The 271,793-nt window shown below is 59.2% G+C and overlaps 15 protein-coding genes across 24 annotated transcripts in view; 9 read left to right on the top strand and 6 right to left on the bottom strand.

Annotated features, from left to right (window-relative positions):
• Positions 1 to 45,937, top strand: part of MAPK1 (mitogen-activated protein kinase 1) — a 56,020-nt gene extending 10,083 nt beyond the window's left edge. The window contains exons 2-9 of the mRNA XM_043901129.1: positions 24,718 to 24,900; positions 26,249 to 26,438; positions 31,469 to 31,585; positions 35,360 to 35,474; positions 35,731 to 35,862; positions 40,512 to 40,621; positions 41,670 to 41,795; positions 42,978 to 45,937. Coding sequence (XP_043757064.1) covers positions 24,718 to 24,900; positions 26,249 to 26,438; positions 31,469 to 31,585; positions 35,360 to 35,474; positions 35,731 to 35,862; positions 40,512 to 40,621; positions 41,670 to 41,786 — 964 coding nt within the window. The 3' untranslated portion in view covers positions 41,787 to 41,795; positions 42,978 to 45,937. The remainder of the gene's footprint in view (positions 1 to 24,717; positions 24,901 to 26,248; positions 26,439 to 31,468; positions 31,586 to 35,359; positions 35,475 to 35,730; positions 35,863 to 40,511; positions 40,622 to 41,669; positions 41,796 to 42,977) is intronic.
• A 12,797-nt stretch (positions 45,938 to 58,734) lies between these two features.
• On the top strand, positions 58,735 to 71,622 carry YPEL1 (yippee like 1). 2 transcript variants are annotated; one of them, XM_043901127.1, is made up of 5 exons: positions 58,735 to 58,935; positions 67,365 to 67,642; positions 68,340 to 68,383; positions 68,681 to 68,789; positions 69,321 to 71,622. In XM_043901127.1, exons 2-5 carry the CDS (start codon positions 67,526 to 67,528, stop codon positions 69,408 to 69,410), a joined length of 360 nt encoding a protein of 119 aa, XP_043757062.1. In that variant the 5' UTR covers positions 58,735 to 58,935; positions 67,365 to 67,525; the 3' UTR covers positions 69,411 to 71,622. The 2 variants fall into 2 exon arrangements, with proteins under 2 accessions (XP_043757062.1, XP_043757063.1); XM_043901128.1 differs by lacking the exon at positions 58,735 to 58,935 and adding an exon at positions 60,856 to 60,995.
• On the bottom strand, positions 70,791 to 88,943 carry PPIL2 (peptidylprolyl isomerase like 2). Of its 3 annotated transcripts, XM_043901124.1 has the most exons (21): positions 88,791 to 88,943; positions 86,328 to 86,377; positions 85,022 to 85,067; positions 83,496 to 83,558; positions 82,619 to 82,670; positions 81,701 to 81,752; positions 79,442 to 79,533; positions 79,004 to 79,093; positions 78,265 to 78,340; positions 77,568 to 77,728; positions 76,735 to 76,810; positions 76,294 to 76,400; positions 76,058 to 76,147; positions 75,793 to 75,826; positions 75,248 to 75,365; positions 73,735 to 73,791; positions 73,275 to 73,347; positions 73,107 to 73,169; positions 72,862 to 73,001; positions 72,559 to 72,679; positions 70,791 to 70,924 (listed from the first exon to the last, which is right to left on the bottom strand). In XM_043901124.1, the coding sequence occupies exons 1-20, from the start codon at positions 88,820 to 88,822 to the stop codon at positions 72,583 to 72,585; spliced, it is 1,569 nt and encodes a 522-aa protein (XP_043757059.1). In that variant the 5' UTR covers positions 88,823 to 88,943; the 3' UTR covers positions 70,791 to 70,924; positions 72,559 to 72,582. The 3 variants fall into 3 exon arrangements, with proteins under 3 accessions (XP_043757059.1, XP_043757058.1, XP_043757061.1); XM_043901123.1 differs by lacking the exon at positions 70,791 to 70,924 and having other exon boundaries at positions 72,490 to 72,679; XM_043901126.1 differs by lacking the exons at positions 70,791 to 70,924; positions 85,022 to 85,067; positions 86,328 to 86,377; positions 88,791 to 88,943 and having other exon boundaries at positions 72,490 to 72,679; positions 83,460 to 83,514.
• Positions 88,944 to 91,768: 2,825 nt separating this feature from the next.
• On the bottom strand, positions 91,769 to 100,689 carry LOC122693586. 3 transcript variants are annotated; one of them, XM_043901120.1, is made up of 8 exons: positions 100,538 to 100,689; positions 97,307 to 98,997; positions 96,820 to 97,068; positions 96,532 to 96,655; positions 93,971 to 94,185; positions 93,372 to 93,442; positions 93,076 to 93,171; positions 91,769 to 92,003 (listed from the first exon to the last, which is right to left on the bottom strand). In XM_043901120.1, the coding sequence occupies exons 3-8, from the start codon at positions 97,039 to 97,041 to the stop codon at positions 91,793 to 91,795; spliced, it is 939 nt and encodes a 312-aa protein (XP_043757055.1). In that variant the 5' UTR covers positions 97,042 to 97,068; positions 97,307 to 98,997; positions 100,538 to 100,689; the 3' UTR covers positions 91,769 to 91,792. The 3 variants fall into 3 exon arrangements, with proteins under 3 accessions (XP_043757055.1, XP_043757056.1, XP_043757057.1); XM_043901121.1 differs by having other exon boundaries at positions 96,877 to 97,068; XM_043901122.1 differs by lacking the exon at positions 93,372 to 93,442.
• LOC122695674 (proline-rich proteoglycan 2-like) lies at positions 99,387 to 100,818 on the top strand. Its single transcript, XM_043905786.1, has 3 exons — positions 99,387 to 99,431; positions 99,921 to 100,597; positions 100,692 to 100,818. Exons 1-3 carry the CDS (start codon positions 99,387 to 99,389, stop codon positions 100,816 to 100,818), a joined length of 849 nt encoding a protein of 282 aa, XP_043761721.1.
• Positions 100,819 to 103,231: 2,413 nt separating this feature from the next.
• On the bottom strand, positions 103,232 to 105,116 carry SDF2L1 (stromal cell derived factor 2 like 1). Its single transcript, XM_043901119.1, has 3 exons — positions 104,866 to 105,116; positions 104,421 to 104,617; positions 103,232 to 103,638 (listed from the first exon to the last, which is right to left on the bottom strand). The coding sequence occupies exons 1-3, from the start codon at positions 105,050 to 105,052 to the stop codon at positions 103,357 to 103,359; spliced, it is 666 nt and encodes a 221-aa protein (XP_043757054.1). The 5' UTR covers positions 105,053 to 105,116; the 3' UTR covers positions 103,232 to 103,356.
• Positions 105,117 to 107,810: 2,694 nt separating this feature from the next.
• Positions 107,811 to 112,456, bottom strand: CCDC116 (coiled-coil domain containing 116). Of its 2 annotated transcripts, none has more exons than XM_043901114.1 (5): positions 112,271 to 112,456; positions 111,882 to 112,022; positions 110,680 to 111,237; positions 109,893 to 110,555; positions 107,811 to 108,825 (listed from the first exon to the last, which is right to left on the bottom strand). In XM_043901114.1, the coding sequence occupies exons 2-5, from the start codon at positions 111,951 to 111,953 to the stop codon at positions 108,043 to 108,045; spliced, it is 2,076 nt and encodes a 691-aa protein (XP_043757049.1). In that variant the 5' UTR covers positions 111,954 to 112,022; positions 112,271 to 112,456; the 3' UTR covers positions 107,811 to 108,042. The 2 variants fall into 2 exon arrangements, with proteins under 2 accessions (XP_043757049.1, XP_043757050.1); XM_043901115.1 differs by having other exon boundaries at positions 110,680 to 111,066.
• A 2,245-nt stretch (positions 112,457 to 114,701) lies between these two features.
• YDJC (YdjC chitooligosaccharide deacetylase homolog) lies at positions 114,702 to 116,600 on the top strand. The gene is made up of 5 exons (XM_043901117.1): positions 114,702 to 114,955; positions 115,045 to 115,204; positions 115,400 to 115,499; positions 115,580 to 115,757; positions 115,967 to 116,600. Exons 1-5 carry the CDS (start codon positions 114,792 to 114,794, stop codon positions 116,334 to 116,336), a joined length of 972 nt encoding a protein of 323 aa, XP_043757052.1. The 5' UTR covers positions 114,702 to 114,791; the 3' UTR covers positions 116,337 to 116,600.
• Positions 116,601 to 120,483: 3,883 nt separating this feature from the next.
• Positions 120,484 to 144,476, bottom strand: UBE2L3 (ubiquitin conjugating enzyme E2 L3). The gene is made up of 4 exons (XM_043901118.1): positions 144,352 to 144,476; positions 133,806 to 133,901; positions 123,571 to 123,757; positions 120,484 to 120,841 (listed from the first exon to the last, which is right to left on the bottom strand). The coding sequence occupies exons 1-4, from the start codon at positions 144,376 to 144,378 to the stop codon at positions 120,687 to 120,689; spliced, it is 465 nt and encodes a 154-aa protein (XP_043757053.1). The 5' UTR covers positions 144,379 to 144,476; the 3' UTR covers positions 120,484 to 120,686.
• An 8,299-nt stretch (positions 144,477 to 152,775) lies between these two features.
• LOC122693581 (RIMS-binding protein 3A-like) lies at positions 152,776 to 158,002 on the top strand. The gene has a single exon (XM_043901113.1). The coding sequence runs from the start codon at positions 152,776 to 152,778 to the stop codon at positions 157,579 to 157,581; it is 4,806 nt and encodes a 1,601-aa protein (XP_043757048.1). The 3' UTR covers positions 157,582 to 158,002.
• Positions 158,003 to 169,394: 11,392 nt separating this feature from the next.
• HIC2 (HIC ZBTB transcriptional repressor 2) lies at positions 169,395 to 189,388 on the top strand. Of its 4 annotated transcripts, none has more exons than XM_043901111.1 (3): positions 169,395 to 169,560; positions 182,576 to 182,673; positions 183,768 to 189,388. In XM_043901111.1, the coding sequence occupies exons 2-3, from the start codon at positions 182,648 to 182,650 to the stop codon at positions 185,578 to 185,580; spliced, it is 1,839 nt and encodes a 612-aa protein (XP_043757046.1). In that variant the 5' UTR covers positions 169,395 to 169,560; positions 182,576 to 182,647; the 3' UTR covers positions 185,581 to 189,388. The 4 variants fall into 4 exon arrangements, with proteins under 4 accessions (XP_043757046.1, XP_043757044.1, XP_043757047.1 ...); XM_043901109.1 differs by lacking the exon at positions 169,395 to 169,560 and adding an exon at positions 169,912 to 170,043; XM_043901112.1 differs by lacking the exon at positions 169,395 to 169,560 and adding an exon at positions 170,735 to 173,125.
• A 4,054-nt stretch (positions 189,389 to 193,442) lies between these two features.
• Positions 193,443 to 196,035, top strand: TMEM191C (transmembrane protein 191C). Its single transcript, XM_043901106.1, has 10 exons — positions 193,443 to 193,738; positions 193,841 to 193,964; positions 194,388 to 194,438; positions 194,577 to 194,654; positions 194,754 to 194,810; positions 194,934 to 194,993; positions 195,129 to 195,193; positions 195,285 to 195,357; positions 195,617 to 195,654; positions 195,746 to 196,035. Exons 1-10 carry the CDS (start codon positions 193,584 to 193,586, stop codon positions 195,948 to 195,950), a joined length of 906 nt encoding a protein of 301 aa, XP_043757041.1. The 5' UTR covers positions 193,443 to 193,583; the 3' UTR covers positions 195,951 to 196,035.
• A 3,715-nt stretch (positions 196,036 to 199,750) lies between these two features.
• On the bottom strand, positions 199,751 to 261,507 carry PI4KA (phosphatidylinositol 4-kinase alpha). The gene is made up of 55 exons (XM_043901104.1): positions 261,270 to 261,507; positions 251,009 to 251,125; positions 249,931 to 250,024; positions 247,843 to 247,931; positions 246,134 to 246,206; positions 245,337 to 245,596; positions 244,846 to 244,912; positions 242,877 to 243,025; positions 242,295 to 242,360; positions 241,734 to 241,830; positions 240,811 to 241,002; positions 240,375 to 240,475; positions 239,718 to 239,847; positions 238,439 to 238,571; positions 237,582 to 237,677; positions 237,052 to 237,235; positions 236,449 to 236,552; positions 235,570 to 235,738; positions 235,077 to 235,127; positions 224,141 to 224,249; positions 223,710 to 223,846; positions 223,413 to 223,546; positions 223,002 to 223,084; positions 221,442 to 221,512; positions 221,243 to 221,367; positions 220,559 to 220,640; positions 220,342 to 220,425; positions 220,167 to 220,256; positions 219,744 to 219,863; positions 219,539 to 219,631; positions 219,082 to 219,238; positions 218,869 to 218,996; positions 210,498 to 210,656; positions 210,157 to 210,308; positions 209,946 to 210,053; positions 209,741 to 209,868; positions 209,016 to 209,135; positions 208,848 to 208,927; positions 208,569 to 208,762; positions 207,842 to 207,932; positions 207,474 to 207,641; positions 207,262 to 207,315; positions 205,767 to 205,887; positions 205,454 to 205,583; positions 204,788 to 204,858; positions 203,804 to 203,876; positions 203,646 to 203,716; positions 202,850 to 202,959; positions 202,600 to 202,704; positions 202,389 to 202,514; positions 202,091 to 202,211; positions 201,771 to 201,930; positions 201,272 to 201,361; positions 200,823 to 200,906; positions 199,751 to 200,101 (listed from the first exon to the last, which is right to left on the bottom strand). Exons 1-55 carry the CDS (start codon positions 261,435 to 261,437, stop codon positions 200,050 to 200,052), a joined length of 6,321 nt encoding a protein of 2,106 aa, XP_043757039.1. The 5' UTR covers positions 261,438 to 261,507; the 3' UTR covers positions 199,751 to 200,049.
• Positions 225,899 to 232,546, top strand: SERPIND1 (serpin family D member 1). The gene is made up of 5 exons (XM_043901105.1): positions 225,899 to 226,032; positions 228,404 to 229,299; positions 230,195 to 230,468; positions 231,685 to 231,829; positions 232,110 to 232,546. The coding sequence occupies exons 2-5, from the start codon at positions 228,420 to 228,422 to the stop codon at positions 232,299 to 232,301; spliced, it is 1,491 nt and encodes a 496-aa protein (XP_043757040.1). The 5' UTR covers positions 225,899 to 226,032; positions 228,404 to 228,419; the 3' UTR covers positions 232,302 to 232,546.
• Positions 261,508 to 261,683: 176 nt separating the features above from the next.
• Positions 261,684 to 271,429, top strand: SNAP29 (synaptosome associated protein 29). The gene is made up of 5 exons (XM_043901108.1): positions 261,684 to 262,098; positions 266,640 to 266,836; positions 267,845 to 267,930; positions 269,183 to 269,281; positions 270,343 to 271,429. Exons 1-5 carry the CDS (start codon positions 261,862 to 261,864, stop codon positions 270,498 to 270,500), a joined length of 777 nt encoding a protein of 258 aa, XP_043757043.1. The 5' UTR covers positions 261,684 to 261,861; the 3' UTR covers positions 270,501 to 271,429.
• Positions 271,430 to 271,793: the final 364 nt, after the last annotated feature.

The following is a 271,793-nucleotide window of genomic DNA, read 5'->3' as shown; positions in this document are numbered from 1 at the left end:
GAGATAGCTGGAAACTTAATATCTGCTACCTTGAGTGGATACCACATGGGCTTCCCTTGTGGCTCAGCTGGTAAAGAATCTGCCTGCAATGCGAGAGACCTGGTTTCGATCCCTGGGTTGGGATGATCCCCTGGAGAAAGGCAAGGCTACCCATTCCAGTATTCTGGCCTGGAGAATTCCATGGACTGTATAGTTGAACAAAGAGGTGAACACGACTGAGTGACTTTTACTGTATTTGTAGTGTTTTTATGAATACTGACATTGTGGATTAATCTGATGGAGCATAATGTTCAGTGTTCCTGTCTTCTGTAACTATTTTATTGCCGTGTCTGTTTAACATAGTATCACTTGTCTTCAGTTCAGCCACTCAGTCGTGTCCGACTCTTTGCGACCCCATGGACTGCAGCACACCAGGCCTCCCTGTTCATCACCAATGCCCAGAGCTTGCCAGACTCATGTGCGTCGAGTTGGTGATGCCACCCAACCATCTCATCCTCTGTCATCGTCACTTGTCTTAAAATGTGCTAATAATTCTTAGGGTTTTGACTCTTCCGTGTATGAATTTATGCAGCTAAGCTTTAAAGCTATAATACATCTTATGTAAAATATACCACATTTTAATGCATTCTGACTAAATCTCCAAGGCTCAGCAGAGCTATAAAATGACACAACTCAAGTAAATTATCAGAAGTACAAACTTGATGGGCTGAGTTAAGTGTGGTGATCCTCAGAGGGCCGCCTGGTGACCCTGCGCTCCCCCTCTGACAGGAGAGCTCTGCTTTGTCCTTTGCTGCATGGGTTTCCTTTTCACCTCCTGTCTTTGCTGCCTCATCTCCAGATAACAGTCTATGCTCCTCACGCCCACAGCCCTGACAGGAGGGGCTGTGACCACTGGAATTGATTCTGAGGATTGGAGCTCATTCCTCAGTTGAACACGGGCAGGCCCACCGTCCACTTACGGGTGGGATGAGTGCTTTTTGGGAAGGAGGCCGCACAGAGCTTCCCGGCCCCTTCAGTTGGCTTGGCCCAAAGGTTCGTCTGAGTTTTTCCTTAACATCGTATTGAAAACGCAGAAAACTTTTTGGTTAGCCTAATACAATGTGAGAGTATGGTGCTGCTGCTGCTAAGTTGATTCAGTCGTGTTAGACTCTTTGTGACTGCAGCCTACCAGGCCCCGCCATCCATGGGATTTTCCAGGCAAGAGTACTGGAGTGGGTTGCCATTGCCTTCTCTGGAGAGTATGGTGAGAACTCTGCAAATCAAGAACAGAATCCTCACTCAACCGTGCTGGCACCCTAATCTCAGACTTCCAGCCTCCAGAACTATGAGAAACAAATGTCTGTAGTTTATAAGCTGCCCAGTCTGTGAAGTAGTTTTTGTCTGTTTGTTTTAGCAGCCCAAATATAAGACAATCCCTATGCTGTTTTTAAAGATTTTTTTAGTTTTACCTCTTACATTTAGGTCTTTACTCCATTTAGAGTTAATTTTTGTATATGGTGTGAGGTAAGGGTCCAACTTCATTCTTTTGCATGTGGCTGTCTGGTTGTCCCAGTAGCATTCCTTGAGAAGACTCCTTTCCCCACTAAGTGGTCTTGTCACTCTTGTGGAGTATCAGTTTACCATAGAAATGGGGTTATTTCCAGACTCCCCTCTGTTCTGTTCCATTGATCCATATCTTTTTGTGCCAGTACCACACTCTACACCGACTTGATTACTTTCTATGCAATAAACTTTTTTTTTTTTTTGCAATAAATTTTTTAAATGGGCACTGTGGTTCCTGTCACTTTGTCCTTCTTTTGCAAGATTTTTCTGTGTTTCTGGTTCCCTTGCATTTCCATATGAATTTTAGGATCAGCTTGTCAATTCCTTCAAAGAAGACGCTGGGATTCTGACAGAGATGGTGTTGAATCTTTACATCAACCCTGGGTGTATTGCCATCTTAACAGTATCTTGTCTCCTGATCCATGAACATGTGATATTTCCTCCTCTGTTTCAATTTAAAAAAAATCTCTCGGCAAAGCTAATTTTCAGAGTGTAAGTTTCACCCCGCTTTTGTTAAGTGTGTCCCTAAGTGTTGTATTTTGATGACACTGTGAGTGGACGTGCTTTTGTTTTCACCTTTATTTTGGCTGTGCTGAGTCCTCATTGCCGAGAGGGCTTTCCTGTAGTCGCGGCGAGTGGGGCCTGCCCTCGCGCTGTGGTGTGCAGGCTTCTCACTTCGGTGGCCTCTCATCACAGAGCATGGGCTTTTTGGCCTGTGGGCTTCAGTAGTTGTGACAGGCGGGCTTCGGTAGTTTCGGATCCCGGGCTCTAAAGCACAGGCTCAGTGGCTGTGACTTAGCTATCCTGTGGCATGTGGGGTCTTCCCAGAACAGGGATCGAACTCCTGTCTCCTGCATTGGCAGGTGGATTCTTTAACCACTGCACCACAGGGGAAGCCCTGGGGATGGCTTCTTAATTTCTTTTTTGGATTGTTCATTGGAAATACATACAATTGGTTTTATCTATTCTATATTTTATAAATTAATCTTGTATTCTGCTGTCTTTCTGACCTTGTTAATTAATTCCAGTGGTTTTTTTAAATTGGATTCCTTAGGATTTTCTGTATATAAGATTGTGTCATCTGCAAACAGAGAGAATTTTACTTCTTTTCTGCTGTGTGCCTTTTATTTCATTTTCTTGCCTCATTGCCCTGGCTGGAACCTCAAATACAGTGTTGAAGAGAAATGGTGAGACCAGACACTCTTGTTTTGTTCCTGATATTAGAAGCCTACTGAGTGAATAGGGATTTGTACAATGTTTCTTTTTTATTTAAAATAATAATCATTATTTAAAAGTCGTATTCTTATTTTTCTCAAGGTATATTAGCCAAGTTCTATGGTGAAAGATATTTTTTATGTATACACACTACGTAACTTTTTAATTTTATTAATTTATTTTTATACTATGTAACTTTTTAAAAAAAATAAAGTTTTTCAGCTCCATCAGGTTTTGCTTGGGTCACTCATGGGCTGTAGCTGCTGCCTGCAGGCTAGTCGCCCTGGGGCACGTGGGGTCTTAATTCCCGGACCCAAGAATCTAACCTGCATCCTCTGTATCGGAAGGCAGATTTGTTAACCACTGGACCACTAGGGAAGTCCTTATGGTGAAAGATTTTTAAAACTCAGCAAAACAGGCTGGCTTTAAGACTCTTAATTGAAAACATAAGCTTTTGCTAATCTGTCCAGTGCTGCTCTGTTGTTTACTGGTCTTGAACTTTCTTGCACTGTCCCCCAGAGTCTGAAGGATGGAGGAGCCTTTTACCCCTCCCCTTCTGGTGAGATTTTCTGAGTGGTCTGTGCCGCATGCTCTCGTCCTCCTGTGTTGGGCTCTTGTGCGTCACGCAGGACTCAGGCTGCTCAGTCTCTCTGAGGTTCTGTCCTGTCGTGTGATTGTGCCCCAGAGACTCTGGCCTTTCTGAAGATCTGATGTTACACACCGTCTCCTCTTTCACAAGTCGCCCCTGCTTTGCTGAAGCGCGCCTGGGCTCCCAGTCTCTGGCCTTTGTTCCTCGTCCGTGGACTCTGCTCTTGCGTGCTGTCCGAGTGACCTCATCCACATTCCTGTGTGCTGATGACTCTCCGTCCTCAGAGGGAGGGCAGGCCGAACCCTCAGTCCCTTCCGGGCGCTGTCACCCTGCTCTCTCCGCCAGGGCCTGCCCCTGCTTCTGCCCTGTCCCCCACACTGGGCCTCACTTCCCTCTGCTCTGCTGGGCCTGTTCTCAGCAAGGTTGTTGTCGTCTAACCTGCTTGAGACTTATACTATACTCTCGTGCGTCCTATTCCCACCACCCTTTCATGTACCTGTGACTCAAACATGGATTATCAGCATTTAATTTTATTAAAAACAGATAGTTTGTGTAACTGTTCCTCATTTGTTGGACATTTGAATTGCTTCAGTTTTTCACTATTTTTAACTGATGGAGCTATAAACATTTTTAGCACAAACAGGACCCCACCCTCTCGGAGTAACTTTCTTAGAACCTATTTCTCAAAAACGGATGACCAGGTTAAAGATGAGACTTTAGTAGTTTGCGCTCCAGAAACAGCCTTTGAATTCATGCTGTCTCTGTTCATCTCTTTTCCCACCCACGCCCCACTCCCCCCCCATCCTTGTTCATCTTTAAAAGTCCTTTGCTCTGTGCGCCCATCCCAGCCCCAGTGCCCTCTTGCTGTGAATGCGGTGTTATTCTTTAACTTATATGTAATTGAATAGAAGTGAGACCAACCTTGTAGGTGCCTTGTTTTGGGGTATTCGTGAGGCCAAACTTTTTTCTAAGTTTAATTCACTTAGCTGGTGTTTGAAAGTGAAAGTCGCTCAGTTGTGTCGGACTCTTTGCGACCGCATGTCCTGTACAGTCCATGGACTTCTCCAGGCCAGAATACTGGAGTGGGTAGCCTTTCCCTTCTCCAGGGGATCTTCCCAACCCAGGGATCGAACCCAGGTGTCCCGCATTGCAGGCAGATTCTTTACCAGCTGAGCCACAAGGGAAGCCCAAGAATACTGGAGTGGGTAGACTATTCCTTCTCCAGCAGATCTTCCCGACCCAGGAATCAAACCAGGGTCTCCTGCATTGCAGGCAGATTCTTTACCAACTGAGCTATCAGGGAAACTATATTCAAATTATAGGACCATTTATGCACTAGAAGCTGAGTATTAATGTTCTGAAAACCTTTTAATTTCTTCTGAAAGCTTTAAAAATATTTATGTAGTCAAATTCATGAACTAATTCTTTGGTGTGTTCTCATATTGCTTCAGAGTTGGTGAAATATACAAAGCCCTTTAACACTTTAATTTAGTCTTTTAAACTTTGTGAATATTGTGGAGAAGAATGCTAGGTTTGTTGTTTTATATATTTTATCCCGTATTAATAGTATAGGTTTTATCAGTATTGCTTTCCACTTTGTCTAATTTCACATGACTTTTCATATTAAATTTAGAGGTGTTCACCTGTGTCTTTCTGGAATCTACTTGTTTCATTGATCTACTCTATTATTTTTAACTATAACCTAGTATCATAAGGCTTTTTACTCTTGTTGTGCCCAGATACTTGCTTTTAAGTTCTTTACAGGGCCTCTACCTTGAATCTTGGTCCGTTTTCCTGCTCTGGTGGAGTGTGTTGGCCAAGCTAAAACGTGTGTATCATCAGGACGCCTTTCCTTCCCTCACCCACACTCGCAGGTCTCAGAGCCCGTCCATCCTCCCGCTCCAGGCTCTTGTGCCTGGCCTTGGTTCTGGTGGCTCTCCAGAGTGAGGATACCTCTCAGGTTGAACTCTTACACAAGCCTTGCCCAAGAGGGATGAACCCACACCCTTGGCAGTGAACCCCTGGACCACCAGCAAATTCCCTCCAGTTGAACTCTTTTAAGTGTTAGCAGCTGATAAGCGATCTGAAAAAAATTTTTTAAAAATGAGGCTATGCTTTTGACATGGGATGGATACTTAATTTCAGAACGTTTGTATCACCCCAAAAGGAAATCTTTACCTGCCAGTCACTCCTGCCTCCTGCAGTCCCATCCCCCTTTCGGAGCTGGTAGGGGGGCAGGGGGCGCAGTGCCCTTTGCGTTCTGGCTTCTCTTCACATGCATTTCACTGTTTTACTGTTGTGTTGTCAGAATTTACTTTTTAGAGGCTTTAGTTACTATTTGGCATTGACTCCATAAAACCAATCTGACAAATAGTTATCTATTCATTTTTAGTGTTCCTCATCGGAGGAGGAAATGGCACCCCGCTCCAGTACTCTTGCCTGGAAAATCCCATGGACGGAGGAGCCTGGTAGGCTGCAGTCCATGGGGTCGCTAAGAATTGGACATGACTGAGCGGCTTCACTTTCACTTTTCACTTTCATGCATTGGAGAAGGAAATGGCAACCCACTCCAGTGTTCTTGCCTGGAGAATCCCAGGGATGGGGGAGCCTGGTGGGCTGCCGTCTGTGGGGTCGCACAGAGTCAGACACGACTGAAGTGACTTAGCAGCAGCAGCAGCAGTGTTCCTCCTTGGACTCTGGGTGACCTCACCCACATTGCTGTGTACTGAGGACCAGGTGTTGTCATTTTCTCATCTGTTTCTACATTCTGAGATCTTTGTTTTTTCCTCCTTGCTACTTAACTCCTATTTTGAATCTCCTCCACTTGGATTTAACCCTGATTGGTAGGCACACTGTGTTCTCTCTTTTTTTTTTTTTTGCCAATGATACCCTTTTTATTTTCAATTCAAAAAACATTTCTTGATTATTTTCTCTGATTTTATTTTTAAATTTTATTATAGCCTTTGATTTAAACAATTAATCTTAAATCTTTGTGGGCCTCTGTTACTGTAGCTTAATTCCTTTATTTTTATTTCTTATTTTTATTTTTTGGCTACACTGTGAGGCTTGCAGGATCTTAGTTCTCTGACCAGGGATGGAATCTGTGCCCCCTGTGGTGGAAGTGCAGACTCCTAACCACTGGACTGTCAGCAAAGTCCTTAGTTCTTTTTTAATCTTTTCCAGCTGTGATGGTTTCACCTGCCCTGTCTTCCCTGCTTAACTGATTTCTGTTGTTGATATCCTATAAGTTATTATCTTAAAATTTACATTCTGCTTAACATTCTTTTCTTCTTAGATCTTGTTTCTGCTATTTGCAGAATTCTTTTTTGTTTAAAATTCTTTTGTAATATGTCAGGTTCTGCAGAATATATTCTAGTCTCTTTTTGTTTAGCATTCTCCTGTGTGACACTTAAAATGTTGTTAATGAGTCCCAGTCTGTCCTAATTTAATCTCTCTCTTTAGAGACCTGGCTCTCCCAGGCCTGCTCCTTGTCTCCTGGGTCTTTATGGTTTGTACTGAGTGGCCACTCCCAACTCCTGCACTGCCCTTTAAAATTTGCTTGCTGTGTTGCTTCAGTTGACTCTTATCTTTGTTCTTTGTTTATAACATGTTTATTTTGTTGGGTTTTAGAGGAGGAGGAATTCTGTACCATTTCTCAGTTAATGCTTCCCAAAGTTCTGTTGTGTAAGACTTTCTGGGCACGTTCTTACATAATGGAAAGAACACAGAATTCAGAGGAAGGACCAAGCGTTAATCCTAGCCCCCTCATTGGGCGGCTTTGACTGAGACCCTTAGCCTCTATGGTAGGACTTAGTGCTTTTGAAATTCTATGTAGTTGTTGTATTCTTAGACATTAGCATAGTTTTTATATCTAATGGTAATATAAGGAAAATTAAAATAACGGCGTATACAGTGATCAGCTGAAAATTGATGTAATTATTAAGTATTTTTTTTTTAAAGATAATAAAATAAAAAATGAGATTGTTGGGCTGAAACTGATAAAATTGTTGTTATATAGGTGGCAGTGGTGTTGTTTGCATTTGTATTGAATGTATGACGTGACTTTGCAGATACTTACTCTTCCAAATGACCCTGCATGTGAGAGAGAAGTAGTCTTTCCACTTTATGGGGAAGATACTGAGGTTCAGCATGGTTAGATTTGCCCACGGTTCCAAGCACAGAATTGTGATGGCACAGGAGCTTGAATGCACATTCAGGACTTCCAAGACCAGGGCTTTGTAACTGAACCCAAAATAAAACTTGAGTGGGTTTAAGGTGGTTTCTTCAGATCCATGCCGGTGTGTCCCTCAGGCAGGTTTTCTGGAGTAAAGGCTCGAGTTGCAGCAGTCATCCTGGAGATCAGCTGTTCCTCTGAATGTGTGGAGGATCAGTGTTGGGAGTTATCTGGGGGCAGCCACTGTCTCTCACTGTGTTTCTGTCTGTCTGGGTTTTGGTGTTTGATGGCAGATATATTTATTGCTTGAGGGTGAAAGTGAAGAGATAATGTGGGGAGAAAAGAAAAGAAACTGATTTCAGAAATAAGATTTCCACAGTAACTTGGGCAATGAAACATTTGAGCAATTTCGCAGCAATTCTTGGTTGTGCTGACCAGTATCCTACGGAATTCTTGCCAGTCTCTGAAGTCTTGGAGATCCTTTGTGTACACTCTCCAATTATTGAAACACAGGGACTTGGGCTAGGACCTGAGGGGAGGAATTGGGAAGGATCAAGGGTCAGGGCGGTGGCTCCATCGCTCTCCCTGGAGCAGCAGGCCTGCAGGATGAAGTCTGGGTGTGCGTTGCCCTCCAGACGGACATTCCTGAACTAACCTGGCCCCGGGGCGTCCTGAAGTCTCTGTGTCGCAGCCCCAGCTGCTCTGAGAAGAGAAGTTAGCTGACCCAGCTCAGCCTGTGGGTGGATGGATTCTCCCTATGCTAGGTGTTAACTGGTCCACCATGCCAGGAAGGAGCCATACTCCCAAGGGACCCAGGCAAGGTGGAGGGGCAGATCTCTGTGAATAAGCGCTGGGCAGGTACATTCAGAGGTGTCTGTCACAGGAAATCATCTGAGGGAACTTTGTAAAAAGAGTTTCAGACTCTGCTTGACGGAAGTCGGTAGGGATGAATAGAAACTGGTACCCACGCTTTTTTAAAAACTCGGTTCTTTATTTTGGCTGTGCTGCGTCTTCATTGCTGCCCAGGCTTTGCTCTAGCTGCAGGGAGCGGGGGCTCACCTCTAGTTGGGGAGCGCGGGCTGCTCATTTAGGTGCTTCTCTTGTCCCGAGCACAGGCTCTCGAGCCCTCGGGCTTCAGTAGCTGCGGCTCCCAGGCCCTGGAGCACAGGCTCAGCAGTTGGGGCCCACAGGCTTAGTTCCTCCGTGGCACGTGGGACCTTCCTGGATCAGGGATGGAACCCGTTTCTCCTACATTGGTAGGCGGACTCTTAACCACTGAGCCACCAGGGAAGCCCCGTACCCACAGTTTTTAAGGCTCCCAGATGATTCTGATGCCTACTTAGATTTGGAGATTATTCCACTCCAAAATATATCAGTAAAATCAGTATGTGTTTGCATAAGGAAATAATAGAACAATAAACAAGAAACTAATGAAATGCCTATGGGGTGAGGGTGAAATAAGACAGTGTTGGAAGCAAGACATCATTCTTGCTCTCTTTTTTAACTTTCAACCCACTTAAAATTTCAAGAAATGCTGTAGCCTAAACAGTTAGAAAACAAAAAGCCCCCAAATCTCATTTTAAACAATAGAAGATATTGGGGACCAGAAGAAGTCATCCTGTTTCTGTGGTCAGATTTTCTGTCTCCGAAGTAATTCCAGTTTTTGGTATTATTCATTTAAATGTGGTTCAGTTTTCCTCATCAGTATGGTCTCCTAGGTGGTCCCCCAGGTGGAAGAGGAAAGGGGGGCCCTGAGGGGAAGTGTTCTCTCCCCTTCCATCTGACTGCGGGGAGGCCTCGTCCAGAGCAGACCTGAGACCGGGAGATCTCAGTCCAGGCCAAGGTGGACAGAGGAGGAGAGGGCTGGAGCAGTGAAGCTCAGCCTCAGTTATCCACTAGAACCACCTGGGGCTCTTTAAAAAACAATCCCCAGCGTTGCCAGACTGCACCCTAGACCAGTTCTGCCGATTTCTGACTGTGAGACACGGTGGCTTTTTAAAGCTCCATGGGCTCCAGTGTGTGGCCACACTGGAGAGGCGCTGGGCGGGAGTGGCCGGGATCACAGCACCATCGTGGCTTTAACCATTGCCCTTGTTCCTTCTTTTACCACTTTGGTGTATGAATTAAAAACATTTATGGAACATTTATGCCAGCAACTCTTCTGAGTGCTTACTATGTTCCTTATTTAATTTATTCTCCCATATTTCCTCACCTTTTATCACACCAGTAACCATTTCTTTTAGGCTTGGTCTGTTTCCCTCTTTTCACGTTCTTCTCATTCTCTGCTCTTTTAAAAAATCTGTTACACATATGCACACACATATTTATATATGCATACAACTTTAACCAAAGAATATTTTGTTTAAACTTTTTGTTTTGAGGTAATTTTTGAGAAAAGGTACAAAGAGAGTCCAGAGGGTTCTCCTGCACCCTCAGTGTTAACACTGTCTATGTCTGTGGTAATACCGCCAAAAGCAGGAAATTACAGCTGGTGCAGTACTAGATACAGACCTTATCCCCAGTTCCCTGTTTTCCCACTAGTGTTGTTTTTTCTTCCAGGATCCCATTTTGCACATAAGCTGTGGTGTCTCCCCAGTCTCTCCCAGCTGTGACATTTCTTGTTTTCTCCGGACTCTCAGGACAATGACACTTGTGGCGAGTACTGGACTGTTTTTGTAGACTGTCCTGCAGTGTGTCTACCTGTTTTTTCATGGATGGAATGAGATTATTCAGTTTTAACAGAAATGACAGTGTGCCTTTCTCACTACATAGTACCAGAAGGTTTGGGTTGTTGAAATGTTTTATCCCTAGAGACATTCATCACCTGGTTAAGATAATATCCGTCTATTTACCCCTTTGGAATTAATAAATATCTTAGAGGATGTACTTTGAGACTATGCAGATACCCTGTTTCTTCTCAGATTTTTACTCACTAGATTAAGATCCATCCATGGATCTTGTCTGAAAAATTTTTGTGGTATTTACCTGATGATGGTTTTTCTGTTTCTCCTGTTCCTTTTAGGCACTCCACACAGGAGTGAGAAAGAGCTGTTCCTTCTCCCCATCCAGTTATTTATTTGTGTCAGTATAAACTCATGGGTATTTGTCTTATTTTGTGGGTTATAACCCAATATTGTCATTTTCAAATTCAAATTGAAAGTGAAGTCGCTCAGTCGTGTCCAACTCTTTGCAACTCCATGGACTGTAGCCCACCAGGCTCCTCCGTCCATGGAATTTTCCAGGCAGGAGTACTGGAGTGGGTTGCCATTTCCTCCTCCAGGGGATCTTCCTGACCCAGGGATCGAACCTAGGTCTCTCCCACATTGCAGGCAGACACTTTACCATCTGAGCCACCAGGGAAGCCCATTCACTTTTCACGTTCCTTTCACTTTTGACCTGTGTTTGCTCCTTCAGGTTGATCCTTTCAACAACCCCCACCCTTGCTTGCGCACATTCTTAGTTGTCAGAAGTGTGCCCCCTGCTGCTGGGGCGCTGTGCCTCCCAGGCCTTCTCCGCGAGCAGAGCTGGGAAAATGGGTGTGTGCTCAGCAGCCCACGGCACGCACACCTGCGTGTCTGTGTCTGTGTCTCTGTGTCGGAAACTGTGAGTTCCTCCTGACGCCTCAGCGTCCAGCGCAGCAAGCACCGTGCGGCTCACTTCAGCCTTCCCTCCTGCTTGTGGTTCTTCTGCCAGCTTGGCACTCATTGTCTCTGTTTGTTTGCTTATTTGTTAAGTCCCATTCTATTTATACATAAAGTAGATTCAGAATTGCTAACCCTTATCGTTGTGAGAAACAAGCTCACTGACTGGATACAGGACTTGTGTTCAGCCCTTTGCTGCTTTAGCTTTACAGCATCCAGTTAAAATACTGCTTCCTGGGACTTCTTGTGGTCCCGTGGTTGAGACTCCACCCTTCTACAGCAGGGGGCTCTGCTTCGATTCCCTCCGGCATGCCATGGGGCAAAAAAAAAAAAAAGATATGTTTCCTGAAGTTACTTAGGCTGATAGCTAATTCCTCATGCCCTTCATTGTGGTTATTAATTTGAAATACAGTTAGGTTCATTTGTTACTATTGGTGTTCCATTTTGGGTGCAGATGTATGATTTTGGTAGGGATTGTCCTACCAGCCTGTTCAGGAGGGTTTATAACTTACCTTCCCTCCAGGAGTGTATGAGAGTTAATTCGCATATATTTTGTAACACAGACATGTGAATGTTTGCTGATTTTGTTCAGGGTCTTCCTTTCCTTGTCTTACCTCTTCTGTCGTAATGGGTTGGGGAAAGAAAAAACAACAACTTCCAACTGCAGAAACTTTTTTAATGGAAAGAAGTAAAATTAGCCCTCCAGCTCTGACTGGAGAGTCCCTTACCGGCACTTTAGAGTATAATTATATGTCACAGTTTTCTTCTTCACCCAGTTTAGCGTCTGTTATATAACCTCTCACCACCTGCCTCATTGTGCACGCAGCTCTTTTCAGTTTAGATAACCATGCTGTGTGCTTCCAGTTTCAACATTTTTCTGTGTTAGTTCTTCTCCACATGTCTGGGTGGGTGTTAATATTTCTGACATTGTTCAGTTCATGAGAAACTTGGGTTTCTCATCTAAACTGGAGTTGCTGTGCTGGGGATGGTCCCCAAGCCTCTCTTTTCCCCTGTCAACTCCCTGGGGCACATTTTACAGAGGCAAGCAGGGATGGCCGTTTGAAGTAAACCGTCCTCTCTTTGGAGTGCAGCTCCCTGTCCTCCTGCTCCTCCTCCCCTGTGCCCCCACTGAAGACCCTCACCGTGAGGGTTTCTGGCTTCTGGGCCTGTCTGGCCTGGGCCTGGGCCTGTCTGGGCACCTCTCCTCTCTTTTTCATGTCGCTCCTCTGTGTCTGGTTTGCCTTACGTCCCCTGCCTTCAGCCTTCCTCGTTTACAGTATATATTTGCCACTTGTTTCGGAGGAGACAAGTTTTGGTGCATCCTGAGGAAGATGATGTAAATAGCCAAAACCTTCAGAACTCATAGGCTACTTTGGGAAGCAGAATGCTTTCTGTATCATGGTCAATACGATGATTTAAATTTTCTTCATCAGCTTCTTTTCAGTTGACCTGTGAGACTCTGGCCCAGTTAAGAACCAAACCTTGGTTCATCACCAGCAAGAGGACATGGCCAGTGGGGGCTACTGGCCCTCGTGTGGTGCAGTGGCTGAGAGCATGGGTTTGGGAGCTCCGCTAGTTTGAATCCCAGTTCTTTTCAGTCTGCTGGTTGTGTAATTGATTCCACCCTCCTGCCTCAGGTTCTTAGAAATCTGTGAAGTCGGGGTTGTGCTTCACCCGGTCGTGGTGGAGATCATGCGGAAGGGTGCTGAGTGCTCACCGAGCCGCGGGCATCGCGGTTATTGGGGCCCACTCCCCGCCTCGCTCCGCTTCAGGGCCAGAGACGCACGCCGCTGCCTGGGCGGCTGCCCGGAGCACAGAGGTCTGGGGTGGGCTTGATGCCCTCGGTTCACCACTTCTGGCTGTTCTCAGAGCTCACCGCAGGCCAGCCCACCTGGGCCGTCCTGGAATCCTTGCCCAGTGAAAGTGGGAGGGGAGAGCTGAGGAGGAAGGAAGTGTAGGGGGATGTTCCGCAAGTGAGTAGCCCCTCTGCGTCCTCAAGGTCTCAGGACAGGTTCAGAGCACAGGTGAGCTCCAAAGGCCGTTTCCCCAGAGTACTGCAGGTCAGCGCGCGGGGCGGATCTGGTGGAGCACTGACAGCAGCGCTGGAGTGTGAGCGTGCTTCAGGCATCGGGTGGTGGCTGGGGCGCTGGAGTGTGAGCGTGCTTCAGGCATCGGGTGGTGGCTGGGGCGCTGGAGTGTGAGCGTGCTTCAGGCATCGGGTGGTGGCTGGGGCGCTGGAGTGTGAGCGTGCCTCAGGCATCGGGTGGTGGCTGGGGCGCTGGAGTGTGAGCGTGCTTCAGGCATCGGGTGGTGGCTGGGGCGCTGGAGTGTGAGCGGGCTTCAGGCATCGGGTGGTGGCGGGGGCGCTGGAGTGTGAGCGTGCTTCAGGCATCGGGTGGTGGCTGGGGCGCTGGAGTGTGAGCGTGCCTCAGGCATCGGGTGGTGGCTGGGGCGCTGGAGTGTGAGCGTGCTTCAGGCATCGGGTGGTGGCTGGGGCGCTGAATCCTGGTGGGGTGTCTTAGGTTAGCTGTTCCTGCGGGGAGAGATGCTTTTCATGCTTTCTCCTTCAGTGATCTGTGCGCTTGGCTGAGCTCACCAGCATTTGTGGAACCTTTGCTCAGTGTAAGTCCCTACAGCTCTGCGTCTTTGTGGTTATATCTGTGTGTGCCTGTTGTATGTATGCATTAATCCATACAGCCACATACGTGGGTGTGCGGTGTTTTCCATTCTCTTGTATACATATAAAATTTTTTTAAAGAAATTTTGCAGTTATGTTTTGAAGAAGCCTAAACACAGAATAATGAAATCTTCTTCTAACTTGGTCAGCACTATCAGGGCAGACATCAGTTCAGTTCAGTCGCTCAGTCGTGTCTGACTCTTTGTGACCCCGTGGACTGCAGCACGCCCGGCCTCCCTGTTCCACTTTGGGAAGTGGTCTAATATCTTAAGGCTTTTCATCTGCTGTTTTTGCAATCTTTGTAACCCTTAGACTTTCTTCTTCTTTTTTTTTTTTTTTTTTTTTTCGATTCCATGGACTTGTAGGCTCCTCCGTCCATGGGATTCTCCAGGCAAGAGTACTGGAGTGGGTTGCCATTTCCTTCTCCAGGGAGACTGTCTTCATTTTTGAGTCAAGCAAATGGTTGTTCAGAGGTATTGAGTAGTTCAGTAATGTCTGGGCTAATAAGGGAAAAGGCAGACTTGGGACTCATGTGACTGTTGCTGGAGAGATTTAAAAATGTATATGTAGACAACCAAGTTTGTTCAAGCTCTGGGCTGTCCAGAGCACCTTTCCTAGAGAAATTGCACACATGTTCATGACATCAGACTTTAAGCTGCCGTATCTATAGGTTAGGGAGCACTGAGTCATATGTAAAATTATGGTGGTTTTACACCTAAAATGACTTTAGCTTTTATTTGCTCTCTTAATGGTTCGCACCCTCTAGAGAAACCTTTGCACTGGCATTCTTGGTTAGTAAATTATGAGAGAATCAGTCTAAAGTAATCCGTTTTCTTTCAGAGCAGCCATTTGTATTATCCACCTACTTATTTTTGGAACATTAATTTGGATCAGTCTAACTTAGCATTTGAAGACAAGTTAATTTTTATCTGTGAAACAAAGTACTGTAGTTTTGTGTTCAGATAATTAAAGTTCACCAAAATGGGTAGCTTAGAGAACAGCTTAATAGCTTTCTCTAAAAATAGCCCATTCACAGCTGATAGGTAGCACTTTAGTTGCTTAACAATGTGTACAGTATGTGAGGCTAATGCATGATGAGTTACCCCCTTTATTAGACAAACTTTATTATCCACAAAATATCACTGAACCTCTGCTATGAAGTAACTGTAATGGAAGGGGACCAGGAAGGACGGGGAGAGAACCTGAATGTCCCCCAGAAATGTTGTATTTATGTCAGAGCCTTGGAATGACTGTGGAAGCCTGGGTGTTGATTCTGATGGTGCTGCCGTTGCTCAGAGCCTGTCTGGAACATTTGTCTTTAAATCGTCTTCAGTGTGAACCATGAAAGAAAATTAGCACCACCGTTTTGTAACATAGCTCAGTTTTTAAAAATCACCTTTTGGGGAATAATTTATACACAGTAAAATTCACCTTCCTTTGTGCATAGTTCAGTGAGCCTTGGCAAATGTCCGCAGTTGTGTGCCCCCCCCCCCCGCAGAGGATGGAGAGAACATCGTGTCACCGTGAAGGCCTCTCGCAACCCTGCGGTCCGTGCTCTGCTCGGGCGACCGCGGCTCAGCCGTCCATTGCTGTGTGTCAGCCTCAGCTCACCTAGAACTGTGCGGGCACGCTCTCTGCCTGGCCCCCTCCCATGGCGTGGGTTTTCCAGGTCCATCCTTGTCGGGGGCATCGGGAGTCTTTTCCTTTTTGCTGCTCAGCGCTCTTCCACGCGGCGGGTGACACCCCGTGTAACCTTTGCTTGTTGATGGCTCTCTGGGCTCCTCCGAGTCTGTGAGTGTTATAAAGAAAGCTCCTACAGGCCGCTGTACACAAGTCTCCACAGGCGTGTATTTTCTCTTTTTTAATTGGAGTGTATTCGGCGGACAGTATTCTGTTACTGTGTGCACACAGTGGTTTGACCTGTGTACACGTCGTGTCGCGTGACCACCAGAGTAAGTGCAGTTGCCGCCTTCCCTGTGTGTGCGCCACACCCAGGCCTGTTTGTCCTGTCCCTCGACATTTCTGCCTCTTGACCGCCTTCACCTGTTTTCCTCCCAGCTGCGCTCCGCCAGCCACCAGCCTGTTTTCTGTATCTGTGAGCCTGGGTTTGCTTCGCTTTTGTTTTCTAGATTCCGCATGTAAGTGACATCTTGTGCTGTTTGTCTCCCTCTGCCTGGCCTGCCTCACTTAGCACAGTGCCTTCGCGGCCCATCTGTGTTGTGGCAGAGAACGGGGTCTCTTCTTTCTCTGTGGCCAGCTGGGCTTCCATCACACACTGCAGACTACATCTTCCTTATCCACTCATCCATCAGGGGACACTTAGGCTGTGTCTGTATCTTGGCAGTTGTCAGAGACATCTGATTTCATTTCTCTTGAGTAAATAACAAGGAGGGGAACTTCTGGCTTGTATGTCAAATGTGTATTTAATTTTTCAGAAACCACCGAGCCTTTTCCCAGCGGTTGTCCGTTTTGTAGTTCCACCTGCAGGGTGTGAGTCCTCGCTTTTCCACATCCTCACCAACACTTGGTATGGTCGTCCTTTCTCATTTTCGCCCTTCTGATGGGTGTGCTGTGTGGTTTTAATTTGCATTTCCCTGATGACTCATCATTCACTTTTCTATGTGTGTATTGTCACACTGACTATCTGTTCTTACCTTCTGCCCATTTGAAATAGTGGAGCTCTTGGCGTGGTGTGGTCCAGCCACCTGTGGCCTTCTTTGGGGTTTACTGACTCATCGGTCTATCCCATCCCTGCTCAGTACACTTGCCTTCTCAGCTACCCCTCCCCTGACTACCTCCAGCCTGTCCTCAGGTGTCTGTTTTAAATGCCACTACCTTAGAGTGGAAGAGCCTTCCCTGAGCCCCTTTTGCCCTGTAGTAAATATGACCTTGAGAGGAGGAGGCATGCTCTGGAGTGTAGAGAGCTTCCAAGCCAGCCCTTTGGGCGCCTCCTCATGTCTGCAGCCCTAGAGTGTGTGTGAGAAGGCAGTCCATATTGAAAGTGGAGCTGGTCTGGGCACTTCCAGCCCTGGAGAGCAGTGACTATGCTGAGTGCTCTGCCCTCAGGGCCCCAGACAGACCCAGATGTACCTGGGGAAAAGCAGGAAACTTCAGGAAGATCAGTGTCATGAGAGGGGATCAAAGGAATACTAGCAGTAAGAGGAACTCCACCACAAGAGCTGCTGCTGCTAAGTCACTTCACGAAGTCACTTCTGCTAAGACTCTGTGCGACCCCAGAGATGGCAGCCCACCAGGCTCCACCATCCCTGGGATTCTCCAGACAAGAACTCTGGAGTGGGTTGCTTCTCCAAAGCATGAAAGTGAAAAGTGAAAGTGAAGTCGCTCAGTTGTGTCCGACTCTTCCCGACCCTGTGGACTGCAGCCTACCAGGCTCCTCCGTCCATGGGATTTTCCAGGCAAGAGTACTGGAGTGGGGTACCATTGCCTTCTCCGCCACCACAAGAGAGAAATCCTGAAATTTTGAAACAATGCTTTTTTAAAGAATGAGGGTCCGGTTTTCATGGAGCAGTTTGAAGCAGGCCATTTTTTCCTTCACGTACTTTTTCCCCAGGCAAGACTGCTGCTCTCAGTCCTAACTGGCAAACACAGCAGATCTGAAATGACTCAGAATCTGGAATATATCAAATTATCCTTGTATGTCCAAGTGGGAATCCAGAAATAATTCTATAATCTCAGAGCTTGATACCAGAAGTATCTTACTGCAGCATCTCTCAGCTAATACGTGGGCATCAGAGTAAGTTTTCCCTCTGCTGTAAGGACAGTCTCAGCTAAGTGGTGCCTGTTGCTAAGTTGGAAACCAGTGTAGCAAGAGCATTTGTATGTGTCTTTCCTTGGCATTTAACGCTTTTCTAGAAATACTTGCTTTCCCTCGGATTTTGTACCTGTGAAGTTGTTAGATTCCGACTAAGTATATGCTAAGCTCCTTGGCCTTGTCCCACAGCTCCCTGGAGTTCTGCCCCCACGCCCAGACCTGCTCCTGCTGCCTGGCGTTCTGGCTGGCGTCCACCGCCGTCCTCTGGTCACCAGGCTTGTCCTCAGCGTGTACTCTGTTGCTGATTTCAACCGTTGTATTTTTTGCATTTCTAGAAGTTCATTTTGGGTATTTCTTTTTTTTTTTTTTTTCATTTTGAGTATTTCTTATACTTTCCACTTTTCTCCTTATATCATGTCCTACCTTCATGAGTGTATGGAGTGTATTTATGATAGCTGTTTTAAAATTCTTGTCTACTAATTTTGTCATCTCTATTTTATGGGTGTTTTTTTTTTTTTTTTTTTCTTTTCATTATGGTATTTTCTTGCTTTTTTGTTGTTTTTATTGATTTGTAATATTTCAAATGTGATTCAGTATATTCAGTATATGTATTTTCAAATTCTTTTCTATTATAGGTTATTACAAGATATTGAATATATTTCCTGGTTTCTTTTTTCATTTGTTTGGGTTTTGGGGGGGTTTTAGGTTGTGCTGGGTCTTTGTTGAAGTGGATGGACTCAGTTGCCCACGACTTGTGGGATCTTAGTTCCTGGACCAGGGATTGAACACATGTGCCCTGCCTTGGAAGGTGGCTTCATAACCACAGGACTGCCAGGGAACCGCCATGTTTTGGTCTTTTTTTAATGTTGACTGGATGCATGACGTTGTGGATTTTACATTGAATGCTAGATTTTTTTTTTTTTTTTTTGTATTCCTTTAAATATTTGGCAGTTTTTTCCCTGGGATGCAGTTAAGTCCCTTGAACAGTTTGTTCCTTTCAGAGCTCTCTTCTCAGTGTTTTTTTTTTTTTTTTTTCTTCTCAGTGTTTTTAACGGCAGGTCCAGAATAGCCCTCAGTCAAAGGCTAATTTAGCCCCTGAACTGAGTCACGGCCTCGCTGAGGACTGGGTTTGTTGCGGCAGGACAGGAGCTGCTCCCACTCTGGCCCCATGTGGCTCCTCCCCGGCCTTGGAGTCGGAGCGTGCTTGAGCTCTGACCCGTCCTGAGCCGGGCGCTCGGGGGAAGCCGCCTCAGCCCTCTGACGTTCTCCTCTCCTGTGCTCCGCCTCACAGATTCTGGCTGACGCGGGTACTCCACATCTCGAACTCTGTTTCGTCTTGAGGAGATGCCCTGCTCGGCGTTGCAGCCTGGACGCTCCAGGCAGCAAGCTGGAGCCATTACAGCCCTCGCCTCGATGCCCTGTGCTGCCTGCCGTTGGGTGTCTGAAGACCGTTGTTCCATAAACCCTGTCTTTTTTCCCTTTTAGTTAGAGAGTAGATCAGTCTCTGTTCTTTCATCATGGCTAGAAGCAAAGCCTGTGACAGTATTTCGAATGTTAGGAACTCATTTAAATAAACTCAGGTCTTTCCCTTCAAGCTGCCTTATCTTACTTTACCACACCTCATTGATTATTTTTTTCCTCCCAGTAGAATAGACGGAAATAGTAAGACAAAATACAATTTAAATTACGTCTTAAGTCACTTATGGCTCCATCATCCCAGCTTGTTTTGCAAATTGGCTCTTCTAGATAAATATTTTTAAGCTACAGTCTGTGGTTTTATTTTGAACCTCACTTTTAGTTACTACAGTCTTCATACTTAGTTTAATGGCTGCACAGGGACCTATTAATATTCCACAATGTATTAAACCTTATGTTTGGCAATACGTTTTGTTCTTTTAGGCAGTTTTGCAATAAATACCTTCAAATATCATCCCTATTCTTAAGGATGCTCAAAGGGAGGAAGGCAGGAGGGATGATATTCTGTCATTTCAACCTGCATGAATAGTTAGGCTACTTGGGATATTTAGTAAATGTTTGTCCAATGATTGAAGTAGAATATAACTTAAAGTTCAATTAAGCAAAATTTTCAGTTACCTTTTCAGGAATATTTTTGTTCCATTGGGCATTTATTTTTATGGGAGGTTAAAGTAGCTAACTGTGAAATGATTGTTTCCTTCTACTTATTAAATTAAGTCCATATTTTCTATATGCTAATTATTTCATCAATTTTGGAAGTATCATTAAGTGGAAGATCTTTTTCAGACAAACTTATATGTTGGAATAATTTTAGGTTTACAGAAAAGTTGCAGACAGTGCTGAGGGCTCCCGTAAGTCCCTACCCAGTGTCTGTCTCCCCTCATAGCAACATCTTACATGTGTCTGTAGTGTGCTTATCAAAGCCAACATTGGTGTCATGGAATTCCAGACTTTATTTGGAATTTGCTTTTCCACTGATCTCCTTGTTCTGTTCCAAGATCCAGTCCAGGATACGACATGCATTTGGTTGTATGTCGCCTCGTGTCTCTGTGACTGTTTCTTGTTATTTTTTCATGACTTGGGCGAACTCATTGAGTCATTTTGTGGACTAGCCCTCACGTTGGGTTTGCGGACGTTCTTCTCACTGTTAGACTGGGGTGACGGGCTTGGGAAGGAGCACCACAGAGATGAGCCGCCTCTCTCATCCTACCAGAGACGTCCACGGGGTGTCACTGGTGGTGGTAACTGACCACTCGGTGGGGGTGGGATCTGCCAGGCTGCTCCACCGCCGAGTGCCTCCCTCCTGTGTCACCATCTGTGCTTTGGAGCGCGTCCCTAGGTGCAGCCCGCCCGCCCGCAGGTGAGGGGGCGGGGAGAGGATGCGGACATATGTTCGAAGTTCTTGTGTTGGGGAGCTTTGTCTCTGCTCCTCCACTGTTGGTTTCTCCCCGAGAATTTGGTTATAGCTCCTCGGAAGATGGCATAAGCAATATAGGATGTGTGCTTCTGCCCTTGAGGAGTTGAGTCTACTTAAATGGAGAGCATTTGAACCAGAACCAAGCTGGGGCTTCCCAGGGACTCAGTAGTAAAGGCCCACCTGAGTGGGGGAGACCCCGGTCAGATCCCTGGGTCGGGAAGGTCCCCTGGAGAACGGAGTGGCAACCCAACTTCTTTCTGGAGAAGTCCACGGACAGAGGAGCCTGGCGGGCTACAGTCCATGGGGTCTCAGAGTCAGATGCGACTGACTCTTCACTAAGCTGAGAGGCATGAGGCTGGTGACGGAGGCAGCACCTTCTGCAGAGCTGTGGCTCCACCGCGGCTCAGGCTGGCTAAGAGGCTCCTGCCGGCGCGCCGCCCTCACGCTCTGCTCTGGCCGCAGTCTGCCTCCTGCTTCAGCCCCACACGTGCCCTGCTCTGTAGCCCCAGGTCCCTGCAGGGAGGGCTTGCCTGAATGCACACTGCCTCCTCACACCTGCCGAGTTCGGGGAGCCTCCTCTCCACCCTGCCTGCTCCCCCAGCCCCTGACCCCTCCACTGCTGCCTGACAGCTTGAGCCTTCTGGTTGTTGCCTTGGATTTGCCGGTCACTCTGCTCCTCCTCACCTTCTTTAAAGATAGGCACCTGTGTGTGTGCACACCATCCCCACTCCCGTCCATCAGCTGCCACCCAGGCTCCACCCGTCTGCTGATCGCAGATTCAGTGGCTGGCTTCCAGTTCTCATCTTTCGCATGCACTTCTGTTTGGGGCTCCTGGCTTCTGAAATGGCACTCTCTCCTGGTGTTTATAGCTGCTTCCTCATGCTCTGGCCGGTTCCTGCTCCTCCGTCTGCTCTGGAGCTCTGTCCTCAGACCTCTCTTCTCTTCAGCAGTGCTCCCCTCTGTGGCTTGTTAAACGTTCCCATATCTTATTCTCAGCCTCCACCTCCTCACTGCTGCTGGAAGCAGAGCCTCTCTTTCCTCCATCCGAATCCCCTGCAGGCCTCCTCAGACCTTTACGCCAGAAAGTATAAGACCACTGTCTCCCTGACCCATCTTCTTGTTTTCTTTGCAAGGCCTGGGTCAAGAAAACAATTGGAGCATCACATACCACAGGGATCAAACTGTGATCAAGGAAACAAGAAGGGCTTCCCGAGTGTCGCTGCCAGTACAGGAGACATGAGAGACGCGGATTCGGTCACGGGGTCAGGGAGAACCCCGGAGGAGGGCATGGCAGCCCGCCCCAGTGTTCTCGCCTGGAGGAGTCTGGAGGGCTCTGGTCCACAGGGTCACAGAGTCGGAGATGACTTAAGCGACTTAGCACACACGAAACATGAAATATGCTCTCCCCTCTTCCTGAGACAGATAGGCTTACATGAAGACCTAGAAGATCAGATTCAACTTGCAGACTCCTGGGCTTTCCAGAGCTGGGTGTCAGCGGTCCCTGAGAACGGGCCCCCAGCAGAGCCCTCTTCTCTCTCAGCCAGGGCTGTGTGCCCCCCGTGTGAGCTGCTGCTGCGGGCCGCCCTTGTGGCGTACACCCCAGAGGGCGTCCGCTCGCTGCCTCAGGGGATCCAGGGGGTTCTGCGGGGCTCCTGGTGGCGTGTTCCCCGGACCGCGTGTGCACCGCCGGCGGAGGGGCCGGCCTTCCTGCAGGTGGCCTGCTTGTGTCCCCTCCACGTGGTGCCTCTTGCCTTCTCTGGGCCCCTGCTCCCCTTTGAACGCCTGCTCATCCTTCAGAATGTGGTTTCTACAGGCCTCATCTTTTAGTCCTCTCTTTAATACCCTTATTTTGGACTTAATCTACCCAGCTTCTTCCTGGGTTTCAGAAGTGCTTTACTGTGATGAAGGCTGACTGTTCCTGTCTCCTTCCCTTCCTAAACTGCCATTCTCTTAAGAGGACCACAGTTTGGTTTTGCCCCCAGTCCTGACACGGAGTCTCAGAAGTGGGAAGTGCTTAGCAAGTGTGGCTGGGCTCCGCCGCAGCTCTGGGTCCCCCTCCTGTTGTGGTAACCCTGTCACAACAGGAAATGAGCTTGCTCTAGCATGACTTGTTCGTCCTTGACTCATGCTGGTTCCCGTTTCTCCCATCTGTTCAATAATCTCCTCTAGAGTTGTGTGGGCTTCTACTTCCACATTGACTGCAAACACAGTTCTGGAATTGTACCCTGGCCTTGGAATTGATCATGCATTCGGGGACCCCTGGCTCTTTTTTTAAATTAGTTCTTTAAGAAGTCATTGGTAATTAGCATGCCAGTGTATAGTTTAAAAGTGTACATGTTAAGTTTTGACTTATTATACATCCATTAAGCTATCAGAACATTTCGATAATGGATATTGATGACTTCCAAGAGTTACCTGGCTTCTATATCCATCGTGTCATCCCTCCTCCTCCAGCAGCCCCACTTCCTGTCCTCGTAGACGAGTTTGCGTTTTATGTGAGGAGGGGCACTTTTCTTTTGGTCTGGCTTCACTCAGCATGATTATTTTGAGCTTCATCTGCGTTTATGTTACCAGTAGTTTCCTTTTTACTGCTGAGTAATAGGAATCTATCGTTTTAAGAATTGAATGTGCTCACCTCTGGCAGTGACCTCCCCCTCCCCACCACTTTGGATCTCAGGAGAAAATTCATCTGGGGCTTGAGGCCGCGTTCCTGTAAGATGACAGGGTGCTTGCAGGGGCTTGAGCTCCTCAGGGCACAGGAATAGTTGTGATCTTTGCACGTCCTGTTAGTGTGTCCTGTTAGTGTTAATGAATGCTGGAGAAAAGCTTCCTCCTTTATTCGAGGGGGGGGGGTGTCTCTGTTTTAAATGCATACCTAGTTACAGTTTTAGAGACTGTTCTCTCAGGTGGGCATGAGGTTAAAGGTATTTTTGCACCTCTTTCTAAGAAGTACTCTTTATTTCTCAAATATTTTTGTATTGGTGAGGAATTCTGAAGTAATTGTGCTTTTTTCTTTAAGGGATATGCCAGCAGTTTTCTAGGATTTCTCCTGTGATTTTTTTCCCACTTAAGAGTAATTTTTGAAATATATTTTGAAAAGGTTCACATGGTTCTTCAATCAAAACAATGTAAAAGGTATACAGTGAGGGGCTTGAAGATGTATTTATTACTGCTTCTGCTTGGCATTCTGTTAAGTCAGACATTCAGGACACCTTGGAAAGAACTGGGCCCCATGTTAAGACTGTGAGAGGTGTTTCTTTTTTTTCTTTTTTTTGCCTCTTTGTGCGTGTGTGTGAGAGAGAGTATTTTTTGAACAATACTTTAGGTTTTGTTATAAGATGACCCAAATGGTACGGAATCTGTCTGCGATGTGGGAGACCTGGGTTTGTTTCCTGGGTCGGGAAGATCCCCTGGAGGAGGGCGTGGCGACCCACTCCAGTCTTCTTGCCTCAAGAATGGCATGGACAGCAGAGCCTGGCGAATTATAGTCCATGGGGTCGCAAAGAGTCAGACATGGCTAAGCACAGCACAGTCAAGCGTCTTGATTAAATTTCTTGGGGGGTGGGGAGAAAGAAATAGTTGTGTCATTTTGCAAGTAAGACACCGCTGTTGCTCCCAGTCACCGCACCCTTCTGCCCCCCGCCCCCATTGAAGTGCGCTTGTAGTTTGGGGTGTACAGGAGAGCGGCTCGGTGTTTGTTCCGATTGTCCTCCGTCACGAGTTACCACAAGCGGGCTGCAGTCCCCCGTGCTCTGTAGTGTAGCCGCGTCGCCCTCTTGGGTCCGTTTTGCTTGGGATGAGACGTGGTTGAGGGTCATTGCAGCGTTTGTGCTGAGTCAGTGGAGTCTGGTGCAACTGTGGGAAGCTGTTTTGGAGGCAGACATGATGGCCCTCCCCAGATGCAGTTGCTGTTAGCAGCGGTGGGGACACGGTGCGCCTGTGTCACACGCCCGTGCTCCCGGCCGTGAACGTGGGCGCCCGCACAGGCGGTGGGCCGGGCCCACCCGTCCTGAGGTCCTGCGAGCACGGCCTCGTGCGCGCGCTCCGGGTAGGGCCTCTCTGTGGATAGCGCACATGCTGGCGTCATTGCAGCAGGTCTCTGCCCAGGGTGATGGACGCTTTACTACTTTACCGCTTTATTCTTTCTGCCAGTGTCCTGGGGCCTGTTTTTAATGCTGTCTCCCTCCACCTCCTTTTTTTTTTTTTTTTTTTAGCTCTGCTTATGATAATGTCAACAAAGTTCGAGTAGCTATCAAGAAAATCAGTCCTTTTGAGCACCAGACCTACTGCCAGAGAACGCTGAGAGAGATAAAAATCCTACTGCGCTTCCGACACGAGAACATCATTGGAATCAATGACATCATTCGAGCGCCAACCATCGAGCAGATGAAAGATGTGTATCCTTCCCAGGCAGCTGCTCGGTCGCCTGGGGTCACGCGCCTGGACGCGTCCTGCTTAGGGGAGGGGGAGGAGTGCAGCTCGTGGGGGGCGCTGTCCTCCGCTTGCCAGTTACTGTGCTGGTTGCATCATTGACGGTTTTTCTCCGGTTCAGTTTTCCAGTTGTCAGTAACTATTCTCAGTATCTGTCAGTTTCAGTAAAGATTTCCTTTCAGTAAGTGCAATTGTGGAAAGTTTTGGTGAACACCTTTTCCGGTCATGCTCTTCCCACTTAAGGTGTGGTTGGTTATGATGGTGAACAGGACAGAGCCATGGACTGTGAAGAGGGGGCCTGCACGGCAGCGGTCAGGCCCAGACTGTCCTGATCTGAGCAGGGCGGGCTGTGCTGAAGGGGCCCGTGCGGAGGCGGTGTGCCTGCCCTGTGCGCCCCACCCCGGGGAGGCCGGTCTCCCGGGCGCCTCCACGGTTACCAGCTCTGCTGAGTCTGCCGCTCTCTCAGTGCAGTGCCTCCTCTGCGCCTGCGGTCCTGCTTTACCTTTTGCCTTAAAAGTCACGTCTCCGTCAGATGACACGCGTTCCAGTCGTGTCTCCTTCACATCCCAAGCGTGTCCCGCTGGTGTGACTCTGTGGATGTGTGACGTGTGCAGACATGAGCTTAAACCCCTGAACACTGACGGAAGCACTCTGAGGTGAGGTTAGACGCGGCAGCATTTACAGTTTATTTTCCGTGGGAACGAAGTTGGCTGTGCCTGAGGTTCTAGACGCCGAGAGGAGGGTGGGCCGGACAGCCGAGGGGCGCAGCCCACAGGCCCCTTGGTGGCGCAAGCGAGCACTGTCTGATGTGTTTAGTCTCTTAGCCTGAACTGCAGAGGCAGACAGGTAGACCAAGGGCTGAGTTTAGTAGCGAGTGTGTTCTCAGCCTGTGTTTCCAAAAGTTTTATGGTTGGTTTTTGTGGGGAAGGAGGGGGACAGGAAGGCAGGTCAAAGACCAATGAAGTCGGGAGTTGTTGCTGGGCCAGAGGAGAAAGCGCCTGATACCGCCCACCCCTCTCAGCGATGCCAGGGGCTCCTCTTGGTGGTGGGCCCCTGGGGCGCAGGACTCAGGCCCGTCTCCTGCGCAAGGTCAGGTCTCCGCTGGGGCGTCAGCGCACGTGCTGTCTCACAGGAGCTGAGGCGTAGGGCACAGCTCCGACCCCTTCCGCTGAGGTGCGCCCGCCTGCCATCAGGTTCTCATTTCCCTCCGGGGCCTCAGGATGGCATAGTGGATTGTTGGCATTCCTTTTGTTTTCAGTGCTTTGCTGAGTGTAACCAGCTATTTCGGTATGTTACCTTAACCTTTCCAAACAGATACATAGTACAGGACCTCATGGAAACAGATCTCTACAAGCTCTTGAAGACACAACACCTCAGCAATGACCATATCTGCTACTTTCTTTACCAGATCCTCAGAGGGTTAAAGTATATCCATTCAGCCAACGTGCTGCACCGTGACCTCAAACCTTCCAACCTGCTGCTCAACACCACCTGCGATCTCAAGGTCAGCCTGGTGTTTACTCTCACTTAGGGTGTAGCTGTTGAAAACACTTGTTTTACTGGGGCATGTTTGTATTTATTGTTATTCGTATTTAAAATTATACCAGAAATACTTGAAAGCATTTTTATGGCAAAAAGAAATGCAAGTCAAGAGTGCTAGTCTTTTAATACATGGCAGAGGTAAATAAGGAGGGAGGCCTACAGATGGCTCAGATACGAAGAAGGGATTATAGAGTCCAGTGGAAGCGCGTCTGAGTCTGAGAGGGCCTGGACACGTGAGAGGACACCTCATGTTCGTGGGTTGGAAGACTCTGTGTTCTTGAGATGGCAGTGTTCCCAGTGTGGTCCGCAGACTTCATGCAGTCCCTGTCAAAGCCCCAGGTGCCTGTTTTTGCAGAAACGGACAGGCTGATGCTGAGATTCATGTAGAAACTCAGGAGACCCAGAACAGTGTTCAGGAGGAGCTGCTCTAGAGGCCTCACTCTTCCTGGTCCCAGACCTACTGCCAGGCTGTGCTCATCAAGATGGGGTGGTCCTGGCAGGAGTGGCATGTTGCGTGTACATCACGGAGGTAGAGTGTATGCCTGTGGTGCCATCTGCGGTGACGGAGGCTCTGAAAGGAGCGCCTCCAGACCCAGAGGAGAAGGCCGCCGGCTCTGGCCGGGGCCATGACGTGTCAGGAAGGAGGTGGCATCGTGCTGTCCCTCCCAGCATGCCAGCCCTGCAGTAGGTAAGGTGCCGTGCTGGGTGCAGGGGACCGCAGACAGAAGGAGCCAACAGCAAAGGGAGAAGTGAGGGGCCCGCGCCCCAGCACTGAGGCCTGCTCTGCGTGGAGAGTCTTCTGGAACTGTCAGTGGCCCTGTCTTCAGACAGTTAGCTTATCTGCTGTCTCGGGTGTTTACAGCTGTGTAGCAGACAGCCTGTGAGACGTGGTGGAGGAAGCTTCCTGCATCAGACACGGCTGGTATGGACTCTGTCACCCCTTAATATCCTTCTGAGTTAGACTCATGCCCTTCCCACGTGGGGTGTAGCCCCCAGATCGCTGTCCGTGGGTCTGGGCACATGAGTCAGGGTGGCCTGAAGGATGAGGGTGCACTTAGGAACAGCCAAACCTGGTCAGCTCTTAGTGGTTTTCTTGAGAAATCACAGAGATTATTTTGATGTCTCCTACTGCTTTTCTTTTTTTCTTTCTCTTTGTTACCTTCACAGTCCTGTTACGGCAGATTGCTTTTGTTTGGTTTTGGAGAGCTCTTCTTAATCTTTAAAGTATGTAATATTTCTGGGAGAAGTTAACTTTTGCGTGAAAATGCTCCTCCTTGAGAAGAGGACACGGAAGCTACTACTTTGCCGCCTCTTCTCGGCTGGTGGACTTGTCTTTACCTCGGGCCGCTTTGTTCCCTGCTCACCCACGCTGGATGTGTGTTACCGGACATCTGCACAGTCGAGGCATTGTTTTCAAAACTCAATTTAACACACACTCGGGAATACAATAGGATGTGTTAGATACTTAGAGCAGTACAGTTGACCCACGTTGGAAAATGTCCGCATGGGGGATGCATCATCCACGTGGGCATACGTCCTCAGAGTCTCACTCCAGATGGGAGTGTGGTGCGTGTCACCCGGTCACGGGCTGGTCGTGGGAGTGTGTCCCACGGGCAGCGTAGGGGCCCGGGGTGGGGGCTGCAGCCAGTGCCTGTGGGAAGAGGGCTCTGAGCTCATCGGACGCCCGTCCCCTCCTCAGAGCTTGGGGTGACCGCGATGCCATCCCATAGCCCCAGGCCTAGAAAGTTCGTAACCAGTGGCTTTACTGATGTCTTGTTATTTAGGGTCTTTTTTGAATTTTCAAGCAGGTAATTACATTACTTCTTCCTTTTTCCATTGACTTCTGTGTTAGTAAGTATTTTTTACTCCTGAGCCCTCAGGATGTCAGCTCTTTTAAGTGTCTCAGACCTTTAGCTTTTGACCCGGGTACAGTCAAGCCCAGTAGCAGTCAGCTTCCTTTCTTGGCTTCCATAAACATGCTTTGTGCTCGGTGCCCAGCCGTGAGACCCAGGACACCCTGGCCTCTCACGGCCCTCCTGGAACCTTCTCCTTGCAGGCATCTTGTTTATTTCTTGGGGCCACAGAAAAGGGAGGGTTGTGGACCCTATTTGGAGATTCTGCTTGCAACGTGTTTTTAGTGAAACTTCCAGAGGTGTATGGTCTCCAGCAGTCTTTGTCCTCGCTGTTTGCTCACTGAGCCTCATCCAGCGGACGGTCGTAGCATGTATGCTTCTGGGTGGGCCTAGAAAGGAGGATTCAAAAGACACAAAATGAAATATCTTTGGGGTTTTTGTTCTAGGAGAATTTGAATTTACTCAGTCCCAAAGATAGCCAGGTAAGAGTGGTAGGACATTTGACTAAGTCATATTCTATTTCTTCTACCATATCCTGGTTGTCTACCTTCCTCAATATGGAACTGTCGTGGTTTTTTTTTTTGTAGCCTTGGAAGTTTTTTGGTTAATACTGTATTAGCTTTCAGTGTTGCAGTGTTAAAAGAACTTTAAGAGAGTCATGTGAGCTTCCCGTGGATGACCGTGAACAGAATTTCCCTACATGTACCTCTTGATTTGTTAAATTATAGCCAATAATTTTTATCTACTGGGAGTGTAGGACACCAGTAGTAAAACACGATCCTCCTTAAGCCAGCTCGCTCTTCTGAAAGCTGGTAACTGACAGGGAAGGAGGAAACGGTTTCCCTGTCTTCCCCGTGGGTTCCGGGCATCAGGGCAGGCACGAAGCCCCGGGTGATGAGTGACAGTGCTTCCTTAAAGTAAATATGCCAGCTGATAACGCACAAGGGATAAAAGTCAGTGACGTCACCGCTGTGCAGCTTCCAGTGATGTAAGTGGTCGGTGCAGGGTATTCCTGGACCCTCTACTCAGACTCCAGTCCCCTTGGGGGCTCTTGCCACCTCCCCATGTGGACGCCTGTTTACCTCTCACCTCCACTCGGGCTAGAGCCTCTCTCAAGCCCCCCAAGATTTCATGGCCCGACACAGCGGTAGTCATGTTTGAGCTTGTAATTTCTGAGGTCAGGAGTTTGGTCAGGCAGCAGGGGGGGCAGTGACTGCTCTGGGCTCAGCCTCTGGACCGCAGCTGAAAGACATGGCCCTGGAGGCTCAGATCATCCCCCACAGGCCTGGCGGGTGGTGCCACGGCATGGCCACGTGTTGCCCACGTGACCTGGTGTCCCCACGACACGGCCAGAGGCTCCCAGTTCCCCAGGTGGAAGCCACGTTGCGTTTTATGATCTCACCTTGGAGGTCACACAGCGTCGCTTCCAGTGTGTTCTCTTGGTTCAGGCAGTTGGAAAGGCTTGCCCAGCTTCCAGAGGAGAGAGGATAAATCCTGCCCTCTTGGTACGAGCTCAGCCCCAGAGCTTGTGGCCAGAGTGGGGTCAGGGTTATGTCGGCGTGCCTTTTTCCAGAGGAGCCCTTCCCACAGCTATGTTTAGGTTGCTCACGCCACGAGGGCCTGTCTCTGAAGAACTATGAGGTCCCGTCCGCCTGCCCGAGCGTGGCTCCTGCTTCTGTTTCCGCTCCCAGAGGAGGGTGGAGACGTCAGCCCCAGGACTGAGCCCACTGATCTGGGGTCCTGTATGCGGGCTTCTCACCTGGTTCTGCTGACCCACAGAGAGCTGTGACTCGTGTCTGGGCCCGGCCATGCCGAGGGTGCCCAAGGGGGTGGTGCACAGCGCAAGTGCGTTGCAGAGATTCAGGCAGTCTGTCAGCCTGCGGCTGTCCAGGATGTGATGGCCTCAGCAAGCCGTCTGGCTGTGGAGGTGAGGCTGGTGCTGGAGGCCACGGGGGGCCTCAAGATGCCACAGCAACTGTGTGGCCCTCTCCTGGAGCGCCCAGAGCACGGCCCTGGAAGGGACGCGGAGCAGGCATGGCATTTGCTCCTCCTGAAGGCGCGCTGACAGGCTCAGAGGACGGGAGTTGGGCGGCACGGATACGAAACGTCTGCGTGCCATATCGAGGAAGCAGCAGGGCCCGGGGTCAGGGGTGCTGCGAGGGGTTGCCAGTGTCCACGGCCACGGGTCCTGAGGAGGTGGGCGGGGCCTTCAGAGTCCTTTTAAGTTGTCAAGACCATCAGCTGTGGGGTCTCTGAGCAGAGGTTGGTGTCCGTTAAGTCTTCTGAATATCCCTGAGCCGTGTCCTGCCTCCGTATTTCTATTTTTATGGACTGAGCTCAGACCCTTGTCAGTTTTTGACTGAGTTAAAGCAGTCAGCCTCTGAAGCGATCTGTCTTCCAGGTGGCCTTCTGCTAGATTCCCGTCTGTGTTAGCATCTCTCTCTCGGGTTAGTTCCCCAGGAGCTAGGAATTAGAAGGCCCTGCGGTGGTTTGGGACCAAATACGCTCCAGTCGCTCTTCTCACACATTGTCATCCGGAGTAGCCCCAACTGTTGCATGGTCAAGGCCAGCTTGCGTGAGTCAGGAGAAATTAACAGCTGGATTTTTTTGGGGGGGGGGCGGGTAAGGGTTCATCGTCAGTATGTGGAGCGTCTCGCACAGCTTTGGGAGTGGGTTTGACTATAGGAGGGGAAGGAGGTGGGCAGAGCAGGCAGGGGAGGTCACGTGTGTGGAGAGAAGTAGTTGGTCGCAGCGGTGACTGTTCCAGCGCTTGCTGGGGGCTGGAACTTATTCTTGGTGCGTAACTGTGTATCAGTGGCCTAAGCAGGATTGCTGTGGGTAAGCAAATCAGTAGCGGCTGCATACCTCTGAAAATGTGTTCCGTGCAGGAGCTCGGCAGCCTGCCCCTTTCTGACACGAGGCGGCTGCCTTTCGGTTGTTGTGAGGGCCAGGCAAGAGACAGCATGGGCCAGTCCCTTGGAGCTCTGCCGCGTGAGAATGGTGGCACTTGTGGTCGTCGCCGCTGCTGTTGCCCTGTTGGCGTCTGCGCGGCTCCGCCGTCGCCCTGTTGGCGTCTGTGCGGCTCTGCTGTTAACGACTTCGACTCTCTCAGAAGGTGTCCTGTCTTGTTCTCCCCTAGATCTGTGACTTTGGCTTGGCCCGTGTTGCAGATCCGGACCACGACCACACAGGGTTCCTGACAGAGTACGTGGCCACTCGCTGGTACCGGGCTCCAGAAATCATGTTGAATTCCAAGGTAAGGACCAGGTTTGCGTCGGAAGAAAACCCGGAGGCCAGAGAACTTAGGACGTGAGTTGCAGTCAGCCTGGCCTGAGGCTTGGCCTGTTTGGCCAGCCCCAGGGTACCGTCTTGTCTCCCTTCAGCACTGACGTCCCAGCGCTCGGCTGGTCTCGCGCTGGCTTACAGAGCCGCGGGGTGTGCTCCCGTCACCATCCACCTGCGTCCCGCCCCGGCCAGCCCTCCTCCACCCGGGCAGCTTCCTCCCTTGCAACTGCTGCTGCCGGGTTCAGGCCGGCCTGTCAGCTGGGCTCTGCACGGCCTGTGGTCTGTAAATGCGGACCAGGGCTTTCCTCTAAGAGTCACACCTACCTGATCATGAGGAAGCTGCTTCAGCAAAATTGCAATAAAATTGGAAGAAAACACAGGTGTGGAAAAAACAGGAGCTGCTGTAGCTCTTTCAGAATGACATGGTGGTCCTGCACCCAGGTTGAAAGCACACTGCTGGCAGGGCCTTTGTCTGCTCGCAGGAAACGAGCAGAGAGTCTGTAGAGCAGGCCCGTCGCGAGTGAGCCCGGCGTGAGGGGTGAGGACGCCGTGGGGCCGCCTGCGTCTTGGCGCATCACCTGCAGGTGGCGTCTGACTGGGTGTCTCGCTTGAGGAGGTCTGTGCGCCTGACGCCTCTTACCTCATCCCGAGTCTGTGTCGCAAGGTTGAGATTGAAAAACTCTGTTCCCTCCTCCGGAACGAATGTGTCAGGGAAGCTGTGAGAGTAACGCTGGACCCACGTTCAGGTGTCGGAACCAGAAATCGTCCTGGGAGGCTCGATGGCAGTGAGTGAAGTGCACGGCCCGTGGGCTGGGTTCTCGTCCTCCAGCCTTGACTCGTAAAGGACTTGGCCATCTGTTAGGTTGCTTTTGTGAGGAAATGGAATTTGTTTAAAGCAGGTAGTTACTCTAGGTGTCATACGCATGTTTAGTCAGCTGTAGAAGTAAAAAAAAAAATTCCATTAGAATAAATTCCATCATAAGGAAGGACTTGGCATAACAGATGTTTCGAAGAAGAAAACGCTGTGTTGGTTCTCTCAATTCCGGACGGCAGACAGTCCCACAGGGCCGGCTCCTGCTGTGGACGGCCGTGCGCCAGTCGCTCCGTGCCCGGGGCGCCTGCGTGCCGGGGGCCTCTCACCACCCCAGGGGGGCCACCAGGATGGTGGCCTCTGCTCTGTGGCGTTCACTGTAGTAAAAGCTGGGTTTGGATCCTCACTCGTGGCTCCTCTGGCCTGAGAGTGTCACTCCCAGCAGTGTGTCCAGCATCTTCCTCAGTACACCCACGGAAGAATTGGGTCGGGGGCACACCTGTGTACGCGTTGCCATCTGCCTGCCTGTCTCCCAGCTGTCCTCTCACTTCCCCCGTGCCAGGCTCAGTGACTCCTGCCGGACCAACCTGAGGAGCTGGCGAACGCTCCTGAGCCCTGGCGGCCTCGTCCGGCGCTGGCCCGGCTGCGCCCTCACTGCGGCTCGTGTGCCAGGCCCGTGTGGGTCGCCCCCGCTCCTGCACGGCCCGGAGCACTTGGGGAGCGCAGAGGCGGCCTCAGGCCCGCCCGAGCTCTCTTCCTGCCTCTCGGGGCGGGCTCCTCCTGAGGGGCCCGGTCACTCTCGGCTGCAGAGGCCCCGCAGGGTCTCAGGCCGTGTCTGGGGCTCCTCCCCCCAGAGCCTCTCGCCGGGGTGCTGTGAGCACCGCTGTGTCTGTCACTGCTCCCGCTGGGGTGTGCAGAGCAGGCTTCTCTAAATTACATTAACAAGAAGCACTCCCCTCTTCTCTCTCCTCCTCTGACCCCATCTCTGTTTTGAAAGCATCATTGTGGACTCGGGGTGGCTGTGCGGGTTCTGTTTCTGAGCTGTCCGTTATCTTCCTGTTTGTTTTTTTTTAAGTACTCACTGTCTCAGCTTTGGCCAGCGAGAGTGCTCTGTGTATTTGTAACATCTCACTTGATAGGATTTTTAACTCGCAGAAACATGGCAGGAATGGAAAAGGCAGGGGTTCTCACACACTCTGCTACAGATCCCTTCAGGGTCCAGATGTTGGTCCAAGACCCTAGGCAGGTTTTGTTTATGTGGGTTTTCTCTGTCAATATTTACTATATGACAGTTAAAACTGAGAAGTTTTTGATATGTTAATTTTTAAGCATATTTTAAAAGTTAATGTGAATTAGGTATTTCTCGTTTTTTAACTGCTTATTTTCCGCAACAAAAGCGTTTTAGTGAGGAGAGTAATGTCTCTTCAGCATTTGGCTTGATTTGAGCATGCTGGCTTCTCACCTGGGGCTGCTTGCAGTCTCTCAAATCTGCTGTTTTGGTTTGAGTTAGTGAAGAAGAGTCTTGGCCTGAAGCTGGGAAAGGGAGAGTTGATATCATTGACCCCACACTGGAACCCAGCGGGGAAGGGTGCCTGCCCCCTGGACGTGAAACCATGGCCTGGTGGCTCTTGCTGACGCCCATGCCCATGTGAGATTCTGGAATGCCCAGCGTCGGGAGAGCAGGGTTCGCTCTTGCCTCATTTCACATGTGGCATCCCGGAAGGGCCTCCCGCGCGTGTGGGAGAACGAGTGGCCAGGGGACGCGGACGCCACGTCGTGTGAGACGAGGGCAGCCTCACGGGGCGCCGGGCACTGTCCCCCCACCCCATGTCGTCCCCGCCGCCCCCCGCCCGCGCCCTCGCGTGCCGCCTCACTCTCTCCCCCCGTGCGAGTCTGTGTGTGAGTCACTTGGGGAGGAACTGCCGCTGTTTCAGTGTGTGCGTCCTTAGCAGTGGTTCAGGTGCTGCATGAGGACAGTCGGTCTCCACCTGATCGTGGTTATAGTTGCTGTTAATTGTAGTAATAATATCGGTAACCAGCATGTTAATAACTACTAGGACATTTTAGGGAGATGCCCCTAAACCTCCAATTCTTGTTGGAAAGAATTAGTTTGGAAAAAAAAAAAAAAGAATTAGTTTGAAATTCAGCCCACTTTATCACAGGCATAGATCTGATCATTAAGTCTTTGATTTTCAAAAAACACTTTGCCGTATTTCTATAGCCTTTAATATGTGACCGAATTTTTTTTCCCTGAGCTGTTCTCCACATTTCCTCTCTGACTTCCGCCACACGTGAGCGTCCTCTGTAGAGGTCTGCTCACCTCTGTAGAGGTCTGCTCACACGGCGACGCCTTGGTGTCACTGTTGGAGGGCAGTTCTTCCATGTCTTTTCACCAGACTCCTTTAAAAGAAAAACTATGCCTGAAAAATGAATAGAAAAAGATGATGAGAAATAGGAATTAGTTAAATAGGATGGAGCTAGCACACCTTTTTTTGGGGGGGTGGGGCAGAAATCATGGGTTGTTATTTTGTTTTTAATGATTTTCCGAATGAAGAAAGATATTCTAGAAATGGAGCAATGCCCCTTTTGAGTGTCTTCCAAGTTTCCAGAATGAGTGATTGGTCCACGGATGTCTGAGAGTAGTCAGTGGCTGTTCACTGCTTTCTCGTTTTCCCAGCTTCAGCTTACAGGCATTCTAATTCTTTCTCACAAATCATTTGATGAAAGGAATGAGGTCTACTACAGAATTTCTTTCTTAACAAGTGAATCTGCTCTGAAGAGGAGTGAAATCAAGCAGTCTTGGCGTTCTGGTGTCTCACGAGAAAGCCGGCTGCACTTGTGCCTGAGTGCTGTCTCCACTCGCCTCTGAATTGCAGAGCAGGCAGCGCGCGTCGTCCCGGGGCGGCAGGGTCACTCTCCCCTCTCCCGCTGCAGGGCTACACCAAGTCCATCGACATCTGGTCCGTGGGCTGCATCCTAGCCGAGATGCTCTCCAACAGGCCCATCTTCCCTGGGAAGCATTACCTCGACCAGCTGAACCACATTCTGGGTAAGGTCCTCAGTGTCTGGGGCCCATGCTCACGTCAGAGCCCTTCATGAGGTGGAGTGGAGACGAGTTCCTGCAGCTCTTGGACCTGTCATAGGCATGAGCTGTTTCTATTCGTCCTTGATTGAAAACTTGGTAAGAAAGTCCAGCATTGGGAGGTGGTGAGAAGACAGTGAGCGCCAGGGCCCATCCCCTGCTGCTGGCGCGCGTTTGGTTACCTCAGGCCTGACAACTAACTGCAGATTACTTTATCTGACAGGTATTCTTGGATCCCCATCGCAGGAAGACCTGAATTGTATAATAAATTTAAAAGCTAGAAACTATCTGCTCTCTCTTCCACACAAAAATAAGGTGCCATGGAACAGGCTGTTCCCGAACGCTGACTCCAAAGGTAAATGTGCTCTCGTCTGTCTTCTCCGTGAGCGCTCTGGGCCCTGGGCTGCGGCTGCTGGGTCGTCAGCACAGCCCCGGTGGGCACTCGGCCTTCACTGCTCCCCCCTCTTACGCCGGCGCCACGGCCGGGGGCTAAGGGGTCTGGAGGTGACGTCTAGCTTTCCACATGTTGGTTTCTTTGGAACTTCTTAACTTGGATTAAGTTCATGTCTTCAGAATCATCTTGTCATCGGATAATTTTTAAAAGTCAGGTTTATCACAGAATAATTTACGTAGAATAAAACTCAGCCTTTTCAGTTGTGCAAGCCTTAGAATTTTAACAAATGTATGAAGTCCTGTAACTTCACCCTAGTCGGGATGCAGAGCATTTCCGTTGTTCCCCAAAGCTGCATCGTGCCCGTTTGTGGTTAGTCGCCCCCCGTCGCCCAGGCCTGACAGCCGGGGGCTGCTGAGCCCACGGGCTGGACAGGTCTGCTGGCCCTCGTCCTGCAGTGGGCCAGACAGGGCGTTCCATGCCCGCGGTGTCCCGAAAGCACCAGCGCAGGGGCTGCATGGTCTGAGAGCAGGGCGTCTCTGCCGCAGCCTGCGGTCAGAGCACGTCTCATGGTCATCCCTGCTCCCCACGCTGGGAGAAGGTGCAGAGGGGTGGGGCCGGTTCACCTGCTGGCAGCTCGCGTCTGCTCTTCTGTTGCAGCACACGGAGACCGCTGTGTCCGCCTAGGAGACGTGCGGGTGTCTGTTCTGCGGCCCTGGACGTGCGGCCGCGGTGGGACAGAGCAAGAGCCCGCTTGCAGGCAGCTGAGCGTCTGGGTTTGTCTCGTTAATAGTGGTTCACAGGGAAGGAAATGTAAAGTCTCTTAAATACAGGAGACCAGCCTTGATGTGATTTATTGTGCGAGGTGTGGGCCTTGAGAGGCCATCACAGTCTGGTGACCTCTGTGGTCACGGCCGCGGGAGGGGCGTCCTCCCCGCCAGCAGTGGACGCTCTGGACTGAAGGCGGGTCCAGCCGTGCCACTTCTCTTGTTCCAGCAGTTCTGGGTACTGAACTTGGGGGTTCGCCAACCAAATGGGAAAGTGGCATTTTAATTTGTTTTTCTTTAATTAAGAGTGAGGTTGAATGTCTTTTCACATGTTTGTTGGGAATTTCTGGCTGCTGAGTGCCTTGAGCCAGTAGTAGTGTAGATTTTCCTTCAGAGGAACCTAGCTTGGGATTCTCTCCAAAGTTACTGTGGTGAAGGGGAAGAGATGATTCCTCAGCAGATGGCACGGGGCTAGTCGAATAGCCATCTGAAAGAAAATCAGATTAAATCACTATTCACACATCAGAGTGAATTGTAAAACAATTGATGATCAAATACTTTTCTAAAAATCATACTGTTAAAAATTAACAGTATTTAGAGTGCTCAGTATTTTTCTGATCTCTGCGTGCAGGAAAAATATCTTCCTGAGCTTTAAAGACAGACACACCAAGAAGACAAGCATAAGTGAACGGTGGTCGGTTTGATCACAGAGGAGTGTGGAGTAGGTCAGACCCGCCCGGGCAGCGTGTGCATCGCTCTGGGCCGCACAGCATCGCGAGCGTCCGCGTGCTGACAGCCGCACGCTCCCGCTCGGCCCTGTGCTCCGGGGCTGGCTCCAGGGCCAGGCTGGGCGCCCAGGCCTGCGACTTGGGGCAGTCACTGACCTCGCCGTTGCGCGTTTTCCTTACCTCAGAATGGGGCAAGTTTCACCCACCTCGTAGGACAGTTGGAAATACAGCCCCTGAATGTGGCTTTTTACCGTTTCCGTAGCAGAAGGGGAAGCAGGAGTGCGCGGTGCTCGCTGAGGAGGTGGCGCGGCATGTGTCGTGCATGGTGTGGCCCCAGCCGCGTGGAGACGACGTGTCAGAGATGAGCAGTGTGGCGGGCTGCGGGTGCGGGGAGTCCTCCAGACTGGAGGGCCGGCTCTGAGGCCTTCTCTGCCCTTCACGGGAGCCCCCTGACCAGCCTCAGCCCAGAGGGCCTCACCAGCCTGGGGACCAGACTCCGGGCACGGCCGCTGTGACCAAGTCTGGGCTTGCGATGCAGCAGTGCCTTCCCCCCCGCCTCTCCTCTTGGCCAGCCTCGTTTCTGATGGTGACACGGTCGCCTCCTGCAAGCGCCGTCCTCTGTGTCCCTGCCCCTGGCAGGCACTGCGGCCAAGCCTCTCCCTGCTTCCCCAGGCAAGAGCTGCCCACAGGATCTTCATTCCCCAGCCAGGAGTCAGACTCACGTTCCTGTGCTGGAAGCTCGCAGTCTTCACCACCAGGGAAGTCCCCTGTTTTTTGAAATTTAAAAAAACGCAGTTCTTGTGAGAAATCTGTCTCCGTTTGTCAGATAACCTGCTGTTTGAAAAGCACGCAGACTTTCTCACTGCTCCTGCAAACACATGTGCACGTGTACACTCAGTGGGACGTTCAGCAGGGTCCTGTCCACCCACAGAGTCTCCCGTGCATGGGTTCTGAGCTGACTCCGGAGTCAGCTGAGGTCCTGGAGGAGGCCAGGGGTGAAGACTGGGACTCGGGGGGTGGACAGGAGTCCTTCCTGGGCAGCGCCAGGGGGCAGGGCCTCAGAGCCTGTAGAGGAGGGGGCTCGCTTCAGGTCCTGGTGACCGCCTCAGGGGTGGGGGCACAGGGCAGGGGTTTGAAGGAGAGCCAGAACGGGCCCCGGGAGTGGGGGGGCTAGGACACAGCAGGGAGGGTCGGCCTTGCAGGGGAGAAGGTCCCCTTTTCCCAGGAGGATGCGTGTGGGCCCGCTGCAGCAATGCCCAGGGACGCCGCCCTGGGAGCCTGGTTTCCCGTAGCGTGTGCTGAGACGCGTGCGCCGGCCGCGGGGAGGGCCTGACCCGCCCTCGTGAGCAGACGGCGTCTCACTCGGAGCAGAGGAGGACTGGCCGGGGTCCCGCAGTTCTTGGCTGTGTGCTGCCCAGCCCTGAGGCCCCCGGGGCCCGTGGAGCGACAGCCTTGCTGACGGCGCCCGGGCGTCTGCACGCTGCCCTGCGCTGCCGAATGCTCGGGTGCGGGCTGAGCCCGGGGCGGCCCCTCGCTCTGCCCCACGCGGTCCTCCGTGCCCCCGGCTCACGCCGCGTGCGACCCAGTGATGAGGGCGTGCGGGACGGGCCTGCCCAGGGCAGCGCTCCCTCGAGGCCCAGGGCTGTGCTGACAGCTGAGCCCTGGGGTTTCAGAAGCAGGTTCTGAGCTCAGAGTCTGAGCAGCACGGTCGTGCTGGCACAGCCTCCACAGGTGGCCTCCTCTGGCCCCGCTCGGCACCTGGAGCTGAGGGTGGGTGGGACAGGCAGCAGCCTTCTTCTGGTCGGAGTCCCGCCTGGTGGGTGAGCAGGCTCAGAGTGAGCACCAGCCAGGCCCCGGGGCCCGGCGGGGGAGTGACCCGTGGGGCAGGCGGTGGGGCCACAGTGCTGCGCTCCCCCCAGAGTTGGGGGACAGCCTGGGGTCCTGGCCCCCCCGGGAGAGGCAGGGTCCCAGCGGGATGCCATCCGGCCTCAGAGGGACGTCGGTCTTTGAGGGCCGGTGGCCTCTGCACCCAGGGACGCGTGTTCATGGGCGACGTGGCTCAGTGCAACTGCAGGGCCCGGCATGCTGGGCGCGTGGCGGAGAGCCCGGCCTGCACCAGCCCGTGGCTCGTCTCCCCCGGCCTCCTGTCACTGCGCACAGTGCAGGTGGAGCAGGCTGGAGGCCAGGCCTTTCTCCAGTAGCAAAAAAAAGAAAAAAGCTCTTTTCCTTTGAAGTTGTTGCCTAGCATTGAACTTTAAGGAACGCGAGGTCTGATTTAGGAATGCCGTCGTCGCTCGGGCGTGCATCCGTCCCAGCAATAGCAGGAGGTGGGGGTTAAAGACGGCGCTGGGGGCTCTGACTGCCGCGGGCGAAGGTCAGCAAGTCCTGAAGCAGACGCCAGTGCTCTAGGGGAGGCCGGGGGGCAGGCCCTGGGGGGGCGCTGGGGCCCAGCAGGTGTCCCGTGTTCCCGTTTGCTGGTTGGAAAATGTATTCATAGAAATTCATTATGTGGACTTTAAAAAGATCCTACTCTTTTTCACACTTCACTTTATGGACTTGAAAAAAGTCCTTTGTTGTGTGGAGTTTCTCATCACATCCAACGTGGTTTACTACGAGGATGGACTCCTCACTGAAGGTGGGTAGGGGTGGCGGGCTGCAGAGGCGACTCATGGGGGCAGAGCCCAGCGCCCCTGGGCAGACCGCCCACCTGCTGTCTCCAGCAGGGAACGTGTTTCCAGTCAGCCAGAACCTCATGGAAGGAGGCTGAAGCCACATGGCAGGAAGTAACCACTGCAGAAGTGACCTTGGAGCTGACCTAGGAGCAGTAAGGCGAACAGCCTCGGCTTGTGGCCCTGCAGCGCACAGCCGTGCCTTCAGACCAGGCCGCGTTTTGTGGGCAGACTTGGGCCTGAATCCTGGCTCCGTGTGCAGGCTTTGCTGAGCGCGCCGCCTTCCTGAGTCTGGTCTCTGCCGTCAGACGCTCAGGTGGCGCGGGCTCCCCTGAGCTCACGGCTCCCTCAGCTCCCCCGTCTGTGGCTCTTGACTTAAACAGGAAGAGCGAGGTGTTTGGTGACTGCTCCTTTGGGTTCTCACCTGTGCAAAACCTTTCTGTCTGTAGCTCTGGATTTACTGGACAAAATGTTGACGTTCAACCCTCACAAGAGGATCGAGGTGGAGCAGGCCTTGGCTCACCCGTACCTGGAGCAGTACTACGACCCGAGCGACGAGGTGAGAGTCCGGCCGCCGCCTGCCTGCCTGCCTGCCTGCCGGGGCCGCCGCCACAGGCCAGGGAGGGCGGGGGCGCACGGACCCGTCAGCTCCCCCAGCAGCAGTGGAGGCTGCCTCCCTGTGGTCAGAGGGCAGCAGCGGGGAACGAGGGGCCCGGGGCTCCCACTGCCCTGGGCGCTGGAGGATCAGAGGGCGGCGTGCCCAGGGCCCCACGCGGAGAGCCCTCCTGAAGGAAGAGCGCCCGCGTGTCTCCTCTCCCGCTTCGAGGAGGCCGGAGCCGAGTGTGGGGTGTGTCTCCTGCCCCTTAGGACTGGCGTCAGGGTGGCAGGGATGAGGCCTGGGCTGCCTGGTGACCTCACTGAGCGTGTGCGGAGACTCTCTGGCGCACGTGCTGGGTCACTTCAGTCGTGTCCGACTCTGCGACTCCATGGACCATGGCCTGTCGGGCTTTTCTGTCCATGGGAGTCTCCTGGCAAGAATACTGGAGTGGATTGCCATGTTCTTCTCCATTGACATACATAGACAGTGTTAACTTTCTGGTTATTTATATAGAGAGGGGATATTTAAAAAAAAAAAAAAAACTTACCAGAAAATACAAGAAACATCAGTTTGTAGTCTTATTACACAGATATCGTTATTAAAATTTGGAGTATTTCCATCTCATTCTTACATTTTTGTATCTAAATTTAGATAAAGCAGGGTTCATTCTGTTTAATGTCAATGTGGCTGTTTGCCACAATTTCGTCTTCCTTGAGGCTTTGTGCTTTACTGTGGTAAAACAGTAAAGGTGCTATCGTGTGTTTAACTAGACGCGCGTGTTGGAGCATCGGGGCTTTGGCTGTGGACACAGGGCAGCCAGCCGCACCCTCCCCGCCCCCGCAGCACCTGGACACACCCCAGCGCCATGCGGGGTTGCTGCCCGCGGGCGGTCCAGGGCGCGCCGGGCACCCCTCACACCTCGGGCCGGTGCTGCCGGCGGGAGCCCAGAGCCTGGACAGCGGCCTCCGCCACGGCCTCCCTCGTCTCAAAGTTCTGCTTTCTCTTCAAGCCCGTCGCCGAAGCACCCTTCAAGTTTGACATGGAATTGGACGACTTGCCCAAGGAAAAGCTCAAAGAGCTCATTTTTGAAGAGACTGCTCGATTCCAGCCGGGATACCGATCTTAAATTTGTCAGGTACCTGGAGCTTTAACCATATGATAAGTCCTGGAGAAGGAGACAGTGTGTTATTAAATATCATTAAAGAGGGATTTTAGTGTGGAAGCTCCGCAGCCCGAGGTGTGGTAAACCAAACAGCAGTGTTGGTAGGTTTTTTTTAAAAAGTGCTCAAAAAGAGGAAACACTGATCTCAGTTTTAGAGACTCTGGAAAGGGAGAGAGTGGGGCTTGTATCAGAACTCTAGAAGTGAGTGTCGCAAAGAATTAGGACAAGGTTGAGGCCTCTGCTGGGACATGCTTGGGACAGGCCGGCTTGGACGTCGGAGGGCCGGGCAGGGGGTTCCGCACGGCTTCTCCGTGCCCTTCCCCCAGGACGGTCCTGGGGGAGGGTGGTGAACCCCAAGTCCTTCTGCTCCCAGTGAGACTGCGGGTCTGTTGGCAGGGGGCGCGGGTTTGACCTGGAGTATGATTTTCTCAAGTAGGACAGGACGTTAGGGGGTGCTGGGCCTCCCGGAGGCCTGTTGAGCCCTCGTGGCCGCCTCTCAGGGCTCGGGGTGGCAGGGGGCCCTTCCTGCCCTTCCCAGTCCAGCCTGCCAGCCTCGCGCCTCCGACCAGCCCGTGGCTGTGCTGGTCATGCTTGGGCAAAGAAAACTGGGGCATTTAAGGCAGCGCCGGCTGCGCCCGTGTGGTGGTTCTGGCCCGCCTGCCCGTCCAGAGCGTTTACATGACATGCGCGTCCCGGGGTGGACTGCCGCTTGGTGAAAGGCACCCCGCCCGCACAGCGCAGCTAGAGACGCCTGCGTGCCATAGCAGAGACCAGCGCAGCCAAAAATAAACTAAAGGGAAAAATCAGAGGCCGCTGGGAGGCTTCCCGTGAGCCACACCTCAGATGCAGGGCGCCGTTTCGACCGCTGGTTGGGAAGCAGTTCCCGCCACATGCTGTCAGTGTGGCCAAAGAAGGGCGTCCGGGAGCCCGGCGGTGGGGCAGGGCGCGAGCCTTCCCGCGTCCCGGGGCGGCCTCTGGGGCCTCTGAGGGCAGGCGCCCCGGGCTGGAGGCGAGCCCCGCCTTGCGGGGTGGTTCCGGGAAGGCGGCCTTTGCTGCCGGAGTGTTCTCTGCCTTCATGCTTTTCTGTCCCCCTGCCGCTGCGGTTTGCCCGTGGCGCGTCCGTGGCTCACAGAGGGTCTGTCTGTCTCCCCACAGGACACGGGCCCGAGGACGGCGTGCAGACCCCGCGGCTCCTGCAGCTCCCGGCCCGCCTGTCCCCAGCCCGTCTGCGTGTCCACCTGATCCTCTGAGCCGTCGGAGGGGCGGCTTCTGTGCTTTCAAAGAACTCCCTCTGGCCAGAGCGCTGTTCTGGCCCCGTGTGCGTCGCCTCCGTGACCTGCGGCTCTGCGTCCCTCAGGGCTGCTCCCGCCCACCTTGCTTCAGTCACGAGCCGAGCCGCCTTCTGCTCTGAGAGATGCCGTGGCCCCTCCCCTCCTGAGTCCCGCCCCGTCTCCCGCCTCCCGGGCGCTTTGCGCCGTGACCGCCCCCTTTGCACTCCCGCCACCTCACATCCCGCTGATGCCGCGCAGGCGTCAGGGGTAGAGCACTGTCTCTTCTCTAAACAGGAGGAGGAGGCCCGCAGCTCACCTGCCCCGGCGGGGGGCAGAGCACTTGCAGGGCGCGTCACACGCGGCCCTGCCTGCTTGGGGGAGTCGCGCCAGCAGCGCCGGCTCCCCGGGATCGGGAAGGGGGCGCAGGCCGCCGGGCGCCCTCCCGACAGCTGAGGGCCGGGTGGGGGGCGGCCGTTGTACACTTCCTTCCTCCTGCAGCATGTCAGCATCTCAAGTTCATCCTCCACCTCCCGTGTGACCGCGTGCTAGAGCCTGGGGAGCCTGCGCCAGGGCCCGCTCACGCCTGGGGCGCCCGCCTGGAGCCCGCCCGGCCCGCGTGCCGGCGCCCCCGCGTGCCCGTGCTCAGAACTCTGCCTGTTCCCTCGCATGACTGTTACAGCTTCTGTGCGGAGATGAGTCCACCTGCCACAAGCCTGTGGTTGAAACGAAAACTCTGTTGTTACCTCTGAGTTGTGTTCCACGGAAAATGCTATCCAGCAGATCACTTAGGAAAAGTCACTCGGTTTTCAGCTTTTCATTTCTCAGCTGTCCTTTCTTTCTTGTTTGGTTTTTGACAGCAGTGGAGAATGGGTTATATAAAGACTGCCTGCTAATACGAACAGAAATGCACTTGTCATTCCTGAAAATAAACGGACGTCCTCTATCTCCGTGTTCACGTTAAGATTCAGTGTTGATTTCCTCCGGATCATGGGGTCCGAACCAGCAGTCACGCGCAGGCTGTGCTTAGAGCAGGAAGCCCGCCGGGCCCCCTCCCTGCTGGGCGCTGGCCGAGCACTCTGGTTTGTGTGAGGTGACGTAGACAGCATTGTGGAGGGTTTTCCCCCCACGCAGCAGAGCATCAGCTCTGACGCGGTCCTGTCCTCAGATCACAGGTCTGCAGTGTTCTGTCAGACTCTGAGGACGCAGCCCAGAAGTCGCAAGCTGGGTTCTCTGGTTCTTCCTGGAGGGTGGCTGTGTCCCAGTCAAGCGCCAGGAGGGCCTGGCATGCTGGACTCCCCGCAGACCAGAGCTGCATCTGGGTGTTGGCCCTGGGAGTCGTGGCTTCGCCTCCGTGCGCAGAGCTGTGCTGTGAAGGCCCGCGGGGCCGTGCAACAGGGCTCCGGGGGCCCCGGGTGCGTCTCAAAGGAGCTGCGGTCTCTTGCTTTGCTGCTCTGTGCTGGCTACTAACATTCCAGAGTAGTGTTAGGAGGTTAACCTGCAGTTCGCTAACCAGACAGAAAGCCGTAGCCTTGGTTACTAACCCCTGGGGGCTGGAGGCTTCCCCGACCCTCACTGTCCAGGGGTCCCCGGGGCAGGAAGCCACTAACCCTGTGTTGACATCCCTGCAGCCCTTTACTAGTCACGCCAAGCTTGGATCAGCAGGTCAGGAAGTTGTCTACACAAGGAACCTGTGAAGAGCTCTGGCTGTGGTGTGTGAGGCTCACCCGTCGGGTCTGCCTGCGTCTCTCGAAACGTGCGCATGAGGTCACGTGAATTCACGCTGTGACTGCCCCCTGCTCCTCAGCTTGGGGCCGGTGGCTTTCTTGGTGTCTAAAACGTAAGCAAAAATTCCTGTTGAAACATTCCAATCCCTTCAGTGAGTATGAGACAGAACTCCTAACAGCAGCAGGGCGGGCCTGCGAGCGCGCGAGACGGCCGTGCGGGCCGCGGATGAGGCGGAAGGCCCTTGCGTCTGGTGGCGTGTCCGCGTGACTCCTGCTGCGGCCGTGTGCGGAGGGCCCGGGGCCGGTCTGTCCCCGAGGCAGGTGGGGGTACAGCCTGCAACACGCGTGTGCCAGTCACGTGCAGACGGCGCAGAGGAGACACCTTCGGTTGCTGACGTGTTAATACGGTTTTAAATTGGTAACTTTTCTGTAGCACGTGACGGCGTGTTAACACACGTACACATGCACACGTGCTTTAGGCCCTTCCATCATACTTTTATATTTGTAAGTCAGTGTTTTGGACAATCCCAAGTTTTTAAGGGAAATATTTTTGTAAATGTAGTGGTTTTGGAAATCTGAGCAGTCCCGCTTATACATTTTAAAGCGTCCGTGCTTTAAAATGGTGCTGGTGTTTGAAATGTGACCCTCTTAGCGCAGATGAGAGGCGTGTCCAGCAGAGGAACCCAGGGCCTCCCGCACGGTCCCCACTGGAGCCGCGCCTTCCCTGCGCTTTCTGCGCCTGGAGCCCTCGAGAAAGGCCCAGACCTGCTTCCTGTCTGCTCTGTCCTGTGGGTGCCTTCTTGGTGTTGTACCCCAAATTCTGCATAGGTTACTTAGTATAATGGTAAGTTAAAAACAAATGTTAAAGGAAGATTTTATTAAGAATCTGAATGTTTATTCATTATATTGTTACAACTTAACATTTATTTGTGGTATTTGTGATTTGGTTAATCTGTATAAAACTTGTAAGTAGAAAGGTTTATATTTCATCTTAATTCTTTTGATGCTGTAAACGTACTTTCTAAAAGATGGATTATTTGAATGCTTACGGCACCTGACTTGTAAAAAAACAAAAAACAAAAAAATTAGAATCATTAAATTGTGTCTATGTTACCAAAAATAGCACCGTGCATGTCTAGTTACCTGGAATCCCCAGGTGAGGATGGGACGCCGTCTGGCCCTTGAGCATGCTCCCCCGGCAAGTGCGTCTCCCGATCTGACTGCTCCTGGGGGCGGCGGCAGCCGGAGCCCCAAGGGCCCCGGAGCTTCGTGTCCGGCGGCCCTGCCTCTCCCCGCGTCTCCTTCACCGTCGGCGGCCACGTCTCTCCAGACCAGAGCAGCGCACGGGCGGGACTGTGGGCCGCGCGGCTCCGGGCCCTGCGGGGCATTGCGCAGCGGCCTGTGGACGGCGAGGGTCCCGGCGGGCTGGGGGCCTGGGGCCGCACCTCGCCTGCTCGAGGGGACCTCCGAGCGAGAGGCAGGCCCCCCTGTGCCTCCTGGCTTCGTTCGCCGTGCTGTGGACCTCCCCACGGTGTCTGCTGAGAGGAAAACCACGGCCTCCGGGGAACAGCGCGGACCCCGCCTCGGCGGGGAGTGTGGCGGGCGTTTGCGGCGCTGTGTCTCACCGGCTGTGCCTGCAGAGGTAGACACGCTTCGCTGTCGTCCTCATCCCTCAGAGGGCGGTTCAGGTGGCCCTGCTCTGAGGGGACACAGGAGCCTGACGACCCCAGCCTCCCACAGGCGTCCGACGGGCCCCCGTGTCAGCAGCGGCGCGGCCTGTCTGGCCCGCAGTGTGGGCAGCTGCTCGGCCGGCCCGGGCCCCGGTGTTGTCAGGACCGGAGCGTCCAGGGCTGGCCGTGACTGCAGAGGGTCCCGGTGGAGGGGCGCCGGGATGGGGGCAGTGTCCAGGCAGACCAGGGCCACGGGGGCGGAGCTCAGCGCCAAGGGCAGCTGAGGACACAGTCGTCCTTGGACAGGGTGCTGGTTCCCGCCATATCTGTCCCAGTGAGGGCAGCCGCCTGGTGAGGAGGGGCGGTCCCAGGGGCCTGGGCCAGAGCCGGCCTGCAGGGCCAGCCCATCAGCGGGCGCCCCTCAGGCAGGCAGGTCGGGACTGGGAGGGGCGGCCGGCCGACGGCCCCCCAGGCAGCAAGGTGCGGCCACAGCGGAGCCTGCGGGGAGGCAGGTGGGCTCCGGGGCCCGGCTGGGTCACCTGCAGGGCCGGGGGGGAGGCCCGTCCCCTTGAGTGTGGACTGCCCTGGAAGAGTCCAGCCCAGCGGCCCTCCTCCTCCCAGTCCTGAAGCTGATGAGCGCGTCTGTTGGCAGAGGCCCGGGGCCTGGTCGGGGCCAGACCCTACCAGCCCAGAGGGGGAGGGGCTTCCAGGTGGAAAAGGCCAAGAGGACCTGCGTCTGGCGCGCCGTGGTGCTCTCCGAGTCTGCACGGGGCCACACACACAGATGTGAGCGCCGACCGGTGACAGAATTGAGTCACTGTCAGCTGGAAGCAGAGCTGTTTCTCGGGGGGTGGGGAACCCCGTGGGTGGCCCTCCCTCGCACAGGGCCTCGAGGGCCACCCCGTGCTGTGGGTGCAGAAAATAGGAGCAGCTCACTGCAGGATTGACGGCGTCGGGGGGCTTCCCTGTGGTCCAGTGGCTGAGTCTGCGCTCCCAATGCAGGTGCCCAGGTTCGATCCCTGGTCAGGAAGCGGGATCCCACGTGCCACAGTGAAAACCCAGCGTAGCAAAATTAATAGTTTTTAAAAATTAAAGCACCTTTAATCACCGATGTCTGGGCAAGTGATTTTCTGTTTTCTCCTTCCCCTTCATCTTGCTTCCTAATTCCTTATAACGTGCAAGCCTGAGGAATTCTGATTCCAGCACTGTGTGCTCACGGCCAGCGTCGGGGTGCTTTCCCGTGGACCAGCCAGACGCGGGGACTTGGTCCCGACTCGGCCGGGGCTGGGCTGTGTCTGAGGACCGCTTCCCGCCCTTCCCTGCCGTGGCCGCTGGCTTGGAAAGAGGTGTTGGGGATCAAGGTAAGGGGAGCCAGCGCCCCCTTTTCACAGACCCGAGGGCAGCCAGCCGGGTATCAGCCATGGGAACGCTGGGGGAGCAGAGAGGGCGGGCGCCGGGGTGGGGGCCTGTGCAGACGGGGTGGGGGCGGTCTGCTGACTGGCTGTCCAGGCGCATGCAAGCCGGCCGCCCACCCTCGGCGAGGTTTGTTGCTTTCTCAAAGCAGAGAACACTTGACCTCCCCGCTGGAGTGTTCCCGGCCGTGAGCCTGGGGAGCTGGCTGACTCGGGGCGGGCGCACAGGGTTTCTCCGGGGAGCAGGACTCCGGTGACAACCACAGGCGGGGCGTGGGCCAGGAGGCCGTGCAGACCTTCGCTGAAGAACTGGGGGTCTGGGTCCCTTGTGAAAGCCTCTGCTGCACTCACGCATCCACGCTGCTGGAGTTGGCGAGCGTCTTTGTGACCAGCGCCCTTCCTTCCCTGAAGTGAGCTTGGTTCACCTGCTGAGGGCCTCCCGCAGAGCCGGCCGCTTCTTCCCCAGAGGAACCAAGCTGGTCCTCGAGGCCGAGGGGAGAGCAGACGCCGCAGAAAGAGCGAAGAAGCGGCCCCGAGGACACCTGCCGCTCTGGGGGCCTCGGGGCTGAGAGTCCAGGTCACAGGGGTCTCCCACGCGAGAGAGGGTGGCCTTGCTTCTCCAGCCCCACCAGCCCACGGCCTCCTGTGGGCCTGGCTGCCGTGGAGGAACAAGCCGAGGGGATCAGGCCCCCTCCAGGGCAGCCCAGCCGGCGGGTTGGCCGGGGGGACCGTCCAGCGGCCCCCTGGGTGCAGGCGGCCCTCCGGCGCCCAGGGCACCCCCTAAAGTGCACTCGACAGGCCGTGAAGAAGGGCCCTGCACCGCACCGTCCTGTCACAGAATTGCTCAGCCAAAAAGTGGCGCCTGGGGGCCCTCACGGGCGTCCAGAGACGAAGACTGCTGTCCAACACGGGCAGTTCGACTCCTGGTCAGTGAACAGACCCCTCACGCTCAACCAAAAGGCCCCGCGTGCCCTAGCTAAGACCTGCCACACCAAATAATTTTTTTTTTAATTTATTAAAGTCTACTGTAATTCCTGTCTGCCGGGGTCCAGCCCCAGCAGGATCCAGGGGTACCCTCAGGATGAATGGCGTCAGCGAGAAAGAGAGAGAGAGAGCGTGACCAGACGGGGGTGTTTGCAGGGTCTGGCAGGGTCTGGCAATGCTTTATTTTTTACCGTGGCTTTTATACCCTAAATTAGTACATTTCTAAGGGGAAGATAGTTTAACATTACGTCAGCTTGTCCTTCACGAAACCAGGGTGTTTTCTGCATACTTCTTTGTTTATGAGGGTCTTGTCCATTATCTTCTGGCCTTGGGGCCTATTAACATTTTATGCAGGTCATGTGAATGTAAACCTATTTTCTGTTTCTCTGGTGACCTTAACTGAAAGGTAGCAGTCTCCTAGGGCAACAGTACAGAGCAGAAGTATAACCTTGTTAACACAAAAATTAATCCTTCTGCAGAAGTTGTCAGTTGCGTTTATCTAAGAAGTTTACCCCCACACAGACTCTGCGGCTTCAGTGAGGCAGCCTCTGCCTAGCACTCCTGGCTGACAATTAACAACCATCTCATTGTTACCACACTAGGGCTAAGCTCTTATTTCTCTAGATCTTTAACTATATTAACAATGGTTTCTATAACACAAGCTTAGCACATCAAGCGCAAAAACATAGCAAGGAAACGTTAACCCAATAACCACTTTTAGAATAATTTTTCTTGTGTTTTCTAATAGGGCTCCCTCACTCCCCAAAGGGCTCTATGTCTATTAGGGCCTTTATATGATCAGGTTCTTTATGCTGTTTTATGATTAGGATATTATAAGCAATCATGCATATTAGTACCAAGGGCATAAATGCATTTAGCTAACAAACTACCAGCAAAGGAGTTTAAATTAAAACCCTCCTTTCACCCTGGATAATCTCATAAAATACCACCACCCGGGAAACTTATTGATTAAAGTTCTAAATTGATTCTTATTTGGGAAGAGATCGGGGAAGGCCTTCTGCCTGTGTCACAGAAATTAGGGAGTAGTCCATTGAGGCAGGCATCAGAAAGACAGATACCATCTTTAAGGTGAGCGCCGGGGGCAGCTTTTCGGAATCCCTGAAAACCTGATCCGCCTTGCCTGTCAGGTTTTCTCCTCATGACCTTGTCATGGGTGGGATCTCGTGAGCTGGCCTTTTCGAAACCCCTGAAAACCTGATCCGCCTTGCCCATCAGGCTTTCTCCGTCATGACCTTGTCATGGGTGGGCTCCCGTGAGCCGGCTCCCGGCTCCTGTCCTTGTTTCTCTTCCAGTGAGAGACTTTGTTGTTTGTTTCACTCTGGCCTCTTTCACGACTTCCTCTTTGCTTTTGAGTGTGATCCACACCTCTGGCGAGTTTTGGGTGTTGACCCGCCCCTGCCGTCCGAGATGCCTGCAGTTACTGTTTGTCTCCTGTCATGAATTTTGGAATACTCTCAGCCATTATGCCTTTAACCCTTTTCTCTGCTCCCTTCTCTGGAATCCTTATTGTGAACACGTTGCACTTTTTTACAATTGTCTCACAGTTCTTGAACATTCTGATTCCTTTTTTTTTTCCCCCACTTGTTTTTTCTCTGTTAAAGTTTTACCTTGAGAAGTTTCTAGAGGCGTATCTTCAGGTTCACTGACTCTTTACCCAGTGATGTCCAGTCTAGAGCTGAGAGGTTCTTCTCCCCTAGAATTTTCCTTCCATTCTTGCTTAGTGTTTCTGTCTCTCTGCTTCTGACACTCACCTGCTCCTGTGCGTTGCCCACGTTTTCCAGTGGAGACCGTAGCATCGTAACCATAGGTGTGTTGAATTCCCAGTCCCGTGGGGCCAGAACCTCTCCACGTCTTGGGCTGGTTTTGCTCTTCAGACTGTGTCTTTCCTTTTCTCCAATGCACGGGTAACCTTTTGCTAAAAGGCAGTGTAGTGGATCTGTTGGGTAGTAGACCTGGGGTGGACGGAGCTTTTAGTGTGAGGTTTTTACGTTTTTCTCCCTGGAAGTGCGGCTCCGCTTACCGTCTGCTCAGCTGTAAGTGTCAAGCTGAGCCGTCCTCCGGGATCCCGGCCTTGTCCCCCCACTGTCCCTGGATTCCCCTGGAGACTCCTCCTTGAGCGGTGATCGTCTGCAGACACAGGACCCCGTCAATGGGGCGGAAGACGCAGAGGACGGAGGACTGTTTCCTGATCACACGACTAGGTGTCCATCTCCTCAGGGGCCCGTGACCCTCACGAGTGCTTCTCGGGGCTTCTCCGCCCCCGTCAGTGAGGCCACGAGGCTCGGGAGGTGCCGCCGGGTCTGCCCTTCCTGTGTGTCGTATGGAGCTCGGAGAATGTCCTCCCGCTTGCTTGCTGGCTCTGCTTGTGGAGGACCATCCGAGCCTGTGTCACGATGGGTGCTGCCCTTCCAGTCACACGCAAGGGGGTGTTGCTCCCGTCTTCACTGTGAGAACCCGGTGCGCTGCTTGGAGGGAAAACTCGGGAGAGTGTGGGGCCCCCTCAGACGGGTCCCCTTGAGCTTTTAACTCAAACGAGTCCACTCAGCCTCCAGCGTTTCTTCGGTGTCACCACTGATGGGGTCCCTTGGGTCCTGCGAGTCCCCGGCTGCTGCTGGTGACCGGTGATTCTCTCTTGAACTTTGTGGGGTTGGGAACTCTGCTGTGACCTCCACTCTCCAATGGGTCTGGGAGGAGTCACTGAGCTTCAGGACATTCAGCTTTTTTCTTATTGTGAGAGCAGATGACTTCCAAGCTCTTCACATGTTGACACTAAAACCAACAGTCAGGAACAGAAGTGCAGGCTGTCGGCTTAGCAGCCGTTCAGTCGCTCAGCCGTGTCCGACTCTTTGAGACCCCATGGACTGCAGCACGCCAGGCCTCCCTGCCCATCACCAACTCCCGGAGCTTACTCAAACTCATCTCCATGGAGTCAGTGATGCCATCCAACCATCTCATCCTCTGTCGTCCCCTTCTCCTCCTGCCCCCAATCCCTCCCAGCATCAGGCTCTTTTCCAATGAGTCAGTTCTTCGCATCAGCTGGCCAAAGTATTGGAGTTTCAGCTTCAGCATCAGTCCTTCCAATGAATATTCAGTGTTGATTTCCTTTAGGACGGACTGGTTTGATCTCCTTGCAGTCCAAGGGACTCTCAAGAGTCTCCTCCAACACCACACTTCAAAAGCATCAATTCTTCGGCGCCCAGCCATCTTTATGATCCAACTCTCACATCCGTATACGACTACTGGAAAAATGGCTGCAAAAAACTATTCAGTCGTATTTTGGACAAACCAGTGGGTTAGAGAGAAATATCTCCATATCCGATGTGAACACCGATGCGTAAGGACCACAGTGCAGGTGAGCCCACGGGGCCCAAGAAGAAAAGTCTATTCCACCACATCAAAAGAGCCTCAGAAATACAAACACCTTGCCTCATTCTCAACTGACAGGTGGTCGAAGAACTTTGTCTCCTAGACATGTGAATTAAAGCCAAGATGGAGGGCTGCTTCATGCAAGCCCTACTTCCTAGGGGTTTTGTTGTTCTGGTTTGGTTCGTTTCAGCAAAAGCAAAGTGACAAAAGCCAAACATGCCAGGCTGTGAGGCCGTGCTCGCGAGCTGTCGGTGAACACCCCCGGAGAGGGACAGAGCCAATCAGCAGGTGTGTTTTAACTCCGGAATTCCATGACTGGGTTTTTTCGCCCCAGACAGTAATTCTAGGGCGAAGAGCCACATGGACAGAGGTGTTTGCCCAGCATTATGGTCTGTCGGTTCGTTTAACTTTTTTGACTTCCGGCCGCGTGCACTGCATGGCACGGGGGATCTTAGTTCCCTGACCAGGGATCGAACCCACCCCGGTGGCAGCACAGACAGTTAACCGCTGGACCTCCAGGGAAGTCGCCTGGCAGCATGACCTGTAAGAGCAGAAGGTCAGTAGGGAAAGGCCGCAGCAACTCAGCACGCGGCCGCGGTGGCGTGTCCTCACCCACCTCCGCCTCGCTGCTCCACCGAGCCCGCCCCCAGGCCCCCACCCCGGTGACAGGCAAAGTGGGGGGCGCCCCGCCCAGTGCCCTGGAGCCGCGTCACCTCTTCTCTCCTCCCCTCGCCGGGGTGTTCCCGCGTGGCAGCCGCATGCCTTGCTCATTCAGGTCCAGCTGCCTCCTCCCTCAGACTCCGGCACAAAGAAAGGCTCTGATAAGGCCTGACGCACAGCATACAGACCCTGGAACAGCCGCACCGCGGTCCCCCGGGGCCGGTTCAGACGCAGCGTCTCTGGGATAAGATGGCAGACGGGATGGTACGTGTCTTTTCCCACAATCCAACACTCAGACGTGGGACCTTAGACCCCACCTCAGACACACTGCATTTCAGCAAACGTTTGAAACAAATCCTCAGCCAGAGAGTTTAGATTTTGAGCAGCTCTGTATATTGGCCGTATAGTCATTCTCAAAATATGAATTCTCATTATTCACTCCCCTCTCTAGGTAAAGCACAGCTGCGATGTCCCTCCCGCACTGTGGGGGGCTGGTCTGCACTGCCTCTCAGACCCTCATCTGCCCCAAGAAGGGAGGGACCCCCACGGCAGCTGACACGCTCCAGGGCCAGCAGGGCACCATGGCAACCGCTCCCGTTGGGAACTCAGTTTCATCTCTGCTTTTACATCTTTCTCCCCTCAGTCCTGAAGCAGGGAGCTTTTTTAATCTGGAAAGTGCACGAGATGGCTCATGGTTGCTATGCCGACAGCAGCTACTTCTAACGGGCTTGACTGTCACCCGGGAAGCCATCAGCTGCTCAGATTGTAGACCCCATCCCTCGCCTGGCGGAGGGTGCCAGCCTCCAAGACCCCCGCAGGCTGCTGGGTCAGGCCAGCCAGGGGTCCTGGGCACCAGCGGGGCCTTCTGGAGGACAGCTCGTGGTCTCTGTCCCCAAAGCCCAGGCTGTTTGCCTGCCGGGCCCACCTACCAAAGCCCTGCAGGCCAGGCGGCTTCAGCAGTAGGTTCATGTGAGGAGGCCTGGAGGCTGGGAGTGCGAAGCCAAGGTGTCAGCTGGCTCGGGTCCTCCTGAGGCCGCTCCTTGGCTTGTGGGTGGTCATCGTCTTCTGTGACCCTGTGTATCACCTCTGTGTCTCCATGTCCTCCTCGTGAAGGACGTCGGTCAGACTGCGTGAGAGCCAACCCCCTAAAGTCCCCTTTTAATCTACTCTCTGCTAAAGACCCCCTCTCCACACACCCACATTTGGACAGAGCTCAGCCTGTGAACACCCACCTGACCGAGCCCTTGCTTACACTGTGACCACTTCCAGGAGTGGCCACCTGAGGGTCATCATCCTGCAGACCCCAAGCCCGCAGTTAGCGTCAGAAATTCCGTCCCGAGGCCCAGCTGGTTCTGAGCTCCCGGGGACGGAAGCAGGAAGTTCGGAGAGCCGGGGGTCAGCTGCTGCAGGGACCCTGGCTTTCGGTCAGAGCGAGGCAGAATGCTCCTGGCGGCTTCCAGAGGCGGCTGATCTGGGGGAGGTCCTCAAAGCATCTGTCTGCAGAGAACAGAATAGAGGAGGCACAGCCTGAGCCCGAGGCCACGGGGCCGGGGCCTGACGGAGGCGCGCGAGGGGAGCCCTGGGCCCGGGCGGCGCTGGGACAGAGGCAGCTTCTGTTGAGGTGGGGGAGGCGGCAGTTTGATGGAGGGTCTGCGGAGCTGGAGGTCTCGTGGACTTCCCGGGGGGTACAAGTGGACGGGAGCCTGGACTGCTTGGCTGGGGGGGCCGGAAGTCGTCTCAGCCTCAGGAGGGTGGGGGAGCCAGGGACACCAGGCCGGGGGGCGGGGGCGGGGGGGAGGCTGGAGCCTGGGCCCGAGTGAGAATGTGTTCAGGAAGGTGACCGTCCATTCAGACAAGGCTGAGCCCCGAGCCAGGTCTGGCGAGGGGAGCAGGGGGCTGGGAACCTCGGAGTAGGAGAAGCCGCCCGCTCTGCAGGGTTCCGGGGACGCGTACCAATAGTAGTGGGGGGGATAACCGTGGGCCCACCCAGCGACGAGGCCATGACGAGGCAGCAGACAAGACGTGTGCACAGGCGGGCACACATGGACGGGCGGGGGGCGGACAGAGAGTGGGCTGAGAGCGGGACGGGACAGGGGCGAGGAGGGGCGCCGTCCGAGAAGGGGGCCTGGACGGGCACAGGCGGCGGGGCGGCAGGGCCAGGGCCCCAGGCGACCGCACCGCCTGGAGCCCAGCGGCCCAGCCACCCACGGAGCAGCGTGAGGAGGGGGCTGAGGGCGGGCAGGTGCGGGGCCCCCGGGGGCGGCGACAGCGGCCGCGGTGGGGCAGGGCGGGCTGCCCGCCGTCCAGGGTGGGAGGGTGGGCACCAGGCAGGGAGCGGCCCGCGGGCCGTGGCAGATGGCAGGCTCGGGAAACCACGCGGTCACGTGGGCGCTGTGGTTAAGAGAAATAAGGATGGAAAGTATCAGGGCCTTGCAGAGTGCCGACTGCATCCTGAGAGCCATCCTGGGCGTATGGGCACTGGACCACCGTGGAGAATGTGTTTTGCACAATTTTTTTTACTGTAGTCAAGTACAGTAATGTAACATTTGCCGTTTTAACCATCCTTAAGTGTTGTAATTCTGCGGTGTTAAGTGAATTCACAGTCTTGTGCAACTATCCCCTCGGTTTTTCATCCCCAGCAGAAACTCTGTACCCATAAAGTGTAAATTGTAGTGTGGTCCTAGGTAAAAACATGTGAAAGGCGCTGGGTCAGTGGCCAGCAAGGGGGTCCATGTCCACAGCTGCACAGAGGATAAGGCCCTTGCAGGAGAAGGGCCCGCGAGCTGACATGCCAGGGCGCCGTGGATCGGCCGTGATTCATGCACACACAGCTCTCACTTCGATTCTAAGGAAAGGTGTGTCTCAAGTAGGAAGCCAGGAAGTAAAATGCAGAGACAAACAGTGGATCTGGTGCTAAATTTTTCAAAGAATGAAAAGGTCTGAAGAAATGGTGCAGAACTAATCGAGGGACCCAACCACCCCTCATAGTTGGATATTTGTTAAGTTTAATATTGAGGAGCCAGTAAAAATATCTATTTAAAAAAAAAAAAACCTGCAATGGGAAAAAACAAACAACTACAATGACCTAAAAGAAAAAGGATACAAAATTATATTAACTTTGGCTCACATCAAAATAAGGTTTTTTTGTGTTTTTTTTTTCAACAGAGGACTGGCTGAGAAGAGGACTGGCAATAGTGAAAACACCCATAGCCTAATATTTCAGACACAGAACCTTGAAAATTCACAAGAAACTCCTTCCATTGGAAGGAGACCTGAAACATCTACTAGCTCATGAAAAGAGGCGAGAACCGTTTTCAGGACACTTTGCACTGGGGTCTGTGGAGGCAGGGACAGGGCACGGGGCCGGGTGAATGTGCTCCACCACCGGTGGGAGCCTTGTGGATACATCTCGGCAAGGGAACAGACCAGGGGCGCCACCAGCTACTGCCAGGCATGCTATGCGGCTGTTCAGTCACTCGGCGTCCAGCTCTTTGCGACCCTATGGACTGCAGCACACCAGGCCTCCCTGTCCTCCTCTCTCTCCTGGAGTTTACTCACGCGCATGTCCATCAAGCTGTGATGCATCCAACCATCTCATCCTCTGCTGTCCCCTTCTCCCACTGTCAATCTTTGCCAGCATCAGGGTCTTTTCCAAGGAGTTGGCTCTTCCCATCAGGAAGCCCTGCTCCCTGCTTCCTGCCACAGAGCCCAGTCAGTGCAAAGTGTCCTGAAGATGGTTCTTGAATGTTTTCATGAGCTAGTAAGCTTTTCAGGTCTCCTTCCATTTCCAAAGGGGTTTCTTGTGAATTTTCAAGATTCCTTTGATCAGGCTCTTCACAAAGTATTGGAGCTTCAGCTTTAGCATCAGTCCTTCCAATGAATATTCAGGGTGGATTTCCTTTAAGATTGACTGGTTTGATCTCTTTGCTGTCCAAGGGGCTCTCAAGAGTCTTCTCCAACATAACTTGAAAGCATCAATTCTTCGGCGCTTAGCCCTCTTTAAGGTCCAACTCTCACATCCATACATGACTACTGGAAAGACCAGAGCTTTGACTATATGGGTCTTTGTCAGCAAAGTAATATCTGTGCTTTTTAATATGCTGTTTAGGTTTGTCATAGTTTTTCTTCCAAAAAGCAAGCGTCCTTTAATTTCATGACTGCAGCTATCATCTGTAGCCATTTGGGAGCCCAAGAAAATAGTCTCTCACTGTTTCCACTGTTTCCCCATCTGTTTGCCATGAAGTGATGGGACCAGATGCCATGATCTTTGTTTTTTTAATGTTGAGTTTTAAGTCAGCTTTTTCACTCTCCTTTTTCACCTTCATCAAGAGGCTTTTTAGTTCCTCTTCACTTTCTGCCATAAGGATGGTGTCATCTGTATATCTGAGGTTATTGATATTTCTCCCAGCAATCCTGATTCCAGCTTGTGCTTCATCCAGCCCGGCATTTCACATGATGTACTCTGCATATAAGTTAAAAAGGCAGGGTGACAATATACAGCCTTGACTTACCCCTTTCCAGATTTGGAACCAGTCTGTTGTTCCATGTCTGGTTCTAACTGTTGCTTCTTGACCTGCATACGTTTCTCAGGAGGCAGGTCAGATGGTCTGGTAATTCCCATCTCTGTAAGAATTTTCCAGTTGTGATCCACACAGTCAAAGGCTTTGGCATAGTCAATAAAGCAGAAGTAGATGTTTTTCTGGAACTCTCTTACTTTTTCGATGATCCAGTGGATGTTGGCAATTTGATCTCTGGCTCCTCTGCCTCTTCTAAATCCAGCTTAAACATCTGGAAGTTCTCGTCTCACCTACTGTTGAAGCCTGGCTTGGAGAATTTTGAGCATTACTTAACTAGCATGTGAGATGAGTGCAATTGTGCGGCAGTCTGAACATTCTTTGGCATTGCCTTTCTTTGGAATTGGAATGAAAACTGACCTTTTCCAGTCCTGTGGCCACTGCTGAGTTTTCCAAATTTGCTAGCATATTGAGTGCAACACTTTCACAGCACCATCTTTTAGGATTTGAAATAGCTCAGCTGGAATTCCATCACCTCCACCAGCTTTGTTCATAGTGATGCTTCCTAAGGCCCAGTTGACTTCACAATACTTTGTATAGAAAGGGATTCTGTGCTGTGACCTCAACCATGCGGGTGGTGCTGATAGGGAGAAGGGCCCTGGGATCCACACAGTAACCTCTGGGGAAGCCTGGAGGACGGAGCGCGGCCGCGGGTCGGCGGCGGGCTGTGCGGGACTTCCCGTCGGGTCACGTCTACATCGAGGCGCTCAAGTCAGCAGTTCCCGGGATGCCTGGAGTGGGGCAGGGAGGCGACGCTGAGGACCCACCGCGGGACGAGGTCTTCGAGTGGGTCCGACCAAGTCGCCCGGCTCGCGCCCTCTCCGCCGGCCCCCGGCGCTATGAGCCGGCGTGCCCTGGGCCAACCTGCGCGTGCATCCCGGGAAGAACGGGAGGACGCAGGGCGCCCAGCGCCGGCCTCCGACCGTCGGAGACGCTTGCGGGCCCAGCTTCCAGTCCCGGTGAACCCGCGCCTGCGCGCCGCGCTCCGCCTGGAGCCGGCCCCGCCCCGCCCCGCCTTCGGCGGGCCCGTCCCCGCGCTCCTCGGCCCTCACTGGCAGGCTCCGAGGCCGCTTTGGCTGGGCCGGCCAATGGGCGTGCGGCGCGCGCCGCAGCACGTGCGCCCCGCCCTGCCCGGCCGACGGGCAGCGGGCGGTGCTCCGGGCCGGGCGCGGGGCGGGTCCGGGGCGGGGGCGCGCGCTGATTGGAGGGCGCCGCTCTCCGAGGCCGTTAACGGCGGCGCGGCGGAGCAGCGGCTCCAAAACAAAGGGCAGGCGGCCCGCGGGCGGCGGCGGGAATGCCTCGCGCGCGGCCGGGGCGCCAACGGCCGCAGCGCGTCCCGGGCCGCGCCGGGGCCGCCGGAGAGCCGCGCCCGCGCTGAGCGAGGCCGGGCCGATGGGCGCTGCGGGCCGGGGCGCGGAGCGGTGGGCGGCCGTGAGTAGGGCGGGCCCGGGGGACGAGCGGCGTCGGCCGCGGGCGGGGGCCGCTGGGCTCGGCGCGGCCCGGGACTTGGGGCGGGCGCGCCGCCTCCGACCCCGCCCCGCCGCGGAGAAGGTGCGGGCGCAGCCGCCCGCCCTTGGGGTAACAGGCTTCTCCCCCGAAGGCAGGGTCGCGGCTGAGGCGGGGGGCGGCGGGGACAAAAGAGGCCCCCGCGTTTGCACCGAAGGGCTCTCGTGCAGGGCGAGGCCGAAACGAATCGCGCCCGTGCGGCGCCCGCCGGGCGTCGGGGCGCACTGCCCAAGCCCCGACCCCCGGGCGGCCCGAGTCCCGGTCTGGCCCGTCTGGGTGGGACTGGGCCCGGTTCCGTGGTAGGTGGACCGCGGTATCCCCACCCCCGGCTTTTTCTGAGCCGCTGCGTGCCTTCTTTCTGTGGAAGCGTACACACACCTCAACCTGTTGTTCTGCGCCAAGAATGTTCTTTCCCCCTCCGGGGATGGCTCTCAGAAGCGGCTCCTCCGCTCTTCGGGTCCCCGCGGCCTCTCTCTGCTCCCCGGAGGTGGACACGCCGGCCGAGCCCCGCCCCGGGCAGTAGCTGGCCCGTTCCCAGTGTTGAGCGTTGCGACCCTGCCCGGGCCTCTGGTCTGACGCAGGCCAGCTCGGGCCTCCCGCTTGTATCTTAGGAGCCAGGTGTCTTCTCCGTGCCGGGAGCCTTAGGCCCAGGGGCAGCCCCGACTTAGCAGGGCTGTAACAAGGTAGCACCTGGGCACTGAGTGATCTTGATTACCCATATGTTTGAGTCTTCCTGAGTTGAAATCAGCTTCTTATTTTGGAACAACTTTATGTTTACACAAGAGTTGCAAAGGTAGTCCAATCCGTCCCAACCTGCGCTCTACCCGCTGTGCCCACGCTATCACCCAGCGTGGCCATGGTGAGATTGCCAAAATTAAAAACCGATAAAAGTACCTGCCTTTATAAAGCTCTTTATGTCGAGAGCCTTTGATCCCTTCCTGCCTTCCTCAGGGCCCACCAGGATCCTCGGGGGTGGGGCGAGGTGGGTACAGACAAGGACCTGCCACAGAGTGTCTTTTCCTCCCGGAAAACTGAGGAGTGGAACATAGTTTCAAATATGAAGAAGCAGTGGAAGTCCTCTTCCTCATCTCTGACACTTTACTCCAGAGTTGTTTGGTTTTAAATTTTTAGAAAGTGGTTCGATCGGCTGATCAGCAAAACCTGCAGGAGTGGGGAGAGAGGCGAGGACGGAGGAAGCCCTGGACGCCAGGTCCCCGGAGGCTGAGGCTCCAGGGAGCACAGTGGGGAGGGTGTGGTCCAGCTGGCTGCTGGGCGACACTGGCTCTGCTGAAGGCCTGTCGCTGGCCATGGAGTCAGGCCACGTCCACTCCCAGGAGGGCTCAGGCCCAGGGGTCCCTGTGAGCGCTGTTAGGCGTGGACACAGCCCGTGGCCGCCGCACAGGGTACCGAGTCCTGGAGCGATTCTCGGGGCGCCTGGGCCCATTTTACAGGCCGGTCACCAGTTTGGCTTGAGGCCCCCCAGCCGCCCCTCCTCTGGCTTGGCTCAGTCTTGGTCCGACCGAGTCCCCGCCCCGCCCCGCCCCTCAGCTGCACACCCTCTGCTGAGCACCAGCCCTGTTCAGACTCCTCTCTCTGTCTCTGGTTTTTCCTATCCCTTCCTCGATAAAAGAGGTGCTTGATGTTTTACCCAGCATGAGGTTCGTAAATTGGCCAAGGGTCCCAGCGTCCTTCCTGCCTCTTGGAACTGAAGAGGCCAGCCCTGCCTATGTCTTCCCTTCTGAGCTGAAAGTGGGCGACCTCTGCTAGGAGGCACCGGAGGACACTTAGTTACTAGGGGGAGAAATTAAAACAGTGTATCAGAGGCTCTTAGAAAAGAAAGGCTCCCTGCCAGCACTGCTCAGCAGGCAGGCAGGCGGGGCTGGCAGGCAGTACTCAGGAGGACTCAGGAACCCCTGGCAGGCCAGAGGGGCCGGAGCCCACGCCCTCCCGGGAGTCAGCTGCTCGCTTCGGGTTCTGCTGCTCAGGTTTGTCTTCGGAATGGTGAAGCACCATATGGACATGGGCCTGATTCATGTTCTCAAAATAAATATCCATGCTTATTTTAGGAGGAAAACTTCGGGAATCCAGAATGTTGTTTTTGCTCTAAAAACCTACCCCACACTAGCATCTTGGGGGGATGGTGGCTGCTCCCCAAACCCAGGGACACGGCGGCCACAGCAGTGAGGCCGGAGGTGCGTTTGCCCTTCAGGTGCTAAGATGGGTCCTGACCTGTCAGCAGGTCTCCTGGAGGAGCACTCTGTACTGGTGGCCGGAGAACTTGGCCTCGGGGACGTCCAGCCCGAAAGGCCGGTTAAATCACAACACGCTTCTCTGTGACCAAGATCCAGGCCAGGCCCCTGCTCCGCTGGGCCCCCCGGGGGCAGTGCGGGGGAGGGCAGGACGCACACCGGCCTTTGAAGGGTGACCATGGGCGCCGAGGATGGACCGGGCCCGGCGCTCCGGGGGAAGGGGCCTCCGGGGGCCTGGCAGTATGTGGGAGGCCATCTACACCCGGAGAAACTCAAAGAAACAGAAAAGCCTTGGCAGGCTGTCACTGTTTTCTTGGCTGTACGGCGTGCAGGGTCTTCGCTCCCCCTCCAGGGACGGAACCCTCGCCCCTGCAGTGGAGGCACCTAGTCCTAACCCCTGGGACACCAGGGGAATCCCCAAGATGCCATTTAAACGGCCCTGCCCCGTTAGAGGTCACTCGGAGTTAGAAACGAGGGGTGTCCCCGTTCTAAGAGTGAAAAGTGAAAGCCGCTCAGTGGTGTCCGACTCTGTGCGCCCCCATAGACTGCGGCCCACCAGGCCCCTCTGTCCTTGGGGTTCTCCAGGCAGGAAGACGCGTGGGCTGCTGCACAGTCGCCTGTTTCAAGGCGGGGCTTGGTGAAGGCCGTCCGGCGGTCTCTGCCCAGACCACCGGGAGTCGCGCTTCTGCCTCGGAAGGGGCCCAGGGCTCTGAAGTTGAGCTACCAGGGCTAAAAGAGAAGGTCCCACATTTAAGGCTCCTTTAAATACAGAGAAGACTCAGGTTAAGACACGGAGACGGATTTGGGGCCTGCAGGCAGGGAGCGCTTTCCTTCCTGCTTGAGGCTGGGGTGCCCCCCCCAGCGGGCCCCCCACCCCCAGGACACACCGCCTGGTGTGGCTCGCGGCTTCCCGGGCGCCGTGAGCTGAGAGAGTCCGAGAGAGCAGGAGGCGTGGAGAGCCCGGGCCCGAGCGGGGGGCCGGTGGGGGTTCTCCCCCTCCTGGACCACCCCCGCCCAAACCCTTCCGGCCCTGTTAGTTCTTTTCAAACCGACCGAGTCCTGGTCCGAAAGGTATAAATGCTTGCCAGTCCAGTCACTGCTTCCTTTTGAGACCCGGCTAGGGGCCCTGAGAGGGTCAAGGAAAGCCTCCCGCCCCCGCCGACGCTCAGGGACCCGGTCTGTCCCGCTGGCTCCGGGCTCATCTGCACTTGCAGGTGGGGACACACACCTCCTGTGCTGTGTGTGGTGCTTCCTATATTGAGACTTGAGTTGTATTCGACAGTGATTTTGAGGAAGATGCATATTCACAGTATCTCTAGTCCTTCCCATGTTGTAGCTCCCCACGGATGTTCGACTCTTGGCGACCCCATGACCGCAGCACTCCAGGCTCCCCACCCATCACCAACTCCCAGAGCTTGCTCAAACCCATGCCCATCGAGTCGGTGATGCCATCCAGCCATCTCATCCTCTGTCGTCCCCTTCTCCTCCTGCCCTCAATCCCTCCCAGCATCAGGGTCTTTTCCAATGAGTCAGCTCTTCGCATGAGGTGGCCAAAGTATTGGAGTTTCAGCTTCAGCATCAGTCCTTCCAATGAACACCCAGGACTGATCTCCTTTAGGATGGACTGGTTGGATCTCCTTGCAGTCCAAGGGACTCGCAGGAGTCTTCTCCAGCACCACAGCTCAAAAGCATCAATTCTTCAGTGCTCGGCTTTCTTTATGGATGTAGGGCTGTATTTTTGCCCCTCAGAATTGTGTGCAAGGTGTTTCGGGTCTTGAATCTGCTCACAGATCCTTTGTTGTTACAGTGCTGGGTGCCGGCCTGCTTTCACTCACAAGGCTTCTCTTCCGGCCGTGTGGAGCTGGCTGGGGCCCCTGGGAGCGCTGAATGACAGTGTAGAGGCTCCCGGTTTAGTCCCCATACTTTCCAACTTGTAACACTGTGAGTGATGTTTACCAAGAGTGGTTTTGGTTCTTTCTTTGGTACATGCCTCGAAACAGCTCTTTACAATCTTAGTTTGTATGGAATGTTTCTTAAATTGTGAATGGATATTAAATTTTTCCAAACTTTTTTTTTTTTTGGCATCCATTGAGATAAATAGAACAACTGGTGGTAAATTCTAATGTTAAATCATCTTGCACTCTTGTGATAAAGTCACCTTAATTGTAGAGTCCTGTAACATAGGGCTGGACCCCGTTTGGTCAATATTACATAGGATGTTTGCATCTTGGTTTCTTTGAAGAAACTTAGTGAATTCCATTCTTGTTTTTCTTTTTTGGCTGTGCCGCAGGACTTGCGGGGTCTGTTCCCCAACCACAGATTGAACCTGAGCCCCGGCAGTGAAAGTGCTGACCCCCCAGGCAGGGGTTTGGGGTCAGGTTAAGTCACATGAAACAGTGGGAAGGTGCTTCCTCTTTGTCTTCCCTGAAAGCAGTCTCACCAGGTTGGAAGGAGTCCTCTCTGGAGGTGCAGTTGGCTTCTCCAGGGAAGTTCTTTGCTATCAGTGTGTGTATTGGAGGAGGAGAATTTTTACCAGTGACTTGATTTCTTTTGTGTGGACAGGATTATTCAGCTTTTCTATTTCTTCTTGAGTCATATTTTTAAACTTTTTTCCAGGAATTATTCTGTGTGGTTCACATCTTCAACTACGTTGACTTAAACTGACCGCAGCACCTGTTCCCTGTGAGTCTTGCCCACAGAAGACGCCGCCCATGTGCATCTCCGGCAGCTGGCTGAGCTCACAGCAGCGCCTCCGCCTTGTTGATCCTCCACAGGGGATCCATGTTCCCTTGTCTCTTTCCTTAGTTTTCTTCCCTATTTCTTTCCTTATGTTTTCTTGGGGTTGTTTTCCTGTCACTTCTCAACGTTTTTAAAGATGGGTGTTTAGCTCATTGATCCCACCTGTCTTCTAACATCCGTCCTGTAAGAGTCTGCGTCCCCTTTAAGTTCTGATAATTATTTTATTGTTTGAAAGTGAGAGTCACCCAGTCCTGTCCGACTCTGCGACCCCATGGACTATACGGTCCATGGAATTCTCCAGGCCAGAACACTGGAGTGGGTAGCCTTTCCATTCTACAGGGGTCAAATCCAGGTCTCCCACATTGCAGGTGGATTCTTCACCAGCTGAGCCACAAGAGAAGCCTAAGAATACTGCATTGCAGGTGGATTCTTTACCAACTAAGCTATCAGGGAAGCCCATTTTATTGTTCAAAATATTTTCTGATTTCCATTATTCTTAGACACATGGGTATATAGAAGCATATTTCCTAAATTCTAAGCACATGAGAACTTTTCTACATTTCATTACTGACTTCTAGTCTGTGTTTTGGTCTGAGAACGTGCTGAGTCCAGCCCTCGGTGTGTTGAGATGCGATGTTAGTCACGTTCTCTGAATGTCTGCGTGCAGTAAGTGAGCTGGGGTCTCTGGTCCTCAGACGGTTTCCTGCATGTGTTTTAGTTCCAGTCTCTTCATCAAAATGAAATATATCTGCCCTCACTTGTATTGCTCTGTCAGTTAGTGGAAAGTGCAGAAGAATATATATTGTATACTTATATACTATGTAATTATATGTAGTATACTAAAATATATAAACCATTATGTACACTATGTTTATATACTACAATCACTAGTCCTATTTTGATTATAAATCTATCTCAAAGTTTTTCCAATTTTAGACTTACACATTTTGAAACTGTTATGAAACAACAAGATTTACACTTGCTACTTATCTCCCTGCTATTTCATTTAATGAAGTTTTTCCATTAAATGTTGTTATTTAAGGGAAATATGAACATATTTAATAGTTTTTTATTTTAATACCTCTTTCTATCCATTTAGTTGGTTTCTGTTTTATAAATTAGTTCACTTGTGTCAATTTTTAGATTCCACCTATAAGTGGTATCTCACATTTGTCTTTCTAACTTTGCTTAATGTGATGATGGCTAGGTCAGTCCACGCCGCTGCCACTGGCACTATCATGAAAGGCGTGTGCGTGTATACATGTATGTCTGTGTGTGTATACATGTATGTATGTGTGTATGTACACACAGACACCCCCCCACATCGTCGTCACCCACTCCCTGTCAGAGGACACTCAGCTGCTTCCATTCTTGGCTGTTGTTAACAGCGCTGATGTGAACGCTGGGCTGCATGTATCCTTTTGAATTAGTTTTCTCCGGATACACGCCCAGCAGTGGGATTGCTAGGGTATATGGTCACCATATTTTTAGTGTTTTTCGGGAAACCTCCACACTGTCCTCCACAGTGGCTGCACCAGTCCGCATCCCCAGCAGCAGTCGGGCTCCCTCCTCCCCACCTCGTCTCCAGCCTTAGTTATTTGTGGTCTTTGCTGGTGGCCATTCCGACAGGTGTGAGGCGCTATCGCTGTGGTTCTGATTCGCATCTCTCTACTGTAACGTCTTTCCGTGAATCGCGCACATCAGCAAGTAACTGTGACCACAGGTCTGTGCGGCTGCCGTCCAGGCTCCAGCTTTCCCTTCTTGTTCTTGCTGTGCCTTAATTTAAGGTGTGTGTCTTGTAAGCAACATTGAGATAAAGTTTGTTTTCTGTGTAGTCTGAAACCTTTGACTCAACATGAGTCCCTTACGTCCCACCTGCGCGCTGAAGTGTCTGGGTCTCCATCTCCCTTGGTTAGGCTTCCTGCTCTTCCCCGGCACGTTCCCTCCTTCCTCACCTCCCTGCACACGTTTGGAAGTGACACACCTGCTCTTCTTGTTCGTACACACGTTTCATCAGAAATTACATCTGCCCTTCATTTACCAGAATGTACCTTTAATCCATACACGTAACTTCTTCTTGGACACCGCTCCGACCGTGCCGCCGCCTTGTTCTCTTGCGCACCTGTCCCGAGCAAATCTCAGCGCTCCGGGAGGCGGTGCTCTCCGCCCTCCTGCGCACGTAGCCTCTTCTTCACTCAGCACCCTGCCTTCATGGGGAGTCTGGAGTTGGGACCTGAGTGGGTTCCTTGGTTCTTTCATTTCTGTCTGAAGCACATCCTTGAATCTCCTCCAGTGACACTTTGCTGAAGTCAAGGTGCTCGTCTGCAAACGTCAGGTCCCGAGGTCGGGGCAGCATTCCCACTGCTGAGTCCCGGGAGAATAAGGTTGCCCTTCAGGGCCTTAGGGGTGCCGCCCCACCACCTCCGCCTTCTGCTGATGGACTTGGGAAGTTGCTCTGTTGAAAGCTGACCTTCCCTTCCCTTCTGGAGGCTTCTCAGACGTCCCTGCGTTTGTTCGGTGTTCTGCAGCCTCACTGTTATGCGACATGCTGTGGCTTTCTTTTCACTTACCTCCTCGGGTCTGTTGGAGATCAGCCTGCACTGTGTCCTTGAGTTCTGGCAGCTCCGCGTCTCCGCTTGCGTCTCCTTCCGGGGTCCTCAGACAGCCTGCGCTTTTGGTGTCAGATCCAGCGTCACCGCCAAGTCCAGCGGCATGCAGACCATTCCCCACGTTCTCCTCTGGGAGCTGCCCAGTTCTGGTTTGCGTCTGGGCCTGGCCCCCCGAGCGCACTGCTGTATGTGGTGTCGTCCTTTCCACAGGCCGCTCTCTTGTCTTCCTGGCACGTTTGTTGGAAAGGCTCTGTCCTTTCCACGTGGAACAGTCTTGGCCCCCTTGTTGAAAATCATGTGACTGTGCGTGTGAGGGTGTGTTTCTGGATCGATAGGTAATTTCCTAGAGACCAGTACGGGACCCACCACACATGCATAGGCATCGTGATGCTTGGAGCCACTGAGTTCCATTACTCGGGGCAGGATGGGCCCAGCGCTCCTGGCGTCTCTCAGATGGGAACTTTGTTGGCTGCTGTCTCTTCCACGTGTCCTGAAGCCAGAGGACAGAAGACGTATTTGAGCTACTGTTTTCTCAAATTATTTGTGTGTGAAAGTAGTTCACCGGCCACTCCCAACTAAATGGAGAGTGGCTGAGCCATGGTCGGGTATTAACCTTCTTTTATGTACAATTACTAGTAAAGAATTAGATCTCTAACGTCTAGGACTGCACTTTCCCTGTCTCTACGACAGGCGTCCTGAGCCAGGCGCGTCCTGTTGTGGCTCTTTCTCTCTGTGACCCTCTGCTGTGTGTTGACAGGTGGTGGCGTTTCTCTCACCCCAGCGGTGTGGACGGAGCCACACACCCTCCGAACAACAACGGCTCTGGCGTGCGTGTCCCAGTGTTTGTTCTGCTGGAGAGCCCAGCAGAGCTGCAGCTCCTCCCGCGCCGGCCCTGAGCTGAGCCAGGAGTGCCCCGCGATGGTGAAGATGACCAAGTCCAAAACTTTCCAAGCGTATCTGCCCAACTGCCACCGAACCTACAGCTGTGTCCACTGCAGGGCCCACCTGGCCAATCACGACGAGCTGATCTCCAAGGCAAGTGTCTGCTCGCGAGATCAGGGGCCACAGAGGAGAGGAGCATGGACCCTCCCGGGTGTGCCGGCCTTGACTGCCTGCAGCCCGTGGGCGGCGCTGTGGGAAGTCGTGTGTGTGTGTGTGCAGCTGAGTCGTGGTCTTGGCTGTGACGCTGTCCCATGGCGGGTCCAGGGGGCTGGTTGCTGGGTTTGCACACACACCCTCCACCTGTGCAAACTGAGGCCTGGGCCACAGGCCGCTTGGCTTCCAGGGCCAGGAGCTCATTCCTGGGTGATAGGCAAGAACCAGAAGGTTCTGACCCATTTGCATTCCGGGTTATTTTTGAGGTCTGTCCGCCCACTGGGTCCCTTGAGCCTTGTACCTGGGTGACAAGTCCCCGTCTAGTGTCCCCGCCAGCTCCTCTTGAGACGCACAGATGCCCTGTTCTGCTTCCTTGGTCATCCTGGAACGAGTGACCGTGCTCCGAGCTTTCCTCCCAGAAAGGGGCCGCAGCTTTCTTGTAGTTCTCATGGAAAGGCACGGAAACCACCCCGTGCCCCCACCCCCCGCCCCGTCTACTGGAGGCTGGCATGTGCTGTCCTGGGCACAGGCTCACGGGCGCTCTGCCCGGCGGCCCCTCCACTCTCCCCCAGGGCAGGGCTCCCATCACTCAGCTCTGACGGCGAGCGGCCCTCTGACACCTCTTCCTTCTCTGCAGTCCTTTCAGGGAAGTCAGGGACGAGCCTACCTCTTCAACTCAGTGTGAGTACCGTGCCACTGGGGCCGCCCAGGGCTGGGGCAGCATCGGTTCTTCTTGGAGGCCTGGGGGTGCCCCCAGCTGGGGTCTATCTTCATTTCCCTGGAGACAGCAAACTCTGGGTGCCTCCTCACCCCTGCGGCATCCTGGGTTCTCAGGGGGGAAGCCAGAAATTGTGCCTTATATTCCGAGGGGCAAGGGACAGCTGGGGAGTCAGGGAGGCACCCCTGGGTCCCGGAAGCAGCCGGCGGGTGGAAAAGCAGGCCTGGCCCTGCGAGGGTGCCAGCTCCTGCCCCCCGCAGGGTGAACGTGGGCTGCGGCCCCGCAGAGGAGCGCGTCCTGCTCACCGGCCTGCATGCCGTGGCCGACATCTACTGCGAGAACTGCAAGACCACGCTTGGGTGGAAATACGTGAGTCACCATGGAGACAGCGGGCCAAAAACAGGACGGGTGCTGACCATCAAGGAGGGTCCACGGGCCGGGGGACGGGGAGGCTGCGCCCACCGCACGGGTGACCACTGGCCGGGCACGGGCAGAGGCCTGTGGTCATGCTCACAGCTGACCCGTCTGGCATGCTTGGCCCCCACCCCAGGACCCACCTGGGCCCATCGTGGGGGGCAGGGGGGTGTGAAGAAGACAGGCTCCCTGCACCAGCGCGCCCCGCCCCACCCCGGCTTCTCCCCACCACTTGTGACCCCGAGCCCCAGGAACGAGGCTCGTGCTGACCGTCCCTCTGAACCGCCCCGCCGGTCCACGCACAGCTGTTGCCGTAGCTCCCACCCCGACGCCCGGTCCCCACACAGCGGCCCCGCCTTGGCCCCAGACAGCACCACACTGGCCACGTCCCCGAGACATGACCCCACTCTTCCTTTCTTCGCCGTGTGTAGAAAGAAGTTTAAAAACCAAACGGATTCTATTCTGAAACCTCTCTCTCTCTCCAAGGAGCACGCCTTTGAAAGCAGTCAGAAGTATAAAGAAGGAAAATTTATCATCGAGCTCGCTCACATGATCAAAGACAATGGCTGGGAGTAAAGTGGACTTCCTGTTCCCCCTTGAATGTGACTGAGACGGTCGTCAAGGAGCTGAGGCGCGTCCGAGGGCAGGTGACCCCCCCGGCCAGCCCCCTGGGTGAGGCAGCCCCCGCAAGCTGTGTCCTCTTCATGCACATGGTTGTTTCTGAAATGTTCCAATGACCTGTTTCTAATTTCTCAAGATCCAGAGAAAGACAACCGACTGATGACTTGTCCATCTAGTCCATACATTTTGTAATCAATGCTTTTGAGGTAGAGTTTGGCTGTGTTCTGTTGTTTTGATGGAACCAGACTGAGTCCCCATGGACCCCAAGGCGGCCTCTCTGGAGAGCCAGCCCTGCTCGTCTGGAGTGAAGGGAGGGGACCACTTCTCACTGACTCTCGGACCCGCCGCGTGGTGGTTCTGCGTGCAGGCCGCCCAGGGCAGTGCTCTGCCAGGAACCTCCCTGACGGCCGTGCGTCTCTGCACCCAGGGTGCTTTTTAGCCTTGTTCAAAAGCAAAGGGCACCACTGGATAACACTTTAGATGACCTAGAAATAGAGAAACGTGTCTGATGGAGCACCCTGTTTGTTTAAGTCAGTAGCTTCCTTATCTAGAAGGCGAGTGAGCGAGTGGTCAGCAGACATGACCCCGGGCCCATGCACAGGCCCTGAGTGGCTGGCCCGCAGAGTTCAAGCTGATCACACTGGGCCGAAGGAAAGCAGACTTCCTTTTCTACTGTGATGTACTTGCAGAAAAAGAATTATTTTTCCTATATTTGAAAGAGGCCAGAACAGGATAAACTTCCAAATTAAGATCTGCCACTGTTTTCACGTTTTCCACAGAAAGTTCCAGTTGCAAGACAGGTGTAAACTCGTTGCTCGGGGGCCCCAGCCCGCCCTGGTTCTGCTCGAGTTCCCACGCGTTGGGCCTTTGCAGGGCTGGGCTGCGTGTAGCTTCTGGCCAGTCTGCAGAGTGGAGGCCAAAGGCCCTCTGGCCAGTGAGCCCAGCCTGAGACGCCCGGGATCCCGGCCCCACCATCTCATGGCCACAAACTGGAGACTGGGGGGCTCTCCCCTGAGCCTGGAGCCCCGGCTGCTGCTCCAGGCTCAGGGGAGCTTCCTGTGGGCACCCTCTGACCCACAGCCTGGACCATGGGGAGCCCTAGGCTCCCCCACCCAGGGTGCTGGGTCGTCCACAAGGGTGCCCAGCAGGCCGCCTCCTGGCAGAGCCCCGGGGCCTGGTGCTTGGAGCCCCTTGGGAAGGTCCAGCGGGCACCCACCCTGAGGGCTGAGTCCGAATCCCTGAGAGCCAGCCTGAGCCGGCAGCCGGGCGCTCCTCCAGCAGATGCTTCTGGACGCCGAGGAGCCACCTGCAGTTCCCGTGTCCACTGCACTCACATGTGGAGCGTGTGTTCTGGGCTGTCTCTGGGGGTGCGGCAGCCTTCCTCCCCATGGCGCGGGATGGCTTCGAAGCTGATACCAGCCAAGGCTCTCAGCCACTTTCCTTGTGGGTCTTCTGCAAAACCCAAGCTCCTTTTGAAACCAAACGAACTGACCGTGAGCAGCTTCAAGGACCAACGCTCCTGAGGCCACAGCCAGACGTGCGGGTCAAGTGCTGGGACGCTCCCCTTTAAGTTCCTACATGGCTATCACCCCACGACTTTTATTTAAATTATTTAAGATATTTTTTCCTTGGGAAGAGTGGGAGGTGACGCCAGGATTATAAATGCGTTTAAGTCCACTACGTAGTGTTCTCTGCACGTTTCCTTTAGAAATGGGGTTTAGCTCTGGCTGTTTTTTAAGTATATATATATATATATATATATATAGTATTTTTATACCTTAACGCTTACTCTTGATGGCATCTGTCAGCTATAAGGAGGGATCAGAAATGGGAATTGTTTCAAAAGTCCTTTACCTGATGCCCTCACCAGGGACTTACACAATCTGAATGTTTTTTGACATCTAGAGAAGTACAATTTCAGCTCCAAAATGACTTAGAGACGTAAACCATCCCTCATCAGAGGCCCTGGGCAGGCCTGTCCCCTCTGTGGAGCTGTGGGTCTGCAGCCTGGGGTGGCTGGCCTTCCGTCAGGGCAGGTGGGCCCGGCTGCTGGACAGATGGACAGAAGGCCAGGCCAGCCCAAAGGCACGCTCCCCAAGCAGGACTGCCCATGTCTGGCCCTCCATGCTCTGTCTGCGTGAGCTTCCAAAATAAAGCTTCCAATGTTTGCTGCCTCCTGGTCAGTAGTATCGACGATCTGGCCAGGTAGCAAGGGGCCCAGGCTGGCAGCCTCCAGAGCTGCTGTGGGCGGGTGCCCCCGCTCCAGGAGCCTCAGGCGAGCGCCTCACATACCTCCTCCCCATGACCCCAGCTCCCAGGGACGGAGCCGCTCAGCGGTTCCCAGGCAAGTCAGCGCTGGTGCTGGGTCCTGAGGACTGAGGGACGGCGGCCTGGCCGCAGGCATGGGGTAGGACGGCCCCTGTGGAGCCCAGGCCCTGGAGCAGTCCCGGCGGGCCTCAAGCGGGGGAAGGGCCACCGTGCGTGTGGAGCTGTGGGCCCAGGCCCAGCAGCAGAGACGGGGCGGAGCTACAGGACCTTCTGGAAGCGAGAGCCGGCTGTACTCGCTGCGGGGAGGCTTTGGGTGAGGAGAGACCGGACAGAAGTGGGCATGGAGCCCAGCAGGAGGGTCAGCCGTGCTGACCTGGGGGCTCAGTGCTGAGAGCGGGCGAGGACTGCAGGGAGGCTGTGGGCCTCCCAGTGTGAGCGGATGTGGTCCTGGGAGGCAGCTGTCCTGAGCGTCTGTGGTGCTTCTGGAAGCCGAGGGGCGTGTCCAGGGGGAGGGCCGCAGGGAGGCGGCGTGGGAAGGACGGGCCCTGTGGCTCCTCAGCGGGGAGAGGACCCCCCCAAGCCGGGCACTGGTCAGTGCGAGCACAAGGCCGGGTCCCCAGGGAAGGGCCCCCAAGTGGACCGGCCACCCTGAGGTGACAGGCAGGGGGGGGTGGGGGTCAGAGACAGCCCTTCCTCTCTGGAAGTCTGAGATGTGGAGACAGGGCTGGGCCAGGCCATCCACCCACGGAGGGAGCCAGGAAAGGACTCGGGCAGCAGCCAGAGCTTTATTGAAGGGCGGACGGTCGACTCTGCGCACCCAGCCCCGAGTCCCTACCGGCTCCAGCACAGTGGCCGGCTGCTACCACGAGCTGAAGTCCCCGAAGCCACGGCTGGGCTTCTTCTTGGCCACGGGCACGGCTGCACTGCTGGATGGCTCCTCCTCTGCCACCCGCTTCCTGGGGGCACAGCGGACACGAGCTGCCGTGTGCACGCGGGCCCCCAGCGAGGAGCCCCCGCACGTCCCAGGGCCGCACCTCCCAGCTCCCTCCCAGCTGACTGCAGTCCCGGAGCCTCCGTCTGACCCCCACCGACCGGCTCCGACCCCGGGACGCGGGGCGTGGGCACTAGGGGCACTCACGTGACTGCCGGGCTGATGTACTTGCCCACGCCCTGGCGGTACGCCTGGGGGCCCTGGCTCCCCTGGGGGGGCTGGCTGCTCTTGGCCGTGCTCTCGGGGGCCGCCGCCTCCAGCTGTGTCTTCCTGCGCTCCTCGGCGATCTGTGGGGGCCGGGTGGAGGCGGGTTCGAGCGCTGGGTCAGGCGGGGCTCCTGGGACAGAACCAGGCCAGCTGCGGGCACAGCCGTCCCCCCATCCCCTCCTCACCTGAGCGTCGGCCTCTTCATAGGGGTCCACGAACACGACGGTGGAGTCAATGCAGATCTCCTCCTGGTGGGGGAGGTGGGCGTGAGCAGGCCCCCACCCACCCGCCACCCACCCGCCACCCACCCAGCTCCGAGCCCGAGGGGAGGACCTCTGCTCTGGGGCACAGACCTTAGGGCGGTCAGTTTTGGGGTCACTCTCCACGTTCTCCATGGCCGTCAGCGTGTCAAAGCCCCCAACAACCCTGCAGCAGAGCAACGGGGCGCCTGAGAACGTGAGGGGCGCGGGCAGCCCTGCGGGCCGGGGCAGACTGCGAGCAGGCCCAGCCGGCTGTCAGCACAGGCTGGCAGGCCCCGTCCACACATACAGTGTCTGCAGAGGACTCGGCACTGAGGGTGAACGCCGAGCCCTGGACGAGAGGTGGAGAGACCGGCCGTGGCCCAGCGCTGAGCTTCCTTCGGGACTGCGAAGGGAGGGCCTGCCAGGGGCAGGTCTCGGGTCCAAGGGTCACCCCCGCCACCCGCGCACAGACTGGACAAGGGGGCACAGGCCCAGCGGGGGGGCTGCCTCCCCACACACACAGACCCTGCCCGGCGCCTCCCCCCCTCATAGACCCTGCCCAGCACCTCACCGCCCAAAGATGGTGTGCTTCTTGTCCAAGTAAGCGCAGGAGCGGAAAGTGATGAAGCTGGGGAAGGACAGGGTGGTCAGCGAGAGCCCACACCTCCCCACCCGACTGCCTCAGCCCCCCAGGCCAAGCTCCCACGTGGGACGGTGCACCAACAAGTCTCAGCCAAGACAGACACACAGACATGGCAGAGAGGCTGACCCCCCAGGGCTGTACCCACAGCCTGCAGGAGGAAAACACATGACCCCAGTGACAGACGTCCCAGAACACGCAAACTCTGAAACCTCGCCTGGAAAAGCAGGCCCGAGAGCCAGATCAGGTGACGACACCGCTCACCCGGCCCCGCACAGCCCAGCCTGGAGGGACCCGAGTCTACCCGCCCCACGAGCTGAGAACATGAGCGTCCACAAAGCTTTGACTCTCTCAGATAAGGGTCCAGATATATGCCACTCAGCAACTGCGCTCCCCACCACCTAGATGGATGTAGTAGTATTCTCTACATGAGCGACCACCACCCCAGCATGAGGGAAGAAAAGCTTCACTTCCAATCTATCACAAACTACAAGACCCTCCAGGAGCAGCCGTCTGCAGGAAGGCAGGGCACCCATGAGCAGGAACCATGAAGTCACGTTAAAAAGGCAGAAAACAAACAAAAAAAAAAAAGGCAGAAAACACCCTCGGAAAGCCAAGGCACGTCCCCACACGGAAGCTCTCACGCTGCCTGATCCTCTAAAACACACGTCACACAACTCTGACTGGACTGACGTCCACGTCGGAGGATAAGCAACCCAGCAGAGAGGAGACAGCGCAGGGACCACGCCCGGGGACGCACTGCAGGCCCCGTGCACGCTGGCGCAGGAGGGCGGCCCGCAGCCGCTCCTCGTGGTCAGTGGGCAGTGCCTCTTCTGTGGGACGCTCCCCAGGGGCCCCGCTGGGGGAGGTACAGAGAAAAGCCCTGGGAACAAGTCACCCGGGTCTGGACAGGGCCCGTCCTGCTCCACGGGTGCCTGAGACTGCCAGGGGCCAAGAAGCCACGCCAGGCCGACAGGCACCCTCACGGTTGGGCAGCGGCAAGGCCCCGTCCACCCACGGAGGGGCGGCTCCCAGACGCTGGGACCACACACGCGCTGCACCCCCACAGCCTCCCAGACACGCATGGAGGCACGCCGGGACCCCGTGCGAGACAGGCTCCAGAGCAGCCCCAGGCACACACCTGCCACCTTCCCCTGGACTGGAACGTCTGGAAAAAGTGTCTAGAATATAGCCAAGCAGTTCAGCATTTTTAAAACTCCTCCTTCACAAGGACTGCGGTGGGGAAGCAGCGGGTAAGGCCGTGGTGCAAGCCTCCTGCAGCAGCCCCAGGCGCACCACCCCCCCCCCCCCCCCGCCTCCTGCTAGCAATGTCAGCCTTCAGCAGGCAACGCCCCGAGTGCGGGGCGGCCCCCTGGCTTGACGGACGCAGGTGGGCACGACCTTCAGGGCGAAGCCAGCAGGGAGCCCGCCCCCATCAACTCACAACTGAGACTTGTTGGTGTTGGGCCCCGAGTTGGCCATGCTGAGCACGCCGCGGCCCGTGTGCGAGAGGTTGGGCCGGAACTCATCTCTGAAGGGCTTCCCCCAGCACGACTCCCCACCTGGAAGAGGAGAGGCCGGGGCAGCAGGACAACCGCGACCCAGGCAGCCCAGAAACCTCGCCACCCCAGGGCCCCCACCCCTAGATGCCCATGGACCTCCAGCCCCAGGGCCTCAGAAAACTCCACGAGGGAGGGCGGGCCGGCCCAAGCAGCCAGCAGGCTGGGAGGGCTTTGGAGGAGCAGCCCCTGGGGCAGAACTCGACCCCCACCGCTGGGCCCCCAGGTCTGTTCCCCGGGGGGATGGGCGCCTGGAGGCCTGAGCAGGCCACGCCACCGTTCAGGACGAGGGAACAGGAGCTGGAGGCCATAGGCCATGGCTCTGGGGGCCCCCACGCCCCTCCCCGCACGGCCCATGGTGCAGCCAGCGGTACTCGGGGCACGCGCTCCCGGGGTCCTGTGCTCCTGGGGCCCCAGCGTCAGCACCCACCTGTGCCGGTGCCCGTCGGGTCACCTCCCTGGATCTGTAGGAAGAGCACGCCAGTGAGGAGCCCCACTCTGAGCCCCCACCTGCCTGCCTGCACCCCCAGCTGCTGCTGGAGACAATGGGGTCTCCCGGGTCTCCCCCACAAGCTCCATGTGGCCAGCTGGGCTGGGGCCCAAGAAGACCCCCAGGGACCAGGGGGTCACCCACCGAAGGGTCAGCACCCCCCATGGGGAGGACCCCGCACACGGGTGCGGGGCAGCCAACTCACCACAAAGTTGCGGATGGACCGGTGGAAAACGGTGCCGTTGTAATACTGCTTCTTGCAAAGCTTGATGAAGTTCTCGCAGGTTTTTGGGGTCTGAAATAAACCAAGGGCTCCGGTAAGGCACACGGCGGCCTCGATGGTGGGAAGGGCTCCCGGGGCCCACAGCCAGGCCCTGGGCTGGTGGAGGCAGCGAGCCTGAGCACCCGAGGCCGCGCGGAGCTGCGGGGGCACCCACACACCAGGTCGCAGTGCAGCTCCAGGTTGAGGTCGCCCAGGCTGGTGTGCAGACGCACGTAGCCCTTCTTCTTCACAAACCGGTAGCGCAGCTCGTCCTCGTCGATGGCCGCTACGAGGAGACGCCTGAGCTGCCCGCCTGCCCCGGGTCAGGGGCCCGGGGGGAGGGCGGGCACCGGGGGCCAACAAGGGGAGGGGAGGAGGGGCTGGGGGACGGTGGGCCCTGACCAGCCAAGGCCAGCAGAGGAGGGCGCTGGGGCCTAGGTGGGGCAGCCCCCCTAGCGAGCCTCCAGACAGACGCTGCCCTCCCAGACACAAGCCCACTTTCGAAAGGGCACATCCCCACCTGACTGCTGGCGAGCTGCCGGCAAGCCCACAGAGCCGAGGCGGGTAGGGGGGACGCCCATGCCTGGCCACCACAGACAGGGTGTGGGGCCAGTTGCTACCTGCTTCATGCGTGGTCTCGGGAACCATGGCAGTGGACGTGAAGGAGGCGCTGACCCTCCCAGTGGAGTAGTGGGCCTGCGGGGAAACCATACCGGTGGTCAGTGCGGGGGCTGCCCCTCTGCCCCGGGCCTGCCCATCGCCTCCCTCCACCACCCCTGGGCGCTGGGGGGCCTCCTGGGCGGACAGTACGCCCAGCCCATGCCGGCCTCTCCCACAGGGCCCAGGGAGAGCCGCGGCCCTCAGCTTCAACTGTGCTGAAGGCCTGGCTGCCAAGCCTCGTGTTAAGTGAGACCTGGAAAAGCACGTGAGGCAGAGTGTGGGCGCCCCTGGGGTTCAGAGCACCAGGCACTTGTTTCTTCCTATCAGAAGAAGACGCATCAGAATACTAGGAGCCGCAGTGTTGCAGGAAATCATGAACAACACACCCTCATCTTTAGCACACCTGGCTTCCTGGACAACCGCTTACAGGGGTCTCCCAGCCCCAGGACCCCAGGCCCTGCCTGGCAAGGGCGGGGCCGCTGAGGGCCCGACTGGCCAGGGCACGAGTCACAGCGCCCTCACGGCCAACTGGGGCCCTGGGGCCAACCACAAGGCTGGGGGCGGGACGTGCAGTTGAGGCCTGGGAGGCAGGCCCCCTGGGACCACCCGTCCCCCCGGGCAGCTTGGCACCCCTGGGTCACTCTGGCTCCGGGTGGCCAGCTCCACAGGGCCATGCCTGCCCACACCCCAGGCTGCTGTGTGGCGAGGAACCACGGAAGCTGCCGGCAGCCCCCCACCCAGCACCACACTCCAGGGAGTGCCGCCAGGGCAGGGAAGTGGGCCCCCTACTCACGGCGTTCAGCTTGTCCACCTTCGCCTTCTCGGGGACCCTCATGGTGGCCGCCAGCACCTCGTCCCCTTTGAACTCCTTGTAGAGCTCCTGCAGCGTCTCTCGTGTCTCCGTGTTCGTGTTTTTCAAATAGTACGACGGGTCCTGCTTGGCCTTCTCTTCATCTAGAAGACGGCACGGTGGTCCTAAGACCCAGCTAAGACCCAGTGCCGTCCCCAGACACTGTGAGGGGACGGGGGCCAGAGCCACTGAAAGCCCAGCCAGGCCTGAGGCCAGGGCGACCGGCATCTCTGTCCGTCACAGCCTCCGGGTTACAAAAGCCCCGGGGAAGCCCATGGTGGGAGCAGGGGCGAGGCCACCGCCCCGGCCCAAACCCAGGGTCACAGCCCCATGTCACGCTCCCCACCCTCCAGGGCCAGCCCTGCGGTGAGAAAAGGACCATCTCTGAGGGGCGCGGAGAGGGTGACCCAGGAGAGGAAGCAGCCTTGTGGGGCCTGCAGCCACGTCCTGGCCCCCACACACCCAGGCCCCGGGGCCCTGATGAGCCGGCAGAGGACGGTGGCACGGCAGCTCACGACATCCAAGGCCCATGCAGGCGGGCTGGGACCCCCGGACTCTGGCGAGGGGTGGGGAGCATCCCCCAGGAGCCTGGCTCTGCCACCCCAAGCCCCTCGCCCCTGGGCAGCTGGGCTGTACGTACCTGGGTCGATTATCTTCATGTTGTTCTTAACGTGGAAGAAGTTGGAGACATTGAACTTGTCCAAGTTGGTGGGATCCTACGGCACAGAGAACACGTGTGGCAGTGAGCCCGGCACGTCCTGGGCCACGCAGCTGCCGGGCAGGCAGCGGCCGCGGCCGGCAGGGCCCAGGCTTGGGGAGAGGTCGGGGGTGGGCAGGGTCAGCAGGGGCGGGCGGGGCTGGGGCCGCAGCTGCACGCCTTCTCCCTGCTCACAGCCAACCAGCACCCCCAGCTGTCAGCACAGGACTCAGGGTGTCTACCTCCACCCTCCCACCACCGGCCGTCCCCTGCAGTCAGCTGCCAGGCGGACCCCACGGTCTGCCCGGGGCCAGAGAGCCCACCCCGGGGGAGGGCCGTGCACTGGCCTCAGATCATAATCGGAAGAGCTACAGGAGGACCCAGGCCCCCCAATTTTCTGCAGCAGTGACTCTCGTGAGCCCACTCGGGCTCTCGGGGCATGCTCCAGCCCACCCCGCGTCCTGAGCACCTGCCCCGGCCCTCAGGCTTGAAACAGGGCAGCCTCGACTTGGAGGCGCTCCAGGCGCAAAGATGAGTCGGGGGTGGCCCCCGCAGGGAGCCGGAAGCCCCAGACTGCAGCGGTGGCCTGTGCAGAGGCCCAGGGTGACACACGGCCGGGAGGGGCTCTGCTGGGCCACGCAGGCAGGGAGCTAGCAGGGCACAGCGGGGCGGGGACCCCCACCTGCAGGGTGATGATGTCCTGTCGGCAGAAGGGCTCGTCGGTCAGCAGGTCTCGGAAGTTCTTGGCCTTGATGTTCAGCTGCTCCACCGCCTACGGCCAGGAGGAAGGCCGCGGTCACGGTGCCTCCCCGCACTCCGCAGCTCAGAGACCACCCGGGAGGGGGAAAGGGCAAAGGAGGGGACCAGAGTGTGCCGCAGGAAGCCCACCCCTACGCTCCCAGGGCAGGGCCTGGAGCTGGGCTCCCTCCAGGGTCTCTGCGGTCCTGCGGTCCTGCGGGGCCCGGGAACGAGGACCCACTCAGCAGACAGAGCTGCCTGGTCCAGGCCTGGAGGCCACAGGCAGGCCGCCATCCCTTGGGTGCATTGGTGGCTCGTAGCTCGTGACCTCCAGGGGCCAGGCCCCCTGCCAGTGTCCCCATCAGGGCTTGTGACGACCCACCTCGTGGGCGTAGACGTTGCCGGTGGTCCTGATGGCCACGATGTGGCTGCTGTTGGTGAACACGGTGAAGAGCACCGGGCAGTGGTACTTCCCTGGGGAGAGGGCGGGCGGGGTTAGAGAGGGGGCGGGGTTAGAGGGCGGGGGCGGGGTTAGAGAGGATGAGGCGGGGTTAGAGGGGGCGGGGTTAGAGAGGATGAGGCGGGGTTAGAGAGGGGGCGGGGATAGAGAGGGGGTTAGAGAGAGGGCGGGGGCGGTTAGAGAGAGGGCGGGGGTGCGGGGTTAGAGAGAGGGCGGGCGGGGGGGGGGGGGCGGTTGCGGGTCAGGTCGGAGTGGGGGTGTGGGGTCAGAGAGGAAGCAGAAACCCCGAGGGGCTGCCCACGCCCCTCTGAGGGCGGGAACTCCGCCCCCTGCGGGACCGCCCCCGGCAGCCTCAGCCCCAGCCCCAGCGCCAGCCTCCACCTCAGGGACCAGCCTGTCTCGCCACCCGCCTGCTGCCCCTTGGACCTGTCAGCCCCACACACCCCACAGCAGTCCCTCTCTCAGACCCCGCCCCATGCCCACACCTCCTGCGCCCCTCCCTGCCCCGCTGCACCCCACCCACCCACCAGGGCAGCCGGGGAGCCCGTGCAAGCCAATCCCCACAAGGACACTGCAGCAAGGGGGACACGTAGAGATGAGAGACCTGGAGCTGTATGAACTCTAAGAACCCTGACCTCAAAACTGCAAAAGGTAATTACAAGAGCATTCTGGAAACTGGACCAACACCAAAGAACTCATACTTTCTAGGTGTGACGAGGGTGGTCTCGTTTCGTAAGTCCTCAGCTTTTAGAGACACACTCAAACGCTTAAGCGTGAACCGGCACGAAGGCACTGACTCCGCGGGGCAGGAGCACAGATAAACTCAGACGGCCGGAGCAAAGCCGGGGCTGGAGACGGGCGGCACACCAACTCCACCCTCTCGACCCTAAAATCATCAACTAAGACGCAAGGCCGAGGGCGCTCTCTAGATCAACGGTAGTAAAAATGTAAAAAGGCATCGTTGAGGGGGACTTTCTGGGGGTCCAGTGGCTAAGATTCCGTGCTCCCAATGCAAGTTCAATCCCTGGTCCGGGAACTAGATGCCACATGCTACAACTAAGACATGGCACAGCCAAATAATTAAAAAAAAAAAACAAGTTGTGTCAGATCTTTCTTGCTCGAATCTCTGAGCCCTCCTATGACTGTCCAGAGCCTGAGACACTGCTGCGCTCCCCACCTCAGCTGACCGCAGACCACAGCCCCTGCCCCTGCTCCGCTCACACCGTGCAAGTTAACAGTGGACCCCGCGCCGGCAGGGCCTGTCACAGCAGGGCCTCTGCCTGGACCGCTCTCCCCACAGGGCCCCCTCACGCCCACCTGTCCGCAGACTCCCTCTCACACCCTGTCAGCCAGCCCCGAGCCCCTCTCCCTCAGCCCACTTCACCTCTGACCCCAGGACGGGCCACGTCTGACCAAGCACAGTGACCTCATTTCCAAAGCCCCCTCCCTCTCATCTCAGGAGAGGCCTGGCCCGTCCTATCTGCATGTGGCGGGCAGCCACTCAGTGAATGCTTGTGAAGGAGCCGCTCCTGGAGCGGGGAGCTCCCCGGCACCCAGACTGTCCAGGCCACCGAGGCCGGCTGGCTCCTCACTGCCGTCTGCACCTGCTGGGGGCTGGCCAGCCTCCACGCATTCCCCTGGAACCCACCCGCCAGCAAGCTCTAACTCCGCCCTCCACCAGGGCACCTGCACGCGCCCAGGCCCATAATGAACTGAGAACGAGGTCAGTGCCCATGGAGGTTGCCTCAACACACAGGTGTCCGGCCAGCAAGAACAGTGGAGGGCGCACAGGGGTGCAGAGCAGGATCCCGGGACTGGGCCGGGGCGTGCGACCAATGCTGAGCTGAGCAGAAAGAGCCCAAGAGCCCCCGCCGCCACACCCAGCTACCCACCTAGGCCGCAGCCTCAGCAGCTCCGTCTCCAGTGACACCTGGACCAAAGCCACGGCTGGGCAGGGCCTGTGCCCCCGGGGGCCCAGCTCAGCCCACACCGCCCAAGTGCCCTGCAGTGGCTCATCCCCATTCCCAGCTTTAAACTACCTGGGCCTCTAGGAAGACAGCACATTTTTGAGAAATTGAAAGCAAGCATCTGGCTTGCTCAGAAGGGAACAAGAACTTGGTGAGAGGTGGGGCCGCAGGTCCCTCAGGCCACTCCTCGAGCCGGCTGGAAAGGATCACTCACCTTCATTGTTCTTCGCAAAGTTCAACTTGATCAGGGACCTCCCATCCAATTTCTGGAAGAAGCGGAATTAATAAAAATAAACAAGCAACTAGCGTGAAGAGGTGCCGAGGCCACCAGGCCGGTGCAGCAGGCAGCAGCTCACTCGGGCTTAACTGCCGCCTGGTCTCCTACCCAGAACAAGGCCAAGGCCCCCTCCGGCCCGCGAGGCCGCAGCTGTGACCTGGCCCACCCGCCCCACCCCGCCCGTCCCCGGGTCTCCGCGGCACTGGCGCTGCTCCCTGATACCCCCAGGTTCCCGTCCTCCTCCGGGGCCACACCCCGGCCTCTGGTCCTGCTCTGCTACAGAGCCAGCCCCGCACTGCAGCGCTAACAACCCCCTGCGAGTGAACTGCAGACGTGCCGTGAGGGAACGGAGAGCAGCACCGGGCCCAGGCCGGTGACAGGTGGGCAGGGCTGCAGCGGGGGGGACCGATCCCACGTTCTCCACCGCACGGCATGCACGGCACGTCAGCAGCGGGGAGCTGGCTTCCACAGAGCCCGTAAAGAGCACTGCCCAAAGGGATGGGACGCCCAGCGCTTCCGAGGGTCTGGGACCCGAATCCCCTTCACACCCACCAGCAGGATCCTGGAATGCTTCGACTCCTCCAGGGCAACGTGCCAGGAGCTACCAGGCCGAAAACGCAGCCCCAGGGCCGGCAGGCTGGGGGCCACTGCACATGCGCCCGGCCAGCGCTGGTAACAGCAGAGGATGCCAAAGCCACCACAGGAAGGTGCCACCGTGATCCACACACGGGCACGTGGGGGGCACACTGCACGAAGGACAGATGTGGGGAAGGAAGGGGCCCCATGCGCGCACGCGTGTGCGTGTGACACGAGAGTGCTCACCGACCTCACCGAAGCTCCCGCACAGCCACCTACCTCTCCGTTGCTGGGGTTGGTCCCGTACTTCTTAAGCCAAGGAACGATGTTCCTGAAGGAAGAGACGAAGTGTGTCAGCGTCAGACAGCAGCGGGCCAGAGCTGGGGGCTGGGATGGGGGGCGGCTGCCCGGGGGGCTGGGGAGCTGCTCCGCCTTCACTCTCCACCTCATCACAGGAACGAGGGTGTTTCTGGCTACACAGGCGTCAGTGGCCGCTTTTACTGCAGTTGTGCACAAACGTGGATAAACAACACTAATGGGAAGACCTACACACGTTGCTACAACTCTACAGGGGGGTACTGGGCCAGCCTCAAAAACCACACTTCCAGAAAGTTCTGAATGACAAGGACAAAAAGCTCTCGCTGTAACTGTGAAAAATGGATCCGGAACCACCCTCTCAGTGTGACCTCTACCAGGTTCCCACAAACACCTCCCAGGCAAAGAGGGGCCCAGACTGACAGCGCTGGTCCCAGGCGCTGAGATTACAGCCCATCTTCCCTTCACTCTGAACTGCTTTCCACGTTTTCTGAAACAAGACTGAGCCACGAGGAAACGACAGAAGCCTGCTTCCACTGGAACACAGACGGAGCACGACAAAGGCAGGCACCTTGACTACGGCTCTGCCTTCGTGACGTGAGAGCTACACAGCTCGCCAACGTTCCAGCAGCTAGGGGGTGTGAATCAGAACGCTGGGGGCCCCCGGCAGAGGTCAGAGCAGTGCTGCCCCTCCCGCCCCGAGAGGCCCACCCAGGGCTCTGGAGGCCGCGGGACGGCAGCGTGGCCCTGCCCGCAGCCCACACCCTCCCACAGCCCTGTCCCAGGTGGGTGCCAGCCATCTCACCACATCCGTCAGCTTAGAAGTCAGGGGGAAACTCACAGCAAGTCAAAGACGACGCCTTCGGGGGTGCACACCGGGTAGGCGAAGGGCTGCAGAGAGAGACTGAGGGACGAGAGTCACCCCGGGCGCCGCCCTCTCCCGACCCAGAGACGCTGGCGGGGCGGCCGCGGCCGGGGACCCGCCCCTCCCGGCTGCGCGGCGGGCACCGCTCCTGCAGACGACGCAGGCCAGGTCTGACGCCCGGGAAGCTCTGATGCAGGGAGGTGAGGGTCGCCCAGTGAAGGGTCTGCTCAGGAGAAGCGGCGCCCGGGTGGAGGTGGCCGGGCCCAGGGTTTCCATCAGGAGCCCTCGAGGGCCCTTCTGCCCCGGCTCGTTTGTGCCTCTGTCTCCCATGTGTCAGGCAGGAGGGGGTCAGGCCCCGGGACCTGGACTGCCCAGCAGCACCGGCCTCGCCTCCCCGGACGCCGCCCCCAGGAGCCGCCCTCTGTGGCCCACCGCTCTCCTCCAGCCCCAGGTGCCGCTTGGGACTGACCACAGCAGGAGCCAACGCCGAGGCGGGCTCCCAACAGCAAGAGCGTGAACACACACCTTCCTCCAAGGGGCCTCAAGGGCACGTCCTCCCCCAGAATGCCAGGAGTTACAGAATGGGCAAGACACAGCGCCTCGGGCAGGCTCCGGGCACCAAAGACCTATAAAACCGCTCACAAGGCCACACTCCCGGGAGGCGCGTGACAAGGCTGCTGGTGGCGGACAGAGCCGCGGCCGCCCACGCCGGGGCCTCACCTGCTCCCTCGGCAAGTGAGACGGGTTAGGCCCTCACTCCACGGGGGCCCTCCAGGAGCCCCCTGGCCGTCCCTGCCCCCTCACTGCCCCGTGCCATCTGGTTGACCAGCCTCACTGTGGTGCTAGGGTCACCAGGAGAGTTTGGCCAGCTCTCAAGGCTCACCCTGACCTGACTCAGAACCTGGTCGGGGGGCGGTGTGGGGTGGTGGGGTGGTATGTTGGGCAGACACACGTGTGCAGGACAGAGCTGACCACAGTTCAAACTTGGGGAAACTCAGGCCCAAGGGGCCCACCAGACCTGCCCACTCCCCCAAGCCCAACGAGGGAAGAGGCCTTTGACCGGCTCTGCAGCAGTGTCCCCCCCGGCCCCCAGTGACCCCCACAGTGAAAGGGGGCAGGGGGGCCCACGTAGCACGAATATTGCTGCTGCTGCTGCTACTAAGACTCAGGACCAAAAGGAAAGCGAGACAGCCCAGAGCTCAGAGCCAAACCACTTCCTGGATGGGACACCTGGGCCAGGGAGCTCAGCCCTCCCAGCACGGATCCTCTGGGCTGTGTGGGTGGCCTGAGGACAGAGGACACCCGCTTTGGGAGGTGAGCACCAGGCCAAAGACAAGGCCCTGGTCAAAAGCCACCCGGATCTTTCCACTGCTGGGTCCGGAAGAGCCGAGTGGGGGACACACAGAAGCCACCCCGGCATCTCTGGGGATCAGATTCACTGTCACAAAGGGGAGTACTCCAGAGTACTCGCGTGAGAGAGCGGAAGCTCTCCCAGCTCTTACCTGCAGTGGTCGAAAGGCAGACGACGAAAATTTGTTTGTGGGACATCTGTGTGAGATGAAAGCAAAGGTTGGGAAAAATAATTATTCTGTAAAGAATTTCACAAATGTGCTCCAACAAGTCGACTACATTTTAAGAAAAAGTGCATGCTGGGACTTCCATGGTGGTGCAGCAGCTAAGACTCCATGTTCCCAACGCAGGGGGGACCGGCATTCCAACCCTGGTCGGGAAACTAGATCCCACGTTCCACAGCTAAGACCCAGCACAGCCAAGTAAATAAGTAAATTTTAAACAAATACATAAACAAATAAAAACTAAAACTGCATGTAAGTCACAAGAACAAAACATAACAGCATGTGGTTACAGTCAATAACATCCTAGTAACTGTGTGTGGTGACAGATGGTTACTAGACCTATTTTGGGTTTTCCTTTGCAAAGTACAGAAACATCAGATTACTGTGTTGTACACCTGGAAGAAATAGAGTGTTGTAGCTCCACTATACTTTAATAAGAACAGTAAACCCTGCTTAAAAAAAAAAAAGAAAAAAAAAGAAAATGTTGACGTAAATTACATAGTGCAAAAATTGCTGTGGCCTAAAACAGACAGAGCCAAAACATGGGGTACACCAAGAAAGAGCTTAGGGAAAAAGCACAGACCACGGGTGGGAGCCTCCCGCAGCACAACCCCAGCTAACCCTTGGCTGTGGGCCCCTCCTGGCTCTGCCTTCCCAGTAGGCCAGGCCGGCAGCAAGGGGGAGGGTGCTCTTCTGACTGCAGCCATGACAGCTTCGGGTACTGTCATTCTTTGTATTACTAACTGGATAGACAAGACATTATTTTAACCTATGTTTAAAAAAAATCACCAAAAAAACAAAAATCACCGAAATTAAAAAAAAAAAAAAAAGCACTTCCCTTGTAGTTCAGTGGTTAAGAATCCACCTGCCAATGCAGGAGACACAGGTTCGATCCCTAGTCTGGGAAGATCTGACATGCCGCGGGGCTACTAAACCCATGCACCACAACTCCTGAGCCCCAGCCCCACAGTGAGAGGAGCCCCCACTCACAGCAGCTAGAGAAAGCCCACTCGCAGCAACAGACCCATCACAGCCAAGGGGAAACCACCACCAAGATTAAACATCTCCAATATTTAGTGTGCCTCCTCTTCTGTGAGCTGCATCCTCAGCCCATCTGTCCACTATAGTTTCCATCTTCTTGTTGTTCACTTTCACAGGCTCGCTCTACAGGGAAGACACCATCCTTTAACTACACCCACAGACTCAAAGGGAGCAGAAGGGTCTCACGTCTTACCTGGTTTCTTGCCACCATAGAAGTGAGTGTATTCAGCACAGGTGATGTACCTGGAGAGAGAGAGAGAACCTTACTACTTCCCCTTTCATAAAGAAGACAGAGTCTCTGGAAATAAACCAATGACCGAGTCACTTCGCTCATTTGGCAAATACTTATTAAACACCTACTACGTGTCAGACACATTGTGATAAACAGAATACAGATACGGGCGATACACAAACCCATAAGCAAACCCAAACGGTCCTCCTGTGCAGATGAGCTCAATTTAACAGTAGGGTTAACGGTGAGAAGTGGCTGGCAACATGAAGACCTGGGGGGAGAGCTTTCCAGGTAGAGGGACCTCGCATGCCCGGGGGTGGGGGCTGCTGAGGAAGGAGACTTGGGGGGTGGGTGCATCACCAGGGTCCCCGCGGGCTGTGGGAAGACTCTGGATTGGCTTCAGGCAGGATGGAGGCGCTGCGGGGTTCTGACAGGGCCCTGAGTCCTCAAAGCGTCACTCTGGCTGCACTGTGCAGAGGCTCAGGCAGGAGGCAGCAGAAACCTATCAAAGAGCGACTGCAAAAGTCCAAGACGGAGCCGGCAGAAACTCCACCCGAGCGGATGGGTGGACCAGCCAGACGCGGTCAGCTCCTGGACGTGCCAGCAGGACTTACTGAGGGACAAGAGCCAGAGGGAAACTCCCAGGCTTCTGACCCCATCGAAGGAGCCAGGGTGCGACCACTGAGAGGGGAAAACAGGGGAAGAGCAGGTTCTAGTGCTGACAGTGAACGAGTTCCTCTTTGCTTTTCGATGCAGGGGGTGCAGGTTCCATGCCTGCTGGAGGAGCTAAGATCCTGTATGCCTTGCCGCCAAAAAGCAAAACATAAATCAGAAGCAATACTGGTACAAATTCAACAAAAATGCTAAAAAAAAAAAAAAAGTCCCTTCCATGAGCAAAAAAAGTTCCTTTCACAGCGGGGCTCACTCACTGAACTCCACATCCACAAGCCCATTGGAGCTTCCGGGGCGGTGTTGTAAGCCAGGCTGGAGCCATCACCCGAGGAATGTAAAACAGATAGGAAACGCAGGGAGGAGACCTAGGAGGTCCGCGAAGGCGAGGACCCAGCAGACGGAACCCAGAGAGCGCCCCCTCTGAAGAAACCCGAAAACAGTGGTGTCCCAGACACCGAGGAAGGGCTTCAGAGGGAGAGAGGTGGTCGGGCGCGCCCCACGAAGCAAGGACGGAGAGCTGACCCCCGGATGGAGCCCCACCGGAGTTAAGGGATCCCAACAGGAGCAATGTGGGCAGACCCTGACTGAAGTGGGGTCAAAGGGAAGGCAGAAAATTGCAGGCCGACACAGATCTTCCTCATCTCGTCAGCCAGTTCAGTTGCTCAGTCGTGTCTGCCTCTTTGCGACCCCATGGACTACAGCATGCACCAGGCCTCCCTGTCCATCACCAGCTCCTGGAGTTTACTCAAACTCATGTCCACTGAGTCGGTGATGCCATCCCACCATCTCATCCTCTGTCATCCCCTTCTCCTGCCTCCAATCTTTCCCAGCATCAGGGTCTTTTCCAATGAGTCAGTTCTTCCCATCAGGTGGCCAAAGTATTGAAGCTTCAGCTTCAGTATCAGTCCTTCCAATGAATATTCAGAACTGATTTCCTTTAGGATGGACTGGTTGGATCTCCTTGCAGTCCAAGGGACTCTCAAGAGTCTTCTCCAACACCAGTTCAAAAGCATCCATTCTTCGGAACTCAGCTTTCTTTATAGTCCTACTCTCACATCCATACATTACTGGAAAAACCATCGGAGAAGACTCTTGGAAAACACTCTTGAGAGTCCCTTGGACAGCTAGGAGATCCGATCAGTCCATCCTAAAGGAAAGTAGCCCTGAATAGCGTCTCACTGTTAAGAAAATCAAAGAAACTCGACGGCAGCTGGGGGGCCCAAGTGGGTTTAATTGGAAGATGCTGGAGCTCGGGAGCGCATCGGGGGGCGGGGGACGAGACCGCGCCCGAGGAGACCCGCCAGGTAAGAGGTGGTGAGCCTGAGAAGCCGAGCGGACTGGACCCCAGAGACCCGCGCCTGAGGGGGGCGCCCCGCGGGGACGGCGGAGGTTTCCGGCGAAGCGGCGTCGAAGGGGCGGAGAGGACGGAAACCCGGAGACCCGCGCCTGAGGGGGGCGCCCCGCGGAGGACCGCGGAAGTTTCCGGCGAAGCGGCGTCGAAGGGGCGGAGAGAAAGGGAGCCCGGAGACCAGAGCCCGATGGGGGCGCCCTGCGGAGAACCGCGGAGGTTTCCGGCGCAGCGGCGTCGAAGGGGCGGAGAGGACGGGGCCCCGGAGACCCGCAGACCCGCGCCTGAGGGGGCGCCCCGCGGAGGACCGCGGAGGCTTCCGGGGAAGCAGCGTCTAGAGGAGCTCGGGGGCGGGGCGCGGGGCGGGCAAGCCCGCTCCCGGCGGCGGCGGCGGCTCAACTCACATCTTGTCCTTCTGGTGCTGTCGCTTCCCCATGGCGACGGCAGGGTCAGCTAGTGCAGAAAACGGGTGAAAAAATACACCTCAGACCGCGGCGTCTCGGCCGAACTCCGTAACTACTTCCGGGTCCCGCTGACCCGCCCCGGAAGCGAGCGCTGGGTACGCCGGGAACTGTGGTCCCTGTTTGCCCCCGCCCCCACCCTGAGCGCACGCCCGCCAGGCGCCGAGGCTTCCTGCGCTCTGAGGCGAATACCCTCGGCGTCGAAGTGTCTTCGTCCCTGCACCTCTCTGTGCACCGCCTACCTAGCCTGCCTGCCTGGCCCCGGCTCAACGCCATCCCCTCCCAAACCCGCCCTGGTCTGGCCTGGCTTCTCAGGTCTTCCGCTCGGAGCCACTAAGGCCCCCGGGCCTCGCCCCATCTCTGCCCCAGGCCGACACCTCCAGATGGACACCCACATTCGCTATCCGCTCTCTCACCGCTCACCCGGACCCCAGCCCCTGCAGGCCCCCTCTCCTGGGCGGCCCAGGGGCAGGTAGCCATCAAGCCCTTAGGTCCAAAGGCCTCATGATCCCTTCAGCCTCTTCCCTCCGCCAGACCTCCGCGTTGGGGTGCCCCGGGCCAAGCCTCAGACCTCTCTCTACACTCAAGCACAGGGTGATCTCGCCGGGGCTCGTCGCTTTAAACGCCTGTATCCCTTGCTTCCCAACACTAAATGGCGAGCACTCCTGACTTCTGCCCTCTAATCGGGCATCCAGTGAACTCGAATTCAACATGTCTGCTAAAGCAGAATTCTCTTCCCCCTCTAGGGTCTGCTCTCCTCAGAATACCACTATCCAGCCATGCCGGGAGCCAACACACAAGACCCTACCCATGACAAGGCCATGAGGAGAAAGCCTGACGGGCAAGGCGGATCAGGTTTTCAGGGGTTTCGAAAAGGCCAGCTCACGAGATCCCACCCATGACAAGGTCACGAGGAGACAGCCTGACAGGCAAGGCAGATCAGGTTTTCAGGGATTTCAAAAAGCTGCCCCCGTTGCTCACCTTGAAGATGATATCTGTCTTTCTGATGCCTGCCTCAATAGACTACTCCCTAATTTCTGTGACACAGGCAGAAGGCCTTCCCTGATCTCTTCCCAAATAAGAATCAATTTAGAACTTTAATCATTAAGTTTCCCAGGTATGGTATTTTATGAGATTATCCAGGGTGAAAGGAGGGTTTTAATTTAAACTCCTTTGCTGGTATTTTAGTTTGTTTGGCAAATGCATTTATGCCCTTGGTACTAATATGCATGATTGTTCATAATACCCTAATCATAAAATAGCATAAAGAACCTGATCATATAAAGGCCCTAGTAAACATAGAGCCCTTCGGGGGGGTGAGGAAGTCCTATTAGAAAACATAAGAAAAATTATTCTAAAAGTAGCTATTGGGTTAACATTTGCTTGCTGTGTTTTGCTTGCTGTGTTTTTGCCTTTAATGTGCTAAGGTTGTGTTATAGAAACCATTGTTAATATAGTTAAAGATCTAGAGAAATAAGAGCTTAGCCCTAGTGTGGTAAAAATGAGATGGTTGTTAATTGTCAGCCAGGAGTGCTAGGCAGAGGCTGCCTCACTGAAGCCGCAGAGTCTGTGTGGGGGTAAACTTCTTAGATAAACGCAACTGACAACTTCTGCAGAAGGATTAATTTTTGTGTTAACAAGGTTATACTTCTGCTCTGTACTGTTGCCCTAGGAGACTGCTACCTTTCAGTTAAGGTCACCATAGAAACAGAAAATAGGTTTACATTCACCTGACCTGCATAAAATGTTAATAGGCCCCAAGGCCAGAAGATAATGTACAAGACCCTCATAAACAAAGAAGTATGCAGAAAACACCCTGGTTTTGTGAAGGACAAGCTTACAGAATGTTAAACTATCTTCCCCTTAGAAATGTACTAACTCGGGGTATAAAAGCTACGGTAAAAAAGAAAGCATTGCCAGACCCTGCCAGACCCTGCAAACACCCCCGTCTGGTCACTCTCTCTCTCGTCATCCTGAGACTTGGCCCTATGAGGGCTGGTCCCACGTGTCTTCACTCTCTCTCTCTCTCGCCGACGCCGTTCATCCTGAGGGTACCCCCTGGATCCTGCCAAGGCTGGACCCCAGCACAGCCAGTCACCCCATACAGCTCCATCTCAACTCCCTCAAGGGCTTGTCACCGCTTGTAATCCTGTGCTAATCTGTCTGTGTACTGGCTTACCAAACACGTGCACACAAACACTCTCTCCCCCTCTCTGCAGGGTGAGACGTAACCTCCCTACGAGCCAGGATCCCAGCTGCTTGTCCGCTCTCTCCAAGCACAAGCAAGGCGCATGCGTGCTGTGAGCTGTCACTTCAGTTGTGTCTGACTCTCTTCAACCCCGTGGACCGCAGCCCGCCAGGCTCCTCTGTCTATGGGGTTCTCTAGGCAAGAATACTGGAGTGGGTTGCCATGCCCTCATCTAGGGGATCTGCCCAGTCCAGGGATGGAACCGGTATCCCTTGCGTCTCCTGCATTGACAGGCAGGCTCTTTACCACCAGCGCCACCTGGGAAGCCCCAAGCAAGGTGCAGGGCATACGTAAGGGCTCAAGCACCACCTACTCTACCCGCCAGCATCGTCAGGCACTTCGTGAGGACTCACATCCCACATGCAGGGTGATTTTAAGGTCAGCGTGCAAGGTGATCAGAGTCACATGTCTTTGAAACTCTTTAGGGAGGCGCCAAGTTGGAAACCGACTCACTGGCTCATTGTCGTCCCATGGGGGGAACAGACCACTGTTTCTAAGGCTTGTGTTTGGGGGCCAGGCATAGCAAAAACTGGTAGTCTTGTAACTCAGTGGGATCAAGTGAGGCCCAAAGGGGTCACAGAGTCACTACGGCACAGGCAGCCCCCCTCACCCACTGCTCTTTGAGAGTGCCCAGGGCTGAGATCCTGGGTCAGGCGCAGGTGAGGGCATGGCACTGGGAAGACACCAGCAGGGGGATTTATTCATCCTCTGGCTGTGGTCTGCACAGAAGAGGTGACTGGTCCCTCTGGTGGGGCACAGACTCTGTGCTGCCAGGGTCATTCTCTGAGTCATCTTTGGGTCTGGGCACAGGCTGGAACTTGAGCAGGACAGGCGGGGTGAAGATGGAAGCCTTCACAGACGAGGACGGCATCTCCTCGGGGGCGGCAGGGCTACTACAGACTGAGGTCCTGTGCAGGAGACACAGAAGACATGGGTTTGGATTCAGGAGGCGCACACAGGGCCAGCAGAAGAACACACCACGGAACCCAGGCCGTGTGATGGTCTCGCTACATTCCGGCCGCTGGAAACCCCTCGAGTGAGATGTTTGCTCAAAGCTGTCCATCGCAGCAATGTTTGTGACTGTGTAAACCCGGAGACGATCCAAATAGCCATCAGGGCAAGCTGCGGTGGGAGCCTGCCTTGATTTACAAAAGCAACCAATGTATTGGGACTCTCGTATTTTATGTATTCATTTCTGTATTGAGAACTTTTTCCCATAGAATATGTTCTGCTTTTGTAAACTTTTAAAATACAAAAACAACCCATTTTTGGTGATGGCACCAGGAGGCAGCACAGCTCGCTCAGAGAGCAGCACGTGACAGGATGCGGAGAACTGTCCCCACTAAGGGAGGATTTCAGCTCACGAGGGTAGTCGAGTGAATGATGCTCCGTCCACACACTGGGGTGGGTGTCCTGCATTTACTACTGGTGAGTTTCTAGGCTTTGGGGGGTCTTGGGTTTTTTTTGGGTTTTTTTTTTGCCACACCAGGCAGCTTGTGGGATTAGTTCCCTGAACCAGGCATTGACCCTGGGCCCTGCAGTACCGAATCCTAACCACTGGCCCACCAGGAATTCCCGGCACTGGTATTACTTTAAATGGGTGAATTATATGCACTGTGAATAATACCCCAGAAAAGCTGTTTAAAAACAAACAGAAAAGCCCCCTAACGTAATGAAGCTGCAATCTCAATGACATGGGAAATACTTCACAAAAAGAGCTAATTTAAAATAAAAGAAAGCCACACATTCAGGAAACACCTGATTTGCAGAACCACGTATAGATCAATCTCAGGGCTGCCCCCAGCGGATGGAATCGCTGCCTTTATGTTGGGCCCCGGGCAGTTTGGTTCCGCTTTCCCACCATTACAAGCACTAGGAAGGGGCAGCCGCTCTCCAGCTTTAGGGTCCCCGATGACATTAGGGCACCTCCCGGAAGTGGGAGGGGCCATCACCCTGCACTTCCTCCCAGGGCACACTCACCAGGGGAAGTGGAGCTTGTGCGCGCTGCTCCTGGTCAGGTACGAGAAGTGGAAGCCCCCGGGATTGAGGACCAGGGGGGTCAGGTCGACCATGTGGCTGCAAGACAGGGTGAGGCAGGGGGCTCAGCCTCGGTGCGGGGGGGCATGGGCCGTGCACGAGCGGATGAGGGGAAGGGAGCACTCAGGATGCAGGAGGAACATCTGAGAGGGAGGACTGCATCCCGGATGGGCCAGAGAAGAGCAAGTTCCCCTAAGCCCTTCTGTAGTCTGATTGGGACCCCGAATAAATCCTCCCACCTCTTTGGGTTTGATGACAGGCAAGTCCAGTTTAATTTCACTTCAGACCTCGAAACTTCCACTTTCTCCAGCTGCAGGAAACAAAGGAAACTGGACAAGCGTGGGGTCCTCCTCAGGAAGAGAAGCCCCTTCTCCAGAAACTAGGGGGACGCTGTGCCTTTCCGCCAATCGGCAAGCATGTCAGGTCATGCTGGCGGCCAGCCAGGGCTTGGTGTTAGGGGGACGGGGCCTGGGAGCTAGCAGAGGCGGCCCTGGCCCTGCCTCGGGGCAGGTGACGGGTAAGTGGGAGTCAGGAGGGGCGGCCAAGGAGGAAGGGCGCTGCAGAGGCACTCCAAGGGCAGCCTGGAGGATGGCCCCCGTGAGGCGAGGTGGGCGGCGGGGATCCCCTGGGAGCCCGGAGGTCCGGCCAAGCGCCCTGAGGTCAGGCAGGTGTGGTCCCGCGCATCCCCCACCCAACACTGCCAGCAGAGCGGCCCTCATCATCCGCTTGTCTACTGCTGCCTGCAGAGAACGTTCTGGGAGCCTCTCCCATGGGGCCAGGGAATCGCTGGGGTGCTTCTGAGCAGGGTGCAGAGGCTGCCCCTCCGCGGACCACTGACCGATGTGCTGGGCAGCGGAGCGAAGGGGCCAAAGACCCTGGGCATAGTGTAGACAGCGGGTGGCGCGGCCGCTGTGGAGGCCGTGGAGGTGGCAAGCGGCAGCGGTGGTGTGGGCAGCGGCAGGGCTGGGGGCAGGCACGGGGAGGTCGAGCGGTCCCGCAAGACGACGCGTTCCGGTTTCTTTGGTCTCCGCCTCCTCCTCCTCTTCTTGGCATCTAGGTCAGGAGGCGTCCGTGAGCACCCACCCCAGGCCTGGCCAGGTGTGGGAGGGCAGACACAGGCCCACACAGGGCACCGGGAGACCACGCCCAAGGCCACCGTCGACAGGCACCCACTCGCGCCATCTCCCTGGCCCCTCGGCCGCCCCACAGGGAAGTCCAAACCACCCAAGGCACAGGCCGGAGCCCCGCCAGGCTGTGTGCCAGGACAGAATTCCACGGGAAGCGGCAGACTGTCACCACCGTGGTTAGCCTGCCACCCACCCTGGAGTCACCCGCGGTGGAGTCTGCCAGTACCCCCGAGGGGTGTCCAGGCCCCGGACAGTGAGCCCACTAATGCCACCCAGCCCTGGGTCATCCTGGGGGAGAGCCCACGGGGAGGAAATCCTGCAGAAGTGAGCTCAGGGAGACACCCGGGGCCTCCCCCCGCCTCTCCCCTGTTCTCATGAGTTTGGGTCTTTCTACTGTTCAAATCTAGAGCCCATCAACATAGTAGAGGTCAACAAGGCCCTCCGGAGAGAATGAGCATTGCTGGGGGTGCTGATGGGAGGCTGAGGGCCTGCACCTGGAGCAACCCTGGCCTGAGTCCCCATTCAGCACGACCACTCCTGTGTGGCCCACATATGCTGGGCAACCTCCCTGGGCCTCCATTTCCTCTTCTATAAAACAGGGGAAAAAAATAAAAAATAAAAATAAAACAGGGATAAATAACGCCATGATTCTGAGATGGGCATACCAGACTACCTGACCTGCCTCTTGAGAAACCTGTATGCAGGTCAGGAAGCAACAGTTAGAACTGGACATGGAACAAAAGACTGGTTCCAAATAGGAAAAGGAGTAAGTCAAGGCTGTATATTGTCACCCTGCTTATTTAACTTATATGAAGAGTACATCATGAGAAATGCTGGGCTGGATGAAGCACAAGCTGGAATCAAGATTGCCGGGAGAAATATCAGTAACCTCAGATATGCAGATGACGCCACCCTTATGGCAGAGACTGAAGAAGAACTAAAAAGCCTCTTGATGAAAGTGACAGAGGAGAGTGAAAAAGTTGGCTTAAAGCTCCACATTCAGAAAACTAAGATCATGGCATCTGGTCCCATCACTTCATGGCAAACAGATGGGGAACCAGTGGAAACAGTGGCTGACTTCATTTTTCTGGGTTCCAAAATCACTGCAGATGGTGATTGCAGCCATGAAATTAAAAGACGCTTGCTCCTTGGAAGGAAAGTTATGACCAACCTAGACGGCATATTAAAAAGCAGAGGCATAAAACAAACAAAAAAAAAAAGCAGAGACATTACTTTGCCAACAAAGGTCCGTCTAGTCAAGGTTATGGTTTTTCCAGTGGTCATGAATGGATGTGAGAGTTGGACTATAAAGAAAGCTGAAGGATTGATGCTTTTGAACTGTGGTGTTGGAGAAGACTCTTGAGAGTCCCTTGGACTGCAAGGAGATCCAACCAGTCCATCCTAGGGGAGATCAGTCCTGGGTGTTCATTGGAAGGACTGATGCTGAAGCTGAAACTCCAATACTTTGGTCACCTGATGCGAAGAACTGACTCACTGGAAAAGACCCTGATGCTGGGAAAGATTGAGGGCAGGAGGAGAAGGGGACGACAGAGGATGAGATGGTGGGAATGGCATCACCGACTCGATGGACATGGGTTTGCGTGGACTCCGGGAGTTGGTGATGGACAGGGAGGCCTGGCGTGCTGCGGTTCACGGGGTCGCAAAGAGTCGGACACGACTGAGCGACTGAACTGAACTGAATACCTTGGGAGGCTGTCATGAGAGCTACACATGCTGTGTGGGTCAGCTGTTGGATGAAAGAGTGCCGTGGGACTACCCCCACCCCTGCCCAGGTGAGCCAGGGCCTCTGACACGCAACAAAGGTGTTCACCGTACAACCCTGAACATGGACACACCCAAGGACCAGATCCAAACCTCCTCACAGCTTCAGAGCAACCGTCCAAGACACACAGGCAGAGGGGAACAGGCAAATACACCGGGGACCCCGACAAGGGACACAAACTGAGTGGGTTCCCCAAAGGACAACACAGTTCTTCAGTCCAGTGCACGGGGGTAAAGCGAGGTCACCCCACCACATAGGGGGTGTCAACAGAGTGGCCTCTTCCTCAGTTGCCTTCCCGGTGTCGCAGTGAACGCGGCCACCTTCCAGCTCCACCCTCACCTGTCCCCATGTGAACACGAATTTGCCTCCCACCCAAACAGTGTGCGGGCCTCCAGGGGTCCTGACTGACCAAGCCGGCGTGGAAAGCCCGCTGTGGCCCCGCGGGGAGGTGTGAGTCAGGCGGGCCGGCGCAGCGCGCGGTGGGCTCACCCTGGGAGTAGAGGTGCACGCGGTGGATGCGTCTCTTCAGCTGTTCCAAGCGCTGGTGCATCTCCAGGGCGCCCATGCTGTTACAGCAGTTCAGCTCCCCCTGGACCGCACACGACGCCTTGGCCTGCGAGGGCCGCAGGCGAGGCAGGGGTGAGGAAGCCAGATGCCTGAGCCGCGGCCTCTGGGAAGCCCCCACCACGCCGCCCACGCCGGGGCAGGGGTGGGGACGCCGGCGCCCCCGGCCGCCCCCCACCCTGGGCCGCCCCGACCCCTCCCGACCGGCCGCACCCAGAGGAAGGAGAGGAGCCCGCGCCGCTCGCACTCGGCCTGCTTGCCCTTGCGCACCACGCGCTCGGCCAGCGCCGGGTTGCGGTCGAGGCTACGGAAGAGGCGGCGCAGCGCGCGCTCCGTGTAGGTCGCCGCCTGCGTCTCAAAGTCCTCCTCGGAGATGAGCTGGCAGAAGGTCACAGTCTGGGGGAACTCGCTGTCGAACTCGTCCAGGACCTCCATCCTCGAGGGCTTCGGCGGCTCGGCTGCCTGGGGACCGAGCGGCTGTCGGGGCGGGGTCCCCCGGGTCTGGGCGCGCCCACCCCACCCGCCCCGAGAGACAGGGAAGCCCCCCGAGTGTTGCAGCTCCGCCACCATCCAGTCGGGACTCCCCGGGTCTGAGCGCACCCAGCCCACCCTCCCCGGGAGAGGAGGGGCGGCCCCCGCCCCCCACTCCGCCCCGAGGGCCGGAACTCGATTGCCCTTCGGGGCTCGGCCCGGGACGCACCGCTGTCCCCCAGCCACCGCGCGCGCCGCCGCCCGGACCGCTCCGGCCACTCCCAGGAGACCGCGAGCTGGACGGCAGCACGTGACAATGCCCGCGCTCCGCGCATGCGCCCTCAGGCTTCGACGGGGCGCGCACCGCTGCACCCAGACTAGGCCCACCCCGCTCCTGGCCAGCCACCTCTCGCAATCTCTTTGAGACCCTCGGACCTGGGCTGCCTCCAGGCCCCTCACATCCTGGCTGCTCCCCTCCTCAGGGTCTGGGGGGACCTGAGGGACGTCAATGCCCCGGAGACTTTTCTCTGCCCACAAATCCTGTAGCCCCGGAGTTTCCACCTTCTCTCTGGACTTCCTCTCCAGCCTCTGTCCCCTCCAGGAGGGTCTTCACCATCCCTTCTTGGACATCTTACCCGCTCCTTAGTCTCAACCCGGAACTGACTGAACCCCAAGTTCCCTGGGACCCTGACCCACATGTACGTGTCCCCGGGGGGATGTTTCCTGGGCATCTCACACTCGGTACATCAGAAACTGCAGCTCCTCCCCTCCACAGCCTGCTTCTCACTTTCCCTCTCCCACCTGCCAGGGGCCACCACCACCATCCATTCCAGTCTGTGATTCGGGGGGGGGGTGCTCCCTGGAGTGCTGTGTTCCTGTCCCCTCCTGTCAGCCCCAAGATCTTGAGATTTTTTTCATCTCCTACCACCAAACCTCCAAACCACCAGCCCCAGCTGTTCCCAACACAGGAGGTGGCCTTCACTTCCTCCCACTTTGAGGTCTCCCTCCTCCAAGGAAGGAGAAGCTGTGGCCTGTGTATCTTGCATAGGGCTGCAGACAGACTCAGATACACCTGCCTCCAAATCTCCATTCTGTTGCCTGGCCGGCCACCTGTGACTTAAGGACTTGACTCTAAAATACATAGTACGTGCTTCTTTAATACCAGGACAAGCATCCTCTGAGAGGTCAGGCAGGCCCTTGGTTAACATCCCCTTCATGTTTATGCTGATAATACTTCACGCTTTATATGTTTCTTTGGATTTTTAAAAGTATGCCGTGTTGAGCACTGCCAAAAATGAAATGTTTGCTGCTTTCAGGGGCTCCTGGTCTAAAGAGGGCTTCAGCCACAGGTGGAAATGTGACAGGCCCTGGTGGAGGAACACTGGGCGCCCTGGAGCCCAAGGAAGACTTTCCTTAGGAGGGGACATTTGAGCAGAGCCCTGAGTTCCCAGCAAAGGCAGGAAACAGCTGCATGGCGTGTTTGGCCATGGGGTATAGAGTCTGCACAGGAGCAAGGGGGGCCTGAGTCAGGTGATCCTGGGGTGGAGGAACCCCAAGGGGTCAGGCCTAGGAGGTAGACGAGCAGGTGTCATTGCCCCTCATCCTACCCAGGGTGCCAGGGATTCTACCCCAGGGCAGGGGGTGAAGTCACTGTCCCTCCGGGCACAGCCACTGATGAAGGGTCCTCCCAAAGGCCCCTTCAGACACGAATGGGCCCCCTCTCAAGGAGACAGGCTTGAAAAGCTGCCACTGGGCACATGAAAATCCTTTGTGTCTGGTCCTGATGCTGAGGGGGCCCTGCAGGCACGCCTGGGGCCAATCTCCGTGGCAGGTCGGCTCCAGTGCCCCCGATTCCAGCTGTCCGGGTGGGATGCTGGGCACCTCACCGTCCCTCCTGCAGGCTCAGGGCAGCACACGTTCCTGTAAGAGAACACGTGGGCCTGGGTGGAGGGCACGGGGCTCCACTTCCCGAGCCCACCGTCCACCCCAGCTAGCACTGCTCCTGTGGAGGACCCAGAAGGTTCTCCCCAGGCATGCCAGGAGGGCCAGGCTCAGGGCACCCCCCAGGAAGTCCGTGCAGGTGAAGCTGGGTCTGAGCCAGGCCCAGGCAGACCCTCCGGGCAAAGCAGTGGGCCTCTTTGTCCACAGGGTCCTGACCAAACCTTGAGCCCTCAGTCTTACCTGGGAGTTGGTTGCAAAGATCCTCTTCAAACCACAGCTTTTCTGAGTCTGCCCCACCCCCTGTCCAGCCACAACCTAGATGGAGAGGTTGGGAGAGAACCTCCCAGCTCTGCCGTTCTGATCCTCCAATGGAGGGCCCGCAGGCCCAGCTCCGCACCTGTGCCTCCTTTCTGGTTAGTGGAGTGAGGCGGCCGGACCCCCTGCCAGGGCGCTGTGGGTGGTGGGCGGGGCCTGACCGATGCCCTTTCATCATTGCACTGCTTCCCAGGGGCGCACAGTAGTGCAACAGGGAAAGAGTGTCAGGCAGGCCTGCCAGCGCCTCTCCCGGTGGTCGGCCTGGATCTGAGACCCGGAATGCAGGCCCACTGGGGCGGGGCCTCTGCCTGGGGGAAGGGTGCCCTCTGACCCCAGAGGCCCAGGCCTGGCCAGGATCTCAAGTTTCCATGGAGAAGGGAGCGCACTGGGCAGGGGGAGGGGAGGGCGTGCAGGTCCGGGGGCCCGGCCTGGGGAAGGGAAGTGGCAGTGTGGGGGAAGGGGTCTCCAAGGCTGGTCCCAGATGCTTTGACAATATCATTGCACTGCTCCTCAAAGCACAGTAGTGCAACATCGTCAGAGCACCTGCGGCCAGCAGGAGGGACTCCCACCGCCCCCGGTACACGCAGGGCGGGAAGCAAGCTGAACCCTGGGTGGGTGGGGCTAGGGGCCCATTCCTAGACAGCGGGGCGCGGAAGGAATCTCACCGGGGGGCTGCCGTCCTTGGGGTCCCAGGACCCCCAGAGGAGCCAGACCTTCCCCGGCACCCTCCGGAGAGCCGTGGGTATGCGACCCCAGACAGAGGGGCGGCTCCAGCACCTGAGCGGGAGCGGACCGTGGATACGGCGCACACACAAAGGAGAGGGACCCGTGCTCCTGTGCGGGCAGAAGCCCACTGGAGCCTGGGGCGAGGGTGGATACAGCCTGACGACCCTGCGCGCTTGCCCGGCCCGCGCCTCGGAGAAAAGAAGGGTGACCCCCCCCCCCAACTCCGGGCCGGCGCGCCCCCCGCCAACTCAGGCCCCCGGCCCCGGCCCCTGGCTCCTGGCGCCCAGCTTGGGCCCCTCATTCTGTCCCTGCCCGGCGGCCCAGAGAGGAGGGACGAGGAGGCTTCCCGGCCCTCTGTGGTCCCCTGCTCAGAGCGGGGCGCCCGGGATGTTGGGCTGCGCCCCTCCAAACCACCCCCCCACCCCGGCGGGAGAGGGCCGCCCAGCCCCGCGCTCCCACCTCGGACCCAGCTACTCACGCGGCTGACGCCCCTTCCTCCCCCCGGGCCGCGGCAGGTCTCGGGAGGTGGCGGAGAGAGGTCTGGGCGGCCGTCCGCCCGAGCCTACCCCTGGGACCACCCCGCACCTCGTGGCGCCCTCCGGCCGCCGGCTCCATCTTTAACCCGCTGACAGGCGGCGGCCCGGCCCCCGGCTTCTTAGCATAGAGCCGCGCCCATTGGCCGGCGCCGGCGCCGGCTCCGCCCCGCACGAGCCCGTTGGCTGGGGCCGGAGCGATTTCAAAATAGCCTGCGGGCCCTGATTGGCCGCGCGCGGGCCGAGGCTACGGCTCCGCGGTTTTAACAATGAGTTCTGAGAACACTGCCTCCCCATTCATAACTTATCAAAGGGAACTTTGCCCGCCTTTTCGCAGCTCCAGTCTTCGCGAGTTTTCATCGCCGCCCCGAAGAGGCGCTTGGAAGCCCGGTGGGGGGCGCCGGGCGCGCGGCCAGACTCGCTGCGGAGGGGGCTACGACCGGAGGAAAATGTCCCGACCCGCGCGCGCGCGCGCTCAAGCCTACGCCGGCGCGGCTGCAGGCCGCCCCATCTGGCGTACTGGGATTGCTCCCGGTGCCTCCCCAAGTAGCGTGCTCGGCTGCAGTGGGCTTCATGGCTGGGGTAACCCCCTCCCCGCTCAACCCCACCGCATCTCTGGACTTGAACCGAATGAGATCTGTCTGAAACCACCGGGTGGGCCTGGGCTTTGTGCGGGACGCGGTCTTGGAGCTCCCCCCCACCCCCGCCGGAGCCTTGTGGATCCGTGGAAGGCACGGGGAAGGGGGCGCCACTCGGGTCCCTGCGTGATCGTGGATAAGCATTCATTCAGTGCTTCGCGGGGGGCTGATGACCCGGGAGGATGGACATGGCCCCGCCGGCCCTCACAGAGCTGCAGTGCGTATGTTTGAGGGGGTAGTACTTAGGCTACTGCGCATCTGGGCCCCTCCTCTTTTATTTGCTCAGTCCAGAGCCTGAGAGCAATGTTTTGGAAGGCAGGCAGAGCTGGGTTTGCATCTTTAGCAACCTCGGTAAACCTCCTCTGAAAAATTAAGATGATAATTGAACGTGCTGTGCTTCATAGATTTGTTGCTGGGAGCAAATGAGACGCTGTGTAAATCGCTGGCCCAGTGCCTGGCACTTAGTTTTCAATAAACGAGAGATCGGCTGCTACTGCAGTTTTAATTTTTGGTCTTTTCCTGCATTCTGCCTGCAGCCACCTCACCTGCTTTCACAGCTTCAGGCTCGACTTCCCAAGGATTCCTCCCATGCACTGTTGGAGTCCACTGTTAACTAACACTCACTAGTGTGTGTGTGGTGCTAGGGCGGTAACAGAGGCTCTCACAGCCCAATGGGGCCAGGGGTAGACCAGAGGAGTGCCCCTGGGATTGGCAGTGTGGTCCACACTGCCGGCGCCCACACCCCATTAGCACTCACCTCTAAGGAAAGGATGCTCACCGCCAGCCCCTGAGGGCTTCGTTCTGGCTGCAGAATCCAGGGCAAGTGGGAAGGGCTGCAGAGGGACACCCCCACCCGCCCCGCAGCCCTCAGCCAGTGAGAGGAGGTACCCTGGTTGGGTAAGTGCCCCCCACTTGCATGTTCTACCGGCTGCCTTGCCTGTTCCTCTCAGCCCCACTCCTTCCCCAGTTTTCTGGGATCACTTCCCAACAAACTGCCTGCACGCCTGTCTCAGGTCAGATGAGCGGTGGGAGAGAAGTGGAGGGTAGTAGACGAAGCTCAAAAGGTCTGAGCAGAGCAGGACCTCGTGGGGGAAGGGACAGGGGAGTAAAGGGCATAGTCATGACCCTCCCTCCCCTCAGATTTCACAACTGGCTAGAGCTTTTCTCTCACCCCCTAAGGCCAACTGACTTCTCAGAAGTCAGGTGCTCACCCTCCTCCAAGGCCCTTCCCACTGGTTGCCACTCCTGGCTTCTTGGGCTCTTTGGCACCCTCTAAACCGGGCAGCTCAAGTCCTTCAGCCTATAATCTCTGCCATCACCTCTAGAGGTCACCCACGCACCAGCAAAACTGCTATTACCATCCTCCGTCAAGGGCCAGCCGATTTATACTGTTCCTTCAAGTTTCAACCTTTTAGCAGCTCAAAGTGTGACTCTTCTTCCAGGAAGTCTTCTCAGATGTCTGCAGACGGCAGTCCTCTGTGGTTATCTTCCCTTGCAATATCTTTTGAAGTTCTGTTAAGGCCTCCGCGGTTTGGGGCCAGCTGAGTGTGTGGGGTGACAATCTGCACAGAGACAGGGATCTTGCCATGTGAATCTCCACCAGATGGGCAGAGTCCCGGCCCAGTGCTGGGTCAAAGGCAGGGGTCCAGACTGTCGCAACTGCCAGGGGAAGGGTGTCAGGAGGAAGGGACGCCCTTTAAGGGATGAAGGGACTGGACAGCTTGTGCCCACCCCAGCTGGTGGGGAGCAGGGCTCCTGCAATCTGCTAAGACCCCAGCCCTTATCAGGAAGGTTCATGGAGCTCAACTGGGGTCACTGGGGCCAGTGGGGAGAGGCGGCTGTGGTGGCCCTGGGCAGTGTGGAGAGTGCACAGAAGAGCGTCAGAGAGGTCTGGACGGGTTCAGTTACCAGCTGTGCTGGAGACAGAGCTCTCACACTGAGGAAGAGATGCTGAGCGGGACCAGCTGGAAGCTTCGGGTCAGCCCCAGGCTCACAGCAAAGTGCGACCACAGACCAACATTCTTTAATCATAAAGGCACTTGAGAACCCCTACAAACCCAAAGTCTCCCCCGAGAGTTGTCTGCAGACAACACTCCCCGCTGCCCTCCACCCCCGGTCCACAGCGCTCAGAGCTCATCGTGGCCCCCAGAGGCCTCCGGGCTGGGCTTGATGAAGATGCCTTCCATGGCCTTCCACTTGTTGTGGGCGCTGGCGCTGGCCATGCCGTGCACCTCGTGCTGCCCCCGGATTGGGCTCCCGTACTGCTCGCCAGTGACCGACAGGAACACGGAGGTGCCCACGTGCTGGAAGCGCACGGCGGCCTCCCGCTCCCAGTGCTGCCCTGAGCAGCGCACGGTCCACAGGTCCAGGTCGTCCCCCTCGCCGTCCTCCCCAAAGGCGCTCACCTCCTGTGGGGGCAGAGGGGGTGAAGACAGCGGTCGCGACAAAGGGAGCCCTGAGTCCCCTGTGGGCACCTGCCTGGCAGTGGCACTCACTTCCCCATACCTCTCCCTGAGACTCAGCTTCCGCAGCTGCCAACTGGAACCCACACTCAGCCCCGAGGCCCCCCAACACACGTTCTTTAAACACATGCACCCCCCACCTCACCTGCCTGGCTGGTGACCACTGGCCCCCACGGAGGCAAGACCGACCCCCTCCCTCCTCCTCCAGTTCCTTCTGTCCTAATTCCTCTGACCCTCACTCAGCATCATGTCTGCCTCTCAGGCTGACAGTCAAGCTTCTATTATCTCATCCTTTTCTTCGGATAAGCCCCCACCCACCCTCTGTGCCAGCCCCACCACCCTCCCAGTTCCGATGAACTCGCACATAGGCTCTTGCCCAGGCCTGGGAAGACGCCCTTCTCCTCCCTGGACTCCTCCTCATCCTTCCAGGGCCGGGCTGAGTGCCTCCTCGCCGCAGAGTTTCCCATTCTCCACCCCAACAGCCGTGTGGATCCCCTCCTGGGTCCAGCTCCCGCCCAGGAGTGGAGCTCTCCAGCCGGACGCCTCTTCCAGCTGTGTCCCCCGCGGAGCTGAGGGCTCCAGGGGGTAGGCGCTGGTGGGGGTCATCTCTCTGTTCCCAGAGTGGGCGCCGGGCAAACGCTTCTAACTTGACGCTCCCGTTTCACAGAGGAAAGCTGGGGCTCTGAGCAGATGCCCAGGCCCCGCGCTCACAAGCCAGGGGGTCTCACCTGGTTGTTGGACAGCGGCGACCGGAAGTGGTGCGTGTGCAGGTTCTTGCCGGTAAGCACGTGCGTCAGCCGCACCGCTTGCCCGCAGCGCACCGGGGACCCGCGCGGACACCCGCCCTCCGTGCCGCCGCGGATCCGCCAGTAGCTGTTGGCGTCGTCGGACGCCTCCACGCCGGTCACCGACTGCTGGCCGCTGCCTGGGGACGACACCCCATCCCCGGGGTGGCCGTCAACGCGGCAACGCCGACCCGCGCCCCGGGCAACCTCCGCTTTCCCGACGACCTCGACCCTGCGGCCCAACGGCTCCCCAAGCCGCTCCCCGTCCCCCGCCCGCCTCCGGTCGCACTCCCAGGTCCGCCGCTCCGGACGGCGTCCCCACCGCGCCCTCGAAGCCGCCGGCCTCCGGCCCTGAGGACCCCCAGCCCCCCGGCCCCGGCCCGCGCACCGGATCCGTATTTGATGTCGTGCGAGTGCAGGCGCACCCGGTGCTGCGTGTTGAGCAGCTTCAGCACCGACCCGCAGGTCACGGGCCCCGCGTCGGTCTTGGCGGCACGGCCCCCCGGCAGCGAGAGGGCTAGCAGCACCCCCAGCAGCGCCGGGCCCGCAGCTCGACCGCGGCCCGCGCTCCACATCACCCCGGCCGGGCTCCGGCGACTCGGCCCGCGGTCGCTTCCGTCTCCGCCGCCGGCCAATCCGGACTCTGACGGGGCCCGCCGCGGCAGCCAATGGCCGGCCTGCACGGAGCCCCGCCTCTGCTGCCATTGGGTCCGCGGGGGAGAGACCCGCCCCCGCTTCGGCGAGCGGCGGCTGGGAGGGCCCTGGCGACACGAGGAAGGTTTTGATTGGTCCACGCATTCGAGGGCTGACCAATGAGGATCCAGAGGAGGCCCGGGCGGCTCCGAGCGGCGGGAGTGCGGGGTGCCGGGTGGCTGCCGGCTAAGGCGCCGCTCTAGCGCCCGCCGGGCTCAGCACCCCGGTTCACCCAATCACTTTGATCCCAGATCCCCTGGCCATCAGTGATGGTGTCCCCCTCGGACCCCGGGTCCGCAGCTGCAGGGTCTTGAGGTTGCTAGACCACCACTAGATTATGTGGTCACGAGTGGACACGTCTCGGATACGCAGTCACATGCTCCTTCAGCCCCTGGACCTAATCCTCCAGTCTCTCGACCACTGTTCCCTGACATGGGGTCACATCAGTGTCCCTGGACCCTGGGGGTTCTGAATTCCCTGGGCTCTTCCAGGGCAGAATCTCATGGTCACTAGGCCATTGGGCAGCAGAGGGCAGCAGGGAGCTGTGGTGTAGAGGCCGGCAGTCACCAGAAGACCCTGAGCTGCCTTGGGAACCCGGAGCCCTGGGAGACCAAGTGACTGCGAACCAAACCTGGGTGACTGTGGTTCCAGGCTGGGGACTCACTGCCTTCTCAGAGAGCTGTTTGCTCAGTCATGTAAGGCGGGAAACTTACACTGCTGTTTATTTATTCATTCGTGGAATATTCTTACCTTGACTTCACTCCAGGCCCTTCAGTTCAGCCCAGCCCAGGAATCGGCTGGCTGCTTGCGCACTTGGGGCACCAGCAAAGCAGGGAGGGGGAAAAAAAAATGCATGTTTGATTAAATCATCCAGAATTTTGCATTCAGAAAATCCAGAGTAGAGTCATTTCAATTACAGCAATGGATTAGTTTTTGGCTTTCATATTCCCCCTGACTCGGTGCTGATCAGCTTGTGGGCTGTTAGTTACCCTACCAGGGATCAAACCCGCGCCCCCTGTGTTGGAAGCGTGGAGTCCTAACCACTGGACTACCAGGGAAGTCCCAGTTTTCAGGCTTAACATTGTCTTTATTTGGAATTCCATGTAGGACAAGGTCCCTTGATCTTTTCAACACTCGGTGTCTAAAATGCTGTCTGCCCTGGATTTAGTAGACCCTGTCCGGGAGGGGCCTCCAACCCAGGCAGAGGGGCTAGAGTGCAATCCAGACACACCAATGAACATCTCAAATGTAGTATGACCAGACCAGAACTTGTAGCCTCCTTCCCACTGCTTCGCCCCTAGGCTTCTGATTTTGAGGAATGGCACCCCTGCTCACAAATGCACAAGCTCTTCAAGCCCCAAACCAGGGACTCATCCCTGATTCCTCTCTTCACTGCACCCCTCCCATCTACCCCAACACGTCTTGATGGCTCTGACTCCGAACAGCTTGGAAGTCATGTTTCTTGAGACCCCATCAGCACCCTAAACCAAGGTATCCCATGTCACCTCCAGATTTCTACCACACCGCTGAGATTTCAGGCCCCTCCCAAGAAATTCTCCACCCAGGAAAGTGGTTTTTCTTAAAAAGCATAAATTAAAAAAAAAGCATAAATCAGGTTATGCGAGGTGCCTGTTTGAAAGCTGCCAATGGCTTCCCATTGTGTTGGGACCAGACAACGGTGAGGACACAGCAAGTAATCTCCCTGCAAGGTGAAGAAAGTGTCCCAAGACCAGCGGAGGTCATCCCTGGCAGTCCATGGTTACGACTCTTGCTGCTTCTGCCAGGGGTGTGGGTTCAATCACTGGTCAGGGAGCTAAAATCCCACGCGCCCCCCCCCCCAAAAAAAAGCACATGGACTCCATAACTGCTGCTTGGAATAAAGAGCTGTCTGCTGATCCAAGAGCAGCAGAGACCCCAGGGATAGAGTCAGGGAAGCCAACATGCCTCTCCCTGAGTCCCTGGAGCTGCAGGGGCAGGGTGGAGGTGATGATGCCCGAACAGGAGCAAACAGGCTGCCCTAGGAAGGCAGAGGGGAGGAGGGTGGTGAGCTGGGGAAACAGGATGGCCGGAAGCTCTGGGAGGGCCTTGGACATGAGACCCTCCATCCATGGCACCATTTGAGTCCACAGACCCTTAGAGAGAGAGAGAGAGAGAACCGTCCTGTCCTGCACAGGGCCACTACGGAAGGGGCAGCCAGTCCAGCCTGACCGACCAGCAGAGGGTCGGTGTGTCCTGGCAGAGCCGCCCCTCTCTGGAAGGGGAAGCAATAACCCCAGGGGCCGTGCGAGGTGGAGACAATGAGTCCTAAGAGGCTTCCCTGGTGGCTCAGCTGGTAAAGAATCTGCCTGCAATGTAGGAGACCCAGGTTTAATCCCTGGATTGGGAAGATCCCCTGGAGAAGGGAACAGCTGCCCACTCCAGTATTCTGGCCTGGAGCATTCCATGGACTGTATAGTTCATGGGGTCGCAAAGAGTCAGACAGGACTGAACGACTTTCACTTTTGTTCTTTCTCAAGAGGCTTGAAGAGCCAGGAAGATTCAGACTGGAGTGGAGAAGAGCCAGGAGAGGAGCCAAGGAGGTCACAGGGTTCAGGGCACTGGCAGCTGCAGGGAGGCCGGGCTTGGCCCAACGGAGGGTCTCCTGTGGGGGTGGGGGGCGCGTGTGTGGAAGGATGGCTGAGATCTCTGACAGGCAAACTGCTCTGTCAACACAAGCTTTATTTCTCCTGTTGGCTCCCACGAGAGGCTCAGCGGAGCTCCTCATGGGTACCAGCCATTCTGGCCTCTACTCGGGCAGGGCAGGTGGGACAGCAGTGGCCAGCGGGGGCAGGAAGAGTGGGCCATGGAGTGCCTGGTGAGGCCGCATGGGGCCTCACGGGGGGTCACTGGGGCCTGCCCTGGAGCCTGCCATGGGGGAGCTGATTGTAGCCTCCCCTGGAGGCTCCTGGGAGCTCTGGGGCTGGCCCTCATCTCCAAAGAAGTCTTCCTCCTCCTCCTCCTCCTCCTGCTCCTCCTCCTCCTCCTCTTTGTCTTCCTCCTCAATGCTCTGCTGGTCCTCCATATCCACTCTCTGCTCGGATGGATGGGAGGCCACACCGGCGTTGGTGGGGGACAGGAATCGCTTGGCCTTCAGGGGCCTGGAGCGCTCCTGCGGGCGGTGTGGCCGGGAGCCCTGGGGTCTCCTGTCAAGGCGGGAGGACCCTGTGGGCTTGTCCTGGATCCTGCGGCCCCTGACGGAGGCCTCGGAGGGCGTGGCGGGGTTCCCCGAGCCTTTCCGGGGGGTGCTGTGCTGGGAGGTCAGTCGGGAGGGGGCCCGGAACGCCAGCCGGGATGAGCGCCGGCTGGACTTGCCCTCCTCCAGCCTGCGCAGAAAGCAGTGCCAGTCGACTGTGGAGGACAGGCGGATGCGTGAGCCCTCCACCTTCTTGAAGCCCAGGAAGAGGTCCATGAGCGCCTCGGTGACTGGGAAGGAGATGAAGCCCAGCTGGTCAGTGAGGTTCTTCTCAAAGCTGTACTTGTGGATGAGCAGGGACACAGCCTGATCCTTCAGGTAGTCGACAAGTTCCTCATGCCAGGGGTCGGAGAGCTGGGACACGGTGCTGGACTTGGACAGGATGGAGGGCAGCAGCTTCTTGCTGAACTTGTAGTCGGGGCTCTGCGCGGGAGTTGGGGGAGGGCAAGGGAGACAGGTCACCCATCCCTGCCGTCCCTCTGCTTCCCTCCCACCCAGAACATTCTCCGCATCACCCACATGGCACAGCGCCCGCTCCACGCTGGGTGTGGCCTCGTCAGGTCGGCTCCGCTGGCCCATGGGAGAGCTGGGCAGGGGTCCCATGTGCCGGCCCAGCCCGGTCGGTCAGGCCCGGGGCCAGGCCAGTGACCTCAGTCCCCGTGTAGTCAAAAGGGGGCCTGCACGACCCTCACCCAGGCCGGGGTTCAGAGGAGGGAAGCGTGCCTGAACCCCGATGGGGTGAAAGCAGGGTGAGCCGCCCGGGTGAGGCCACCACGCCCTCTCTCCATATCCCGCCTGAGGAACGCCCTCTCAGCGGATGGACTCGCTTGGAGAGTCCCACCCTGGACGGCAGGACCACAGTGGGTAGACCTCAGACACAGGGCCTACTCTGGGCTCAGGTCGCTGTCCACAAGGGACAGGACCCTCCCCATTCTGGGAGGGCCTCCGAGACTCACGTGCAAACGTTTAAAAAATAAAATACCCAGAATAAAAAATAGCCTTTATTCATCTTTGACAACATGCGGCAGTGGCTAGGCCCGGACTCCCGGTCCACACGTTAGCTCACACCCGTCCCCACCCCGGCTCAGGTGCTACCCACAAGGGCCTGGCAAGAAACCCGGGTCCTGGCCCCCTGCCAGTGACAGCAGGGTTGGCTAGGAGCGGTGGCGACAGGACCCTTTGCACTGCAGACCTGGCCCTAAGACCCCAGGCTCCAGTCTGGACAAGGTCACCTCCCGCTCCGGCAGGGCCCGAGATGGAGCGGAGCCCCTGAGCGCAGAGGTGTGGGGTGAAAGCACGGAGAAGGGGTTTGAGGACGAGGGGCGGGGCGAGGCCAGTGGGACCAGGGCCCCGGGGGCGCCGCGGGTCAGTCGGGAGGGCGCCTCCGCCACCTCCCAGGGCGCGGGCGGGGTGAGGTGCGGGCTCTGCCAGGGCTGGGCCCGCTGGCCGGAGCTCAGGGGCTCCGAGACGGGAAATGAAGGTTTCCGTACCCTGGGGTCCGGGTCCAGCCCCTCGTGCCTGGGTAGGGATGTTGAAACCCGGGGCTCTTCCGTGGCTGTCACTTCAAGCCGGAACCTGGTGGCCACTTGAGGGCTAGGCACGGGAGTGCCCCCTTCCTGGGCCTTGCCGCGACCCTGGTACTTGCTCTTCGTTTGCTCGGTCCGGGGGCTGGAGGCCGTGCTGGGCGGCGACTCGTAGAGCGCCTCCCCGTCCGTGGGCGTGGCCATCTTGGAGCCGGACTCCCGGGCCGTCTCCCATTCCGACGGGAAGAGCGGGCCGCCGTCACGGCGGCGAGCGCCGCTGAGCTTCTCCACGGCCCGGTTGACCACGTTCTGCAGGGCGGGGAAGAGGTGGTGCTCGGCCAGGAAGTCCAGGGTCCGATGGGGCTCGCGGAGCGCAGAGTAGCCGGGCAGCTCAAACGACGCCGGCTGGCTCAGCAGGGATCTCATCTCCTTGTTCAGCTGCCGCCTGAGGAGGCCCAGCTCGCGCTCCATGGGCCCCGGCTCTGACGACTCGTGCGTGTCCCAGCTCGAGCCCAGCGGGCCTGAGAACCACGACAGGGGCTGCTCCACGGTCCAGTGGCTGCTGCTCTGGCTGTCCAGTGAGTCCCACAGCTGCGAGTCCCCGTGGGAGGAGGCCTGCCCCAGGCCTCTCTGCAGAGAGGAGGGGGCCCCTCAGAGACGTCCGGGGGCGGCCAGGCAAGGCCTGGTGCTCGGCTCCAGGCTGGGGACAGCCCCGCACCGCCCCCCCCACCGGGTCCGCAGCCCCCGACCTCACCCCTCGGCTCTCCAGCTGCACCAGCCGTCTGAGGCTCTTCTCCAGCAGGAGTTGGTCTGTCACGGGCGGCAGTCGGCCCTGGCCCCGGGCGCCCAGGTGGCTGTCCCCGCTGTGGCAGCCCGGCCAGTTGGCGGCCGTGCAGCTGCTGCGGGAGTCGGACATGGAGCTGGAGCGGGAGGGGTAATTGTTGGGGCGCCCCACGCAGAGACCGGGCCGGGCGCGGTGCCGGCGCAGGGTGCTGAGGCTGGGCCGGGCCCGCGCCCGGCGCCCGCCCCTCGGCTCCTCCGCGGCGTCCTGCACTTCCACCAGCGGCACCCCCGCCTCGGTCTTCACGGTGGCCATGCGCTCCGTTGCCTCCTCCACCACCGTCTGCAGGCTTTCCAGCACCTGACCCTCGACAAGGAAATCCAGGAAGCTCGTAAAGGGTCGAGGGCCCTTAGGGTTTCTGCGGCGGCCTGAACTACGTGAGGGGTCATGCGAGGGAGGCGGGTGTGGCCTGTGGCCGGGCTTGGAGGCGTGGCCCATTTCGGAGAACAGTGACTTCTTAGGTGGCTGCACCTGAGCAGACAGGCATGTCAGGGTGGGCAAGGATGCCACATGGGGGGGAAGGGGTTCCTGGGGTCCTCCTAGGGCACCAGGAGCTGGGTGGGGACTGGGCAGTAAAAGGAATGGGGTTTTGGAGCCAGGCAGCCCTGGCTCTGTACCCTGGCTCTGCCAGCTTCAGGCACAACGTCCCCTCTTGAGGTCCCGCTCTTGCAGAATGGGGATCCGTTCAGGGTAGCCCTGAAGCTTCCCTTACATGTACTCTTCACACACACAAAATGTGGCTGGGCAGTCTGAAAGCCCGCTTGGGCCCCCACCCAGGGCATGACTGGGCAACCACAAAACCCCTCGGCCCTGCCCCACTGCTGGGCCCCTCAGACCACCTGCGGCCCCGAGCCCCATGCGCCCCAGCGGCTGCTGTATCTCCAGTCAGAGGCCCCCAGGAGACTGCTCTCACTCTGGGGTCCTCCCAGGCTCCTGGGGGTCGGGGGGTGGGTGCGGCACAGGGAAAGAGACTGACCGAGGTGACGAGGGCCCAGCAGGGCGGCCAAGGAGTGCTGAAGGCAACAGGTCACTACGCGGCCCAGAGAGGACATCCGTGGGGGCCGAGAAATGGGGGGCTGTGGACTGCTGGGGAACACGGTGGGTTTCCCACTTACCCGGGCCACGTAGGTAGGGTGGCCGGCCTCATCGTCCGCCAGGTAGCCCGAATGGTGGCGGCAGCGGGCCATGGTGCCGATGGCCGGGTCGCTGCCCTCCTCCTCTCTCTTCGGTTCTGCGGTGAAACCGCAGATTCCTCTCTGCGCCGGGCGGGGATATGGAGTGAGAGTGCCCCCCGCCCTCCGTGGGTCGGCGTCCCCGTCCGTCCGTGGACCGCTGGTCCCCGGCTTCCCGCACCCCACGTCCTTCACAGGTCCGGCCGGTCCTCTGCTCGGAGCCCCTGGGCGTCTCAGCCCCGTCCGTGTCGAGTCATCTCTGGGCCCGGTTGCGCCCGCCCTCCGTCCTCCTGGCCCCGGCGTCCGACACGGGCCCCCGGCGACCCACTCACCAAGTCGGTGACCCCTGGGCGCGCGCTCCGCTGCAGTCCGAGCCCTCCGCAGGGCGTCCGAGCAGCTCGGGGCCGCCCGGGGACCTGCTCATTTGCATCCCGCGTCCTGATTGGCCTGCGCCACGCCGCTCGCTCGCCGGCTCCCGCGGCACAATGGTTGGGGCGGGGCCCCCGGGGCCCCTTCCCCCGCGCGCCGGCTTCTGCCCGCCCGCATTCCTAGTCTGCGCGGGAGACTAGTCCCGCTGGTTGCTTATGGACTTGGTCCCGCCTGGAGGGGGGTGGCCTAAGAGACGAAGCCTCCGCCTCCCCCCGCCACGGTGACACAATCACCTTCCTCGGCTCCTTTCTGGTCCCTGAGTTGTCCTGGGCTCCTGCTCGCGGACTGTCCTCCACTCGCCCAGTGTGGCCATCCCAGCTTCTGTCCCTGGCGGACTGGAAGGAATCCGTCTCTTAAATCACAGACTAGCGTCAACTCCTAGCTTCGGGGTTTCCCGCCGGAGCGGCTCAACGCCTCTAGTCGCCTGCTCCGTTTCCGTAAGTGGAGCTGAGTGTCTTGCCACACGGGTTTGGAGATGAAGTTAATCTTCCTACAACACTCTGGCACTCTGATAAAACCTGTAAATTTTGACCTCCTCTCTCTCTTCTAGCTGTCTGCCCCAAGGCTCTTCCTAATGCAATTCATCCAGGTGTCACCTCCTAGGAGAAGCCTTCCCAGAAGGCTCCTCCCCCCAACCAAATGACCCCAAACCCCATCCCACACTTTGCCACACCATGTGGTTAATGGATTATCAGATCATACTCCCTGGAGATAGGAACTGTGGTTCTCACCCCAAATATATGATCTTTCTAATATCAGTAGGTGTTCAACAAATGTGAATTTCATCCTTCCAATCGAGTACCCTCAGGGCCTCTAGACTTTCCAGGACCAGCTTCCCAGTGGATAAGGATGATTGAAGTCCCACAATTTAGTCATCACTATTGAACACTTTGTTGACAAAGGTCTGTCTAGTCAAAGCTTTGGTTTTTCCAGTAGTCATGTACAGATGTGAGAAATGGACCATAAAGAAAGCTGAGCACCGAAGAATTGATGCTTTCAAATTGTGGTGATGGAGAAGACTCCTGAGAGTCCCTTGGACTTCAAGGAGATCAAACCAGTTCATCCTAAAAGGAAATCAAGTTTGAATATTCGCTGAAAGGACTGATGCTGAAGCTGAAACTCTTTGGCCACCTGATGGGAAAAGCTGACTCACTGAAAAAGACCCTGATAGTTGAGGGCAAAAGAAAGGGGCAGCAGAGGATGAGGTGGTTAGATAAGCATCACTGACTCAGTGGACGTGAATTTGAGCAAACTCTGAGAGAGATGATAAAGGACAGGGAAGCCTGGCGTGCTGCAGCAGTTCATGGGGTCACAGAGTATCCGACACAACTGAGCGACTGAACAAAACTGAATACAATCGTCCTTATGCCGAGAACCTGGTGAAGGACTCTTTAAGGCCTCCAGTGCTTGCTGCACCCCCATGGAGGTGGGTGTTAACTTATTCTCCAGCTCAGCTCTGCTCTTTCTGCCCCAGACCTGAGGGCAAGCAGGGCACAGAGGACCAGAGCTGACCAGAGGCAGGCCGGCGCTCTGGAGGGCAGTCCCAGCTCCACTGATGCCCGCAGAGTCACACAGGCCAACACACTAGCCCTCTCAGAGGCGCAGTGCCCTCATCTGTAACGCAGGAATGATGTCACCCACCTCACAGGCTGGACTCAGGTACTGCACTTCCCAGTCTCGCCACACGAAAACGCTGGCTGTCGACCATGGTGACCGTTAAGTCATTGGTAAGGGAAGCTTTTCTGGATCACAGAGGAAAAAAGGAGGTCATGAAAATGTAAAGTTGTGGCCTGGCCCAGGGCTCAAGCGATGGAAGCTGGGACGGATGTTTTCTCAAATAAAATCATTGGTACACAGGCTTTCTCTTTGTTCAGAGCTTTTACAAATCAAGAGAAAGCCTCGTTTCAAAAAATCAACAAAAGACAAATAAGCAATTTGTAAAAGACATACAGTTAGCTAATAAAGACATGAAAAAGTTCATAGTATCAAAAAAAAGAAAAGGATACTACGAGGATGGAATGCCACTGATGTGATCATTGTCTCCTCAAAACAACAAACCAAAAAACTTTGGGGTAGAAGAGCAGAAACCTTGGGTGTATTTATTAGAGAAAAAAGATGCCAGGGGACACTACCCAGAAAGTGAACGGTGGTGACCTTGGGGGAGGGTAAGAGGGTTGGTTTTTTCCCCCCCCAGGTTTGATTTTTCCGTTTTTCATATGAAACATTTTTGCAGTCACTGCAAGTCCCGTGCTCGGGGTGGAGCGGGGCACCCGGGTTGCAGGGACCCCGGGGGCCAGCAGGCGGCGAGAACAAAGGCCGAGCGCGGGCGCGTGCGTCGGGGCGGGGCCTCGGGCGACGTCTGGGGCGGGGCTGGACCGTCCGCCCAAGCGCTCGGACCCTGAGCATCCTGCGGGTGGAGGCACCATGGCCCGGCCCCGCGTGCGGCTGGTGGTCACGGCAGACGACTTTGGCTATTGCCCGCGGCGCGACGAGGGCATCGTGGAAGCCTTCCTGGCCGGGGCTGTGACCAGCGTGTCCCTGCTGGTCAACGGCTCGGCCGCCGGGAGCGCGGCTGAACTGGCCCGCAGGTGAGTGGCGGCCCTCCTGCACGGTCCGGGGCGGGCTCGGGGACCGCGGTCCGCGCCGCCGATGCTCCCCGCTCGCGCTCCGCCCGCAGGCACCGGATCCCCACGGGCCTCCACGCCAACCTGTCCGAGGGCCGCCCCGTGGGCCCGGCCCGCCATGGCGCCTCTTCGCTGATCGGCTCCGAGGGCTTCTTCCTCGGCAAGATGGGATTCCGGCGGGCGGTGGCGGCCGGAGAAGTGATCTTGTCCCAGGTGCGCAGGTGCGGCTGCAGGAAGACGCTCAGGGCTGCGCCGCAAGGGTGCCCTGGACCATTACGGGCTAGACTGGGGCGCGGGATGCCTCCCTGGTTCAGACACAGGGACGATCGCAGCAGAGCGCGGAGACGGGGTCCCCCTGGGGAGCTGCTCCTGGACGTGTGCTAGGTGACTCTCACCTTCTTTCTCCAGGTGCGGGAAGAGCTGGAGGCCCAGCTGAGCCGCTTCCGGGAATTACTGGGCAGGGACCCTACTCACGTCGACGGCCACCAGCACGTGCACGTGCTCCCAGGTGCGCGGGACGGGGCTCCCACGCCGGGGTGGGGGTGTGCGGCACGTGCCTCGCCCTGACTCTGCCCGGCCTGCCCGCAGGCGTGTGCTGGGTGTTCGCCGAGGCCCTGCAGGCCTGTGGAGTGCGCTTCACTAGGCTGCCGCTGGAGCGCGGGGTGGACGGCTGCGCCTGGCTGGAGGCCCCAGCGCGGGACTTTGCCGGCGCCCTGGAGCAAGACGCCAGCGCCGCCATCGGTCCCTTCGTTCACCATGGCCTTCGGTAAGGCCCCCAGCCCCCTGGCGCAACCCCCTCCACCCCTGTGCGTCTGGCTGACTGTGCCTTGCCCAGCTGTGACCCCCTCCCCATTTCTTCGCCTCCACGGGGGTCAGGCCTCCTCCGGCGTTGCCCCCACCCGTTGCCGCGGGTCCGGGCCTAGCCCTGCCCACTGAGGCCCTTTGGTCCTGCTGCTGATGCCCTGGCACCCACAGGTGGACTGACGTCTTCGTGGGTCTCAGCACGTGCGGCCGGCACCTGTCCGCTCACCGTGTGACGGAGGCGCTGACTCGGGCCCTGGACGGCACGCCCGCTGGCCAGGCGGTGACGGCCGAGCTGATGGTGCACCCCGGCTACCCGAGTGTGCCTCCGGTTGGGGGCTGTGGGGAGGGCCCTGACGCCTTCTCCTGCTCTTCGGATCGCCTGCACGAGCTGCGTGTCCTCACGGCACCTGTGCTGCGGGCTCAGCTTGCCCGGGACGGCGTGCAGCTCTGCACCCTAGAAGAGCTAGACTGCAAGAGGCCCGGAGAGGGGTCCACCAGCAAAGCCACTCAGGAAACCTTTCTGGAGCCCTCGCCACCGTGACCCTGGCCGACAGCTGAGTGTTCACGTCCTCGGTGCACAGGAAGGAAACCCGGGCCCCAGAGCCCGCGTTTCTGGGCCTGGACGCTGTCACCTCTGGGCCCAGGTCCTCATGGCGTGGGGTGGCGGGCAAGCTTCTGCAAGCGCTCTGGCTGTGGGGGGCAGCCATGACCTCTGGGCCTGGGCCATCACACCACTGGCATCATCCTCGTGTGGGCGCTCGGAGCAGAGGTGGCTGTGTTAATAAAGCGGCATGTATCCTGTGAACCGGGCCCCGGAACCTTCCCACACACACGAGCACACCACTCCGGGCCCCTGGGGTCACTCTCCCAGGAGCCGTCAGCAGCGTGGTCCGCCTTGGCTCTGCCCGTGCCTCAGCTCTCTTCATCCTTTTCTTTGCGGGGAGGTAGTGAGGGGTTGGAAGAATCTCTCCCAGGCTACAATCTTGGGGAGGCCTAAGTCAGCGATCCTTTGCCATCCCGGGGGGGACCTGAGAAGGTCCTGCAAGCCTGCAGGAGTGTTTTATGTTTGCCCAGGAGAGATGGTCTTGTGTGCAAGTGGGGTCCCTCGGGATGCGTGGACGCCCTGTGGGTGGGTCTCCTGGGGCCTGGGTCGAGGGCGGTGCCAGAGCAGATGGAGCCCCGCGTGGTCCTTCTCGCCTCATGGAGTTCACGTCACAGCGCTGGTGTCCCCATTTTGCAGACCCGAGAAGGGGGTCACAGCTGTGAGGCTGCCTGCTCACTGACTCGACACGCACTGGGCCTGAGTCTGGGTCAGGCGGCCACTGGGGCCAGAAGAGCCCGATGCACTTACTGACCTCGTGAGGGTAGGGCCCGTCCCAACTGGCGGCTTCAGTCCCTCTTTCCGGTTCCAGGCTCCTCCCTGTCCTTCCTTGGACCTTGACTTCACCAGCTGTGGGTCCTTTCCTCCCTCTCATCCTGCCCTGCCCACAGGGGTCTACATGTGCTCCCTGGAGGGGGTCTAGCCGTGCTCCCTGGGGGGGTGTCTGCTGCTCTGAGAGGAGCTGGCTGCAGCCCTTGGCCCACGAGAGTGTGGGTGACGGGGGAGCCGGAGGGTCTGCGGGAGAGACTACTGTCACCAGGGAGCCAGGGAGGGAGGAGCAGAGGCCCCGGTGACCGGGACGAGGAGGCGGAGGGCTGGTCCCTGATCCCACAGGGGGGCATTTCTGCTGTCCAACCTGCTGTGCCCGGGACGGCCCAGACGAGGGGTTCACCATTACCCACGGTCCATCAGGCATGGGGCGGCTGCGACGCAGCCTGCAAGGAGCCTGCGGTCTCTACACACGGGGACAGGCGTGGGACACACACCTGAGCGTGAGGACGAAGCCTCTGCGGTGTGGCTCCCAGCACCCGCCGGCCAGGCACCAGGAAGACGGCGTTTCCTACGCGGGGCCCAGCCGGCACTGCGCTGTTGGAGGACTGGGCTTCACTCGGCTCCATTCCTGGCGGGGTGGGAAGCGGGCGGGGAGGAGCCCGTGCAGATGGTGGGAGCATTGCAGCTCAGGGCTGTCGGGGAGTGCAGCGGGAGCAGGACGCCGGCCTCCCCGTGCAGACAGGACCCCGCCAAGGCCAGGGCCCTGGGCGGAGGAGGCCAGGGAGCAGGAGGGGCCGGACGCCAGGCCGAGCGGACGCAGGTGGAGCGTTTTGCGAGTGAGGAAGACCAGAGATTGGGGGCCAGTGCGGGTAGGGAGCAGAGGGGATCTCAGGCTTTGGGGAGGGGCTGTGGCTGGTGGTGGGGGCCCCTGGCCGGTCCCCTCTTTGAAAGCAGGGTGATGGGGCCCAGGGGTGGCCCCGAGGTGGGGGTCCCTGCTGACGATCAAGGGAAGGTGCCAGCCGCCTCACCTCCTGCTGAAATGACGCCCCAGGAAGTTCCCACTGCCACTTGCAGCCGAGCTGTTGGGGCCTCAGCGGGTGTCAGACCCCCAGGCAGGGGCCCCAGGGGAGAACTCCGTCAGGGCCCCGGCGGGCCTGCTGCTGAGCCAGCCCGAGGGCCACAGTCCTGGGGCTTGGGGGGCGGGTTTGGGCTGGAATTCAAGGAATTGGCCTGGCCCCTCCCTGCGCACACCCTCACCAGCTCCCCAACCTCCTGCCAGGAGGCACCCTACTCGGGGACGCACATCCAGAGGCCAGTGTCCCCTCCCCTGATGCCCCAGGGGTCCCTCAGTCCCTTCTGCTGCCCGGGGCCTGGCCAGAAGATGTCTGCACCCCTCTCCTGGAGGCCCGTGCAGCCCCACCCCCAGGAAGGAACAGACAAACCCACACGAGCAGACCGTGTCCCAGAGCACTTTTATTCAGGGCAGCAGAGCAGATCGCGGCATCTCGGGAGGCTCATGCCCGCCGTGGGGAGGGCTGGGGGGCCAGGGCGTGCGCTTGTAGGCGGGCCTGGCAGCTCTCCCCCTGCTCAGGGGACCGACTGTCAGGTCTGGAGGAGCAAGGCTGCTGGTGGGCTGCTCCACGCCTGCCGGAAGGCTCAGCGCACCTCCGCCGGTGGAGCCGGCCCTGGCAGGAGGGGCCGCCCGCCAGCCTGCTCTTGGAGGGGCGCAGCGAAGCAGAGTGTGAACCCCCGAGGGGAGGGGCCGCCGGGTGGAGCAGAGCGGGCATCCTCCCGGTGGGCGTCCTCCCGTGGCGAGCAGACCAGGGGGCAGGGGAGACAGGCGGCAGAACTGCGCTGGTGGAAGCATGAAGCAGTGGGCGGGTTTCCAGGAACAGCAATAATTCTGGGCTCAGAGCGGCGAGCAGAACAAACGGCGGCTGATCTGAAGTGCTTCTGACAGAATTTGGCATTTTATTAACAAATCTGCATGAGTGAAATCAAGTCCCTCATTGCCTTTCTGCTAATGAAGAGACAGGCGTGGCCGTGCCGGCCAGGGTGCACGGGGCCCCAAGGCCTGTCTCACGCGTACCTGGGGCTACAGGAGCTGTGGTCACGCCGCGGGCCGCCCCCCCCCACCACCCCACCTCTGCTGGGTAAAGCCAAGCTGCTTCATGGGCCGCGAGCCCCGAAGACCTCAAGTCACAAAGCTAAAATTAAGATAGGAAGCCAAGGTTAAGTCATCGTCTCCACTGGATCTCGCCCGCGGAGTGCCGGGGGAGGAAGGCCCAGACGGCAGGAGTGGAGGGAAGACCCCCGGTGCTCGGATCCCTGGCCTCCTCTGGGTGTCAGTGACCAGGACTCTACTACCTCAGGGGCAGTCCCGCTTGCTTGGAAAAGACATGAACATTCAGATCCTTACAAGTCCATCTGACGATAAATTCTAAGGTCAATTTTTATTTCTACAAAAGAAGGCGGTCAAAACAATATAAAACATGTCAAGGAGATTACTGAGCGAGCTTCACGTGGAGCCTGACTCCAAGAAGGTGGAGAGTCCGATGGAGGGGGGCCGTCCTGTTCCCGGCTGGGGTCGCCGGCGGCCCCGGGCTGGCGCGGCGTCACTGGCGTTAGCGGAGGGTCAGACGAGCACTCAGGAGGCGGAGGAGGAGCTCCAAGCCACGTCGGTGGACTCGGCGGCGACAGGCAAGCGCCGACCTGCGCGTGGACACGCCAGCACTTGTCCGCAGGGAGACCTGACGTCTTCTGGAGGGGATGCAGGGAGGACCACCTCCCTGGCGAGGACTTCCTCCCACAGGTGCGCTGTCCTCCGGCCGACGGGCCGGGGCCAACCTCCACGGGCCGGCGGTTGGAGGTTCATCCTGGCCGGCCAACGTTAGCCAGGGTTTTACAGAAGAGATAGACCTCCCCTTTCCACGGGGTTTGTTTGTTTGTTTTAGGTTGGGGGTTGGAGTGGAGGTTTGCTTGTTTCTTGGTGTTTTCAAAAGGAGGCTATAAATCAGTCAGGAGTCTGCACTGACTCCCACACCAGGCCAGCCAGGGCGGAGCAGAGGGGCCTGGAGGCGGGGCCGCCCCTCCCGGCAGAGGTGGGGCCGGGCCTGGGGGAGTGGGGGTGTGAGAATCAAACAAAATGCAAGAAACTGGCAGCTGCAAGGGCAGAGAGGAACCATAGCCTCCCCCCACTTTTTTAAACCTTATGGCCTAAATGTAAATTGATTTTGGAGAAATTTGGACAGGAAAAGAAACACCATTTTTTAAAAGTAGGTTGAAGCAATGATTTTTAAAACAAAGAAAGCAGAACTAGAACATCTTAAATTTTTAATCCTTTCTTTACAGGTTACCTAGACCACTTCTGATTAAGAAAACTGTAGAAAGTTAGTAACTGCCACAAGCAGACGCCAGGCGGTGGCACGCGTCGATTTTCCACAGAGTCCTGCTTTGCGGGATCTCAATGCACTGCTCGGGGTCTCTGCTCACGCTTGCTGGAATCCATCGCGGCAGAGTTTAGTCCACAGGTCGCTTTTCCCCATATTTCTTTGTAAATTCTTCAGCGTTCTTACAGAATTTTTTACGGTCCTTAGAGTACTCTTCAGCTAGGTCAGCCCGGAGCGGGTGCTCGGGCTGGGGGTCGTTCACCAGTGCTATGAGGGACTGGATGACTGCGAAGAGAAGGACAGGGCACCGCAGGTTAGAGGCCCCCACTCGGCACCAGCGCCCCCAGACCCCGCGGCCCCCGCTCGGCCAGAACGCCAGCCAGCAGCACTCAGCCCACCGCTCCCCTGACGAGGACCGCCCACGCCGCACAGCAGGACACCGCGTCCTCCTCTCCTCCTCCAGGAAGCCTTCCTGTGCTGACACCCTGGGGAGCCCAGCCCCCAGCCACTCCCACTCCCCTCTCACACAGGTGAAGCCTCCCCAGGGCAGGGGCCAGGCAGTGTGCCCGGCACTCGACCTGGTTCAGGATGCCCGTGTGAACGGTAAGCCCCCCGGAAGAGCCCTAGGAGCCCCTGAGTGGCTGAGAATGGGTCCTCTGACCACCTGTCTGACCGCCGGGAGGCTTCGGCCCCCAGCAGCACTGGACGTCCACTCCAGAGGTAGAGGCCCTCGCACGGCTCAGGCTGGCCTCCACAACGCTCCCCCGAGGGCAGCCAGGACCTTGACGGGACCTCACGGGGGCACGGGGGAACCTGACTCCCGTCCCCGGCGTCCGCTGCTACGCTGCGATACGCTCCCACAGAGGCCAGGGGGACACCGGCCTCGCTCCTGACGGCATCAACCTCACTCACCACCCAGCGCAGCCCGCGCTCTGCCGCCAGGTACGTGCCAGAACCAGACTGTGGAAAAAACTGCTTTTCTATTCCTTCATCTGGCACCGTTACTGCCAACCACTACAGCCTTTCTGTATGATTCAGGTTTGCCTTGCTTCTGGATTTTTCTCCCATTTTTGATGCTTCTTTACTTTCTTTTTAAAAACTGAGATATAATTCACCAGACCAAGAACTAAACTCTCTAAAAACCAGACAATTCAGTTGCTTTCAGCATATTCACAAAACCGTGTGACACCACTGTGTACCTCTGTTGCGCCCACAAGCGCAGCCCCATCAGCAGTGATCCCGTCCTGGCCCCCCAGCAGCACCCCCGATGGATCGATCTCCTTTCCGGCTCCCCTCCCTCTGCGGCGTCTCATCGCCTGCAGCCGTCAGCTATCTGCTACAGAGCTGCTGGGAACGCGGGGTACAGTGACCCCGAGTGGCCAGCTGAGCAGACAGCCCACGGCACGGGAGTGATAAAGTGCAGTCGCCCTGAGCCACGAGGTTCGGAGACGCTGTGTAACAGGACAGTCACAGGGAACAGAGACGTGGGGAAACACGGCTGAGGCGGCGAGGAGGAGGGCCAGGCCTCGCCAGGACCTCCCCCCATGGAGCAGCGACCTGCCTGTCACTGCGCAGACAGCACCCTGCGTAAGAGGGCAGCTTCCTCTTCACACCCTGAGGCAGCAAGCACAAAAGAACGCAACGTCTCTTCGGTCACGTGGCTGTTTGAAATAAGCACTCGCAACCTGGACAAGCGGGGCGTGCCGTCTGCGCACCAAGACCTCCGCTGAAAACAGGCCCCTAGCTGCCATGGCCGACCGGGGCGCCCAGCAGGGCCCCCGCCCTGGGTGCCAGGTGAGAGAGGAGACCGGAAGCTGGTCCGGCCGCCTGAGCAAACGCAGCTGCCGGCGTCCGCACAGAGCCGAGTCTGTGCGGGGAAGGCCAGGCCTGTCCTCACACGAGGACACGGACCTCGGCTGGACGGAGGTCGGCGCGCGCAGACCAAGTGCCGAGTCCCCTGGGGACGCCTCCCTTGACTCCCCTCGGCGCTCAGCTGTGGGAGCCGGTGGACGCCTTTCATGGGGACCTCATCCACGGAGCTCTGCTGTGGGAAAGGCTTTTAAACCCATCTTCCATCGGTTCCACTGGAAAATGATTATAAACGCCACCAGAAAAAATAAACATACCTGCAGCCTGTCAAATTCCAGACTCATCCATTCACTCTAATCTAAAAAGACCATGTAAGTGGTTCAGGGAATCACTTTTAAGAAAGCCACCAAAAATATCAGGTGAGGACCGCAAAACACAGTTACAGAACTGAGAACAAAACCCAGGGACTTCCCCGGTACTCCAGGGGCTAAGACCCTGCCTGCCGCGCAGGGGACACAGGTTCGATCGCTGGTCCAAGAAGACGGCACGTGCCTCGGGGCCGCGAAGCCCGTGCGCCTCCGCTCCGGAGCCCACGCGCCAGGGCCTGAGCCCTGCAGAGGGGAGGCCGCCCCAGCTGGACGAAGCCCGCAGGCAGCAGCGCAGACGCCACACACAGGAGACAGAAGGAAGCTGAACACGGGCCAGAACAAAGCGGCGTCACTCGCAGGGGACAAAGGGGGGTGACCACAGTACTGACCCAAGGACCTTTCCCAGAAACCTGAGCGCGCACGGGCACTGGCCCAGAGGCACACACAGCTCCGGGCCTGCTTCCACGTGGGCACACGCCTCAAGCCCGGCCAGGCCCTCCCACGACACCCCTCGAGCCCCGGGCACCCGGTGGCCTGCCTCGGCCTCCGGCTCGCCCTCCCCTTAGTCCCCGAGCCCCAGCACCTTCCCTCCCACCTTCCTCCTGAGCCCACGTGTGACCCGCTGGGAGGCCGCTCCCCTCTATGCAGCCCGCGGTCCTTCACGAACACTCCCGGCGACAGGGCCGCACCCTGCAGCCTCCTCGCGGGCTGGAGCTGAGGGGCGACGCGTCACGCCCGTGGGACAGCGGGAAGCGGCTGCCTCCGGGTACGCGGGGCCGGCGCCTCAGGCCCGTCTGGGCTCCAGGCCTGCTGGCATCGAGGGGACGTGCGCCTTACCTTGGTCGGTTTTGGTTGCTGGCTTCCAGTTTTCAGCGCTAATTACCGGCAGACACACCTGCCCCTTCTCGTCGATGTTCGGGTGGTAGATCTTTGTTTTGAATGTGATCTTCGGTGGTTTGAAGGGGTACTCTGCTGGAAAGTTGATTTCAATTCTGAAGGCCCCTTTATCATAGGGAGGGTTGTCCTGCAGGGGAGGAGGAGGCCAGCGTGAGCCTGCAGCTGAGACAAGATGGCTCCAAGGGTTTTACCTCGAACACACTGCATCTGATTCAACAGGTTACATCAGCTGAAGCCTCATCACCACCAGGGGAATGATAATCAGTATTCTTAGAGCAGGGCGCCTGAGATGGACACCCTGGCCTCTCTCTGTTTTCTAAAAAATAGACTTTATTTTCTTTTATTAGCTGTAGCTTTACCGCAAAACCGAGAGGAAGATACAGAATTCTTACACACACACACACAGCCTCCCCAAGCACCAACACTGCCACGTAACGAGTGAGGGGCCGACACATCGTCACCCACAGGCCACACCCTGCAGACAGCCTGTCACGGTGCTGGATGCTGTGGGCCGCCTTGCACCCTCTGCCTGAAATCGCACAGCGCGGAGCCTTTCAGACCAGCTTCTTTCACTCAGAAAGCGTTTAAGGGTCCTCTGTGGCTTGTCAGAGCGCTTCTTTTGGCGCCCAGGTTTATTCCATTCTCCATCATGGATCACAGCCTTGTTGTGGAGAAAGGGCTTGAGCAACTCATAAAGCTGAGCCATGCCGCGCAGGGCCACACGAGACAGACGGGTCACAGTGAGGAGTTCTGACAAAAGGTGGTCCACTGGAGAAGGGAACAGCAAAGTACTCCAGTATTCCTGTCTGGAGAACACCATGGACAGTATGAAAAGGCAGAAAGACATGACACTGGAAGATGAGCCCCTCAGGTCAGAAGGTGTCCAATATGCTCCTGCAGGGGGCAGTGACTAACAGCTCCAGAAAGAAGGAAGCGCTGGGGCCAAAGCAGGAACGGTGCTCAGCTGTGGACGTGTCTGGTGGTGAAAGTAAACTCGGATGCTGTAAAGAACAAATACCGCATAAGAACTTGGGATGTTAGGTCCGTGAATCGAGGTAAACTGGATGTGGTAGAGCAGGAGATGGCAATTAACTGAATATTACCTAATGTTAACATCTCAGGAATCAGTGAACTAAAATGGATGGAATGGGCTTAACTCAGATGACCATTATATTTACTACTGTGGGTAAGAATCCCATAGAAGAAATGGACAGCCCTCCTAGTCAACACGAGTCCGAAACGCAGTACTTGGGTGCGATCTCGAAAATGACAGAATGATCCTGGTTTGTTTCTGAGGCAAACCATTCATTATCACAGTAATCCAAGTCTATGTCCCAACCACTGAGGCTGAAGAAACTGAAATCAAACAGTTCTATCAAGACCTACAAGACCTTCTAGAACTAACACCAAAAAAACATGTCCTTTTCATCACAGGGGATTGGAATGCAAAAGTAGGAACTCAAGAGATACTCAGAAGGAGACTCTTGAGAGTCCCTTGGGCTGCAAGGAGATCCAACCAGTCCATCCTAAAGGAGATCAACCATGAATAGTCATTGGAAGGACTGATGCTGAAGCTGAAACTCCCATGCTTTGGCCACCTGATGCAAAGAGATGACTCACTGGAAAAGACCCTGATGCTGGGAGGGATTGAAGGCAGGAGGAGAAGGGGACGGCAGAGGATGAGATGGTTGGATGGCATCACTGGCTCAATGGACATGGGTTTGACCAAACTGGGAGACAGCAGAGGAGAGGAGCCTGTGTGCTGCAGTCCACGGAGTCGCAAAGAGTCAGACACAACTTAGCGACTGAACAACGACGACAGTTATTCCATCATGCTCGTGGTCAGGGGACCGCAAGCCTGTGCCCGCTCAAATGGAGAGTCACACTTGCTCTCTAGGACCCAGCCTCCAGAGCTACTAACGTCAGAGAAATGCATGTCTTCGGGAGAGAACGTGGGGTGTGGGCGGGCTCAGGCTTCCTGCGTGCACCACTCTGCTGCTGCCGTCGCCCCCCCGCCGTGGCACCCGGCCCTCGCTGGGGCAGTAGCGTGTGCCCCTGGCAGACGCAGCCCGACGCCTCAGCCCTCCCCACTGCCGGCGGGAACGTGTTAAACCTGTGAGGAGTGTCTGGACTGACCGGCAGGCACTGCTGCTCCGGGAGCAGCACCCACTCTGGGAAGCCATGAGGTCGAGGTCAAGGTCACCGATTGTATTCTCAAGGCAGAAGCAGCCTTCCTTCTCTGTTATTCCGGGTGATACCTGAGTGCAGGGACCCAAGGCATCCCCAGAACCGTTTGCTAACGGAACGGCTAACCTATCCATTTCTCCTCTTGACCCTGAGGTCGTCACCACCAGTGTTCACGTTGTTCTCTTCAACATGGCCAAGGATGTCCTCCCTCAAACAACAGTTTAATGTACCTGGAACACAAGGATTCCAGAACCAGGCTGGAGTCTGTTCCACAGAAAAGAGCGCCCACCACCAGCCACAGCGTCCGGGGGCGAAGCGAGCGGACGCCTGAGGACCCCACGGCGAGTAACAGGCAGGATCAATGCACGATCATTCATGTGGAAATAAAACAGGTCCTCGTTTGGAGAGAAAAACTGATCACACAGCTTTCAAAAACGAAACTACAACCGAATAGTAACCCAGTTTTATAGTGGGTGAGGTACATGGACAGATAATTCTCCAAAACGGAAACATAAATGGTCAACAAGCACATGGGAGAGAGACTCATCATCCCCTCAGGAAAAAGCCCATGAAAACCACAAGAAGGGCTTCCCTGGAGGTCCAGCACTTGCCAACGGGCTTCCAATGCAGGCGGTCTGATCCCTGGTCGGGGAACTGAGATCCCACATTCTGGGTGGCAAGACCAGAAAACAAAACAAAACCAAAACCCACAATGCGACACCACTTCACACCTGCGAGGAGCGCTGCACAGCAGACAGACAGACGCCAGCGAGCCGGAGTCAGGAGGTGGAGAAGCCGGACGCTCCCGCGCAGCGGTGGGGTGGCACGGTACGGCCACTGTGGAAACAGCCTGCACCCGTCAAAGCCCCAGACACAGAGCCGGCACAGGGCTCTGCAGCCCCACCCCAGGCCGGCACCCTGAGCAGTGAAGACACCTCCAGGGGAAACCCCACTCGCGAATGTCCGCAGCGAGCTACTCATGACAGCCGAACCGTGGAGACGACCAAGCGACTCTCAAGCGGTGGACGGACCAGTCAACCCTGGAGAGCCATCGCAGGGCCACTCGGCAGACGACAGGGCGGTGTCTGGACGCACCACAGCAGGGACGAGGCCAGACACGGGAGGCTGCGCGGCAGACCAAGCGTGCGGGTGCACATTCACGAAACAGGAGTGAAACACACCGGGCAGCACAGTGCCTGGGGGCTGGGCGACCTTAACCGGAGCGTTCTCTGAGGATAACAGACCCTTCTACCCTTGTGACAGGGGAGGCACAGCGAAGGCCACTGAACTGCACTCTTTAATGGGTGAGACACGTGGTCTCTGCCTCCCAGTGAAACCACGGAGAGGAAGCAGGCTGACTCAGGAGCAGGGCTCCGACGGAGGGCAAGGCTGTCCCTCCTGGAGAGGCTCAGAGTGCCCAAGGTCGTCCCATGGACAAAGGTGGCTGCTGGCATGTAGTCAACAAGACAAACAGGCCACGCTACGCAGACAGCCCGCCTGCACACGCCAAAACGCAGTCTGCAGTGCACTGTGAGAACCAGAGACTTGACAGTCCACAGACTGCTTGTGTAACGCGCAGGCCAAGGACAGGAAACGCGGGGACAGATAAAGGACTCTGCCTGAGCCAGAACTCGCTGAGACAGCACCCCCGCCCCCGCCACAGAGCAGAAGTCACCCCGGGAGGAGCCCCACAGAGGGCAGAGGGCTGTCTAGCCAAGGCCGCCCCGTCTCCAGGCTGGCGTCCACCCAGCTCCCTCACTGTGAACCAGGCCTGAGTCCACACGTTCCGTCCAACATGTGGCCACCAGGCCAAACCCACTGTGTACCCGAAGGGAGGTGATACCACCCGGGATGCAGAGACTGTGCAAAACAAGAACGCAAGCTATTCCACTGACAATTAGGCACACCGCCTCTACGGAGAAGATTCACAGCCACTGGGCACTGCCTGCATCGCCGCCTGAGCTCCGCCTCCCGTCAAATCAGATCCTAGTAAGGTGCTTCAATCATCCCCAAACCACCCCCACCCAGAAAACTTCTCTTCCACCAAACCTGTCCCTGGCGCCAAAAAGGTTGGAGACCACCACAATTCAATATTTGGTAGCTCTGGCCAGGGCACTCAAGTGAGAAAAGGAAATAATGCACCCCTACTAGAGAGGGAGAAATGAAACCACCTCGGTCTGGACCTGGCCTGATCGTACCCACGGAAAACTCTAAGATGACTCACACACACACCGTGAGAAGCAAAAGCAACTCGCCAATGTCACCTGCGTTTCTGCACACTAACAATGATCAACAGGGAGCCCAAAAAGGAAATGAAGCAAACAATCCCATTTATAGTTACCACTGAGAAGATGAAAATGTCCAGGGTATGTTTAAGCAAGGTGGCCGTTACAGACTCAATGCTGGTGTCCCCCCGCCCCGCCCAGATCCACACATGGATGCCCCCACAGCGTGCCGAGAGTAAAGAGGTAATTAAGGTTCAACAGTGCCACGGAGTGGAGCCCTGAGCTGACAGCATCCATGTCCTAAATGAGGAGAGCTCCTGAGGCTGCCCTGGAGGCCCAGAGGCTAGGACACACTGCTGAGGGCGCAGGTTCAGTCGCTGGGCAGGAAAAAGATCCTGCAGGCAGCAAGGTCAAAAAAAGAGCGGGCGAGCGCATCGCACCCTTGCTCTCCCCCCAAGCGCCGAGACAAGGAGCCTGAGGACACAGGGGCCCTGCCGGCCCTTTCCCTGGGACTTCTGGCCTCCGCAGCTGTGAGAAAACTGAATTCTGGGGTTCTGTGTGGCCCAGCCTATGGTTTTGTTTTTGTTTCTATATCCTGAGCTGAAAAACGCAGACGTGTGAAGCTTGTACAGCTTGTACACTGGAGTCTACAAAGCATGCCGAAACAAGAGAAAAGCTAATTAAACAGAAAAACGTCCTGGGTTCACAGACCGCAAGGCTTACTACAGATGACAGTACTGTCATCTACAGTAATACACGGTAACAGTAAAGCGATCTGAAAACTCAATGTGATCCCTATCAAAACCGATTTTTTTTTTTCCTAAATGGAAGAATCCTTCTTGAAATTCAAAGGGGACCTCAAAGTGCGTTACTGACCCAAACCTGGTCCACGTGCTGGTGCTCGGCACAGCCGGCCTGCTGACACAGGGTCATGAGAAGGGACGCCCAGGAGCCACGCGAGCAGTCGGGACAGCGCCAGCTCTCGGCTCAGGAGAGAGAGAGAGCGCCTAAACCCGCGGCCCGGGCCACGCAGGCGGCTCGGGAGAGAGAGAGCGCCTAAACCCGGGGCCCGGGCCACGCAGGCGGCTCGGGAGAGAGAGAGCGCCTAAACCCGGGGCCCGGGCCACGCAGGCGGCTCGGGAGAGAGAGAGCGCCTAAACCCGGGGCCCGGGCCACGCAGGCGGCTCGGGAGAGAGAGAGCGCCTAAACCCGGGGCCCGGGCCACGCAGGCGGCTCGGGAGGGAGAGCGCCTAAACCCGGGGCCCGGGCCACGCAGGCGGCTCGGGAGAGAGAGAGCGCCTAAACCCGGGGCCCGGGCCACGCAGGCGGCTCGGGAGGGAGAGAGAGCGCCTAAACCCGGGGCCCGGGCCACGCAGGCGGCTCGGGAGAGAGAGAGCGCCTAAACCCGGGGCCCGGGCCACGCAGGCGGCTCGGGAGGGAGAGCGCCTAAACCCGGGGCCCAGGCCATGCAGGCGGCTCGGGTGGGTCCTCTGCTTGGTGAAGGTGAGGTGACAGGGTGCAGTCACAAGGGTTAAGGTTATCAATCCTTAGGTGCCAGCAGGCCTGGAGGCTACCTGCTCACCCCCTCCAAGTAGTTCGTTTCTTCCACTGGGGGTTTTAGGATCTGAAAAACAACTGAGGAAGCATGCATCAGACACTCGGAGCGAGGGGCCTCAGGGGTCTGTCGGCAAGGCCCACAGGGTCCTCCTGCTCAGGTACACGGGCGCCTCCAACCGTCAAAACCAGCTTGAGAAAGATCAAAACCGGAGCGCTCACGTTTCCTGATTTCAAAAACTCACTACAAAGCTACACTAAGCACAGCAGTGTCGTCCTGGCACAAGGACCGACCCAGGCCAACAGACTGAGCCCAGCCGTGAGCCCTCACAAACACGCTCCGCCGCTGCTTCACGCGCAGGACGGGCGCTCCCTCACGAGGCGGTGCTGGTGTCCTGGGCAGTAAAGTGAGTCAGTGAGCACACACGACACCACTGTGTTCACAGTTCTTTCCCCACACAGGTCGTTACACAGGACTGAGTATCCCCTGCACTGTACCGGAAGGTCCTCATCAGTAATCTAGCTCTATAAATTTTTGACAAGGATGCCAAGATCATTCAGTGGGAAAGAGCAGTCTTTCTGACAAATAGCCCTAAAAAACCTAGATATCCACATGCAAAAGGGATGAAGTCGGACCTTTATTCCTACACCAATAAAAAAAAAAAGGATCAATGACCTAAGTTTGAGAGTTAAGATTGTAAGAATTCTCAGACGAGAACAAAAGTCAAACCTGCATGACCCTGGGTTTGGCAATAGTTTCTTGAATATGACACAAGCAGCAAAAGAAAAGTGGACTTCATGAACATTAAACATTTTGTGCACCAAAGGACATAATCAAGAGACTGAATGGGAGAAAATATTTGCAAATGATATGTCTGATGAGAGTTTAATATAAAGAACTCCTACAACTGAAAGACAAAGAGACAAACAACCCAACTCAAAACGTGTGTAACAGCTTTATTCAGAATTGCCAAAATCTGGAAGCAATCAAAATGTCCTTCAGGGATGAATGGATAAATAAACTGTGTGCACTCAGACAATGGAATATTATCTGGTACTAAAAAGAAACAACTATCCAAATACATGGAGAAATCTTAACTGCACGTTACTCAGTGAAGGAAGACAACCTCAGCAGCTGTTGTAGTCCAACTGTAGGACACGCTCAGAACGGGCAGACTAGGAAGACCGCTTAGAGAAAAGCGCCACCAGCGGCCAGGAGCCGGGGGTCGGGGGGAGGGCTGAGGCAGGGAGACGGCTCTGTGCGTGCGATGCCCCACGGCCGACGGGCGGCAGCACACGCCGCGCACACGCACAGAATGCAGAGCGCTGAGCGGGACCCTTGCACACGACGCCCTCCAGGTGATCAGGGCGTGCCGACATGCGAGCCTCGGGTACGGCTGTGAGACACTAGCTGACGCCTACAATGGTTGTAACAGAACCGCCATGAGACACTAGCTGACTTCTACCAGAATGGTATAACAAAACTGCTGTGAGAAGCTAGCTGACATCTACTAGAATGGCCGTGAGATGCTAGCTGACATCTAACAGAACGGTGATAACATAGAAAAATGGGTGGGGGGGATCACCGTGGGTGGGGGGGATCACCGTGGGTAGGGGGGATCACTGTGGTAAGGGGGATCACTGTAAGGGGGATCACCGTGGGTGGGGGGATCACTGTGGTAAGGGGGATCACCGTGGGTGGGGGGGATCACCGTGGGTAGGGGGAGGATGCAGAAGTTCCTGTCCTCTGGCCGTGGGGCTGTGAGAGGTTCAGCCACTGTGGGAATCAGCATGGCAGCCCCTCAAAGGGCTGGACCCAGAGCTGCCACGTGGCCCAGCCACTCCGCATGTTCCCCCAAAGCCCTGCAGACGGGACTCAAGCAGACAGCTGCATGCCAGCGCTCACAGCAGCAGCACCACACGGCCAGAGAGGCCAGCGACCCCCCTGCCCACCAGCGGAGGACGGGCGGACACAAGGCCCGGTACACGTGTGGCAGAGGCTGACTCCATAAGAGTCTTATAATAAGCTTATCCATAAAACGGATGTTCTTACACAGGGTACAAAGCAGCTGAACCTTCAAAAAACTCTGCTAACTGAAATAAGCCAGATAAAAAACCAACAGATTTTATACAACTCATTTATATAAACTATCACACACACTATAAACTCACAGACACAGAGAGCAGCTCATAAAGCATCAGGGCTCGGGGCTGGAGGGCGCAGCATTACTAGCTCACGGCTGCAGAACTTATTTCCGCGTGGACTCTGGAAACAGCGACGACGGCTGCAAAACCACCTGGCTGTAACTAATGCCACTGAATCGTACAGTTAAAAAAAGACTAAACTGACAGACTATGTCACATAAATTTTATCACAATAAAAAAACTGATGAAGCAAAATCTACTAATTTTTTAAAAGAGAAACTTTAAGCACTTCCCTGGTGATCCAGTGGTTAAGACTCTGCCTGCCAGTGCAGGAGACGTGGGTTCGACCCTGGGGCTGGGAAGATTCCTGGAGGAGGCAACGGCGAACCGCCCCAGCATCCGAGCCCAGGATGAGCAGCAAGGCGGTGGGAGCAGCTCCGGCCGTGGCCTCGGTCTCCAGGCCCCACTGCCCCAGGGGGAAGGCCGGACCACCGGGACCCCACCCAGCGCTCAACGAGGCGTCAAACCCCCCCACCCCCAGCCCCGGCTCTGCCAGCACGGCCCCAGAAACGCCTGCTGGACCGCCACCGATGCTCGGAGCCACCGCTGAGCTCCTGGGGTAGATGGCCCGGCCCAACCACTCAAACCCTCCCTGTCCGTTCCCAGCACTTTTCACAGGGCCCACACCTGAGCTGTTGCCCGACCCCATCAGCAGAAGACAAACCCCGCGAGCGACGGTGACAGCCCCCTTCTACTTGGCACCTGACGGGTCCCCAGAGTGGGCGGGCTGGGCACAGCCAGGCTGGACACCGCCATCTGCTGTCTTCAGCGTGTGCTGACACTACACGTCGTCTCTCTGCTGAGGTTTCCAAACAATCACAAAACTGAACTGCAAGTCCAGGGTGCTGTCAAGCTCCAGGGATCTGTGCAGAAGCATGGCCCACAATCAGGGCCAAGAGGGCGGCATCTCCGGTCAGCGTGCTCCCCGGCTGGCTCAGGCACAGCGGCCCCTCTGACCGCAAGGAGAGATTTCATGCACAGGGGTGGGGGTGGGAGGCAGGAAGAACAAGGAGGCAGGCGGCACTCGTCCGAGGGTCCTGGTTCAGAGCCCACGGGGACACGGAAGGCACACTGCGTCCCAGCGAGGCCGCCTCCAGCAAGGAGGCCGAACAGAGGCTGAGACTCCACCCCCACACCCAGCAAGGACGCGGGGCGACGCTGGAAGAGGCAGGGCCCGCGCGCGTGCGTGCTCGGTGGCTCCGTCTTGTCCGACTCTTGCAACCCCACGGACTGCAGCCTGCCAGGCTCCTCTGTCCGTGGAACTTCCCAGGCAAGAACACTGGAGTGGGTTGCCATTCCCTTCCCCAGGGGATCTTCCAGACCCAGGGATCACACCTGCGTCTCCTGCACTGCCAAGCAGGTACTTCACTGCTAAGCCCCTGGGGAACAGAAGCAGGGTCCCCAGGACAAAGGACAGAGCAAAAGGAAGGCGGGAGGCTGGACGAGCTGAGGGCACGCGCAGGACGGGACTGGGGGCCTCGGGGCCGTGGCCGGACCGCTCCGGTGGGCGCTGTGGGGAGCCAGGGTCCCCGCTGGAGGCCCCGTGGGATGTGCCTCTGAAGGGGGGAGCAAGGAAGGGCCGCAGAAAGGGAACGCGGAACCCAGAGGGCAGGGAGGCTGCAGGAAGCCGCGGTGCGCTTCCTGGCGGGCACCCCGCCAGAGGAGGTCTGGGCGGCAGGCAGCTGGACGTGGGGCAGAGCCGGGGCGGGAGCCCAGGGACACCGGGAGAGAGCGGGAGGGGGCCCGGGAGGAGGCTGGGACGCAGGCGCATGACAACCAGAGACACAGGCAGCCAGGCGGGAGCGCAGAGGACGCGGCGGGATCCCAGGCCCAAGACGAGGAGGCGGCGGCTGGTCTGCACTGGGTGTGTGGTCTGGACACACGGCCTTTCCGGGCCTGGGAGGCGGGGACCCCGAACGCCAGGAGACCAGGGCCGGGGGGTGCCTGTCGGCCCTGCGCCCAGCCCCGTCCGGGGCTGCTGGAGGGGAGGTGTCCAGTACTCACGGGAACAATGAGCCCTTGCCAAGTCAGCAAATTAGCTTCATCGACCTGGATGTTACGGAAGTTTTTCATCCCACACTTGCGGATCTCTTCAAGCTCCTGTTGGTTGACAAAGCACAGAGGGGTGTCACATGGGGGAAGGCACCACGGGTTACCCCTCCTGACTCCCTCAAACTAGGCCGGGCGCCGACGCCACCACGAGGCATTTCACAGCGCGGCTGCACCGCCCTGGCCTGGGAGGGACACCCGGAGCGGCGGCCCCAACCCACTCCCCAGCCCCAAACGCCCCACCTCGGTGAAGCCCAGCCCCGGGGGACCCCCTCCCTGCGGGCTGTGCCTGAGCGGCAGGGCACAGGGCCAGCGCGGACCCAGGCAGCACTGCCTGCATGCTCGGGGGAGGGGGCAGGATGAGGCGCCAACAAGCCCAGGGCTGCGGCTTCTCCCTCCACATGGCACGCAGCTGGGGCGCCAGGCCCAGGCACGGCGGGGGGAGCTCCCCGAGCCCAGCCTCCTCGGCGGCCCGCAAGGGCAGGGCCCAGGCGCGAGCCGGGTCAGGGCTGGTGGGGACGCGGTCGTGCAAACGCCACTCCATCCTGGTGATCGATCACAGGGCCCTGTCCCAACTCTGGCCGAGAACCGAACCGTCTGGCACTTGGTTCTGCCCTGGGCACTGGCCTGACAGCCCCCGTCGCCCCCAGGCGACTCGAGCGACCACCCGACAGGCGTCACTGCCCGAGGCAGCCCCCGCCCACGTCCCCACCAGCCCCGACCCAGTTCGCATCCACCACAGAGCAGCCTCCTCTGCAAGGCCACAGCCAGGCCTGCCTCCTCCGCAGGGCCCGTGGGACGGCGCCCGCGGCCCTGGCAGCCCCTCCGAGCCAGCCCCCCTCCTCAGCACCCCACACGCCCATCGCAGGCCGGTGCACCGGGCACCCTGGGGATCCGCGGCAGGACAGGGGGAGGAGCTGGCGTGGTCAGGACGGCGTGACACATGAACACGCAGAGGAGGCAACAGGGACCCTGACGGACCACACGCCCTGCCATCTGGCCCTCCAGTCACAGGAAAGGCTCCCTGGAGCCCAGGGCCTGGGGAGACTCGGGGGGGAAGGGACTCTCCCCTGCAGCCCGCTCTGGCCCGCTCCCCACACGAAGCTCCCGCAGAGCAGTGCAAACGCCGGCAGCCAGGAGCCCACGTCACGCACACCTGCTCAGCCACCGGGCTCATGACGGAGGGAAGCAGGGGCCAGGGAGGCTCTTTCCGGGCGCTCAGCTTCTGCTCGAGACACTGCGGTCTCAGCGAGGGACAGGAAACGCCACGTCCCTTAAGGGTGCATCCTACCAAGCTAAGCAAAAGTTTTAAACCAAATGAGGGACTTCCCTGGCAGCAAGTGGTTAAGACGCTGCACTTTCACTGCCAAGGGCCTAGGTTCAATCCCTGGTCAGAAAGCAAAGACCCCACTAACCACACAGCCGAGAAACAGAAAACGATGAGACCAACGACGGGGGTGGATTCAGGGAGTTTTAAAATAATCCGTGCGCGTGCCTCACAGCTTCAGAAACCCACGCACTCACCACGTGAGGTACGGGAAAGAAACACAAGCAGGTGAGGGTGGGACGCCATCGTCGCACGGCCGTGAACCAGCCCTGCTCGAGCAGGAGGAGAAGCGGGCACAGGGCGGGCACCCAGCTCCGGCATCGAGAGACACGGGCGTGGGACAGGCACCCCCCCCCACCCCCCGGGAGGAGACGGCGAGGCCGTGGCCTGCAAGGTCCAGCCTCGGGAAAGCGGAGCTCGCTTCCGGGTGAAGCCCAGTCACCCCACTGTCAAGTCAAGCTCAGCAAAGATGAGGAGGCAAGCCCTTTTGCATCATTCTAACCAATGAGAAGGGGGCATGAGGCAGAAGCGAGAGATAACGAGACAAACCAGCCGGCCGGCCTGCCCGGCACCTCCAGGGAATGCGGCCAGCCTGGGGTTTCTCAACAGGGTGGCGGCCACACCCTGCCCACCAGAGGCCAGCCCACGACACCGCCCGCCCGGCCCCCGCCGCTGAGAGCCACGGACACGCTCGTGCCAGCGCACTCGCAGAAAGTCCCGAGTTGCACAAGACCACAGCACAGCCGGAAGGCCAGTCACACCTCCACCCAGGACGAGCCAAGGACGCCGGCTCAAGGCGCCAGAGAGGAGACGGGGTCGCCTCAAGGCCTGGCAGCCCCGCCAGAGCAGCCGCGCCCCGTGACCGAGGACAGGGAACGGGTAGGGAGTGACCACAGGAGACCACACCGTTCAGAGCTGAGCAGGACGCCGCCCACGAAGGAAAGCCGGGGGCCTGACTCTGAGCGGAGTCAGGAGAGCAGAGCGCAGGGTCCACCGAGGTCTGCCTCGGCCCTGCTGGGCGAGGAGCGACCAGGGCCAGCTGCCGAGAGGCCCCCGGGGCAGGGACAGGGGCTTCCCTGGCAGCGGGGCAGAGGGCTGCACCCCACGGGGCCCCGAGGGGACCGCTGCCCGGCAGAGTCTCTGTGCTGACAGCCTCTACCCGGCCAGGCGCACAGCTCACCACCTCCCTGCTCACCCTCACACAGGACAGCCTGCCTGAGGACCACCCCACCTTCCCACAGGGAAGGGCCTGAGGCCCGGACCACTGCAGGCCCTCCCAGTGCTGGAAGCGAGCTCCCCGGGCAGAGGCCTCGCCCGCGGGCAGCACGCGGCACCACAGGGCCCGCCAGGGTTCCGAGCGCCTGCGGAGGGCGGTGCCGGCCGGGACGCACCCCGCTGATCCGCAGTCTCCACCCTGGCCCTCCCGACAGACAGGCGTGCCGGCCCCCAGCCACCCCCCAACACTGCTGTACGCAGAACAGCACCGTGACTTCCACAGGCCATCCGAGCAGCAGGCGGAGCAGAGGACCGCAGCACGCGCCGTCGGGTCTGGAGACGGAGAGCTACAGGAGACACTGGGGTTCCACTCCCCTCCGCAAGTTCGAAGCGTGTCCAGACACCAACACACACAATCTGTTGCATGTAACGACGAGGACGTGATGTGCGTTGGTGTCGAGAGCTCTGGTGAGCCTTCAACCAGCGCTCAGGAGGCCTTCAATGAGAGATGCAGGCATTTAGGGTTGTTACGCGAAGCTTTCACAAGTGACCCGATCCGATTCAAAATACGACACAGGATGGGGCCTGCCCTCAGCGCGTCGCACTCCCCTCCCGGGCACCCCAACGCGGGCAGAGCAGGCGGGACGCCAGGTAGGATGCGGGCCTCTGCGGGGGGCTCATGCCCACCCGCCCAAGAAGAGCCGCCGTCTGCAGCCTCTCGACCCCCGTGGAGGCAGGCAGGTGGGTGGGCTTGCTGACGCAGAGGCTGGAGAGGCCGGCCACAGACAGACCTCATGCGGGACAAGGCCGGGACGAGAGCCCGCGCTGGGGCCGCCGGCCTGGGGACAGCCTGTCACAGGGCTGTGGGCGGGGGCAGCAGGGGCCCCCCTGCTCCGGTCAGGACAGCAAGGGGCTAGCAGCCCGGGAACGGCACCTTCCAGGACTCACAAGAGACTCACTCGGGTTCCAAGACGACAGAAGCAGGGACACAGAGGGCCTGCACCAGAGCCGTCCCTATGCGGCAGGGCACCCAGCGAGGGTCTCTCGTGCCAGCAACGTTCCAAGAACCCTCCCGTCCAGGCCGAAGGAAACTGGCAGGCGGAGCCTGGTGTTCGAAGGGAAGGCGCAGGAGGCCTGTCCAGTATCAGCGCCCCGTGGGACGGCCACCACCCGGAAGGGCTCCCTGCCACTGCCGGATGGGGTCAAAGGGGCCGATTGGGACAAAAAGGCGCTTTCCCAGCCCGCACCCCGACGGGGAAACGCCCCCCCCACGGTGACGGTACCCTAACTCAGTGCACTGGAAACTCCAGCACCAGGCTTCAGAGCCCCAGGACGCGCGTCTCCAGTCTCAGGGACTGCTCGCCACGGGGGCAGGACCACCCCCAGCAAGCAGATGGCACCGTGCCAGCGCGTCACACTCAGTTACTGCTGCGAACACCACGCTCAGCGCCAGTCCAGACTCTGGGAGCTGGTTCTGCCAACCCTTTGGAGAAATCAGGACCCCAGAGCTCAGGCGGGACACGGATGAGCCGGAGGCAGACAGAGAGCTGAACCAGGTCCAGCGCCAGACCACCACGCACTGACCGAGGAGCAGACGCGGCGGGGGCGCTGGGGGAAAGCTAAGGCAGCCCCAGGACGCGCGTCCGCCTGTCTCACCTGCGCGGCAGCGGGCCTGGCAGCCCAAGACGGGCAGGGTGTGAACCACGCAGCGGGTCATCTGGCGGGTGCTCTCCTGTGCGGAGCTTCCCAGCAACTGCCACAGCCGGGTGGGCGTGTGTGGACGTCTACCAGCCATCTCAGGATAGGCCCAGAGGCCGTCGGACGCCAGCCGAAGAGTGTGGGCGCCCCCGCGCGACAGGGCCGCGGCACGAGCACCGGTTCTGACGCCAGTCACGGCGCCAGCCGCGCGCGCCCACCGGGCTGGGCCATCCCACAGCATCTCAGTCCTCTGCCGAGCTCGCTGGTGAGAAGCGGCAACAAGGCCCGGCAAGACGGTGGAGCACAGAAGACTCCAACCAGACACAGGCCAGGAGCGGTTCAAACAGCACGACCCCCCGCCCCCGACCCAGAGGAAGCCTCCTCTCCGTTCCATCCCTCCTCACGAGTCCACGCTCAGCGTGAGCAGTGCGGGCCCGGCTGGCTCCACCCACGGGTGCCCGCCCATGGGCACCAGCCCGCCTTGGCCTCCCACCTGCTGGGGCCCCGCAGCTCTGGAGGCTGGAGATGGTGGCCAGGAATGGAGGGAGACCAGACGCTCAGGGTCCTTGCCAGGACCGCCCGCCCAGCTCAGCGGCCTCACTGGCCCTCGCACTCAGGGCAGGAAGAGGAAACACCCAGGGGAGTCTGAGAGACCCATTTTGAACTCGAGAGCTGCATAATTCTGCTGCAAAAAGTAAACATCTTTAAACAAAGATGATCGCATGACTATCTCAGGAAACCTCTCATTAACCTAGCCCTAATGGACAGGTGACCTCAACAGACAGGAGGGCGGGTGTGCGGGGAGGGGGTCATCCTGTCTTCTGGGCCCCAACCCACGACCCCACAGGCAGCACCCCCTCCACAGCCCCCCACAGGCCGCTGTCTTCACACCCGCGCTGACACCCACACCGAAAATGTGCTGGGCGCACCTCTGCGATCTTGCTATTCAGTAACTCACTGGGTCTTCACACAGGTGACGTCACCCGCGCCCAGACGGGTCCAGCAACTCACCTGGGCTCCCTGAGTTGACACGCAGCAGCCCAGGACACGCTCCGAAACCGAGCTCGGGACCGCCCCCCAGTGTCCTCCGCCGAGCAGCTCGGCCCTGAACGAGCCCCGCCGCTCCCCTCTCGGGGCCGAGGGCCAGGCTCACCTGAGCCCTGGGACGACCAGGCTGGGCAGGACACACAAGCAGGCAAGGCCCCTGCCAGCAGGTGCCCGCTTCTGGACGCGGCACCGGGGCTGGCAGGCCCTCAGCTGAAAGGCACAGTGTCTCTGCCACCCTTCCTGAGGCCCACCCTCACAGCGCTGTGACAGGAGCTGGTTCCACCAGCAGCCCAGCCGGGGCGGGGTGGGGGGTGGGGGGGGGTGTGCCTCCGACCACGGGTAACCCCGGCCCGTGCCCAGCATCCCAGGAAGCGCTGCATAGGCGTCGTCCCTTCCGCCCAGGGAGGTCGGCGGCACGAGGCTGGGCCCCTCTGTCTGCTCTGAAGGATGGAAGCTCCTCACCGCCAACGGCCAGAGCAAGCTCGGGCCGCCTCCTGCCAGAGGGGTCCCGCCCTGCTCCCCACTCCTCAGCGGGTGGGCGTCCCGGATCTCTGCTCTAGGCTGGGCCATCCCCCTCCTCCAGCTCCTGAGAGCACAGCCTAGAGGGGGACCCCCCCACCCTGTCCCACGGAGCTGAGCCTCTGAGAACCAGGAATCAGCTATGCTGGCCTTGCGCTCACAGGCCCCGGGGAGTCCAGGACGGGTGGGCAGGGATGATGGGCTGCGGAGCCCACCCTGGAAGGAAGACGCCAGGAGCGGGTGCAGCTCCTGGGAGCAGCATGAGCGTGGCTCTCTGCGTGCTGCCACTCAGGCCGGCGTGGGACCGAGGCGGCGGCGGGGGGAGCACAAAGGACCCACTGAGCGATCCCAAGCAGGCGTGCGCCACGACCAGGGGTCGCTCGCACGTGGGGCACAGCGGCGGGCCACAGAGAAGCCTGGCAGGGAAGGGACATAAAGGCCTGCTTCAGCAGCAGCTGGCAAGGGGCTCCTCGCAGGAGGAAGGGGCGAGGCGGGGGCCTCAGGTCCCTCCTTGGTGCCAGGGCAGACAAGCGGCCCATTAACTAAGGGCAGATGGACCCGGCACAGGGGTGCAGAGCAGGAGGGAGGTGGTCCACAAACCACTGCAAGGAGACCTCCCTCTCGAGGTGGGGGGAGGAACGGGGTGGGGGGATGACAGACATAGAGTCCAGGCCAGGGGGGATGGCGCCGTGGTTCTCCAAGCTTTAATTCCCAAGTTACTGTTGTGTCAAAGAAAAGAGAAGTACCTCTTGAACATTTAGTGATCCTTTCCAAGAGTGAGGACACTCCAGTGACCTAGCATATTAAAACGGAAATCAACAGCCTCTTAATTTAGAGTTGTAACAAGATGAGAAGAGATACGAGCACCTCGAGACAAGTGTCTCTGTTCTCGTGTGCACCCCAAGAAAAGGTCCCAGTGCTGCAGCAACAGCACACTCTCTCTGGGCGGGGCCCGTCCCACCTACCTCTCCGTGGAGGAGCGTTTACAGAGAATGTCATTAAGGGAGGCTAAAACGGTCCCGACTCACTGCGAGGCACGAATTTAGGGTAAAAAACGCAGCTTCTTCCCTGAGTCCCCAGAACCCGGGGATTCAGAACACGAACCGGCACGACACCACCGGGAAAACTCCCCTCCCACACCCCCCCGCACCCCCAGACGCACTAACCTCGGTGAGCCCTACGCCTGCCCTCAAGAGCACGTGAGTTCCCTGCTCAGCACCACTCCAGGGCCTGCGCTGTCAGTCAGCAGCCCCCCACTCGCTCCCACGTGGTTACGGGCAGAAGGCACACCAGCGTGTAGATGGGGGTGAGCAGGAGTCAAACAGCACTGACACGCTGCCATCCCTCTGAATCCCTCCCGACAAGTTACGGCGTAATAGTAACTAGTGGAACGTCACCCCTCTCACATCTACACATTTCCCCTACTGAGAAAAGCCCTTCTGGGAAGACACCCAGCTGGAGGGCCGTGGGGGAGACGCGCGCTGCACTTGAGAGGCTAAAAAGAAAGGCAGACTGCCACCAGTTTCCCTCAGCCACACCTACAGGTTTCAGTTTTGTAGCCATTTCCCCTCCTGACTGAAGCAATGGTTACAATCTGGCAGTTGCCATCGATACGGAATTAGCTGCTTGCAAATTAAAATGTATTTAATGTTTTATTGACACTGTAATTCCTAAAAACGGTCCTGAAAAAAAGGCCAATCCTTTCGGCAATTGCTTTTTAAACTAAAGACTTTATCACATTCACTTTGCCTAAAATAACTTCTTGGCCTGACATATGCAAATCGCTCTACTTTTAATAATGCATTTTACATTATCTGCAGACAGTCCGCTGTTACAAAGAAAATCTCTGACTCCAAGTGTCTCAGAAAATGGTCTCTGAGGAAATGTGAAGCTCTTTAAGACGTAATCCATTTGACTATTCAACACCAGTTTACTTTTCACCACCGGAAATCCCTTTTATTATCCAACCTGTGTATTGATTGACCTGATTCGGTACTTTTTTTTTTAAAACTAAGCCGAAACACTGACTCTCAGTCAATGATTAGCGTCTTGTAAGGAGCATCCGCTACTGAACTGAAAGAATCTCCAGCCACTAGTCAAGAATCCAACATGCTCCTCTGCACTCCTTGGAGTAAGAAGGGAGACCGTGTGGGGAGGGGCATGGAACCTGGGATTCGGAGCCAGGGAGATGGAGCATCTCTCCCTGGACAGCCTGCTAAGCTTCACAACTACCTCACTGCTAAAGTGAAGACGATGACACGCTAACTTCACAAGTTATTGAGAAGATAAAAAAAAATTACACAAATGCTCTAGTACTCAGTGAGTGCTTCGTAAATGTTACGTGTTTCGTCTTTCCTAAGCGCTGGTTTTTACAATACAAAAGTAACTGAAAAGCCATTTAATTCCCTTCTCAGACCCCTGGGAGCCCCAAACTGGGTCAACTAACCTAGACTAAGGGATACCAGGATGAATTAGGTCAAGATCCCTGCCCTTGAGGAACTCAGAACGCAGGAGGAAAGGCCAAGTCCAACACAACTCCAACTGTGACAAGCACTCAGAGACATGCACAAAATGCTGTGGTCACACAAAGGAGGAAACTACTCCCTGTGAGGGGACGGGGGCAAGGCTGCAGGGCTGAACCCAGGACTTCCCTGGAAGGAAGGCCGGGCAAGGGGAAGGCTGCCTTTCTCGGGGAGAGCAAACGGCACGTGCAAAGGACGCCTAAGGGCCGGGGGCTGTGGAGTCAGACTGGGAAAATCACAGCTCACTCCCTCCCTAGCTAGGAAACTGGAGCAAGCCAGAGACTCCCTGCATCCCATTCTCTCACCTACCAACGGGAATAACAGGGAGGATTACACACAAGCGTGAAAATGAAGCACAGAGCAGCTCAAAGTCAAAGCTAAGCAGACAGGCAGCTACGGTGATGAGGCGCAAGAGTGGTGGGGAAACCCAGGGCCTGCAGCGGCACACAGGGAGCCCTGCGCCACGTAACCTGGCAGGCTGCACGGGAGAGAGTCTGGGGAAGAAAAGGTGCCCACAACACGACGGAGCCTCTGAGCTGTCCACCTAAAACGACCCCAACACTGTCAATCACCTCCGTGTGTGTGCTCACTCAGTCGTGCCAACTCTCCTAACTCCACGCACTGTAGCCTACCAGACTCCTCTGTCCAAGGAATTTTCCAGGCAAGAGGGCTGGAGCAAGTTGCCATTTCGCCCTCCAGGGGATCTTCCCCACCCAGGGATCAAACCTGCGTCTCCTGCATTGGCAAGAGGATACCCTGATATAAAAAAAAAAAAAGTGGTGGGGAACCAAGAAGCAGGAGGTGTGGCCAAATGGACTGCTTTTCCAGAAGCCACAGGGTTTGGCATGTGGGGAAGCCGGGATTAACGTCCCAGGACAATAAAGTCACAGGCATTAGGACTGGAAGGGGTTGGAGTGAAAGGATTAACTATGTGCTTCAGAAAGAAAAAGAACTGCGGTGGCCCAGAAGGCAAGTCAGAGAAGGCGAGAACTCAGGGGGGCACCCTGAGAGGTGAGGCCTGATTCAAAGTCATCTCAGTAAGAGCAGAGATGGAGGCACGAACATCAAGACGCCTTTCCAGAAAAGTAACATCCGAAAGGCATCAAGGAGCGCTAGCCTTGGCGGGGAGGAATGCAGGGAAATAACCCAGTATCCGTCCTCCCATCCGGATGACTGTGTGGATGGCTGGGTCGTGGACAAGAGAAGAGAGAACAAGGCTGGACTCCGCTGACCGTCCTTTTGAGCCACTTCCAATCGAGTCTTAGGAAGTTCAACGTCGTCTCTAGCCCTTAGTGGACAAAAAGAAGGAAACGCTCCCGAGTAGCCAGGGCCCGGGGCGGGGTGCCGGGACTCCCAAGCTCCGAGTCTGGCTCTCCGCAGCACGACTCTGCCCGGGAGGAGCCCCAGCCCTCCACGGTCGCTCAGGAAGCCGGCTCCCGGGTCCTGCTCGTTTCCGGCCCGGTGCAGCACCTCCACCGGCAGGGCTACCCGAGGCGAGCTCGGGCTCCGGGGCGGGGGGGCGAGAGGGGAACGGACGGTAGGCGCGCTCCAGAGAGGCCTAGGCCCGCCCGGCGGGGCACGGCCGGTGGTTCCGCACCCGGGCGGCCAGCGAGCGAGAGGGCGCCCCGCCGCCCTCGAGATAGAGTAGCGGGTTATTTTTGTAAACTTTGGCCGGGTCCGACTCCCACCGCCATCCCCGCCCCCAGGACGGCACACTTGGCTCCAGCAGGGCCCGGGGCGCGGAAGGCGAGGACCGGGGGGCGCGGGGAGACCCGGCCGCAGAGACAGGCCCGCCGGGCGCCCGCGCCGCCCCGGCCTAACTTTCGCCCCCCGCCCCGAGCCCGGCGCGCCGCGGCCCAGGGCGGGGCGGCCCCGCGGGCTCGCCGCTCGGGCCCCCTGGGAGCCGCCGCCTCAGCCCGGGAGCCGCCGCGGCCGCCGCGCGGAGAGAGAGAGCTCGCGGAGCCGGGCGGGGCGGCGCGGCCTGGCGCTCCCGCCCGGGGCTGAGGCCTAGCGGCCCCGTTAGCCCCCTCGGCTCGCGGCCCGGGGCGGCGGCCCCACGCAGGGCGGGGGGCGGCGGGCGGCGCCCCGAGGGGCCCGGACGGCCGCGGGAGGCCCGGCCGCCGCCGCTGCTCGCCCGCCCGCCGGCCGGCCGGCGCCGGAGAATAGCTTTTACCTTCATCAGCCTCCTGCTGGCCGCCATCTTGGCTCTGGTGCTGCTGCTGGCCCAGAATGCATCGCGGCGGCCGGCGCCGGAGCCCCCGCACTTCCTGGAGCGGGGGAGGGGCCGCGGCGCGCGCGCGCAGCCGCGGCGCCTACTGTGCGCGGGCACGGCGCGGGCGCGCGCGCGGGGCGCGCGCGGGGGGCCCTGCCGTCCCTCCCCCCACCCACCCCGCGGGTGCCGGGGGCGGCGGCGCTAGCAGACAGGGTGGAATCGGGCCCTGGCACACAGTAGGTGCACAGCGGTACTGGCCGCAGGAGGTGTGCAGAAGGACCGGGATACTTTCAGACACCGCTCAGTGCCTCTGCGATGGGGAAGGGGTTGTGCAGGACCTATTTCCCACGGGGGCGGGTGGGGCGGGAGCCTCGCTGAGCTAACAGCGTTAAGTAACACTCTTAGGAAACAGAAAGAGGGTGGAGGCCAAGCGTTTACCCCCTCCCCGCCCGCCCCAAGCAACGCAGGGACCGAAGGGTGGAAAGGAGCGACTCTGAGGTCGGAAGGGGGACCCCAGGGTCAGATCAGATGCCTGGGTGTAACCAGAGTTTTCTGGCTGGAGGACGGAGGATGCGGTAGGGACCGGGAAGGAGGGAAGTCATCCAGGCAGAGGTGATGGCAGTTGGGACCCCAGCGGCAGTGCAGGCCACGCCCAGGGTGCGCCGGGGATCACGGAGCCCTGGGAAGGAGCTCTTCTCCACACTAAGAGCGGTGGGTGTCCCACGAGCAGAGGAAAAGGGCCCTGGAGGTGGACAGCTGGAGTAGAGCCGATCTTGCCCAGGGTCGCGAGAGCCCCGGCTTCACACCAGGAGGGAGACGGGAGAAAGCAGGTCCTGGAGAAGGAAATGGCAGCCCACTCCAGTATTCTTGCTTGGAAAATTCCGTGGATGGAGGAACCTCTTAGGCTACAGTCCATGGGGTCGCAAAGAGTTGGACACGACTGAGCGACTTTACTTTCACTTATCAAGTATACTTGTGGCTGATTCATATTGATGTATGACAAAATCATCACAGTATTTTTGTAATTATACTCCAATTAAAATCAATGAATTAAATTGTGTAAAGTGAAAATAAAAGAGAAAAAAAAAAAAAAGAAAGCAGGTCCTTTGCCTCCCCCCAGGGCTGGCGCACAGTGGGTGCTCCTGCACATTTGGCCAGCATGGGACTTCCCTGTGGTCCAGTGGTTAAGACTCTGCACTCCACTGCAGGTTGGATGGGTTGGATCTCTGGTTGGAGAACCAAGATCCCACGTTCAGCGACTAAGAGTTTGTATGCCAAAAGGAAAATGGAAGATGTCGTGGTGGGCTGCGACTAAGACCCAGGGCAGTCAAACGCAGAAATATTTCTTAAAAGGAGTGACCCCTTTCTCCTGTCCCTGCTTGCCACACCCTGGGGAGGCAGCCAGGAAAATGACAGAGGCATTGGGGGGTTTGGTGAGGTGTGCAGGCTCAGACGGAGGACAGGGGAGGTGCCTGCGGTCTGGGCCCGGTCTCTGCCTCGCTCCTTCCCTGGCCCAGCGCCCCCTCGTCCGCTGGGCAAGTGTGGGTGAGCCCGCAGCACAAGCCATGCCGCCCTGCTTGCGGAGCCTGACCGTCTGCAGTAGGCGGGCTCCTGCCAGTGCCCATGCACGAGCCTGCCTTTGACGCCCGCAAACACCTTCTGAGGTCACAATTCTTGTGGCCCCACTGACTGAGGGAAAAACTGAGGCTCAAGGGGTCAATCAAGCTTTCCTCAGCCCCCCAGTCACCAAAGGGGTCCTGTCCAAGTCTGCTGCCGGACTGCTAGGGGTGAAGTGAGGTCTGGGATGCACGGCCAAGCCAAAGGGCCCCCCTTCCCTCCCCCCCCACTCCCCCCCTCCATCCACCATCCTTCCTTCGCAAACCCCACTGCAGGATCTCTGCGCTTAGCGAACAAGGAGACTAACTCTGGCGCCTGCCCCGCATCCTCTGCCCGGACCAGGCGGGGTGCTCAGCCAACATTTGATGAGGGCGAGGGCCGGATGCCTGGACCGCAGGTACTGCCGGGTGTGCATGGGGGATGGACCAGGCCTCCTCGGGCTCCCGGCGGTACAGGATGATGGCTGGGAGAGGCGCAGAGCAGAGAGCGATGCAGATGCCGGAGATGGAGGATGGGTCTGTCCCGGCAACAGCAGGAGCTGAGAGTCAAGACGCTGCTGCTGGTGGCTGCCAGGTCCTCGGGAGACAGCGGCTCGGGCACCCCAGTGACGCCCAGGCGGTCAGAGCCCACGGGCCGGCTCTGGAAGCACCAGGCTCGGTTCGCCTGGGGCCTCATGGAACCTGGGCAGTTTCCCCCTCCGGAGAGGACAGTACCAGCCTCCCGACTGTGGTGAGGATTCAGGAATGAGGCCTGTTCTATGCTGGTGGGGATGGGCCGGTCACCCTCGAGGGGGCACAAGGGGTGGGGGGCAGTGGGGCCAGGACCGCCGAGACAGAGACCAGCCCCGCATGGCCAGGGGGCCGCAGCTGGAGGCTGGCACCCGCTGCCCCTGCCCGCTGGGGAGGTGTGGACCGGTGGGCCCAAGAGTCGACCTGGAGAAGGTGTACACCGCCCCAGGATGGGGTGGTGCTGGGTGCAGTTCCGTGACCTGCAGCAGGAAACCCTCAGGGAAGGGGTCAAGGGTGCGGCAGGTCCTTCCATCTGGAGTCCGGTCCCTGCTCTGAGCAGCCCAGGCTCTCCTGCCCGGCTGGGGTGGGCTCCTCTCCCGGTTAGCACTGCACCCCTGGGCTCCCAGCCCAAGGCCACGCTGGGAGCTCGCTATCATGTTCCTTTGCCATATCTGTGTTTAACGCCTATGTCTGCCCTAGTTCAGGGGGTTGAGCAGAGTCGGACATGACTTAGCATGACTGAGCGCGCACACCTGCTGACCATAGACCGTGGACTGCACCAGGACGCCAGCCACACTGGCCGACTGGCCTCATGTTCTCTAGCCGCGCCTTCACCCGGCCCGGACTCAGTCCTGGGCGCTGTTTCAGGTGCTGAGAAGACTTCGGAGAGCGGGCAGAAAACACACTGATGACCCACAAATAAGAGAAGCAGGCTGGAAAGCTGGGGCGACTGCAGCCACAGAGATCAGAAGCCTAAAGCCCCTGGTGGGCTCTCAGGACGCAGCCCGGGACCCTCAGCAAGGTCGAGTGCTCCGAGCAGCTCAGGGCGTGGGTGGCGGAGGGCAGAGGAGCAAAAGCTGCCCAGGACCCCAGACCCCATGACCACCCAGCCCAGCGGTCACAGACACAGAGTGTGGGGCTGCGGGTGTGGGGCAGAGCCAGACACAAGGGGCACGGGCCCCCTCTCCAGATCGGGGGGCGTTGGGGCAGTGGGGCCCGTGATAGTCAGAAGGCTCTGTAACCCAGAGGTTCTCTTACCAGCAGCACACCTTTTTTTTTTCCTTTGGCCACACGACGAGGCTTGTGGGATCTTAGTTCTCCTGACCCGGGACTCAACCTGTGCCCCCTGCGGTGGAAGCACACCAGAGTCCCAACCACTGGACCATCAGGGAATTCCCAGCTTGCCTCTTTAAAACACTTGTAAACCAACGTCCTCCTTGCACTGTGTTAGTCGCTCAGTCGTGTCCGACTCTTTGTGACCCCAGGGACTGCAGCCCACCAGGCTTCTCTGTCCATGGGATTCTCCAGGAAAGAACACTGGAGTGGGCTGCCACTCCCTTCTCCAGAGGATCTTCCCAACCCAGGGATCGAACCCTGATCTCCTTCATTGCAGGCAGACTCTTTACCGGTTGAGCCACAGGGGGGAGTCCTCCTTACACCCTGACAAATGACACGACTGACCGTCTGGTCAGCTCTGGCGTATCCTTCCCACCCTACAGTATTTTCCAGGACCCCCAAAGCCTGAGGGAACTGCCTTTGAAAACTACCTATATAATCCATCCCTTTATGTTTTAGGCAAGAAAGCCACACCCAAGGAAAGCCATCAGGCGCCCAAGCTCAGAGTCGGCGGGGTGTCTGCAGGTCGCTGGACAGCTCGAACGGAGGGGATAGATGAGCCCCCTGTTTGCTCAGCCCCTCCACCGTGTTCCTCCGATGCTCCTCGGGTGGTACCAGCACAGGCAGTGACAGGATGGTGCCGTGGGGCTCCCAGGGACTCGAGCTGGGGTCCTGCTCCTTGGCAGCCGCCTGCCTTCCTGCCCTGACTGTTGACCACCCTCCTGGGGGCTGCGACAGGACAGCCAGGCTGCCGAGCCCCTCCCAGAGCCCTGAGCTGACTGTCCGGCTTTGCCGCAGCTGCCCACGTGCCCAGGCAAGCCACCCGCTTCCGCTGAGCCTCAGCCTCTGTCCAACAGAGCTGTGCTGGGGGGGTCCCATGAAGACTCGTTCCCTGCGGCTCCAGGACCACCGGGACCGTTCCCATGTCTCACCTCCCCCTTCCCCCCATCTACCTCTCCTCTCACAGGACCCCTGGAGCCAAAAGTCCCTGTGTTCTGGGTACTCGCCCCTGCCCAGTGACATCTCCCATGGTACATTAGCATTCACGGGAACCCAGGATAAAAAACTAGAGTATCAGGAATTCCCTGGAGGTCCAGTGGTTGAGATTCCAGGCTTTCACTGCTGACAGCCTGGGCTTGATCCCTGGTTGGGGGACTAAGATTCCACATGTCTCACAGCACAGCCCAGAAAACAAAAAACAAGCACATACCAGGGGAAAAGAGAAAGAAAAACATGAGTGCAGCAGAAAGGGTGGAGGCTTCTCTGAGCCTCAGCTTGCCCACCTGCAAGAGGGGGCCAAGGTTGTCTGCCCACCTACCTGGGGAAAGCCTGTGTGAGTGAGAGGGCTGCCTGTCTATTTGTCCTGCACCAGGAGCAACCCAGGAAGGTCAGTCACCCAAGAGAGGCCGGTGGGGGGAAGGGGAACTTCACTCCGAGGGCCCTGTGGGGGGCTCATGGCTAGATAGCCATGCTCCAAGCAGCAGAGCCTGAGCTGTGAAGGCCCCGGGTGCTGCCCAGGCCAGGCCTGTGCCACACCCTGAGGAGCAGCGGGGTCAGTAATGGGGTCACGACATTAAAGACTGGATGCAAACGGCTGGGACCAGAGGTCCAGCTGAGTCCCCCAGGAGTCATGTGGTGCCAGGGCCAGCAGGGCAGGGAAGAGCCGGATGGAAGTAAAGTTCCTGAGCTTCCAGCCACACAGTCGGCAGGGCTAGAAGCAGCCAAGTGTATGCGTGTGCCTGCGTGTGCCTGCATGTGCATACGTGTACATGCGTGTGCCTGAGTGTGTATGTGTGAGTACAAGTGCATGCGTGTGCGGGGTATGTGTGTGCACGTGCATGTGTGTGTGTGTGTGCATGTGTGTGCAGGGTGTGTGTGTTCCACAGCTCAGGATTCCACCAGCACCTCTGTAGTGGCCTGAGCCTCACTCCTGGCCCAGCCTGAGGCCCCCGCCCAGGGCCCAGCGGGCAGCCTGGAGCCTGGGGTCGTTGCCCTTGCTGCCAGGTGGTACCTGAATGGGGGGCCAGGCTGGCCAGGTGGCCTGGGGAGGCCGTGCCCTTTGTCCCCTGCCTGCCTGGCCCTGGGTCCCTCTCCCTCCTTTCTGCGGAGGGACTTTCACTTACCCCTCCTCTCAGCCCACTCTGGGCAGGGACAGGTGTACCAGACACATATCTGCTCCAAAAGGAGAGGCCCTGGGTGGTATGATCAGAGCTGCAGAGTCCCGGGTTGCCCAAGCCCAGCCTGGAGAGTCAGGGAGGGTTTCCTGGAGGAGGAACTGCTCAGCAGAGGCCAAAGGATAAGACAAGGTTAGTAGTGAGTGGACAAAACCAGGGGTTGTGTGGGGCCCACTAACCAGCCTACTGCCTTGAGCAGAACTCTGAATCCAGTGGGACTGAGACCACTCAAATATCGAATGCCTAGTTTAAATAACCCCGGTGGACCAGCGGTTAGGACTTGGAGCTCTCACTGCCAAGGGCGCGGGTCCAATCCCTGGTGGGGAAACTAAGATTCCATGAGCTGCGTGGGGTGGCCAAAAAGAAACAAGCAGCAGAAACAGAAAATAACACATGGCAAGCACCAGCGCCTCGCACAGCACATGTCGTTTCTGTGTTGTCCCCAACACACTGCAGCCCGGAGGCCTCTGAGCCAGGCCACCTCTTCAGACCCCGGGAAGAAGCCTGTGAAAGTCCCAGCCAAGCCTGGATGGGGAGACTGGAGTGTACACAGACCTCGGTGTGCCTCCTACTACACACCCAGCCCTGGGTCTTGGGCCGACAGGGGCCCGACCCTGCGAGGCCGTTGCTAGCAATACACCCTGGAAGAGGACCAGTCATGCTCCCTCAGCCAAGAGGTGGCGGAGCCTGGATGGATGCCCAGGTCTCTGAGGCATCTGTCCATCTGCCCCGAGGCATCTGGTTGAGCCCCAGGAAGCTCAGAAGGCCCCTGGGCTGGCTCCACCCTGGCACCCTGCCAGCCTCAGCCAAATACCTGCCTTGCAGGCCTGTTTCCCAATCTAGGACTGAAATGAGTGAACTGCCAGGGAGCTTGCTCTGGGCACTGTGTAGTGTCACTTCCTTGAAACCTTACAAACAGAAGAAATGAGTGCTCAGAGAGGTCAAGAACTCTGGGCGGTCACACACCGTGGCAGCGAGCTGCATAATGCACCCATTTTACAGATGAGAACACAGGAGCAGGTCAAAACATTTGACTCCAAAGGCCCACAGCCCTAAGCATCTGATGCCCTGCCCCACGGAGAGCCATGGAGAGTTCTCCGGCCGTGTTGTCTCCAGGGAGGCGGTGTGGGGAGCAGCAGGGCCCACAAGAGCCCTTGGTTTTTCTTTTTGGAAAAGCTGGCAGCTTTTTTGGAAAAGCTGGGCACTCCTGAGCCAGACCCAAGGGCAGGCCTGGCCCTCATGGTAGCTGCATTCTTCACCTCCTCCCCTGCCCCTCCACCGCCTCCGGGTTCCACTTGACTCTCTCCTTCTGTGGATGTGAAATGTGAGGCTTCCGGAGAGGAGGCCTGGGGACGAGTCCTGGGAAGAGGTCCTCCCAGCTGCGACCTTGAGGTCAGTCAGATGGCATCAGAGTGCCCGTGGAAACTGGAGGCAGAATTTTGCAGGTTTGAATCCCCATTCAGTTACTTCTCTGGGCTTCCCTGGTGGCTCAGACGATAAAGAACCCACCTGCAATGCAGGAGACCTGGGTTCGATCCCTGGGTTGGGAAGATCCCCTGGAGAAGGGTAAGGCTACCCACTCCAGTGTTCTTGCCTGGAGAATCCCATGGACAGAGGAGCCCAACGAGCTACAGTCCGTGGGTTCACAAAGAGTCAGACACAAGTGACTAACACTTTCACTTTCAGTTACTTCTGGACCTTGTGACTGTCAGGAGGTCCCTCTCTCACAGAGCGGTCTCCAGGGGTGGTTGTGAAAATGAACCAGGAAATTACAGTTCAGGGCTCTGGTCCTCAAAGGAACCAACCCTTCTGCTCTGTCTCGTCTGGCACCATGCCCAGGCCATGGGCTCGAGGCTTCTCTGTAAAATGGGCTTAGGAGGTTTAAACAGATAATGCACGCAAGTCCTGGGAGGGGTCCTTGGAAGGGTAGGAGCAGTGGGGGTGCAGGAGCCAGACACACCCTCCCCTAGCTGAGCCCAGGGCACACCCCCAAGTTCAAGCATATTCTGTTGTGATTCCCAGTCCCTGTGTGTGTCTGTGTGTGTGCACGCTAAATTACTTCAGTTGTGTCCAGTTCTTTGTGACCCGATGGACCGTAGCCTGCCAGGCTCCTCTGTCCATGGGATTCTCTAGGCAAGAATACTGGAGTGGGTCACCATGCCCTCCTACAGCAGATCTTCCCAACCCAGGGATTGAACATGCGTCTCTTGCATCTCCTGCATTGGCAGCCGGGTTCTTTACCACCAGGGCCACCTGGGAAGTCCTTCCAGTACCCACACCACCCAAATCCTTGGCAGGGCCAGGCAGAGTCGGCTCACACCCACTAGTGATTTTCATGCCATAGCAAGCCCCCTTTCTCCAGGCCCAGACAAGCGGCTCGGGATTTGGCCGGGGTTCCTTGGCCTGAAAGGTATCATCCAGGAAGAGGATGGTAAGGGACGTGGTGCCAAGACCAGGCGGAGGCCTGGGGCCAGACAGACGCCTGGGCATCGCCAGATGGACATGGGCGGCGTTCAGCCCCGGGGGTCCGGAGCCCAGAGCGCGCATAGGCAGCGGAGAGAGGAGCGCAGGCAGTGCGCCCACCGCAGGAGGTGGGAGAGCGCGCCCAGGGGCGGAAGGGGCGCGCGAGGACCCTTGGGCACCGGAAGGGGCGCGCAGGGCGGTTGGCCGCGGCCTGGGGCGGCGGCGGCCGTTGGCGAGAGGCGGCCCGGGCCAGACGAGGTCCGGTGTCTGGCCCGGCCGCGGCCACCATGACCAAGGACTCGCCCAACCCTGCGGACGGCGGCCGCGCAGCCTCCCAGAAGCCGGCGACTCCGGGCCCGGCGGCGGCGGCGGCGCTGGAGGAGCAGCGGCGGGAGCTGGAGAAGCTGCGGGCGGAGCTGGAGGCGGAGCGGGCGCGCGGGCGGGCGGAGCGGCGGCGCTTCTCGGCCGGGGCGCGGCAGCTGCGAGAGGAGGCGGAGCGAGAGCGGCAGCAGCTGGCGGACCACCTGCGCTCCCAGTGGGAGGCGCAGCGAAGCCGGGAGCTGCGGCAGCTGCGGGAGGACGTGCTGCGGGAGCGCGAGGCCGAGATCCGGCAGCTGCTTCGCTGGAAGGAGGCCGAGATGCGGCAGCTGCAGCAGGTGCTGCGCCGGGAGCGCGACGGCGTGGCGCGCCAGGCCCGGGAGCTGCAGCGCCAGCTGGCCGAGGAGCTGCTTAGCCGCGGCTACGGCGGCGGCCGCGCGGGGCCGCCCGAGGACGCGGGCGCGCGGTGCCGGTGCCGCCTGCAGGAGGTCCTGGCGCAGCTGCGGTGGGAGACGCACGGCGAGCAGGCCTCGCGCATCCGCCACCTGCAGGCCGCGCTCGACGTGGAGCGCCGGCTGTTTCTCAAGTACATCCTGGAGCACTTTCACTGGCACCCCGCCCTGCCCAGCGCCCCCGACGGCCCTCTTCCATTGGGAGAGCCGCCCCGCGAGGCCGTCACCAAGGCCGCACGTGGACTCGGAGCCCCGGACAGCCTGAGCGCGGGCGTCCGCGCGCGCTCCCGCTCCCTCGATCGGGTTCCCGCGGCGCGCGCCCGCTCCCCCGACAGCCTGCTCCCGGCGCGCGCCAGCTCGCTCGACTCCCTGGCGCCTGCGGGTCCCCGCCCCTCGCTTGACGGCTGCCCGAGTCACCCCAGGGCCCCCGAGACGTCCTTGCCAGACGCTTCCCTCTCGGGCTCCCTGAGCCCCCTGCCGCCGCCGCCGCCACCATCGGAGTGCCAGACACCTAGCGACCTGCGCGAGGGGGAAGAGGCGAGGAGCCGGCCCCGCGAAGCCCCGAGCCCCCCACCGCCGGGCCCGGACCATCGCGAGCTGCTGAGGCGGAACTCGGAGCTGTCCGAGGAGCTGCAGGAGCTGGCGCGCCGCTGCTCCAGCCTCCGCGAGGAGAACCTACGGCTGCGGCGCTTGGGCCTCCCCGACGAGGCGGACGAGAAGGCAAAGCGGCTCAAGGGGAAGCGCGCCGAGCTGACCGGTCTCGCGCGGCGCCTGGAGGACCGGGCCCGCAAGCTGCAGGAGGCCAACCTGCGGGCCGTGAGCGCGCCGGTGCCCGGAGAGAGCCGCGCGGGCCTGGAGCTTTGCCAGGCCTTGGCCCGCCAGCGCGCGCGGGACCTGTCCGAGCAGGCGAGCGCGCTTCTGGCCAAGGACAAGCAGATCGAAGAACTGAGGCAAGAGTGCCACCTGCTGCAGGCGCGCGTTGCCTCGGGCCTCGGCCCGCTACCCGGAGAGGGCGCCGCCAGCGCCCAGTGGCTCAGCATCGGCGATCTGGACCGGCTGCAGCGCGAGTCCCAGCGGGAGGTGCTGCGCCTGCAATGGCAGTTGACGCTGCAGCAGGCCGCCGGCGGCGCCCGCGCGGAGGCGGGAGGCCGGAGCGCACCCGGCGAGGCGGCGAGGCGCCAAGTGCGGGCGCTGGAGCGCGAGCTGAGCGCGCGGCGGCAGGAGTGCGAGGAGCTGGGCGCGCAGGCGGCGGCGGCGCAGCGGCGGGGCCAGGAGGCCGAGGCGCAACTGCAGGTGGCGCTCCGCGAGGGCGCCTGGCTGGCCAAGGAGAACGCGCGGCTGCAGGCCCAGGCAGACTGGACGCGGAAGGTCGCGGCGGAGAACGAGGACGTGCGCGGGCAGCTGGGCCGCGCGTGCCAGCAGCGCGACGCGGCTGGCTTGCTGGCCGAGCAGCTGCTGCAGCAGGTGGCGCAGAGGCAGGACTGGCAGCAGCAGCTGCAGCTCGACCTGCAGAAGGTCCTGCGTGACCTCCAGGCTGCCCGGGACGAGATGTGGACGCTGCAGCGTCAGCCTGGCCACCCACCCCAGCACGACCCAGGGGTGCCTGCGAACCCGGCGTCCCCTCCGCCCCTCAGAGACAAACCGGGGAGGAAGGAAGACCTCCTGCTGGAAAACCCGGCTGCCCCTGGGGAGCCAGCCCGGGCCCCCCAGGCTCCAGACTCCAGCGGCCAGCCTCTGGACTCCAGGCCCCAGCCCCAGAGAACCGGCTCCCTGTCGAATTCCTCCTCGGAGGTGGAGTCCGCCTGGGCCACAGTGCCCTCCTGCCCTACTCCGGATGCCGACACAGCCAGCGAGGCTGAGGACCTGGAGCCGGACAGCCTGCCCTCGACCCTGGAGGCGGGGGGCTTGGAGGTCTCCGTGGCCACCCCCAAGCTCAAAATCTTCCTGGCTCGGTACGGCTACAACCCATTTGAGGGGCCCAACGAGCACCCTGAGAGTGAGCTGCCGCTCACACCTGGGGCCCACGTGTACGTCTTCGGCGACATGGACGAGGACGGCTTCTATGAAGGGGAGCTTGAGGACGGCCGGCGGGGGCTGGTGCCTTCCAACCTGGTGGAGCAGATCCCCGACGGCGACATTCAGGGCTGCCTGCCCAGTGAGTCCCCGGACCGAGGCCCCACTCGGCTCCCGGCGGCTGGGCAGGGCCAAGCTTGGAAGGATGACCCCAGTCCCGGCTTCTTACCTGGGCAAGCCCAGACGGCGGTGAACAGAGAGCCATGCCCAGTGGCGAGGGTGGGCTCTAGGATGGAAGTGGCAACAGAGGTCTCAGACACCAAGACGGAAGCCAGCCGGTTGGGCTCCCAGGAGAGCAGGGACAGGCGGGGGTCCTCCAACTCTCCTCCGGGGACCATCGGGATCCCTCATACGGCCTCCGTGCACCTCCACCTGCTGAGTGTCGCAGCCACGTCGGCTGAGGTCGCCTGGGTGGGTGGCAGCCACCCTCACACGGTGTACCTGGACGACCGGGAGCATGCCCTGACCCCCATGGGCGTGAATGGCTACACCTTCCACCACTTGCAGCCTGGCACGAGGTACCAGGCCCGGGTAGAGGTGCGCCCCCCCTGCAACTCGCTGCAGGCCTGCCAAGAGGAGGTGTCCTCCACCGTCACCTTCGAGACACCCTTGGCGGGGCCCCCCCACCCTCCGCTGGACGTGCTGGTGGAGTGCCACGCCTCGCCGGGCCTCCTGGTGGTCAGCTGGCTCCCCGTGACCATCGACTCAGCTGGGTCCTCCAACGGAGTCCCGGTCACCGGGTACGCCGTATACGCTGACGGGCTCAAGGTGGCGGAAGTGGCCGAGGCCACCGCGGGGAGCACGCTACTGGAACTCTTCCAGCTCCCACGGCCCATGACATGCCAGAAGATCTCAGTGAGAACCATGTCGCTCTGCGGCGAGTCCCTGGATTCCGTGCCCGCCCAGATCCCTCACGATTGCTTCACGTGTCTCCACTGGCCAGAGATGTCGCCCTTCAGCTACACCTGGGAACACCCGTCTGCTGTCAGCGGGAGCTACCCCATCTGCCCTTGGAGGCTGGGTCCGGCACCCCTGAGTGCCAAGGCCCGCCCTCATGCCCCCCGAAGCTGCGGGGAGACCCGGGCCAAGTGTCGCAAAGCATTCCCTGAAGAACTCCCAAGGAGGTGGTCCCCGGAGACCAGACTGATTTCAGAAGGAGAAGGTCCCAGTGCAGGCTCAGGCAGCCAATCCCAGGGGCCCGCGGAGGCCGGGAAGCCCTCCAGAAAGGACCAGCTCTTTGAGAAGTGTCCCCGGAACCACAGGCCACCTCTGCCCCGGGGCCAGCCTGGCGGAGAAGGGACCCAGGACCGGTGGGCGCTCACCAACCCAAGCCCTGCTCCGGGAGTCCTCCGTCTGTCCCCTGAGCCTGCGCCCGGCGATGAGCCGTGCCAGGAGAAGGTCGCCTTTGGGAAAGTCCTCAGACAAAAGGCAGACGCCGTCACGTCCATCCCTCCCAAGCCGGGCAGCAGCCAGCGATCCGCGTCTGACTTCAGTGGCGATCGGCAGGAGGACGCACGGGGCGCAGAGGGGCGAGAGCGAAGATGGGCACTCCGAGGCCTAAGCGCACGCGGTCAGGCTCTGGGGGCCGGGGCCGGGGGCTGGCTCCGGGGGCCCGGCTCGGCGCCCTGTCCTGCCCGGTCCAGCAAGGCCCTCGGGACACCCAGGGGTGCCGCCCCACCACCGGGGACAAGCGTGGGCCCTCCGGCCGGGATCTTTGTGGCCCTCCCTGATTACAAGCCCCTGGCTGTGTCCACCACCCCCGAGGCTGCAGGGGGCGAGCTGGCCCTCCGAAAAGGGCAGCCGGGGAGAGCAGGGGGCTCTCAGGACCCCCACGGCTTCTGTCTCGGTGAATGCAGTGGGCCGGTGGGCAGCATCGCCGGTCACCTGGTGGCCGAGGTGGACGCGGGCAGGGAGTGGACTGATGGCCGTGGCAGGTGGCATTTGCCGGGGCACCTGGATGACTTCGGGGGGCTCGCCGGCCCTCAGGGCTCCTCTCCTCTGCCCCAGGGGAGCCCCGGAAGGCCCTCCTCCTCACTCTGGACTCCAAAGACCATGATGGCAGCTCTGGACTATGACCCCAGGGACTGGCTGGCGGGGGGCCCGGTGAAGGGCCAGCTGTCACTGAGGGCAGGGGATGTGGTCACTGTCCACGGGCCTGTGGACGACAAGGGCTTCTACTACGTGGAGTTGGGCGGCAACGGAGGCCTGGTCCCCGCCCACCTGCTGGACCACATGTCCCTCCAGGAGTGAGTGCAGCACCCCGCCGAGGTGGTGGCTCCGGCCGCCTGTGCCCCACGTGGGCACCCACCGCCAGGCCCTCCTCGCTTCGCGTGAGGCACCTGCTCCACACGCTGATGCTCCGAACCCTCTGCCACCCGAGGCCTCAAAGGCAGCGAGGCCTAAGTCTGGATGGAGCCGTTTCTAGAAAGAACAAGCTGCTTCCGAGAGGCTGGCGGGCTGGTGATCGCAGGCGTCTGGGCCATCCGGTCTGGTCCATCCATGTCTGGCCCTTTCTCAGCTCCATCCTCAGGACCCATTTCCTTTGGGAGTTTAGCTTCTCTTAGCTGTTGCCTTGTATGAAAGTCTAAAGAAAAGCCTGCCTCTTTAAAAAAGAAAAAAGTGACCAGAATGTTACTTTTCTATCTTCTGTTCAAATCCTTATTAAAAGTGCATAGAAACAAAGAAAAGAGAATTTTAGGAATGAAGGCACAACCACAGAGGCCAGCCCAGTCCCGCTCCCTCCCTGCCTATCCCGGGGTCCTGGAGGACTGCAGACATTTCCCCCGGGCAGAGGGTGGGGGAGAAGACCCTTTGAGGGGGGTCAGCTCAGCCCAGGTCCCCACCGCAGTCAGAAGGGCACCACTTCCGTGGGGGCAGAAGGGAGCAGCTGGACGCAGCTCGTTAAGGAGGGTAGGAGCCACGGGCAGGTTCTCGGGGGAGCCGGTGACTCAGGTCCAGAGGGTGCTGTCACGCCGTCTCTGGGGCTGAGACGGGAACAGGGAGGGACAGGTCTAGGAGAGGCCTCGAGGTGACCCACCGTATCCTCAGAGAATGTGGGAAGCAGCCTGGGGGCCTTGCGGTGCACACACACACTCACCCCTCATGAACGGAAGCTCCGAGTCTCAGCCAGGGAGGAAACGGTCTGCTGAGGGCTATGCCCCCTGCCTGCCGCCCACACAGACACCAACTTTCCGGTGAGAAGGCCAGCTCAGAGGCTCCTTGGCTGGTGAAATACCCATACCATACACTTTACCATCTCAGCCATTTTCGAGTGTACAGTTAGCCATGCTAAGTACGTTCACGGTGTTGAGCAACCAGTCTCCAGGACATCTCTCCTTCTTGCCAAACTGAAACTCTACCCCCCATTACACAACATCCCCCTGTCCCCTCCCTCAGCCCTTGATGACCTCTAATCTTTCTGACTGGACGACTTTGACTCCTCTAGGGACACCGTGTCAGTGGACTTGGACCAGAAATCCGGGCTTTGCTGTCTGGCTTACCTCCCTGGGCACAACGTCCTTGGGTTTCATCCGAGTGGTAGCAGGTGTCACGGTTCCATTCCTCCTCAAGGCTGAATTATCGTCCACTGTGTGGACCACATTTTGTGCATCCGTTCATCCATCAGGGTTGCTCCCCCTGTTTTGTAAATCACGTGGGTGTGAACATGGGTGTGCAGACATCTCTCGGCTTTCACAGTCTTCCACGTTATCATATCTTTGTGAGCTCACAACCCAGAACAGAACCTGAGGCCCGCCAGAACAGGAGGGCTGCTTGTGCACGAGAGGACGGCCCGGCCCCTCCCGGCTCCTGGGCTCAGGCTGGGGGGCTTGGTGGGCTGCCCGCAATCTGAGGGGGCACAGGTATGGACCCAGTTGCTGTGAGAGCAACAACAGTTTAGCCAGAGGACAGGAACTTAATCCAGCACCTTCAAAGTTAAACACAGTAGCTGTGAATCCGGGCTTCCCTGGTGGCTCAGATGGTAAAGAATCTGCCTGCAATGCAGGAGACCCGGGTTCGATCCCTGGGTCGGGAAAATCCCCTGGAGAAGGGAACGGCAACCCACTCCAGTATCCTGGCCTGGAGAATCCCATGGACGAGGAGCCTGGCGGGCTGCAGTCCACGGGGGTCACAGAGAGTCAGCCAGGAGTGAGTGACTAACACTTTGAGCTGTCATTCCATGGAAACCGCACAGGTAACCTAGGGAGAATGATACCAGCCCCATTGTCCCATCAACTCTTTTTTAATCTCCTCCCCTGACCATCGCCCAGGGCCTCTCACCGCTCTCCAGAGCTGCGGAAGAGTCCCTGTCCTGGCCAGAAAGTGGCCCCCGGCCCCTCCCTCCAGTGCCCCCCCTACCCCCCGCCTCCAGCCGCCCACCCTGCTTTGCTTTTCTGCACCACCCTCACCCAAGTCTGCTGTCACCCGTGGGTTTTCTCCGGTCACGTCCCACCCCCGCCCGCCCCGCCTCCCCCCGCACTGGAACGGAAGCCCCGCCAAGGCAAGGACGGTTTCGGCTCCTTCATTGCCCGGCGCCTAGTAGGGCCTCAGTAAAGGCCTGCGGAAGGCAGGAGCTAGCAGGGCTCGACCATCCCTGTTTGTCGCTCGCATGCAGGGCTCCGGGGGGGTTCACACCCGGCACCGGGCCTCCCCGCCCCCTGGAATAGCCAGGCAGGGGCCCTTGTCGGCAGAGGAAGGCTCTGTTTCTTATCTCGGCGGGGGGTGTCCTGGGCAGTGGGAGCCGCGAAGGCCCCGGCCCCTGAGACGAGTCAGGGATCACACGTCCGGGGACACGGAGCCGCGGCCCAGGCGGGGCGGGGGCGGGGCTGGGACAGGTGCCCACCCACCCCCTGCCGAGGAGGACCCCTCTCCCCAGGGCTTCCAGCCGGCCGCCGGGAGCTCCCTGACGCCGCCACCAGATGGCAGCACAGACGGCTGCCGCCCGGCTGCGCACCTGGGTTAGGGCCGCCAGGAACCGGCTCCCAGACCCCCCGGGCCCCGCCCAGCCCTGCTTTCTGCCCGCCCTCTCCGCAGGGCGCCCTGGAGAGCTCCCCGCCATGTACCACAGAGGCCATCCTTCCAGGGGCTTCGGGAGCAGCTTGAAAGCACACCCAAGCCTTCTCCAACACACTTCCTGCCGTCCAGCAAACCCCAGCCTCCCCGAGGTCCCAGGAGGCATCAGTGTCCCAGCCCAGCAGGCTGGGGGGATGCAGGACCACCAAGCAGCCGTCCCGTGGACGCTGGGGAGCCTCTGTTTCTTCATCTGGGGCCGGGCTGGGGCAGGAGTGTGCGGTCCAGGTTCAGGACTCATGAGAGGACGGAGGAAGTGGGTGCAGGGGATGGGGGCAGGGGTCCACGGCAGGGTGGACGTGGGCCCAGCTCTCTCCCCCGGGGCCCTGAAGCCTTTGAGGGGGCTGCAGGGACAGGCGGTGCAGGGGTGAGCAGGTGAGCCGCTGGAGACAGGCCCCACCCCCCCGACTGACCAGGCCACCAGGAGGCCCGAGGCCTGTCCAGACCTGCCCCGGGAGGGAAAAGGGGTGGAGGGCCCCCTGGCCAGAGGGCAGAGGAAGCTTTGCAGTGGGCAGGCGGGCCGGGTCAGGAGGGCTCTGGAGCCAGGGTCACCCAACCTGTCCGGGCGCCGGCCACTTCTGCCCGGGGCCCTCTGGCCTGTGCTTGGCCCCTCGCCAGCCTGGGCCTGCTGTCCCACGACGGGGTGGGCTCAGGTTCCCCCCATCACCATCAAGGAGGCAAGAGCGGTACCGCCTGCCTGCCTGAAGGTGACCGCGAGGCTCCTCTAGCCCTCCTTCAGGTTCCCATCACACGGCGGCCCCCAGGGACAGCCCCTCCGTCCCTCTCTGCCTCTCAGCGCCTGGCCCCCTTTCACCCTCTGCCAGCGTGCCCTCTCAGAACACGATGTTTGCTAACTGATCGCTTTCAGAATCCTATATGAAATCCATGTTCACAGCATGGAGGTCACGATGTAAAAAGCTCGGAAATGCCCCTGGAGCCCATTTGAAGCTCTTTCCAGCACCTTTCAGTGGCGCCTGGTCTCCCTGTCTCAGCTCCTGGAGGTCAGGTTTGGAGGTGGGGTTGGGGCTGCTTGTGAGGTCAGGGGGTCCACGGAAGGTAGAGCCCCACAGCCCAACTCAGCTCCTGTAAAGCTGAGCACAGTGCCAGCTGAGGCCGGGCCCAGACCCCAGGCACGGAGGGTTTCTGGGGCCATGCTGACGCCAGGGGTGCCCCAGTCCATCCCACTGGGCCAGTCAGCCTGCCAAATTCCCAGTGGCTGGTGTGGCTGGCCGTGGGTCTGCTCTGGGATGAAACGCCCTGTATTTGGAAGTTCCCAAGGATTGATGCTTTTGAACTGTGGTGCTGGAGAAGACTCTTGAGCATTCCTTGGACTGCAAGGAGCTCCAACCAGTCCATCCTAAAGGAAATCAACCCTGAATATACATTGGAAGGTCTGATGAAGATGAAACTCCAATACTTTGGCCACCCAGTGCAAAGAGCCAACTCGTTGGAAAAGACCCCAATCCTGGGCAAGATTGAAGGTGGGAGGAGAAGGGGGTGACAGAGGATGAGATGGTTGGATGGCATCGCCAACTCAATGGACATGAGTTTGAACAAACTCCAGGAGATGGTGATGGACAGGGAGGTCCGGCGTGCTGCCGTCCATAAGGTCGCAGAGAGCCTGAGATGACTTGATGACTGAACAGCAACCGCCGTCAGGAGCCCTGGTCTTGGACACCTGGCTCTGGGCTCGGGTGCCCCCTTGTGCTCTGAGCCGTCTGGGCATTTCTCTTGGGGTCCTCTGGGCCTGACCACCTGACAGACTGCCCACCTGGCTGGGCCTCCAGGACATCAACCTCAGCCTGCGGGACCCCCTGGGCCACATCCCCTCGGTCAGGGTGCGCTGGTCAGAGGGCGTCCACCTGGAGGCCTGGACCCTCTGGCTCAGACCCTTTCTCCTATCATGGCCTTCCAGCCGCCCACCACAGGTGTCCTTCCACAGTGCCCTCCACCGCGTCTCCAGGCAGCCGCCCCCAGGCTTCCCATTCCACCCCACCCGCCCCCACTGCCTTCAGCTGCCCCTTCCGGGAGCAGCGACAGCCTGCAGGCACCGTCCCCTGGCCTGGAGTTACTCAGTAACTCTGCTGCTTCCCCTATCAGACTGGGTCTTCCCTCTTCCTCGTACCCTGCATGCAGGCATCTTGACCTGGCGACCTGGCGTGGAGCAGACATCAAACCAGAGGCCGCCTTAAGAAAGGCTTGGCCCGGGGCTCTCGGTGGCCACACTTCCCGGTGAGAACTGACCTTCAGGGAGCCCTCAGCCAGTGCCCCAGCCCATGTACGCTGGAGGCCACCCTCCCAGGGGTGTAATTATTTCCCCTTTTCACAGATGGAGAAACTCGGGCTCAGAGAGGGGAGGTCATTCATCAAGGTCGTTCCGTGAGCTGGAGGCCGAGCAGGGGGTCTGAGCCCCGGTGTGTCCCTTTGCCCCCTGCCCTTATCTACAGGGACGGTTCCTTCCCCCAGCCTGGGGGCAGGGCCTGGGTCTAGGGAGGAGACCGGAGGCCGGGATGGTCAGGAATTCAAATTGGTAGAGCTGGTGGGGGAGGGCTGGAGTGCCTGGGAGTGGCCCGCAGTGAGGGCTTGGGCAACCGGGCCCTCTGTGTGCAGGGCTCCAGGGGAGGGGGCAGCGGACGGGCAAGACTCTGCTGAGTCAGAGACGCCCCAGGGGCTCTGGGGGGAGGCGTCAGGCAGGTAGTGCGGGCTGGGGCGGGTGGAGCACCCAGGGTGGTGGGCCAAGGGGCAGAACTGGGTGCTGGGGCCCCAGCCCGGGGTCATCGGGATTTAAGGAGAAAAGAGGCCTCCCAGAGGGCAGGGGGCCACCCTTTTCAGAGGAGGGAGTGGTCAGCCCCACAAGGTCAGGCAAGATAAGGGCCACTGGGCCCAGCCTCCCTCGTGACTGCGACCAGAGGCTGCTGCCCCAGCCCAGGGGCTTCCTGGTGTCCAACCGCGAGGGAGCTGGCCCCTCCCCCACCATTCAGGGAGCCCCCTCAGCCCCAGCCTCACCCCCCAACTCCCCGAAGCAAAGCAAACGGGGGAGCTAGAATTTGGAAGCTCCCCATTCTGTGCAGCCTTGGTCCACCCCATCCCATTGGCAGCCAACCGGGCAGAGCCCCCCAGACCCTGCCCCGCCAGCCAGGATTCAGGAAGGGTCTGCCTTCTCTCTTCCTGCCCCGCTTCTGCCCGCCTCGCCCCACTCCTCATCGACAGGCCCTGCTGGCCCGCCCGAGCCATATGAGTAGAGACCGCTCGCAACCCCATTTCACAGGAACGGAAATCAAGGCTGGTAGAGGTCAGCTCAAGGGCAGCCGGCTGGTCAGTGGCTCGTCCAGGATCTGGATCCTGTTCCAATTGCCACTCCATGGGCTTCTCCAGACACAGGCCTGCCAGCCTTCCCGGCTCAGAGCAGGGATCGGGCCCCACCTTCATCCATCCACTCCCCGGGGCCAGGCGCCCGGGCTGCAGTCTCCTTCAGACAGATCTCACAACAGACCCTGGCAGTCTGACAGTGGAGGCTACCAGGAACCTGGGGAGCGAGGTGCAGGGGGACCAGGAGTGCGGGGCGCAGGCCTGCGGGAGTTTGCAAGCAAGTAGGGGGCCAGCAGGGCTTTCCAAGAAGGGGAGGCTTCACTGAGATTTTTGGCTTTACTTCCTGGTTCATTCCCTTTCTTTCTTTCTTTCTTTTTTGGTTGTGCTGTCCCACGTGTGGGATGTCAGTAGTTCCCCAAGCAGGGAAGGAACCCACACCCCCTGCAGTGGAAGTGCAGAGTCTTAACCACTGGACCACCTAGGAATTCCCTGTTTTTCTAAATAAAGAAATAACAGAAACAGTACATAGACATGATGGTGACGATCCAACAACACAGGAGCACCTTGAGTTAAAGGTGAAGACGTGCTCCCCACCCCTCCCCCACACCCACTACTCCCATGGGTCTCCTGCCCAGGCTTTCTTTAGGAATTTACAACCATATATAGGAATGGAAGCAGGCTTTCCTGGTGGCTCAGGGGTGAAGAATCCGCCTGCCAAGCAGGAGATGCTGGTTCAATCCCTGGGTCAGGAAGATCCCCTGGAGAAGGAAATGGCAACCCACTCCAGTGTTCTTGCCTGGAGAATTCCATGGACTGAGGAGCCTGGAGGGCTACAGTCCGTGGGGTCACAAAAGATTCAGACACGACTTAGCGACTGAACAATAGGAATGGAAACACATTTATAATTTCTAAAACCCGTAAAGGTGATGACATTGTTCTGGATCTTGCTTCTCCTACTTGGCGGACTGTTTTTCTGCCGACTTAACAGTACAAACCTTCCACCCCTCCTGACCTGTCTAGGGACGGTGGCCTCGTCTTCGGCTGGGCTCCAGGGCTGTCTTGCCTCCTCTGGGTTACCGGTTGACCATGCTCCCCCGCACGCCTCCTGCACATATTTTTTTCAAGACCCCAGATGCTGGCCCAGGCTGACAACTTTGCCCACCTCCCAGCTCTCATCACACACCCCGTGAGTCTCTGCATCTGACACCTACCCTGCCTGGCTCCTCCTCTGGGTGCCCCGCAAAGCTTTCTTTCCCATCAGGAGTTTGTACCCTCTGCTCCCCTGCCTGGCCTCACCCTGCCTCCTACCCAGAGTCTGGCGTTTGGGTTGCACCTATTCATTCATTCCCACATGCCCCAGATTGTTTGTGATCACAGTCCTGGGCAGGGTGTCTGCTTGAATGACACTCAGGGGTTGTGGCCTCTCTGGGGTTCAGGGTGCCTGGCTCTGCCCGGGGCTGCAGGACTGCAAAGTGAGGGGAGGGGGCTGGGGAGGGGGAGACCCTGTCCCCAGGCAGGGCTTTCACTGGACAGAAGGTGTGTGGGAGCAGCCTTTCTTCAGATGTTTCGAGAGGCTGCCTGTCAGAGTTGGGGCTGCACTCTGCTGTGGAACCTGGGGAGGGTGATCTCAACGTTTCTGAGCCTCACCTGTAAAGTGGGGCAGTAACACATGCCTCTCCTATGATGTTGAAGAGCAGCAAGCCCAAGCGTGTGACATGCTTTGCCAGTCCCTAGAGTCTTGGCCGCCAGTACCAGCCGCTCAGATTCAGGTGGAATCGCTGCCCTTCCAAGGGAAATTCAACTTCCTTGCTGGACGACCCGGCGCCACTCTGTTTGCTGTGTGTCCACTGTGTGTAACCGCCTGCCACGCTGCCCCTCATGACGGGAATGAATGAGGCCCTCGTGGCTTGGGAGAAGCAACAGATGGGGTGCATTGCTGCGGAGGGAAGGGGGTTGGAGAGACTCATTCACCGCTTTGACTTTTCATCGCGCGCCTGTTTGAGGTCAGGCATGAGCTGGGTACTGGGTCTACAAGAACAAATAAGACAGTCTTCCTGCCCTTAAGGCACCTGTCCAGCAGTCGCGCTGGGTCGGGGCAGACAGCCAGGAATTGCAGTGGGGGCCCTTCCTGAAGGGGGTGATGCCTGAGCTGGGTGGGAGCTCTCCAGGCAGAGGCGGAGAGGGGAGGAAGAAGGGTGGCCCAGGCGGCAGGAGCCCAGGGCGCCCGTGCCCGGGGGTGGGAGAAGAAGTCATGGCATGTACAAGAAATGGAGTTTTCTGCTGTGGCTTGGGGCAGGGTGGCAGGACGGGGCGTCGGGGGGCGGGAGGGAGGTGAGATGTGGTATTGTATGGCACATACTTACATTAAAATATTATTAGTTGTTTATCAGTTTTAATTGGGCATCTGTATTTTTAAAATCTTGCTGTCATGTGAAGAAGCAGTGATTTACCCTTTGGGGATATTTTGTGTTTTATTTTTTCATTTTTTTTTAATATCAGAAGAGATGATGGTAGAAGTAGCAGATGGTGGGGGGGGGGGCAGGGATAACCCAGATATTTGGAAGTAACATATACACGCTACTATATAGAAAAGAGATAAACAACCAGGACCGACTATAGCACAGGGAGCTATCCTCGGTTGCTCGTAACTACGTACGTGGGGAAAGAATTTGAAAAATAACTATATATGTGTTTGTGTATATATGGTGATGGTTTAGTTGCTAAGTTGTGTCTGACTCTTCTCAATCCCGTGAACTGTAGCCCCCCAGGCTCTTCTGTCCATGGGATTTTCCAGACAAGAATACAGGAGTGGATAGCCATTTCCTTCTCCAGGGGATCTTCCCGACACAGGGATCGAACCCGAGTCTGCTGCTTGATAGGCAGCTTCTTTACCACTGAGCCATCTGGAAAGCCCTGTGTGTGTATATATACAATGAATCACGGTACTGTACATCTAAACTAACACAACAATGTAAATCAACGATAGTTCAATTTTTTAAAGACGTAGCCGATCAGTTCTCCTTCGTTGCTGAGCCACCTTCCATGACGCAGCAAGCAGTTCCTTTGCCCACGACTTGCCGGAGCCTGACTCTGCTCTACCCAGCCAGCCTCCTGTCACTGGATCTTCCCGGGATAGCCCCCAGGCAGGTGCCATGACTATTCCCAAGTGACTGATGGGAACGTTGATCGGAGAGGTTAGGTTCTGCACAGACACACACAATCAAGAGAGCTGAGACAAGAAGAATATATCTGGCTCCCACTGGCTCTCCCATCCTGCTATTGAGTGCTTTTTCTAGTTCCGCGATCCTTTCCACACAAATGTAGCCTTACAAGGTTGCTGTCAGTGAAAATAAAATTTTGAAATCTGCTGTTTTCACTGTACATCAATACTTTCCACCAGGTTTTTAAGTAGCTATGTAATAATACTGCGGGAGAATAATCACACTTGGATGTTATAAAGTGCTGGGCAGGAAATGGGCTTGGCAGTGGACCGCAGAGGTGGGAATACCATGGGAGACTGCCCAGCAACTAGGAGGGGCAAGGTGAGAGCCTTGCTCGTGGTGATTTAGAAATCGTACCCTCACCCCAGATTTTTTTTCCCCCCGACTTGAAAAGGAACAGGTACTAAGTATGGAAAATTTGGAATGTTTTGGAAAGTTAAAGAAGTAGGAAAAATTAAATCTCATCTGTAGGATCTGAATTGCTACACCGTTTTGGGCAAGTAAATCTGGCAGGAACTACTCAAACTGAAAACACACACATATCCCTTACCCACAGGTTTTGCTTCTAGAAAACTATTCCACACATGTAAAGGCAGGAATATGTAAGATATATATCTAAGGACTTAAAAAAAATTCTTTTTTAAAATTCCAAACTGTAAATAACCTGCATAGCCATGCTTAAGAGAAGTGTTTATGGAAACTTTATACACTGCAATGTTCTCAGCTATTAGAGAGTGAACCTGGGCACACACTGGAAAGATGTCTGAGATGAGTCTTAGGGGGCAAAGGACAAACATAGGTTTTATAGTGACTTACTGCTTATATAGTGTATTGTCTTCTAGTTTCAAAAAGTGAGGTCTTTTTTCATGACACATGAATAGATACATGTTGACATCAGACAAGGAAGCATGGATGCACAGCTGGTGACGTTACTTCAGAGCACACAGATGGGAGGGTGAGACTCAGTAACTTTTAAAACACAGTATAGCTAGAATTGTTCCAAATAGAAATATTATTTTTATAATAAAACAACACTAAAATTTATCTGTGTTAAAAAAAAAAACAAAAAACCCAAACTCTAGGAAGAACCTCTGTAAACATTTTGATGTATTTTCTTCATTTGCTTTTCCATGAATCAATACTTTGCATGCAACACGTAAATATGATTTTGTAGTTTGTTTTTGTCTTTATTTTTCGCTTCATATCATTTGCATGCATCTAGATTGTAAAATGTCCTTATAAATACCATTCATAGTGCCTGTCACCATTCTCTCTTGTGGACAGCTTAACCTATTCCCTTCTGTCACTTACTTTGTGTATGATTTTTCAAAGGGCATTTGAAAAACATAATCACACATTAATTTAAAAATATTTTATTGAAATACAGCTGATTTATATATAAAGTTGTTTTAGCTTCAAGTGTACAGCAAAGTGATTCAATTAAACATATACACATTCTCTTCTGCTACATGTTATTAAAGACACTGAGGATTGTTCCCCATATAATAATTTTCAAATGCAAATTAAATGAACGACCAGGGAGTGCCTATAAGTCTCAGGTGTGCTCCCTGGCACCAGGGTTCCAGATCCAGTCTGGATAAAGAGGACAGTCAAACATGCAGTCTACAAACGCCATTAATTGCCTTAGCACAAAATTCCAGAAAAAGAATTACTGTCAAAGTAATGGTCATTTTAAAACATTTTTATTTTTGGCTTCCACTGGCAAATTCGTGTTCAGGAATGTTGAGGCAATTTATATGCTTCCAGTAGTATAGGAGAATGATTACCCACCAGACCTCTGACTATGTGTGAGGGTTATTATTTGATACTGATTTCCGATTTGTTAAAAAAGCAAACAAACAAGTTTTAATTTGCATGTCTTTGGTTTAGCAGGGCAGTGACAGCTTTTCAGTAGTTTCTTCAGCAAGTCCTCCCCTGAGCTTATTCCTGGGCTGTGTCTTAGATTCGCCACTGATGTCCCATACTTTCTTCTTCATCACGTTCTTGCCGTCTGCGGGACCTGTCTGTAGGTTTTCTGTTCTGGGTTAGGGCGCTCTGAGTTGAGTGCAGTATCTGCATTCACTATTTGCTTTCATATGTTAGGGCAAGTCCACCCTCGTTCCTGTTTTCGTTCCCAAGGCGGGAAATGATAGCTGTTTGGGGCTGTTTATTCTCCCAGGTCAAGTTAGAATTTTGTTAAGTCTGATAACCGTCCAACTAGGGTTTCATTAAACGTACAAGTTTATTTGGAAGAACGCGCTTCTAGTCTTGCCGGCAAACTTGGGTCCCTCCCAGACTTCAGGTGCGATGTCCTGTATTTACCTGGTGTTCAAAGTAAGCAGCGGTCCAGCAAGCGACCTCCTAGAGCACGTCGCAGTCCCTGGCCCGCTCCAGTCCCTCCGAACCGTCTGGGTCCCGCCTGCCAACCTGGGCGCGTCGCTTGACCCCAGGGGCCCGCGAGGGGCTGCAACCACCGGAAGGGGCCGGCTAGGCTAGGCGAGGGGTACCCCCATGCCCTCGGGGCAGGTAGGGCCGGCGGGCTGCGGGGGCTTCCTTCTGCAGATCAAGGCCGTCTGCGAACCACGCTGGCCGCCCGCGGAGGGGGCACGGACCTGGCGTGCCAGGGGTCAGGGTCAGGCTCAAGGCGGGGGGAGGGTCGGCTCCGTGTGGGGGGACCGAGCCCCCTTCTAGGGGGTGCGGTCCGGGCGTTCTGGGGCTGAGGTCGCGGCGCCGTCCCTGCACCCGTGGGCAGGGGGAGACCAGGTCCCCGGGCTCCACCCGCGCGCCCCTCCCCCACGCCGTCGCCGAGCGGCCGACAGGCCCCGCCCCCACAGGCCCCGCCCCGCCAGCAGGCCCCGCCCCCGCCGCGGCGCTCGCCCATTCAGATGTGGGTCAGGGGTGAGCGGGCGGCGCGACGTCACAAGCTTCCAAGATGGCGCCGGGCGGGCGGCTGTGAGAGGCGCTCGGCGCGCGGGGCGGGGAGCCGAGCCGAGCCGAGCCGGCGGCGGGGCGGGCGGGCGGACGGGCGGCGCGGGCGGGCGCGGGCGGCGCCGAAGAAGAGGCCGCGGGAGGGCCGGCCGGCCGGCGGGCGAGCGCCGCCGCCGACGCACACGAGGTGAGGTGAGGGGCGCGGGGCGCGCCCCCGGGAGAGGGGCGTGGGCGGGCGCGCGCCGAGGGGTAGCCGCGCGCGGGGGGTGTGTGTGTGTGTGTTTGTGTGTGTGCGTGTGAGGGGGGACGGGACCCCCGGCCGCCGGCCCGCCCGCCGCGGGGTGTGTGTGTGTGTGTGTGTGAGGGGGGCAGGCGGCGGGGCCCGGCACAAAGCCCCCGGCGCGCGGGGCTTGCGGGCGGCGGGCGCCGGCTCTTTGTGCCTGCTCCTCCGCGCTCCGGTCCAAGCGGTTCGGGGAGCCGCGCTGCCTGACAGGCGGGCCACCTTTATGCCGCCGCCGCCGCCGCCCCTCGCGGGGCTTCTTGCTGTGCCCGGCCCGCTGCCCGCAGGGCACGGCTGCGCGCGGGCAGGGCCAGGGCCGGGGGCAGGGGCGGCCTGGAGGGGCCTCTCCCCCGGGCCGGGCCCTGCGGCGGGTGGGCGCGCGGCCCTGCCCCCAGACCTCTGGTGCAGGCGGCCGCTCGGCAGGAAGAGAGATGGGCTGGGGGAGGGGGCGGCCGGCAGGGGGAGGGGGCCACAGGGCCCGGCGTGTCACTGTTTATCTGCCAGCATGGTTCATACTCACGCAGGCGGAGCTGGGGTGGGGTGTTTGGGGGGGGAGAGGCGGCGATGCCTGTCCCTGGGGGTGGGGGGTGGGGGTTAGTGACTTACGGGGAGGAGGGGACGCGGCCCAGATAAAATGCTCCACAGCGGCCCCACCCAGAACAGCGGAGAGTCGGCCCCGGGGAAGGGAGCCCGCTGCGGATCCGCCCGGGCCGGGACGGTTTCGAAGTTATTTACCGCGTTTCTCGGGTCCCCTCCACCTCCGGTGTGTTTCGCCCGTAGGAGTTGCCAAGCACATCTGGATAAGCGAGGGTCCCGGGCTCCCCCACCCCGGCAGGAGGAGTTGTCACCCGGGGAGGCCGCCCCTCTCTCTGACATCTGTGGCGGGGGGAGGGGCCGAGCCTTCCCGTAGGAATCCTGTGGGTGAAGATTGTTGACTGATGGATGCAGGGCTGTGCGAGGGGGGCGGGGGGGGGGGGCCGGGCAGGTAGCGGAGGGGCCTTCCAGAGCTGCTGGGGGTGTTCTCCAGGCCCCCCACCCCTGGCCGTAGGGATGGAGCCGGGTCACCCATACCAGGCCCTTTCTGGAGCTAGCGTTTATTGCTTCCTGGCTCCTGGCTTTACTCTTCTCCTGCGTTCCCATCTGCCAGCATCTGGGCTCCCTGGGCCTTTCAGCAGACATTTTCAAGAGCACAGGCCATGTGGCTGGTCTCTGAGCCCTGGCTCTGGGAGTGGGCTTCCGCTCAGCAGAGAGCAGGGTCGCTGCAGTAGTCTAAAAAAAAAAAAAGGCAGATGGGCTGGCCACCGGCTGGCCTCCAGAGACAAAGCTGTGCGGTAAGATCGCTGGTTTAGCTGGCTCTTAGCACCATGGAGTGGGGGGTGAGAGGCTGATACTTGAGGTCTGGAGTAAGTGGCCCTGCCTGCCAGGGAAGTCAGTCCTGTGAGGTCCTGTGGGCAGGCGGTGGCCTGGGAAGGCTGGCAGGGAGCTTCCCACCTGCCTTGGCAGCAGCGCTCCCAAGTTGATCTGTTTCCCTTGGGCTCCCAGCCGGCTGCGGGCCGGTTGTGGGGTGTTGCTGAGCGCCCGTTGCCCAGCTCCTCTGGCCATTTGGCTCGAGTGCTGGGGCTGCGCCCAGGGTTTCTCTCTGCAGTGTTTTCCTGCCAGTTGTTGGGACTTGCAGATTAGTCATTCGGCTTTTACAAGCAATTCCTGAAAAGAAAAATCTCCCTCTGGTTGCTGGCTCTGGGGGGAGGAAGCAGCAGCCTGAGGGAGCCAGGCCTTTAATTAAAGCAGAACTGAAATGACTGCTGCAGTTGCTGGAAGGAGGGGGGCGAAGGTGATGTGCCCTGTCCTGCAGCCAGGTACCTGCCAGGGACAGGTAGGCCGCGTCCCGTGCTCCCTGCCTGGTCTTGGCCAGCAGCCCGGCCTTCTCCACAAGCTGCAGCCCTGGATTAGTCCCCGCGTAGTGTTTTCTTTCCATGGATCAGGTTTCTCGTTTTGTTAATAAGCACAGCCTCCGATCCACTTGAAGTCAGCTGTCGTGGACTCAGCAACAGGGTTTTGCATTATTGAGCTGACAGGCCTGCTGTCTTCCCCGAGTCCTCATTGTCTGCCCGGAGGTGGCGGCGGGGTGGGGGCAGTGTCTGTGAGCCGGAGCTCGCCCCCGTGCAAGGGCTGGCAGGGCAGTTCTGGAGAGTCGAGGAGCGAGGAAGGAATAAAGTCCAGTTTACCCAGGGGACCCGCCGCCCTGCTTTTGCTCGGCCTGTTGGCCTCCAACAGTCAGCCCCACCCACGGCTGGCCTGCCTTGCCCACCGGGGCTGAGGGCCAGTGTGCCCCCCCGCCAGGGACTGATCACTGGGGTGGGGAGGGTTCTTGTTCCCAGCTGCACCTGCAGAGAGGAGACCACAGGTCAGCTTCCTCTGGCCCCGGCCTGAGCGCCTGACTGAGGAGGGCCTCTGGGAGCAGTGAGGGGCACTGGCCTCAGCGCTGTTTACTCCCCAGCGGCCTTGGACCGGGATGGGCTCCTCTGGACCTCGGTGTCTAACGTGTTTCCAAAGTGGGAGCAGAGCTGGAGTTCACCAGCGCGTATCGCGGCCCTCCAGAGCTCAGCCTGGGGAAGCCGCTGGGCACACTGGCTTGGGAACCCAAGGTGACACGGGGGAGTGCCCTGGGCACCTCAGGAGGTGCTGAGGGCCGGCCGGCTGCAGGAGGGTGTTCACAGGGAGCCCTGCGGTCTGGGAACGCGAGGCGGGGTTCAGTCAGGAGGAGGGAGACAGGAGCGTGGCCCTGTAGGTGCCTGCTTCCGGGAAGTCGGCGCCCCCGCTGCCGTCGGGCACCCGCGAGTCCGTGCAGGGGCCCTTTATCCGCTCAGGAAGTGTTTTGAGAATAGATGCGGTGCCCATGCCGAGAGCGTGGGGCTGGCCTGGGTCTCTGCCCTCTGGCGCTCAGCTTTGCCTCCCTGCGGTGCGCCTTCGGCCGGGAGGTGGAGGCTCTGTGAGTTTCCCGGGCTGTGCTGCGCATGCAGCGCCCTTGCGGACCCGGGGTTCACTCACAGTCTGGGGCTGGGGGCCTTGGGGATCCCAGCCTGGCTCCCCCTGGGTTAGGGGCTGCCAGCCAGCGGGGCCAGTTTGACTCGGCCCGGCGGCGGGGCTGCGCTTCCTGCTGGGAGGGGCCTCGCCCGAGGGTTAGGGACCTGGGCTGGGGGAGGGCTCCTGGGAGCGGCCGAGCCAGAAAAGCAGGTGGGGGCGGGTGGGGTTGCGAGTGTGCACCCCCCGCCCCCCGCGCTCGGTCGGGGAGGGGGTCAAACCTGGAGGGAGCCGCTTCCAGGCCCCAGCGCCGTCCATGAGGGGAGGGCCTGGGGCGCGCGGCCCGGGAGGGTGCGGCCTGGCCGCGAGCGAACAGAGACCCCCGGAGACGCCTGCCCGGCGGGTGGGGTGGGGGCGGGGCCTGGGGGCTCGAGCGGGCCCTTCCGCCCGGGCGCCGCCAGTGCGGTCGGTGCGTGCCTGTTTCCTGTGAGGGGCCGCCTCCGCGAGCACGTGGGTGCGGGCGAGGAGGGAGGAGTCCGGAAGGGCAGGTGGCCGGCCTCTGGGGGCGCCCGGGGCGCTCCCGCTCGTGGGAATTCCAAGGCTCGCAAGGGAAGGCGGGGCCGGGCTTGGTGGGGAGGGGGCCTCCAGGTGGGGAGCTGGCCTCTTGCGGCCCTGGAGTGGTCGCTGTGCGCACTGGCCTCCCGTGGCCTGCGCTGCCCCCGTGGCCTTGGGCTTCTTCCCCAGTAGCACCTCGAAGTGGGTTCTCCGGCGAGAGTGAGGGGGGCTGCCCCAGTGCCCTGGGAACGCCCCCCACGTACACACAGGTGGTTGGAGGTCTCCCTCGCCCAGGCTCCGTTCGCAGCTCTTTGGCCTTCTCCTCAGCCTGCTTCCAGGCCTTGGGGCTCTTCTGCCTGTGCTGCTCGGAAGCTAGCAGTGAGCTCTGGTGAGTAGTTGCAGAATGGATGAGAAGGGGGCGCAGAGGTGGTGGCCAGGACGCTGGGGCGGCACCCCCGGCTCCTGGGGAACTTGCCCTGTGACTGGTAGGGGCTGCACCCGGCCCCGAGTGCCTGCTGCTCGGTGGGGGCCCTGGTGCTCCGCTCCGCAGGGATCACCTGGAGCCCAATGGATCCACATTCCCTGAAGCCTTTGAAGTGGATCCCACAACTGCTTTCCCAGGAGGTGAATCTTTGTAGATAACAGGGTCAAGGGAGCGGTGAGTCCCCTTAGATGAGCAGGGGTGGTCCCAGGCTGCCCCGTGGGGTCCCGCTTACAGAGCGAGCCCAACCGGCCGATCCCCCTGTAGGCTCCAGGGTCCTGGAGGAGCATTGGGTGCAGCGGGCTCATGCTTCTCATGGCCCCTCTTCCCCAGGTGGCTGTGGGAGGGTCGCCAGGCTGGCGTGTGCTGGGGAGCACCTTCTAGGGGGTCCCGGGAACCCCTTGCCGCTCTTGGCCCTGCTTGGCTCTCAGGCGGTCTGCTCTGGTCTCCGGGTTGCCTTCTGAGGCCTTGCTTGGCCTCTCTCCCCAGGTGTGGGGGCCTGGGAGCTCTTCCTGCTTCCCAAACAAGCCCCCTGGGGCTGCTGCTGGGGCCCCTGGAACTGGGTCCTGCCCCCTCTTTCTCGCCTTGATCTCATGGTGCCTGGGAGAGAGGGTCCCTGAGGTTGTTACCTAGGATGGTGTGTGAGGGAGCCCCTGACCATGGCCTGGAGGTGGGGTGAGGGCTGGGAGGGGCGCTGGGGCCAGAACCTCAGGTGAGGCCTGGCCAGCCAGCCCCTCCGACCCCGGCTCCTTCTGTCCGAGGGCAGCCGGCACTCAGCCCCCGCCTGCTCTGGGCGGCTGCCGGCGGAGGGTGAGCGGCCAGGCCGCTGGGTGTGGCGAGGGCGGCAGCAGCCGCTGGGTGTCCTTCGGAGCAGGAAGCGCAGTCGGGGCGCCCCTCGTCTGCTCTTCGCAGCCCGCGTGTCTGGCAGAGGGGCCCGTGGGCTCTGCCGTGGGAGGGAGCGGTCCTGGGCTGTGTGTCTCCCTCACCCGCCTTCTCGGGGCCCGAGGCCCTTCCCTTCGGTGGAGAGGGGCTGGCGGTTTTTTCCTAGCAGGTCTGCTTGGACACTGGGAGGAAGAAGGTGCCCACAGCTCCGGACGAGGTGGTGGGGGTGGCGGGACGAGAGGGCGGGGCCTCCCTCTGGGGCTCCTGGCCTGTGCGGGTGCCCCTGGGCAAGCCCCGCTGTGAGAGTGACCCTGGCAGGCTCCACACGTGGTGGGGAGTCCGCTGGTGGGGCCTCGGGGGTGGAGTGAGCCCATGGGACAGGCTCGGGCTCAAGGGCGATGGGCGGGGAGCCCCTTCTCTGAAAGGCCGTCGGGGTTCTGCCGGGTGGGGGTGGCTACTGCCGGGGACCGGGTGTGGACCTGGCAGCGCTTCCCTGGGCCGCAGGGCCAGGAGGACCCTTCCTGAAATGGTCCTTCTCCTCTGCCCCAGGGCCTGGACCTGTGCCTCCTCTAGGAGGGTGGGCCAGAGCTGGTGGGTCCTCCTCGAGGTGCTGGCAGTGTGGGGGCGCACGGGGACATGTCTGGGCGGGGGGCCGGGGCAATCCTGGCTGCCGTGGGAGGAGCCCTGGGCCCCCCAGCGGGTGTCCTCCTCGTCGCCACCAGGCTGCCGGTGGGGGCTGGGCCCGGGTGCCCTGGAGCTGCGGTGGGTGAGCCTGCGCCCCGAGGCTGTGGGCAGGGTGGGGGCGCTCTCCACAGCCTGCATTCCATGCATGTTGACACTGATAAGCGCCTTGGGCAGGTGGTACCCGTGCCCCCGGAGCCCACCCTGCTCCTCTGCCGCCTCTACGCCCAGCCCCTGGGGCTGCCCGCTCTGCAGGTGGCGAGTCCTGCTTCTGAGGCTGTTCTTGGAGGCCACCTAAAGTGGCGTTTCGTTTCTTGTCTTTGAAAACCGCTCTTCTCAGGTGCGGGCCCTCACCTGGGCTTCCAGGTGAGCAGCCGTGGGCTAGGGGTGCGGGCCCTGCCGTCAGGCCTGTTTCCTCTAGGTGCCGTGCAGTGCCCGCGGGGGGCGGCAGGAGTGTCTGAGGTGGTGTCCGACAGCTGTTGTTAGTGTGGCCTGCAGAGCCCTGGGGTCCCCTGGACACTCAGGATACTCAGACGTTCCCCACCGGCCACCGTCTGCTCAGTGACACCTCGGTGCTGGCCATGGCGCGTTTCTGGGTGCCTGGGCCAGGCCGCCGGTCGGGGAGCCGTGCGGGAGGCCCAGCGGTGAGCCTCGACTCCAGGGGACACAGTGTCGCATGTTCTCTGGGGCGAGCAGGGCAGGCCGTGTCTGCGACAGCACCGCGTCTGCCCGCCGCTGCTCGTGAAAGAGGGGCTGATGGGTGAGGTGGTGGTTCAGACCTGGGGACCTTTTCTGGGGTGAACGGGGGCCTCCCACCGGAGGGAGACCGCGCTCAGTGCTCTGGCCTGGGAGGCCGGGGAGGGTCTTGAGAAAGGCCTCTGCGTCTCCTGTGACGTGGCTGCGGCGACGGGAAGAACTCGTGTCCTTTAACCACGTCCGACCACATCGGGAAGATCTGCTCAGCTCCGTGAGCGGCTGCTTTCCGAATGACCAGTGCCTGGTGGTGCAGGCCTGGGCTGGGTGTGAGCGCAGGGCGGGCTGCTGGAGTCCTGTGCCACCAGGTGTGAGTTGGTCCCAGGTGCAGCGTCAGAGGCTGCTGCTCGTTGAGTTTTAAGTGTCGGATCGAGGAAGGCTGGCCGTCGTCTGAGGGGCCTCCTTCCCTCAGCCCGGCCTGTCCTCTCTGGCCTGCCTGCCAGGTGGGGGGGACCCAGGGTCCCTGACCTTGGGAGCCCCTTGGGTGGCAGCTCGTGTTGGCGGCGGGTGAGGGAGATAGGTGTGTCTCGGAGGAGGAGGCCCTCGGTCTTGCCTGGGGGCCACGGAGGGGCGGCCTGGCCCTCTGGAAGCCCTCCATGGACCAGCCCCTACGTGAACTTTATTCAGGCCCGGGAGTCCATTGAGAGCCGTAAGCCGGGGCGTGACTGGATGGACCCGGGTTTGGGGAGATAACTCGGGCCTGACGGCCCCAGGTCGAGGGGGCACCTGTGTTGGACTTGCAGCTTCCTTCCCCATGGATCCCACCTTCCTCCTGGGGGAGGCGCTCCTGGATGCGTCCTGTGGGCCTGGCCCCCGAAGCCCCGGTTTGCGGGTTTGTGCGGGCCTCCCGCGTCCCCGGCCACGTGGCTGGGGGGCCCTTTCCTGGATCTGGAAACTCTCTCCCCCGCGGCCAGCACGCTGGCTCTCGTAGCCTGAGGCGGTGGCGCGAGCCGCACGCACACGTCGCCCCTGTGAGAAGCGACCTGTCCTGGGGTCCCCACCTCTGAGCGTGGGCGCGTGCCACTTCCCCACGCTTGTCCGGGCCCTCGGACGGCGGGCTTGTCCTGCCCATGGGGCGGGGTGCTGGTCGTGCCTCTGAGACTCAGCCGGGCGCTGGGAGTCGCTGCGCCCCGTCCCGCGGGTCCCCGCAGTCCCGCTTTCTGCCCCACCTCAGCAGTGCACGGTCACCCGCAAGGGCCGCTTTGCTTCCTGCGCGGAGGGCTGTCTGTTCACATCTTGTCACTGGACGCGATCCCTTAACCAGTCCCTTCTGAAGAAGCTCTGAGCCGTTCCCGCCGAGTCCCGGGACCCTCCTGTCTCGCTGCCTTCCTGAGCTCAGCCGCTCCTGTTCGGTGGGCCACAGGGCCTGCAGCACAGGTGGGGCCTCCTCTGGGGGCACAGGCCCAGGGCACGGCCTGTAGTGTGTTCCTCAGCAGTTCCCTAGTTTTATCCTTAAAAATGATTTTTTAAAAACTGGTGGGTGCCTGAGATGTGTCTGCTCTTGCGTTTACAGTCGTGGACTGGAGCAACCTGGTGGTTACTTTGGCGTGCCCCTGGGCTGTGGTGGGAGGCCCTCCAGGCCAGGCAGACCCTTCTGCTTGTGGCCTCCTTTGACCCCAATCCTGGGCCTCGTCCAGTGCCTCCTGGGCATGCCTGCCGGGGTTTGCAGAGCCCCTCCCCGCCCCCCGCAGGTGTCAGCTGGACACCAGGACGGTTAGTGTCTCGGTGGTTGCTGCCTGCGGCTGGCCGACCCCTGCCCGCCCTGATGAGTGGTTCCTGGTGGTTTCCGTCTGTAGAGGTTTTTCTGACCTGGACCATTTTTAAAGCCTTGGCTGACTCTGTTCCAGTATCGCTTCGGCTTTTTGCTCCTTTGCCATGAGGCGTGAGGGGGTCTTAGTTCCCGACAGCTCCTGTGTTGGAGGGCGAAGTCCCCTCTGAGAGGTTTGAGGGTGGTCCCTCGGTGTCCTGCAGGTTCCTGGCTGGGTTTGGGGGTTCCTTCCTTCCCGTCAGGGCTGTTTCTCCCCTCGGGTTCTTGTGGTTAGTCTGGGATTGGGTGGTCTTGCTCGTCAGCCCTGGGACGGGGCCTGCACTGACCCTGCCTAAGAAATGTGCCAACTGTGAGCGACCGCACCCCAGGCTCTTCCCAGATGGGCACACGTCCCGTGTCTAGAACAGAAGCCCCTCGTGTGTCCTTGAGTCCTGTCCGCTCCCTGGTCCCCCCTCCTGTCCGCGCCTGCTTCTGACCTTGCCCAGGGCCCCCTGTGCCCCTTTAGGGTCTGGCTGCCCTGCTCCCCCATTTGCTGGCGGCTGCGGGATGTGCCGTGGTCAGCTCTTCTGACCCAGGTTTGCCCCACGCGCTGCCGCGGGGCTCTGTACCTGTTTGGCTCCCAGGGCTTGCGTGCCTCTCATCTTGGTCTTTCTAAAGTCTGACCATTCTCTTTTCTGCCCGGAAGTCCGCTTTCAGTCTTTGGTCAGCCGGTTGAACCCTGTCCTTGCTGTCTGCCATCCAGTTTGGGTTTTGTTTCTATGATTCTGTTGTGGGCAGGGTGTGGGGCGGGTGCCAGTCGCTGGGGTGTCTCTGCCACCACGCGGGTGCAGGGGTTGGCTGCCCTTTCCCGGGAAGGACCTCCACCCTGAGGGGTTTATTCCTGTTGTTCTGTGGGGAAGCATCGCCTCGTCTAGTACAGAGAAGTGGTGATAGAAGGTGATAGTTTATTTTGTCTTTTAGATCTTTTGAGAGTCGTTGGTTAGCACGAGAGTGGTTTCTACCTTCTCGGGTTGTTTCATACTTGGGGTGTCAGAGTCTGCGTCCTGGAGGGGCCCTGGGCCAGGCAGCTGCCTCGCTGACCCCTGGGAGGTGCCTCGGGCGGGTGGGCGATGGTGCCGGTCCCTCCCAGCAGGCGGCCCGACCCCTCGCGCACCTGCGGCCCTGTCCCACCTCCAGGACGGCCCTGGGGGCCGAGCCCCGTTTCCTAGTCACACCGGGCGTATTTATGTGGGGAAGGTGTCTTCCCTTTGGGGGCCGCCTCCTTCCTCTTGTCCCTGTCGCTGGGGGTTTCCTGCTTTCCGGGCCTTCTGGGGAGTAGGAAGCTGGTCTCCCACAGTCCAGCGTGTGCAGGTTCTGGGCCTGGGGTCAGAGTGAGGCTGGACTGTCTGCGTCCCCTGAATCTGCTCCCCAGACCGGGCCTGACACCCTGCAGGGCGAGTAGGAAGTGGGTGTGGGGGCTCCTCTGGGCCCTGGATCCTGGCCACGTGGGGACACTCCCCAGTGGCACCCCCAGCCTGCCGTGGGCGCCCTGCCTCCAGGCTCCTGCTCTTTTGCTGCCCGCTACCCCCTTCCCAAGTGCTCAGGCCCCTCTGGGCAGGGGGAGGCAGGGTGGGCACTTCATCTGGATGTTTTCGTAACAGTGATCTCACCCCGGGCAGCGCTCCCCTGCTCCTCCCCATCTGAGTGCTCCTGGTTGGAGCCTCCCTGCAGGGCCCTGCTTCACGCCTGCCCGGTGCCCACTGGTCAGCTGCGCCAGGGCCAGCAGGGGGAGCCGGCCGCAGGCCCCGTGTTGTGCAGGCGGGTGACGGGCGGCCGGAGGAGGGTGAGGGGCACGCGTGCAGGGTTCCCGCGGAGAGCGGGCGTGGCCTCCTGCCAGGCATTGGGTGGCACCGTGAGCCCCCCGGGTGGGCTGCCTGTGTGGGACAGAGGGGCTGTGGGCATCGGGAGCAGGCTCTGGGCAGCGGGTGGGGTAGGCACCTCCTCCCACGCTGCTCAGGCTGGGAGGCCCGACCCGGGTCCTGCCCAGCGTGTCTCCAGCACGCTGACCGAGCCCCGGCGTTTGTTTCCTGGGCGTCCCGTCAAGAGGAGGGCAGGGCTCCTGGCATTCACAGGGCCCGTTGCTTTCCAGGAGGACAGTCTGGGAGACCAGCCAGGAGTGGCTGGCGGGCATCCAGGCCTGGGCTTACCAGGGCTGTGGGGCCTGCTCACCAGCAGCCTCACCTGCAGGGCAGCCAGAGAGGCTGCGGAGGCCAGGGAGCGGCGGGAGTGGCCCAGGCCCCACGGTGAGGTGGTCAGCGGGCCATCGGACTGGGGGAGAAGAGGGCCGTCTGGCACCCCGTCCTGCCCCTGGAGGGAGGAGACACGGGGGTCGTCCTGGGTGGCGAAGTCCGGAGCGGGGCTCTGCTCCTGGCTTGCTCCGGTGACCTTGGGCAGGTTGCTTAACCCCCAGAATCCCGGTCTCATCTTCACTGGAGGCGGAGGGCATGCCCTGGAGGCTTCCCTGTGGGCAGGATCCTTGTCAGGCTGGTGTGGGGCGGCGGGGGCTGGGGCTGCCTCGCTCTGCCTCCAGGTGCCCCTCCTGCAGCCTGGGAGGGCCCGGCTCACACCTGTCGGGGCCACACCTGGAGCGCCAGGTGGTCCTGCCAGGTCGGTTGGACCCAGGCTTGAGGGGCAGTGGCCAGCATGAGTCTGCGGTCTCAGTGGCGCACCCGCTGTGCTTCAGGCCCTAGGGCATGGCGGCCAGGTAGTGGGCATCATGAGGGGCCCATGGCCCCCTGGTGGGCCGGAGGTGGGCTGGGATGCCTCCGTCTCTGCTTGAAGGGAGGGGCGCCTGTTGCCAGGCCCCGGCGAGACAGGGCTGCCCGGTGTTCCCTGGGTGTTTCCACCTGGAGGCTGAAGGACGGGGCAGCCTGAGGGCTGGGCTCAGCCTCCCCGGCTCCGGGCTCCGTGGTGGTCCAGGCCGAGGTGGACCTGAGCACCTGAGGGCTTCTCTCACCGCCTCCTGCCCTCCCGGCTGCCAGGAGAGGCCCCCCCCCCACGAGGCCGGGGTCCCTGCTTAGCTGTAGGGCCTGGCCTTCTGGGGGGCAGGGTGGGCCGGCCACCTTGGCTTTTTGAGGCCTGAGCTGGGGGGTGGGGGAGGGCACTCAGGACCTCAGCCAGGACCTGTCAGCTCACCCAGCAGTGGCCCTGTGGGAGCAGTCCTGGGAGCAGAGGGCTGGGAGAGTCACCCAGGACCTCTGTTCACAAGAGACCCCTTCTTTGGGGGGTGTCAGGGTCAGCCTAGCGGGGACAGCCCCCAGCCCACTTCTCTGACCCGTCCGTCTGCCCGGGCCCCGGGCATCGTGGGGTGGGGCGGCTGGGCCGGCTGCCGGGGCCTTTCCAGACCCTGGTGGCTTTTGCCAGGCCCCACACCAGCGGGCCTTGAGCTGCTGGCAAGCTGGGCTGGCCCCTTCCCTGGCCACCCCTGCCAGCGGGGAGCCGTGCTGGGGGCAGGAGACAGCTGGCAGGCTGGAGCGAGGCCTCCCGGCCACCCCGCACCCCGGGTCTGGGCACATTCCTGAGGACCTGCTGGGCCGCCCTGGCCCCGGGCGGGGGAGGGGCGCACAGGGAGGGGCTCCGGGCCCTGCCGCCACCTCCTGCCTGGCCCCGCGCCCAGGGCGCCCAGGCCTGCTGCAGTGGGGGGCAAGCAGCCAGGACCTCGGGACCCCTCTCCCAGGACCTGAAGCTCTGGGGGGGCCGGGAAGCCTGCCCGCATCTGGCGGCAGCTGCCAGCAGCCTTGGCGGGCTGGTATTGAAAGGGCGAGCCTGCGAGGGCCATGTGGTCAGGCCAGGCTGGGCAGGAGGGGGCTGGGCTCTGGGCAGGGAGGGGGAGAGCGCAGACCCAGAGGGCAGGGCAGGGGGCTGGGGAGCCAGAGGCGGTTGAGACTGGATCTTATAAATAGCCCGCTGCACCAGCGCCTCCATTTCTGACCTTTTGTTATGTAAATGTGGCCAGCCTGGAAGGGCCTTGCCCAGGCCTCCTGCCACCCCGCCCGCCCGCCGAGAGCTGCGTGCCTGTCCCCCCACTCCCCCGACCGAGGCGGCCCCCGGAGCACCCTGTTTCCTGTGGGGGTGCGGCCGAGCGCCCCACACCTGCCTCCTTCCTGCCCCCGGCCTGGCTGCAGGCACTGTGGCGCTGCCTGCTGCCCAGCTGTCCGGACGGCCTGGCCCTGCTGCAGACGGGAGCCTGGCCCTGGCCCCCGAGCTGCTCCTCCCCCCTTGCGAGGCCTGCGTGCTAACCGTGTCCACCTTCTCCGCAGGTGACCAGGCATTGATGCACCCCCAGGGAGGCCGCGCACTCGAGGAGGCCACCCCCCCTGGCTGCTGCTCACATGGTCTCTGGGCCCCTGGCACTCCGGTAGGCTGGGGGGGCTGGGGGTGCGGCAAGGGGCGGGATCTGCTCCTCCTCCTGGGGACTCGGGCAGCCGAGCGCCCGGCCTGCGTGCTGGCCGCCGGCCTTTGTGTGCGGGCAGCGCTGGCAGCGAGGGGGAGGAGGGGCTGTGGGCTCGCGGGCCCTCCTGCCCTGGCGTTCCCAGCCAGGTGTTGTGCGCCTTGGGCTCTTTGTCCCCCCCGGCTGGCCAGGGCGGGGAGGGGGGCTGGCTCCTGTGGCCCGAGTGCCGGCACAACGTGGGCACTGCACAGAGCCTTCCTGGGTGGACAGGGACGCGGGGGCTTCTCTGTCTTTGCAGACAAGGGCAGGTGCAGGCCAGGGAGGGACAGCAGATGGGCGGGTGCGACCCCTCCCGAGGGGGCAGGGCGGGGACCCGGGATCCCGGCTGGAGAATGGCCGGGGCAGTGCGCTTCTCTCCGGGGTCGGGCCCTGAGCGCAGGGACAGGAAGGCCCCTGTAGGTGGGCACGCGCGCCCGCCAGAGCAGCCAGAGGGGCGGGGCCGCGGCCTGACGCAGCCACCTTGGGGCTCTCTGTGCGGTCGTTCCCAGTGAAATTCCTCCCAGCGCGTCTTGGCCAGCCTGCAGGGTTTACCAGGCTCAGACCCTGCGGTACCCGGCTTGGCCAGGCTGCCTCTCTGAGGCACAGGCCGGGGGGGCGCGGGGAATGGCCAGGCTGCAGCGTCACGTGACGTTGCTGGAGGCTGCAGGTCCGACCTGCCCACGTGGTATTTAAGGAGAAGGCGGCTTCAGTGCGCTCTGGGCGACTCTGCATGCAGATCCGATTTCCGACCTGAACGGAAAGCCTGACCGCTGCGCGCCCAGGCGGGCGATGTGTCCCCCAGGGGCTTCTGTCCCCTCGTGATCCCTGCTGCTCACCTGCGGGTCCGTCTGGGCGCGGGGTCACCTTCCTCTAGGGCACAGCGCTCCGGTTTGTCTGCCCCGCACGTGTGCCCCCGTTGTCCGAGCCTTTTCAGGTGTACAGATGGGCTGGCGGCAGGCGGGCAGCCTGGGGGAGGCCCCAGGAGGCCCCACTGACGTGTGCGTGTCTGCTCGTGCCCGCAGGTGGTGCGTGTGGGCAGGGCGCGGGGACATGGGGCCCGACATGGAGCTGCCCAGCCACTCGAAGCAGCTCCTGCTGCAGCTGAACCAGCAGCGCACGCAGGGCTTCCTGTGTGACGTCATCGTCATGGTGGAGAACGCCGTCTTCCGCGCCCACAAGAACGTGCTGGCCGCCAGCAGCGTCTACTTCAAGTCCCTGGTGCTTCACGACAACCTCATCAGCCTGGACACGGACATGGTCAGCTCCGCGGTGTTCCAGCAGATCCTGGACTTCATCTACACCGGCCGCCTGCTGCCAGGCGAGCCGCCGGCCGAGCCCAACTTCAGCACGCTGCTCACCGCTGCCAGCTACCTCCAGCTGCCCGAGCTGGCGGCCCTCTGCCGGCGCAAGCTCAAGAGAGCTGGCAAGCCCTTTGGCTCTGGGCGGGGCGGCGCCGGCCTGGGGCGGCCCCCCCGCAGCCAGCGGCTGTCCACGGCCTCGGTCATCCAGACCCGCTACCCAGGCCTCGTGGATGGGCGCAAAGGGGCCCACGCCCCCCAGGAGCTCTCCCAGGCCAAAGGCTCCGACGACGAGCTCTTTTTGGGTGGCTTGAGCCAGGAGGGCGCACACGGCCTGGGCCGGCCGGTCTGTCCCGGCAGTGGGGAGGCCGGCCTGGGCGGCTGCAGCACCAACGGGGGTGGCGGCAGCTGCGAGCAGGAGCTGGGCCTGGACTTGTCCAAGAAGAGCCCCCCGCTGCCCCCCGCCACCCCCGGGCCCTCCCTCACCCCCGACGACCCAGCCCAGCTGAGCGACAGCCAGGAGGGCTCGCCCCTCTCGACCTCCGCCCCTCCGGTCGCCAACAGTGCCTCTTACAGCGAGCTGGGGGGCGCCCTCAGTGAGCCCATGGATCTGGAGGGGGCAGAGGACAACCCGCTGTGCCTGCTGGAGGGGCCGGGTGGGCCACCCCCCCGCAAGAGCCTCCGGCACTCGGCCCGCAAGAAGGAGTGGGCCAAGAAGGAGCCTGTAGCCGCCTCCCCGTTTGAGCGGAGGGACGTGGCGCCCAAGGGCCCGTGCCCGGGGGAGGAGGCCGAAGGGCTGGGCGACAGGGTCCCCAATGGCATTCTGGCTGGCAGCGCGGCGGCGGGCAGACCCTTCGGGGAGCCCCCGTACCCCTGCAAGGAGGAGGAGGAGAACGGCAAGGACGGCAGCGAGGACAGCGCGCAGAGCGGGAGCGAGGGCGGCCCGGCCGGCGCGCCCTACGTGTACCGGCAGGAGGGCTACGAGCCGGTGCCCTACGGCGACAACCTGTACGTGTGCATCCCCTGCGCCAAGGGCTTCCCCAGCTCGGAGCAGCTCAACGCGCACGTGGAGACGCACGCGGAGGAGGAGCTGCTCCTCAAGGAGGAGGGCGGCGCCTACGAGACGGGCAGCGCGGGCGCCGACGAGGAGGCGGAGGACCTGTCAGCGCCCAGCGCGGCCCTGGCGGCTGGGCCGCGGCCCTTCAAGTGCTCGGCCTGCGAGAAGACCTACAAGGACGCGGCCACGCTGCGGCAGCACGAGAAGACGCACTGGCTGGCGCGGCCCTTCCCCTGCGGCATCTGCGGGAAGATGTTCACGCAGCGCGGCACGATGACGCGCCACATGCGCAGCCACCTGGGCCTCAAGCCCTTCGCGTGCGGCGAGTGCGGCATGCGCTTCACTCGCCAGTACCGCCTCACGGAGCACATGCGCGTGCACTCTGGCGAGAAGCCCTACGAGTGCCAGCTCTGCGGGGGCAAGTTCACGCAGCAGCGCAACCTCATCAGCCACCTGCGCATGCACACCTCCCCCTCCTAGAAGCCAAAGACCCGGCGGGCCTCCGCCCCCCACAGCTTTAATCCGCGGCCCTTCGTGGAGCCTCCGCCACGGGGTCTACAGGGTGGCTCCCAGGGGTCCGCGTGCCGGGCGGGGCGGGGCTGCGGGGCCGGCCTGGCTCTGCGGGGGGCGGTGCCGGAGGGAGGGGTCCGCGCCCTCCCTCCCCGAGCCAGGGGTCACCGCTCAGTGGCGCTGGGACAGCGGGCCCCCACCGCCTACCTCTCCACAGCTAAAGAGCCCTCCGGGCCGGTGTGGCTGTTATTCCTACTGATCTGTTCTTTTCTTCGTTTTGAATTTTGTTTTTTAAACCAAAACCAACAAGAGTTTTTTTTCCTCCCGGCCCTTTGGGGCTGAGCCTGGGTCTGCAGACTGAATGTACGGGGCGCCGCCCCACCCCGCCCGGCTGCGGCCAGGGCCCACCCTCCGGGCCCAGGAGCTCCTCTCGGCCAAAGGCTCCCCTGGGCCCGAGCCCCCCGGCTGCCTCAGGAGAGAGTGCTTTCCCATAGTTGCCCAGGAATCTTTGTTTAGAGGTACTTGTTTTGATTATGAGAAAACCCCGTGTAACGTGTATGTGAGTGTGGGAACTGGAAGGTGCGGGGGGCGGGGGGCTGGCCGCGGTGCGGGGTCGGTACGTTTCCATTTTCTCCGTGTGTGTGTGTGTGTTTGTGCGCGTGCGTGCAGCGTGCGTGGGGATCATGTCACCCCCCTCCCCCCATCAAGGTGAAGAGACTTCTGACCTTTGCTACCTCTTGACTTGAACAGGACGTGGTTGGTGATGGCAGCTGTGGCCACGACACTTGTGTTTTCTTTTGGGCCCCGTCAGCAGGGCGCCTGTGTGTCTCGTGCGCGTCTGGCCAGCCTGCTGCCCTGACCCAGCCTGGTGGGCGTGGGCGCTCCGCTGCCCTGCCCGGGGAGCAGGGGAGGAAGTGAGCCCCTCCCCGCCCTGGCCCCTGGACCCCGAGGGCTTGCCCTCTGGAGAGCAGGAGCGCCAGCCTGGCCGGTGCCCGGCCCCCTTCAGCTTGGCACCTCTGGGCGGGCTGGCCAGGCCCCCATGGGCTCACCCTGAGCCCCACCCCCAGCCTGGGCTCCGTCAGCCTCAGACACCTGCAGGGCTCTAGAGGCTCGCTCGCAAGGCCGGGCCAAGGTCACGAGGTCGGCAGCTGTCCTCAGCCAGCTGCAGTCACAGGGCTGGACCAGCGGCTTTATATCCTTCATTTTGCTTCCTGCTCTTATTTCTTCTCTTTTCTTTCTACTTTAATTTCAGACCAAAAATTCCGGAGTCATCCCTTCCCCCCTCCAGAGACCCTCCAGCTGAAACCAGGGACCCGGGTGGAGGGCATGGGGAGTGAGGGGGCTTGGGCTGCGCGGGGCCCTGCTGAGCCCGCTGCCATTCCCTCTGGGGACGCCTGTTCCAGCAAGTCAGGCAGGACCCCCCCCAGCCCCTCTGCTCGTCCAACCCCCCCCCATCAGCACTTAAGCCACACGACAGAAGTCTGTAGCGGAGCTGCGCACACGCCCGTGGGCGCGGCCCGGCGAAGCCGGTGGTTCAGGGCAGAGCTTCAGGGACGGGCGTACAGGCCCTCAGGCGACCTTCGTGCGACGTAGTATTGTACCCACCCCGAGTATTGTGTCAAGCCTTCTCTGTATTTTAACAAGCAAAACACTAGTTTCTTATTTAAGACGTGAAGGGTTTGTGGGGCGGGGCGGGGTTCACAGGACACTTGGGTTTGTTCTCCTTTTCCCTTGGTTTCACGTGGAGTGCGTGCTCGTCAGTGTGTGTGGATGTGTGTGTCAGAGCCTCACCAGGAGATTAGGCCATTGGAGGCCCAGGGCGGCTTACAGTTCTCTGCTTTAGTCACTTAATTCCTGAATGTTTCGGAGAAACAGGAAACAAAATAGCAGATGTCATGTAGGAAAGGATTTAAAAAAAAAAAAAAAGCAAAAAAAAAAAAAAAAGATCACACCCAAATTCACAAAAGCTATTTTTTAAACCAAAGCACATTTTGAATGCATATGGAACCTCAATGGGCTCAGAAAAGAAAGATACTAATATATTTATCTCATTGTTTACATAAACTTTTACAGTTTCAGACCTCAGCAGCTGTAAGGCCAGTCCAGTGAGCCCCCACCTTCCGTCCGAGGCCCTGAGTCGGCCCGGAGGGCTCACGGGCAGGGGGGCCGCCCTGGTCGGGCAGCGTGGAGGCCCCGCCCTCGCGGAGCCCTCCTCCCAGCCCAGCTGGCACCAAAGAGCGGGGGCCTGCGCCCACCGGCCCCTGGGCCTCCTGGCCAGGCGGAGCGGTCCCGGCCAGCTGGCGCAGCAGGGCGGCCTTGGCTGTGGCCGCAGGAACCGAGTCTGGGCTTGGGCCCCGGGATGGAGGTGCACCCTGTCCCGCTGCTCTGCCCGCGAGACCCCCGCTGGGTTGATGTGAGGGTCCCTCTCAAGCCAAAAAGCCAGGACCTTCGCACGCCTCCGCGGAGACTCCAGCGGGTCCAGCTGTGGGAGGGCTCACTGGGCCGGTCCTTACCTACACAGACGGTGCAAACACTCGGAACAGTGTTGTTTTTGTATCAATATGTTTGTGCAGTGATGAATGTATTTATTTCTCAGACTCAGGGGCGAGCGGCAGGCCAGGCTCCGCCACGCCACACACGCTCCCCCGCGAGACCGAGCCCGCCGCCGAGGCTCCTCCAGGATTGCAAAAAAAAAAAAAAAAGACGGACCTTTAAGCAGATCTGAATCTCAGAGACGCGCAGCATAGCCATACACCTCAGCCTGTGAAACGGACACTCTGGACCCAGAACCTCACGCAGCCGGGTGTGTTCCCGGCGGCCGCCACCCGGGGGCGCCGGCTGTCCGCCAGCCCCACCCGTCAGTATTCACTGGACTGGCCGCTAACAGGAGTGCGATCGCTCATGGGGCGGGCGGACCCCAGCCTCTCTCCCGGCAGCCTTCCTGGGCCGGGGCGAGGCCTGGGCAACCAGGAGGGCAGGGCCGCTCGCCCTTCCCCCGCGGCTTGGGGACGAAAGCAGAGGCGACGGGCCTTTGGCGGTGCCCTGTGCAGGGACCAAGGCCCCCGCTCCCCTGGGCAGCGGTGGTCACAGAGCCCGCGAATCTGATGCCTGGAGGGGTGGGGCAGGCCCGCCCAGAGCCCGGTGTGACATTCCACGTCAGGGGGTGGGGGTGCGTCGTGGGAGTCGAGGCTGCCCGGGACCCCCGGCTTGTCACCCCACTGCGACTTTCTACCGGGAGCCCCTCCCCCTACCTCACCTTGCTATTTATTGCTGTAATTTATTGACCTCAAATATGCTGCATAACAGACCTCACTCGGGGCAGGAAGGGTCCCCGGGGCTCCTCCCCGCCACTCGGCGGGGCCCCATGGGGCCAGGTGCTGAGGGGAGCCCTCTGCCCCCACCCACCACTTGCTTCCCTCTCCCCCCGCCCGGGGGACCCCAGGTTGGGCACTGGCCCATTCACAAATACCTCGTCGGAGAGAGGGGATGGGGTTTCGCCGTTTTTTGACCGGGAACTGGAGGCGGACTCACGTCCCGCTAGGCGCCCTTCCCAGGAAGGGGGCGCACGATCGCACTCCTGTGCTGGCCACCGCCGCTGTCAGGCACCACACTGCCCTCACCTCCCTCCAGAGTCTGGATAATTCAGGTCAGAGCTGCGGGTGCGCAGCCCTCCAGTGTAATAAAGCTGGTCACTGATGTCTCCATTCAGAGCGTGCAGTCTTAATGTACAGTGACGAGATACTGTTATTTTATGATCTTTTCATTAAAAGCTTGATTCAAAACTCGTGTGAGGTCTCTGTTCTCTGGCTGTGTTTTCGCTAAATGACCGACTGCTTTCCTTTCTCTGTCCAGTGGTTTCAGGACCTGGGAGGTGGTGGTTGGGTTGCAGGGTGTGTGTGGGGGCATCTGCCCACCTCAGTCCTAAGAGTGAGTTTTAGAGGGGCCTGGGTCCTCATTTGGTGGCAGGTGAGCTGGGCAGTGGGGTCCACACTGTTGGCTGAAGCCGGCTGAGGCAGTTTGAGAAGCAGGGGGTGTGTAGACGGGCCATGGACCTGGTGGCCAGGATGCGAGGAGGTCTGGCCGGTGCCCAGCACCACCTTAGGGGCAGCGGGGTTGGGCTGCGGCAGGGGCCTGCTCCTTCCTGGCCACTCCTCCTTGGTCACTTGGTAGGGGAGTGGGAGAGGGGGTGAGCTTAGTCTCCAGGGTCGGTGCAGTAGGTCCCATTTCCTGGAGGACTGTCCCTCTTGAACCCAGGTGGGGGTCCCAGGCAGAGACAGACCCAGGAGGAGGGACGGCCTGGGGCTGGGAGGATGTCCGTCCAGCTCGGCCCCCGGGCTTCAGGAACCGCAGGTGGCCACAGGCCCACGGTGGGCCAGTCCCCAGAACAGCATGGCCATTGCTGCTGTGCCCCTTGGTAAATTCTGTTCAGCTGTTTTAAAAAGGGTTTTAATTTTTTTGGTTTATCAAAAGCGGTACTCAAAGATAGTTTGAATAATCAAATGGCTCTTAAAAAGGCTTAAAACTAAACATGGTTTCTGGTCCTTCCAAGCCCACCGCCACATGCTGGCCGCAGAGTAGGTGATCACTGCGGGTCATGTCTACCCTCTTCTCCCCTCACAGCCCTGAGTAAGTTACTAGGCAGTCAGTGTGATCTGGGGCTTGGCAAACTCTCCCCGGAAAGGCGCCAGATAGTAAGTGGTGGGCCACGCGGTCTCCGTGGCGACTCATCTCTGAGTCGCAGAGCGGAGGCAGCCAAAGCGGGCGTGGCGGTGCTTGCGGTCATTTGCCAACCGCGGCGCAGTGCGCGTGCGTGATGGCCATCACAGCGCACATTTGTTTATTCCTGGGCCAGCGAGTATATCGGCCGTTTCTATTTTTCTGGAGGCTTAATAATGATCGTATTTTTCAATTCTCCACCTTTTCGCCCTGAAATGCCTCCCGGGCCAGTTTTCCACAGAATCGGACACGATTCCCGAGCCTGCTGTTCCGCACAGGTTGGTCTGAGGCCCCGCCTTCCTGTCCTGCATCCGCGGTCCTGTCTTCTGGCTCCCGGGTGTTCTTCCCTTGGGTGACGTGTATTTCCTCCAGGACCTTCCTGACCACACGTGGGAAGTAGGTTTTGAGACTTAAAATGTTAATGTTTAGATGACATGGAATTTATGACTACCGTTCGGTTGGACATCATTTTCCTGGGGAGTTTTGAAGGAGGACCCTGGTCAGACCAGGTTACAGCCCACCCTAGAGACCCATCTCTAGACACAGTCACATTCTGAGGTGCTGGGGGGGCATGCTTCAGCCCCACAGGGCACACAGACCACGTGAGTCTGCAGGGGTCCAAGCAGCCCTCGGTCTGTGTTGGCATCACCCACAGTGCGGGCCGGCCCACAGGGGCAGGGCCCTCTCTCCTGCCTCAGGGCGCAGGCCCCCGCTGCCCTCAGCATGCACGGATAGGGTCGTGTCACCCCCCACGGTGTGCTCCCCACCCCCGAGGGGCTGGCGAGGCTCCTCCCACGTCCCCCCCGTCCTTCCAGAAGGTCTCTCACCACCGTCCACTCTGTGCTACTGTCTTGGCCACAGGCCCTGGCAGAAGCGTGTGGTGCGGGCTGGGTTGTGGCCACTGGGAGCCCGAGACACCAGGACTCGTTTGGTGATGGGGCCCCCAGAACCTTCCATCTTTGCGATGCTACAGGCAGCTTCTCCGGGCCCTGGGGGCGACTCCCAGGACTTGGGCAGAGATCAGGCCAGTGTCTGTCTGCGTGTGCTCTGAAGGCTCCTTCCTGATGGGGACACAGACGTCATCATAGTCACAGTAAGTCAACAACTCCCCGGTAAACGGGTGGGTGAAGGGCTGTGAGGAGCTGGTCAGACCGCACGCTCGGGCAGGGCCGTCCCCATGTGGGGAACAGCCTGTGCCAAGAGCGGAGGCCTCAGAGCACGTGGTCTGTTTACGGGACTGAGGTGGCTTCCCCGTGGCTGGAGTGGGAGACGCGCCGGGTCCTGGCCAGTGCGCCCACATCGGGGGGACTCTGTCATTCATTGTTTGATACATCAGGGTTTGTATAAATCCTCTCTCTCTTTTTTTTTGCTGTGCCGCTAGGTTTACACAGGGGCTTCCCTTGTGGCTCAGCTGGTAAAGAATCTGCCTGCAGTATGGGAGACTTGGATTTGATCCCTGTGTTGGGAAGATCCTCTGAAGAAGGGAAAGGCTACCACTCCAGTATTCTAGCCTGGAGAAGCCCATGGGGTTGCAGAGGCAGACTCGACTGAGCGACTTTCACTTCACTTCATTTAGGTTTGCAGGATCTTAGTTCCCGACCAGAAGTCAAACCCGGGCCCTGGCAATGATAGTGTGGAGTCCTAACCACAGGGAATTCCCCTTTTCTCTCTTATCAGGCAAAAACTGTTTCACATGTGGAAACAAAAACAAAACCCCACAGGCGTGGGTTTTACACTTGTTCACTAATTCTTTCTCTGATCAGACACTCACTGAGCTCCTGGCATCCCACACGGCCCTCAGCTGACGGTGCGGAGTGTGCAGCTGCTGGGTTCAGTCCTGAAGACAGGGTGGCGAGCCCGGCACCGCCCCCTTCCTGGGCTGTGCCCCTCCATGGGGGCCCCTGGGTGGGCAGGGAGGCCCCAGAGGAGGACCTTGAACCTGAGTCTTTGGGGGAGGGGCAGAGCCAGGCCAGCGGGCTGGGTGGGAAGGCGGGCAGGTGCTTCTGTCATGGGTTTGGTGGGAGCAAAGGGCAGGAGCGCTGGCTGGGGGTCTGTGGCCATGGCTCCTGCAGCCCCCGGGCCCCACCGCCCAGCCAGTGGCTTGCGTTTCCCCGGAGGCTTTGTCCGCTCCAGTCTTTCCCCACAGAGGCTCTCCTCCTAAAGACCAGGGGCAGGGAGGGGTCAAGGTGCCCTTCAGCTACCCTCAGAAGTTGCAGAAAAGCAAACTGGGGCCGGGTGGGGGGAGTCAGCCCCACCTGACAGGTGCAGAACCTGAGGCGCAGAGCTGGTTGGGGGGGGGGCGCTCACGCCAACACCTCCACCTGCACTTACTGACGGGGCTCCAACTCAGCGGACCAGCGGAGCGGTGGGGGCAGGACCTTGGGCGGGGCGCATCAGTGGTGCCCAGTTCCTCCCCATCTCAACACCCACCGCGGGGCCTCTCTGCCTTAACAGTGGGGCAGACCTCCCACCAGGAACCCACATCCAGCTGACATCCGCCCCTGAATCTCACTGGCAGAATCCTACAAGGAAGCTAAAAGCCACCGTGGGTTTAGACCAGTCCCGCTTTCCGTCTGGGGCAGGGGAAGGACAGCCTGGAGCCCTGAAAAACAAGACCCTGGGAAAGGAGCCCACGGATGGGCTTGTGCAGGCAAGGAGGAGCAGGAGGAGGAACTTTTTAGAGAAATGTTACTGAAGTATAGTTGATATACCCTGTTGTGTTTATCTCTGCTGTTCGGCAAAGTGACTCTGTTATACATGTATATACAATCTTTCTCATATTCTTTTCCATGATGGTTTATGAGGATAGTGAATATAGGTCCCTGTGCTATATGGTAGGACCTCCTTGTTTATCCATCCTGTAACAGCTTACCTCTGCTAACCTCAAACCCCCAATCCCTCCCTCCCCCACCCGTCCCCCTTGGCAACTACAGGTCTGTTCCGTGAATCTGTTTCATAGAGAGGTTCATTGTCACTTCCTAGATTCCACCTGTAAGTGACAGCATATGGCATTTGTCTTTCTCTGGCTTTCCCAGGAGGGGATCACTGGGTCCAGAGACAGGAAACTTGTTTACGGAACCCGATCTTTCCCACCCGAGGCTGCCCGGGCCGCAGTGCCCCCGGCAGCGGGCGGGAACGAACCGGCCTCGCCCTCCGCTTCAGGCGCGAGCACCCGGCGGTGCGTGCGGTTCCAAAGCGCTCCGCGCTCGGCCCATTGTGACGCGGGGCCCGGCGGCGGCCGCGGGCAGAGCCAGACCATGGCCGAGGCGCAGGAGCTGCTGCTGCAGCTGCAGAAGGACAACCGCGACGGGAGGCTGCGGAAGCAGGAGCTGGAGGAGCTGGTGCGCGGGCTGGAGGCCGAGAGCGAGAGCCTCACCGCGCGCCTGCGGGACCTGAGCGAGCGCCAGCGCGGGTGCGGGCGGCTCCTCCCCCCACCCGGCGTGCGGGCACCGCGAGGGGGTAGGCGGTGTGCAGACGCGGCCTTGGCTGCGGAGCCTCAGTTTCCCCTCCGCAGCCTGCAGCGTCGGCGGAGCCAGGCGGCGCGGGCCCTGCGTGGGGAGGCGCGCGAGGCGGCGCGGGAGCGCGCGGACCGGGCGCGCGGGCTGCTGGAGGCGGCGGAGGAGCGCCAGCGGGACCTGGTGGGGCGGGGCCCTGGCGGGGCGGGGCCACGAGGGGCGGGACCTCTAGATGGACGGGGCAGTAGAGAGGGAGGGGCCCATGGCGGGGCGGGGCCTGCGAAAGGGCGGGACTTAGGCTGAGGCGGGATCTCTGGGCGGGGCAGGGGAGAGGGAGGGGCCTTTGCGGGGCGGGGCCGCGAGAGGGCGGGACCTAGGCTGAGGCGAGACCTCTGGATGGGCGGGGCAGTGGAGGGGAGGGACTCAGGATGGGGCGGAGCCCTGGTGGGGCGGGGCCTATGGCGGGGCGGGGCCTGCGAGAGGGTAGGCTGCCCCGGGACCTCGGTGGGCGGGGGCAGTGGAGAAGGAGGGGCCTGAGATGGGGCGGGGCCCGCGCTGAGCGGGGGACCTCGGAGAGGCCTGGATCTTCCCCTCGACCCCGTCCAGGAGCAGCAGAACCGACAGCTGCAGGAGCAGTGGGAGGAGCTGTCAAGCCAGGTACCTTCCGGAGACGGTCTCTGTCTCCCGCTTCCCCCGAGGCTGCCTCGCCCCAGTCCCCGCCCGCGCCCCGCCTCCCAGGATAGTCCCCGCCCCTAGCAGCCCCGACCGCCCCGCCCTCACAAGCCCCACCCCTAGCTCTTCTACTACGGAGGCGAGCAACTGAGCCAGCAGCGGGCGGAGCAGCAGCTCGGGACCCAACTGGCGGCCCTGCAGGTGCTCGGGCGGGGCTCGGGGGCGGGGCGGCAGGGCGGGGTCAGGCGCGGCGCGTTCGCGGAGTGCCGGGCGCCTGACTCTCCCTGGATTCTCCGGAAGAAACAACTGGAGCTGGTGGAGGCCAAGCACACCATGCAGGCGGAGGCCCTGCGGCAGGTGCGGCGGAATCGGGGTCTCGGGAGGGCAGGCTTGGGGTGTGCGTAAGGCTGGGCAGGTGAAGGACGGTGGGGAGGATCGAGTCCCCCCTACCGCGTCTAACCAGGGCTCCCCTCGTGTCAGAGCGCACGGCGGATGCAGGAGGCCTGGGCCAGCTTCCAGGAGCAGAGCGGAGTCTTGCAGGTGCCGCCCCCCTCCCCCTCCGCCTCCGACCCCGCCGCGGCCTCCGCTCCGCCGTTCCCCGGAGCCGCGGCGGCCTGCCCACGCCCTACCCAGGTCTTCCCGCGTGTGAGGCCTCACTCCCACCACCCACTCCAGGAGTTGCAGGGGAAGGTGATGGAGGCGGCGGCTGCGCTCGACAGCTCGCGGGGCGGCCCGGAGCCGTAAGGGGGTCAAGACTGTCGGGTGTCAGGAGTTGAGGGGGGCGCGACTGCTGGCCAGGCGAAGGGCCCATCCTCGTGCCTTTCCCGGCAGGTGCGACTCACAGCCCCGCCGGGGGCAGGACTGCGCGGGCTCGCTCATGGAGGAGGTGGCCAAGGCGGACTGTGTGAGCCCTGGCGGGGGCGGGCTAGAGCCGAGACCTGCCCCGCGGGGCCGCCTCCCGCACACGGGGGGGCCACCCCATCAGGGACCCCCCTCACCATACCAACCCCACTGGGGACCACGAGCATCACGGGGCCGCCCACTCAAGAACCGCGCCCGCTTGGGAGCACCCCCCCGTGGTGCCGCGCCGCCACGAGCCTCGCGGCCCAGGGTCCCGCCCCGTCCGCGGCGTCCGGCAGGAAGGTGTTCTCTTGTCTCCGCAGGAGAAGCAGCTGTTCGGCGCGGGTGCGGCGGGCTTCAGGTGAGCGGGCGGCGGGAGCGGACTCGGGGCTGGGGCCTGGGCGCGCCCCGCGCCGCCAGCGCCCATCTGCCGGTGCGTGGTCGGTCCGCAGGCTGTGGGCGCTGGGCGCGCTGCAGACGCTGTTGCTGCTGCCGCTGGGCGTCGTGGCGCTGCCGCTGCTCTACCTGGCGCTGGTGAACCCCTCGGCCCTGCGCCGCGGCCTCGCGCGCCGGGGCTCGGACGCCGCCCTGCGCCGCCTGCGCTACACGCTGGCCCCACTGCTGCAGCTGCGCGCGCGCGGACTGCTGCCCGCCTAGCGCATCACGCCGGCCGCGGCCGCCCGCACCCTAGTCTCCCGAGTGGTTTCTGGGCGCCGGACTGGGGGGGTGTGGGGCGGGGGTAGACGGGGGGGCGGTAATAGAGGAGGGAAAGGGGAGGGGAGGGGGCTTGGGGGTGGCGGAGAGAAACCGGGGACGCGGGGCAGGGGTGTCTTGTGTCCTCCGGCCCAGCAGGCGCCGCCCCACCCCCCGCCCCCGGGTGGACCTTGGTCCCGAGAGGCTGCGGGCTCTCGGTCCGCCCGGCCCTCGGTTCCATCCGACCCCTCGGTTCCCCCAGCCCGTCTGCCCACTCCGGAGGGATTGGACTCATGACTCAATCCGCTCTCGCCGCCGGCAAAGCCAGCCGGCGGCGCTAGCCGGCGGGTCCCCGTGGAGCTCCGTGTCCCGCGTACGCGCGCTGGTTACTCAGTCCCGCGGCGACCCTCGTCCCCGGTGGGTCCGTTGTTGGGGGCGCGGGCGTCCTCCCCCTGGTCCGCGGCCTCTCCAGCATCCGGGCGGCGGGGGCCATGCGCATTCATCACTGCGGTCTTGGCTAGCATCGGCTAGCGTCGTCTCTTTATTTCTGTGAGATACCCTGCTTAATGGAGGGGGAACTCGAGTTTCACTTCGTCTGATGCGAACAGTTGCGCTATTTTATCAGTTTTTTTGGTGGTGACATTTTTGTATGTCCTGTGCACACATACGTGTGTTTTTGCTCTGGCCTTTAAACAATCCTTTTTTGCTGATCTAATTGCACATGTACTTTAGCGTTTTGGGGTTAAATTTTTGTACTTCTGTGCGCAATTTAAGAAGTGCGCGTTGTGTCCTGAAAATTCCTCCCTCGTCTGGAAGTCATGCTGTTCTACTTTAACTTCTGCTCCTCTGTGGCTGTGTCGTGTCCCGTCACCCCAGATGGCCGTCTGGACCGTCCCGCTCTTGGGTCACAGTGAGTAATTCTGCAACGAGGGACTTCCTCAATGGTGCCCAGTGGTTGCGACTCTGCGATTTCACTGCTGGGGCCGGCTTCAGTCTGCGCCCTCACTTCTTTTGGGTATTTACCAAGGAGTGGACTTGTGGGTCAAAGGGTGCTTCTGTTTGTTTGAGGAACTGCTGGACAGTGTCCCGTCAGCAGTGCATGCGGGGGCCGGCTTCCCCACGTCCTCTACTTTAGTTTGCTGGGGTTTTTGCTTCTTTTATAATAACAGCCATCCTAATGGGGGTGATTTTTCTGCTTTCATTTTTCAGGCATTGCATTCTCTACTTTCTATAATCACAAAGTCACACCCTTAACACAAGACATCTCATCTGTAAAACAAGGGAACTCCAGCTTTTACCCCCCTGCCCTCCACCTTGTCTCCCCCACTTCTCTGGAAGAGACTCTTGATTTTTAAAATGGACTTCTCTTCCCCCATAGTAAGTGGACTGCGTGCCATCCCCCCGCCCCGGTGAGGACAGCGGGGCACACGACCTCTCTGGCTGCCTTGAGGCCCCGCAGGTGGGCGTGTCACTTGGCCGCAGTCACCGTGGTGACGGGGGTGGGTCCCCATGTGTCCTCCGCGGTGGGCAGCCTTCTGCAAACGTCTTTTTGTATTTTGCCAGAGAGTCTGTGAGATCAGTTCCTCAGAGCAGGGTTGTGAGCCAGGGCTGACCACACGCATGCTGTTTTGAGATACCTGGGTCACTAGCACCGGGGGCTGGGGGCTGGATGGCTGTTATGGCCCCCCCGCACGGGATACGGCCCCTTTCTGGGTAGGCCCCCCTCACCGCCTCATGCAGTGTGTCTGATGGGTGAGCAAGGGCACTTCAGGGTGGTTTTAATTTGCATTTACCTTATAATCAAGGGCCAGGGGCATTTTTTTCCTGCAAACTATTCCTGTCATTTGCTTTTTCTTTTCTCGGCTGTACCCTGGGATGCAACTATAAACGGAGCTATCCTCATTTGTTTTGTTGCTGTGAGTACACACACAGTTGACTTTTGTATATTAACCTGTATCCTGAACCTCGACCGTAGAACAGACCAAGGTTATTTTGGATTTTTGTGTACACAGGCCACTTCTGAGTCGCTTCTCCTTTCCGATTCTCACTGTTTCCTTCTCTGACTAGACTGGCGAGGGCCCCCAGGGCCCAGCGCTGAGCAGAGGTGGTGACAAGTGTGGTCCGGGAGGGCGGCTGTCAGTGTGGCGTCTTTAAAGACGATGGCTGTTTTGCACTCACGTCAGGCAAGCCCTGCTCTGGGTTCCCTGAGGCGTCGGGCTCTTGGGTTGGTCTTTTGTTAACTGTGTTATTGGAAGAGGAACTTGATTGCCCTTAACACTTTAAATTTCGTTTTCAGTCTCTAAAGAGACCTATTTGCTTGTCAGCTCCTGGGTTTAGACTTTCTACCCAGCATTGTTAAAAGCGTTTATTTCTAACTTTTTAAAATATACAGTTTGCCATATTGCCACCATCTTGTTCATGGCATTCAGTTGACTTTCATTTTAAAGCCAATGCGACAGGCTTCCTTTCCACGTGATGTGGCCATCAGTTCTACTGTGAGTGAATTTCTGTTTTAGAGAGCATTCATCCTGTATTTCCTGTCTCCCCCTGCCCACCGCACCCAGTCTCCTGTTTGCTGGTTTCTGGAAGTTACACCCGATATTCTGGTTTGCTCATTTGAATGGACTCCTCTCCACCCACCTGCCCAGACACGGCCTGAAAGCCTCCCCCTCAGGTCACCCTCTCAGCTTTCACCGTTTGGCCTGGTGTTCCAGCCCCACCGCTGCAGCTTACACAGCGTGGGGCTCTCCCAGCTCCCCCGTTGATCCCTCACAATTGCACGGAACCAGCCTGAGGTGCTGCGCAGGGGCGGACGGGCGCCGTCGCCGTCGATGGAGCGCGCTGCGTGCTGCCGGGCGCGTGCGGGCCGCGGTCCTCCGCCCGCTGGCTTTCTGCCAGCCCCATCACTTGTGCAGAGAAGGGTGTTGCGAATCTCCAGGTGTGTGAGTCTATTTCTCCCCTGAATTCTGTCAAGCTTTGCTTCAGAAGCACACGTGCGCCTGCTGATGGGGAATCTCTGCCCCCTCCTTTCGCATCAGGTCTGTGACTGTCTTTATTGTCAGGAGCAACCGGGCCTCACGTTTCATCGCCAGTTAGAACTCCTGCCTCCTAGTGGGAGGCGCAGAATGACTGGCACGGGGGGGACCAACTGTCAGCCATGTGGCTGCTCCCCCGTGACGGCCTCCCTTCCTGGACGAGCTCCGCGTCTGACGACGCGCTTACCTTCCCAGCGGCCGCGTCTCCACGTCTTGGTGCTGCACTTCCTGCAGCTGAGTGCGTCCTGCGCCAGCTCTGGGGTCCTGCGGGGGACTGGAGTGTCCCACCCCCACTTACCGTTTCTTTATGCCCCTTCTCGGTGCCTGTTCTTTCATCAACAGGTTTTCTCTTCACCTCTGTCTTATACTGTGTACCAACCTTTCGGGTGACTCATTTCTAGATGTTCTGTCGTTTCTTTAGTAGGGTCGTCTGGGTGGGATGGACGCTGTGGGGGTGGGGGTCAGTGCGGGAGGACGGTGTGGCCGCGGAGCAGAGCGACCTGAAGATGCTGGAGACAGACACGGGAAGGAGGCGGAGCGATGCCCGCGGAGGCGAGGCCAGGAAGGGACGTCCGGCGGCCCTGAGCCGGCCGGGAGCACACAGGTGGTGTCGCTCCACGGCGCCGTGCTGGCTCGTCTCTGTGAGGCTCACAGTCGGGGTGCCGGGGCGGCCCTGAGCCCCTGCTGCCCCCACCCCAGCTAAACGTGCACTTAGGATCCAAGAGTGAATCAGGGTCCCGCGCAGCAGCGTGCTTTTATTTTGTTCACATTGGTTAAATACAGCTTTTCTGATTTTTATGCCTAAGAACATACTTCCTGTGCCTCTGAGAAAAGACGGGTGGGGAATGCGTCCAGTGCAAGAAGAGCCCGTGCCCGTGCAGAGACCGGCTCTGATTGTCCTTCTGGCCATGCAGGCGGCGCCCGGGACAGTGAGTCTCCGGCTTGGCAGGGGCACCTCTGGCCCATTTGTCTGCGGGATGAAGCGGCGGCCGGCGCGCCTGTGGAGATTGATTGCGGCCGCCCCGCTCTCAGTAGGGGATGTCGTTCTGATAGTACTGGATCATGTCATAGGTCCGGCTCCTGCAGGCAGAGGGCAAGGGGCGCTGTGAGGGGCTGACCCCTCTGAGCTGCCCCAGAGGCTCAGGGCCCAACCGCGGACCTCTGCCCCGCCAGCGCCTTGCCCGCTGGGACCCGTGCTCCCTTCCTGGCAGCCCCCCAGTTCTGCCCCGTCTCCTCGCTCGTGGGCGCCTAACGAGGGCTCGGGCGGATGTCTTTCCTCAGCTGGCTGCCTCCTGTCCTAGGAGCTGAGTCCAGGCCGGGGGTCCGCCTAGCACACAGCAGAGCCATCACAGCCCCATGCTGCCCACCAGACCCCTCCCACCGGGCCGAGCCCCTCCCTCTCTCTGCACCCTGGTCACCAAAAGCACGTGGCACCCCCAGGCCGCACTCCCCCTGGACCTTGGGGGGCCCAGTGGGGCCAGTCCTCTGTCCCCAGGGTGTGGGCCTGGGGGCTCTGCACCTCCTGCAGCCTGGCCTCCCGTGGGTCACCCCGTTGTTCAACCTGGAAACCTCCAGGCCACCTCCGACTGTCACAGCCCCGGGAATCTGTCCCCCAGAATGTCACTGAGGCCAAGCCCCTCCGGTCACAGCCCCCACAGCACCTGAAGCCCCTCACCCACCCCGCCAGGCCGGGCATCTCAGGGCAGTGCATCTGGTCACCTGGCCCAGGCGAGGCCCCACCCAGGGCCCCCTGAACACCAGCGGGGGGACACGCGAGGGGAGTGCAGGACTGGGGGCTTGCCTGTTGCTAAGGAAGCAGCTCTGAATGACCTTCAGGATGAAGTTCGCCGCCTCTCGCTCCGTCATGTTGGGGCTGAACCTGTGCCTGTGGGGGAAGGGCCACGTTAGGGCTGCCACCCTCCACGCGTGGATGTGGCCTGGTCTCCTGTGGGGCCGTGGTTCCCAGCTGGCCTCAAGGGTTTGGGCCCCTTGCCAGCAGCTCCCAACTGTGGGACTGGCAGCTGGGGTAGGATGGGCAGGGGGCTTGGCCTGGATGTGCCCTGAGAAACAAGGGGTGACAGGCACATCCCCTCCATGGCCACAGAAGACGGGGCACCTCGTACACGGCAGGCCTGGGGACAGCGCCTCACCCAGGAGCCCATCCAGTCTGGGCGTCCCAGGGGATCACCTGGCCTGGGTGACGGGCCCTGTCTCAGGGGACCGCCACCCCGCTGTCTGCCCAGGACCTACTTGAGGAGCTTGATTGTCTGGCCACGGAAGCAGGGCAGGCCCGTGTCCAGCATGAGGGTGACCAGAGAGACGACAGCGTCCATGTAGGGCCTGGGGAGAGGCAAGGAGGGAGGTGAGCAGAGTCCAGCCTGGGCGTGGCCCCTGCCCGCGTGGCTGCACACTCTGGGTGCCACCACACTGCTCTGCGGCTTAGCCATGTGGCGTCGGAAACCACGGGCTCTGGCTTGGGAAGAAAGGACTTGCCACTTGGAGGGACCAGAGGCAAGGCCAAGCCTGGGAGGTGCAGACGTGGGGGCACCAATGCCCAGAGTGAGGTGCTCCAGCAGAGATGGCAGATGTGACAGGAGCCAGGCCTCAGGGGCCTCCTGCACACGCCCCTCCAAACCCCAAACCTGCCCCCCAACCCCCGCCAAGACCTGAGATGGCCCGAGGGGAGGGGAGCCTGGATGTGTGGGCCCACCGGGGCCCCACCCTCCCTCATTTGGACCGCGAGGCTCACCGCACGGCCAGGTAGCCACGCACACACATCTCCATGAACCACTTGAAGGGCGTGGCCTCCATCTTGCCCCCCATGATCATCACCATCTCGTCTGTCAGCTTGATGTCCGGCTCCCAGCCGAGGTTGCCGCCCGGGGAGCTTTCGAACATGAAGCCAAAATCTGCAAAACCCCGAAAAGCCACAGTCAGCTGCAGGCTGGGGTGGAGGAGGAGAGCCCCGCCCCCAATGTGGATGACATGAGGGAAAGTCCCGCCCCCTGCTGCCCCCTACCCATGTGGATGACTTGAGGGAGAGCCCCGCCCCCACCCCACCCCGCCCACCGATGTGGATGAGGTGGCCCTTCTTGTCCAGCATGATGTTGCCGTTGTGCCGGTCCTTGATCTGCAGCAGGAACAGCAGGAGGCTGTAGGCAGCCATGCTGCGGATGAAGTTGTAGCGTGCCTGCGGGGGAGAGGGGCTCAGGGCCTGCTCAGCAGCCGGGGGGGGGCGCGGAGTGGTCCCCTCCCACCCCAGGAGTCGGCCTTCTTGAGGCCCACCCAAGGATTCTGCGGTCACAAGGAAGGTCATGGCCACCCGGGGCGGACCCAGACGGGAGGACTCAGGACGCTGGGCGCCCACCTGCTGGAAGGCCAGCGTGGACTCGTCTCCGTACTGGCGTGTGAAGTAGTCATACATGCCGAAGTCGGTCTGGCGGCCCAGCTGGTCCCGGGAGGTGCAGTCGGGGATGCACTCGATGACCCCACACTAGGGAGGAAGGGCCAGGCTGCAGGCACGCGGCGGGCTGAGGGGCAGGCCAAGGGGCGGCCGGGCTTCTGCTCTGGACACTTACCCCGGGGGCGGTAGCCACCACCCGGTACGGGAAGACGAAGAGGTCCAGGCCTACTAGCTGGAAGATGTTTTTGAAGAGGTCAATGATCTGCAGGGCCAGCATGTCCTGGGAGGCAGAGACACAGGGTGGTGGTGGGCAGCCACAGGGAAGCAAAGGTCCCTGTTTCTGTGCAAGGCTGGGAAGCACGCCGGGACCGGTAGAGAGCACCCCGGTGGGCCCGCGCCACCCCCCTGCCTGGGGGGGGTGCTACCTGCCGGCAGTCGTCCCCCACTTTGAAGATGGCCGCCTGCCAGGAGATCTTCTGGCCGTCGGCCTCCTGCGCGCTGCCCTCCTCCTCGGAATCTGAGCGGCACCGCAGGCCTGAAGGGGAGAGGCTGCCTGTCAGTGGGGGCAGAGGCCCTGTGAGGGTCTGGGGACGCCTTGCTCACATGCCTGAAGGAACCCCGAGAACCTTAGGGATCATGCCTGCAAAGCCTGAGGGGGGCTGATGAGGGCCTGGCAGACACCGGGGTCAGGCCGGCTTGTTTCCTGATAACAGCTGAAGACAGAGCCCGTCTCACTGGAGCGAGGACCAGGGGGGCACTGTTAGGGTTGGGCCCGAAGGGGTGCCCAGCAGGAGCGGGGCCACCTGGCTGGTGTCCCCCCAAACCCACACCACCAGAACTGTGGCATGTAACCACACGTGGTGACTGGTGGAGTCAGCGTGGCCCTGACCAGTGGTCGTGCCTTCCCAGAGACGAGGAGGGAAGGTAGAGGCCGCGCTGATGCGTCCACGGCCGAGGACCAGCCAGGCCCTGTGCTGGGAGGAGGCGCAGGATCCTGCCCGGAGGGAGCGGGGCCTCCCGACACCCTGAGCTCAGCACCAGGAGAGCAGACTCCTGCCGCGGAAGCCGGCCTGCCCGTGGGCGCTCGCACGGTGGCCAAGCAGGCCCGCCCTCCCAGGGACCTTGTCACTGCACATGTGCCCGCTCCCCAGACGAGGGGCCACACTGAGCCGTCACCGACCGTTCACGGGGACCCCAGACTACACGGGACGTGGCACTGACCTTCCTTCTCAAGCTCACTAACCCCGCAACGTTTCACCTTGAACTTGGCCAGATATGGGGCCTTGGCGGCGCTAGAAGACAACAGAGATGGGCGTGAGTGACCGGGAGGGGGCATGAGTCAAGAGGAGGGGTCCTGCGAGGGGCAGCCGGGGGTGCACCTCTGCATGGGCGTTCCAGACTTGTAGTCGATGTCCAGCACGATGGCCTCGGGGTTGCTGGGCAGGTAGCAGCCTGCAAGGGATGGAAGGACGTCAGGGGCCTGGGCGTGACGCAGGAAGACACGCTGCCGTCCAGCACGCAGGCCCATCCCCAGACAGACAGGCTGGCACTGAGGTCTGGAGGCCCGCCCTCCCTGGCTGTTTCTCTGGGTCTGTCCTGATGCCCACACGGCCCCCACCACCCTCACAGACACGTCTCCAAGGGGACTCCTGAACCCTCAGCTTCCTGGGTGCCCCACCACAGGACACACAGGAGCCCTGGCCCCGCCTGCCTGACCCCCAGCTCAGCCTGTCTGCGTGGATCAGGGTCCGGGGCTGCAGTTCCAGAGCCCCCCAGGTGGGGTCCCGATGGAGGCGCTGGCCCCGGGAGCACATGGCCCCCTGCCTCCTCCCTCACCAGCCCAGCCTCGCTCACAGGCCCAGCTCTGCTCTGGTCTGCAGCTGGCTGGCTCCCCAGGGCCTCGGGGATGTGGCCCAGCAGCAGGAGTCCTCTCAGAGGCTGGGCGGGGCTCAGCACAGTCCGGAGAGGCCCCCCTGGGGCTGGTGCCCACTGCAGAGCGGGCCTGGGCACGTGGGCAGGGCCAGAGTGTGAAGAGTGAGCGTGTGCGGCAGTGAAGAACCGAGAGCTGTGCGGTGACGTCCGGGCTCTGTCCTGCCCAACTCGGAGCACCGGGGAGGGGCACGGCCCTCATCCCACGGGCCCGGCACACTGGGGACGCCCCTTCCCTACGCCCACTGCCTCTGCTACACTGGAGCTCGGGAACCTTCTAGAACCACAGCTGCCTGGGACAGGGCTTGGCCTTCAGAAAACAGCTGGAGCCAGGAGGCCCATGAGTGACCGTTGGCCGGGGCAGGTTCTGGAGAGGGGTGCCAGGCACCCAGGGCCCGCACGTCCCCTTCCCACCAGGCTCCCCCTCCGCTCACCAGGCTGCACCTTCACTTCAGAGAGAGCCGACAGGCAGGCCTTCTTCCTCTCGTCACCTTTGGGGTAGGGCCTGGGGACCAGGACACAGACGCTGGCTTTCACGCTTCTGGGGCAGGCCCGCCTCTCTGAGGGCCCCTGCCCTGGGTGGCCTCTGGCAGCCCCCAGACCTCTGTGCCCCAAGATGAGGGGCTGAGGTGGAATTGCGCCCTCAGTGCAGAGGGCAGCCCAGGGAGCCCACCCTGACAGCTAGGCAAGGACAGGGTGACCGGGCAGGAGCCGGAGCGCTGGGGACAGAGGGGGCCAGGCTCCTCCCCCGGGCTCAGCCAGTGTCCATGACCCCAGGGCCCATCCTGCGCAAACGCGGGGCCAGGGCGTCCGAGGTCGGTGTCCGCTCCGTGTGAACATGGACCACGGAGGTGAGTCGAGACAGGACCTCAGGGCGGCCACGGGGTCTGGCTCCCTAACACTGCTGGGCCCCTCGGAGCCTCCAGAGCAGTGGCCTCAGACCTGAAGCGAAACTAACACATGCTTTCGGTGCACCTGGGGGCCCGCGGGAGCCCCGGACAGGCAGGCAGACTCCCATCCGGCTGCTCCTTGGCGGGGGCCATGTGCACACCGCCTCCGGGGCAGCTTGTCCGTGTGGGGCCTGGAGAAGGTGCGCTTACTTGATGATGGCTGAAACGTTGGTGATCTTGTTGAAGAAGTCGAACTCCCGCTGGTAGAAGTCCTTGGCTGGGCCGGAGAGGGAGCCCGTGATCTCCTCCACCAGCTGCTCCAGGAGCTCGCCGATGTCGGCTGTGGAGATGCTGCGGCTGAGCCCAGGCCCCGGGCCCTCTCTGTGGACCCCGCCCTGAGGACGTGTGGGGCGGCCGCCCGGGGAGCTGGAGGACGGAGCCACGGGGCTGGGGGCCGAGGCGGGGGCGGAGGGGACGACCCGGGCAGGGGGAAGGGCAGGGCCTCACGGGGGCCAGCACTCACGGTCCTTCTGGTGGCCCTCTTCGTCCAGGTAGATGTTGGTCTTCATGTTCCAGATGAACTGGTGCGCCAGCAGCTGGGACTGGGAGGCGGCCCACAGGATGTACTCCCGCACGTAGCCCATCTACAGCGGTGAGGCTGCGGTCAGCCTGGCCCGGCCCCCGGCGAGGCCCCGTGCACCCGAGCAGCCGCGAGCCGGGTGTGAGCAGCTGTCCGGGGCCGTGGGGCCGGCAGTCAGCCTGCTGGCCGACCACGGGGTCTGCACTCACGCAGGCACGGGCAGCCTCATCCGCGCTCCCCTGGACTCTAGACCACCTCTGCTGCTGTCAGCGTGAGGTGTGGGCAGGCGGGTCCCAGAAAACCCTACAGGCTGGTGGTTGAGTGTCGTGGCCCCCGCCCACCTGTGACCTCTCCTCCTCCCGCGTCAGGCCCAGCTCAGGGCGAGTCCCCACTCTAGGTTACGAAGGTGCTTGCCTTTCTGGAAGACTCCTGGGGGCGGCCTCTCCTTTCCCGCAGACATCTCTGCCCCCATCTACCGCTCCCCCCACCATCTGGTGAAGTATTCCCTGGACAGATGTCCTTGACTTGGTGGTGGGCTTCCCAAATAGGTCAAACTTCAAAAAACCCAACCCTAACCCAGCAAACAGAGCGGAGGCTGACCCATGAACATGCGATCTCCAGTGCAGGGCCTGGGGCTCGGCAGGGACAGGGTGGTCTGGGGGCCCGGCCCGGGGCGGGGGGCCGTGTGGGGTGGGGCCGGGGCACTCACTGCTGCCTGCAGCTGCAGGCTCGGGGAGGCACGGGGCCCGGCGGGGGCAGTGAGGGCTCCCGGCCGTGGTCACCCCATGGGTGCTGTCTGTCCAGGCCCCTTCGGGGCACGCCTATGTTCATGGCTGAATTGCCCTGTCCCCCACCCACATGCTGAAGCCCTGCTCTTGCTGAAGGCCCTCACTGTGTGTGAAGATGGCTGGAGATGGGCCTTTGAAGAGCTGGTGAAGTTACAGGAGATCAGTGGGGCCTCATCTGAGCTGACTCGTGTCCTCAGAAGAGATCAGGGCAGAGACGTGGGATGACCACGTGAGGACACAGGGCAGTGACTCCGTCTCCTGGCGAGGAGAGGGGCCTCGGGGGAGCCAGTCCCCCCACCTGGACACCGGACATCCAGCTTCCAGGCGTGTTCAGGTTCTGAACCCGTGAACTCCTCCAGGCTGGCCCCAGCTCACTAGCGCACCTGGCCTCTCCTCCCAGGAGACAGAGAGCTGGGTGTGGGAATCAGGGCCTGCCGAGACCTCCTTCCAGAAGATAGGTCCCGGGCTGGGCTACCCACCCTGAGGAAGTGGCAGTGATGCTTCCAGAAGCCGCTCACCCTGCACAGCGGGACTGGGCCTCAGGCGCTGGACGGCCGCGTGGTGGGGTGAGAGCTGGGGCCCAGGTCCTGGCTCCATGCCCCGCCCGCCCGGCCCTCGGGGCTGGGGAGCACGCGCGGGCGCAGACTCACCTTGTCATACCTGAGCGCCTGCACAATCTGGGGGATGTAGAACAGGATGGCGTCCTGTGGGGGGGTACAGCCGTGACTCCAGGGCGGTGGTCCCAGGAGCCCACCCAGCCCGCACCGGCCTCATCATAAACCAGGCTGCCCCGCGGCGTGCCCTGAGTGCCCCCCACCCCGCGGCCGGGCGGCCCCGAGGCCCACCCAACAGACGGGCTCACCGGCGGGAAGGACCGCAGGACCTTGACGCCGTACTGCGCGGTGAGGGGGTGCGGCGGGTACATGCTGGAGAAGTAGGACAGGCCCGTGGGCGGGTCCGCGGGCGCCCAGCACAGCACGTGGCTGAGCTCGGGCGCGTCGGCGTCGATCGTGTGCCAGGTGACCAGGAACTGGGGGGGGGGGGCGGTCACAGGGTGTGCTGAGCAGCATTCCAGCAAAGCCGACGCGTGCTGCCACCCGCACACCTCAGCCAGGGCGAAGCACATTCACCCCGCTGAGCTCAGAGTGCTGGCCGCGTTCCTCCAGGCGGCCCCGGAGGTGGCTCAGAGTCCGTGCCTTCCTGCCCTGGCCGCCCCCCGCCGCCCCCTACCTTGATGGCTTCTGGGATGTCACTAACGGCTCCCGGGTCCAAGCGCACCAGACGCGTCACCTCGTTGCCAATGGCTTCCGTGTTTTTGAACCTGCAGGCGCAGGGAGTGTGGGTGCCACAGACGGAGGACAGCGCCGGGGAGCCTGGGACTGAGGGCCAGGCCCGGCGCCCAGCAGCGTCTGAGCACCCTGGCTTCTGGCGGGTTCACTGCGACCAGCGGTGACCCGGACAGAGGGCCTGGAGCAGGAAGGCTCTGCCCTTCCCCTTTCAAGGACCACACCTCCCTTGGCAAGGCCCCAAGCAGCCCGCGGGCCAGAGGGCACCGCGGCGGGTGGGAGGAGGGGGCGAGTGGCCAGGCCGCGGTCCTGCCCCGCGTGGACCTGGCGCCTGTGGAGGAAGCACCGAGCAGGCAGTGTGGGCTCACGGGGTGGCAGGGGTCTGCAGGGACTCGGCCCCCTCCGCTCCTGCCGGTCAGAGCCGCCGGGAGAGCTCACAACCCAGGCGCTGCAGCCCGCGGACGCCCCCGGGAGTTACCAGCTGCTCCCTTTCCTCGTCAACCAAGATGGGCCTGGGGGCCCCATTACCACCTCCGGATGCGGGGTGCTGGGCCCCAGCGGGATAGAACCCACCCTGCACGGCGCGTAGGAGACACCCTCGACGGCCCAGGTGGTGACGCCCCCGCCCTGCCCCGCCGCTGCAGTGGCCGTGGGCGCGGCCTGGAGCGCACCTGGCTGGCAGCTGCACGGCCAAGTGGGGCGAGATGCTCCAGGCGAGGTTCACGTTGTCCTTCCACTGCTTCTCGCTCAGGCTGATGTACTTGGACCTCCAGTTGGCCACGCTGCTCTCCCCTGCCTGGTCCAGCTCCAGTTCCGGGGCCGACAGCGGGTTATACCAGGTGATGAGGCGCTCGATCTCGGTGGCCTGGGGGACAGACAGGGACACGGCTGTGCCCCTGTGTGTCCCCAGCAGCCCCCCACCCCCGCTCGGGCCTAGCGGGCAGCCTCACCAGCAGTGACAGCAGCAGGGTCCGGCGCTTCATGTAGTACTTGTGCAGCTGCGAGCCCCGGTTGGTTTTCTTGGACATGCCTGGGGCGGGGGATAGACACAGGGTGTCCCTCAGAGACGCTCCACCACCCCAAGGACCCGAGGGGCCCAGGTGAAAAGCCTCACCGACCTGACTTCTTGGAGATAGTGGACATGCCACTGGACAGTGGGTACGTGTTGATCCAGCCCTGCGTGGCCTGCTGGCGAGAGCCGACCGCGATGTCCAGGTTGCTCCGGGTGTCCTGGTTGTCTGCGGGCAGACACAGCATTCTAGAACGAGGCAGCCACGGGGGAGGAGACGGGGGAGATGGCTTCACAGGGAGCCAGGCACCCGGGAACTCCGGCAGACCGCTGCAGCAGAAGCTTCCCACAGCAGGCGGTGCTCCCCGAGTGCCACCCGCAGTGGCCATGGGGCACCTGCCCCCCAGTTGTGCTCCCGCACAGGGGGCCCAGGGCAGACGTGGGGCCGCCGGCCCTGCTCCGGGGGAGCCAGGAGCCACCGGGACACTCGCTGTGGGTGCTGTCCCCTGTCCTGGCAGACAGGCCGCCTGCATGGTCTGCTGCAGAGACCCTGGGGCCCTAGCTGCTGCAGGCAAGGGCCTGACCGCGGGGACGCTCCCACGACACTTATGTTAGAGTCGCTCCCGAAAGGACTGCCCGGCTGGGTGACGATGGACCGTGCCTCGCCCCTTCTGGCCCACCAGCCTCAGCCCAGGGTGGACTGACAGGCGTGCGGGACACCTGTGAACAGCCTGGCGCTGGGAACCTACGCCGAGGGCGTCTGCCTGGCCCGGGGGCCCTACCCCCACTCCTGGCCCAGAGCACGGTGGGGGAGTGGAGAGTGGGCCGGCATACCTGGGGGAACAAGCTGGCTGGCGGTCAGGTACTTCTTGTCCGAGAACATGGCGGTCCAGAACTTGATCATCACACTGATGTCCTCACGTAGCCGCTTCTCCCCCTGGGTCGGGAACCTTGGGGGGCAGCTGCAGATGGGGGGGGACCGGGGTGAGAGCCAGGTGCGCGGCGGGGGGACCTGGCCCGGGGCAGGGGCGGCGGGCACCTGAAGTAGTCGAAGGCGGTGGAGTAGATCTTCTCGCGGAGCACGTTGCGGATGGTGGCGTTGGGCAGCACGTCCGCGTGCAGCAGGGATAGGCCGAGGGTCAGCAGCCTGTGAGGGGGCCGGCTCAGTGCTCCGCCTCCAGCTGCCCCAGCTCGGGGCCCGCCTGCAGGCAGCAGCTCCCCCCTCCACCCCCCAGGCCCCCGGCTCTCACCTGAAGCGGGGCCCGATGGCCGCCACGTGCCGGTTCATGCTGCCCGCAGCGCCCCCGATGCTAAGCGACAGGGAGCGCTGCAGCAGGCTGCAGAAGATCTCCACCTGGTCGGAGCTGCAGTACTTGGCGATCTCGAACCGCTGCACCAGGAACTGTAGGGGGCGGGGGACCTGCTGCCTGTGGGGCCCGCCAGAGGGCAGGTGGGGTCTGCAAGGCAGGGGGCGGGTGTCTGGGGGAGAGGGGGTCCAGTACCGCCCCCTCCCAGAGGGGCATCTTCAACCAGGAGCCTCGGGGCAGCCCCAACCCGGGGGAAGAGTGGGAGGAGCCTGGGGGGCACGTACGTCAATCCAGATGTAGTGAGGGGTCACCTCAGGGGCACACGGCTTGGGTTGACTGGCTTCTGATGCGGCCAGCGGGTCTGCTTCCTTTATCTCCGCAGAAAACAGGCCGAACTTCTGCTCCACCGTCATCTGCCAGGCCCCCGCCATCTCCCGCATGAACTGAAAGAACGTGGCCATCAGCGCCTCTATGAGGCACAGAAAGGGGCCAGCTGCGTTTTCTCGTCGGTTTTCAATTATAAAAGGAACATATGCTCGTTGGAAACTTAGAAGACTGAGGAAGTATGAAGAAAAATAAAACCACCAAGGTCCCGTGATGACCCCACCCCTGGACTTCTTTCACCACACGCCCCTCCAGGACCACAGCTGGGCGCATGTCCCGCTTTGCTGCGCCCACCTGTGACCGCACCACCTGTTCAGGGCCTCCAGAACCCAGTGCCACTTCCACCTAACGGACCCGCGACAACACCTTCATGTTGTTGTCTTCATGCCCAAAACCAGGCCTGGGAAGAGCTGTGGGGGCCGAGTGGAGCCTGAGTCCCCACCACCAAGGCATGGGGTTTGGAGGGCAGCAACTCCTTCCAAATGCAAAGAGACAGACGAAAACAGTAGAATGGGAAAGACTAGAGATCTCTTCAGGAAAATCAGAGATACCAAAGGAACATTTCAAACAAAGATGGGGTCGATAAAGGACAGAAATGGTACGGACGTAACAGAAGCAGAAGATTCTAAGAAGAGGTGGCAAGAATACACAGAACTGTACAAGAAAGATCTTCACGACCCAGATAATCACGATGGTGTGATCACTCACCTAGAACCAGACATCCTGGAATGTGAAGTCAAGAGGCCCTTAGGAAGTATCATTACGAACAAAGCTAGTGTAGAGGTGATGGAATTCCAGTTGAGCTATTTCAAATCCTGAAAGATGATGCTGTGAAAGTGCTGCACTCAATATGTCAGCAAATTTGGAAAACTCAGCAGTGGCCACAGGACTGGAAAAGGTCAGTTTTCATTCCAATTCCAAGAAGGGCAATGCCAAAGAATGCTCAAACTACCGCACAATTACACTCATCTCACACGCTAGTAAAGTAATGCTCAAATTTCTGAAAGCCAGGCTTCAGCAATATGTGAACCGAAAACTTCCAGATGTTCAAGTTGGATTCAGAAAAGGCAGAGGAACCAGAGATCAAATCGCCAACATCTGCTGGATCATCAAGAAAGCAAGAGAATTCCAGAAACACATCTACTTCTGCTTCATTGACAATGCCAAAGCCTTTGTGTGGATCACAACAAACTGGAAGATTCTTAAAGAGATGGGAATACCAGACCACCTGACCTGCCTCCTGAGAAACCTGTATGCAGGTCAAGAAGCAACAGTTAGAACCGGACATGGAGCAATGGAGGGTTCCAAACTTGGGAAGGAGTGCGTCAGGGCTGCATGCTGGCATCCTGCTTACTTATGTGCAGATGCATCATGGGAAACGCCAGGCTGGAGGAAGCACACGCTGGGATCAAGGCTGCTGGGAGAAATACCAATGACCTCAGAGGGCAGATGACACCATCCTGATGGCAGAAGGTAAAGAGGAACTAAAGAGCCTCCTGATGAAAGTGAAAGAGGAGAGTGAAAAAGCTGGCTTAAAATTCAACATTCAAAAAACTAAAATCATGGCATCTGGTCCCATCACTTCATGGCAAATAGATGGGGAAACAGTGGAAACAGTGACAGACTTTCTTTTCTTGGGCTCCCAAATCACCGCAGATGGTGACAGCAGCCATGAATTAAAAGATGCTTACTACGTGGAAGACAATCTATGACCAACCTAGACAGCATATTAAAAAGCAGAGACATTACTTTGCCGACAAAGGTCCGCCAAGTCAAAGCTTATGGTTTTTCCAGTGGTCATGTATGGATGTGAGAGTTGGACTATAAAGAAAGCTGAGCGCCGAAGAATTGATGCTTTTGAACTGTGGTGTTGGAGAAGACTCTTGAGAGTCCCTTGGACAGCAAGGAGATCCAACCAGTCCATCCTAATGGAAATCAGTCCTGAATATTCATTGGAGGGACTGATGCTGAAGCTAAAGCTCCAATACTCTGGCCACCTGATGTGAAGAGCTGACTCATTGGAAAAGACCCTGATGCTGGGAAAGATTGAGGGCAGGAGAAGGGGACGACAGAGGATGAGATGGATACCATCACCAACTCAATGGAAATGAGTTTGAACAAACCCCGGGAGTTGGTGATGGACAGGGAGACCTGCTGTGCTGCAGTCCATGGGCTCACAAAGAACTGGACATGACGGAACAAGTGAACTGAAGTGACTCCTTTCAGGGCAGGGAGGTGGTCCGATTCTGAAGATGCCTTAGAGGTAAAAGGTCGACCTGACAGCATCCACTAAGGCTCGCCATGCAGCGAGGCTTCTTTCTTGGCATTTACAGACAGGGACAGTGAGGCCAGGCTGGGTCCGTGCACTTGAACCAGGGGCCAGAATTCCCTCCCACCTCAGTGGCACTAAGACCCAGATCCCTGTGCCGCATGAGGCCAACAAGGCTGCTCGCGATTTATCTTCCCACGAACCCAAAAAAGACGGCAGGAAGCCGGCAGGACTCGCCTCTGAGTTAGGGCCGCAGCTGATCTGTCTGTTCTCCTTCATGCCCATATGTAACAGCACACGCTGCCCAGTAACAGAAAGGTCCAGAAACTGAAGACAGAGAAATAAAGGGAATGGGCCCCGCTCTGGGGAGGCGTGGCTGGATCTGGCCCGCAGGTCCCTGCGGAGGCGAGGCGGGCACCAGGGTGACAGCCGACCTTCAGCCCTGAACCAGCAGCAAGGGCCAGAGGACAGGAACCAGCGTGGGGCCGGTGGGCTGTTGAGGGTGGTGGGCAGAGCGCGCCAGGAGCCGCTCCCCAGATGGTGTTTCCCTGGCAAGCCCGAGGCCAGCATGAGGTCTGGCACAAGTGGCGGATTGTCCTGCCAAGGCCAAGACCTCAAGCCAGCCTAGCGACTGGTGACGGCAGGAGGCAGGCTGGAGTCTCACAGACCCCAAATGAAAAGCAAAGTGCTTGGCAGAGAAACCCTTCCTTAAGCCCTCTCCTAATTTTGGAGAATAAGAGAGTGAGTGCGGGTGTAAACCGGGAGAGCCCACCCTCCTCTGCCGAGCCTCCACCCTCAGGGTGTGGCCTTCGCTTCGGCCACTGGACACAAGATGGATCCCCCCTGCCCGGCCCCGTGGCCCCCATTGCTCTCCCACAAACAGTGCCAGGCCGACAGTCACAAACTTGAACACAGACGACCCTGACGCTAGAACTGACCAAGCAGGCAAGAACTGTCAAGTAATCATTACAAATATGTTCAAAGACGCACAGGAAAAGATAGAAGAGGTAAACAGAGATTTGTCAGCAAAGAAATACAAAGCATAAAAAAGAAATAGGAACCCTAGGTCTGAGAATTATAATATCTGAAATAAAACTTAACACTAAAAATGGTTTAACGACAGAATGCGTAAGGCAGGAGAACGTCCAGGGAAACTGGATGGAGCCCAGCTGAAGCGGGCCAGAGTGTGAGAGAGTGCAGTGGCCCACGAGAGTGCCGAGGTCCGTGGGCACGGCCACCGTCTGAGGCCTGAAGCGAGCACCCCCAGAGCCCAAGTGAGGAGACGGGCAAAACGGGGTAAAAAATATACTGCATGAAACAGCAGCCTGAAATTTTCCCAGTGTGATTAAAAGTCTGAAATCTCTAAATTTAGTAAGTTCAAGAAGTCCCAGCATAAAATACACAGGACATCACACCCAGGCACGTAAGACTCAAGTTATTAAAAAATCTAGGCTCCTAAACAACACGGCTGCCAACTCAGGACCGCAGACCTGGGAAAAGCTGCCACCACGCGGGATGAAGGTGCATGTTCCCACCCGCCGCCCGCAGCCCAGGAAGTGCGGGAGAGGACCGCGGACCTGGGCTCACAGGAACATGTGAGGAGCGGATGCGGTCTGGACAGACCCGCCGGCTTAGGAAAAGGCCTGACAACACACAGCACGGTTGCAAGGCGTGTGTCCCGCACAGCAGGGACACAGATGGAGACAAGTCACGCACGAGCCCCGATGGCAGGGGATGCAGCCGTGACCGCAGAGCCCCCTCCCCACAGGGACAAGAGCCGCGTGAGATGGACAGGTGGGCACAGGGCGCGGGGCCCATGCCGTCACCGTGGGCACGCAGTCAGAACCTGCAGTGGGCCCTGAAGATGGCACAGCCAGCAGGCCAGAGATAGCCCAGCCCCGGCCGACCTCCCTCCTGGGGTCAGGGCCAGTGACCCCTCACCTCAGCCAGGACCGTGCCCCCGACCGGGAACACCCCAGCTGCATCCTTGGAAGTTACCCAGCTAACTCCCTCAGGAGCAAGGAAAACAGAACCCCCTTCTGACCACACATCTCAGCTAAATAAACGCAGGAAGTACTAGGCACATCCCATGTTACCATGGAAACTAACGGGAATCTTGGAAACACAAATCTGTTTTCAGATGTTATGTGACCCTCCTCTCCTTGGGTCCCCTCCAGCAGGAAGTCCAGAAACACAGACACAGGGGGCTGCCCTCCTGGGCAGCTGAGACCCAGCTGCTGGGGATAAACACATGCGCCCTCGTGGCTCAGACAGTGAAGAGTCTGCTTGCAGTGTGGGAGACCCGGGTTAGATCCCTGGGTCGGAAAGATCCCCTGGAGAAGGAAATGGCACCCCACTCCAGTCCTCTTGCCTGGGGAGTCCCATGGGTCGCAGAGTCAGACACGACTCAGTTCAGTTCAGTTGCTCAGTTGTGTCCGATTCTTTGTGGCCCCATGAATCGCAGCACGCCAGGGCTCCCTGTCCATCGCCAACTCCCGGAGTTTACTCAAACTCAAGTCCATCGAGTTGGTGATGCCATCCAGCCATCTAATCCTCTGTCGTCCCCTTCTCCTGCTGCCCCCAATCCCTCCCGGCATCAGAGTCTTTTCCAGTGAGTCACCTCCTCGCATGAAGTGGCCGAAGTATTGGAGTTTCAGCTTCAGCATCAGTCCTTCCAATGAACACCCAGGACTGATCTCCCCTAGGATGGACTGGTTGGATCTCCTTGCTGTCCAAGGGACTCTCAAGAGTCTTCTCCAACACCACATCTCAAAAGCATCAATTCTTCGGTGCTAAGCTTTCTTTATAGTCCAACTCTCACATCCATACATGACCATTGGAAAAACCATAGCCTTGACTAGACGGACCTTTGTTGGCAAAGTAATGTCTTTGCTTTTTAATATGCTATCTAGGTCGGTCATAACTTTCCTTCCAAGGAGTGTCTTTTAATTTCATGGCTGCAGTCACCATATGCAGTGATTTTGGAGCCCAAAAAAATAGTCTGACACTGTTTCCACATCTATTTGCCATGACGTGATGGGACCAGATGCCATGATCTTAGTTTTCTGAGTGTTGAGCTTTAAGCCAACTTTTTCACTCTCCTCTTTCACTTTCATCAAGAGGCTTTTTAGTTCCTCTTCACTTTCTGCCATAACGGTGGTGTCTTCTGCATATCTGAGGTTATTGATATTTCTCCCGGCAATCTTGATTCCAGCTTGTGCTTCTTCCAGCCCGTGCTTCTTCCAGCCCAGCATTTCTCATGATGTACTCTACATATAAGTTAAATAAGCAGGGTGACAATATACAGCCTTGACGTACTCCTTTCCCAATTTGGACCCAGTCTGTTGTTCCATGTCCCATTCTAACCTTTGCTTCCTGACCTGCATACAGGTTTCTCAAGAGGCAGGTCAGGTGGTCTGGTATTCCCATTTCTTTCAGAATTTCCCACAGTTTATTGTGATCCACACAGTCAAAGGCTTTGGCATAGTCAATGAAGCAGAAATAGATGTTTCTCTGGAACTCTCTTGCTTTTTCGATGATCCAGTGGATGTTGGCAATTTGATCTCTGGTTCCTCCGCCTTTTCCAAAACCAGCTTGAACATCTGGAAGTTCACGGTTCACGTATTGCTGAAGCCTAGCTTGGAGAATTTTGAGCATTACTTTACTAGCGTGTGAGATGAGTGCAATAGTGCGGTAATTTGAGTGTTCTTTGGCATTCCCCTTCTTTGGGATTGGAATGAAAACTGACCTTTTCCAGTCCTGTGGCCACTGCTGAGTTTTCCAAATTTGCTGGCATATTGAGTGCAGCACTTTCACAGCATCATCTTTCAGGATTTGAAATAGCTCAACTGGAATTCCATCACCTCCACTAGCTTTGTTCGTAGTGATGCTTTCTATGACCCACTTGACTTCACATTCCAGGCAGGATGTCTGGCTCTAGGTGAGTGATCACACCATTGTGATTACCTGGGTCGTGAAGATCTTTTTTGTACAGTTCTTCTGTGTATTCTTGCCACCTCTTCTTAATATCTTCTGCTTCTGTTAGGTCTATACCATTTGTCCTTTATTGTGACTGTCTTTGTATGAAACGTTCCCTTGGTATCTCTAATTTTCTTGAAGAGATCTCTAGTCTTTCCCATTCTGTTGTTTTCCTCTATTTCTTTGCATTGATTGCTGAGGAAGGCTTTCTTATCTCTCCTTGCTATTCTTTGGAACTCTGCATTCAAATGGGAATATCTTTCCTTTTCTCCTTCACTTTTCGCTTCTCTTTTTTTCACAGCTATTTGTAAGGTCTCCTTGTACAACCATTTTGCTTTCTCGCATTTCTTTTCCATGGGAATGGTCTTGATCCCTGCCTCCTGTACAATGTCATGAACCTCCGTCCATAGTTCATCAGGCTCTCTATCAGATCTAGTCCCTTAAATCTATTTCTCACTTCCACTGTATATTCATAAGGGATTTGATTTAGGTCATACCTGAATGGTCTAGTGGTCTTCCCTACTTTCTTCAATTTAAGTCTGAATTTGGCAATAAGGAATTTATGATCTGAGCCACAGTCAGGTCCCGGTCTTGTTTTTGCTGACTGTATAGAGCTTCTCCATCTTTGGCTGCAAAGAATAGAATCAATCTGATTTTGGTGTTGACCATCTGGTGATGTCCATGTGTAGAGTCTTCTCTTGTGTTGTTGGAAGATGGTGTTTGCTATGACCAGTGCGTTCTCTTGGCAAAACTCTATTAGCCTTTGCCCTGCTTCACTCTCTACTCCAAGGCCAAATTTGCCTGTTACTCCAGGTGTTTCTTGACTTCCTACTTTTGCATTCCAGTCCCCTATAATGAAAAGGACATCTTTTTTGGGTGTTAGTTCTAAAAGGTCTTGTAGGTCTTGATAGAACTGTTCAACTTCAGCCTCTTCAGCGTTACGGGTTGAGGCATAGGCTTGGATTACCGTGATATTGAATGGCTTGTCTTGGAAACGAACAGAGATCACTCTGTCGTTTTTGAGATTGCATTCAAGTCCTGCATTTCAGACTCTTTTGTTGACCATGATGGCTACTCCATTTCTTCTAAGGGATTCCTGCCCACAGTAGTAGATATAATGGCCATCTGAGTTAACTTCACCCATTCCAGTTCATTTTAGTTCACTGATTCCTAGAATGTCGACATTCACTCTTGACATCTCCTGTTTGACCACTTCCAATTTGCCTTGATTCGTGGACCTAAAATTCCAGGTTCGTATGCAATATTCCTCTTTACAGTGTTGGACCTTGCTTCTATCACCAGTCACATCCACAACTGGGTGTTGTTTTTGCTTTGGCTCCATCCCTTCATTCTTTCTGGAGTTATTTCTCCACTGATCTCCAGTAGCATATTGGGCACCTACCGACCTGGGGAGTTCATCTTTCAGTATCCTATCAATTTGCCTACTCATACTGTTCATGGGGTTCTCAAGGCAAGAGTACTGACGTGGTTTGCCATTCCCTTCTCCAGTGGACCACATTCTGCCAGACCTCTCCACCATGACCCGACTGTCTTGGGTGGCCCCACCCGCACGGCTTAGTTTCACTGAGTTAGACAAGGCTGTGGTCCTGTGATCAGATTGGCTAGTTTTCTGCGATTATGCTTTCAGCATGTCTGCTGTCTGATGCCTTCTCACAACACCTACCATTCTACTTAGCTTTCTCTTACCTTGAACGTGGGGTATCTCTTCACAGCTGCTCCAGCAAAGCGCAGCCGCTGCTCCTTACCTTGGATGTGAGGAGATACCCCTCGTAGGGCACAGACTGGGGGATGCAAAGCAGCCACCAGCGGAGCAAGGGCGCCCTCTGCCGAGCACCGGGGGAACGACAGTCAGGCCCAAGTCCCCTCTAACCCAGAGACGGTCCTGGGCTTTCGTTGTGCGAGGCCCCGGGGGTACAAAGTGGCCTGCCCGGAGTCTCCATGCTCCACAGCCAGGGGGCCAAGGCTGGTTCTCCAACCTTAGGGCCCCATGGCCAGCGTCTTACCGGCACCTCCACCCCGTTCTTGCCGGCCAGCAGCCACTCCCAGCAGGCCAGGGCGGTCTCCATGCCGTGCTCATTGAACATCTGCAGGGGGCCCCAGCACAGGTGGTGGAGGAGCTGCGGGTCACAGTCTGCAACCAGGGGGACGCCGTTCAGAGGCCCCAGTGGGTGGGCCCGCGACCCCCACCCCCGCGCACGGCGCAGCCGCAGCCGTACCTTTGCTGCTGATGAGCATGGCGGTCAGCTTGAACATGGCCTGCGTGTACTGCTGAGCATCGCCAGCGCCCAGCGCGGCCCTCAGCTCCTGGACCATCATCTTGTTCAGGTCCGACGTGTGGCCTGTGGCGTCTGAGAACCGGATCATCCCGTACACCTGCGGGCGGCGTAGGCGCACGTGGCCCGGCTGCCCCGCCCACGGCCCCTGCGGGCGCCGAGTGCCAGGCTGTCCCCGCAGCCCACCCCCTGCCCCCAGAGCTCCTGCAGAAGCTGCTGCTTCTGCTCCCCAGGTTCTGGACGGACCCCCAGGGCAGGGGGCTTCTTGAGTTGGGCATTTTTTTCTTTCTCAAGACTTGAGAGGAACTCCCACCCCTTCCAAAGACTGGACCTTCCCCAGAGACAGACCTCCCGTCACCCCCGGGGGAGGGAAGAGGCGGGCAGGCAGGCGGGGAGGTACCTCGCCAGCGTAGCGGTTGCGCAAGTTCAGTGAAGCCATGAAGTTGGAGTAGTCCTTCTTGACGCAGGCCGGCCGCTCCGTGAGCTGCGTCGCCTGCAAACACACCACAGTGGCCACGCTGTGCAGCACCACACCGTCTACTGCGTGGGTCTGACCCCACAGGGGCCGGCACGCACGCTCGTGAGAAGGGGCCGCGTGCACATACCCCGAGGCTCGTGTTCTGCCTGTTGTAGCCGGCGTAGTGCAGGACGCCCTCGGTGGCCATGGCCAGCCCCGTGTGCTGCGTCAGCCCCGACAGCCAGTTCTGGTGTTTGTTCAGGTACTCCTGCGACGGCCGCGTCACGTCACCGCGGGGCGGAGCCACGCCTCTGCGCGCAGGCGGGCGGGCGGCGAGCCTCCAAGCTGGCGCCGCCCCGCCACGCCCCCACACGCCCGGTCAGCGGCCCTCAGCCCCTCCGCAGGCGCGCCGCACGCCCCACCCGGACGGGCACACCAGCCCCCGGTACCCCTGCTGCCCCCGGCCCGTCACACCAGTGCCGTGTGAGGGCTGGGCACGCCCTGTGGGTAAAGCTCCTGACAGCTGGAAGGGGGTCACCAAGGGAGCGTCCTGCTGGCCTCAAGGAAGTACCTGCAGATGGGACTTGGTGGCCGTGGGTGCCCACTTCATGGCCTCCTGAAGGATCATCCCGCAGCGCGCGGCAAAGTCCTTGACGATGCTCTGGCAGAGGGGGCGAGGGCAGGCAGCACTCAGTGCCCCAGGGCTGGGCCGAGCCCCGGGCCCGGGCTGGGCCCCGCCCACCTACCTCTCGGGCCTCGTAGGTGTCCGGGACGGTGATGCGGTAGGGCGCGTCGGGAATCTCATAGTACGGCTGGTCCTTGTGGATGTCCTGAAAGCACAGGGCCCACCTCGCACCACGGCCCGACGGGCGCTTCCCTCCCTGCCTCCACCCGTCTGTGCGGGCAACCCCGCCCTCCGTCTGGGGCGGGAGGCAGGCTCGGCGGGGCGGGCGGGGCACTCACCGCGCTCAGCGACAGCGACAGGGTCTGCAGGATGTCCAGCATGGTCTTCAGCACCGTCCCGCTCCAGAGCAAGTGGGGGAACCTGCACCCAGAGCCCTCTGCTCAGGGCCCAGAGCCCCCCACCCGGAGCTGTGCTCCCGAGGCCACCCAACCCCACCGTCCTGGCCACCGGCCAGGCGTCCCCTGCTCTCTACGGGGTCCTCCGTTTCCATCCATGGCCCCCTACTCTCACACTGAAAAAGGCAAGACGGGACCCTTGAACAACAGGGGCTGGGGGCACAGCTGCACGCGCAGGAAGTCTGAGGGTAAGTAACAGCTGTCTACATGTGGCACCTTGGGGTACACAGGAGGAGATGCCGGGAGCCAGCGGCCCACGGAGCAGGCTGCAGGCACGGAGGCTGGCTCAGACACGCCCTCCGGCCCTGCCGGGACAGCATCTGCTGCGGGGACCATGCAGGCCCGTTCACTCTCTGAGGCCGTTACGGGGCTGTGGGGCAGGCCCGGGTCGCCCTTAGCACCCTCCCCCGGCGGCCATTCCACGAGGCTCTCGGCACGGCAGGAACAGCGTAGGGTGCAGGGCGCTCAGGGAGGGCCCAGTCCTCCTATGGGCCAGGGGACACCCGGGACCTCCGGGGGAATGTGGACTGGGGGACGGTGCGTGGCCCAGCAGGGAGCGGAGCTCACTTGTCCACCAGCCCAGACAGGTACTTGTCGGCCACCCTGCGGATGCGCTTGTGGACGTGGTTGAAGTTGACCAGCAAGAACTGCGCGTGGCGCTCCAGCTCCTCCTCGTTCTCCTTGGTCTTGGCCTGGGTTCAGAGGACACAGGCTGCAGGCCCCGCACGCATGTTGGCGAGCATGCGGGCACCCCCCCGAGGCTTACTTTCTCTGCCATCATGTTCAGGAAGGCGTCGAACACCTTGTCGGCGACGGCGATCACACACTGCATCATCCCTGTGACACAGGGGCGTCAGTGGGGAGACTGCCCGCTGCCCCCGACCCCGCCCAGGCTGGCCCCGCTCCCCAGGGGAGTGCCGCCCACCTGTGGCCAACACAGCACTGCCCCCGAGCCCCCGGCTCCTCTTGGGTGCCCCCACCAGCCCCTTACAGGTGCCTCACAAGTCAACACGTGAGCGACAGGACGCGAGTCTGTCTGTTCTCTTACTAAAGCTGGCAGACGCTGCCTAGACCGAACATTTCTTCTCTCTGCTGCCTCAACTTTAACATCTGTACGTGGCTCTGTCCCTTTTCTTACGTCACGTTCGCGTCACTTGAGCGTCGGGGACAGGCACGCTCTGAGAGAGCAGAGGCTCGAGTGTGGCCCTGTCAGGACGTGAGTCTCGGGTCTGTGCATGGCATCCTGGGACGTGCGAGTCCTCGCGTCCCGCGGACTCGTGTCCCGAAAGCGTCCCAGGAAAGAAGAACGTGGCCTTAAACCAGGCAAGCACGCACGTCCTGCTGCGGCACGCAGGGTGCCCCAGCGAGGGGCGGGTGCCCCACGGCGAGCTGTCTGCTCTTGGCTGACAAGCCTCTCTAACTGCTGCTCGTGGGACGTCTCTGTCCATCAGCTGCGGGGCACCCTTCCTACCTGGTCAGTGAGACCAGGGGTGGCCCTACACAGCTGCCCGGCCTCTCCCTGGACCCCGTGGCTCTTTCCTGATCACATGAAAGGAACAACCACAGTCGCTAATTCACAAACACCTGGTGGAAGAAATGGGCTTCCCTTGTGGCTCAGTTGGTTAAGAATCTGCCCGCAATGCAGAAGACCCAGGTTTGATCCCTGGGTCGAGAAGATCCTTCCTGGATAAGGAAATGGCAACCCACTCCAGTACTCTTGCCTGGAAAATCCCCTTGGACAGAGGACCCTGGTGGGCTACAGTCCATGGGGTCGTAACTTAGTGACTTGTAACTAAACCATAACAACTTAGTGACTAAACCACCATCAGTGGAACAAGTAAAATTAGACACTGCATACATACATACAAGCATAGAGGGACACGTGCACGTCACCTCCTAAAGTTTTCCAAGACACACGTCCTAATGTATTTTTCCCTCTTTTACACAAAACAACAGAAATGTATCCACATTCGGGTTCTGCACCCTGGCCTTGGTCCTCTCAGCAGCAGTGTCGAGAAGCAGGACCGCTCCTCGGCCAAGAGCTGCCCAGGCCCATCCCCACACCCAGGGGCCTGGGCTGCTCTGGCAGAGGCTGGCTGGGCCCCGAGCCCCGGGGCTGCAGTGTGTCTGCAGGGATGTTCCTGGCCCAGCCCCCAGCCCACACGCAGAGCCAGGACGCGGTCTTTGGGGCCGTGTGCTTATACTCGTGTTTCCGAGGCAGCATACAGCAGCGGTGCGGAGCTGCCTCCTCCATGCACACAGGGAGCACGCTCCGTTCACACCACTAAACCCCAACGCACCTCAGAGGCCTGCAGCGCCAACTTACCGGACTTGTCTTTCTGGATAGCTTTGTCCTCAAAGTAGCAGAACATCACCTGGAAGCGGTCGGGGTCGGTGGAGCGCAGGACCCTGTGGACGGCTGGGATGAGCGCACAGCTCGGGCCTAGCAGCTGCAGCGCCGCTGGGACGGTGAGGTCGTGAGCGCAGCTGCCCTCCCGGGGCCTCGAGGGCCACGTGCACAGGGCTGGCAGCCGCTCCGGGGACAGCTCAGCGGCCTGGCCCCAAGTGGGGGTGGCCGCAGCGCCGGATCCTGGGGGCATCTGGGGCTCAGGAAGGACGCGCACATGGACAGCAGGAGCCTGGGCTGGCATTTCTAAGGACACTGACCAGGAGGAGCAGCACGGCCTTGAGCCTGGAGGCGCTCGCGGGGCTCAGGGCGTGGGGGCAGCCGGCGTACCTCATGTACTCCAGCCGGTAGACGGACAGCAGGTAGGTGGACATGGCGAAGTCCAGCTTGCCGATGAGGGCAGATACCTCAGGGGCCGGGTCCAGGAGGTTGACGATGGTGCTGCGCAGCTCGCTCAGCTCGGCCTGTGGGCGGCGGGGCTGCGTTGGTGCAGGCGGCCCCACCCCTGAAACCGGCCCTGCGGCCATGCGCCTACACAGACACGGACACGCAAGACCAGCCCTCTCATCCCTGGGGGCTTCCCAAGCCCCGCCCGGAGCACCGTGCTTGGCAGGGAGGCATCCTTACGGGTGTGACCGTGTCGTTCTTCATGGCCGAGTTGTACTGGAGGACGGACCGCAGGGGCTCTTTGCTGGGAAAGGTCAGCAGCGGGGACTTGGTGGCGATCTCACAGACCCCCTCGTACCACTCCTCTGGCCAGAGTCCTGCGAGACAGGGAGGGCTGAGGCGCCACCTGGCCCAGGAGGCACCCCGCTGGGGCCCAGGCTGACAGCGGCTCGAGCCACGGGCCCCTTGCCTGAGCCACCATCCCAGGGTGGGGACAGAAGCAAGTCTGCTTCCTAAGTGGGACAGGGTCCCCGAAGGTACGCGGTGTTCCCAGAAGCCTAAGCCACGGCCCCACTGTGGAGGCGGCAGCCCCACTGGCCGTCCTGCGTGGGGGCACACACCCTGTCAGGACCTTGGGCCTCACTCTGCACTGTGCCCCGGGGGGCCCCTACCTGAGCCCTCCACGGCGAACCCCATCAGCACCGAGTATAGCCAGAAGTCCCGGAAGAGCTTCTGCAGCCGCGGCTTCGGCTCCTTGATGGGCGGCAGCCGCCGGGTGAGCTGGCGGAGCAGAGGCAGAAAAGGGGGCTGTCTGCACACGAAACTGAGACCTACAGACGCAAGCCCGTGACCCGCCCTCCAGGTCTCCTCTCAGAGGAGCGGTCTCTTGGCCCGGGAGGGGAAGGCCGGACCAGCGGCCCCCGGCAGGCTCCCTGGAAACCCTCCCGTGCCCTGGAGTGCAGGCGAGCTTTGCGCCAGGAGGGACCAGTCCCACCTCACCACCAGGAAGCAGGCGGCAGCAGCTCCAGGACCCCGGCCAGGCATTTACAGGTGGGCAGCCGCGGGGCTGCAGGAGCAGCAGGCCCGAGGCGGGGTGCGGTGGGGTGGGGGCAGGGAGGCGCAGGGCCGTGGGCAGAACCCAGCGTGTGAGGCGGGTCACAGTGAGTCTCTTGAGACTGGAGTCCCTGCACTCCCAGCCTGACAGTGTCCTGCTATGTGTGTGTGTGTGTGTGCACGCCCGTGTGCGCGGGGCTTGGGTACGGAAAATGGTTACAAGTGTGCACGGCACCTGGCGGACGCATAGACCCTCTAGAGCCTCTGGTAGAGGTCAAGCCCACAAGGCGATAACTAACCCACAGCAAGCGGGGCTCCTTGGTCTGAGCATGTACTACGATCTATAAGCATGGAGTATGTGCCGGAAAATTGATGCTTTTGAACTGCGGTGATGGAGAAAACTCTTGAGACTCCCTTGGCCTGCAAGGAGATCCACCCAGTCCATGCTAAAGGAGATCAGTCCTGGGTGTTCACTGGAAGGACTGATGCTGAAGCTGAAACTCCAATACTTTGGCCCCATCATGCAAAGAATTGACTCATTGGAAAAGACCCTGATGCTGGGAGGGATTGGGGGCAGGAGGAGAAGGGGATGACAGAGGATGAGATGGCTGGATGGCATCACCAACTCGATGGGCATGAGTTTGAGTAAACTCCGGGAGTTGGTGATGGACAGGGAGGCCTGGCGTGCTGCAGTTCATAGGGTCACAGAGAGTTGGACACGACTGAGCGACTGAACTGAACTGAACTGAATGTGCCAGGTGGTGGCCAGGGGCAGGGAAGGGGTGATGCCCACCGCTGTTGGGGGTGGCAAGATGGGCCCCTTCATCCACCGTGGGTAGGATGATAACACAACACTTCTTGGAAAGTGAGTTCACAACACGCATCATAAGTGAGATACGCCCAGGGATTCCTGGCAGTCCATGGTTACAACCGGACTCACACTGCCGAGGGGCCCGAGCTCAAGCCCTGGCCGCGGACAGAGACCCTGCAAGCTGTGCAGCACGACCCAGACAAACGGAGCCCCACAAACTAGACACTGAGACGACCAAGGCCCCCCAGAACCTCGGCGTGGCCCTGCTCTCCCACAACACAGGGGAGCAGGGCTGGGTGTCCTGCAGGGACCAGAGACAGCACGCAGGCCTGGGCCAGGGTCTCTTTGGGGCCACCCCCCCGGCCAAGGACTGAGTTCGCGATGCACAGTGGTGGTGGGGGCCCACATCCAGGGGGGCGTCCGAGCCACCCTGTGACACCCCAGCCCCAGCCGCAGTGTCCTGGCGGCTCGTCAAATGGAGCCGGTTGGGCCTCCAAACGCGGAGTCACAGCTGCTGGGCGGTGACCGGGCGCACAGCAGGGCTTTGTGCTGACGAGGCTGGGGGGCGGTGTTCCATCTGCGACCTGTGTACTTTGGAAGACCACGACTGTAGCCCAGCGCCAAAGGTCACAGGGAAGCGCGCGGCCGACCTTGGCCGATTCCACCCCTGCAGAGCCACTTCCCACCAGCAGCACGGAGGTGAGTAGGTCTCCCACCCTTCTGCGGGGTGAGAGGTGGGTGACGGGCTTGTTTCTCTGTCCAGCGAAACCTTTCAACGCTCCCTACTGCTCTTTTCAGAAGGGGAAGGTCTTCTTGTCTGTTCTGCCTGACTATGAGGGGGGTCTGCGCGAGCTTCAGGACCTGAACTGGGGACGGGGCTGGGGGTGGGCATCCTGGTTCTGGGGTGCCGCAACTGGTTCAGAAAAATGTGTCTGTGTATGTGTCACATGTGTGCATACACATGTGCAGACAGACCTGGTGAGCCTGGGGACACGGGCCTGGGGGTGGTGAGCCCGGGGACACGGCGCTGGTGAGCTGGGGACATGGGCCTGGGGACACGGGCCTGGGGCTGGTGAGCCTGCGGACACGGGCCTGGGGGTGTTCTCTGTGCCGAGTCTGAAGTCCCGTCCACTTTAAGAGCGTCCTCAGCTCCGTCAGCCCCGCTCCTCCTGGGCCAGGGGACAGCAGCCAGGACGGAGAAGGACCACAAAGTCCAGGCCCTGCTCCGTGTAACCAGCATGAGGTGGTGCCACAGAAAATGCCCAGAAAAGCAAACTTTTGCATGATTTTCCTTTAGAAAGCACTGCTTTTCTTCAAATATAGTACCCTAGATTTAAACACAACTGAGCAATAATACTGAAGCATCTTAATTCCTGGGATGCTGAATGGCAAGACGACAAAGAGATGTACCTTCCAGATGCCGAGCTTTTATCCACAGAAAGTGAGGTCTCAGAAGGTACACCCTGATCCCTCCGACGAGGGCGTAATGGAAGTGACAGGCCTGTCAGTGTGGACCACACAGCAGGGCACGAGACGCTCCCACACCGGCATCTTCACCTCTGCCTCCCTGTCCGGTCAACTTCCTCCTCCTGAACCCTTGATTGCTCAAGCTGGGGTGGTTTAAGCTTTTTTTTCCTAACTTAAGAATACTTTCAAGTGCAGCCTCAGAAGGAGACCTTCGGCAAACAGCTTCCCCTCTCTCCCCTCACTTTTTTCCCCTCACTTTTTAAGTGTCCTGCCATCAGTACCCACATCCACTTCTACCCAGGACCCCGGCCTGATCCCGCCAGCACCGCAAACCTCAGGCCTGTGTCCTGAGTGTGGGCACATGTGGGGCGGCCTCTGCGACAGGCTGGGGGGAGGGGCCGGGCGGGAAGACGACAGCGGGGTCAGAGTCGGGAGCCACGTGCCTGTCCCGCTCCAGGCCGCGGTGCTCCGGGCGTGCAGCCGACTGCTCTCATGGGGCTGAGGGCCGAGCCCTGGATACCACGAAGGGGCGCCACGACCCTGGGTCCCATCGAGTCCCTGGCCCCGCGCAAGTGGGACCAGCATGCTGACACCCAGCGCGGAGCTCCCAGCCTGGCCACGCGCACAGGCAGAGGCTGGGGTGGGACTCACTGAGCTCCAGGGGGCATCGTGCATTTAGCCCATCCTCAGGCCCAACCAGCCCAGCTTCACCTCACGGGAGTCCGTGGCGCTCTCCTGGCCTGGGTGGGAAACAGTGGTCCTGGTCCTGAGGCCCAGGAGCAGATGGCCACACACACGCACACCGAACAAGACGCGCCCCTCCCCCACCCCCGCCAGGGGACTGAAGGGATGCTGGGTGCTGTCCGACGGAACAGCAGGGCACATGCTGTCCCTGTCCTGGGACCTGGGCACGTCGACGGCCATGCCCTCCAGGGAGGCAGTGCCCGGCCAGGAAGACAAGCATGCCAGGGGAGGGGCGGTAGGCAGACGGCCCCCCGGGGCGCCCCACTCACGTGGAGGGAGCCCCTCAGGCCTCCGGCAGGCGCTTTCTAACAGCACCCACCACACTCTAACCCAGAGCACCTTAGTGGAGACCGGGCCCTCCCATAGCAGCGGGCAGCGACTGGCAGATGTGAGAACGCGCACACCTCACCACCGGGCTGCAAGCAGCCCAGGCGACCCTGTACTGCAGACATGTCCCAGATCACGCAGTTAGACCCCCACAGACTCCCAGCACAGGAGGCGGCCCCCCAGCCCCCTGCCAGCAACATCCTCGCAAGCCCTCCTCACTGCATGGGGGCCCCCGGCTGACTGGGGGACACTGTGGTGCCTCCAGGGCCCTGGGTGTCGCTCGGAAAACTGACCCAAAATTCAGTACATGAATGAAAAGGAAACCCCCTGGATCCCCAGGCCCCACAGTTTTGCCCCTCTTTCCACCACGGGTTCTGAGCGGCGCCCATGGGTCCCCCAGGCAGGCTCACGAGGCCCCACAGAATGTCAGGCGTGTCTGTCTTAACCAGATCCGGAAGCATCTGGGGATGGACGCCGGGCCCCGCTGGTGTGTGGTGGGGCCCGGCGTCCTCACACGTCTGCTCTCCCCCAGCTCCAGCTCCCCCGGGATGCAGTGCCCACTGCGCCTGCTCCTGCTGGCCCTCCTCCTGGCATCCGCGTGCGGGACCCTAAGCCAGCGGGGGCGGCGTGATGACGGCGGCGGCGAGTCCGAGTCCGCGGAGCCCCGCTGGGGGCGGCTGAAGAGTGGCAACGCGAGCAGGCCCCTGCCACCCGCCGCCTTCCACGAGGAGAACACCGTCACCAACGAGTGGATCGCGGAAGGGGAGGAGGAGGAGGACTACCTGGACCTGGATAGGATCCTCGGGGAGGACGACGACTACAGCGACGTCGTGGACGCGGCACCCCCCACACGCCCCGGGGCAGGCACCGGCAGCGTGCTCCCGCTCTTCCCTGGCAAGAGCCGCGTGCAGCGGCTCAACCTCCTCAACGCGCAGTTCGCTTTCGACCTGTACCGGGAGCTGGCGGCGCGGGCCGGGGCGGCTGACAACATCTTCCTGGCGCCTGTGGGCGTGTCCGCGGCCATGGCCATGCTCTCCCTGGGCCTGGCGGGCAACACTCACCAGCAGGTGCACACGGCCCTGCGCTTCGCCGAGTTCGTCAACGCCAGCGCCACCTACGAGCTGGGCACCATCCACAACCTGTTCCGGAAGCTGACCCACCGCCTCTTCCGCAGGGACTTCGGGTACACACTGCGCTCCGTCAGCGGCCTCTATGTGCAGAAGCAGCTCCCCGTCGTGGACGACTTCAAGGCCAAGGTCCGGGAGTACTACTTTGCCGAGGTCCGGGCAGCCGACTTCTCTGATCCGGCCTTTCTCGCCCACACGAACCAGCACGTGGCCCGGCTCACCAAGGGCCTCATACGAGATGCGCTGCAGGGTGTGGACCCCGCAACCCAGATGCTGCTCCTCAACTGCATCTACTTCAAAGGTAGGAGGCGGCACAGCCCCCCGGGGTGGACGCGCGTGCGGGGTGCAGCGGGCAGGAGACGGCGCGCCCCCGGGGCGGACGCGCGGGCAGGGCAGCAGGGCCCGCAGCCTCTTCCTCCACGCCCCCCGCCCCCCCCACAGAGCCAGGCTCAGGGCGGCTTGCGGGGCCAGGGAAGGTCCCAGGGAGAAAGCTTGTGCTGTAGGCCTCACTGCGGCCGTGAGCGGCCGCTGCTGTCCGAGTCTCCATCTCACGGACACGGAACTGCAATGCTGCCCTGAGGGTTGCTTGGCGCCCCCTCCGGCCTGTGTGAGACCTGAGTTAGCGCCTTTCTCCGCATCAGGCCCACCTGGATCTCAGTTCACTTATTCTCTTTCGGGACGGACCAAAGGCTGGAGATAGGCTGGGCTGAGACACTCACATTCACACCCCACTCGTTCCCGGGCAGCCGGGGCAGGGAAGTCAGGCCTGTATCTAGAGCTACTGCTCTGGGCCAGCGGCGAGGCACCCCCAAGCCCCACACGCGTGCACACAGGCCCCTGGGGCCCCAGAGATAGGGCCGTGCGGGCCTGTAAAGCCCAGGCCCTGCTCACAGTGCCCTGTGGACACCCCAGCCAGGAGACCTCAGCGCCCTCCACCGCCGGGGAGCCGGCAGGCAGGCAGGAGCAGCAGGGTCGTGGTGCGGCCGCGTGCACCTGCGCCCAGGGTGCCCTCTGCCACAGGCACCAGCGGGCGCTGGCCAGGTCCACCTCTGAGCAGTGCTTCCCAAGTGTGGTCCCCACACCAGCAGCATCAGTACCGCCCGGGTCCGGCCCAAACCAGACATGCGGGTCAGACCATGGGTGGGCCTCCCAGCCTGTCTGAGCAACCCCACGACCCTGCTCCGCTGACCTCACAGGGTCCTGGGTGAACAAGTTTCCAGTGGAAATGACACACAACCACAACTTCCGGCTGAACGAGCGGGAGGTGGTCAAGGTCCCCATGATGCAGACCAAGGGCGCCTTCCTGGCGGCCAGCGACCAGGAGCTGGACTGCGCCGTGCTGCAGCTGGAGTATGTGGGGGGCATCAGCATGCTGGTGGTGGTCCCACACAAGCTGTCCGGCATGAAGACCCTGGAGAGCCAGCTGACGCCCCAGGCGGTGGAGCGGTGGCAGAGGAGCATGACAAACAGGTGCCTCGGGGGCTGGGGGGCCGGGCCGCGGTCGCTTCAGGGGAAGGGGTACTGTCCCCCAGGCTGCTGTGAATTCAACCCAGAGCTCCTGCGCGGCCAGAGCGCACCGGTGAGAAATGATGCGGCTCCGCCACACACCTGCCCTGACCCCGCGGCCGCGCGCTGCGGGTCTGGGACCAAGACGATCCCCAGCCTGAGCCGAGAGGCCCCAGGCCCTCCAAGCCGCCCCTGGGTCGTCCGCCGCGCAGTTAGTTTCGGGTCCCTGGCAGGACACGCTCCGTGGCTGGTCAGGGCGGGAGGTACACACCCATCACCTCCCCGTCTCCCTGGGCCCGTGTGAAGACGTGAACCTGGTCTGGGCCTCCCTGCAGGACCAGCGCACACGGACAGGACCGGAACCAGAACCAGGGGAGGCAGGCCTGCCCAGGAGCCAGGCCGCGTCACGCCTCCACGTGTCTTTTAGGGACCGTCCCTAATGGGCCTCCTTCCTGACCTGACTGCCCACCACCTCTGCCCGGAGCTGGAGGCGAGGCAGGATCACCCTGCTGTCCCCGCTCAGTCCATCTGGCGCCGACCGCCAGTCAGCATCCCCCCAACCCCTCAAACCCTCCGTGGGCCCAACCCACACGATGCAGGCCGGCCGCCTGGCCCGCGCACGGCCCTGCTCCCCCGCCAGCCGGAGGAGCCTGTCGCTGCCTCCAGCATCCCCGCTCAGGCCCCGGGTCTTGTCCCCCGTCCTCCGGGATGGCCCAGCAGTGGACACGGTCTTGTCCCTCGGACGCTAACAAGCCGCCACGTGCTGTGGCCTCGCACGCGGGGTCCTGGCGCCGTGGGGGCTGCGGGCACCAGGTCGCGCGCGTGCCCTGGAGCACGGAAGGCAGCAGGCCGGGTGGTAAGGCTGGTGCTGTCCCTCTAGTGCGCCTGGCTGCACCTCACCCCTTACACGATGAAGTGACAGGCGCCCGGGGACACACGGTGTCAGGCGCCTCTGAGCCCTGAGCGCTCTGCTGGCAGGACAGGGACCCACAGGGCCAAGGACCCCAGCGCATGGCAGCAAGCGCTTCTGAGCAGTGGGGTTACAGGGGCAGCCTCTCCATCCTCCCCAGGCAGGGCCCCACGTGCAGCGCGTGGGCCACGGGCTGGCGTGCTAACGTCTCAGGGAACAGGGCTCCTCTGAGAGGCGCTGTGGGTGGAAAAGCGCTCTCTTCCCGACCAGGACACGGGAGGTGCTCCTGCCCAAGTTCAAGCTGGAGAAGGACTACAACCTGGTGGAGGCTCTGCGGGCCCTGGGGGTCACGGCACTCTTCGACAAGAACAGCAACACCACGGGGATCACAGACCAGAGGATCGTCATCGACCTGGTAAGGCCCACCCTCGCCTGTCCAGTCTGGGCCGGGCCCCCGGAGCGCCCGCCCTGCCCGCGGACCCCAGGCCTGTTCACCCAGCTCCCGGGGGAGCTGCAGTGCACACCGCCAGGGTGACACTGTTCACCCCTCACGCAGCACGACCCCAGCTTAGCTGAGGGGGGCCCGGAGTCCCGAGAGCTGTCGTAACCCGCTGAGCCCGGGCCTCCCCTGTCACCCCGCCCCTTTCTGGGAGGACACCGCTGCCCCCTGATGGCGCCCCTTGTGCCCGACGCAGTTCAAGCACCAAGGCACCATCACGGTGAACGAGGAGGGCACGCAGGCCGCAGCCGTGACCGCCGTGGGGTTCATGCCGCTATCCACCCAGGTCCGCTTCAGCGTTGACCGGCCTTTCCTGTTTCTCGTCTATGAGCACCGCACCAGCTGCCTGCTCTTCCTGGGCCGGGTCGCCAACCCCGCCAGGTCTTAGTGGAGAGGCCTGGACGTCTCGGGTGCTTTGGGGCATCGTGATTCCGTTTCCCTTCTGACAACCACGAGGTGCTGGTGCCAGGACCCTGTGGCCTGGCCCCCGTTCCGGGAGATGCGGACGGGGCAGCCATGCTCGCACTGTCAGGACTGCAGGGCGGCTGGCGCTGAAGGGTCCTGGTGCAGACACATGGCCCCCTCCTCACAGCTCACCCCCCGGCCCAGCAGCACCCTGGTCACCCAAAGCTGCCCCCCAACACAGAGCACGAGCGGCCCCCAAGATGCTGACAGCCAGCCCCTCCTCGAGCAAGGCCCAGCCCGCTGACGGGGGCAAGACCTCTCAGGGGACACCATGGCCCGCAGTCACGCCGCCCACCCAGGGGTTAATAAACGTGCCACTTCTACTGGGCGTACTCTTCTTTTATGAGCACAAATAACTAAGAGAAGCCAGTTTACACTACCTGACACCCCAGAGTGCTGGGGGCTGGCAGTGGTCTGAGGGCCCCACAGTGACCCAGGGCAGGGCATGCCCTTGGCTCGGACACGGCAGAGCAGCTGGGACCAGGGGTGCGAGGACGGGGCGGCCTGAGAGCCACTCCGGCCTCCAGCACTCTGAGGCGAGCTCCGTGTCTCAGGCTTCCCGTCTGTGAAGTGGGGGTGACACAGCCCCGCCTCACAGGGCTGCTGTGAGGATGAAGTGCATCACTGCCTGAAGGGGTTCACGTCAGTCCTGGGGTAACCACCCAGCCTGGGGATCCTAACGGGGGCCTCGCTGGGCCCCTCCCGCACCTTGGCCCAAGGTGAAGTACAGATGCCTGTGGACAAAAAAAAAAAAAAGAAAACGAAAAACAGAAAAAAAACAAAAGAAAAACATAAAAAAAAAAAAAACAGATGCCTGTGGACAGACACCACTCCCACGAGAGAACGGGCACAGCTTTCAAAAGGGCCCATGAGCTGAGCTGTTAGTCCACAAACCTCATATGACGACACCGAGACAATAAGTAACCTGCCCAAGGCCCCGCAGCTGCAAGAGGCCAGCGGCCGGGCAGCCTGCATGGACATTTTCCACGGCCTGTCACGCGGCTGCGGCTCCAGCTGCAGGTTCCAGCTACGGAACCTGGGACATTCTGAGGAGCGTTCACAGAGTCGCAGGACACAGCCTACGACCCTCAGGCAGGACGGAGCCTAGGAGGACAGGGGACCCGGCACCCCAACCCCAGGCTCCAAGATCACCCAGGAGGGAGCAGCTGCCTTAGGGCAGGAACCCCCGCTTCCTGCCCAGACCCACTGGCTTGTCCCCTCAACTGAGTAATTCAGGACAGTATGCCACTGAAAGACCCAAAGCTGGAAAAAGTGTAAAACATTAGAGAAAACAAACATCGAAGGACATCAGCGTCTCCCTGCACATCTGGGTTGACCCGGGAGCAGAGGCCGGAACCATGGTCTCCAGGATCCACGTTAAGCAACAGAACCAATATTTGTCCCCCAGCCCCCAGCATAATCATTAACTTGTTGACTCCACACTGTGTACACGTTCACGTGAAGGTCACGGCAGCAGAGCAGATGGTTTCAGGTGAGCGAGCACTGGCCTGTCACTGCTAAAAGTCTGCCCACCCTGACCACCGGCCCCGCAGACGGTCATCCCACTTTTCCGAGAAGCTCTGCTGGCAGAGTGGGCATGGGGGGGCTGGGACACCCACTAGGACCCCACATGCAGGGCCAGGATCCCTGCCCCGGTGACCCTAAAACCTGTATGCTAAGTCACAGCCGTGCATGTGTGCTAAGTCACTTCAGTCCCGTCCAACTCTCTGCGACCCTGTGGACTGTAGCCCGCCAGGCTCCTCTGTCCATGGGATTCTCCAGGCAAGAAGACTGGAGCGGGTTGCCACGCCCTCCTCCAGGGGATCTTCCCCACCCAGGGATTGAACCTGGGCCAGAGGTAGCACGCTCCCTCAACACAGCCCGTGACGTCTCACTGTCACAGCTGACAACTACACACACACCAGTCGGCTGTGGGCTCCCGTCTGCCTCGGCCAGCAAACACTGCAGCCCCAGCGGCCCCCACACTCAAAGGACGAACGCCCCCAGAGCAGGGCCCGAGACCCCTTTCCCAAGACACAGATGGGCTCTCCACCCCTATCTGGCCTCCACACCCCTGGGTTGCCCTGCAGCCGGGGGTCAGCCACTCCAGAGCCCCAGCTGTGAGGACACGCGTACGTGCTCCAAATTCGAGTGGTGAGGGAGTGGGAGGTGGAAGCAGGGGCTCCAACCCGGGGCTCGCTGAGTAGAGCTCGGGAACCACCCGCATAAACAGAGCCAGACGTGGGCCCAGCTGAGGACGGGTGGCGGGAACACTGGCCGGGAACTGCCTGCCGTAAGGGCCACTTGGGAAGAAGTGGGGCAGCCCAAGACAGGGCAAGACCCGGGCCCTCGGCACCGCAGCACGCGGCAGACAGGCTCGCGCTCCCAGGCAGGGCCCCGAGGGCTGCACCCCAGGCCCAGGAACCCCGAGGGCCCAGGCCCACCACAGACGGGAGCAGGCGGGCGGGGCGGGTGGAGGCGGCACAGGCCCATTTGCCGCAGGAGCACCAGGGCGGGCAGGACACAGGGAGAGCTGGTCAGAACCCCATACCCAGGGACACGCCGTTGGGTCCGCTCAGCTGGTCAGGGGGCACGCAGAAAGCAAGCCAGGCTGCGTGGCCACGGTGGACACGCACCCTGGGCAGCACCTGCGGGAGCGCCGCGGCCACGTCAGAGACACGGATGGGCAGGTACTCACCACGGCGATCACGGGAATGAGCACGCCCAGGTTCCCCGCACTGCTGGAGGCCTGGAGGGACAGAGCCGGGTCACTGACCAGCACCATTTCTTTCATTAAACAGAAAGATAGAAAAACCCCAAACAGCACAGCGAGAAATGAAACTCCTTCCTCTAAACAAAACAGTGAAAGACACGTACAGGGAAACAGGTATAGATGCTTAACCTTACAGTCAAAAAAGGGACACAGTCAACGTCACACAGGGGATGGGACATGCAAACCGTGGCAACTCTGCACAAACACCTTGCACCGTTACAGACGTGAGGCCTGAAAAGCACTTGGTCCCCCTGGAAGGTGCCCACCTCGGACGCCACCCCCCAGAGGCCTTGTGGCCACCTGACACCCGTTTTGTTCCCACCGCCTCTCTGTCCCACTCAGCCCGGAGGGTGCCCCCCGACCAGCCCCCCGGAAGGAGGCAGCCTCTTCTCCCAACGGGGGCTGGCGCGGTGCCTACCTTGAGGGCGGGCCCCTTCTCGCTGGCCCGCTCGCTGGCCCGCTTGCCCTCCAGCCCCAGCTGCACGAACAGCTCCAGCAGGTTCATGAGCAGCTCGTCCACCAGGTGCTCGTCCTGGATGTTGGCCGCGATGTTGGCCAGGGCGTTGATCACTGCCAGCGAGCAGTGCCTGCGTGAGCGAAGGGACAGACGGACAGCAGCAGGAGGCGGTGAGCAGGTGCAGCCAGGCCAGCCCAGGGTCCAGGGGCCGGGCTCCCGTGGAGGCAGCAGCGAGCCCACGGACAAGCAGCCCCAGAGCCGAGGGCTGTCGTGGGGACACACGCGGTGCCACGCGCACACACACAGCTGCTGAGTGAGCTGAGATCACACCACCCAGCCGCCCGCTCCCGGGGGGAGGAGGGGTGAGGAGGACCTCCGCCCTGCCCTCCACCCTGCCTGGGCCTGCCCAAGCCAAAGGAGGTCCATCAAACACAGGAGGAGCATCTGTCCTCGGGCGTCGCACACCCAAGGCTGCGGTGCCCATGCTCAGGACCCCTCCGAGGATGGCACGGGAGCCCTCGCCGGTGTGCCGCCCTGACCACAGAGAGGTGTGAGAGCTGCCTGACACGCAGGCTTGGGCTGGGCAGACTGTGGGGCCGCTGCCCAATAGGCAGGCTGACAATGGGCAGGCCAGGCGGGGCGCCGTGCCCCCAGGGCATTGGGTAGGCTGGGTGTGAGCAAGGAGGTGCTCGCTGAGGGCGGCGGGGTGCAGGCCATCCCTGCCGGGATGCGTGGATCTCTAGCATGCGGTGCTTTTGTGAGAAGTAGCTTTAATTTAAGGGACAAGACCCAGAGTGTCTTTCTAAGGATGGAGAGCGACAATGAGGCGGGAAGGCTTACCTGTAGCCGTGGTCCTTGTAGTCCTTGGTGGCTGAGTACACGACCGAGCTGGCCTTCACACTGATCTGCTGGAAGAGGTTCCAAACCTCCTGATAAATGTATTGCTGGAAGAGAGAGGGACCTGTGACCACATCTCGCCAAGAGCGCCCTCCACGGATACCCAGAGGGAACACGCCGTTAGTCAGGGCCGTGGGGCCTGCAACTGCGCCAGGGCCACCCCCTGCAGCTTTACACAAACCTCCACGCACACAGCTTCCGCTCCCACACAAACCTCCACGCACACAGCTTCCGCTCCCACACAAACCTCCACGCACACAGCTTCCGCTCCCACACAAACCTCCACGCACACAGCTTCCGCTCCCACACAAACCTCCACGCACACAGCTTCCGCTCCCACTCCAGTCTAGTCACGTCAGCAAGAACTCAGTTCAAACCGCTTCACTTGGTCATCTAGGAGCCACTGCTCTGAGCTCTCTCACTTGGGAAAACCTCGGCAGCCGGTGCCAGGGAGCTGGGGAGCACGTGACCCCGGGGGAGCAGGTCTGGCCTGTGCTCGCAGGCCCCTGCGGGTGGGGGAGCCCGAGGCGGGGCCGCGGCCCTTACGTTCCCGGCGATGACCAGGCAGCCCAGCTGGTCGACGATGAGCACGTCAAGCGGGGAGGGCGGCTGGCAGAACTTCTGCTGCAGGATCTGCAGAATGGGCTCCATGACCTTCGGGGTGTCCCTCAGGGCCACCGCGATGTGCCCCAAGGCTCGGATGGTGTGGTCGGGGATCAGGTGCGCGTCCCTGCAGAGGGCAGGACACGTGACCTGGGAGCGGTGCTCCAGCACGCGGCGGGAGACGGAGCCGGGAGCCCGGAGCCCAGGGCCCTTGGCCTCAGAGGAAGCGCACGCCCGACGGTGCCTGCCGGAGGCCCGCCAGCCCCGGCGCCAGGCAGGGAGGCAGAGCTCTCTGCCCGAACCGCGTCCGGGGGCACTCCAAGGTGGGCTTCAGCAGGCACGGCGGGACAGACCCAACACCCGACACCACGCTAGACCAGAAAGCAGCAGAGGAGTGTGAACACCAGCCTCCCCGAGCCTCACGGGACTGCGTGCCCCACCCCACACCCCAATCCCCCAGGGATGGGGCATACTTATCGCTCTCCTGGGAGATGTAGAGCCGGTTGGAGAGGCTGGCCAGAAAGGCTTCCACGATCACCGGGTCCACGGTCAGGCCCGCCTTCAGGCACCTGAGCAGTGTGAGGCAGCACAACAATCAGGTGAGTGCTTGCGTCTGGTTTGGGTTTCGTTTTTCTGTCTCAGGTTTGCAGGGTTTAAAGAACTGCTCTGAATGCACTTCCCCCAGAAATGTGAGTGAATGTCGAGACACAGTGAATTTAAACAACGGCTTCATGTCGCACCACTTGATAAATGTCTCAGTTGGAAATAATAACTTCACTGTTCTGCCCTGAACTGCTTCCTTCAGAATGCCATGCTCATCCCAACTCCAATCTAAAACTCCCTGAGGACTTCCTGGGTCTAGTGGTCAGGAACCCGACTGCCAATGGAGGGGCCGCAGGTTCGATCCCTGGTCTGGGAAGATCCCACAGGCCGTGGGGCAAGTAAACCCACGAGCCACAACTACTGAAGCTGTGCTCCGCAGGAAGAGAAGCCACTGCAACGAGGAGCCTGCACACCGCAACGAGAAAGGAGCCCGTGCTTGCTGCCACCAGAGAGAGCGCGGCAACAGAGAACCAGCACAGCCGAAGACAAATAATAAGTAAACAAAGGTGAGAAAACAAGCCTCCTGCTTCTTAACAAAAGTCACCGTCAAGAGAGTGTTAAAAGGATGTTACAGCTACATATCGGATTTTGAACTGCATGGAGAAATGCTGTGTTCTAGAAGGAACTCTTGCAGCCCCCAGGAGCGTGGGGCCTTCAGGCATCTCTCGCTCCCCACGTCTGGGTCCCAGGCCACAGAGTCTGAGTGGCCAGGCTCTCCGCCGCCCACCTGCAGACATTGTCGATGGCAATGTCCCGAAGCTGTTCGTACATGGACGGCTGGCTCCTCTTCCCCGACGCCACATTCAGGGTCGACTCTGCATGCTCGTTGGTTACACTGATTTTTATGTCGTTGCCGGCAACTGAAATTGAAAAATCAAATGTGTGTCTGGTTGAGCATGTTACTTTTCATTATTTTGTCTGAAATTCAAAATCGAAATCATATGTGGATTGTTTTTAGTCATAAAGGGAATCACTCTAAAAAGATTTTTCCCAGCGTTTCAGAACCCAGTGTGTCAGACAACAGAAAGGATGATGGGAATGTTTACAACGACTCACACTTAGGTTACAAGGTGATGAATATGTAGAACAATCCCAGCTTAAATAAGGAGTGAGGCAGGGCCATGTGCCGGGAAGGTGGGGAGGCTGAGAGCAAGGCCCTCAGAAGTCTGACTGAAGGGAGAGGAGGACACGCCCACCAAGTGGCACTTAATTAACCTCACTCACTGCAGGTCAGCAGATGTGGTCTGGGCCCACATTCTCAGGGCACTCACACTGCAGGCTGCCCGGAGAGGAGGTGCCAGAGAGGGCCTGGAGGGAGGGCCCGGGAGGGCGGGACCTGGGGGAGATGTCTGGGAGGCGGGGCCCGGGGAAGGGATATGTCTTGGAGGGCGGGGCCTGGGGGAGGGCGCTGTCTGGGAGGTGGGGCCCGGGGGAGGGAGCTGTCTGGGAGGCGGGGCCCGGGGTAGATGTCTGGGAGGCGGGGCCCGGGGGAGGGATATGTCTGGGAGGCGGGGCCCAGGGGAGGGAGCTGTCTGGGAGGCGGGGCCCGGGGGAGGGAGCTGTCTGGGAGGCGGGGCCCGGGGAAGGGCAATGCCTGGGAGGCGGGGCCCGGGGAAGATGTCTGGGAGGCGGGGCCTGGGGGAGGGCGCTGTCTGGGAAGCGGCGCCTGGGGGAGTTAGCTGTCTGGGAGGCGGGGCCCGGGGGAGGGAGCTGTCTGGGAGGCGGGGCCCGGGGGAGGGAGCTGTCTGGGAGGCGGGGCCCGGGGGAGGGAGCTGTCTGGGAGGCGGGGCCCGGGGGAGGTCGCTGTCTGGGAGGCGGGGCCCGGGGGAGGTCGCTGTCTGGGAGGCGGGGCCTGGGGGAGGGCGCTGTCTGGGAGGCGGGGCCTGGGGGAGGGCGCTGTCCGGGAGGCGGGGCCCGGGGGAGGGCGATGCCTGGGAGGCGGGCCGGCGGGGATGAGCCCGGGAGGGAGGCGGGGCACCGCCCCCTCCCCCGGGCGGGGCCCTTACCTGTGTGGTACTGGCTGTGGCACTTATACAGCTTCACCAGCACGGGGGACGGGACCACCAGGAAGTCGCGCAGGGAAGGTGTCACGGAGTGCACCACCACCGGGAACCGCTCGCACAGGCGGCCCAGGCCCTGCAACGCACGGGGACCGTCAGGGGCCACAGGGGAGGCGCTCACCGCCTCAGACACCCCTATGACTGGAGTCGGCCCATGTCCACGTGCCACCAGGCATAATGACAGGACAGGGTGGTGGGGACTCCTTCACCCAAAGGTGAGATTCCCTGCTAACCCCTTCACCTCCAGAGCTACTTAGGGGAAACAGGGCTCACTGGGAACGTTACTTCCACGTAGGCAGATGGGAATCACGGGGACTGGGATAAGTCAGAACCTCGACGGTGCAGGCTCACATCTGCCACCTTGGAAACGCACAAGCTGGGCAGCCTCCGCAACGTGGGACCCGGCCGTGCCTAGACCCCGCTCACAGAAAGCCCGCTAGCTGTCAGCAGTGGCCTCAGAGCAGTGACCCTGTCCCCGGCAAGCTCGAGCTAAGTTCCCAGACACAGCGGCTCAGACCCGGCTGCTGGTGCCGGCCTCGGCTTGGACCCAGTGAGAACGTCTTGCGGACGGAAGTCCGCCCCACCCCAGGGCCAGCAACGGACCTGCAGACAGCAGATGAGCAACGGCAGGTGCGCTATGATAACCTTGCTAGACGTCTTGGACTGCAGCTTCTCAGACAGCTTAACACACAGATTCTCTGCACCTGAATTCAGAACACCGGCGAGTGCGGACCCTCAGCAGACGCCACTGGCCACACAGGCGCCTTCACCAAGCACCGCACCCAGGCCATGACGGAACCCGAACCCAGGACTCTGTGTGGCTCCACCTCAGAGTCTGAGTGGCTCCCTGCTCCCGTCCTGCCTCGGAGACCACTTCATCCCAAGTGCCCACTCCCTCCTCTGACTCAGGCCCTGCCATACCTCCTGGGCCAGGCCCCGCCCAACTCAGGCCCCACCCTCCTGGGGGTAGACCTTGGCCCCTAACTCAAGCCCCACTCCCTCCACCCCCGCAGAGGGGAAGCAGGGGCTGGGAACGCACCCTGTTCATCCTTCACTGCCCAGACCATGAGGTCCACGCAGGCGGCGCTGGCCTGGCAGCGCAGCTTGAGGGGGCTCAGTTCGCTGTGTGCCCGGTCAGCGTCATGCAGGATCTTCTGGAGCTCCCCCTGGCTGCTGTTGAACTGCTCCAGCACGAAGTCGTGCACCTCCTTCACGAAGGAGGTGGGCAGGTCTGTGGGAGGGTGCACACACTCAGGCCTGCCCCCAGACAGACCCCTAGGAGAGGGCGCTGCTGTGGGCCCCTGTGCTTCTAGGGAGGCCACCCAACACTGAAGAATCAGTCATTCCCACAGAAGAGAGAGCCATGCTGTGTCCCAAGCTGGCAAAACAGTCGACACTGAACACACGAGACACAAAGGGGCATGCCATCTCCAGAACCGACTCATTAACAGGAAGTACTCCAATGATATTTCCTGAAAAGGGGTCCTTTATCACATGTGGGAACCTGGACGCGGCCGAGGACGGACCCTTGCACAGCAGGCACCTGGAGCCCACAGCCTGACCCAGCGCGCGTCCTCCAGGCCTGGACGACAAGGAGGCCTGAGAGGCAGCACAGACACAAGCAGACCAGCCATGGCGGCCGGCAGCAGCCTGGCCGGGGAGGCTGCGGGCTCGGGATCAGCCCAGCTGCCAGTGCCCGCTGTCCTCCACAGCCTGACCCTTGCTGCGGCCCCGACGAGGCTCGGCTCCCAGGAGCGCTGGGGGTCAGATGGGGAAGTGGCTAAGGAGAGCAGAGACGCCCACTGGACACCACGTGGTCGTCAACACTGTTGTCACGAAGCCCATTCAGCACCGGGAAGAGCCGAGGAGGCTGTGTTTCAAGCGCACAAAGGGGCCTGAAGGGGACGGCGAGGCCACACGCACAGCAGCCGCCCTGACGGGACGCGGTGACACAGCCCTCACCTCTCATGTAGTACAGGGTGTCCCGCAGCATCCTGAACACGGCCACGTACAGTGGGTCGCTGAAGGCGCTGTAGTAGAGGTCGGCGCTGGGGTTGGCCTGCGGGCAGGGGCATGGCTGTGACCCACACAGCCTGTCGCTGGGGTCACCTTCTGCTCCCTCCTTCACTGATGCCTCCCAGAGATGCAAAAGCAGGCTGACCCAACGTTGCCAGGGTTCTGGGCAGTGACACCTCCTGACTGTGTAAGCGGCTGTGGGCTACGGTCCTGCACAGGCTAAGGATGGGAGGCGGCCGGGCACAGGCCACACGCTCACAGGGGGCGGCCGGGTACAGGCCACACGCTCACAGGTGAGGCCTGCGGTGCCTGCACCCATGAGGGGTGTGCACCAGCTTGAGCAGCGGCCCAGCAGGCACCTGGGGCAAGGACCACATGGAGTCGAGTCGAGCCCAGGTCGGAATCCAGGACTGACCCACACCTGTGCGGCAGGCACGCTGACCACTGCTCAGCGGTCAGGCCGGGGCACGGCCAGGGGCCTGGGCGGGAGGCCCTCAGAGGACGCACCTCGATCACACAGGTGACCACGGCATCCAGGGACTTGAGAACAGGCTCCTCCACGATCTTCTTCACCTGCGAGGGAATTGAGGCCTGGTGAGCCCCCCGCAAACACAGTGGGAGACGGAGGGGCAGAGCCTGCTGACACGAAACCATGCCACAGCCTCCCGGTGAGAAATGGGGCGGAACAAGAGCCCAGCAGCACACACGTCACCAGCGCCTACGCGCCCCCCCCCCCCCAACAGACGCCCTGAGTCCTGCAGCACCTGGCGCTTCTCTCCTACCCCAGATGGGACGGAAGACAAACAGAAAAGGAAGCGGCCCCCTCAGGACTGCGGACACAAGGCTTCCACGTCCAGAGGTGAAAGCGCCCAGGCTCTAGGCCAGACTGACCTTCTGCCTGAAGGCCCCTCTAGTGTGGGGCCTCGTGGCCGTCTCCCCACGTGGCTGCTGCAGGGGCGAGATGGGAACGTGCCACACGGACCCTGAGGCCATGCGCCTCCTCTCTTTAATCGGCACAGGTGAGCCATGCTGCGGCCGGCTACAGCCCCCGTGTCTGCCTGCAGGCCGCCCGCCCCTCGCTCCACTCACCAGGCTTAGGAGCTCCCGGAGCATCTCGAGGGGAATGCTGAACTCCTTGTAGGTGACGCCGTTGAAGAGAGGAGAGACAGAGAAGCTGGAGCTGACGGCGGAGAAGTAGTAGTCGGACTCCGGGGCACTCCCATCGGGCGAGTAAGAGGCTGACGGGACAGAGGCAGACAGTGGGTCTCGGGGCACACGACCCGGTCGTGCTCGCAACACCCACCAAAGGCATCGGCCACGCTTATGCTGACACTCCAATTCCATCTTTCCCTTAAGAAACAAAGGCTGATACGATCCAGCAATCTCACTCCTGGGCATATATCCGAATTATGAATTGAAAAGATACACACGCCCCTGTCTCCACATGAACACTGTTTCCAACAGCCAGGACACAGAAGCAACCTGAGTGTCCGATGCTAGACAGAGATGTGCTGTGAATGCAGAGTGGACACTACTCAGCCATACAAAGGATGAAATAATGCCACTGGCAGCAACAGGCATGGACCTAGGGATTCTCAGAGTCAATTAAGTCAAAGATGCCATGGGATACCACTTATACATGGAATTTTAGAAACGTGAAGATGTGCGAGCAGAGGGTGGTGGCGACCGGGGTGGGAGGCGGGGAGGCAACAGCTCTGTGGGCCAAGTGTGGGGGCCCCAGTCCCACTGCGCTGGGTGCTGCTGAGGCCTCTGCTCCCGCATGCGGAGACGCACAGCTCACAGCCCGACCAGGGTCATCTCCTCAGCATGTTCATGTGCAGCGAACCATCAGGTCCTTCCCTTGAAGGACACGCCAGTTCACTGTAAAAAATAATGCCAGTCACACAGGGAGGCCAGCAACCTGTGACAGAGGGCGCCTCCCAGACACACGGCACAATTCGAGGATGAAGCCGTGTGGCGGGGGCAGCGAGGGGGCAGACATGGAAACAGGAGGCGGGAGCTCCAGGGACCAAGGGGCTAGGATTTGACATTTATGCAGCAAGGTCACCGAAAGCTTTTAAGCAAGGAAAGAAATGATCAGATTTGTACTTTTAAGAAATGCTTCTTAAAAATAAATTCTTGTGGTGCCTGGGAGAGGGCCTGGACAATCAGGGAGCGGGGAGTGTGTGAGCAAGGGCAGGAGTGGTTGTCTCCCTCAGGCCTGGCACCAGCCATGATGGGGACGGTCCTGAGCTCAGGTTCCCAAGCCAAGGGCCCTCAGGGGTGTGTGTGGACGGGGGCTCTCTCCAGCGGGTTATGAGTGGTTAGCCTGGCCTTCACGTGTGCACACTCGGACTGTAACATGCTACATCCTCTCACAGCCAAGAGATACTGTACCCACACTGTCCACATCTATCTGCGTTCAGTCACACCTCTGCTTTTTTAAAACAAATCCCCCACACGTCTCGAGATGCCCGAGGAAGGCTCTCTGAGCGGTGAGCATCATCTGACAGTAGAACGTGGGGCTCCAAGGCGTGCACTCCTGCGGCCCACCCGACCCTGTCTCAGTCTCCTGGAGGCGAAGCTGCAGGCTGCCCAACACGTGTCTGACGTGCTGCAGGCTGGCAGACGACCACATCTGGTAAATTACCTGAGAGTCCTTTGTGGACAGCAAGTTCCACAGAAACTGTTCCTCACTAAAATAAGGTTTCACCCAGTCTCATTACTATGTGCCTTAATATTATCTCGGTGCTTAACGACTTTAAATGAAAAGAAACCAGAGGAGGACCTGCCGCCACCGCTTTCACCTGAAAGCCGCCACCCCCGCAGGTGCACGCGCTGACACTCGGATGGCCAGCACAGGGGTGCTCTGTGGTACTTTCAGCACTTGTCTCTATGTTTGACATATTTTTAGATTCAAGTGTAGCAAGCTTAATCAGGAACAGAAAACGAGTGCCCTGTAAGCCTGGAGCTGAGCTGCATGCCACCCGCACACCGCGGGAGGGCCTGGGACCTGGCCCGGCGCGGCCCGCGTGCTCCGCAGAAGGGCGAAGCCCACCTTCGAGGCAGTGAAAGGCAGATCCTCCGGGGGAGCCGGGAGGGGGCGCCCCACGCTCAGGGCTGACCTGAAACACAGACCAGAAAGGCAGTCAGACCTCGGGCAGACGAAGTTCCGTCTGCTGCCTCGTTCAGCACCCCTCCTCCCTGAAGCCCCAGGGCTACGGCTCGCTGCTGTGATTGTGTGCGTTGGGTCTCATCACACCTTCTGTGCCTGCTGACTGAGCCAGGCTCCTGTTATTCCCTGGCTTTCTCCACGCATCAGTTACATGTTTCCTAGGGGCATCAGCTGTCTCCTGCTCAGAACAGAGGTGTACCCAACGGCTAGGGAACAAGAGCCTCACGCCCGGAGATGACTCACGTGTGTATCTCAGAAAGGATGCGGCAGCCGCGGCCCTGCAGAGAACTCCAGCGGGAGCCTCTGAGTCCCCTCGAACCATGGCGGGGGCCCTCACTAGCCCAGGGCCCCAGCCGTCCGGGGGTGCAGCCCACCTGCGATATGCTGGACACGCTGCTGGCCTTCCTCTTCAGGGTGCCCTCCTGACACACGGTGAGCAGGCTGCTGGGGAGGATGGAGCGGAAGTCGTTGAAGGACCGCCTGCGCACGCCTTCCAGCTCCTCAGGGACGCGGGGTGCGTGCGGGGGCGCTCTGGGGAAGAGCCTGGACAGGAGCGACTCCTCTGAGCTGCTGTGCCGCCCGAAAGCGCGTGCGATTCCCAGCAGGCATGGGACTGCGTGCTTGCAGAGGTACTCTGGAAGACAAGGGAGACCGTAGCGGCATCCCGGGACACCTGGGCCCTCGCCTCCCCACCCCGCAACCGCAAATCCAAGGGCCCGAACAGCCTGGCAACAGCGCCCAGCCTGGCGCTGACCTTTTCAACCCGCCCACAGCCCAGCGGCAGGCACGGCCCGTGGCGGGGTGTCTGAGCACGCTCAGCTCTCGTCAGCCCTCAGTCATGCCATCCGACAGGCTTTTGCCCCCAGGCCTGCACCAGTGTAGCCAGTCCTGCTGGGAGCAGGTAGACAGCTTCCCACCAGAAGGAAAAGGACCTTCAAACAGGCTACGGGGAGGAAACTGAGCCCCCCGAGGGTGAGGGAGGGGCCTGGCACTCAGGCAGGACAGCTGCGCTCACGATCCGCCCCCAGCGCACCCCTCCTCCCCACACCCCGCCTCTCGGCCCACAAGCAACCGAGGTAATGTCCACAGGTGCACTGGTCTCAAAGAGGAACTCTGAAGACTGGGAAATGCCAGGGAAAGGATAACCACAACGCCATTAAAGAAACCATACCTTTCTCTTGAATCTCTAGGGCCTGGCACATTCCCAAAAGCACGTGCAAAACCTGCAACAGCGCCTCTAGTATCTGGAAGAGGCGAGGAGACAGGAAACACAAAGTCGCCCACAAAATCGGGTCAACGTCACAGTTAACTCAGAACTAGAGGCAGCTTGGGACGGCCTCGCGTCCCACCTCGCACCTGACCAAGCCCCCCACACAGGAGCTCTGCGGAGGAGGGCAGCACCTTGGGGAACACGGCCCTCTTCCCGGCCGGCTCCCCTCACGGCTCAGCACCCTTGGTTCTTCCGGTCCATTCCTACTATTCGCAGCCTTGCTGATGGCTGGCCTGACTTCACTGGAGTCCAGAGTGTCAGGAATGGTCTCTCACTGCTACGCCAGGGGAGCCGGGACCGCCCTGGGTCATCGCCAGGCTCAGCTGGACTCCGGACGTCCAGGGACGGGACACTGGCTCTCCAGCCCCTTCATGCTGCTGGCCCGAAAGGCTCACAGAGTGAACTCTGTCAGCGTCTCCCACACCTGCTGCCCCAGGCTGTGTCCCCCACCGCCGAGGGGTCAGTCTCTTCGGCCCGTCACCGAGCCCCACGAAAGTTCAGGGCGCAGGCTCAGTCCGTCAGGCGGGTCCTCAGTTCCCAGCTTGGACTGTCTACATTGTGTGGCTCAGGTCTCCATCCCCCACTGGTCCTGCCAGTCCTCGAGCCCTGCCCTCGGCCACACCGCTGACCCAGGGTGTCAGCAGTGGGCAGTCCCGGACCTGAGGAAGAGCACCAGGCCGAGCCCCTCTCGCCCCCTCACTACCCGTCGTCGCAGGGAATCCAGGCAGAGGATGAAGCCGGCCTGAGGCAACTGGGCTGTAGCTCACGTTTTATCAAATGACATGGAAACCGTGAGGATGTGAAAAGCAATGCTTTGTCCATTTCATGTATTAAAGTTATGTCACCGTCTTCTGTGGTGGCTTCTCTATTTCAGTGGGTGTTACTGATAGAAAAGCCCTGTTAACGTTTTAAATAACAACACGTGATTCTAACCTATTTCATTACCTGTTTAGCCAATCCACAATAAAGAACCTCAACTAGGAAAGAAGGGTGGAGACCAACATAACGGCAGAAATAGGGACAAGCGCATTCACAGTGCAATAGTAAGGAGAGAGATTTTAAAACTGAAAAGACACGGGGACTGACAGGCAGCAGCCAGCTGGGAGCGCTGGCGCACAGGCAGACCCAGGCTCCCCGGCAGGGCCTGAGGTCAGTCGCGCCGGGAGACCGACTCTGTAAGTCGCAGATCTGGTTAAGACGAACCTTGTCACCGCCGTCCTCCTCTTTAGAAGGAGAGAGTATGAAATACATTGAAGCAGCATTTCCAACAAAATAAACTAAAAGGAAAAGAACTGGGGCATTTAAAGGAACAAACGGCTCCCGCTTCCTAGAAAGAAGTGCTTCTCTTGTATGAACCCCTTTGGTCCCCAGCATGGAGGCAGCGGGACACATGGCCTCTCACTCCACAGGGCAGCCGGGAAAGCAGACCAAACCAGACCCAGGAGGTCAGTGGGGGACAGCCCTGCAAGCAGAACTCCACGTTTCTCAGCTGTGTTATCAATCGTGTGCCGTAAGTCAGCATGAACAACCCAGCGACCTTGTTTCTCGCCCCGTCCTCACTGTGGGGCTCTGCGCATACAGGGAGGCACACCAGGTCACTGGACACTTACCTCACCCCTCAGGGAAGGGTCCCTGTAGGCCACGTCAGACAGCAGAGTGACCAAGCAGAAGCTGAAGCTCTCGGCCACCGGGAGGGTACCTGGAGGCAGAGAGACAGGAGTCCCGCCATCACCCCGCCCGGCTGCTCCCCCTCACACGCTGTCAAGCACCTGCTCCCTGCGGAGGTTGCCCTCAACGGGGTAGGGCCCAGCATGTTACCTGAGAAACACCCCTGCCTTCCTTGTAACAAAATGTTTCAGTTCAAGAAACTAGATGCTTCCTGAGCCCATTTATAGTCTGAGATCACAGAGCCTTTTACCACAACAGACTCCATGCTTTATTTCCAACCTACAGGAAACTGGGAACTCGGTCTTGAGTGTATGGGACATGTCTCATGGAGGCTGATTTTCAAATACCAATCACTATCACTTGAAACTGAGTTAATGTTTATTTCTCTCTTCTTCTGATGGATGGAGAAAATCTACGATGCTAAAAGGGGCATCGAGAAATGCGCTCTGCTCCTTGCAGGTGCTCAGGCCCTTCCCCGACTCAGCCTGCCAGGAGGGAGCTTCTCAGGAGCAGGGCCTCAGGTCAGGAAGGAAGCTCTGCACCCAGAGGACTGAAAGGCCAGCGGCAGTTCTGTCACTGGCACCGAGGGGCCAGACCTGCCGCCGTGGAGGCCGGGCCCCTACTGAATATGCAACCAGCGCTGGATGCTGAGCACCAACTCAAAGACACACACATGCGGCAGCCACCTGCTACGTGCCTACCTCTCCACATGTGATCCAGACACACAACTCTAGGTCCTTCTCAAGCATGGGTGTGGCTGGAACCCCCGGGAGGGCTTGTTGAAGTGGTCTGTCTACTCCCTGGCCCCAGAGTCCTAACTTGGTAGCTCCAACGCAGGGGCTGGAACTGAAGCTGCTGGTCCAGGGACGGCCCTGGAGGAGCTGCTGCTCTGGAGCGTATCAAAGCTGAGCGACACAGCCGGAATAGAAACTGGGAGGCTGAGGTGTCACCCAGTAATCGGGTACTTATACAACCCCAACGATCTTTCAATAATGCTCAAAACTTCATGTGAGTCCATGTGTACAAAAGTGATATCTGTTTTGAAATAAAGTAGGATCAACATTTTCTAGGGCTCTGCTTCTCCCCAGATTAGACAACAATGGTGCACACAGGTAGTCTTTCAAATTCTAGGACATTTGCATGATCTAGAGTCTGTCAGCTTTAGGCTGACACCAGCCACCAGCGATGCCAAAAAACCAAAGGGCAGGAGGAGCCCGGGCAGACACACATAGGCGGTGCCTGAGGACAGCACAGGCTCCAGCAGATGTGCCCACCTAACAAATTCAGGCCACGCCACCGAGAGAGAGGATGGGGCCTTTCTGCAGGCATCAAGCCCCAGTGAGATCTGAAGGTGGGGGCCTCAGACCTCAGACAGAGATTACAAGGAAACTTCAGTCTGACGGGTCATGAACTCTGAAATACTGGAGATCTCCCAAGCTGACTTTAGAGGAAACGTCATGAGTGTTCTAAGCATTTAGCACAATGCCTGGCATGTCGTGGGCCTGTGTAAAGGTTTCAGGAGGGACGGGAGGGAGGAGGGAGGAAGGGAGGAGGGGGCAGTGGAGGGAAGAGGGGAGATTATCTCACTTTCTCTTTGTCTTTGAAGAGATTTCAAAATCAAATACCAGCTAGACAGAAACACACGAATTTAGTCCATTTCTATAGATGCAGGGGTCAATGGAAATGCATTGGAAATGCAATGGAAAATATCGACGAAGCGATGAGACTACTGAGAGTGGACACTGTGGTCTAGTCCTTTTTTCTGAGCAGCCACCAGGCCTCTGGAAAACTGACCTGACTGCAGGGTGACAGCTGGCTTGGGGACAGCCAGGGACCCACTGCTGGCCAGGGGGATGTGACCAGAATTCCTGAGGGTCCCCGTGGTTCCACTCGGCCTGCCCTGCGTGGGGCTCCGGGGCACTGCGGTGCTGCAGGCATCCGGCTGCTGCGCTAGTGACCACACCCCTGATCTCACAGACACGGAGCACGCAGACGCTCCCTGTGCCCCGGGGAACACGAAGCCAAGTTACCTCTGCCCTTCCGAGCCGTGCTCTCTTCTACCCAATACACTTTCGGAAGACCTTTAAGAAGTCGGAGGAGGTAAGGAACCACCGAGTCTTTGTGCTTAAAGAGAAAACAAAAAGCTCACATGTGATTAAATACACGGCTTCTGAGCACAGACTGAGCCCAGAGCCAAGTGCGCCCACACCCTCGTCTCAGAGCGGGGCATGCACACGGCAGCCCGCAGGAGGGCCGACGCCTGCCCCCTGCCGCCCTGGGTCCTGCCGGCTCTGGCGCCCAGCAGAAGGCACGTGTGCACACATCCAGAGTGGCTCCCTGACAGGCGCTCAGAGGCCCCAGCCCCGCAGCCGGGCCTCAGGACCAGACCCTCTGGGAGAGAGACGCTTTCAGACATGGGGCTGCCGCGGCTGCTTTCGGCCTCGTGCTCCTCCCTCCTCCCCTAAACGTCCTCCCACACGCTTCCTTCTGCTCCTCTCAAACGGGGCACGAGACTTGACAGCCAGCAATAGCCAGTGAAAAATTCACTCTCCCCTAGTTTCCAAAATACCCCATCAGCAGGGAGTCAGTTCATAACCTCCCCCCATGGGCTCTCTTGGTGGTCTCCTGCGGAAGGATCAAACAAGCCTAATTCCGAAGAAGGGGGCACCATCAGACGTCCTGAGATGCTGAGAAAACTGTGGTTTTGAAAACATGGCTGCAAATTCTGCCACAGGTTTTTAAATCACCTTTAAAAGGCACATTAACACATGCTCTAAGACTTAATTAATATCCATCATAGTTTTGAAAAAGACAGCACAATTATCTCAAAGAGCACTGTCCTTTGGAAAGGGAAAAAAATGGCTTCTCTGCTTCTGACTCGGCAGCGTTCTGTTGAGGCAAAACCCAAGTCCCCTCCCAGAGCACCAGTTCACCCCGGTGAGACCACACCACACCTCCCCGAGGACGCGTCCATGAAGGGGTCTCGTTCCCACCCGTCCAGCTGCCCCACCCTCCTGCTCTGATCTAGCTGAATACAGTGGGTACAAACTTAAAGCCTAACTGCACTGTCTTCTGCACTCAAAAACACTTCACTTCGCAAAGGCTCACCTGTAGGTCAGATTCAATGAGAAAGATGCCCAACGCGATCACCGCGTCTCTCCGTCTCTCGTCCAGCTGGAAGATCCCATGGAAATCTACTGGGCACATACAAAGCAGCTTTTGGACCTAGAAAAGGAGACAAAAAACCATGGATTAAAAATACATAAACCCAATTTCAGAATGGACCAGTACTGAAAAGACCTGTGAGTCTCTACAACTAACAGGTCACTTTCCCCCAATCTGAGGATGACAGCAAGCACACCTCCAGCCTCTGAAATGACGGCGCACATGCCCTCTGAGGACCTGGGCTGAGCGCTGAGCGGCCGTGCCTGCGGCAGTGATGCACGATGGCCGAGGTCCGCCCCCGGTGTCGGGGCAGCCTGGCTCCCTGCTGCCCAGGGCTGCCCGTGAGCAGGTGACAGAGCCGCGGGCATCCCACCTCCACCCGAGGCGCTTTAAACTCCAAGCTGTGTACAGCGCTTGGGACGGGACGGGGCACACGGCAGATACTCAGCAAACAGTACCCGCCGCTGCTGGACGTGCCCTGGTGGCAGGTGGAGGGCAGCGGGTGCACAGTCAGCAGTTAACGGAGCAGATGAAAACACTGGGGGACTGTCAGCACAGACCAACAGGAAGGGTCATCAAAGAACCAAAAATCGGGATTCAGTATGAGAAGGAAAATAGGGGACGCCAATCCTGAAAATCTCTGCAGAGGAAGCTCTGAAGGCGCACCAGGAGGCCCTAACGTTGCAACCCATGGATGTGATGAGAAGCCCTCACTGATGTTCACAGGGTCTGCCAGGACATTTTACGGGCAAAGGAAACTGAACCCAGTGCTTGGCGTTTGCCCTGAAAATGCATCAGTCAATTACCACTGACGGCTTTTTATAGAAAGTAGTTTTGCTCCCTTAAGATTTTAAAAGGGGACAAATTGAAACTGGCAAGTTCAGTTCAGTTGCTCAGTCGTGTCTGACTCTCTGTGACCCCGTGAACCACAGCACGCCAGGCCTCCCTGTCCATCACCAACTCCCAGAGTCCACCCAAACCCATGTCCATCGAGTCGGTGATGCCATCGAACCATCTCATCCTCTGTCGTCCTCTTCTCCTCCTGCCCTCAATCTTTCCCAGCATCAGGGTCTTTTCCAATGAGTCAGCTCTTCGCATCAGGTGGCCAAAGTATTGGAGTTTCAGCTTCAGCATCAGTCCTTCCAATGAACACCCAGGACTGATCTCCTTTAGGATGGACTGGTTGGATCTCCTTGCAGTCCAAGGGACTCTCAAGAGTCTTCTCCAACACCACAGTTCAGAAGCACCAATTCTTCGGCGCTCGGCTTGCTTTATGGACACTGGCAAAAATTATGTAAAATGCTTTCACCCCAGTGTTGTGTTTACTAACTGAAGATCTGAAACAATCTAAAACACTATAAGAATATCATGATCAACCATTTGATCAAATATTAGGTTAAACCCTATAAAACTGCTGATACGCAAACGCCTTTGATCTACAAAAACAATGCTTTTGTAAAATTTAACCTAATACCACAGACATTAACAATGGCATTTTTGTTATCAATACGCAATGGCACGGAACAATGCTCTAAATGTTCTAGAAGCTCACGGAAGGGAAGATCTGAATTATATACAGAAAAAGTGCGGGAAGAAAATATATCAAGGGATTCCTTGGCAGTCCATTGGTTAGAACTCTGCGCTTTCACTGCTAGGGCCCGGGTTCAATCCCTGGTCCGGGAACTAAGATTCTGAAAGCTGCACGCTGGGGTCAGAAACAAAAATCAGCGTCAATACTTCTGAAAGACAGGCTAACTAGAGGTGTTACGTTTCTTCATTTTTTTATATAGTTGCCAAAATATGTTCTAAAGGAAAACAGTCCTTGTGTAATCAGGAAGCACGTCCAGGAGGTTAAAATTAAAATACACACAAGAGGGGAATCTGCCCTGTGTGAGTAAACGCTCAGGCAGAAGAGCCCCCGCGACGGGCAGCAAGGGAGGGAGCCACGGAGGCCCAGAGCTGACAGAGCCTTGCGCTGACCCAGGACCTGCCCCACCCAGCACAGCCCGGGGGGGCCGGGGGCTGCAGGGCAGAGCAGGGCTCAGGAGCGCGGCGCCACTGGCCAGGCCTCCTGACCACACATGGAGAGGACCGCACGCCAACGCCGCCGAGCCCGAGCTTCTCAACACCCGCGCTCCCAGCCCGTCCTCTGTCCCCGCAGGCTCCTTGGGGGGCAGGGTAAGGATTGCGGAAGCCGGACGCATGTGGACTTTGGAGTTGGACCCAGAGTCACCGGCGAGTGCGGAGCCTCAGCCTCCCGTCTGCGCGGCGACCCGGCAGGACCAGGCCCTGAAGCACAGTCGTCGCGGGCTCAGCGCCTGCCCCGTGAGGGCGGCTGGGGGCAGCGCGCCTCTGACCCACTGCCCCTCTGCTCAGCGGGCAGTGAACCCTGGACCCAGCCCTGCCCTCACTGCAGGCAGGCGACAAACCAGGAGATGGAGAGGTCGTGTAAGAGGCTGCCTCTCCCTGCAGGGAGTTAGCGGAGAGCCTCTCCTCCTCCTCCTCTGAGAACTTACAGTGGAACGCCACTGGCAGGGTTTTCCTTTTTCACAGAAAGGTACACAAATTCTTTTGAAGACTAGACTGGCGCTGCGTGAGCTTTATGACCCAGGGATCTTTCTGAGGATCTGGGAGCCATCCTCTGGAATGGACACATAGAGGAGGGGTGGCACCCCGCCTTCCCACCCCCCTACACCCATCCCTGGAGGTGGGCAGGAGCCTCACTGCCATGAGCTCCTTGTGCCCCAAGGTGAAGCTACTGCCAGAGTGACGAAATGCCCAACCACATCACCCAGAACTAGACGCCCCCCCAAGTCAGGACGCCTTGGCCGAGCGCCGCAGGGACAAGTCAGCGTGAGAGTGGGTGGACATCAGGCATGTAGGTCACAGCAGAGCTGCAGTCGCAGCGTTTGTTACATGCTGGCCAATGAGACTGTTTTCAAAGTACACAACTTTTGTCACCTGAAACCTCTGGGCATAAGTCTCCTGGAGGAACAAAATCCCCTGAGAACTAAACATTAAGCTCTAAGTATTAGTGGGTTTTTGTTGTTGTTTTGTTAAATCTGCTTTTTAATTGTCACTCTATGTCCTGCCCCCTTGGAGAACACGGAACATAAGTCAGCATTTTCTAAGAGATTCAGAGCTACCTTGATAGACAAAGGTGCCTATGACAATTTTGGCAGGTTAACAAATCAGCTCCCTCAAGCCTCAGCTTTCTCAGGTACAAAAGAACAAGGTGAGAGATTTTTGCAGTGAAATCCTGTGAGCTGAGAACTCCCACCTGCACCCCTGAGGGCACGGCAGGATGTGGACATACCTTCCCGCCATAAAACAGGAGAATGGGCAGATACGTGAAACCAACGGTTTCATACACTGGACTGAGGGCTGGGGAGGGAGGCACCGAGGTGAGCCCTGCGGCTGCCCCGGACTCCTGCCAGAACACGCACCCCAGGCCACAGAGCAGGTCACACTGGTCTCACGAGGCTGCAGAGACAGGAACGGGAAAAGCAGCTGGGGAGCCCGGAGAAAAGGGCACTCAACAGCAAGATGCTCCACAAATCCGAGTCGCTGATGCATGCACTAAGACAGCACAGGATAGGGTCATACCCCGAGAAGTGGGACAAAAATCAGGCAAGGAGCTGGGAGCTGAACAGTTCCCAGGCCCTCGGAGAGCTGGGAGGAGCCTGGGCCCCTTCCAGCCAGAGCAACAAGCCGGCAAAGTGTTCCATGGAGAACCTGCAGGGCCACTCCTTGGATGGGGAGTCAGTGTCCCTGTGGCAAAAGCTATTTCAGATCCGCCCTAAGCAAGTTTAAAACCAGCTCTGCAACAGATGCAGGGAAAGCACCTGAGAAATTCAACACCGTTCTGGATAAAACCCCTCCACAAACTAGGAAGGTGAGGGAGCGTCCTCAGCCTGTTGAGAGCCCACAGCTGGGGCTCCCTGCTGGTTCCATGGTGAAGAATCCGCCTCGCAGTGCAGGCCATGTGGCTTCTATCCCCGGTTAGGCTGCAAGGCAACTACGGCCGTGGGCTCTAGAGCCCCTGCTCTGCAATAAGAGAATGTTCCCGGTGTTCACCGTAAATCAGTTATACCATTTACACCATGTACTTTTCCTTCATGGCACCTGTTAGCATTTCACATGTTTACTTGCAGTTTTTTAATGCTGGTTTGTCTCTCTCCACGGTAAGCCCCATGACAGCAAGACTGTGCCCATTTCTCTGCCTCTCCAGGGCACCCCTCTAGGCCTGGCACAGGGCCTGGCCCTCCACAGGTGCTCCAAGACCCTGTGGGAATGAATGGCGGATGACGCCAGCGTCTTTTGCTTTCACCATGGTGAACCCTCGGGCGGCCCAAATCCCAGCTTCCGGACCAGCTCTGAACAGAGATGCTCAGAAGAGAGGGGCTTCAGCAGCAGAGAGAGTCTCTCAGACTCAGTGAATACATGCAAGTGAGCCTGGAGTGGTTTCGCCTCAAACCTGTATTTATGCAGCAGGGCTTCATGCAACTGAAAGCTGTGCTCTGGCTGGTGTGGTCATGTGCACAAGAGGCCAAGCTCTTTTTCAGGAGAGAAGCAGGTAACAAGAATAAATATGTAAATAAGAAACTAGGAGAACAAGTGCACAAAAACATTTCAGCAACTAAACTCGACGATGGGACCAGCCGCTGGTGGAAGGGACTGGAGGCACCATTTCCAGCGAGTGCAGACAGCAAACACTGCCGGCAGAAGCGAGAATCCGCAGTGAGGAGTCAGAAATAGAACATTTCTGCCCTCTGGGGGAGCGGGCGGTGGTGACGCACACCGCTCCTCAGAGAACCCAGGGCACCAACGAGGCAGCCATAAGCGCTTCCTCGCACAGACGCAGGCCCTCCCCCGGCTCCCCAGGCAGAAGCGGCCTCCATGTCTGGGAGCCCCAGGGAGGTCGCCTGCTCGCCTCTCCGTCTGTCTCCACTCTGCTCTTTTGGCAAATCCTGTTCCCACAGCAGGTTCTCCGCCTCCGCCATCTGAAATGCCCCCTCTCATCAGCCAGAGCTCTTAGCACTTGCAAACCCCATCATCCTCAAGGCTTCCTAGCCGTCCCCATGAAAAACCTCGGCTGAGGGTAAACTCCCAGCAAGTGCCTGCAGCACTTTATTGCTGTCTCAGGGCTCGGTTCACTTTATTACCTCCTATCACATTCTTCACAAACTGACCAAGAGCCACGAGGAAAGAGTTTAGAGCCCACATTAGAAGTTATCTGCTCCTCTCCCCGCCCACAGCCCAGCAAAATACCGAACAGCCAAGTATCTTCCCAGAGGATTTTATTCCAAAGCCACAGGGTTCACCACAGACTCCTCTCTGGACAGACACTGGCCAACCTGGCACCTCGGGCGGCTGCAACCGCAAAGGCAGTTGAGCTCAGGACCATGCGCGCACCTGGGAGACCCAGAGCGCACCCGGCCAGGAGTCAGGACCCCAGCAGCAGGACTGCAGCGTGCAGAGAACGCGGGATTCAAGCTCCCACAGCCCAGAGAACGAGAACACGGCAACATCACACAGTCCGAGCACTTCTGCCTTGTGGGCTGTTTGCTTAACTCACGATATGACAGAGCCAACCACAGTCAAATATTATCTTGGGCTCAGAAGGATAAGCTACACTTTTATGCTTTCTGAGTTGGCAGGGAAACATGCAACAAAACCCAACCCTGTGAAGCTATAGATAAACCAGTACAAGGTGTCTTACCAATGCTATCACAACTACGCAGAACCTTCTGAAAACAGGTGGGCAGTAAACATCAAGACTCATCTATGATGTAACACAAGGACATAATACAGAAGAAGACAAAATGCTAGGTGTACAAACATGCTGTTTCACAAGGAAAAACCAGAAAGTCTAAACAGAGAAATGCCTAAGTATGGTTCATCAATGCAAAAAAAGGATGTGCCACCATCAAAACAATAACCATCGGCTACTTTTGCAAAAACAAACAATAAAGTGCACATGGCTACACATGGTTAAAGACTAAAAAGAGCTTTAGGACATGACAGTGCTGATGGCTTCATGGGCTGGGCTGGGCTGGGCTGGGCCGGGCCCAAATATTCATATATGGACATCCTAATGCCCAGGTACCTAAGGAGATTGCATTTGGACGCAGGTCATGGGAGAGGTGATTAAGTTAAAATCAGGTGATTAGGGAGGGCCAGTCCTACCAATTGGACTGGCTTCCTTCTAAGCAGGGGGGATTAGGACACAGAGAACAGAGGGAGATCACGTGAAGACATATGAGAAGACGGCGGTCTGCGCGCCAGACAGAGAGGCTTCCAGAGAGACCAGCCCTGCTGACACCTTCATCTGGCCTTCCAGCCTCCAAACTGTGAGAAAAGTCACTTCTGGGTGTTTAAGCCACGGTGGGTGGCACTTCGTTATAGCAGCCCCAGCAAACTAATACAGTTAACGTGGCCTAATTACAGGTGAAGATTTTTTTCTTCTTCCAAGTACTTGCTAAAACGTTTCAGAGCTGACTCACCAACATGGGCTCCAGCGACATGAACACCCTCTGCCGAAGCCCATTCTCTCCTCTCCCTCAGTGGTTTTCTCTTAACGCGGCTTCACAAAGGAAAGGGAGCAAGAGGGGAAGACTTTTAGCTTCATGAGGCTGAAGAAATGCCAACTGCAGGACCTTCCCTCCACAGCAGAGCACTCTAAAGGACAGCCTGGACCACCGTGAACTGCAGAGAGCCCCCCGTCCTCAGCTCCTGGCCACACCCTCCCGCCGCGTGCCACCCAGAGCACACCTGCCAGCAGGGAGGGTCTGGTCCGTCCCGAGCGCTGCAGGCCGGGCCCTTTAAATGCCGGGTCAGCTAGCTGAACACCCCGAGATTCTGGCACTCTGAGGAAGAGGCGCAGGGAAGGATCTGAACCCAGCTCCCTGAGGGCGGGAAGAGGGGCGGGAGGGCTGCGCAGGTCTGCCCAGAGCTCCCCACGTTCCGGGCTCGGGGTCTGCTAGTATGGCACAGGCCAGGTGAGAAGAGACAGGAGCGGGTCCCCTGACGTCCAGGGTACAGAGAAGTGTGACACAGGGCACAGGTGGCAGGAGGAGGTGGCACTTGGCAACCCTCTTGAGACAGGCAGGAACCCGGAAAGTGGAGCGAAAAGATGGGCGGGCACATGGAAACCAGAGCTGGATGCGCTGTAGACAGGACTTGCTCTCTTCGTTTCTCTTCTCTCCTCTCTCTCCCAGAGGCAGAGGGCTGGGGCCTGAGTGGGCCTCACAGGAGCCCTTGGAGGTGGGCTGCAACCCTCAGGCTGGGACTACAGTCCTAGAAGCAGCCTAGCAGGAAAAGGTCGAAGCTCAGATAAGAATCTGAGAATAGAGGCCAAGAGCCCTTGGGTCTGGTCACCAGACCCGGGACACAAGAGCACCCAGGGGACACAGAGCAAAGCTGACTTGTTGCTGGTCACCTGAGCAACAAGTCAGGAGCTTCTCATTCACCTGACGTGACGATCAATACACGTTTTCTGGATGAAAGAGCAAACTAAGGAATTAAGGACAAGCAAAACGCACTGTCTCAGGACAGGCCTTGCTTCACCGCCTGTGTGAGGGTGGGTGAGTGGAGTACGTCACCCCTCCCCCCGGGGCACGCCGAGGGACAAAGACAGGGCACGCTGAAGCTGCGTCCCCAACGCGTCCCAGGGCCGCGAGAAGCACGGCAGGCTGCCGAGCACCCGTGTCTGAGCCCAGACGGCGAGTCCAGCTCAGAAAGCAGCCTTCCTTGGGCGGACCCTATCTGTACCAGGTCCCACACAGTCCTCTGCCCTCTCTGGAAAAAAGGAGGAGAGAGAAGTGAAGACAAAGAAATGGGAGGGGAGGGTTTCAACACTCACCTCTCCCTGTAAGTCTCCACTTTCTTAGCCCAGGTGGGTATTCAGAAACTCCTCTACTCTTAAGAACCTCGAGAATCCTTCCCTCAGGAATGCGAAGGGCTTCTCATTCACCATTTCAAGTAGGGGAATGGAGCGATCAGGCACACCGTGCCTGTGAGCAGGGCTGAACAGGAACAGTGATCCGGGGTATAACCGAATCTCAGGATGGTAGAAGAGGACAGAAGGAATTCACAATATCCAATGGAATCAGCCACAAGACCTTTCTCCAGAGAAAGAGGTAGGAAAAAGGCCGCACACACAGGTGTCCTCACGATTAAATGTCACACAGTGAAAGGGTCTCATCAAGTACAGCTAGAGTCTGGAGAAAGCCGTGCAGGGGCTTCCTCTGCGCTCCCTCGTCTGAGGGTGCACCCCAAGCACGCTCCCCTCACAGCAGTAAGCAATGCGGTAACACAGGAGCAAGGTTCGTGCCAAGGTTTTTCCTGGGGGCTGGGCACTTACCACGCCTGCCTAGAAAGTAGGTGCTCAACAGAAACCACGCTGCTTATGTGGAGTCAGACACAGTGAACCATCCTTATCAGCTAGGGAATGAAAGGACAGACAGTTCAAGTACAAAGCTCCCCACACCAGCCAAGGGCCAACTTCCTGAGCAGACCCTTCTGAAGACAGCAGTCCCGGTGGCTTGCTGTTAACTCTTTCCTGCAGTGGTTTGTAAATGAGGCAGAGACACAGAAGGCAGAGTAAGAGATGGTTAGGGAGCCTACCAACCTGAAAGCTACATTATTTAATTGTAACACATTCTGTAATCTTGACAACATCAACCTTAGGGTAAGAGACAAAGCTATTAACAGCAAAGTCACAGTTACAGGAGGTCCCTATGATGGGCGAAGAAGGCTGAAGCAGGAGAGCTAAGCTGAAAGTGCATCTTTCAGTTACTGAGTGGGGAAGCGTGTTGCCTTTGCAAGAGCCCCAGGACACCCTCCTTCAAGATCATCCAATTCGCTGCACCCCCTTCTCCAAGTCCAGCGAGCAAACTTCTGACAGCAGTCTTGGTCCTCCTCCTAGGAAGAGAATGCGCTAACCAGCTGGCACAGATCTGACTTCATGAACCAGTGATGTGGTCCACCAGTCAGGCTCATGAAATGACAACAGGGACCGTTCATTAGGCACCCAGGTCTACGCGAGTCATTCTGCGGATCCTCCCAAGTCTCATCAAGTGTTTTGTATTTTGCAGGAAAAAGCAGAGAACCAGACTGGTGAACTGAGCTGCCCAGAGTCGCACTACCGGAAGTGAATGACACAGGATTAAAATCCAGGTGGTCTTATCTCTACAACCCATATTCTTTCTGTTCGATTACACTCCTTCTCTGACTGAGAAGCCAGGCTGGCATCAGTTTCCCAAGACCCGCTCCCCCTGTGAGTCTGAGAATCTACAGGAGTCAAGGAAGACCCAGGTCACTCTGTCAAAGTGCCTGCAACAGCCCTTTAGCTTCACCCGTCCCCAGAGCCACAAAACCACCCCCAACCGCTCTTCTACTGTTGGATAAGGTTCTTTCCACCCGCCAGGAAGCCGGGGAAGAGTCATGTCATCCCCTTCATCCTCACACCCGGTGGCGGAGGAAAGCTGTCCTTCACTGAGCACCTACGTGGGCCAGACACCTTCTCCTCGAGCTCATCTAACGCTCAAGAACTTCGTGTCACAGATGAGGACACCAGAGGCTCTGAGTGTTGAGGTCACCTGTCCAAGAAAACCTCCAGTAACGCGGTGCAAGGACCTTCCCGTTCGAAAGGTTGCATCTCCGCCACCATCGCAGGCACCCTCGGGGCTTCGTTTCACGTCCTCCCAAGATAAGGAACCCCCGGGCTGAGCTCTGCGGTCCAACACCCTCTTCTCAGCCGGTCTAACGCCCCCTCTTGCCGCAGAGAAAAACATAGCGCAGCGGGTCCACGTCTCAGAGACGCTGCTCCGCCGGCCCTTCACCGCCGAGGGCAACGCGCCGAGAAGCGCCCCTGTCCCGCGGGCGGCACCGCCCCAAGGTCACGGAACATCGCGGCGAGGCGGGGAGCCGCCCGCCGGGGTCACCAGGCAGCCCCGCGCCTCAGCCCGCCCGGATCTCCGGGCCCCGCCCGCGCCCGCCACACAGGCCTCGGACTACCCCCCGCCCCGACCACTCCAGCCGATGCCCCGGCCCGCGCGGCCCCTCACCGCGCTGGCTCCTCACTCACGAGCCCCCGGCGTCTCCGGCCGCCGGGACCCCCTCGGCCTCCCTCAGACCTCCGCCCCGCCTCCCGCGCCGCGGGCCCCTCCTCCTGTCAGCCCGCGCCCCGCAGCCAAGCTACCTTCTCCAGAGATGCCGGTCTCTGCACAGCCAGGGAGCGGGCCAGCGACAGGACAGTGTTGAAGTAGAAACCCCGCGAGGCGCCGGCGCCGGAGCCCGAGCCGAAGCCGCCGCCGCCACCGCTGCCGCCAACGCCGCCGCCTCCCCGGGCCGCGGTCGCCGCCATCATCGCGAAGCGGCGCCGCCCGCCGGCTTCCCGCACTCAGCCCGCGAGCGCCGGGACGCACGGCGCAGGCGCGGCCGCATCCGGCTGCCCCGCCACGTGACCTCTCGGTTGCCGACGCCGGCGGGGCGTGGCCTCGGGCGGATCCACCATCGAGGGGGGAGCCAGGAGCCGCGCGGCCGGCTGATGCGCGGCGCGTGACGGGCGTGAACCTCCCCGCCGCGGGGCACGATGGTCGATTCCGGGGGCGGGGCCTCCGCGCGCCACAGGCGGAAGCAGCTCGCGAGGCTCTTGAGGCAGGCTGGCGGACGCTTCCTCAGGCCTTCGGCGAGGTGGCGGCGGCGGCGTCTTCTTCCCCGCGACTCAAGCGTTCACCTCGCCTCGACCGCACCAGACTCCTCCCGCCCGTCCCGGGCCGAGCGCCGGCGCCATGTCAGCCTACCCACGGAGCTACAACCCGTTCGACGAGGACGCGGAGGACGAGGACGCCCGGCCGGCGCCGTGGTCGGACAGCCGCGACCTCGCGGACGGGCCCGGCGCGCCCACCGACCGGCAGCAGGCCCTGCGGCAGGAGGCTCTGCGCCGGGCCGAGGCCACGGCCGCCAGCACCGGCAGGTCCCTGTCGCTCATGTACGAGTCCGAGAAGATCGGGGTCGCCTCCGCCGAGGTGAGTGCGCTGTCTCCGGCGGTGCGGGAGCTCGCCCGGTCAGCCAGGACGGGTCGTGAGCTCTGGTGACTGGACGGTCGGTAACAGTCTGTCAGCGACGGTAAGAGACGCTGTCTTCACGCCCGTAGGGGCAGTTTGCTCCCGGCGATCTCTGGAGTTTAGTCCGCTGGAGTGTTGTTGTTTTTTCCTACTTGTTGCCGAGAGGCATGTCCACGCTGTCAGGTTCAGGTAAGTAGAGACTCTGGACAGCAGAGCCCGGGTTAGGGACGTGGAGTGTCTGTTCCTTTTACACGTCTCCTGGGCAGAGGCCGGGGCCCGAGGGCTTCAGCCCTTCCTCCTGCGCCTATGGTGTCAAGCATCCGAGGAGATGGGTCTTTGGGTTCTTTCTGGCACCGAGCGCCTCTCCAGCTCGCCGGAAGGGGAGCAGAGGGGTCTTGTCTGCCTGGACGCTGCTGAGTGCCCCAGAGTCCGAGTCGGGTCGAGTCTCCAGGCCCTTAGGTTTCCTTGCCCATCCCAGCCAAGACGTCCTAGCCATACAGGTGCGGTCTGTGACTCTCAGCGGCACCAGCTCACCTGTCCTCCTCCTCCGCATCCATAGGTGGTTTCAGAGGTGTTAGGACCTTGGGTGAGAGCTGTTGTTTCTTAGCCACTGCAGTTCTCGCCCCAGCCCACTAATGAAACGCTGAGATTGGGCCTTATTTTTAAATGTTCTTAAGAATGTAATAACAGAAAAGTTACTGCTATATCAGCTAAAAATAATTAACTTTAAGCATTTGTAGCTCATTGTTTTTCTCACTGCGTCTCTTCATAATTTTCTCTTTTGGCACACTTCCCTCAGAGCTGGTCACTTGCAGTCTCTTAGGATTTTGAGGTCCATCCCAGCATTCTCCCACTGCCACTTCCTGTTGCCATATCCTTAAATGGCCCATCCTGCCTGTCTTTAGCCTCGCTAAGGGAGTTTATCTTGTGTTTGTTGGATTCCTATGTTGGAATCTAAATAGAAGGTGTTGACTTACATTTGGGAGGATTCCCTGAGGTCTTAGGGCCCAGGTGGAAGGGTCGCATGGTTAAAGGGCCCAGGCCCAAGAATGTCAACAGAGAACTGTTTAAAAAGGCCTCTCTGACAACTAAGAACAGGTGAAGTAGGAAGCCAGAGGAACAAGAAGAATACCGAAGCAGAGGAGACCTTGGAATCTGACTTCTATGGCTCAGGTGTAGATGAGAGGAGGAGGGACGTTCCTGAGGGAGAGAGGAGCCAAGTTGCACACTGGCCAGGCCCTGCAGCTCCAGGGCTCCTGAGCAGGGAAGTGCTGCCCAGGAAGCTTCCAGGAAAGGGCCTGGAGGAGGAGCTTGGGACCTGGTGCAGTCAGAGGGAAGGTCGGGAGTGCCAAAAACACAGGGACTGTGGGGACAGGCCCCATGCCACCCCCCAGGGTCCTTCTCTCCAATGATGGGGACCATGAGAGCAACGACAGGGCAGCTCCTCAGGCCGTGAGGCTTGACCTGGCCAAGCCAGGTTTTGTCCAAGAGGTGCAGCGTGATGGGGACTGGGCAGGTGCCAGGCTCTGTCATCATGTTATCACACACTGACACTGCCCAGGGCTGAATCAGTTCTCATTCATCAGCTCTCGGAAGCAGGACTGGTCAGCACCCCCACCCCACCCCATACTCTCCAAGTGTTCTAAATCTCTCTCATCACTCTTTTCTTTTCCTGGGAGGTGGGGTGAGCTCTGTCCCAGCTGATCCAAGTCACCTGATCCACTAACCTCCCGACTCAGATGGGAACCCACCACATACCCAGCACTGAGACATGTCACAACAGGACACAATTTTTGAAGGGTTGAGACTTGACTTTTTTAGGTCAGGAAGGTCATAATTAAGGCCCAGTGTGCCAGCAGCGGGAAAGTCACTCAGGTCACCTCTCAAGGGAGAGCTGCCCTTCTCGTGAGAAACCTGCAGGGGTCACCTCTCAGGGAGGCGATCACCTCGGGTCCTGACCCCAGAGGACTGAGGCAAAGTGGGCCGGCCTGAGGAGCACCGTCCAGAACCACAGAGACTTTGGGCCACCCGGCTCTCTCCTTCACAGGCACGCTTTGTTTCTTCTCTTTTCCTGAGTTTTAATTTCTGTGACAATAATCCAGTCATAGCCTTCAAAGCAGAGGACATGTGGAAGGCTGCAAAGGCTCCTCCCACCCCGCCTCCCCGCTCCCAGCCACTTACTTCTGCCCCTTCTGTGTCCCTGTGGAGGGATTCTATGTGTGAAGATACACTTGTCATCATTTCCCTTTTTTTTCTTTTTTAATTTTAACTTGAGCAGAAGTGTTCTGTATGTGCTAGATGGCACATTGTTTAGCAGGGTGGAGGGCATTTCCCTAGCAACGTGAGACCTGCTGCTTTTCCCACCCTGCCGCCTGTAGAATCTTAGTTCCCCACCAGGGATCAAACCCAGACCCAACAGTGGAAGCACAGGGTCCTAACCACTGAATCGCCAGGGAATTCCCGCACTCTCTGTACTCTGGGCTGTGTCGTGGTCCCTCTAGTGGATGACCTGTGTCTCTGCAGCCAGTCTCCTGATGCCGGGCCTTTGCCTGTTTGTGTCCCATGTGGACACAGTCTTTGTGAGCCCTTTCACCACCCTGGCCAGGGAGACTGCCTGCCCCGCTCTGGCCACTGACGTTTTGTGGGGCCCGGGTCTCAGTTCACGTTGATGGTCTGAGTCCATCAACAAACGTTGGACCAGGGCCTGAGTGGCCAGCATGGTAGCATCGGCAGAAAGGGAGTTGGGGAGAGGCCTGCAGGAGACCATGTGCAGATGTGGAGCTGGGCCACTGAGAGCATCACGGCCAACACCCCGCTGAGAGCATCCTGGCGCAGCCAGCACACCTGCACACAGTCTCCTGCAGGCCCCTCCCCTCGGTGGTGTCTCTCCACACTCGACAGTCATCAAAGCCCCACTGGGCGTTCGACTCAGAGAGGTGGGCCCAGGAGAACACCTTTCTAGTCTGGGAACAGAGGCCATCTCTGCTGTCTGTCTTGGGGGCTCCATGACTTAGAGGACTCCCTCATCCTCTGGGCAGACCCTCCCACTCTCCAGGTGAGGGCGATCCTAACCAGAGGCTCCCCTCCAAGGGAGCCTGGGCTGGTTCTGATGTGGCCAGAGTTCTTCGCACAGGCCTGTCCTGAAGCAGAAGCTGATGGAGAGTGGCAGACAGCTGCTCAGCTGGGTGATTCCCAGTTGGTTTCTGACTGTGGAGGAGGAACTGTGTCGTGCTCAGCTTTCTGCTCCCACACTTGCCAGCATAGTGGCCCTCCATGTAATAGGTACTTCCTAAATAGCTGGCAGGTGAGCAGGTGACCCAGCTCTGGGGGGAGGGATGCAGGAAAAAGGATGACCTGAGCCCTGTGGCTCTGGAGGAAGTAGATCTCTTCTGGATTTATTACTTTGTTGATTTTTTTTTTTTTTAATGCACTATTGATGATCGAGTTGAAAAGTTTTAGGATCAGGGAGGGACTTCCCTGGCGGTCCAGTGGTTAAGACTCCTCACTTCCACTGCAGGGGGCGCGGGCTTGATCCCTGGTGAGGGAACTAAGATCCCGTGTGCAGCGTGGTGCGGCTAAAAGAAAGAAAAGTTCCAGGGTCAAACTTGCTGGCTCCCTAGCCATAAGGAGGCCCCTTGTGTGGCCAGGTTGTCATTGTCCCAGCAGGTCGTACATCACACGCCAGTACCATAGCAGCCGGCCGTGTCTGCTCCTCCTTCCTGGAATGTCCACTCGTGGCCTCCATGGCATCCAGGGGGACCTTGCTTTGCTGGGCAGGTGATGCACTTGGGAAGCCGAGGGGCTGTCTGCTCTCCAGAGGCCATGTTGGGTGTCCTGAAGACCACCCTCAGGTTTAATGTTCCCCTGGAAGGACTTATAGAATCGGCTGAGCTGTTATCCTTGCCACTGTAGTTTGTTACAGCAGAAGGGTGCAGGTCAGCATCACCCAGAGGACAGGCTGGTAGGCAGAGTCTGGGAGAGCCAGCACAGGCTCCATCCGTGCTCTCCCCGAGGAGCTGTGCGCAGCCAGCACTTCCTGGGGCGACGTGCGTCCTCCCCTGGCTCAGCTGCCCACCTGGCCTCTCCAGATGTTGCGCCGTGTGGCTCAAGGCCCCACTGTAACCACGTGGCCTGCACAAACTGTCGGGCTGGCCTGAGGACTCAGGGACGTCAGGTCACTCTTCAGGGTGGTCCAGGGCACAGGGCCAGACAGGGCCTTCCTGGGGAACACGCGGTGTAGGCAGCCAGGCCTGCTGAACTAGCCGCCCATTGCCCCCCCCATCAGCCCCAGCATCCCGCACACAGCAGGGGGCAGCAGCCTGATGCCTATGCCCTGGTGATTCTTAGCCACCTAGGAGGACTGACTCCTGCTTCTGCTGGGACAGAGTCCCGAGTCTGTGTGTGTTCCCCAGTATGCTGGCCAAGGGTTTAGGGAGGGCCTGCCTCTGCGGGTGACAGGGGGCTAAAGGGGGTGCAACACTGGGCCATCTCATCCTCCCCAGGAGCTCGTGCGCCAGCGAGGGGCCTTGGAGCGCACGGAGAAGATGGTGGACAAGATGGAGCAGGACCTGAAGACCAGCCAGAAGCACATCAACTCCATCAAGAGTGTGTTCGGGGGGCTCGTCAATTACTTCAGGTCCAAACCCGCAGAGACCCTGCCTGCGCAGAATGGCATGCTCGCCCCCCAGCCCAGTGGCAGGTGAGCAGGCGCCTGGCCAGCCAGCGAGAAGCAGCAGAAGGGGGTTTGGTGCGAGTGGACAAGGCGTTCAGACCACTTCTTGTGCCTTAAAGGGCCCTAGGGACCCTGAAAGTCACCCACCGGGAGGCATTTGTCCTGAGGCACGTTGAAACAAGTGTTCTGCGCTACTCCTGAGAGTGCGGACCCGACCGCCGTCCAGTCTGCCTACTGTGCATGAATTGGGTCCCTCTAAACTCCTACTCCCAGTGGTTTGAAAGAGAATGTTCATTCTAACCAGTGTCGAGGTGACTTGCTTTCCAGCATTGTTGCTTTAAAAAGCCTTCACGTCAAATTTTCCCATGCCTAATCCAAGTTGCCCATTGATTATCACTTTAAAATTAAAGATTATCTGCTTCAAATTTTGGCTAGAGATATGATAAAATCACATGTGCAATGTTGGCAGACATATAAATGTCAGGTACTCAAACATAAAAGAATTGAGTTTCTGCTAAAACAAGTGATCTGTTGTTTCTATGTCAGATTATTAGCTCTTTTATCATAAAAACAATTTCGCCATGATACAGAAAATCTACACCCTGCCTACTGTAACACAAAACTTTTAGGTTGCTCTGCTTACTCAGTGTTTTCATAGTTGGCATCAGGACATCCAGGCTACCCTGGTTCCTCAGTGGTAAGGAATCTGCCTGCCAATGCAGGTGGTGCCAGAGACGCAGGTTCAGTTCCAGCATTGGGAAGATCCCCTGGAGGAGGAAATGGCAACCCACTCCAGCATTCTTGCCTGGAGAATCCCATGGACAGAGGAGCCTGGCAGGCTGCAGTCAGTGTGGTTGCAAAGAGTCGGAGCGACTGAGCAACTCGACAACGACAATCAGACCGCTCATTTGTAGTTTGGTCAGAGGAGGCGTTTGCCTTTCTCACACGGGCGCTGCTGGGAAGACTGATTGCATCATCACAGGTGGTTCTTCTTTCCTCTGAAAGTTTTCTTTTTCTCTTAACTTTTATCTAAAGGTTGAAAGAGGCCATCAGCTCCAGTAAAGAGCAGGAGGCACAGTACCAGGCCAGCCACCCGAACCTCAGGAAGCTCCAGGACTCAGGTTTTCAGGGACACCTTGGGCCAGGGTGGGGTGGCAGGGCCCAGCGGCTCTCTCGGGGAGCTGGGAGTGGGCATTATTGCAGGGTTTGGCCCCTTCCCCCATGGAGAGAGCGATAAGGAAGTGGGAGCCTGGCCCGAGCAGCTCCCAGCTTTTCCGGCGGAGAAGCACCTTTGCTGAGTAGGCTGTGACCCCCAGGATGCCCTCGACCTAATGTCCAGGCCCCTGGAATATTCTGGGTCATGTGGCAAAGGGGGCAGTGTGGTTGCCAAGTGGCTGGCCTCGTCGAGGGGAGTTGTCCTGGTTTTCCGACTGGACGCAGTGAAATCATAGAGGTTCTTTGCTCGTGGGAAGGGGGCAGAGGAGAGAGTGACGGCCCTCAGGACTGACTTCCCAGGGCTGGGTGGGGCCAGGAGTCATTTCCCCTCCAGAGCCTGCAGGAGCACCGACCCTGCTGACACCTGGGTCTGAGCCCAGGGAGGCCTGGCTTGGACATCCACCGTCCAGAACCGAGCTCGGCTTGTGGTCGTTTGTTGGGGCGGCTAACGCAGCCCATGAGGCCCAGCCACTGGGCGAGGAGTACAGGATGGAAGGTGTTTTGTGTCAGATCGCCCCATTAATGTCAAATGACAGGCCCAGAAACGTCCCTTGTCTCAAGAGGAGCTGAGGCCTCCTGGGGGCTCCTATGCACCCCAGAGAGCCAGGCGTGTCAGACGCAACCAATCTGCAGGGTCTGGCAGAGGAGGGACCAGAGGGCGTCTAGGAGGTGAGAGCCTTGGAGGAAGCGGGTGAACACTCTGCCCCCAAGCAAAGAGAGACCATGAGTCTAGCGAGAGCTGGCCCCCGGAGACAGAGCCTGAGGGCCAGGGCTTTTCCGTGTGTGCTCAGAAGCAGGTTTAGAGAAGGCTTCCTGGGAGCAGACGTGTGTTATTAATATTTCTTCTCCCACAGCCTGCTCGGGTTTGCACGGTGGGCACTCCATTGTACATCGTTACCTGTACTAAGCTCTTTGCTGAGCTTGAGGGCCAGGGTCTGACCAGACCACCCTTACCTGGGGGTCTGTGATCTCAGAAGGGCTGCCCCAAGGAAGCATCACCTTCCCCCACCTTCCTCATCCCCACCCGGCTCTCTCAGTGACCTCAGACCTGACCGCCTTAGGCCTTCCACCGATTGTCCATATTAAGATGAGTTTTATGAGGCGACTCTTCAAGGGTTGTCCGTTAACCATCCTCCCTGTGTCTCTTTATCAACCCAGACTCCGTCCCTGGAGGAGCTTGTTCAGCTCTGAGCTCCGAGGACTACCCACAGAACCCGCATCTTCGCGCCTGTCACCAGAGGATCGACAGCAACCTCGGTGAGCCCAGAGTGCCACCACCTCCGCACTCACCTGTGCCGAGCCCCCGGGGTCTGCCCCCCACCCCACCCCACGGCTGCACGGCTCCCAGACCCTCACCCCTTCTAGGGTCTGCCCGCCTGCCTCCGTCCCCACCTCTGGGCGGTGACAGCAGCAGGGACAGGGCCTGGGCTCTGCCCGCCCCCCTTCACCCGGCCCCACGCCCACCTGCTTTAGTTACCTTTTATCTGTAACTTAGTGAAGAGGCTACAGAGCACCCTCTTCTGTTTCCCCCGCTCTTTCCTGGTGAAAGGGCAGAGAGCAGCTCTGGGTGTGTCCCCCACTCGCTGTACGCGTGCTCACACTTGCACTCCTGTAGGCACACAAATGCACACACTCGCACACATATCTGCAGGCAAACACGTGCACACGCTTGCACATACAGTCACAAAACTCATGAAGGAGCTTTACCTTCACCCGGACAGTCAGTCGGGTCAGGACGCCCCTCCGCGGTTGGCACAGCCGCGGGGACCCCAGGGCCCTCTCTGGCCCCGCCCCGCTCACGGTCAGCGCTCTGTGCCACTCTGCTGACAAAGCCCTTTGTGTGCTCGAGGCCGACCGTGACCTGATGGGCACCTTTCCACTTAAGACGAATTGAGACTGGTTTTTACCACTTTTTGTGACAGAAAGGAAATACCTATTAAAAAGAGGAGTAAAGCCTGAGGTATGTCTCAGACATGCTTCCAGGCGGGGACCTCCTGTGTGCGGCTCTGCATCTGTGCTTGACCCGCCGTCAGGTTTAAACTCAGCTGGAAGTTGTGTGGCCCTGTGTGAATTTCTAGAGGAAACACCATGTCCGTGTACGGACAGTGGGTCTCCTGGTGGGGGTCAGGAGGAGGGGTTTTCCAGCGACCACTTATTGCTTCTTCACTCGCACCAGTGTATGTTGGAACCTGTAACCATTGCCCTGGCACCTGACCATCTCCCAGGAAGAGGGGCCGGTGACCACAGAGGGGCATCTGGGGTGCAGGTCCCGACGCCCTGACTTGGCTCAGGCCTGCGCATACCCTCCTGTCCCACAGATGAGCTGTCCATGGGTCTGGGCCGGCTGAAGGACATCGCGCTGGGAATACAGACGGAGATTGACGAGCAGGACGACATCCTTGACCGCCTCACAAGCAAGGTGGACAAGCTGGACGCCAGCATCACCAGCACCGAGAGGAGAGTGCGGCAGCTCTGAGGCGGTGGCGGACTGCTGGCCCACTGCAGCGAAGGGATTTCACAGGTCTTTTAAACTCCCGAGAAACTTCACTTACTACTTCAAAATGTGATTTAACATGTGTTTGCAGATGTTGTAACAGTGTGGGTTTCGCAAGATTTTGTTTAGAGCACACGGGCCCCCCCTTCCCTCAGGATCCTGACCAGAGAGCTATGGGCCGGGCGGCGGGCAGGCCAGCCAGAGTCTCCACGTGATGTGTGTCCCCCAGGCCGCCCACGGCAGAGCGCCAAGGGCCGCGAGACTCCAGGTTGCAGACGCTCCCCCGCCATGAGCCCATCGTGATGCTCTGAGCCCCAGGAGAGGCCCAGCGGCAAGTTCGGGGTGGAGGGGATGGGCGTCCTCGCTGTTTCATGGACAGACACCACCTCCTCCCCTCCTGTCCCCTGAACTCAGCAGGTGTTTGATTTCAGGAGGAGAAGGGAGTTCAGACCCGCCCTGCTCCCTGTGACGCCTGGAAACACACAGGGAGCAGGTGAGCCTGGGAGCGGGCTCAGGAACAGCTTCGACCCTGGCCCCAGGCTGCGTGGCTGGCCGGCCCCGAGCACACACGGGGCAGCCCCAGAGGTGCTCCGCCGAGCTCCCCGCCCTCGGGTCCCCTGGACCAGGCCCCCACGCAGCAGTGTGACTCCGTGCCTGGGGTCCCCGGCCCGTCCAGGATGCCCACCCTCTCTCCTTGCGCTGCTGGCCACACGCCTTGACTCATCACTTGGTTGTCTGCCCCCCAGTTTTAGGACTGGAATCCGCACAAGACAGGCTGTGCCTAGAAGCATTGGCTTTTTAAAAGCCCAGAGGTTATTCTAACGGGCCTAACATGTTCTCGCTTCTCATTTTATTAAAGAAGAAGAAGAATCATTTAAAAGCACTAATTAAAATTGATTTCTGAACTTAAATGATTTTGTGTTGGTACCTCCAACAAAATAATGGAAGGCACAAGGTCTTTTTAAACACAAATTGTTTAAAATGTTTTGAAGACAGTGAAAGGGACTGATTTTGATAAGACAGTGTTAGGTCAGAAACAGTGCCTTTCATCTTGAAACCTGGCCTGACAGTGACCTTACCGCTTAGGTTCAGTCACATATAAACGAAGCCCCTTAAAGCACACAGACAGACCTGGAGGTCTGCCAGGGGCTGCAGCGAGGCCTCAGCACTTCGTAGTAGTTTCTGTATAAAAGTTCCACCCCTGACGCCCGCCCTTCCTAAAAACACTGGCCACCTCCGAGGGTGACCACCTCTGCAAGTAGACAAGCTGTCATG

The sequence above is a fragment of the Cervus elaphus genome, chromosome 5, assembly GCF_910594005.1.
Source record: "Cervus elaphus chromosome 5, mCerEla1.1, whole genome shotgun sequence".
In the NCBI taxonomy this organism is placed as follows: Eukaryota; Metazoa; Chordata; class Mammalia; order Artiodactyla; family Cervidae; genus Cervus; species Cervus elaphus.
The sequence above is the reverse complement of the archived record's forward strand: the minus strand, read 5'-3'. Positions and strand labels throughout refer to the sequence as shown.

Coding starts and splice junctions, on each gene's coding strand:
- CCDC116 (XM_043901114.1), bottom strand. CDS start 111,953: ATGGCCCGCTGCCGCCACCATTCGGGCTACCTGGCGGACGATGAGGCC. Junction 110,556..110,679: donor TGCAGCTGGAGAGCCGAGGG/GTGAGGTCGGGG, acceptor TCCTCTCTGCAG/AGAGGCCTGGGGCAGGCCTC. Junction 108,826..109,892: donor GGCTGGACCCGGACCCCAGG/GTACGGAAACCT, acceptor ACTCCCGCGCAG/AGCCCCGACTACAAGTTCAG.
- SERPIND1 (XM_043901105.1), top strand. CDS start 228,420: ATGCAGTGCCCACTGCGCCTGCTCCTGCTGGCCCTCCTCCTGGCATCC. Junction 229,300..230,194: donor CAACTGCATCTACTTCAAAG/GTAGGAGGCGGC, acceptor CTGACCTCACAG/GGTCCTGGGTGAACAAGTTT. Junction 231,830..232,109: donor AGAGGATCGTCATCGACCTG/GTAAGGCCCACC, acceptor TGCCCGACGCAG/TTCAAGCACCAAGGCACCAT.
- SNAP29 (XM_043901108.1), top strand. CDS start 261,862: ATGTCAGCCTACCCACGGAGCTACAACCCGTTCGACGAGGACGCGGAG. Junction 262,099..266,639: donor TCGGGGTCGCCTCCGCCGAG/GTGAGTGCGCTG, acceptor CATCCTCCCCAG/GAGCTCGTGCGCCAGCGAGG. Junction 266,837..267,844: donor GCCCCCCAGCCCAGTGGCAG/GTGAGCAGGCGC, acceptor TTTTATCTAAAG/GTTGAAAGAGGCCATCAGCT.
- PPIL2 (XM_043901124.1), bottom strand. CDS start 88,822: ATGGGGAAGCGACAGCACCAGAAGGACAAGAT. Junction 81,753..82,618: donor CCAACCCCAGCAACGGAGAG/GTAGGTGGCTGT, acceptor CGCTTCTTCCAG/AAATTGGATGGGAGGTCCCT. Junction 75,366..75,792: donor CCCGACGGGCACCGGCACAG/GTGGGTGCTGAC, acceptor CTCCTCTTCCAG/GTGGGGAGTCGTGCTGGGGG.
- TMEM191C (XM_043901106.1), top strand. CDS start 193,584: ATGGCCGAGGCGCAGGAGCTGCTGCTGCAGCTGCAGAAGGACAACCGC. Junction 195,194..195,284: donor TCGCGGGGCGGCCCGGAGCC/GTAAGGGGGTCA, acceptor CTTTCCCGGCAG/GTGCGACTCACAGCCCCGCC. Junction 195,358..195,616: donor AGGTGGCCAAGGCGGACTGT/GTGAGCCCTGGC, acceptor TTGTCTCCGCAG/GAGAAGCAGCTGTTCGGCGC.
- YPEL1 (XM_043901127.1), top strand. CDS start 67,526: ATGGTGAAGATGACCAAGTCCAAAACTTTCCAAGCGTATCTGCCCAAC. Junction 68,384..68,680: donor GCCTACCTCTTCAACTCAGT/GTGAGTACCGTG, acceptor TGCCCCCCGCAG/GGTGAACGTGGGCTGCGGCC. Junction 68,790..69,320: donor CCACGCTTGGGTGGAAATAC/GTGAGTCACCAT, acceptor TCTCTCTCCAAG/GAGCACGCCTTTGAAAGCAG.
- UBE2L3 (XM_043901118.1), bottom strand. CDS start 144,378: ATGGCGGCCAGCAGGAGGCTGATGAAG. Junction 123,758..133,805: donor GGCAAGGGCTCATTGTTCCC/GTGAGTACTGGA, acceptor CCTCCCCTGCAG/GACAACCCTCCCTATGATAA. Junction 120,842..123,570: donor AGCAACCAAAACCGACCAAG/GTAAGGCGCACG, acceptor TTCTCTTCGCAG/TCATCCAGTCCCTCATAGCA.
- SDF2L1 (XM_043901119.1), bottom strand. CDS start 105,052: ATGTGGAGCGCGGGCCGCGGTCGAGCTGCGGGCCCGGCGCTGCTGGGG. Junction 104,618..104,865: donor CGACATCAAATACGGATCCG/GTGCGCGGGCCG, acceptor TGTCGTCCCCAG/GCAGCGGCCAGCAGTCGGTG. Junction 103,639..104,420: donor CGCCGCTGTCCAACAACCAG/GTGAGACCCCCT, acceptor CTGCCCCCACAG/GAGGTGAGCGCCTTTGGGGA.
- LOC122693586 (XM_043901120.1), bottom strand. CDS start 97,041: ATGGAGGTCCTGGACGAGTTCGACAGCGAGTTCCCCCAGACTGTGACC. Junction 93,443..93,970: donor CTCCGCTGCCCAGCACATCG/GTCAGTGGTCCG, acceptor TGTTTCCTGCAG/CTGGAGAAAGTGGAAGTTTC. Junction 93,172..93,371: donor CTGTCATCAAACCCAAAGAG/GTGGGAGGATTT, acceptor CCTGTCTTGCAG/CCACATGGTCGACCTGACCC.
- PI4KA (XM_043901104.1), bottom strand. CDS start 261,437: ATGATGGCGGCGACCGCGGCCCGGGGAGGCGGCGGCGTTGGCGGCAGC. Junction 210,309..210,497: donor CTCACTACATCTGGATTGAC/GTACGTGCCCCC, acceptor CGCCCCCTACAG/TTCCTGGTGCAGCGGTTCGA. Junction 203,877..204,787: donor TGAAGTGAAGGTGCAGCCTG/GTGAGCGGAGGG, acceptor CATCCCTTGCAG/GCTGCTACCTGCCCAGCAAC.
- YDJC (XM_043901117.1), top strand. CDS start 114,792: ATGGCCCGGCCCCGCGTGCGGCTGGTGGTCACGGCAGACGACTTTGGC. Junction 115,205..115,399: donor GAGAAGTGATCTTGTCCCAG/GTGCGCAGGTGC, acceptor TTCTTTCTCCAG/GTGCGGGAAGAGCTGGAGGC. Junction 115,758..115,966: donor TTCGTTCACCATGGCCTTCG/GTAAGGCCCCCA, acceptor TGGCACCCACAG/GTGGACTGACGTCTTCGTGG.
- LOC122695674 (XM_043905786.1), top strand. CDS start 99,387: ATGGAGGGCCCGCAGGCCCAGCTCCGCACCTGTGCCTCCTTTCTG. Junction 99,432..99,920: donor GCACCTGTGCCTCCTTTCTG/GTTAGTGGAGTG, acceptor CGGTACACGCAG/GGCGGGAAGCAAGCTGAACC. Junction 100,598..100,691: donor TCGGGAGGTGGCGGAGAGAG/GTCTGGGCGGCC, acceptor ACCCGCTGACAG/GCGGCGGCCCGGCCCCCGGC.
- LOC122693581 (XM_043901113.1), top strand. CDS start 152,776: ATGACCAAGGACTCGCCCAACCCTGCGGACGGCGGCCGCGCAGCCTCC.
- HIC2 (XM_043901111.1), top strand. CDS start 182,648: ATGGTCTCTGGGCCCCTGGCACTCCG. Junction 182,674..183,767: donor TCTGGGCCCCTGGCACTCCG/GTAGGCTGGGGG, acceptor TCGTGCCCGCAG/GTGGTGCGTGTGGGCAGGGC.